Genomic DNA, 288,358 nt, shown 5'->3' with positions numbered 1-288,358 from the left:
CCCCCCTAACGACATGCTTCAGAAACTAAAAAAATGGTCCATTTTCAAATGTTGCCTCTTTGAACTACAATTCACATTTGTACGTGGAAAATCACTTTTAAAGATAAAATGAGATGTTTAAAGTGATTTTCATGCTTCCAGGGGCCTTAAACAAGAGATTTGAGGAATGGGTAAAAGTGAATGAAAATGGCAAATTTACTCACTCTGCGGCCTTAAAAAGTGTTTCTCCTCCATGGGAAGTGAATAAAATAACATTTGGAGGCCTTTATAGTTCAATCAAAAAGGCCTGTTTTTTGGTGAAAGAGATAACCACCCCTCCTTACGACATTCTTCAGAAACTAAAAAAATGGTCCGTTTTCAAATGTTGCCTCTTTGAACTACAATTCACATTTGTACGTGGAAAATCACTTTTTAAGATAAAATGAGATGTTTAAAGTGATTTTCATGCTTCCAGGGGCCTTAAACACAAGATTTGAGGAATGGGTAAATGTGAATGAAAATGGCCAATTTATTCACTCTGAGGCCTTAAAAAGCTTTTCTCCACCCCAGTAAGTGAATTAAATAACATTTGTAGGCCTTTATTGTTCAATCAAAAACGCCTGTTTTTTGGTGAAAGAGATAACCACCCCCCCTTACGACATGCTTCAGAAACGATAAAAATGGTCCATTTTCAAATGTTGCGTCTTTGAACTACAATTAACATTGTACGTGGATAATCACTTTTAGAGATAAAATGAGATGTTTAAAGTGATTTTCAAGCTTACAGGGGCCCTGAACACAAGATTTGAGAAATGGGTAAACGTGAATGAAAATGGCCAATTTACTCACTCTGCGGCCTTAAAAAGTGTTTCTCCTCCACAGGAAGTGAATAAAATAACATTTGGAGGCCTTTATTGTTCAATCAAAAACGCCTGTTTTTTGGTGAAAGAGATAACCACCCCCCCTTACGACATGCTTCAGAAACGAAAAAAATGGTCCATTTTCAAATGTTGCGTCTTTGAACTAAAATTAACATTGTACGTGGATAATCACTTTTAGAGATAAAATGAGATGTTTAAAGTGATTTTCAAGCTTCCAGGGGCCCTAAACACAAGATTTGAGAAATGGGTAAACGTGAATGAAAATGGCCAATTTACTCATTCTGAGGCCTTAAAATGTGTTTCTCCACCACGGGAAGTGAAATAGGTAATATTTGTAGGCCTTTATTGTTCAAGCGAAAACGCTCGATTTTTGACGAAAGAGATAACCACCCCCCTTACGACATGCTTCAGAAACTAAAAAAAGGTCCGTTTTCAAATGTTGCCTCTTTGAACTACAATTCACATTTGTACGTGGAAAATCACTTTTAAAGATAAACTGAGATGTTTAAAGTGATTTTCATGCTTCCAGGGGCATTAAACAAGAGATTTGAGGAATGGGTAAAAGTGAATGAAAATGGCAAATTTACTCACTCTGCGGCCTTAAAAAGTGTTTCTCCTCCACGGGAAGTGAATAAAGTAACATTTGGAGGCCTTTATAGTTCAATCAAAAACGCCTGTTTTTTGGTGAAAGAGATAACCACCCCCCCTTACGACATGCTTCAGAAACTAAAAAAATGGTCCGTTTTCAAATGTTGCCTCTTTGAACTACAATTCACATTTGTACGTGGAAAATCACTTTTTAAGATAAAATGAGATGTTTAAAGTGATTTTCATGCTTCCAGGGGCCATAAACACAAGATTTGAGAAATGGGTAAAAGTGAATGCAAATGGCCAATTTACTCACTCTGAGGCCTTAAAAAGTGTTTCTCCTCCACGGGAAGTGAATTAAATAACATTTGGAGGCCTTTATTGTTCAACCAAAAATGCCCGTTTTTTGGTGAAAGATATAACCACCCCCCTTACGACATGCTTCAGAAACTAAAAAAATGGTCCATTTTCAAATGTTGCCTCTTTGAACTACAATTCACATTTGTACGTGGAAAATCACTTTTAAAGATAAAATGAGATGTTTAAAGTGATTTTCATGCTTCCAGGGGCCTTAAACACAAGATTTGAGGAATGGGTAAAAGTGAATGAAAATGGCCAATTTACTCATTCTGAGGCCTTAAAATGTGTTTCTCCACCACGGGAAGTGAAATAAGTAATATTTGTAGGCCTTTATTGTTCAAGCGAAAACGCTCGATTTTTGACGAAAGAGATAACCACCCCCCCTTACGACATGCTTCAGAAACTAAAAAAATGGTCCGTTTTCAAATGTTGCCTCTTTGAACTACAATTCACATTTGTACGTGGAAAATCACTTTTAAAGATAAACTGAGATGTTTAAAGTGATTTTCATGCTTCCAGGGGCCTTAAACAAGAGATTTGAGGAATGGGTAAAAGTGAATGAAAATGGCAAATTTACTCACTCTGAGGCCTTAAAAAGTGTTTCTCCTCCACGGGAAGTGAATAAAGTAACATTTGGAGGCCTTTATAGTTCAATCAAAAACGCCTGTTTTTTGGTGAAAGAGATAACCACCCCCCCTTACGACATGCTTCAGAAACGAAAAAAATGGTCCGTTTTCAAATGTTTCCTCTTTGAACTACAATTCACATTTGTACGTGGAAAATCACTTTTTAAGATAAAATGAGATGTTTAAAGTGATTTTCATGCTTCCAGGGGCCATAAACACAAGATTTGAGAAATGGGTAAAAGTGAATGCAAATGGCCAATTTACTCACTCTGAGGCCTTAAAAAGTGTTTCTCCTCCACGGGAAGTGAATTAAATAACATTTGGAGGCCTTTATTGTTCTACCAAAAACGCCCGTTTTTTGGTGAAAGATATAACCACCCCCCTTACGACATGCTTCAGAAACTGAAAAAATGGTCCATTTTCAAATGTTGCCTCTTTGAACTACAATTCACATTTGTACGTGGAAAATCACTTTTAAAGATAAAATGAGATGTTTAAAGTGATTTTCATGCTTCCAGGGGCCTTAAACACAAGATTTGAGGAATGGGTAAAAGTGAATGAAAATGGCCAATTTACTCATTCTGAGGCCTTAAAATGTGTTTCTCCACCACGGGAAGTGAAATAGGTAATATTTGTAGGCCTTTATTGTTCAAGCGAAAACGCTCGATTTTTGACGAAAGAGATAACCACCCCCCTTACGACATGCTTCAGAAACTAAAAAAATGGTCCGTTTTCAAATGTTGCCTCTTTGAACCACAATTCACATTTGTACGTGGAAAATCACTTTTTAAGATAAAATGAGATGTTTAAAGTGATTTTCATGCTTCCAGGGGCCTTAAACACAAGATTTGAGGAATGGGTAAATGTGAATGAAAATGGCCAATTTATTTACTCTGAGGCCTTAAAAAGTTTTTCTCCACCCCAGTAAGTGAATTAAATAACATTTGTAGGCCTTTATTGTTCAATCAAAAACGCCTGTTTTTTGGTGAAAGAGATAACCACCCCCCCTTACGACATGCTTCAGAAACGATAAAAATGGTCCATTTTCAAATGTTGCGTCTTTGAACTACAATTAACATTGTACGTGGATAATCACTTTTAGAGATAAAATGAGATGTTTAAAGTGATTTTGAAGCTTACAGGGGCCCTAAACACAAGATTTGAGAAATGGGTAAACGTGAATGAAAATGGCCAATTTACTCACTCTGCGGCCTTAAAAAGTGTTTCTCCTCCACGGGAAGTGAATAAAATAACATTTGGAGGCCTTTATAGTTCAATCAAAAACGCCTGTTTTTTGGTAAAAGAGATAACCACCCCCCTTACGACATGCTTCAGAAACGAAAAAAATGGTCCGTTTTCAAATGTTGCCTCTTTGAACTACAATTCACATTTGTACGTGGAAAATCACTTTTTAAGATAAAATGAGATGTTTAAAGTGATTTTCATGCTTCCAGGGGCCTTAAACACAAGATTTGAGGAATGGGCAAATGTGAATGAAAATGGCCAATTTATTCACTCTGAGGCCTTAAAAAGTTTTTCTCCACCCCAGTAAGTGAATTAAATAACATTTGTAGGCCTTTATTGTTAAAAAAAAACGCCTGTTTTTTGGTGAAAGAGATAACCACCCCCCTTACGACATGCTTCAGAAACGATAAAAATGGTCCATTTTCAAATGTTGCGTCTTTGAACTACAATTAACATTGTACGTGGATAATCACTTTTAGAGATAAAATGAGATGTTTAAAGTGATTTTCAAGCTTCCAGGGGCCCTAAACACAAGATTTGAGAAATGGGTAAACGTGAATGAAAATGGCCAATTTACTCACTCTGCGGCCTTAAAAAGTGTTTCTCCTCCACGGGAAGTGAATAAAATAACATTTGGAGGCCTTTATAGTTCAATCAAAAACGCCTGTTTTTTGGTAAAAGAGATAACCACCCCCCTTACGACATGCTTCAGAAACTAAAAAAATGGTCCATTTTCAAATGTTGCCTCTTTGAACTACAATTCACATTTGTACGTGGAAAATCACTTTTAAAGATAAAATGAGATGTTTAAAGTGATTTTCATGCTTCCAGGGGCCATAAACACAAGATTTGAGAAATGGGTAAAAGTGAATGCAAATGGCCAATTTACTCACTCTGAGGCCTTAAAAAGTGTTTCTCCTCCACGGGAAGTGAATTAAATAACATTTGGAGGCCTTTATTGTTCAACCAAAAACGCCCGTTTTTTGGTGAAAGATATAACCACCCCCCTTACGACATGCTTCAGAAACTAAAAAAATGGTCCATTTTCAAATGTTGCCTCTTTGAACTACAATTCACATTTGTACGTGGAAAATCACTTTTAAAGATAAAATGAGATGTTTAAAGTGATTTTCATGCTTCCAGGGGTCTTAAACACAAGATTTGAGGAATGGGTAATCCCAGTAAGTGAATTAAATAACATTTGTAGGCCTTTATTGTTAAAAAAAACGCCTGTTTTTTGGTGAAAGAGATAACCACCCCCCCTTACGACATGCTTCAGAAACGATAAAAATGGTCCATTTTCAAATGTTGCGTCTTTGAACTACAATTAACATTGTACGTGGATAATCACTTTTAGAGATAAAATGAGATGTTTAAAGTGATTTTCATGCTTTCAGGGGCCTTAAACACAAGATTTGAGGAATGGGTAAATGTGAATGAAAATGGCCAATTTATTTACTCTGAGGCCTTAAAAAGTTTTTCTCCACCCCAGTAAGTGAATTAAATAACATTTGTAGGCCTTTATTGTTCAATCAAAAACGCCTGTTTTTTGGTGAAAGAGATAACCACCCCCCCTTACGACATGCTTCAGAAACGATAAAAATGGTCCATTTTCAAATGTTGCGTCTTTGAACTACAATTAACATTGTACGTGGATAATCACTTTTAGAGATAAAATGAGATGTTTAAAGTGATTTTCAAGCTTACAGGGGCCCTAAACACAAGATTTGAGAAATGGGTAAACGTGAATGAAAATGGCCAATTTACTCACTCTGCGGCCTTAAAAAGTGTTTCTCCTCCACGGGAAGTGAATAAAATAACATTTGGAGGCCTTTATAGTTCAATCAAAAACGCCTGTTTTTTGGTAAAAGAGATAACCACCCCCCTTACGACATGCTTCAGAAACGAAAAAAATGGTCCGTTTTCAAATGTTGCCTCTTTGAACTACAATTCACATTTGTACGTGGAAAATCACTTTTTAAGATAAAATGAGATGTTTAAAGTGATTTTCATGCTTCCAGGGGCCTTAAACACAAGATTTGAGGAATGGGCAAATGTGAATGAAAATGGCCAATTTATTCACTCTGAGGCCTTAAAAAGTTTTTCTCCACCCCAGTAAGTGAATTAAATAACATTTGTAGGCCTTTATTGTTAAAAAAAAACGCCTGTTTTTTGGTGAAAGAGATAACCACCCCCCCTTACGACATGCTTCAGAAACGATAAAAATGGTCCATTTTCAAATGTTGCGTCTTTGAACTACAATTAACATTGTACGTGGATAATCACTTTTAGAGATAAAATGAGATGTTTAAAGTGATTTTCAAGCTTCCAGGGGCCCTAAACACAAGATTTGAGAAATGGGTAAACGTGAATGAAAATGGCCAATTTACTCACTCTGCGGCCTTAAAAAGTGTTTCTCCTCCACGGGAAGTGAATAAAATAACATTTGGAGGCCTTTATAGTTCAATCAAAAACGCCTGTTTTTTGGTAAAAGAGATAACCACCCCCCTTACGACATGCTTCAGAAACTAAAAAAATGGTCCATTTTCAAATGTTGCCTCTTTGAACTACAATTCACATTTGTACGTGGAAAATCACTTTTAAAGATAAAATGAGATGTTTAAAGTGATTTTCATGCTTCCAGGGGCCTTAAACACGAGATTTGAGGAATGGGTAAAAGTGAATGCAAATGGCCAATTTACTCACTCTGAGGCCTTAAAAAGTGTTTCTCCTCCACGGGAAGTGAATTAAATAACATTTGGAGGCCTTTATTGTTCAACCAAAAACGCCCGTTTTTTGGTGAAAGATATAACCACCCCCCTTACGACATGCTTCAGAAACTAAAAAAATGGTCCATTTTCAAATGTTGCCTCTTTGAACTACAATTCACATTTGTACGTGGAAAATCACTTTTAAAGATAAAATGAGATGTTTAAAGTGATTTTCATGCTTCCAGGGGCCTTAAACACAAGATTTGAGGAATGGGTAATCCCAGTAAGTGAATTAAATAACATTTGTAGGCCTTTATTGTTAAAAAAAACGCCTGTTTTTTGGTGAAAGAGATAACCACCCCCCCTTACGACATGCTTCAGAAACGATAAAAATGGTCCATTTTCAAATGTTGCGTCTTTGAACTACAATTAACATTGTACGTGGATAATCACTTTTAGAGATAAAATGAGATGTTTAAAGTGATTTTCAAGCTTCCAGGGGCCCTAAACACAAGATTTGAGAAATGGGTAAACGTGAATGAAAATGGCCAATTTACTCACTCTGCGGCCTTAAAAAGTGTTTCTCCTCCACGGGAAGTGAATAAAATAACATTTGGAGGCCTTTATAGTTCAATCAAAAACGCCTGTTTTTTGGTAAAAGAGATAACCACCCCCCTTACGACATGCTTCAGAAACTAAAAAAATGGTCCATTTTCAAATGTTGCCTCTTTGAACTACAATTCACATTTGTACGTGGAAAATCACTTTTAAAGATAAAATGAGATGTTTAAAGTGATTTTCATGCTTCCAGGGGCCATAAACACAAGATTTGAGAAATGGGTAAAAGTGAATGCAAATGGCCAATTTACTCACTCTGAGGCCTTAAAAAGTGTTTCTCCTCTACGGGAAGTGAATTAAATAACATTTGGAGGCCTTTATTGTTCAACCAAAAACGCCAGTTTTTTGGTGAAAGATATAACCACCCCCCTTACGACATGCTTCAGAAACTAAAAAAATGGTCCATTTTCAAATGTTGCCTCTTTGAACTACAATTCACATTTGTACGTGGAAAATCACTTTTAAAGATAAAATGAGATGTTTAAAGTGATTTTCATGCTTCCAGGGGCCTTAAACACAAGATTTGAGGAATGGGTAAAAGTGAATGAAAATGGCCAATTTACTCATTCTGAGGCCTTAAAATGTGTTTCTCCACCACGGGAAGTGAAATAAGTAATATTTGTAGGCCTTTATTGTTCAAGCGAAAACGCTCGATTTTTGACGAAAGAGATAACCACCCCCCCTTACGACATGCTTCAGAAACTAAAAAAATGGTCCGTTTTCAAATGTTGCCTCTTTGAACTACAATTCACATTTGTACGTGGAAAATCACTTTTAAAGATAAAATGAGATGTTTAAAGTGATTTTCATGCTTCCAGGGGCCTTAAACAAGAGATTTGAGGAATGGGTAAAAGTGAATGAAAATGGCAAATTTACTCACTCTGCGGCCTTAAAAAGTGTTTCTCCTCCACGGGAAGTGAATAAAATAACATTTGGAGGCCTTTATAGTTCAATCAAAAACGCCTGTTTTTTGGTGAAAGAGATAACCACCCCTCCTTACGACATGCTTCAGAAACTAAAAAAATGGTCCATTTTCAAATGTTGCCTCTTTGAACTACAATTCACATTTGTACGTGGAAAATCACTTTTAAAGATAAAATGAGATGTTTAAAGTGATTTTCATGCTTCCAGGGGCCATAAACACAAGATTTGAGAAATGGGTAAAAGTGAATGCAAATGGCCAATTTACTCACTCTGAGGCCTTAAAAAGTGTTTCTCCTCCACGGGAAGTGAATTAAATAACATTTGGAGGCCTTTATTGTTCAACCAAAAACGCCCGTTTTTTGGTGAAAGATATAACCACCCCCCTTACGACATGCTTCAGAAACTAAAAAAATGGTCCATTTTCAAATGTTGCCTCTTTGAACTACAATTCACATTTGTACGTGGAAAATCACTTTTAAAGATAAAATGAGATGTTTAAAGTGATTTTCATGCTTCCAGGGGCCTTAAACACAAGATTTGAGGAATGGGTAAAAGTGAATGAAAATGGCCAATTTACTCATTCTGAGGCCTTAAAATGTGTTTCTCCACCACGGGAAGTGAAATAGGTAATATTTGTAGGCCTTTATTGTTCAAGCGAAAACGCTCGATTTTTGACGAAAGAGATAACCACCCCCCTTACGACATGCTTCAGAAACTAAAAAAATGGTCCGTTTTCAAATGTTGCCTCTTTGAACCACAATTCACATTTGTACGTGGAAAATCACTTTTTAAGATAAAATGAGATGTTTAAAGTGATTTTCATGCTTCCAGGGGCCTTAAACACAAGATTTGAGGAATGGGTAAATGTGAATGAAAATGGCCAATTTATTTACTCTGAGGCCTTAAAAAGTTTTTCTCCACCCCAGTAAGTGAATTAAATAACATTTGTAGGCCTTTATTGTTCAATCAAAAACGCCTGTTTTTTGGTGAAAGAGATAACCACCCCCCCTTACGACATGCTTCAGAAACGATAAAAATGGTCCATTTTCAAATGTTGCGTCTTTGAACTACAATTAACATTGTACGTGGATAATCACTTTTAGAGATAAAATGAGATGTTTAAAGTGATTTTCAAGCTTACAGGGGCCCTAAACACAAGATTTGAGAAATGGGTAAACGTGAATGAAAATGGCCAATTTACTCACTCTGCGGCCTTAAAAAGTGTTTCTCCTCCACGGGAAGTGAATAAAATAACATTTGGAGGCCTTTATAGTTCAATCAAAAACGCCTGTTTTTTGGTAAAAGAGATAACCACCCCCCTTACGACATGCTTCAGAAACGAAAAAAATGGTCCGTTTTCAAATGTTGCCTCTTTGAACTACAATTCACATTTGTACGTGGAAAATCACTTTCTAAGATAAAATGAGATGTTTAAAGTGATTTTCATGCTTCCAGGGGCCTTAAACACAAGATTTGAGGAATGGGCAAATGTGAATGAAAATGGCCAATTTATTCACTCTGAGGCCTTAAAAAGTTTTTCTCCACCCCAGTAAGTGAATTAAATAACATTTGTAGGCCTTTATTGTTAAAAAAAAACGCCTGTTTTTTGGTGAAAGAGATAACCACCCCCCCTTACGACATGCTTCAGAAACGATAAAAATGGTCCATTTTCAAATGTTGCGTCTTTGAACTACAATTAACATTGTACGTGGATAATCACTTTTAGAGATAAAATGAGATGTTTAAAGTGATTTTCAAGCTTCCAGGGGCCCTAAACACAAGATTTGAGAAATGGGTAAACGTGAATGAAAATGGCCAATTTACTCACTCTGCGGCCTTAAAAAGTGTTTCTCCTCCACGGGAAGTGAATAAAATAACATTTGGAGGCCTTTATAGTTCAATCAAAAACGCCTGTTTTTTGGTAAAAGAGATAACCACCCCCCTTACGACATGCTTCAGAAACTAAAAAAATGGTCCATTTTCAAATGTTGCCTCTTTGAACTACAATTCACATTTGTACGTGGAAAATCACTTTTAAAGATAAAATGAGATGTTTAAAGTGATTTTCATGCTTCCAGGGGCCATAAACACAAGATTTGAGAAATGGGTAAAAGTGAATGCAAATGGCCAATTTACTCACTCTGAGGCCTTAAAAAGTGTTTCTCCTCCACGGGAAGTGAATTAAATAACATTTGGAGGCCTTTATTGTTCAACCAAAAACGCCCGTTTTTTGGTGAAAGATATAACCACCCCCCTTACGACATGCTTCAGAAACTAAAAAAATGGTCCATTTTCAAATGTTGCCTCTTTGAACTACAATTCACATTTGTACGTGGAAAATCACTTTTAAAGATAAAATGAGATGTTTAAAGTGATTTTCATGCTTCCAGGGGCCTTAAACACAAGATTTGAGGAATGGGTAATCCCAGTAAGTGAATTAAATAACATTTGTAGGCCTTTATTGTTAAAAAAAACGCCTGTTTTTTGGTGAAAGAGATAACCACCCCCCCTTACGACATGCTTCAGAAACGATAAAAATGGTCCATTTTCAAATGTTGCGTCTTTGAACTACAATTAACATTGTACGTGGATAATCACTTTTAGAGATAAAATGAGATGTTTAAAGTGATTTTCATGCTTCCAGGGGCCTTAAACACAAGATTTGAGGAATGGGTAAATGTGAATGAAAATGGCCAATTTATTTACTCTGAGGCCTTAAAAAGTTTTTCTCCACCCCAGTAAGTGAATTAAATAACATTTGTAGGCCTTTATTGTTCAATCAAAAACGCCTGTTTTTTGGTAAAAGAGATAACCACCCCCCTTACGACATGCTTCAGAAACGAAAAAAATGGTCCGTTTTCAAATGTTGCCTCTTTGAACTACAATTCACATTTGTACGTGGAAAATCACTTTTTAAGATAAAATGAGATGTTTAAAGTGATTTTCATGCTTCCAGGGGCCTTAAACACAAGATTTGAGGAATGGGCAAATGTGAATGAAAATGGCCAATTTATTCACTCTGAGGCCTTAAAAAGTTTTTCTCCACCCCAGTAAGTGTATTAAATAACATTTGTAGGCCTTTATTGTTAAAAAAAAACGCCTGTTTTTTGGTGAAAGAGATAACCACCCCCCCTTACGACATGCTTCAGAAACGATAAAAATGGTCCATTTTCAAATGTTGCGTCTTTGAACTACAATTAACATTGTACGTGGATAATCACTTTTAGAGATAAAATGAGATGTTTAAAGTGATTTTCAAGCTTCCAGGGGCCCTAAACACAAGATTTGAGAAATGGGTAAACGTGAATGAAAATGGCCAATTTACTCACTCTGCGGCCTTAAAAAGTGTTTCTCCTCCACGGGAAGTGAATAAAATAACATTTGGAGGCCTTTATAGTTCAATCAAAAACGCCTGTTTTTTGGTAAAAGAGATAACCACCCCCCTTACGACATGCTTCAGAAACTAAAAAAATGGTCCATTTTCAAATGTTGCCTCTTTGAACTACAATTCACATTTGTACGTGGAAAATCACTTTTAAAGATAAAATGAGATGTTTAAAGTGATTTTCATGCTTCCAGGGGCCATAAACACAAGATTTGAGAAATGGGTAAAAGTGAATGCAAATGGCCAATTTACTCACTCTGAGGCCTTAAAAAGTGTTTCTCCTCCACGGGAAGTGAATTAAATAACATTTGGAGGCCTTTATTGTTCAACCAAAAACGCCCGTTTTTTGGTGAAAGATATAACCACCCCCCTTACGAAATGCTTCAGAAACTAAAAAAATGGTCCATTTTCAAATGTTGCCTCTTTGAACTACAATTCACATTTGTACGTGGAAAATCACTTTTAAAGATAAAATGAGATGTTTAAAGTGATTTTCATGCTTCCAGGGGCCTTAAACACAAGATTTGAGGAATGGGTAATCCCAGTAAGTGAATTAAATAACATTTGTAGGCCTTTATTGTTAAAAAAAACGCCTGTTTTTTGGTGAAAGAGATAACCACCCCCCCTTACGACATGCTTCAGAAACGATAAAAATGGTCCATTTTCAAATGTTGCGTCTTTGAACTACAATTAACATTGTACATGGATAATCACTTTTAGAGATAAAATGAGATGTTTAAAGTGATTTTCATGCTTCCAGGGGCCTTAAACACAAGATTTGAAGAATGGGTAAATGTGAATGAAAATGGCCAATTTATTTACTCTGAGGCCTTAAAAAGTTTTTCTCCACCCCAGTAAGTGAATTAAATAACATTTGTAGGCCTTTATTGTTCAATCAAAAACGCCTGTTTTTTGGTGAAAGAGATAACCACCCCCCCTTACGACATGCTTCAGAAACGATAAAAATGGTCCATTTTCAAATGTTGCGTCTTTGAACTACAATTAACATTGTACGTGGATAATCACTTTTAGAGATAAAATGAGATGTTTAAAGTGATTTTCAAGCTTACAGGGGCCCTAAACACAAGATTTGAGAAATGGGTAAACGTGAATGAAAATGGCCAATTTACTCACTCTGCGGCCTTAAAAAGTGTTTCTCCTCCACGGGAAGTGAATAAAATAACATTTGGAGGCCTTTATAGTTCAATCAAAAACGCCTGTTTTTTGGTAAAAGAGATAACCACCCCCCTTACGACATGCTTCAGAAACGAAAAAAATGGTCCGTTTTCAAATGTTGCCTCTTTGAACTACAATTCACATTTGTACGTGGAAAATCACTTTTTAAGATAAAATGAGATGTTTAAAGTGATTTTCATGCTTCCAGGGGCCTTAAACACAAGATTTGAGGAATGGGCAAATGTGAATGAAAATGGCCAATTTATTCACTCTGAGGCCTTAAAAAGTTTTTCTCCACCCCAGTAAGTGAATTAAATAACATTTGTAGGCCTTTATTGTTAAAAAAAAACGCCTGTTTTTTGGTGAAAGAGATAACCACCCCCCCTTACGACATGCTTCAGAAACGATAAAAATGGTCCATTTTCAAATGTTGCGTCTTTGAACTACAATTAACATTGTACGTGGATAATCACTTTTAGAGATAAAATGAGATGTTTAAAGTGATTTTCAAGCTTCCAGGGGCCCTAAACACAAGATTTGAGAAATGGGTAAACGTGAATGAAAATGGCCAATTTACTCACTCTGCGGCCTTAAAAAGTGTTTCTCCTCCACGGGAAGTGAATAAAATAACATTTGGAGGCCTTTATAGTTCAATCAAAAACGCCTGTTTTTTGGTAAAAGAGATAACCACCCCCCTTACGACATGCTTCAGAAACTAAAAAAATGGTCCATTTTCAAATGTTGCCTCTTTGAACTACAATTCACATTTGTACGTGGAAAATCACTTTTAAAGATAAAATGAGATGTTTAAAGTGATTTTCATGCTTCCAGGGGCCATAAACACAAGATTTGAGAAATGGGTAAAAGTGAATGCAAATGGCCAATTTACTCACTCTGAGGCCTTAAAAAGTGTTTCTCCTCCACGGGAAGTGAATTAAATAACATTTGGAGGCCTTTATTGTTCAACCAAAAACGCCCGTTTTTTGGTGAAAGATATAACCACCCCCCTTACGACATGCTTCAGAAACTAAAAAAATGGTCCATTTTCAAATGTTGCCTCTTTGAACTACAATTCACATTTGTACGTGGAAAATCACTTTTAAAGATAAAATGAGATGTTTAAAGTGATTTTCATGCTTCCAGGGGCCTTAAACACAAGATTTGAGGAATGGGTAAAAGTGAATGAAAATGGCCAATTTACTCATTCTGAGGCCTTAAAATGTGTTTCTCCACCACGGGAAGTGAAATAAGTAATATTTGTAGGCCTTTATTGTTCAAGCGAAAACGCTCGATTTTTGACGAAAGAGATAACCACCCCCCCTTACGACATGCTTCAGAAACTAAAAAAATGGTCCGTTTTCAAATGTTGCCTCTTTGAACTACAATTCACATTTGTACGTGGAAAATCACTTTTAAAGATAAAATGAGATGTTTAAAGTGATTTTCATGCTTCCAGGGGCCTTAAACAAGAGATTTGAGGAATGGGTAAAAGTGAATGAAAATGGCAAATTTACTCACTCTGCGGCCTTAAAAAGTGTTTCTCCTCCACGGGAAGTGAATAAAATAACATTTGGAGGCCTTTATATTTCAATCAAAAACGCCTGTTTTTTGGTGAAAGAGATAACCACCCCTCCTTACGACATGCTTCAGAAACTAAAAAAATGGTCCGTTTTCAAATGTTGCCTCTTTGAACTACAATTCACATTTGTACGTGGAAAATCACTTTTTAAGATAAAATGAGATGTTTAAAGTGATTTTCATGCTTCCAGGGGCCTTAAACACAAGATTTGAGGAATGGGTAAATGTGAATGAAAATGGCCAATTTATTCACTCTGAGGCCTTAAAAAGTTTTTCTCCACCCCAGTAAGTGAATTAAATAACATTTGTAGGCCTTTATTGTTCAATCAAAAACGCCTGTTTTTTGGTGAAAGAGATAACCACCCCCCTTACGACATGCTTCAGAAACGATAAAAATGGTCCATTTTCAAATGTTGCGTCTTTGAACTACAATTAACATTGTACGTGGATAATCACTTTTAGAGATAAAATGAGATGTTTAAAGTGATTTTCAAGCTTACAGGGGCCCTGAACACAAGATTTGAGAAATGGGTAAACGTGAATGAAAATGGCCAATTTACTCACTCTGCGGCCTTAAAAAGTGTTTCTCCTCCACAGGAAGTGAATAAAATAACATTTGGAGGCCTTTATTGTTCAATCAAAAATGCCTGTTTTTTGGTGAAAGAGATAACCATCCCCCCTTACGACATGCTTCAGAAACGACAAAAATGGTCCATTTTCAAATGTTGCGTCTTTGAACTACAATTAACATTGTACGTGGATAATCACTTTTAGAGATAAAATGAGATGTTTAAAGTGATTTTCAAGCTTCCAGGGGCCCTAAACACAAGATTTGAGAAATGGGTAAACGTGAATGAAAATGGCCAATTTACTCACTCTGCGGCCTTAAAAAGTGTTTCTCCTCCACGGGAAGTGAATAAAATAACATTTGGAGGCCTTTATTGTTCAATCAAAAACGCCAGTTTTTTGGTGAAAGCGATAACCACCCCCCATAACGACATGTTTCAGAAACTAAAAAAATGGTCCGTTTTCAAATGTTGCCTCTTTGAACTACAATTCACATTTGTACGTGGAAAATCACTTTTAAAGATAAAATGAGATGTTTAAAGTGATTTTCATGCTTCCAGGGGCCTTAAACACAAGATTTGAGGAATGGGTAAAAGTGAATGAAAATGGCCAATTTACTCATTCTGAGGCCTTAAAATGTGTTTCTCCACCACGGGAAGTGAAATAAGTAATATTTGTAGGCATTTATTGTTCAAGCGAAAACGCTCGATTTGTGACGAAAGAGATAACCACCCCCCCTTACGACATGCTTCAGAAACTAAAAAAATGGTCCGTTTTCAAATGTTGCCTCTTTGAACTACAATTCACATTTGTACGTGGAAAATCACTTTTTAAGATAAAATGAGATGTTTAAAGTGATTTTCATGCTTCCAGGGGCCTTAAACACGAGATTTGAGGAATGGGTAAATGTGAATGAAAATGGCCAATTTATTCACTCTGAGGCCTTAAAAAGTTTTTCTCCACCCCAGTAAGTGAATTAAATAACATTTGTAGGCCTTTATTGTTCAATCAAAAACACCTGTTTTTTGGTGAAAGAGATAACCACCCCCCCTTACGACATGCTTCAGAAACGATAAAAATGGTCCATTTTCAAATGTTGCGTCTTTGAACTACAATTAACATTGTACGTGGATAATCACTTTTAGAGATAAAATGAGATGCTTAAAGTGATTTTCATGCTTCCAGGGGCCATAAACACAAGATTTGAGAAATGGGTAAAAGTGAATGCAAATGGCCAATTTACTCACTCTGAGGCCTTAAAAAGTGTTTCTCCTCCACGGGAAGTGAATTAAATAACATTTGGAGGCCTTTATTGTTCAACCAAAAACGCCTGTTTTTTGGTGAAAGATATAACCACCCCCTTACGACATGCTTCAGAAACTAAAAAAATGGTCCATTTTCAAATGTTGCCTCTTTGAACTACAATTCACATTTGTACGTGGAAAATCACTTTTAAAGATAAAATGAGATGTTTAAAGTGATTTTCATGCTTCCAGGGGCCTTAAACACAAGATTTGAGAAATGGGTAAACGTGAATGAAAATGGCCAATTTACTCATTCTGAGGCCTTAAAATGTGTTTGTCCACCACGGGAAGTGAAATAAGTAATATTTGTAGGCCTTTATTGTTCAAGCGAAAACGCTCGATTTTTGACGAAAGAGATAACCACCCCCCCTTACGACATGCTTCAGAAACTAAAAAAAGGTCCGTTTTCAAATGTTGCCTCTTTGAACTACAATTCACATTTGTACGTGGAAAATCACTTTTAAAGATAAACTGAGATGTTTAAAGTGATTTTCATGCTTCCAGGGGCATTAAACAAGAGATTTGAGGAATGGGTAAAAGTGAATGAAAATGGCAAATTTACTCACTCTGCGGCCTTAAAAAGTGTTTCTCCTCCACGGGAAGTGAATAAAGTAACATTTGGAGGCCTTTATAGTTCAATCAAAAACGCCTGTTTTTTGGTGAAAGAGATAACCACCCCCCCTTACGACATGCTTCAGAAACGAAAAAAATGGTCCGTTTTCAAATGTTGCCTCTTTGAACTACAATTCACATTTGTACGTGGAAAATCACTTTTTAAGATAAAATGAGATGTTTAACGTGATTTTCATGCTTCCAGGGGCCATAAACACAAGATTTGAGAAATGGGTAAAAGTGAATGCAAATGGCCAATTTACTCACTCTGAGGCCTTAAAAAGTGTTTCTCCTCCACGGGAAGTGAATTAAATAACATTTGGAGGCCTTTATTGTTCAACCAAAAATGCCCGTTTTTTGGTGAAAGATATAACCACCCCCCTTACGACATGCTTCAGAAACTAAAAAAATGGTCCGTTTTCAAATGTTGCCTCTTTGAACTACAATTCACATTTGTACGTGGAAAATCACTTTTAAAGATAAAATGAGATGTTTAAAGTGATTTTCATGCTTCCAGGGGCCTTAAACACAAGATTTGAGGAATGGGTAAAAGTGAATGAAAATGGCCAATTTACTCATTCTGAGGCCTTAAAATGTGTTTCTCCACCACGGGAAGTGAAATAAGTAATATTTGTAGGCCTTTATTGTTCAAGCGAAAACGCTCGATTTTTGACGAAAGAGATAACTACCCCCCCTTACGACATGCTTCAGAAACTAAAAAAATGGTCCGTTTTCAAATGTTGCCTCTTTGAACTACAATTCACATTTGTACGTGGAAAATCACTTTTTAAGATAAAATGAGATGTTTAAAGTGATTTTCATGCTTCCAGGGGCCTTAAACACAAGATTTGAGGAATGGGTAAATGTGAATGAAAATGGCCAATTTATTCACTCTGAGGCCTTAAAAAGTTTTTCTCCACCCCAGTAAGTGAATTAAATAACATTTGTAGGCCTTTATCGTTCAATCAAAAACGCCTGTTTTTTGGTGAAAGAGATAACCACCCCCCCTTACGACATGCTTCAGAAACGATAAAAATGGTCCATTTTCAAATGTTGCGTCTTTGAACTACAATTAACATTGTACGTGGATAATCACTTTTAGAGATAAAATGAGATGTTTAAAGTGATTTTCAAGCTTACAGGTTCCCTAAACACAAGATTTGAGAAATGGGTAAACGTGAATAAAAATGGCCAATTTACTCACTCTGCGGCCTTAAAAAGTGTTTCTCCTCCACGGGAAGTGAATAAAATAACATTTGGAGGCCTTTATATTTCAATCAAAAACGCCTGTTTTTTGGTAAAAGAGATAACCACCCCCCTTACGACATGCTTCAGAAACGAAAAAAATGGTCCGTTTTCAAATGTTGCCTCTTTGAACTACATTTCACATTTGTACGTGGAAAATCCCTTTTATAGATAAAATGAGATGTTTAAAGTGATTTTCATGCTTCCAGGGGCCTTAAACACAAGATTTGAGGAATGGGTAAATGTGAATGAAAATGGCCAATTTATTCACTCTGAGGCCTTAAAAAGTTTTTCTCCACCCCAGTAAGTGAATTAAATACCATTTGTAGGCCTTTATTGTTCAATCAAAAACGCCTGTTTTTTGGTGAAAGAGATAACCACCCCCCCTTACGACATGCTTCAGAAACGATAAAAATGGTCCATTTTCAAATGTTGCGTCTTTGAACTACAATTAACATTGTACGTGGATAATCACTTTTAGAGATAAAATGAGATGTTTAAAGTGATTTTCAAGCTTCCAGGGGCCCTAAACACAAGATTTGAGAAATGGGTAAACGTGAATGAAAATGGCCAATTTACTCACTCTGCGGCCTTAAAAAGTGTTTCTCCTCCACGGGAAGTGAATAAAATAACATTTGGAGGCCTTTATTGTTCAATCAAAAACGCCAGTTTTTTGGTGAAAGCGATAACCACCCCCCATAACGACATGTTTCAGAAACTAAAAAAATGGTCCGTTTTCAAATGTTGCCTCTTTGAACTACAATTCACATTTGTACGTGGAAAATCACTTTTAAAGATAAAATGAGATGTTTAAAGTGATTTTCATGCTTCCAGGGGCCTTAAACACAAGATTTGAGGAATGGGTAAAAGTGAATGAAAATGGCCAATTTACTCATTCTGAGGCCTTAAAATGTGTTTCTCCACCACGGGAAGTGAAATAAGTAATATTTGTAGGCCTTTATTGTTCAAGCGAAAACGCTCGATTTTTGACGAAAGAGATAACCCCCCCCCTTACGACATGCTTCAGAAACTAAAAAAATGGTCCGTTTTCAAATGTTGCCTCTTTGAACTACAATTCACATTTGTACGTGGAAAATCACTTTTTAAGATAAAATGAGATGTTTAAAGTGATTTTCATGCTTCCAGGGGCCTTAAACACAAGATTTGAGGAACGGGTAAATGTGAATGAAAATGGCCAATTTATTCACTCTGAGGCCTTAAAAAGTTTTTCTCCACCCCAGTAAGTGAATTCATTAACATTTGTAGGCCTTTATTGTTCAATCAAAAACGCCTGTTTTTTGGTGAAAGAGATAACCACCCCCCCTTACGACATGCTTCAGAAACGATAAAAATGGTCCATTTTCAAATGTTGCGTCTTTGAACTACAATTAACATTGTACGTGGATAATCACTTTTAGAGATAAAATGAGATGTTTAAAGTGATTTTCAAGCTTACAGGGGCCCTAAACACAAGATTTGAGAAATGGGTAAACGTGAATGAAAATGGCCAATTTACTCACTTTGCGGCCTTAAAAAGTGTTTCTCCTCCACGGGAAGTGAATAAAATAACATTTGGAGGCCTTTATAGTTCAATCAAAAACGCCTGTTTTTTGGTAAAAGAGATAACCACCCCCCTTACGACATGCTTCAGAAACGAAAAAAATGGTCCGTTTTCAAATGTTGCCTCTTTGAACTACAATTCACATTTGTATGTGGAAAATCACTTTTAAAGATAAACTGAGATGTTTAAAGTGATTTTCATGCTTCCAGGGGCCTTAAACAAGAGATTTGAGGAATGGGTAAAAGTGAATGAAAATGGCAAATTTACTCAATCTGAGGCCTTAAAAAGTGTTTCTCCTCCACGGGAAGTGAATAAAGTAACATTTGGAGGCCTTTATAGTTCAATCAAAAACGCCTGTTTTTTGGTGAAAGAGATAACCACCCCCCCTTACGACATGCTTCAGAAACGAAAAAAATGGTCCGTTTTCAAATGTTGGCTCTTTGAACTACAATTCACATTTGTACGTGGAAAATCACTTTTTAAGATAAAATGAGATGTTTAAAGTGATTTTCATGCTTCCAGGGGCCATAAACACAAGATTTGAGAAATGGGTAAAAGTGAATGCAAATGGCCAATTTACTCATTCTGAGGCCTTAAAATGTGTTTCTCCACCCCAGTAAGTGAATTAAATAACATTTGTAGGCCTTTATTGTTCAATCAAAAACGCCTGTTTTTTGGTGAAAGAGATAACCACCCCCCCTTACGACATGCTTCAGAAACGATAAAAATGGTCCATTTTCAAATGTTGCGTCTTTGAACTACAATTAACATTGTATGTGGATAATCACTTTTAGAGATAAAATGAGATGTTTAAAGTGATTTTCAAGCTTACAGGGGCCCTAAACACAAGATTTGAGAAATGGGTAAACGTGAATGAAAATGGCCAATTTACTCACTCTGCGGCCTTAAAAAGTGTTTCTCCTCCACGGGAAGTGAATAAAATAACATTTGGAGGCCTTTATAGTTCAATCAAAAACGCCTGTTTTTTTGGTAAAAGAGATAACCACCCCCCTTACGACATGCTTCAGATACGAAAAAAATGGTCCGTTTTCAAATGTTGCCTCTTTGAACTACAATTCACATTTGTACGTGGAAAATCACTTTTTAAGATAAAATGAGATGTTTAAAGTGATTTTCATGCTTCCAGGGGCCTTAAACACAAGATTTGAGGAATGGGCAAATGTGAATGAAAATGGCCAATTTATTCACTCTGAGGCCTTAAAAAGTTTTTCTCCACCCCAGTAAGTGAATTAAATAACATTTGTAGGCCTTTATTGTTAAAAAAAAAACGCCTGTTTTTTGGTGAAAGAGATAACCACCCCCCCTTACGACATGCTTCAGAAACGATAAAAATGGTCCATTTTCAAATGTTGCGTCTTTGAACTACAATTAACATTGTACGTGGATAATCACTTTTAGAGATAAAATGAGATGCTTAAAGTGATTTTCAAGCTTCCAGGGGCCCTAAACACAAGATTTGAGAAATGGGTAAACGTGAATGAAAATGGCCAATTTACTCACTCTGCGGCCTTAAAAAGTGTTTCTCCTCCACGGGAAGTGAATAAAATAACATTTGGAGGCCTTTATAGTTCAATCAAAAACGCCTGTTTGTTGGTAAAAGAGATAACCACCCCCCTTACGACATGCTTCAGAAACTAAAAAAATGGTCCATTTTCAAATGTTGCCTCTTTGAACTACAATTCACATTTGTACGTGGAAAATCACTTTTAAAGATAAAATGAGATGTTTAAAGTGATTTTCATGCTTCCAGGGGCCATAAACACAAGATTTGAGAAATGGGTAAAAGTGAATGCAAATGGCCAATTTACTCACTCTGAGGCCTTAAAAAGTGTTTCTCCTCCACGGGAAGTGAATTAAATAACATTTGGAGGCCTTTATTGTTCAACCAAAAACGCCTGTTTTTTGGTGAAAGATATAACCACCCCCTTACGACATGCTTCAGAAACTAAAAAAATGGTCCATTTTCAAATGTTGCCTCTTTGAACTACAATTCACATTTGTACGTGGAAAATCACTTTTAAAGATAAAATGAGATGTTTAAAGTGATTTTCATGCTTCCAGGGGCCTTAAACACAAGATTTGAGGAATGGGTAAAAGTGAATGAAAATGGCCAATTTACTCATTCTGAGGCCTTAAAATGTGTTTCTCCACCACGGGAAGTGAAATAAGTAATATTTGTAGGCCTTTATTGTTCAAGCGAAAACGCTCGATTTTTCACGAAAGAGATAACCACCCCCCCTTACGACATGCTTCAGAAACTAAAAAAATGGTCCGTTTTCAAATGTTGCCTCTTTGAACTACAATTCACATTTGTACGTGGAAAATCACTTTTAAAGATAAAATGAGATGTTTAAAGTGATTTTCATGCTTCCAGGGGCCTTAAACACGAGATTTGAGGAATGGGTAAAAGTGAATGAAAATGGCCAATTTACTCACTCTGCAGCCTTAAAAAGTGTTTCTCCTCCACGGGAAGTGAATAAAATACCATTTGGAGGCATTTATAGTTCAATCAAAAACGCCTGTTATTTGGTGAAAGAGATAACCACCCCCCCATACGACATGCTTCAGAAACGATAAAAATGGTCCATTTTCAAATGTTGCGTCTTTGAACTACAATTAACATTGTACGTGGATAATCACTTTTAGAGATAAAATGAGATGTTTAAAGTGATTTTCAAGCTTACAGGGGCCCTAAACACAAGATTTGAGAAATGGGTAAACGTGAATGAAAATGGCCAATTTACTCACTCTGCGGCCTTAAAAAGTGTTTCTCCTCCACGGGAAGTGAATAAAATAACATTTGGAGGCCTTTATAGTTCAATCACAAACGCTTGTTTTTTGGTAAAAGAGATAACCACCCCCCTTACGACATGCTTCAGAAACGAAAAAAATGGTCCGTTTTCAAATGTTGCCTCTTTGAACTACAATTCACATTTGTACGTGGAAAATCACTTTTTAAGATAAAATGAGATGTTTAAAGTGATTTTCATGCTTCCAGGGGCCTTAAACACAAGATTTGAGGAATGGGTAAAAGTGAATAAAAATGGCCAATTTACTCATTCTGAGGCCTTAAAAAGTGTTTCTCCTCCACGGGAAGTGAATTAAATAACATTTGTAGGCCTTTATTGTTCAAGCGAAAACGCCTGATTTTTGATGAAAGAGATAACCACCCCCCTTACGACATGCTTCTGAAACTAAAAAAAGGGTTCATTTTCAAATGTTGCATCTTTGAACTACAATTAACATTGTACGTGGATAATCACTTTTAGAGATACAATGAGATGTTTAAAGTGATTTTCAAGCTTCCAGGGGCCATAAACACAAGATTTGAGAAATGGGTAAAAGTGAATGCAAATGGCCAATTTACTCACTCTGAGGCCTTAAAAAGTGTTTCTCCTCCACGGGAAGTGAATTAAATAACATTTGGAGGCCTTTATTGTTCAACCAAAAACGCCCGTTTTTTGGTGAAAGATATAACCACCCCCCTTACGACATGCTTCAGAAACTAAAAAAATGGTCCGTTTTCAAATGTTGCCTCTTTGAACTACATTTCACATTTGAACGTGGAAAATCCCTTTTACAGATAAAATGAGATGTTTAAAGTGATTTTCATGCTTCCAGGGGCCTTAAACACGAGATTTGAGGAATGGGTAAATGTGAATGAAAATGGCCAATTTATTCACTCTGAGGCCTTAAAAAGTTTTTCTCCACCCCAGTAAGTGAATTAAATAACATTTGTAGGCCTTTATTGTTCAATCAAAAACGCCTGTTTTTTGGTGAAAGAGATAACCACCCCCCCTTACGACATGCTTCAGAAACGATAAAAATGGTCCATTTTCAAATGTTGCGTCTTTGAACTACAATTAACATTGTACGTGGATAATCACTTTTAGAGATAAAATGAGATGTTTAAAATGATTTTCAAGCTTACAGGGGCCCTAAACACAAGATTTGAGAAATGGGTAAACGTGAATGAAAATGGCCAATTTACTCACTCTGCGGCCTTAAAAAGTGTTTCTCCTCCACGGGAAGTGAATAAAATAACATTTGGAGGCCTTTATAGTTCAATCAAAAACGCCTGTTTTTTGGTAAAAGAGATAACCACCCCCGTTACGACATGCTTCAGAAACTAAAAAAATGGTCCATTTTCAAATGTTGCCTCTTTGAACTACAATTCACATTTGTACGTGGAAAATCACTTTTAAAGATAAAATGAGATGTTTAAAGTGATTTTCATGCTTCCAGGGGCCATAAACACAAGATTTGAGAAATGGGTAAAAGTGAATGCAAATGGCCAATTTACTCACTCTGAGGCCTTAAAAAGTGTTTCTCCTCCACGGGAAGTGAATTAAATAACATTTGGAGGCCTTTATTGTTCAACCAAAAACGCCCGTTTTTTGGTGAAAGATATAACCACCCCCCTTACGACATGCTTCAGAAACTAAAAAAATGGTCCATTTTCAAATGTTGCCTCTTTGAACTACAATTCACATTTGTACGTGGAAAATCACTTTTAAAGATAAAATGAGATGTTTAAAGTGATTTTCATGCTTCCATGGGCCTTAAACACAAGATTTGAGGAATGGGTAATCCCAGTAAGTGAATTAAATAACATTTGTAGGCCTTTATTGTTAAAAAAAACGCCTGTTTTTTGGTGAAAGAGATAACCACCCCCCCTTACGACATGCTTCAGAAACGATAAAAATGGTCCATTTTCAAATGTTGCGTCTTTGAACTACAATTAACATTGTACCTGGATAATCACTTTTAGAGATAAAATGAGATGTTTAAAGTGATTTTCATGCTTCCAGGGGCCTTAAACACAAGATTTGAGGAATGGGTAAATGTGAATGAAAATGGCCAATTTATTTACTCTGAGGCCTTAAAAAGTTTTTCTCCACCCCAGTAAGTGAATTAAATAACATTTGTAGGCCTTTATTGTTCAATCAAAAACGCCTGTTTTTTGGTGAAAGAGATAACCACCCCCCCTTACGACATGCTTCAGAAACGATAAAAATGGTCCATTTTCAAATGTTGCGTCTTTGAACTACAATTAACATTGTACGTGGATAATCACTTTTAGAGATAAAATGAGATGTTTAAAGTGATTTTCAAGCTTACAGGGGCCCTAAACACAAGATTTGAGAAATGGGTAAACGTGAATGAAAATGGCCAATTTACTCACTCTGCGGCCTTAAAAAGTGTTTCTCCTCCACGGGAAGTGAATAAAATAACATTTGGAGGCCTTTATAGTTCAATCAAAAACGCCTGTTTTTTGGTAAAAGAGATAACCACCCCCCTTACGACATGCTTCAGAAACGAAAAAAATGGTCCGTTTTCAAATGTTGCCTCTTTGAACTACAATTCACATTTGTACGTGGAAAATCACTTTTTAAGATAAAATGAGATGTTTAAAGTGATTTTCATGCTTCCAGGGGCCTTAAACACAAGATTTGAGGAATGGGCAAATGTGAATGAAAATGGCCAATTTATTCACTCTGAGGCCTTAAAAAGTTTTTCTCCACCCCAGTAAGTGAATTAAATAACATTTGTAGGCCTTTATTGTTAAAAAAAAACGCCTGTTTTTTGGTGAAAGAGATAACCACCCCCCCTTACGACATGCTTCAGAAACGATAAAAATGGTCCATTTTCAAATGTTGCGTCTTTGAACTACAATTAACATTGTACGTGGATAATCACTTTTAGAGATAAAATGAGATGTTTAAAGTGATTTTCAAGCTTCCAGGGGCCCTAAACACAAGATTTGAGAAATGGGTAAACGTGAATGAAAATGGCCAATTTACTCACTCTGCGGCCTTAAAAAGTGTTTCTCCTCCACGGGAAGTGAATAAAATAACATTTGGAGGCCTTTATAGTTCAATCAAAAACGCCTGTTTTTTGGTAAAAGAGATAACCACCCCCCTTACGACATGCTTCAGAAACTAAAAAAATGGTCCATTTTCAAATGTTGCCTCTTTGAACTACAATTCACATTTGTACGTGGAAAATCACTTTTAAAGATAAAATGAGATGTTTAAAGTGATTTTCATGCTTCCAGGGGCCATAAACACAAGATTTGAGAAATGGGTAAAAGTGAATGCAAATGGCCAATTTACTCACTCTGAGGCCTTAAAAAGTGTTTCTCCTCCACGGGAAGTGAATTAAATAACATTTGGAGGCCTTTATTGTTCAACCAAAAACACCCGTTTTTTGGTGAAAGATATAACCACCCCCCTTACGACATGCTTCAGAAACTAAAAAAATGGTCCATTTTCAAATGTTGCCTCTTTGAACTACAATTCACATTTGTACGTGGAAAATCACTTTTAAAGATAAAATGAGATGTTTAAAGTGATTTTCATGCTTCCAGGGGCCTTAAACACAAGATTTGAGGAATGGGTAATCCCAGTAAGTGAATTAAATAACATTTGTAGGCCTTTATTGTTAAAAAAAACGCCTGTTTTTTGGTGAAAGAGATAACCACCCCCCCTTACGACATGCTTCAGAAACGATAAAAATGGTCCATTTTCAAATGTTGCGTCTTTGAACTACAATTAACATTGTACGTGGATAATCACTTTTAGAGATAAAATGAGATGTTTAAAGTGATTTTCAAGCTTCCAGGGGCCCTAAACACAAGATTTGAGAAATGGGTAAACGTGAATGAAAATGGCCAATTTACTCACTCTGCGGCCTTAAAAAGTGTTTCTCCTCCACGGGAAGTGAATAAAATAACATTTGGAGGCCTTTATAGTTCAATCAAAAACGCCTGTTTTTTGGTAAAAGAGATAACCACCCCCCTTACGACATGCTTCAGAAACTAAAAAAATGGTCCATTTTCAAATGTTGCCTCTTTGAACTACAATTCACATTTGTACGTGGAAAATCACTTTTAAAGATAAAATGAGAGGTTTAAAGTGATTTTCATGCTTCCAGGGGCCTTAAACACAAGATTTGAGGAATGGGTAAAAGTGAATGAAAATGGCCAATTTACTCATTCTGAGGCCTTAAAATGTGTTTCTCCACCACGGGAAGTGAAATAAGTAATATTTGTAGGCCTTTATTGTTCAAGCGAAAACGCTCGATTTTTGACGAAAGAGATAACCACCCCCCCTTACGACATGCTTCAGAAACTAAAAAAATGGTCCGTTTTCAAATGTTGCCTCTTTGAACTACAATTCACATTTGTACGTGGAAAATCACTTTTAAAGATAAAATGAGATGTTTAAAGTGATTTTCATGCTTCCAGGGGCCTTAAACAAGAGATTTGAGGAATGGGTAAAAGTGAATGAAAATGGCAAATTTACTCACTCTGCGGCCTTAAAAAGTGTTTCTCCTCCACGGGAAGTGAATAAAATAACATTTGGAGGCCTTTATAGTTCAATCAAAAACGCCTGTTTTTTGGTGAAAGAGATAACCACCCCTCCTTACGACATGCTTCAGAAACTAAAAAAATGGTCCGTTTTCAAATGTTGCCTCTTTGAACTACAATTCACATTTGTACGTGGAAAATCACTTTTTAAGATAAAATGAGATGTTTAAAGTGATTTTCATGCTTCCAGGGGCCTTAAACACAAGATTTGAGGAATGGGTAAATGTGAATGAAAATGGCCAATTTATTCACTCTGAGGCCTTAAAAAGTTTTTCTCCACCCCAGTAAGTGAATTAAATAACATTTGTAGGCCTTTATTGTTCAATCAAAAACGCCTGTTTTTTGGTGAAAGAGATAACCACCCCCCCTTACGACATGCTTCAGAAACGATAAAAATGGTCCATTTTCAAATGTTGCGTCTTTGAACTATAATTAACATTGTACGTGGATAATCACTTTTAGAGATAAAATGAGATGTTTAAAGTGATTTTCAAGCTTACAGGGGCCCTGAACACAAGATTTGAGAAATGGGTAAACGTGAATGAAAATGGCCAATTTACTCACTCTGCGGCCTTAAAAAGTGTTTCTCCTCCACAGGAAGTGAATAAAATAACATTTGGAGGCCTTTATTGTTCAATCAAAAACGCCTGTTTTTTGGTGAAAGAGATAACCATCCCCCCTTACGACATGCTTCAGAAACGACAAAAATGGTCCATTTTCAAATGTTGCGTCTTTGAACTACAATTAACATTGTACGTGGATAATCACTTTTAGAGATAAAATGAGATGTTTAAAGTGATTTTCAAGCTTCCAGGGGCCCTAAACACAAGATTTGAGAAATGGGTAAACGTGAATGAAAATGGCCAATTTACTCACTCTGCGGCCTTAAAAAGTGTTTCTCCTCCACGGGAAGTGAATAAAATAACATTTGGAGGCCTTTATTGTTCAATCAAAAACGCCAGTTTTTTGGTGAAAGAGATAACCACCCCCCATAACGACATGTTTCAGAAACTAAAAAAATGGTCCGTTTTCAAATGTTGCCTCTTTGAACTACAATTCACATTTGTACGTGGAAAATCACTTTTAAAGATAAAATGAGATGTTTAAAGTGATTTTCATGCTTCCAGGGGCCTTAAACACAAGATTTGAGGAATGGGTAAAAGTGAATGAAAATGGCCAATTTACTCATTCTGAGGCCTTAAAATGTGTTTCTCCACCACGGGAAGTGAAATAAGTAATATTTGTAGGCATTTATTGTTCAAGCGAAAACGCTCGATTTGTGACGAAAGAGATAACCACCCCCCCTTACGACATGCTTCAGAAACTAAAAAAATGGTCCGTTTTCAAATGTTGCCTCTTTGAACTACAATTCACATTTGTACGTGGAAAATCACTTTTTAAGATAAAATGAGATGTTTAAAGTGATTTTCATGCTTCCAGGGGCCTTAAACACGAGATTTGAGGAATGGGTAAATGTGAATGAAAATGGCCAATTTATTCACTCTGAGGCCTTAAAAAGTTTTTCTCCACCCCAGTAAGTGAATTAAATAACATTTGTAGGCCTTTATTGTTCAATCAAAAACACCTGTTTTTTGGTGAAAGAGATAACCACCCCCCCTTACGACATGCTTCAGAAACGATAAAAATGGTCCATTTTCAAATGTTGCGTCTTTGAACTACAATTAACATTGTACGTGGATAATCACTTTTAGAGATAAAATGAGATGTTTAAAATGATTTTCAAGCTTACAGGGGCACTAAACACAAGATTTGAGAAATGGGTAAACGTGAATGAAAATGGCCAATTTACTCACTCTGCGGCCTTAAAAAGTGTTTCTCCTCCACAGAAAGTGAATAAAATAACATTTGGAGGCCTTTATTGTTCAATCAAAAACGCCTGTTTTTTGGTGAAAGAGATAACCACCCCCCCTTACGACATGCTTCAGAAACGAAAAAAATGGTCCATTTTCAAATGTTGCGTCTTTGAACTACAATTAACATTGTACGTGGATAATCACTTTTAGAGATAAAATGAGATGTTTAAAATGATTTTCAAGCTTCCAGGGGCCCTAAACACAAGATTTGAGAAATGGGTAAACGTGAATGAAAATGGCCAATTTACTCATTCTGAGGCCTTAAAATGTGTTTGTCCACCACGGGAAGTGAAATAAGTAATATTTGTAGGCCTTTATTGTTCAAGCGAAAACGCTCGATTTTTGACGAAAGAGATAACCACCCCCCCTTACGACATGCTTCAGAAACTAAAAAAAGGTCCGTTTTCAAATGTTGCCTCTTTGAACTACAATTCACATTTGTACGTGGAAAATCACTTTTAAAGATAAACTGAGATGTTTAAAGTGATTTTCATGCTTCCAGGGGCATTAAACAAGAGATTTGAGGAATGGGTAAAAGTGAATGAAAATGGCAAATTTACTCACTCTGCGGCCTTAAAAAGTGTTTCTCCTCCACGGGAAGTGAATAAAGTAACATTTGGAGGCCTTTATAGTTCAATCAAAAACGCCTGTTTTTTGGTGAAAGAGATAACCACCCCCCCTTACGACATGCTTCAGAAACGAAAAAAATGGTCCGTTTTCAAATGTTGCCTCTTTGAACTACAATTCACATTTGTACGTGGAAAATCACTTTTTAAGATAAAATGAGATGTTTAAAGTGATTTTCATGCTTCCAGGGGCCTTAAACACAAGATTTGAGGAACGGGTAAATGTGAATGAAAATGGCCAATTTATTCACTCTGAGGCCTTAAAAAGTTTTTCTCCACCCCAGTAAGTGAATTAAATAACATTTGTAGGCCTTTATTGTTCAATGAAAAACGCCTGTTTTTTGGTGAAAGAGATAACCACCCCCCCTTACGACATGCTTCAGAAACGATAAAAATGGTCCATTTTCAAATGTTGCGTCTTTGAACTATAATTAACATTGTACGTGGATAATCACTTTTAGAGATAAAATGAGATGTTTAAAGTGATTTTCAAGCTTACAGGGGCCCTGAACACACGATTTGAGAAATGGGTAAACGTGAATGAAAATGGCCAATTTACTCACTCTGCGGCCTTAAAAAGTGTTTCTCCTCCACAGGAAGTGAATAAAATAACATTTGGAGGCCTTTATTGTTCAATCAAAAACGCCTGTTTTTTGGTGAAAGAGATAACCATCCCCCCTTACGACATGCTTCAGAAACGACAAAAATGGTCCATTTTCAAATGTTGCGTCTTTGAACTACAATTAACATTGTACGTGGATAATCACTTTTAGAGATAAAATGAGATGTTTAAAGTGATTTTCAAGCTTCCAGGGGCCCTAAACACAAGATTTGAGAAATGGGTAAACGTGAATGAAAATGGCCAATTTACTCACTCTGCGGCCTTAAAAAGTGTTTCTCCTCCACGGGAAGTGAATAAAATAACATTTGGAGGCCTTTATTGTTCAATCAAAAACGCCAGTTTTTTGGTGAAAGCAATAACCACCCCCCATAACGACATGTTTCAGAAACTAAAAAAATGGTCCGTTTTCAAATGTTGCCTCTTTGAACTACAATTCACATTTGTACGTGGAAAATCACTTTTTAAGATAAAATGAGATGTTTAAAGTGATTTTCATGCTTCCAGGGGCCTTAAACACGAGATTTGAGGAATGGGTAAATGTGAATGAAAATGGCCAATTTATTCACTCTGAGGCCTTAAAAAGTTTTTCTCCACCCCAGTAAGTGAATTAAATAACATTTGTAGGCCTTTATTGTTCAATCAAAAACACCTGTTTTTTGGTGAAAGAGATAACCACCCCCCCTTACGACATGCTTCAGAAACGATAAAAATGGTCCATTTTCAAATGTTGCGTCTTTGAACTACAATTAACATTGTACGTGGATAATCACTTTTAGAGATAAAATGAGATGTTTAAAATGATTTTCAAGCTTACAGGGGCACTAAACACAAGATTTGAGAAATGGGTAAACGTGAATGAAAATGGCCAATTTACTCACTCTGCGGCCTTAAAAAGTGTTTCTCCTCCACAGAAAGTGAATAAAATAACATTTGGAGGCCTTTATTGTTCAATCAAAAACGCCTGTTTTTTGGTGAAAGAGATAACCACCCCCCCTTACGACATGCTTCAGAAACGAAAAAAATGGTCCATTTTCAAATGTTGCGTCTTTGAACTACAATTAACATTGTACGTGGATAATCACTTTTAGAGATAAAATGAGATGTTTAAAATGATTTTCAAGCTTCCAGGGGCCCTAAACACAAGATTTGAGAAATGGGTAAACGTGAATGAAAATGGCCAATTTACTCATTCTGAGGCCTTAAAATGTGTTTGTCCACCACGGGAAGTGAAATAAGTAATATTTGTAGGCCTTTATTGTTCAAGCGAAAACGCTCGATTTTTGACGAAAGAGATAACCACCCCCCCTTACGACATGCTTCAGAAACTAAAAAAAGGTCCGTTTTCAAATGTTGCCTCTTTGAACTACAATTCACATTTGTACGTGGAAAATCACTTTTAAAGATAAACTGAGATGTTTAAAGTGATTTTCATGCTTCCAGGGGCATTAAACAAGAGATTTGAGGAATGGGTAAAAGTGAATGAAAATGGCAAATTTACTCACTCTGCGGCCTTAAAAAGTGTTTCTCCTCCACGGGAAGTGAATAAAGTAACATTTGGAGGCCTTTATAGTTCAATCAAAAACGCCTGTTTTTTGGTGAAAGAGATAACCACCCCCCCTTACGACATGCTTCAGAAACGAAAAAAATGGTCCGTTTTCAAATGTTGCCTCTTTGAACTACAATTCACATTTGTACGTGGAAAATCACTTTTTAAGATAAAATGAGATGTTTAAAGTGATTTTCATGCTTCCAGGGGCCATAAACACAAGATTTGAGAAATGGGTAAAAGTGAATGCAAATGGCCAATTTACTCACTCTGAGGCCTTAAAAAGTGTTTCTCCTCCACGGGAAGTGAATTAAATAACATTTGGAGGCCTTTATTGTTCAACCAAAAATGCCCGTTTTTTGGTGAAAGATATAACCACCCCCCTTACGACATGCTTCAGAAACTAAAAAAATGGTCAGTTTTCAAATGTTGCCTCTTTGAACTACAATTCACATTTGTACGTGGAAAATCACTTTTAAAGATAAAATGAGATGTTTAAAGTGATTTTCATGCTTCCAGGGGCCTTAAACACAAGATTTGAGGAATGGGTAAAAGTGAATGAAAATGGCCAATTTACTCATTCTGAGGCCTTAAAATGTGTTTCTCCACCACGGGAAGTGAAATAAGTAATATTTGTAGGCCTTTATTGTTCAAGCGAAAACGCTCGATTTTTGACGAAAGAGATAACTACCCCCCCTTACGACATGCTTCAGAAACTAAAAAAATGGTCCGTTTTCAAATGTTGCCTCTTTGAACTACAATTCACATTTGTACGTGGAAAATCACTTTTTAAGATAAAATGAGATGTTTAAAGTGATTTTCATGCTTCCAGGGGCCTTAAACACAAGATTTGAGGAATGGGTAAATGTGAATGAAAATGGCCAATTTATTCACTCTGAGGCCTTAAAAAGTTTTTCTCCACCCCAGTAAGTGAATTAAATAACATTTGTAGGCCTTTATTGTTCAATCAAAAACGCCTGTTTTTTGGTGAAAGAGATAACCACCCCCCCTTACGACATGCTTCAGAAACGATAAAAATGGTCCATTTTCAAATGTTGCGTCTTTGAACTACAATTAACATTGTACGTGGATAATCACTTTTAGAGATAAAATGAGATGTTTAAAGTGATTTTCAAGCTTACAGGTTCCCTAAACACAAGATTTGAGAAATGGGTAAACGTGAATAAAAATGGCCAATTTACTCACTCTGCGGCCTTAAAAAGTGTTTCTCCTCCACGGGAAGTGAATAAAATAACATTTGGAGGCCTTTATAGTTCAATCAAAAACGCCTGTTTTTTGGTAAAAGAGATAACCACCCCCCTTACGACATGCTTCAGAAACGAAAAAAATGGTCCGTTTTCAAATGTTGCCTCTTTGAACTACATTTCACATTTGTACGTGGAAAATCCCTTTTATAGATAAAATGAGATGTTTAAAGTGATTTTCATGCTTCCAGGGGCCTTAAACACAAGATTTGAGGAATGGGTAAATGTGAATGAAAATGGCCAATTTATTCACTCTGAGGCCTTAAAAAGTTTTTCTCCACCCCAGTAAGTGAATTAAATAACATTTGTAGGCCTTTATTGTTCAATCAAAAACGCCTGTTTTTTGGTGAAAGAGATAACCACCCCCCCTTACGACATGCTTCAGAAACGAAAAAAATGGTCCGTTTTCAAATGTTGGCTCTTTGAACTACAATTCACATTTGTACGTGGAAAATCACTTTTTAAGATAAAATGAGATGTTTAAAGTGATTTTCATGCTTCCAGGGGCCATAAACACAAGATTTGAGAAATGGGTAAAAGTGAATGCAAATGGCCAATTTACTCATTCTGAGGCCTTAAAATGTGTTTCTCCACCCCAGTAAGTGAATTAAATAACATTTGTAGGCCTTTATTGTTCAATCAAAAACGCCTGTTTTTTGGTGAAAGAGATAACCACCCCCCCTTACGACATGCTTCAGAAACGATAAAAATGGTCCATTTTCAAATGTTGCGTCTTTGAACTACAATTAACATTGTACGTGGATAATCACTTTTAGAGATAAAATGAGATGTTTAAAGTGATTTTCAAGCTTCCAGGGGCCCTAAACACAAGATTTGAGAAATGGGTAAACGTGAATGAAAATGGCCAATTTACTCACTCTGCGGCCTTAAAAAGTGTTTCTCCTCCACAGGAAGTGAATAAAGTAACATTTGGAGGCCTTTATTGTTCAATCAAAAACGCCTGTTTTTTGGTGAAAGAGATAACCACCCCCCTTTACGACATGCTTCAGAAACGAAAAAAATGGTCCATTTTCAAATGTTGCGTCTTTGAACTACAATTAACATTGTACGTGGATAATCACTTTTAGAGATAAAATGAGATGTTTAAAGTGATTTTCAAGCTTCCAGGGGCCCTAAACACAAGATTTGAGAAATGGGTAAACGTGAATGAAAATGGCCAATTTACTCACTCTGCGGCCTTAAAAAGTGTTTCTCCTCCACGGGAAGTGAATAAAATAACATTTGGAGGCCTTTATTGTTCAATCAAAAACGCCAGTTTTTTGGTGAAAGCGATAACCACCCCCCATAACGACATGTTTCAGAAACTAAAAAAATGGTCCGTTTTCAAATGTTGCCTCTTTGAACTACAATTCACATTTGTACGTGGAAAATCACTTTTAAAGATAAAATGAGATGTTTAAAGTGATTTTCATGCTTCCAGGGGCCTTAAACACAAGATTTGAGGAATGGGTAAAAGTGAATGAAAATGGCCAATTTACTCATTCTGAGGCCTTAAAATGTGTTTCTCCACCACGGGAAGTGAAATAAGTAATATTTGTAGGCCTTTATTGTTCAAGCGAAAACGCTCGATTTTTGACGAAAGAGATAACCCCCCCCCCTTACGACATGCTTCAGAAACTAAAAAAATGGTCCGTTTTCAAATGTTGCCTCTTTGAACTACAATTCACATTTGTACGTGGAAAATCACTTTTAAAGATAAAATGAGATGTTTAAAGTGATTTTCATGCTTCCAGGGGCCTTAAACACAAGATTTGAGGAATGGGTAAATGTGAATGAAAATGGCCAATTTATTCACTCTGAGGCCTTAAAAAGTTTTTCTCCACCCCAGTAAGTGAATTCATTAACATTTGTAGGCCTTTATTGTTCAATCAAAAACGCCTGTTTTTTGGTGAAAGAGATAACCACCCCCCCTTACGACATGCTTCAGAAACGATAAAAATGGTCCATTTTCAAATGTTGCGTCTTTGAACTACAATTAACATTGTATGTGGATAATCACTTTTAGAGATAAAATGAGATGTTTAAAGTGATTTTCAAGCTTACAGGGGCCCTAAACTCAAGATTTGAGAAATGGGTAAACGTGAATGAAAATGGCCAATTTACTCACTTTGCGGCCTTAAAAAGTGTTTCTCCTCCACGGGAAGTGAATAAAATAACATTTGGAGGCCTTTATAGTTCAATCAAAAACGCCTGTTTTTTGGTAAAAGAGATAACCACCCCCCTTACGACATGCTTCAGAAACGAAAAAAATGGTCCGTTTTCAAATGTTGCCTCTTTGAACTACAATTCACATTTGTATGTGGAAAATCACTTTTAAAGATAAACTGAGATGTTTAAAGTGATTTTCATGCTTCCAGGGGCCTTAAACAAGAGATTTGAGGAATGGGTAAAAGTGAATGAAAATGGCAAATTTACTCAATCTGAGGCCTTAAAAAGTGTTTCTCCTCCACGGGAAGTGAATAAAGTAACATTTGGAGGCCTTTATAGTTCAATCAAAAACGCCTGTTTTTTGGTGAAAGAGATAACCACCCCCCCTTACGACATGCTTCAGAAACGAAAAAAATGGTCCGTTTTCAAATGTTGGCTCTTTGAACTACAATTCACATTTGTACGTGGAAAATCACTTTTTAAGATAAAATGAGATGTTTAAAGTGATTTTCATGCTTCCAGGGGCCATAAACACAAGATTTGAGAAATGGGTAAAAGTGAATGCAAATGGCCAATTTACTCATTCTGAGGCCTTAAAATGTGTTTCTCCACCCCAGTAAGTGAATTAAATAACATTTGTAGGCCTTTATTGTTCAATCAAAAACGCCTGTTTTTTGGTGAAAGAGATAACCACCCCCCCTTACGACATGCTTCAGAAACGATAAAAATGGTCAATTTTCAAATGTTGCGTCTTTGAACTACAATTAACATTGTACGTGGATAATCACTTTTAGAGATAAAATGAGATGTTTAAAGTGATTTTCAAGCTTACAGGGGCCCTAAACACAAGATTTGAGAAATGGGTAAACGTGAATGAAAATGGCCAATTTACTCACTCTGCGGCCTTAAAAAGTGTTTCTCCTCCACGGGAAGTGAATAAAATAACATTTGGAGGCCTTTATAGTTCAATCAAAAACGCCTGTTTTTTTGGTAAAAGAGATAACCACCCCCCTTACGACATGCTTCAGATACGAAAAAAATGGTCCGTTTTCAAATGTTGCCTCTTTGAACTACAATTCACATTTGTACGTGGAAAATCACTTTTTAAGATAAAATGAGATGTTTAAAGTGATTTTCATGCTTCCAGGGGCCTTAAACACAAGATTTGAGGAATGGGCAAATGTGAATGAAAATGGCCAATTTATTCACTCTGAGGCCTTAAAAAGTTTTTCTCCACCCCAGTAAGTGAATTAAATAACATTTGTAGGCCTTTATTCTTAAAAAAAAAACGCCTGTTTTTTGGTGAAAGAGATAACCACCCCCCCTTACGACATGCTTCAGAAACGATAAAAATGGTCCATTTTCAAATGTTGCGTCTTTGAACTACAATTAACATTGTACGTGGATAATCACTTTTAGAGATAAAATGAGATGCTTAAAGTGATTTTCATGCTTCCAGGGGCCATAAACACAAGATTTGAGAAATGGGTAAAAGTGAATGCAAATGGCCAATTTACTCACTCTGAGGCCTTAAAAAGTGTTTCTCCTCCACGGGAAGTGAATTAAATAACATTTGGAGGCCTTTATTGTTCAACCAAAAACGCCTGTTTTTTGGTGAAAGATATAACCACCCCCTTACGACATGCTTCAGAAACTAAAAAAATGGTCCATTTTCAAATGTTGCCTCTTTGAACTACAATTCACATTTGTACGTGGAAAATCACTTTTAAAGATAAAATGAGATGTTTAAAGTGATTTTCATGCTTCCAGGGGCCTTAAACACAAGATTTGAGGAATGGGTAAAAGTGAATGAAAATGGCCAATTTACTCATTCTGAGGCCTTAAAATGTGTTTCTCCACCACGGGAAGTGAAATAAGTAATATTTGTAGGCCTTTATTGTTCAAGCGAAAACGCTCGATTTTTCACGAAAGAGATAACCACCCCCCCTTACGACATGCTTCAGAAACTAAAAAAATGGTCCGTTTTCAAATGTTGCCTCTTTGAACTACAATTCACATTTGTACGTGGAAAATCACTTTTTAAGATAAAATGAGATGTTTAAAGTGATTTTCATGCTTCCAGGGGCCTTAAACACAAGATTTGAGGAATGGGTAAAAGTGAATAAAAATGGCCAATTTACTCATTCTGAGGCCTTAAAAAGTGTTTCTCCTCCACGGGAAGTGAATTAAATAACATTTGTAGGCCTTTATTGTTCAAGCGAAAACGCCTGATTTTTGATGAAAGAGATAACCACCCCCCTTACGACATGCTTCTGAAACTAAAAAAAGGGTTCATTTTCAAATGTTGCATCTTTGAACTACAATTAACATTGTACGTGGATAATCACTTTTAGAGATACAATGAGATGTTTAAAGTGATTTTCAAGCTTCCAGGGGCCATAAACACAAGATTTGAGAAATGGGTAAAAGTGAATGCAAATGGCCAATTTACTCACTCTGAGGCCTTAAAAAGTGTTTCTCCTCCACGGGAAGTGAATTAAATAACATTTGGAGGCCTTTATTGTTCAACCAAAAACGCCCGTTTTTTGGTGAAAGATATAACCACCCCCCTTACGAAATGCTTCAGAAACTAAAAAAATGTTGCCTCTTTGAACTACATTTCACATTTGAACGTGGAAAATCCCTTTTACAGATAAAATGAGATGTTTAAAGTGATTTTCATGCTTCCAGGGGCCTTAAACACGAGATTTGAGGAATGGGTAAATGTGAATGAAAATGGCCAATTTATTCACTCTGAGGCCTTAAAAAGTTTTTCTCCACCCCAGTAAGTGAATTAAATAACATTTGTAGGCCTTTATTGTTCAATCAAAAACGCCTGTTTTTTGGTGAAAGAGATAACCACCCCCCCTTACGACATGCTTCAGAAACAATAAAAATGGTCCATTTTCAAATGTTGCGTCTTTGAACTACAATTAACATTGTACGTGGATAATCACTTTTAGAGATAAAATGAGATGTTTAAAGTGATTTTCAAGCTTACAGGGGCCCTAAATACAAGATTTGAGAAATGGGTAAACGTGAATGAAAATGGCCAATTTACTCACTCTGCGGCCTTAAAAAGTGTTTCTCCTCCACGGGAAGTGAATAAAATAACATTTGGAGGCCTTTATTGTTCAACCAAAAACGCCTGTTTTTTGGTGAAAGATATAACCACCCCCCTTACGACATGCTTCAGAAACGAAAATAATGGTCCGTTTTCAAATGTTGCCTCTTTGAACTACAATTCACATTTGTACGTGGAAAATCCCCTTTTAAGATAAAATGAGATGTTTAAAGTGATTTTCATGCTTCCAGGGGCCATAAACACAAGATTTGAGAAATGGGTAAAAGTGAATGCAAATGGCCAATTTACTCACTCTGAGGCCTTAAAAAGTGTTTCTCCTCCACGGGAAGTGAATTAAATAACATTTGGAGGCCTTTATTGTTCAATCAAAAACGCCTGTTTTTTGGTGAAAGAGATAACCACCCCCCCTTACGACATGCTTCAGAAACGAAAAAAATGGTCCATTTTCAAATGTTGCGTCTTTGAACTACAATTAACATTGTACGTGGATAATCACTTTTAGAGATAAAATGAGATGTTTAAAATGATTTTCAAGCTTCCAGGGGCCCTAAACACAAGATTTGAGAAATGGGTAAACGTGAATGAAAATGGCCAATTTACTCATTCTGAGGCCTTAAAATGTGTTTGTCCACCACGGGAAGTGAAATAAGTAATATTTGTAGGCCTTTATTGTTCAAGCGAAAACGCTCGATTTTTGACGAAAGAGATAACCACCCCCCCTTACGACATGCTTCAGAAACTAAAAAAAGGTCCGTTTTCAAATGTTGCCTCTTTGAACTACAATTCACATTTGTACGTGGAAAATCACTTTTAAAGATAAACTGAGATGTTTAAAGTGATTTTCATGCTTCCAGGGGCATTAAACAAGAGATTTGAGGAATGGGTAAAAGTGAATGAAAATGGCAAATTTACTCACTCTGCGGCCTTAAAAAGTGTTTCTCCTCCACGGGAAGTGAATAAAGTAACATTTGGAGGCCTTTATAGTTCAATCAAAAACGCCTGTTTTTTGGTGAAAGAGATAACCACCCCCCCTTACGACATGCTTCAGAAACGAAAAAAATGGTCCGTTTTCAAATGTTGCCTCTTTGAACTACAATTCACATTTGTACGTGGAAAATCACTTTTTAAGATAAAATGAGATGTTTAAAGTGATTTTCATGCTTCCAGGGGCCATAAACACAAGATTTGAGAAATGGGTAAAAGTGAATGCAAATGGCCAATTTACTCACTCTGAGGCCTTAAAAAGTGTTTCTCCTCCACGGGAAGTGAATTAAATAACATTTGGAGGCCTTTATTGTTCAACCAAAAATGCCCGTTTTTTGGTGAAAGATATAACCACCCCCCTTACGACATGCTTCAGAAACTAAAAAAATGGTCAGTTTTCAAATGTTGCCTCTTTGAACTACAATTCACATTTGTACGTGGAAAATCACTTTTAAAGATAAAATGAGATGTTTAAAGTGATTTTCATGCTTCCAGGGGCCTTAAACACAAGATTTGAGGAATGGGTAAAAGTGAATGAAAATGGCCAATTTACTCATTCTGAGGCCTTAAAATGTGTTTCTCCACCACGGGAAGTGAAATAAGTAATATTTGTAGGCCTTTATTGTTCAAGCGAAAACGCTCGATTTTTGACGAAAGAGATAACTACCCCCCCTTACGACATGCTTCAGAAACTAAAAAAATGGTCCGTTTTCAAATGTTGCCTCTTTGAACTACAAATCACATTTGTACGTGGAAAATCACTTTTTAAGATAAAATGAGATGTTTAAAGTGATTTTCATGCTTCCAGGGGCCTTAAACACAAGATTTGAGGAATGGGTAAATGTGAATGAAAATGGCCAATTTATTCACTCTGAGGCCTTAAAAAGTTTTTCTCCACCCCAGTAAGTGAATTAAATAACATTTGTAGGCCTTTATTGTTCAATCAAAAACGCCTGTTTTTTGGTGAAAGAGATAACCACCCCCCCTTACGACATGCTTCAGAAACGATAAAAATGGTCCATTTTCAAATGTTGCGTCTTTGAACTACAATTAACATTGTACGTGGATAATCACTTTTAGAGATAAAATGAGATGTTTAAAGTGATTTTCAAGCTTACAGGTTCCCTAAACACAAGATTTGAGAAATGGGTAAACGTGAATAAAAATGGCCAATTTACTCACTCTGCGGCCTTAAAAAGTGTTTCTCCTCCACGGGAAGTGAATAAAATAACATTTGGAGGCCTTTATAGTTCAATCAAAAACGCCTGTTTTTTGGTAAAAGAGATAACCACCCCCCTTACGACATGCTTCAGAAACGAAAAAAATGGTCCGTTTTCAAATGTTGCCTCTTTGAACTACATTTCACATTTGTACGTGGAAAATCCCTTTTATAGATAAAATGAGATGTTTAAAGTGATTTTCATGCTTCCAGGGGCCTTAAACACAAGATTTGAGGAATGGGTAAATGTGAATGAAAATGGCCAATTTATTCACTCTGAGGCCTTAAAAAGTTTTTCTCCACCCCAGTAAGTGAATTAAATAACATTTGTAGGCCTTTATTGTTCAATCAAAAACGCCTGTTTTTTGGTGAAAGAGATAACCACCCCCCCTTACGACATGCTTCAGAAACGATAAAAATGGTCCATTTTCAAATGTTGCGTCTTTGAACTACAATTAACATTGTACGTGGATAATCACTTTTAGAGATAAAATGAGATGTTTAAAGTGATTTTCAAGCTTACAGGGGCCCTAAACACAAGATTTGAGAAATGGGTAAACGTGAATGAAAATGGCCAATTTACTCACTTTGCGGCCTTAAAAAGTGTTTCTCCTCCACGGGAAGTGAATAAAATAACATTTGGAGGCCTTTATAGTTCAATCAAAAACGCCTGTTTTTTGGTAAAAGAGATAACCACCCCCCTTACGACATGCTTCAGAAACGAAAAAAATGGTCTGTTTTCAAATGTTGCCTCTTTGAACTACAATTCACATTTGTATGTGGAAAATCACTTTTAAAGATAAACTGAGATGTTTAAAGTGATTTTCATGCTTCCAGGGGCCTTAAACAAGAGATTTGAGGAATGGGTAAAAGTGAATGAAAATGGCAAATTTACTCAATCTGAGGCCTTAAAAAGTGTTTCTCCTCCACGGGAAGTGAATAAAGTAACATTTGGAGGCCTTTATAGTTCAATCAAAAACGCCTGTTTTTTGGTGAAAGAGATAACCACCCCCCCTTACGACATGCTTCAGAAACGAAAAAAATGGTCCGTTTTCAAATGTTGGCTCTTTGAACTACAATTCACATTTGTACGTGGAAAATCACTTTTTAAGATAAAATGAGATGTTTAAAGTGATTTTCATGCTTCCAGGGGCCATAAACACAAGATTTGAGAAATGGGTAAAAGTGAATGCAAATGGCCAATTTACTCATTCTGAGGCCTTAAAATGTGTTTCTCCACCCCAGTAAGTGAATTAAATAACATTTGTAGGCCTTTATTGTTCAATCAAAAACGCCTGTTTTTTGGTGAAAGAGATAACCACCCCCCCTTACGACATGCTTCAGAAACGATAAAAATGGTCCATTTTCAAATGTTGCGTCTTTGAACTACAATTAACATTGTACGTGGATAATCACTTTTAGAGATAAAATGAGATGTTTAAAGTGATTTTCAAGCTTCCAGGGGCCCTAAACACAAGATTTGAGAAATGGGTAAACGTGAATGAAAATGGCCAATTTACTCACTCTGCGGCCTTAAAAAGTGTTTCTCCTCCACAGGAAGTGAATAAAGTAACATTTGGAGGCCTTTATTGTTCAATCAAAAACGCCTGTTTTTTGGTGAAAGAGATAACCACCCCCCTTTACGACATGCTTCAGAAACGAAAAAAATGGTCCATTTTCAAATGTTGCGTCTTTGAACTACAATTAACATTGTACGTGGATAATCACTTTTAGAGATAAAATGAGATGTTTAAAGTGATTTTCAAGCTTCCAGGGGCCCTAAACACAAGATTTGAGAAATGGGTAAACGTGAATGAAAATGGCCAATTTACTCACTCTGCGGCCTTAAAAAGTGTTTCTCCTCCACGGGAAGTGAATAAAATAACATTTGGAGGCCTTTATTGTTCAATCAAAAACGCCAGTTTTTTGGTGAAAGCGATAACCACCCCCCATAACGACATGTTTCAGAAACTAAAAAAATGGTCCGTTTTCAAATGTTGCCTCTTTGAACTACAATTCACATTTGTACGTGGAAAATCACTTTTAAAGATAAAATGAGATGTTTAAAGTGATTTTCATGCTTCCAGGGGCCTTAAACACAAGATTTGAGGAATGGGTAAAAGTGAATGAAAATGGCCAATTTACTCATTCTGAGGCCTTAAAATGTGTTTCTCCACCACGGGAAGTGAAATAAGTAATATTTGTAGGCCTTTATTGTTCAAGCGAAAACGCTCGATTTTTGACGAAAGAGATAACCCCCCCCCCTTACGACATGCTTCAGAAACTAAAAAAATGGTCCGTTTTCAAATGTTGCCTCTTTGAACTACAATTCACATTTGTACGTGGAAAATCACTTTTTAAGATAAAATGAGATGTTTAAAGTGATTTTCATGCTTCCAGGGGCCTTAAACACAAGATTTGAGGAATGGGTAAATGTGAATGAAAATGGCCAATTTATTCACTCTGAGGCCTTAAAAAGTTTTTCTCCACCCCAGTAAGTGAATTCATTAACATTTGTAGGCCTTTATTGTTCAATCAAAAACGCCTGTTTTTTGGTGAAAGAGATAACCACCCCCCCTTACGACATGCTTCAGAAACGATAAAAATGGTCCATTTTCAAATGTTGCGTCTTTGAACTACAATTAACATTGTACGTGGATAATCACTTTTAGAGATAAAATGAGATGTTTAAAGTGATTTTCAAGCTTACAGGGGCCCTAAACACAAGATTTGAGAAATGGGTAAACGTGAATGAAAATGGCCAATTTACTCACTTTGCGGCCTTAAAAAGTGTTTCTCCTCCACGGGAAGTGAATAAAATAACATTTGGAGGCCTTTATAGTTCAATCAAAAACGCCTGTTTTTTGGTAAAAGAGATAACCACCCCCCTTACGACATGCTTCAGAAACGAAAAAAATGGTCCGTTTTCAAATGTTGCCTCTTTGAACTACAATTCACATTTGTATGTGGAAAATCACTTTTAAAGATAAACTGAGATGTTTAAAGTGATTTTCATGCTTCCAGGGGCCTTAAACAAGAGATTTGAGGAATGGGTAAAAGTGAATGAAAATGGCAAATTTACTCAATCTGAGGCCTTAAAAAGTGTTTCTCCTCCACGGGAAGTGAATAAAGTAACATTTGGAGGCCTTTATAGTTCAATCAAAAACGCCTGTTTTTTGGTGAAAGAGATAACCACCCCCCCTTACGACATGCTTCAGAAACGAAAAAAATGGTCCGTTTTCAAATGTTGGCTCTTTGAACTACAATTCACATTTGTACGTGGAAAATCACTTTTTAAGATAAAATGAGATGTTTAAAGTGATTTTCATGCTTCCAGGGGCCATAAACACAAGATTTGAGAAATGGGTAAAAGTGAATGCAAATGGCCAATTTACTCATTCTGAGGCCTTAAAATGTGTTTCTCCACCCCAGTAAGTGAATTAAATAACATTTGTAGGCCTTTATTGTTCAATCAAAAACGCCTGTTTTTTGGTGAAAGAGATAACCACCCCCCCTTACGACATGCTTCAGAAACGATAAAAATGGTCAATTTTCAAATGTTGCGTCTTTGAACTACAATTAACATTGTACGTGGATAATCACTTTTAGAGATAAAATGAGATGTTTAAAGTGATTTTCAAGCTTACAGGGGCCCTAAACACAAGATTTGAGAAATGGGTAAACGTGAATGAAAATGGCCAATTTACTCACTCTGCGGCCTTAAAAAGTGTTTCTCCTCCACGGGAAGTGAATAAAATAACATTTGGAGGCCTTTATAGTTCAATCAAAAACGCCTGTTTTTTTGGTAAAAGAGATAACCACCCCCCTTACGACATGCTTCAGATACGAAAAAAATGGTCCGTTTTCAAATGTTGCCTCTTTGAACTACAATTCACATTTGTACGTGGAAAATCACTTTTTAAGATAAAATGAGATGTTTAAAGTGATTTTCATGCTTCCAGGGGCCTTAAACACAAGATTTGAGGAATGGGCAAATGTGAATGAAAATGGCCAATTTATTCACTCTGAGGCCTTAAAAAGTTTTTCTCCACCCCAGTAAGTGAATTAAATAACATTTGTAGGCCTTTATTGTTAAAAAAAAACCGCCTGTTTTTTGGTGAAAGAGATAACCACCCCCCCTTACGACATGCTTCAGAAACGATAAAAATGGTCCATTTTCAAATGTTGCGTCTTTGAACTACAATTAACATTGTACGTGGATAATCACTTTTAGAGATAAAATGAGATGCTTAAAGTGATTTTCATGCTTCCAGGGGCCATAAACACAAGATTTGAGAAATGGGTAAAAGTGAATGCAAATGGCCAATTTACTCACTCTGAGGCCTTAAAAAGTGTTTCTCCTCCACGGGAAGTGAATTAAATAACATTTGGAGGCCTTTATTGTTCAACCAAAAACGCCTGTTTTTTGGTGAAAGATATAACCACCCCCTTACGACATGCTTCAGAAACTAAAAAAATGGTCCATTTTCAAATGTTGCCTCTTTGAACTACAATTCACATTTGTACGTGGAAAATCACTTTTAAAGATAAAATGAGATGTTTAAAGTGATTTTCATGCTTCCAGGGGCCTTAAACACAAGATTTGAGGAATGGGTAAAAGTGAATGAAAATGGCCAATTTACTCATTCTGAGGCCTTAAAATGTGTTTCTCCACCACGGGAAGTGAAATAAGTAATATTTGTAGGCCTTTATTGTTCAAGCGAAAACGCTCGATTTTTCACGAAAGAGATAACCACCCCCCCTTACGACATGCTTCAGAAACTAAAAAAATGGTCCGTTTTCAAATGTTGCCTCTTTGAACTACATTTCACATTTGTACGTGGAAAATCCCTTTTATAGATAAAATGAGATGTTTAAAGTGATTTTCATGCTTCCGGGGGCCTTAAACACAAGATTTGAGGAATGGGTAAATGTGAATGAAAATGGCCAATTTATTCACTCTGAGGCCTTAAAAAGTTTTTCTCCACCCCAGTAAGTGAATTAAATACCATTTGCAGGCCTTTATTGTTCAATCAAAAACGCCTGTTTTTTGGTGAAAGAGATAACCACCCCCCCTTACGACATGCTTCAGAAACGATAAAAATGGTCCATTTTCAAATGTTGCGTCTTTGAACTACAATTAACATTGTACGTGGATAATCACTTTTAGAGATAAAATGAGATGTTTAAAGTGATTTTCAAGCTTCCAGGGGCCCTAAACACAAGATTTGAGGAATGGGTAAATGTGAATGAAAATGGCCAATTTATTCACTCTGAGGCCTTAAAAAGTTTTTCTCCACCCCAGTAAGTGAATTAAATAACATTTGTAGGCCTTTATTGTTCAATCAAAAACGCCTGTTTTTTGGTGAAAGAGATAACCACCCCCCCTTACGACATGCTTCAGAAACGATAAAAATGGTCCATTTTCAAATGTTGCGTCTTTGAACTACAAATAACATTGTACGTGGATAATCACTTTTAGAGATAAAATGAGATGTTTAAAATGATTTTCAAGCTTACAGGGGCCCTAAACACAAGATTTGAGAAATGGGTAAACGTGAATGAAAATGGCCAATTTACTCACTCTGCGGCCTTAAAAAGTGTTTCTCCTCCACAGGAAGTGAATAAAATAACATTTGGAGGCCTTTATTGTTCAATCAAAAACGCTTGTTTTTTGGTGAAAGAGATAACCACCCCCCCTTACGACATGCTTCAGAAACGATAAAAATGGTCCATTTTCAAATGTTGCGTCTTTGAACTACAATTAACATTGTACGTGGATAATCACTTTTAGAGATAAAATGAGATGTTTAAATTGATTTTCAAGCTTACAGGGGCCCTAAACACAAGATTTGAGAAATGGGTAAACGTGAATAAAAATGGCCAATTTACTCACTCTGCGGCCTTAAAAAGTGTTTCTCCTCCACGGGAAGTGAATAAAATAACATTTGGAGGCCTTTATAGTTCAATCAAAAACGCCTGTTTTTTGGTAAAAGAGATAACCACCCCCCTTACGACATGATTCAGAAACGAAAAAAATGGTCCGTTTTCAAATGTTGCCTCTTTGAACTACATTTCACATTTGTACGTGGAAAATCCCTTTTATAGATAAAATGAGATGTTTAAAGTGATTTTCATGCTTCCAGGGGCCTTAAACACAAGATTTGAGGAATGGGTAAATGTGAATGAAAATGGCCAATTTATTCACTCTGAGGCCTTAAAAAGTTTTTCTCCACCCCAGTAAGTGAATTAAATACCATTTGCAGGCCTTTATTGTTCAATCAAAAACGCCTGTTTTTTGGTGAAAGAGATAACCACCCCCCCTTACGACATGCTTCAGAAACGATAAAAATGGTCCATTTTCAAATGTTGCGTCTTTGAACTACAATTAACATTGTACGTGGATAATCACTTTTAGAGATAAAATGAGATGTTTAAAGTGATTTTCAAGCTTCCAGGGGCCCTAAACACAAGATTTGAGAAATGGGTAAACGTGAATGAAAATGGCCAATTTACTCACTCTGCGGCCTTAAAAAGTGTTTCTCCTCCACAGGAAGTGAATAAAGTAACATTTGGAGGCCTTTATTGTTCAATCAAAAACGCCTGTTTTTTGGTGAAAGAGAAAACCACCCCCCCATACGACATGCTTCAGAAACGATAAAAATGGTCCATTTTCAAATGTTGCGTCTTTGAACTACAATTAACATTGTACGTGGATAATCACTTTTAGAGATAAAATGAGATGTTTAAAGTGATTTTCAAGCTTACAGGGGCCCTAAACACAAGATTTGAGAAATGGGTAAACGTGAATGAAAATGGCCAATTTACTCACTCTGCGGCCTTAAAAAGTGTTTCTCCACCACGGGAAGTGAATTAAATAACATTTGGAGGCCTTTATTGTTCAACCAAAAACGCCCGTTTTTTGGTGAAAGATATAACCACCCCCCTTACGACATGCTTCAGAAACTAAAAAAATGGTCCATTTTCAAATGTTGCCTCTTTGAACTACAATTCACATTTGTACGTGGAAAATCACTTTTAAAGATAAAATGAGATGTTTAAAGTGATTTTCATGCTTCCAGGGGCCTTAAACACAAGATTTGAGGAATGGGTAATCCCAGTAAGTGAATTAAATAACATTTGTAGGCCTTTATTGTTAAAAAAAACGCCTGTTTTTTGGTGAAAGAGATAACCACCCCCCCTTACGACATGCTTCAGAAACGATAAAAATGGTCCATTTTCAAATGTTGCGTCTTTGAACTACAATTAACATTGTACGTGGATAATCACTTTTAGAGATAAAATGAGATGTTTAAAGTGATTTTCATGCTTCCAGGGGCCTTAAACACAAGATTTGAGGAATGGGTAAATGTGAATGAAAATGGCCAATTTATTTACTCTGAGGCCTTAAAAAGTTTTTCTCCACCCCAGTAAGTGAATTAAATAACATTTGTAGGCCTTTATTGTTCAATCAAAAACGCCTGTTTTTTGGTAAAAGAGATAACCACCCCCCTTACGACATGCTTCAGAAACGAAAAAAATGGTCCGTTTTCAAATGTTGCCTCTTTGAACTACAATTCACATTTGTACGTGGAAAATCACTTTTTAAGATAAAATGAGATGTTTAAAGTGATTTTCATGCTTCCAGGGGCCTTAAACACAAGATTTGAGGAATGGGCAAATGTGAATGAAAATGGCCAATTTATTCACTCTGAGGCCTTAAAAAGTTTTTCTCCACCCCAGTAAGTGAATTAAATAACATTTGTAGGCCTTTATTGTTCAATCAAAAACGCCTGTTTTTTGGTGAAAGAGATAACCACCCCCCCTTACGACATGCTTCAGAAACGATAAAAATGGTCCATTTTCAAATGTTGCGTCTTTGAACTACAATTAACATTGTACGTGGATAATCACTTTTAGAGATAAAATGAGATGTTTAAAGTGATTTTCAAGCTTCCAGGGGCCCTAAACACAAGATTTGAGAAATGGGTAAACGTGAATGAAAATGGCCAATTTACTCACTCTGCGGCCTTAAAAAGTGTTTCTCCTCCACGGGAAGTGAATAAAATAACATTTGGAGGCCTTTATAGTTCAATCAAAAACGCCTGTTTTTTGGTAAAAGAGATAACCACCCCCCTTACGACATGCTTCAGAAACTAAAAAAATGGTCCATTTTCAAATGTTGCCTCTTTGAACTACAATTCACATTTGTACGTGGAAAATCACTTTTAAAGATAAAATGAGATGTTTAAAGTGATTTTCATGCTTCCAGGGGCCTTAAACACAAGATTTGAGGAATGGGTAAAAGTGAATGAAAATGGCCAATTTACTCATTCTGAGGCCTTAAAATGTGTTTCTCCACCACGGGAAGTGAAATAAGTAATATTTGTAGGCCTTTATTGTTCAAGCGAAAACGCTCGATTTTTCACGAAAGAGATAACCACCCCCCCTTACGACATGCTTCAGAAACTAAAAAAATGGTCCGTTTTCAAATGTTGCCTCTTTGAACTACAATTCACATTTGTACGTGGAAAATCACTTTTTAAGATAAAATGAGATGTTTAAAGTGATTTTCATGCTTCCAGGGGCCTTAAACACAAGATTTGAGGAATGGGTAAATGTGAATGAAAATGGCCAATTTATTCACTCTGAGGCCTTAAAAAGTTTTTCTCCACCCCAGTAAGTGAATTAAATAACATTTGTAGGCCTTTATTGTTCAATCAAAAACGCCTGTTTTTTGGTGAAAGAGATAACCACCCCCCCATACGACATGCTTCAGAAACGATAAAAATGGTCCATTTTCAAATGTTGCGTCTTTGAACTACAATTAAGATTGTACGTGGATAATCACTTTTAGAGATAAAATGAGATGTTTAAAGTGATTTTCAAGCTTACAGGGGCCCTAAACACAAGATTTGAGAAATGGGTAAACGTGAATGAAAATGGCCAATTTACTCACTCTGCGGCCTTAAAAAGTGTTTCTCCTCCACGGGAAGTGAATAAAATAACATTTGGAGGCCTTTATAGTTCAATCACAAACGCTTGTTTTTTGGTAAAAGAGATAACCACCCCCCTTACGACATGCTTCAGAAACGAAAAAAATGGTCCGTTTTCAAATGTTGCCTCTTTGAACTACAATTCACATTTGTACGTGGAAAATCACTTTTTAAGATAAAATGAGATGTTTAAAGTGATTTTCATGCTTCCAGGGGCCTTAAACACAAGATTTGAGGAATGGGTAAAAGTGAATAAAAATGGCCAATTTACTCATTCTGAGGCCTTAAAAAGTGTTTCTCCTCCACGGGAAGTGAATTAAATAACATTTGTAGGCCTTTATTGTTCAAGCGAAAACGCCTGATTTTTGATGAAAGAGATAACCACCCCCCTTACGACATGCTTCTGAAACTAAAAAAAGGGTTCATTTTCAAATGTTGCATCTTTGAACTACAATTAACATTGTACGTGGATAATCACTTTTAGAGATACAATGAGATGTTTAAAGTGATTTTCAAGCTTCCAGGGGCCATAAACACAAGATTTGAGAAATGGGTAAAAGTGAATGCAAATGGCCAATTTACTCACTCTGAGGCCTTAAAAAGTGTTTCTCCTCCACGGGAAGTGAATTAAATAACATTTGGAGGCCTTTATTGTTCAACCAAAAACGCCCGTTTTTTGGTGAAAGATATAACCACCCCCCTTACGAAATGCTTCAGAAACTAAAAAAATGTTGCCTCTTTGAACTACATTTCACATTTGAACGTGGAAAATCCCTTTTACAGATAAAATGAGATGTTTAAAGTGATTTTCATGCTTCCAGGGGCCTTAAACACGAGATTTGAGGAATGGGTAAATGTGAATGAAAATGGCCAATTTATTCACTCTGAGGCCTTAAAAAGTTTTTCTCCACCCCAGTAAGTGAATTAAATAACATTTGTAGGCCTTTATTGTTCAATCAAAAACGCCTGTTTTTTGGTGAAAGAGATAACCACCCCCCCTTACGACATGCTTCAGAAACAATAAAAATGGTCCATTTTCAAATGTTGCGTCTTTGAACTACAATTAACATTGTACGTGGATAATCACTTTTAGAGATAAAATGAGATGTTTAAAATGATTTTCAAGCTTACAGGGGCCCTAAACACAAGATTTGAGAAATGGGTAAACGTGAATGAAAATGGCCAATTTACTCACTCTGCGGCCTTAAAAAGTGTTTCTCCTCCACAGAAAGTGAGTAAAATAACATTTGGAGGCCTTTATTGTTCAATCAAAAACGCCTGTTTTTTGGTGAAAGAGATAACCACCCCCCCTTACGACATGCTTCAGAAACGAAAAAAATGGTCCATTTTCAAATGTTGCGTCTTTGAACTACAATTAACATTGTACGTGGATAATCACTTTTAGAGATAAAATGAGATGTTTAAAGTGATTTTCAAGCTTCCAGGGGCCCTAAACACAAGATTTGAGAAATGGGTAAACGTGAATGAAAATGGCCAATTTACTCACTCTGCGGCCTTAAAAAGTGTTTCTCCTCCACGGGAAGTGAATAAAATAACATTTGGAGGCCTTTATTGTTCAATCAAAAACGCCCGTTTTTTGGTGAAAGCGATAACCACCCCCCATAACGACATGTTTCAGAAACTAAAAAAATGGTCCGTTTTTAAATGTTGCCTCTTTGAACTACAATTCACATTTGTACGTGCAAAATCACTTTTAAAGATAAAATGAGATGTTTAAAGTGATTTTCATGCTTCCAGGGGCCTTAAACACAAGATTTGAGGAATGGGTAAAAGTGAATGAAAATGGCCAATTTACTCATTCTGAGGCCTTAAAATGTGTTTCTCCACCACGGGAAGTGAAATAAGTAATATTTGTAGGCCTTTATTGTTCAAGCGAAAACGCTCGATTTTTGACGAAAGAGATAACCACCCCCCCTTACGACATGCTTCAGAAACTAAAAAAAGGTCCGTTTTCAAATGTTGCCTCTTTGAACTACAATTCACATTTGTACGTGGAAAATCACTTTTAAAGATAAACTGAGATGTTTAAAGTTATTTTCATGCTTCCAGGGGCCTTAAACAAGAGATTTGAGGAATGGGTAAAAGTGAATGAAAATGGCAAATTTACTCACTCTGCGGCCTTAAAAAGTGTTTCTCCTCCACGGGAAGTGAATAAAGTAACATTTGAAGGCCTTTATAGTTCAATCAAAAACGCCTGTTTTTTGGTGAAAGAGATAACCACCCCCCCTTACGACATGCTTCAGAAACGAAAAAAATGGTCCGTTTTCAAATGTTGCCTCTTTGAACTACAATTCACATTTGTACGTGGAAAATCACTTTTTAAGATAAAATGAGATGTTTAAAGTGATTTTCATGCTTCCAGGGGCCATAAACACAAGATTTGAGAAATGGGTAAAAGTGAATGCAAATGGCCAATTTACTCACTCTGAGGCCTTAAAAAGTGTTTCTCCTCCACGGGAAGTGAATTAAATAACATTTGGAGGCCTTTATTGTTCAACCAAAAACGCCTGTTTTTTGGTGAAAGATATAACCACCCCCCTTACGACATGCTTCAGAAACTAAAAAAAATGGTCCGTTTTCAAATGTTGCCTCTTTGAACTACAATTCACATTTGTACGTGGAAAATCACTTTTAAAGATAAAATGAGATGTTTAAAGTGATTTTCATGCTTCCAGGGGCCTTAAACACAAGATTTGAGGAATGGGTAAAAGTGAATGAAAATGGCCAATTTACTCATTCTGAGGCCTTAAAATGTGTTTCTCCACCACGGGAAGTGAAATAAGTAATATTTGTAGGCCTTTATTGTTCAAGCGAAAACGCTCGATTTTTGACGAAAGAGATAACTACCCCCCCTTACGACATGCTTCAGAAACTAAAAAAATGGTCCGTTTTCAAATGTTGCCTCTTTGAACTACAATTCACATTTGTACGTGGAAAATCACTTTTTAAGATAAAATGAGATGTTTAAAGTGATTTTCATGCTTCCAGGGGCCTTAAACACAAGATTTGAGGAATGGGTAAATGTGAATGAAAATGGCCAATTTATTCACTCTGATGCCTTAAAAAGTTTTTCTCCACCCCAGTAAGTGAATTAAATAACATTTGTAGGCCTTTATTGTTGAATCAAAAACGCCTGTTTTTTGGTGAAAGAGATAACCACCCCCCCTTACGACATGCTTCAGAAACGATAACAATGGTCCATTTTCAAATGTTGCGTCTTTGAACTACAATTAACATTGTACGTGGATAATCACTTTTAGAGATAAAATGAGATGTTTAAAGTGATTTTCAAGCTTACAGGGGCCCTAAACACAAGATTTGAGAAATGGGTAAACGTGAATAAAAATGGCCAATTTACTCACTCTGCGGCCTTAAAAAGTGTTTCTCCTCCACGGGAAGTGAATAAAATAACATTTGGAGGCCTTTATAGTTCAATCAAAAACGCCTGTTTTTTGGTAAAAGAGATAACCACCCCCCTTACGACATGCTTCAGAAACGAAAAAAATGGTCCGTTTTCAAATGTTGCCTCTTTGAACTACATTTCACATTTGTACGTGGAAAATCCCTTTTATAGATAAAATGAGATGTTTAAAGTGATTTTCATGCTTCCAGGGGCCTTAAACACAAGATTTGAGGAATGGGTAAATGTGAATGAAAATGGCCAATTTATTCACTCTGAGGCCTTAAAAAGTTTTTCTCCACCCCAGTAAGTGAATTAAATACCATTTGCAGGCCTTTATTGTTCAATCAAAAACGCCTGTTTTTTGGTGAAAGAGATAACCACCCCCCCTTACGACATGCTTCAGAAACGATAAAAATGGTCCATTTTCAAATGTTGCGTCTTTGAACTACAATTAACATTGTACGTGGATAATCACTTTTAGAGATAAAATGAGATGTTTAAAGTGATTTTCAAGCTTCCAGGGGCCCTAAACACAAGATTTGAGGAATGGGTAAATGTGAATGAAAATGGCCAATTTATTCACTCTGAGGCCTTAAAAAGTTTTTCTCCACCCCAGTAAGTGAATTAAATAACATTTGTAGGCCTTTATTGTTCAATCAAAAACGCCTGTTTTTTGGTGAAAGAGATAACCACCCCCCCTTACGACATGCTTCAGAAACGATAAAAATGGTCCATTTTCAAATGTTGCGTCTTTGAACTACAAATAACATTGTACGTGGATAATCACTTTTAGAGATAAAATGAGATGTTTAAAATGATTTTCAAGCTTACAGGGGCCCTAAACACAAGATTTGAGAAATGGGTAAACGTGAATGAAAATGGCCAATTTACTCACTCTGCGGCCTTAAAAAGTGTTTCTCCTCCACAGGAAGTGAATAAAATAACATTTGGAGGCCTTTATTGTTCAATCAAAAACGCTTGTTTTTTGGTGAAAGAGATAACCACCCCCCCTTACGACATGCTTCAGAAACGATAAAAATGGTCCATTTTCAAATGTTGCGTCTTTGAACTACAATTAACATTGTACGTGGATAATCACTTTTAGAGATAAAATGAGATGTTTAAATTGATTTTCAAGCTTACAGGGGCCCTAAACACAAGATTTGAGAAATGGGTAAACGTGAATAAAAATGGCCAATTTACTCACTCTGCGGCCTTAAAAAGTGTTTCTCCTCCACGGGAAGTGAATAAAATAACATTTGGAGGCCTTTATAGTTCAATCAAAAACGCCTGTTTTTTGGTAAAAGAGATAACCACCCCCCTTACGACATGATTCAGAAACGAAAAAAATGGTCCGTTTTCAAATGTTGCCTCTTTGAACTACATTTCACATTTGTACGTGGAAAATCCCTTTTATAGATAAAATGAGATGTTTAAAGTGATTTTCATGCTTCCAGGGGCCTTAAACACAAGATTTGAGGAATGGGTAAATGTGAATGAAAATGGCCAATTTACTCATTCTGAGGCCTTAAAAAGTGTTTCTCCTCCACGGGAAGTGAATTAAATAACATTTGTAGGCCTTTATTGTTCAAGCGAAAACGCCTGATTTTTGATGAAAGAGATAACCACCCCCCTTACGACATGCTTCTGAAACTAAAAAAAGGGTTCATTTTCAAATGTTGCATCTTTGAACTACAATTAACATTGTACGTGGATAATCACTTTTAGAGATACAATGAGATGTTTAAAGTGATTTTCAAGCTTCCAGGGGCCATAAACACAAGATTTGAGAAATAGGTAAAAGTGAATGCAAATGGCCAATTTACTCACTCTGAGGCCTTAAAAAGTGTTTCTCCTCCACGGGAAGTGAATTAAATAACATTTGGAGGCCTTTATTGTTCAACCAAAAACGCCAGTTTTTTGGTGAAAGATATAACCACCCCCCTTACGACATGCTTCAGAAACTAAAAAAATGGTCAGTTTTTAAATGTTGCCTCTTTGAACTACATTTCACATTTGAACGTGGCAAATCCCTTTTATAGATAAAATGAGATGTTTAAAGTGATTTTCATGCTTCCAGGGGCCTTAAACACAAGATTTGAGGAATGGGTAAATGTGAATGAAAATGGCCAATTTATTCACTCTGAGGCCTTAAAAAGTTTTTCTCCACCCCAGTAAGTGAATTAAATAACATTTGTAGGCCTTTATTGTTCAATCAAAAACGCCTGTTTTTTGGTGAAAGAGATAACCACCCCCCCTTACGACATGCTTCAGAAACGATAAAAATGGTCCATTTTCAAATGTTGCGTCTTTGAACTACAAATAACATTGTACGTGGATAATCACTTTTAGAGATAAAATGAGATGTTTAAAGTGATTTTCAAGCTTCCAGGGGCCCTAAACACAAGATTTGAGAAATGGGTAAACGTGAAAGAAAATGGCCAATTTACTCACTCTGCGGCCTTAAAAAGTGTTTCTCCTCCACGGGAAGTGAATAAAATACCATTTGGAGGCCTTTATTGTTCAATCAAAAACGCCCGTTTTTTGGTGAAAGCGATAACCACCCCCCATAACGACATGTTTCAGAAACTAAAAAAATGGTCCGTTTTTAAATGTTGCCTCTTTGAACTACAATTCACATTTGTACGTGGAAAATCACTTTTAAAGATAAAATGAGATGTTTAAAGTGATTTTCATGCTTCCAGGGGCCTTAAACACAAGATTTGAGGAATGGGTAAAAGTGAATGAAAATGGCCAATTTACTCATTCTGAGGTCTTAAAATATGTTTCTCCACCACGGGAAGTGAAATAAGTAATATTTGTAGGCCTTTATTGTTCAAGCGAAAACGCTCGATTTTTGACGAAAGAGATAACCACCCCCCCTTACGACATGCTTCAGAAACTAAAAAAATGGTCCGTTTTCAAATGTTGCCTCTTTGAACTACAATTCACATTTGTACGTGGAAAATCACTTTTAAAGATAAACTGAGATGTTTAAAGTGATTTTCATGCTTCCAGGGGCCTTAAACAAGAGATTTGAGGAATGGGTAAAAGTGCATGAAAATGGCAAATTTACTCACTCTGAGGCCTTAAAAAGTGTTTCTCCTCCACGGGAAGTGAATAAAGTAACATTTGGAGGAATGTATTGTTCTACCAAAAACGCCCGTTTTTTGGTGAAAGATATAACCACCCCCCTTACGACATGCTTCAGAAACTAAAAAAATGGTCCGTTTTCAAATGTTGCCTCTTTGAACCACAATTCACATTTGTACGTGGAAAATCACTTTTTAAGATAAAATGAGATGTTTAAAGTGATTTTCATGCTTCCAGGGGCCTTAAACACAAGATTTGAGGAATGGGTAAATGTGAATGAAAATGGCCAATTTATTTACTCTGAGGCCTTAAAAAGTTTTTCTCCACCCCAGTAAGTGAATTAAATAACATTTGTAGGCCTTTATTGTTCAATCAAAAACGCCTGTTTTTTGGTGAAAGAGATAACCACCCCCCCTTACGACATGCTTCAGAAACGATAAAAATGGTCCATTTTCAAATGTTGCGTCTTTGAACTACAATTAACATTGTACGTGGATGATCACTTTTAGAGATAAAATGAGATGTTTAAAGTGATTTTCAAGCTTACAGGGGCCCTAAACACAAGATTTGAGAAATGGGTAAACGTGAATGAAAATGGCCAATTTACTCACTCTGCGGCCTTAAAAAGTGTTTCTCCACCACGGGAAGTGAATAAAATAACATTTGGAGGCCTTTATAGTTCAATCAAAAACGCCTGTTTTTTGGTAAAAGAGATAACCACCCCCCTTACGACATGCTTCAGAAACGAAAAAAATGGTCCGTTTTCAAATGTTGCCTCTTTGAACTACAATTCACATTTGTACGTGGAAAATCACTTTTTAAGATAAAATGAGATGTTTAAAGTGATTTTCATGCTTCCAGGGGCCTTAAACACAAGATTTGAGGAATGGGCAAATGTGAATGAAAATGGCCAATTTATTCACTCTGAGGCCTTAAAAAGTTTTTCTCCACCCCAGTAAGTGAATTAAATAACATTTGTAGGCCTTTATTGTTCAATCAAAAACGCCTGTTTTTTGGTGAAAGAGATAACCACCCCCCCTTACGACATGCTTCAGAAACGATAAAAATGGTCCATTTTCAAATGTTGCGTCTTTGAACTACAATTAACATTGTACGTGGATAATCACTTTTAGAGATAAAATGAGATGTTTAAAGTGATTTTCAAGCTTCCAGGGGCCCTAAACACAAGATTTGAGAAATGGGTAAACGTGAATGAAAATGGCCAATTTACTCACTCTGCGGCCTTAAAAAGTGTTTCTCCTCCACGGGAAGTGAATAAAATAACATTTGGAGGCCTTTATAGTTCAATCAAAAACGCCTGTTTTTTGGTAAAAGAGATAACCACCCCCCTTACGACATGCTTCAGAAACTAAAAAAATGGTCCATTTTCAAATGTTGCCTCTTTGAACTACAATTCACATTTGTACGTGGAAAATCACTTTTAAAGATAAAATGAGATGTTTAAAGTGATTTTCATGCTTCCAGGGGCCATAAACACAAGATTTGAGAAATGGGTAAAAGTGAATGCAAATGGCCAATTTACTCACTCTGAGGCCTTAAAAAGTGTTTCTCCTCCTCGGGAAGTGAATTAAATAACATTTGGAGGCCTTTATTGTTCAACCAAAAACGCCCGTTTTTTGGTGAAAGATATAACCACCCCCCTTACGACATGCTTCAGAAACTAAAAAAATGGTCCATTTTCAAATGTTGCCTCTTTGAACTACAATTCACATTTGTACGTGGAAAATCACTTTTAAAGATAAAATGAGATGTTTAAAGTGATTTTCATGCTTCCAGGGGCCTTAAACACAAGATTTGAGGAATGGGTAAAAGTGAATGAAAATGGCCAATTTACTCATTCTGAGGCCTTAAAATGTGTTTCTCCACCACGGGAAGTGAAATAAGTAATATTTGTAGGCCTTTATTGTTCAAGCGAAAACGCTCGATTTTTGACGAAAGAGATAACCACCCCCCCTTACGACATGCTTTAGAAACTAAAAAAATGGTCCGTTTTCAAATGTTGCCTCTTTGAACTACAATTCACATTTGTACGTGGAAAATCACTTTTTAAGATAAAATGAGATGTTTAAAGTGATTTTCATGCTTCCAGGGGCCTTAAACACAAGATTTGAGGAATGGGTAAAAGTGAATGAAAATGGCCAATTTACTCATTCTGAGGCCTTAAAATGTGTTTCTCCACCACGGGAAGTGAAATAAGTAATATTTGTAGGCCTTTATTGTTCAAGCGAAAACGCTCGATTTTTGACGAAAGAGATAACTACCCCCCCTTACGACATGCTTCAGAAACTAAAAAAATGGTCCGTTTTCAAATGTTGCCTCTTTGAACTACAATTCACATTTGTACGTGGAAAATCACTTTTTAAGATAAAATGAGATGTTTAAAGTGATTTTCATGCTTCCAGGGGCCTTAAACACAAGATTTGAGGAATGGGTAAATGTGAATGAAAATGGCCAATTTATTCACTCTGATGCCTTAAAAAGTTTTTCTCCACCCCAGTAAGTGAATTAAATAACATTTGTAGGCCTTTATTGTTCAATCAAAAATGCCTGTTTTTTGGTGAAAGAGATAACCACCCCCCCTTACGACATGCTTCAGAAACGATAAAAATGGTCCATTTTCAAATGTTGCGTCTTTGAACTACAATTAACATTGTACGTGGATAATCACTTTTAGAGATAAAATGAGATGTTTAAAGTGATTTTCAAGCTTACAGGGGCCCTAAACACAAGATTTGAGAAATGGGTAAACGTGAATAAAAATGGCCAATTTACTCACTCTGCGGCCTTAAAAAGTGTTTCTCCTCCACGGGAAGTGAATAAAATAACATTTGGAGGCCTTTATAGTTCAATCAAAAACGCCTGTTTTTTGGTAAAAGAGATAACCACCCCCCTTACGACATGCTTCAGAAACGAAAAAAATGGTCCGTTTTCAAATGTTGCCTCTTTGAACTACATTTCACATTTGTACGTGGAAAATCCCTTTTATAGATAAAATGAGATGTTTAAAGTGATTTTCATGCTTCCGGGGGCCTTAAACACAAGATTTGAGGAATGGGTAAATGTGAATGAAAATGGCCAATTTATTCACTCTGAGGCCTTAAAAAGTTTTTCTCCACCCCAGTAAGTGAATTAAATACCATTTGCAGGCCTTTATTGTTCAATCAAAAACGCCTGTTTTTTGGTGAAAGAGATAACCACCCCCCCTTACGACATGCTTCAGAAACGATAAAAATGGTCCATTTTCAAATGTTGCGTCTTTGAACTACAATTAACATTGTACGTGGATAATCACTTTTAGAGATAAAATGAGATGTTTAAAGTGATTTTCAAGCTTCCAGGGGCCCTAAACACAAGATTTGAGGAATGGGTAAATGTGAATGAAAATGGCCAATTTATTCACTCTGAGGCCTTAAAAAGTTTTTCTCCACCCCAGTAAGTGAATTAAATAACATTTGTAGGCCTTTATTGTTCAATCAAAAACGCCTGTTTTTTGGTGAAAGAGATAACCACCCCCCCTTACGACATGCTTCAGAAACGATAAAAATGGTCCATTTTCAAATGTTGCGTCTTTGAACTACAAATAACATTGTACGTGGATAATCACTTTTAGAGATAAAATGAGATGTTTAAAATGATTTTCAAGCTTACAGGGGCCCTAAACACAAGATTTGAGAAATGGGTAAACGTGAATGAAAATGGCCAATTTACTCACTCTGCGGCCTTAAAAAGTGTTTCTCCTCCACAGGAAGTGAATAAAATAACATTTGGAGGCCTTTATTGTTCAATCAAAAACGCTTGTTTTTTGGTGAAAGAGATAACCACCCCCCCTTACGACATGCTTCAGAAACGATAAAAATGGTCCATTTTCAAATGTTGCGTCTTTGAACTACAATTAACATTGTACGTGGATAATCACTTTTAGAGATAAAATGAGATGTTTAAATTGATTTTCAAGCTTACAGGGGCCCTAAACACAAGATTTGAGAAATGGGTAAACGTGAATAAAAATGGCCAATTTACTCACTCTGCGGCCTTAAAAAGTGTTTCTCCTCCACGGGAAGTGAATAAAATAACATTTGGAGGCCTTTATAGTTCAATCAAAAACGCCTGTTTTTTGGTAAAAGAGATAACCACCCCCCTTACGACATGATTCAGAAACGAAAAAAATGGTCCGTTTTCAAATGTTGCCTCTTTGAACTACATTTCACATTTGTACGTGGAAAATCCCTTTTATAGATAAAATGAGATGTTTAAAGTGATTTTCATGCTTCCAGGGGCCTTAAACACAAGATTTGAGGAATGGGTAAATGTGAATGAAAATGGCCAATTTATTCACTCTGAGGCCTTAAAAAGTTTTTCTCCACCCCAGTAAGTGAATTAAATACCATTTGCAGGCCTTTATTGTTCAATCAAAAACGCCTGTTTTTTGGTGAAAGAGATAACCACCCCCCCTTACGACATGCTTCAGAAACGATAAAAATGGTCCATTTTCAAATGTTGCGTCTTTGAACTACAATTAACATTGTACGTGGATAATCACTTTTAGAGATAAAATGAGATGTTTAAAGTGATTTTCAAGCTTCCAGGGGCCCTAAACACAAGATTTGAGAAATGGGTAAACGTGAATGAAAATGGCCAATTTACTCACTCTGCGGCCTTAAAAAGTGTTTCTCCTCCACAGGAAGTGAATAAAGTAACATTTGGAGGCCTTTATTGTTCAATCAAAAACGCCTGTTTTTTGGTGAAAGAGAAAACCACCCCCCCATACGACATGCTTCAGAAACGATAAAAATGGTCCATTTTCAAATGTTGCGTCTTTGAACTACAATTAACATTGTACGTGGATAATCACTTTTAGAGATAAAATGAGATGTTTAAAGTGATTTTCAAGCTTACAGGGGCCCTAAACACAAGATTTGAGAAATGGGTAAACGTGAATGAAAATGGCCAATTTACTCACTCTGCGGCCTTAAAAAGTGTTTCTCCACCACGGGAAGTGAATTAAATAACATTTGGAGGCCTTTATTGTTCAACCAAAAACGCCCGTTTTTTGGTGAAAGATATAACCACCCCCCTTACGACATGCTTCAGAAACTAAAAAAATGGTCCATTTTCAAATGTTGCCTCTTTGAACTACAATTCACATTTGTACGTGGAAAATCACTTTTAAAGATAAAATGAGATGTTTAAAGTGATTTTCATGCTTCCAGGGGCCTTAAACACAAGATTTGAGGAATGGGTAATCCCAGTAAGTGAATTAAATAACATTTGTAGGCCTTTATTGTTAAAAAAAACGCCTGTTTTTTGGTGAAAGAGATAACCACCCCCCCTTACGACATGCTTCAGAAACGATAAAAATGGTCCATTTTCAAATGTTGCGTCTTTGAACTACAATTAACATTGTACGTGGATAATCACTTTTAGAGATAAAATGAGATGTTTAAAGTGATTTTCATGCTTCCAGGGGCCTTAAACACAAGATTTGAGGAATGGGTAAATGTGAATGAAAATGGCCAATTTATTTACTCTGAGGCCTTAAAAAGTTTTTCTCCACCCCAGTAAGTGAATTAAATAACATTTGTAGGCCTTTATTGTTCAATCAAAAACGCCTGTTTTTTGGTAAAAGAGATAACCACCCCCCTTACGACATGCTTCAGAAACGAAAAAAATGGTCCGTTTTCAAATGTTGCCTCTTTGAACTACAATTCACATTTGTACGTGGAAAATCACTTTTTAAGATAAAATGAGATGTTTAAAGTGATTTTCATGCTTCCAGGGGCCTTAAACACAAGATTTGAGGAATGGGCAAATGTGAATGAAAATGGCCAATTTATTCACTCTGAGGCCTTAAAAAGTTTTTCTCCACCCCAGTAAGTGAATTAAATAACATTTGTAGGCCTTTATTGTTCAATCAAAAACGCCTGTTTTTTGGTGAAAGAGATAACCACCCCCCCTTACGACATGCTTCAGAAACGATAAAAATGGTCCATTTTCAAATGTTGCGTCTTTGAACTACAATTAACATTGTACGTGGATAATCACTTTTAGAGATAAAATGAGATGTTTAAAGTGATTTTCAAGCTTCCAGGGGCCCTAAACACAAGATTTGAGAAATGGGTAAACGTGAATGAAAATGGCCAATTTACTCACTCTGCGGCCTTAAAAAGTGTTTCTCCTCCACGGGAAGTGAATAAAATAACATTTGGAGGCCTTTATAGTTCAATCAAAAACGCCTGTTTTTTGGTAAAAGAGATAACCACCCCCCTTACGACATGCTTCAGAAACTAAAAAAATGGTCCATTTTCAAATGTTGCCTCTTTGAACTACAATTCACATTTGTACGTGGAAAATCACTTTTAAAGATAAAATGAGATGTTTAAAGTGATTTTCATGCTTCCAGGGGCCATAAACACAAGATTTGAGAAATGGGTAAAAGTGAATGCAAATGGCCAATTTACTCACTCTGAGGCCTTAAAAAGTGTTTCTCCTCCTCGGGAAGTGAATTAAATAACATTTGGAGGCCTTTATTGTTCAACCAAAAACGCCCGTTTTTTGGTGAAAGATATAACCACCCCCCTTACGACATGCTTCAGAAACTAAAAAAATGGTCCATTTTCAAATGTTGCCTCTTTGAACTACAATTCACATTTGTACGTGGAAAATCACTTTTAAAGATAAAATGAGATGTTTAAAGTGATTTTCATGCTTCCAGGGGCCTTAAACACAAGATTTGAGGAATGGGTAAAAGTGAATGAAAATGGCCAATTTACTCATTCTGAGGCCTTAAAATGTGTTTCTCCACCACGGGAAGTGAAATAAGTAATATTTGTAGGCCTTTATTGTTCAAGCGAAAACGCTCGATTTTTGACGAAAGAGATAACCACCCCCCCTTACGACATGCTTTAGAAACTAAAAAAATGGTCCGTTTTCAAATGTTGCCTCTTTGAACTACAATTCACATTTGTACGTGGAAAATCACTTTTTAAGATAAAATGAGATGTTTAAAGTGATTTTCATGCTTCCAGGGGCCTTAAACACAAGATTTGAGGAATGGGTAAAAGTGAATGAAAATGGCCAATTTACTCATTCTGAGGCCTTAAAATGTGTTTCTCCACCACGGGAAGTGAAATAAGTAATATTTGTAGGCCTTTATTGTTCAAGCGAAAACGCTCGATTTTTGACGAAAGAGATAACTACCCCCCCTTACGACATGCTTCAGAAACTAAAAAAATGGTCCGTTTTCAAATGTTGCCTCTTTGAACTACAATTCACATTTGTACGTGGAAAATCACTTTTTAAGATAAAATGAGATGTTTAAAGTGATTTTCATGCTTCCAGGGGCCTTAAACACAAGATTTGAGGAATGGGTAAATGTGAATGAAAATGGCCAATTTATTCACTCTGATGCCTTAAAAAGTTTTTCTCCACCCCAGTAAGTGAATTAAATAACATTTGTAGGCCTTTATTGTTCAATCAAAAATGCCTGTTTTTTGGTGAAAGAGATAACCACCCCCCCTTACGACATGCTTCAGAAACGATAAAAATGGTCCATTTTCAAATGTTGCGTCTTTGAACTACAATTAACATTGTACGTGGATAATCACTTTTAGAGATAAAATGAGATGTTTAAAGTGATTTTCAAGCTTACAGGGGCCCTAAACACAAGATTTGAGAAATGGGTAAACGTGAATAAAAATGGCCAATTTACTCACTCTGCGGCCTTAAAAAGTGTTTCTCCTCCACGGGAAGTGAATAAAATAACATTTGGAGGCCTTTATAGTTCAATCAAAAACGCCTGTTTTTTGGTAAAAGAGATAACCACCCCCCTTACGACATGCTTCAGAAACGAAAAAAATGGTCCGTTTTCAAATGTTGCCTCTTTGAACTACATTTCACATTTGTACGTGGAAAATCCCTTTTATAGATAAAATGAGATGTTTAAAGTGATTTTCATGCTTCCGGGGGCCTTAAACACAAGATTTGAGGAATGGGTAAATGTGAATGAAAATGGCCAATTTATTCACTCTGAGGCCTTAAAAAGTTTTTCTCCACCCCAGTAAGTGAATTAAATACCATTTGCAGGCCTTTATTGTTCAATCAAAAACGCCTGTTTTTTGGTGAAAGAGATAACCACCCCCCCTTACGACATGCTTCAGAAACGATAAAAATGGTCCATTTTCAAATGTTGCGTCTTTGAACTACAATTAACATTGTACGTGGATAATCACTTTTAGAGATAAAATGAGATGTTTAAAGTGATTTTCAAGCTTCCAGGGGCCCTAAACACAAGATTTGAGGAATGGGTAAATGTGAATGAAAATGGCCAATTTATTCACTCTGAGGCCTTAAAAAGTTTTTCTCCACCCCAGTAAGTGAATTAAATAACATTTGTAGGCCTTTATTGTTCAATCAAAAACGCCTGTTTTTTGGTGAAAGAGATAACCACCCCCCCTTACGACATGCTTCAGAAACGATAAAAATGGTCCATTTTCAAATGTTGCGTCTTTGAACTACAAATAACATTGTACGTGGATAATCACTTTTAGAGATAAAATGAGATGTTTAAAATGATTTTCAAGCTTACAGGGGCCCTAAACACAAGATTTGAGAAATGGGTAAACGTGAATGAAAATGGCCAATTTACTCACTCTGCGGCCTTAAAAAGTGTTTCTCCTCCACAGGAAGTGAATAAAATAACATTTGGAGGCCTTTATTGTTCAATCAAAAACGCTTGTTTTTTGGTGAAAGAGATAACCACCCCCCCTTACGACATGCTTCAGAAACGATAAAAATGGTCCATTTTCAAATGTTGCGTCTTTGAACTACAATTAACATTGTACGTGGATAATCACTTTTAGAGATAAAATGAGATGTTTAAATTGATTTTCAAGCTTACAGGGGCCCTAAACACAAGATTTGAGAAATGGGTAAACGTGAATAAAAATGGCCAATTTACTCACTCTGCGGCCTTAAAAAGTGTTTCTCCTCCACGGGAAGTGAATAAAATAACATTTGGAGGCCTTTATAGTTCAATCAAAAACGCCTGTTTTTTGGTAAAAGAGATAACCACCCCCCTTACGACATGATTCAGAAACGAAAAAAATGGTCCGTTTTCAAATGTTGCCTCTTTGAACTACATTTCACATTTGTACGTGGAAAATCCCTTTTATAGATAAAATGAGATGTTTAAAGTGATTTTCATGCTTCCAGGGGCCTTAAACACAAGATTTGAGGAATGGGTAAATGTGAATGAAAATGGCCAATTTATTCACTCTGAGGCCTTAAAAAGTTTTTCTCCACCCCAGTAAGTGAATTAAATACCATTTGCAGGCCTTTATTGTTCAATCAAAAACGCCTGTTTTTTGGTGAAAGAGATAACCACCCCCCCTTACGACATGCTTCAGAAACGATAAAAATGGTCCATTTTCAAATGTTGCGTCTTTGAACTACAATTAACATTGTACGTGGATAATCACTTTTAGAGATAAAATGAGATGTTTAAAGTGATTTTCAAGCTTCCAGGGGCCCTAAACACAAGATTTGAGAAATGGGTAAACGTGAATGAAAATGGCCAATTTACTCACTCTGCGGCCTTAAAAAGTGTTTCTCCTCCACAGGAAGTGAATAAAGTAACATTTGGAGGCCTTTATTGTTCAATCAAAAACGCCTGTTTTTTGGTGAAAGAGAAAACCACCCCCCCATACGACATGCTTCAGAAACGATAAAAATGGTCCATTTTCAAATGTTGCGTCTTTGAACTACAATTAACATTGTACGTGGATAATCACTTTTAGAGATAAAATGAGATGTTTAAAGTGATTTTCAAGCTTACAGGGGCCCTAAACACAAGATTTGAGAAATGGGTAAACGTGAATGAAAATGGCCAATTTACTCACTTTGCGGCCTTAAAAAGTGTTTCTCCTCCACGGGAAGTGAATAAAATAACATTTGGAGGCCTTTATAGTTCAATCAAAAACGCCTGTTTTTTGGTAAAAGAGATAACCACCCCCCTTACGACATGCTTCAGAAACAAAAAAAATGGTCCGTTTTCAAATGTTGCCTCTTTGAACTACAATTCACATTTGTATGTGGAAAATCACTTTTTAAGATAAAATGAGATGTTTAAAGTGATTTTCATGCTTCCAGGGGCCTTAAACACAAGATTTGAGGAATGGGTAAAAGTGAATAAAAATGGCCAATTTACTCATTCTGAGGCCTTAAAAAGTGTTTCTCCTCCACGGGAAGTGAATTAAATAACATTTGTAGGCCTTTATTGTTCAAGCGAAAACGCCTGATTTTTGATGAAAGAGATAACCACCCCCCTTACGACATGCTTCTGAAACTAAAAAAAGGGTTCATTTTCAAATGTTGCATCTTTGAACTACAATTAACATTGTACGTGGATAATCACTTTTAGAGATACAATGAGATGTTTAAAGTGATTTTCAAGCTTCCAGGGGCCATAAACACAAGATTTGAGAAATAGGTAAAAGTGAATGCAAATGGCCAATTTACTCACTCTGAGGCCTTAAAAAGTGTTTCTCCTCCACGGGAAGTGAATTAAATAACATTTGGAGGCCTTTATTGTTCAACCAAAAACGCCAGTTTTTTGGTGAAAGATATAACCACCCCCCTTACGACATGCTTCAGAAACTAAAAAAATGGTCAGTTTTTAAATGTTGCCTCTTTGAACTACATTTCACATTTGAACGTGGCAAATCCCTTTTATAGATAAAATGAGATGTTTAAAGTGATTTTCATGCTTCCAGGGGCCTTAAACACAAGATTTGAGGAATGGGTAAATGTGAATGAAAATGGCCAATTTATTCACTCTGAGGCCTTAAAAAGTTTTTCTCCACCCCAGTAAGTGAATTAAATAACATTTGTAGGCCTTTATTGTTCAATCAAAAACGCCTGTTTTTTGGTGAAAGAGATAACCACCCCCCCTTACGACATGCTTCAGAAACGATAAAAATGGTCCATTTTCAAATGTTGCGTCTTTGAACTACAATTAACATTGTACGTGGATGATCACTTTTAGAGATAAAATGAGATGTTTAAAGTGATTTTCAAGCTTACAGGGGCCCTAAACACAAGATTTGAGAAATGGGTAAACGTGAATGAAAATGGCCAATTTACTCACTCTGCGGCCTTAAAAAGTGTTTCTCCTCCACGGGAAGTGAATAAAATAACATTTGGAGGCCTTTATAGTTCAATCAAAAACGCCTGTTTTTTGGTAAAAGAGATAACCACCCCCCTTACGACATGCTTCAGAAACGAAAAAAATGGTCCGTTTTCAAATGTTGCCTCTTTGAACTACAATTCACATTTGTACGTGGAAAATCACTTTTTAAGATAAAATGAGATGTTTAAAGTGATTTTCATGCTTCCAGGGGCCTTAAACACAAGATTTGAGGAATGGGCAAATGTGAATGAAAATGGCCAATTTATTCACTCTGAGGCCTTAAAAAGTTTTTCTCCACCCCAGTAAGTGAATTAAATAACATTTGTAGGCCTTTATTGTTCAATCAAAAACGCCTGTTTTTTGGTGAAAGAGATAACCACCCCCCCTTACGACATGCTTCAGAAACGATAAAAATGGTCCATTTTCAAATGTTGCGTCTTTGAACTACAATTAACATTGTACGTGGATAATCACTTTTAGAGATAAAATGAGATGTTTAAAGTGATTTTCAAGCTTCCAGGGGCCCTAAACACAAGATTTGAGAAATGGGTAAACGTGAATGAAAATGGCCAATTTACTCACTCTGCGGCCTTAAAAAGTGTTTCTCCTCCACGGGAAGTGAATAAAATAACATTTGGAGGCCTTTATAGTTCAATCAAAAACGCCTGTTTTTTGGTAAAAGAGATAACCACCCCCCTTACGACATGCTTCAGAAACTAAAAAAATGGTCCATTTTCAAATGTTGCCTCTTTGAACTACAATTCACATTTGTACGTGGAAAATCACTTTTAAAGATAAAATGAGATGTTTAAAGTGATTTTCATGCTTCCAGGGGCCATAAACACAAGATTTGAGAAATGGGTAAAAGTGAATGCAAATGGCCAATTTACTCACTCTGAGGCCTTAAAAAGTGTTTCTCCTCCTCGGGAAGTGAATTAAATAACATTTGGAGGCCTTTATTGTTCAACCAAAAACGCCCGTTTTTTGGTGAAAGATATAACCACCCCCCTTACGACATGCTTCAGAAACTAAAAAAATGGTCCATTTTCAAATGTTGCCTCTTTGAACTACAATTCACATTTGTACGTGGAAAATCACTTTTAAAGATAAAATGAGATGTTTAAAGTGATTTTCATGCTTCCAGGGGCCTTAAACACAAGATTTGAGGAATGGGTAAAAGTGAATGAAAATGGCCAATTTACTCATTCTGAGGCCTTAAAATGTGTTTCTCCACCACGGGAAGTGAAATAAGTAATATTTGTAGGCCTTTATTGTTCAAGCGAAAACGCTCGATTTTTGACGAAAGAGATAACCACCCCCCCTTACGACATGCTTTAGAAACTAAAAAAATGGTCCGTTTTCAAATGTTGCCTCTTTGAACTAAAATTCACATTTGTACGTGGAAAATCACTTTTTAAGATAAAATGAGATGTTTAAAGTGATTTTCATGCTTCCAGGGGCCTTAAACAAGAGATTTGAGGAATGGGTAAAAGTGAATGAAAATGGCAAATTTACTCTCTCTGAGGCCTTAAAAAGTGTTTCTCCTCCACGGGAAGTGAATAAAGTAACATTTGGAGGCCTTTATAGTTCAATCAAAAACGCCCGTTTTTTGGTGAAAGAGATAACCACCCCCCCTTACGACATGCTTCAGAAACGAAAAAAATGGTCCGTTTTCAAATGTTGCCTCTTTGAACTACAATTCACATTTGTACGTGGAAAATCACTTATTAAGATAAAATGAGATGTTTAAAGTGATTTTCATGCTTCCAGGGGCCATAAACACAAGATTTGAGAAATGGGTAAAAGTGAATGCAAATGGCCAATTTACTCACTCTGAGGCCTTAAAAAGTGTTTCTCCTCCACGGGAAGTGAATTAAATAACATTTGGAGGCCTTTATTGTTCTACCAAAAACGCCCGTTTTTTGGTGAAAGATATAACCACCCCCCTTACGACATGCTTCAGAAACTACAAAAATGGTCCGTTTTCAAATGTTGCCTCTTTGAACTACAATTCACATTTGTACGTGGAAAATCACTTTTAAAGATAAAATGAGATGTTTAAAGTGATTTTCATGCTTCCAGGGGCCTTAAACACAAGATTTGAGGAATGGGTAAAAGTGAATGAAAATGGCCAATTTACTCATTCTGAGGCCTTAAAATGTGTTTCTCCACCACGGGAAGTGAAATAAGTAATATTTGTAGGCCTTTATTGTTCAATCAAAAACGCCTGTTTTTTGGTGAAAGAGATAACCACCCCCCCTTACGACATGCTTCAGAAACGATAAAAATGGTCCATTTTCAAATGTTGCGTCTTTGAACTACAATTAACATTGTACGTGGATAATCACTTTTAGAGATAAAATGAGATGTTTAAAGTGATTTTCAAGCTTACAGGGGTCCTAAACACAAGATTTGAGAAATGGGTAAACGTGAATGAAAATGGCCAATTTACTCACTCTGCGGCCTTAAAAAGTGTTTCTCCTCCACGGGAAGTGAATAAAATAACATTTGGAGGCCTTTATAGTTCAATCAAAAACGCCTGTTTTTTAGTAAAAGAGATAACCACCCCCCTTACGACATGCTTCAGAAACGAAAAAAATGGTCCGTTTTCAAATGTTGCCTCTTTGAACTACAATTCACATTTGTACGTGGAAAATCACTTTTTAAGATAAAATGAGATGTTTAAAGTGATTTTCATGCTTCCAGGGGCCTTAAACACAAGATTTGAGGAATGGGCAAATGTGAATGAAAATGGCCAATTTATTCACTCTGAGGCCTTAAAAAGTTTTTCTCCACCCCAGTAAGTGAATTAAATAACATTTGTAGGCCTTTATTGTTCAATCAAAAACGCCTGTTTTTTGGTGAAAGAGATAACCACCCCCCCTTACGACATGCTTCAGAAACGATAAAAATGGTCCATTTTCAAATGTTGCGTCTTTGAACTACAATTAACATTGTACATGGATAATCACTTTTAGAGATAAAACGAGATGTTTAAAGTGATTTTCAAGCTTCCAGGGGCCCTAAACACAAGATTTGAGAAATGGGTAAACGTGAATGAAAATGGCCAATTAAAAAGTGTTTCTCCTCCACGGGAAGTGAATAAAATAACATTTGGAGGCCTTTATAGTTCAATCAAAAACGCCTGTTTTTTGGTAAAAGAGATAACCACCCCCCTTACGACATGCTTCAGAAACTAAAAAAATGGTCCATTTTCAAATGTTGCCTCTTTGAACTACAATTCACATTTGTACGTGGAAAATCACTTTTAAAGATAAAATGAGATGTTTAAAGTGATTTTCATGCTTCCAGGGGCCATAAACACAAGATTTGAGAAATGGGTAAAAGTGAATGCAAATGGCCAATTTACTCACTCTGAGGCCTTAAAAAGTGTTTCTCCTCCACGGGAAGTGAATTAAATAACATTTGGAGGCCTTTATTGTTCAACCAAAAACGCCCGTTTTTTGGTGAAAGATATAACCACCCCCCTTACGACATGCTTCAGAAACTAAAAAAATTGTCCATTTTCAAATGTTGCCTCTTTGAACTACAATTCACATTTGTACGTGGAAAATCACTTTTAAAGATAAAATGAGATGTTTAAAGTGATTTTCATGCTTCCAGGGGCCTTAAACACAAGATTTGAGGAATGGGTAAAAGTGAATGAAAATGGCCAATTTATTCACTCTGAGGCCTTAAAAAGTTTTTCTCCACCCCAGTAGGTGAATTAAATAACATTTGTAGGCCTTTATTGTTCAATCAAAAACGCCTGTTTTTTGGTGAAAGAGATAACCACCCCCCCTTACGACATGCTTCAGAAACGAAAAAAATGGTCCGTTTTCAAATGTTGCCTCCTTGAACTACAATTCACATTTGTACGTGGAAAATCACTTTTTAAGATAAAATGAGATGTTTAAAGTGATTTTCATGCTTCCAGGGGCCTTAAACACAAGATTTGAGGAATGGGTAAATGTGAATGAAAATGGCCAATTTATTCATTCTGAGGCCTTAAAAAGTTTTTCTCCACCCCAGTAAGTGAATTAAATAACATTTGTAGGCCTTTATTGTTCAATCAAAAACGCCTGTTTTTTGGTGAAAGAGATAACCACCCCCCCTTACGACATGCTTCAGAAACGATAAAAATGGTCCATTTTCAAATGTTTCGTCTTTGAACTACAATTAACATTGTACGTGGATAATCACTTTTAGAGATAAAATGAGATGTTTAAAGTGATTTTCAAGCTTACAGGGGCCCTAAACACAAGATTTGAGAAATGGGTAAACGTGAATGAAAATGGCCAATTTACTCACTCTGCGGCCTTAAAAAGTGTTTCTCCTCCACGGGAAGTGAATAAAATAACATTTGGAGGCCTTTATTGTTCAACCAAAAACGCCCGTTTTTTGGTAAAGGATATAACCACCCCCCTTACGACATGCTTCAGAAACTAAAAAAATGGTCCGTTTTCAAATGTTGCCTCTTTGAACTACAATTCACATTTGTACGTGGAAAATCGCTTTTAAAGATAAAATGAGATGTTTAAAGTGAATTTCAAGCTTCCAGGGGCCCTAAACACAAGATTTGAGAAATGGGTAAACGTGAATGAAAATGGCGAATTTACTCACTCTGCGGCCTTAAAAAGTGATTCTCCTCCACGGGAAGTGAATAAAATAACATTTGGAGGCCTTTATTGTTCAATCAAAAACGCACGTTTTTTGGTGAAAGAGATAACCACCCCCCCTTACGACATGCTTCAGAAACGAAAAAAATGGTCCGTTTTCAAATGTTGCCTCTTTGAACTACAATTCACATTTGTACGTGGAAAATCACTTTTAAAGATAAAATGAGATGTTTAAAGTGATTTTCATGCTTCCAGGGGCCTTAAACAAGAGATTTGAGGAATGGGTAAAAGTGAATGAAAATGGCAAATTTACTCACTCTGCGGCCTTAAAAAGTGTTTCTCCTCCACGGGAAGTGAATAAAATACCATTTGGAGGCATTTATAGTTCAATCAAAAACGCCTGTTTTTTGGTGAAAGAGATAACCACCCCCCCTTACGACATGCTTCAGAAACGAAAAAAATGGTCCATTTTCAAATGTTGCGTCTTTGAACTACAATTCACATTTGTACGTGGATAATCACTTTTAGAGATAAAATGAGATGTTTAAAGTGATTTTCAAGCTTACAGGGGCCCTAAACACAAGATTTGAGAAATGGGTAAACGTGAATGAAAATGGCCAATTTACTCACTCTGCGGCCTTAATAGTTCAATCAAAAACGCCTGTTTTCTGGTAAAAGAGATAACCACCCCCCTTACGACATGCTTCAGAAACGAAAAAAATGGTCCATATTCAAATGTTGCCTCTTTGAACTACAATTCACATTTGTACGTGGAAAATCACTTTTAAAGATAAAATGAGATGTTTAAAGTGTTTTTCATGCTTCCAGGGGCCATAAACACAAGATTTGAGAAATGAGTAAAAGTGAATGCAAATGGCCAATTTACTCACTCTGAGGCCTTAAAAAGTGTTTCTCCTCCACGGGAAGTGAATTAAATAACATTTGGAGGCCTTTATTGTTCAACCAAAAACGCCCGTTTTTTGGTGAAAGATATAACCACCCCCCTTACGACATGCTTCAGAAACTAAAAAAATGGTCCATTTTCAAATGTTGCCTCTTTGAACTACAATTCACATTTGTACGTGGAAAATCACTTTTAAAGATGAAATGAGATGTTTAAAGTGATTTTCATGCTTCCAGGGGCCTTAAACACAAGATTTGAGGAATGGGTAAAAGTGAATGAAAATGGCCAATTTATTCACTCTGAGGCCTTAAAAAGTTTTTCTCCACCCCAGTAAGTGAATTAAATAACATTTGTAGGCCTTTATTGTTCAATCAAAAACGCCTGTTTTTTGGTGAAAGAGATAACCACCCCCCCTTACGACATGCTTCAGAAACGATAAAAATGGTCCATTTTCAAATGTTGCGTCTTTGAACTACAATTAACATTGTACGTGGATAATCACTTTTAGAGATAAAATTAGATGTTTAAAGTGATTTTCAAGCTTACAGGGGCCCTAAACACAAGATTTGAGAAATGGGTAAACGTGAATGAAAATGGCCAATTTACTCACTCTGCGGCCTTAATAGTTCAATCAAAAACGCCTGTTTTTTGGTAAAAGAGATAACCACCCCCCTTACGACATGCTTCAGAAACGAAAAAAATGGTCCGTTTTCAAATGTTGCCTCTTTGAACTACAATTCACATTTGTACGTGGAAAATCACTTTTTAAGATAAAATGAGATGTTTAAAGTGATTTTCATGCTTCCAGGGGCCATAAAAACAAGATTTGAGAAATGGGTAAAAGTGAATGCAAATGGCCAATTTACTCACTCTGATGCCTTAAAAAGTGTTTCTCCTCCACGGGAAGTGAATTAAATAACATTTGGAGGCCTTTATTGTTCAACCAAAAACACCCGTTTTTTGGTGAAAGATATAACCACCCCCCTTACGACATGCTTCAGAAACTAAAAAAATGGTCCGTTTTCAAATGTTGCCTCTTTGAACTACAATTCACATTTGTACGTGGAAAATCGCTTTTAAAGATAAAATGAGATGTTTAAAGTGAATTTCAAGCTTCCAGGGGCCCTAAACACAAGATTTGAGAAATGGGTAAACGTGAATGAAAATGGCCAATTTACTCACTCTGCGGCCTTAAAAAGTGATTCTCCTCCACGGGAAGTGAATAAAACAACATTTGGAGGCCTTTATTGTTCAATCAAAAACGCCCGTTTTTTGGTGAAAGAGATAACCACCCCCCCTTACGACATGCTTCAGAAACGAAAAAAATGGTCCGTTTTCAAATGTTGCCTCTTTGAACTACAATTCACATTTGTACGTGGAAAATCACTTTTAAAGATAAAATGAGATGTTTAAAGTGATTTTCATGCTTCCAGGGGCCTTAAACAAGAGATTTGAGGAATGGGTAAAAGTGAATGAAAATGGCAAATTTACTCACTCTGCGGCCTTAAAAAGTGTTTCTCCTCCATGGGAAGTGAATAAAATACCATTTGGAGGAATTTATAGTTCAATCAAAAACGCCTGTTTTTTGGTGAAATAGATAACCACCCCCCCTTACGACATGCTTCAGAAACTAAAAAAATGGTCCATTATCAAATGTTGTGTCTTTGAACTACAATTCACATTTGTACGTGGATAATCACTTTTAGAGATAAAATTAGATGTTTAAAGTGATTTTCAAGCTTCCAGGGGCCGTGAACACAAGATTTGAGGAATGGGTAAATGTGACTGAAAATGGCCAATTTATTCACTCTGAGGCCTTAAAAAGTTTTTCTCCACCCCAGTAAGTGAATTAAATAACATTTGTAGGCCTTTATTGTTCAATCAAAAACGCCTGTTTTTTGGTGAAAGAGATAACCACCCCCCCTTACGACATGCTTCAGAAACGATAAAAATGGTCCATTTTCAAATGTTGCGTCTTTGAACTACAATTAACATTGTACGTGGAAAATCACTTTTAGAGATAAAATGAGATGTTTAAAGTGATTTTCAAGCTTTCAGGGGCCCTAAACACAAGATTTGAGAAATGGGTAAACATGAATGAAAATGGCCAATTTACTCACTCTGCGGCCTTAAAAAGTGTTTCTCCTCCACGGGAAGTGAATAAAATAACATTTGGAGGCCTTTATAGTTCAATCAAAAATGCCTGTTTTTTGGTGAAAGAGATAACCACCACCCCTTACGACATGCTTCAGAAACTAAAAAAATGGTCAGTTTTCAAATGTTGCCTCTTTGAACTACAATTCACATTTGTACGTGGAAAATCACTTTTTAAGATAAAATGAGATGTTTAAAGTGATTTTCATGCTTCCAGGGGCCTTAAACACAAGATTTGAGGAATGGGTAAATGTGAATGAAAATTGCCAATTTATTCACTCTGAGGCCTTAAAAAGTTTTTCTCTACCCCAGTAAGTGAATTAAATAACATTTGTAGGCCTTTATTGTTCAATCAAAAACGCCTGTTTTTTGGTGAAAGAGATAACCACCCCCCCTTACAACATGCTTCAGAAACGATAAAAATGGTCCATTTTCAAATGTTGCGTCTTTGAACTACAATTAACATTGTACGTGGATAATCACTTTTAGAGATACAATGAGATGTTTAAAGTGATTTTCAAGCTTACAGGGGCCCTAAACACAAGATTTGAGAAATGGGTAAACGTGAATGAAAATGGCCAATTTACTCACTCTGCGGCGTTAAAAAGTGTTTCTCCTCCACGGGAAGTGAATAAAATACCATTTGGAGGCCTTTATAGTTCAATCAAAAATGCCTCTTTTTGGTGAAAGAGATAACCACCCCCCCTTACGACATGCTTCAGAAACGAAAAAAATGGTCCGTTTTCAAATGTTGCCTCTTTGAACTACAATTCACATTTGTACGTGGAAAATCACTTTTTAAGATAAAATGAGATGTTTAAAGTGGTTTTCATGCTTCCAGGGGCCTTAAACACAATATTTGAGGAATGGGTAAATGTGAATGAAAATGGCCAATTTATTCACTCTGAGGCCTTAAAAAGTTTTTCTCCACCCCAGTAAGTGAATTAAATAACATTTGTAGGCCTTTATTGTTCAATCAAAAACGCCTGTTTTTTGGTGAAAGAGATAACCACCCCCCCTTACGACATGCTTCAGAAACGATAAAAATGGTCCATTTTCAAATGTTGCGTCTTTGAACTACAATTAACATTGTACGTGGATAATCACTTTTAGAGATAAAATGAGATGTTTAAAGTGATTTTCAAGCTTACAGGGGCCCTAAACACAAGATTTGAGAAATGGGTAAACATGAATGAAAATGGCCAAGTTACTCACTCTGCGGCCTTAAAAAGTGTTTCTCCTCCACGGGAAGTGAATAAAATAACATTTGGAGGCCTTTATAGTTCAATCAAAAACGCCTGTTTTTTGGTGAAAGAGATAACCACCCCCCCTTACGACATGCTTCCGAAACGAAAAAAATGGTCCGTTTTCAAATGTTGCCTCTTTGAACTACAATTCACATTTGTACGTGGAAAATCACATTTTAAGATAAAATGAGATGTTTAAAGTGATTTTCATGCTTCCAGGGGCCATAAACACAAGATTTGAGAAATGGGTAAAAGTGAATGCAAATGGCCAATTTACTCACTCTGAGGCCTTAAAAAGTGTTTCTCCTCCACGGGAAGTGAATTAAATAACATTTGGAGGCCTTTATTGTTCTACCAAAAACGCCCGTTTTTTGGTGAAAGATATAACCACCCCCCTTACGACATGCTTCAGAAACTAAAAAAATGGTCCGTTTTCAAATGTTGCCTCTTTGAACCACAATTCACATTTGTACGTGGAAAATCACTTTTTAAGATAAAATGAGATGTTTAAAGTGATTTTCATGCTTCCAGGGGCCTTAAACACAAGATTTGAGGAATGGGTAAATGTGAATGAAAATGGCCAATTTATTTACTCTGAGGCCTTAAAAAGTTTTTCTCCACCCCAGTAAGTGAATTAAATAACATTTGTAGGCCTTTATTGTTCAATCAAAAACGCCTGTTTTTTGGTGAAAGAGATAACCACCCCCCCTTACGACATGCTTCAGAAACGATAAAAATGGTCCATTTTCAAATGTTGCGTCTTTGAACTACAATTAACATTGTACGTGGATAATCACTTTTAGAGATAAAATGAGATGTTTAAAGTGATTTTCAAGCTTACAGGGGCCCTAAACACAAGATTTGAGAAATGGGTAAACGTGAATGAAAATGGCCAATTTACTCACTCTGCGGCCTTAAAAAGTGTTTCTCCTCCACGGGAAGTGAATAAAATAACATTTGGAGGCCTTTATAGTTCAATCAAAAACGCCTGTTTTTTAGTAAAAGAGATAACCACCCCCCTTACGACATGCTTCAGAAACGAAAAAAATGGTCCGTTTTCAAATGTTGCCTCTTTGAACTACAATTCACATTTGTACGTGGAAAATCACTTTTTAAGATAAAATGAGATGTTTAAAGTGATTTTCATGCTTCCAGGGGCCTTAAACACAAGATTTGAGGAATGGGCAAATGTGAATGAAAATGGCCAATTTATTCACTCTGAGGCCTTAAAAAGTTTTTCTCCACCCCAGTAAGTGAATTAAATAACATTTGTAGGCCTTTATTGTTCAATCAAAAACGCCTGTTTTTTGGTGAAAGAGATAACCACCCCCCCTTACGACATGCTTCAGAAACGATAAAAATGGTCCATTTTCAAATGTTGCGTCTTTGAACTACAATTAACATTGTACGTGGATAATCACTTTTAGAGATAAAATGAGATGTTTAAAGTGATTTTCAAGCTTTCAGGGGCCCTAAACACAAGATTTGAGAAATGGGTAAACGTGAATGAAAATGGACAATTTACTCACTCTGCAGACTTAAAAAGTGTTTCTCCTCCACGGGAAGTGAATAAAATAACATTTGGAGGCCTTTATAGTTCAATCAAAAACGCCTGTTTTTTGGTAAAAGAGATAACCACCCCCCTTACGACATGCTTCAGAAACTAAAAAAATGGTCCATTTTCAAATGTTGCCTCTTTGAACTACAATTCACATTTGTACGTGGAAAATCACTTTTAAAGATAAAATGAGATGTTTAAAGTGATTTTCATGCTTCCAGGGGCCATAAACACAAGATTTGAGAAATGGGTAAAAGTAAATGCAAATGGCCAATTTACTCACTCTGAGGCCTTAAAAAGTGTTTCTCCTCCACGGGAAGTGAATTAAATAACATTTGGAGGCCTTTATTGTTCAACCAAAAACGCCCGTTTTTTGGTGAAAGATATAACCACCCCCCTTACGACATGCTTCAGAAACTAAAAAAATGGTCCATTTTCAAATGTTGCCTCTTTGAACTACAATTCACATTTGTACGTGGAAAATCACTTTTAAAGATAACATGAGATGTTTAAAGTGATTTTCATGCTTCCAGGGGCCTTAAACACAAGATTTGAGGAATGGGTAAAAGTGAATGAAAATGGCCAATTTACTCATTCTGAGGCCTTAAAATGTGTTTCTCCACCACGGGAAGTGAAATAAGTAATATTTGTAGGCCTTTATTGTTCAAGCGAAAACGCTCGATTTTTGACGAAAGAGATAACCACCCCCCCTTACGACATGCTTTAGAAACTAAAAAAATGGTCCGTTTTCAAATGTTGCCTCTTTGAACTACAATTCACATTTGTACGTGGAAAATCACTTTTTAAGATAAAATGAGATGTTTAAAGTGATTTTCATGCTTCCAGGGGCCTAAAACACAAGATTTGAGGAATGGGTAAATGTGAATGAAAATGGCCAATTTATTCACTCTGAGGCCTTAAAAAGTTTTTCTCCACCCCAGTAAGTGAATTAAATAACATTTGTAGGCCTTTATTGTTCAATCAAAAACGCCTGTTTTTTGGTGAAAGAGATAACCACCCCCCCTTACGACATGCTTCAGAAACGATAAAAATGGTCCATTTTCAAATGTTGCGTCTTTGAACTACAATTAACATTGTACGTGGATAATCACTTTTAGAGATAAAATGAGATGTTTAAAGTGATTTTCAAGCTTACAGGGGCCCTAAACACAAGATTTGAGAAATGGGTAAACGTGAATAAAAATGGCCAATTTACTCACTCTGCGGCCTTAAAAAGTGTTTCTCCTCCACGGGAAGTGAATAAAATAACATTTGGAGGCCTTTATAGTTCAATCAAAAACGCCTGTTTTTTGGTAAAAGAGATAACCACCCCCCTTACGACATGCTTCAGAAACGAAAAAAATGGTCCGTTTTCAATTGTTGCCTCTTTGAACTACAATTCACATTTGTACGTGGAAAATCACTTTTAAAGATAAAATGAGATGTTTAAAGTGATTTTCATGCTTCCAGGGGCCTTAAACACAAGATTTGAGGAATGGGTAAAAGTGAATGAAAATGGCCAATTTACTCATTCTGAGGCCTTAAAATGTGTTTCTCCACCACGGGAAGTGAAATAAGTAATATTTGTAGGCCTTTATTGTTCAAGCGAAAACGCTCGATTTTTGACGAAAGAGATAACCACCCCCCCTTACGACATGCTTCAGAAACGAAAAAAATGGTCCGTTTTCAAATGTTGCCTCTTTGAACCACAATTCACATTTGTACGTGGAAAATCACTTTTTAATATAAAATGAGATGTTTAAAGTGATTTTCATGCTTCCAGGGGCCTTAAACAAGAGATTTGAGGAATGGGTAAAAGTGAATGAAAATGGCAAATTTACTCACTCTGAGGCCTTAAAAAGTGTTTCTCCTCCACGGGAAGTGAATAAAGTAACATTTGGAGGCCTTTATAGTTCAATCAAAAACGCCCGTTTTTTGGTGAAAGAGATAACCACCCCCCCTTACGACATGCTTCAGAAACGAAAAAAATGGTCCGTTTTCAAATGTTGCCTCTTTGAACTACAATTCACATTTGTACGTGGAAAATCACTTATTAAGATAAAATGAGATGTTTAAAGTGATTTTCATGCTTCCAGGGGCCATAAACACAAGATTTGAGAAATGGGTAAAAGTGAATGCAAATGGCCAATTTACTCACTCTGAGGCCTTAAAAAGTGTTTCTCCTCCACGGGAAGTGAATTAAATAACATTTGGAGGCCTTTATTGTTCTACCAAAAACGCCCGTTTTTTGGTGAAAGATATAACCACCCCCCTTACGACATGCTTCAGAAACTAAAAAAATGGTCCTTTTTCAAATGTTGCCTCTTTGAACTACAATTCACATTTGTACGTGGAAAATCACTTTTAAAGATAAAATGAGATGTTTAAAGTGATTTTCATGCTTCCAGGGGCCTTAAACGCAAGATTTGAGGAATGGGTAAAAGTGAATGAAAATGGCCAATTTACTCATTCTGAGGCCTTAAAATGTGTTTCTCCTCCACGGGAAGTGAATAAAATAACATTTGGAGGCCTTTATAGTTCAATCAAAAACGCCTGTTTTTTGGTAAAAGAGATAACCACCCCCCTTACGACATGCTTCAGAAACGAAAAAAATGGTCCGTTTTCAAATGTTGCCTCTTTGAACTACAATTCACATTTGTACGTGGGAAATCACTTTTTAAGATAAAATGAGATGTTTAAAGTGATTTTCATGCTTCCAGGGGCCTTAAACACAAGATTTGAGGAATGGGCAAATGTGAATGAAAATGGCCAATTTATTCACTCTGAGGCCTTAAAAAGTTTTTCTCCACCCCAGTAAGTGAATTAAATAACATTTGTAGGCCTTTATTGTTCAATCAAAAACGCCTGTTTTTTGGTGAAAGAGATAACCACCCCCCCTTACGACATGCTTCAGAAACGATAAAAATGGTCCATTTTCAAATGTTGCGTCTTTGAACTACAATTAACATTGTACATGGATAATCACTTTTAGAGATAAAACGAGATGTTTAAAGTGATTTTCAAGCTTCCAGGGGCCCTAAACACAAGATTTGAGAAATGGGTAAACGTGAATGAAAATGGCCAATTAAAAAGTGTTTCTCCTCCACGGGAAGTGAATAAAATAACATTTGGAGGCCTTTATAGTTCAATCAAAAACGCCTGTTTTTTGGTAAAAGAGATAACCACCCCCTTACGACATGCTTCAGAAACTAAAAAAATGGTCCATTTTCAAATGTTGCCTCTTTGAACTACAATTCACATTTGTACGTGGAAAATCACTTTTAAAGATAAAATGAGATGTTTAAAGTGATTTTCATGCTTCCAGGGGCCATAAACACAAGATTTGAGAAATGGGTAAAAGTGAATGCAAATGGCCAATTTACTCACTCTGAGGCCTTAAAAAGTGTTTCTCCTCCACGGGAAGTGAATTAAATAACATTTGGAGGCCTTTATTGTTCAACCAAAAACGCCCGTTTTTTGGTGAAAGATATAACCACCCCCCTTACGACATGCTTCAGAAACTAAAAAAATTGTCCATTTTCAAATGTTGCCTCTTTGAACTACAATTCACATTTGTACGTGGAAAATCACTTTTAAAGATAAAATGAGATGTTTAAAGTGATTTTCATGCTTCCAGGGGCCTTAAACACAAGATTTGAGGAATGGGTAAAAGTGAATGAAAATGGCCAATTTATTCACTCTGAGGCCTTAAAAAGTTTTTCTCCACCCCAGTAAGTGAATTAAATAACATTTGTAGGCCTTTATTGTTCAATCAAAAACGCCTGTTTTTTGGTGAAAGAGATAACCACCCCCCCTTACGACATGCTTCAGAAACGAAAAAAATGGTCCGTTTTCAAATGTTGCCTCCTTGAACTACAATTCACATTTGTACGTGGAAAATCACTTTTTAAGATAAAATGAGATGTTTAAAGTGATTTTCATGCTTCCAGGGGCCTTAAACACAAGATTTGAGGAATGGGTAAATGTGAATGAAAATGGCCAATTTATTCATTCTGAGGCCTTAAAAAGTTTTTCTCCACCCCAGTAAGTGAATTAAATAACATTTGTAGGCCTTTATTGTTCAATCAAAAACGCCTGTTTTTTGGTGAAAGAGATAACCACCCCCCCTTACGACATGCTTCAGAAACGATAAAAATGGTCCATTTTCAAATGTTGCGTCTTTGAACTACAATTAACATTGTACGTGGATAATCACTTTTAGAGATAAAATGAGATGTTTAAAGTGATTTTCAAGCTTACAGGGGCCCTAAACACAAGATTTGAGAAATGGGTAAACGTGAATGAAAATGGCCAATTTACTCACTCTGCGGCCTTAAAAAGTGTTTCTCCTCCACGGGAAGTGAATAAAATAACATTTGGAGGCCTTTATTGTTCAACCAAAAACGCCCGTTTTTTGGTAAAAGATATAACCACCCCCCTTACGACATGCTTCAGAAACTAAAAAAATGGTCCGTTTTCAAATGTTGCCTCTTTGAACTACAATTCACATTTGTACGTGGAAAATCGCTTTTAAAGATAAAATGAGATGTTTAAAGTGAATTTCAAGCTTCCAGGGGCCCTAAACACAAGATTTGAGAAATGGGTAAGCGTGAATGAAAATGGCCAATTTACTCACTCTGCGGCCTTAAAAAGTGATTCTCCTCCATGGGAAGTGAATAAAATACCATTTGGAGGAATTTATAGTTCAATCAAAAACGCCTGTTTTTTGGTGAAAGAGATAACCACCCCCCCTTACGACATGCTTCAGAAACGAAAAAAATGGTCTATTTTCAAATGTTGCGTCTTTGAACTACAATTAACATTGTACGTGGATAATCACTTTTAGAGATAAAATGAGATGTTTAAAGTGATTTTCAAGCTTACAGGGGCCCTAAACACCAGATTTGAGAAATGGGTAAACGTGAATGAAAATGGCCAATTTACTCACTCTGAGGCCTTAAAAAGTGTTTCTCCTCCACGGGAAGTGAATTAAATAACATTTGGAGGCCTTTATTGTTCAACCAAAAACGCCCGTTTTTTGGTGAAAGATATAACCACCCCCCTTACGACATGCTTCAGAAACGAAAAAAATGGTCCGTTTTCAAATGTTGCCTCTTTGAACTACAATTTACATTTGTACGTGGAAAATCACTTTTAAAGATATAATGAGATGTTTAAAGTGATTTTCATGCTTCCAGGGGCCTTAAACAAGAGATTTGAGGAATGGGTAAAAGTGAATGAAAATGGCAAATTTACTCACTCTGCGGCCTTAAAAAGTGTTTCTCCTCCACGGGAAGTGAATAAAATACCATTTGGAGGCATTTATAGTTCAATCAAAAACGCCTGTTTTTTGGTGAAAGAGATAACCACCCCCCCTTACGACATGCTTCAGAAACGAAAAAAATGGTCCATTTTCAAATGTTGCGTCTTTGAACTACAATTCACATTTGTATGTGGATAATCACTTTTAGAGATAAAATTAGATGTTTAAAGTGATTTTCAAGCTTCCAGGGGCCGTGAACACAAGATTTGAGGAATGGGTAAATGTGAATGAAAATGGCCAATTTATTCACTCTGAGGCCTTAAAAAGTTTTTCTCCACCCCAGTAAGTGAATTAAATAACATTTGTGGGCCTTTATTGTTCAGTCAAAAACTCCTGTTTTTTGGTGAAAGAGATAACCACCCCCCCTTACGACATGCTTCAGAAACGATAAAAATGGTCCATTTTCAAATGTTGCGTCTTTGAACTACAATTAACATTGTACGTGGATAATCACTTTTAGAGATAAAATGAGATGTTTAAAGTGATTTTCAAGCTTACAGGGACCCTAAACACAAGATTTGAGAAATGGGTAAACGTGAATGAAAATGGCCAATTTACTCACTCTGCGGCCTTAATAGTTCAATCAAAAACGCCTGTTTTCTGGTAAAAGAGATAACCACCCCCCTTACGACATGCTTCAGAAACGAAAAAAATGGTCCATTTTCAAATGTTGCCTCTTTGAACTACAATTCACATTTGTACATGGAAAATCACTTTTAAAGATAAAATGAGATGTTTAAAGTGATTTTCATGCTTCCAGGGGCCATAAACACAAGATTTGAGAAATGAGTAAAAGTGAATGCAAATGGCCAATTTACTCACTCTGAGGCCTTAAAAAGTGTTTCTCCTCCACGGGAAGTGAATTACATAACATTTGGAGGCCTTTATTGTTCAACCAAAAACGCCCGTTTTTTGGTGAAAGATATAACCACCCCCCTTACGACATGCTTCAGAAACTAAAAAAATGGTCCATTTTCAAATGTTGCCTCTTTGAACTACAATTCACATTTGTACGTGGAAAATCACTTTTAAAGATGAAATGAGATGTTTAAAGTGATTTTCATGCTTCCAGGGGCCTTAAACACAAGATTTGAGGAATGGGTAAAAGTGAATGAAAATGGCCAATTTATTCACTCTGAGGCCTTAAAAAGTTTTTCTCCACCCCAGTAAGTGAATTAAATAACATTTGTAGGCCTTTATTGTTCAATCAAAAACGCCTGTTTTTTGGTGAAAGAGATAACCACCCCCCCCTTACGACATGCTTCAGAAACGAAAAAAATGGTCCGTTTTCAAATGTTGCCTCTTTGAACTACAATTCACATTTGTACGTGGAAAATCACTTTTTAAGATAAAATGAGATATTTAAAGTGATTTTCATGCTTCCAGGGGCCTTAAACACAAGATTTGAGGAATGGGTAAATGTGAATGAAAATGGCCAATTTATTCACTCTGAGGCCTTAAAAAGTTTTTCTCCACCCCAGTAAGTGAATTAAATAACATTTGTAGGCCTTTATTGTTCAATCAAAAACGCCTGTTTTTTGGTGAAAGAGATAACCACCCCCCCTTACGACATGCTTCAGAAACGATAAAAATGGTCCATTTTCAAATGTTGCGTCTTTGAACTACAATTAACATTGTACGTGGATAATCACTTTTAGAGATAAAATGAGATGTTTAAAGTGATTTTCAAGCTTACAGGGGCCCTAAACACAAGATTTGAGAAATGGGTAAACGTGAATGAAAATGGCCAATTTACTCACTCTGCGGCCTTAATAGTTCAATCAAAAACGCCTGTTTTTTGGTAAAAGAGATAACCACCCCCCTTACGACATGCTTCAGAAACGAAAAAAATGGTCCGTTTTCAAATGTTGCCTCTTTGAACTACAATTCACATTTGTACGTGGAAAATCACTTTTTAAGATAAAATGAGATGTTTAAAGTGATTTTCATGCTTCCAGGGGCCATAAAAACAAGATTTGAGAAATGGGTAAAAGTGAATGCAAATGGCCAATTTACTCACTCTGATGCCTTAAAAAGTGTTTCTCCTCCACGGGAAGTGAATTAAATAACATTTGGAGGCCTTTATTGTTCAACCAAAAACACCCGTTTTTTGGTGAAAGATATAACCACCCCCCTTACGACATGCTTCAGAAACTAAAAAAATGGTCCGTTTTCAAATGTTGCCTCTTTGAACTACAATTCACATTTGTACGTGGAAAATCGCTTTTAAAGATAAAATGAGATGTTTAAAGTGAATTTCAAGCTTCCAGGGGCCCTAAACACAAGATTTGAGAAATGGGTAAACGTGAATGAAAATGGCCAATTTACTCACTCTGCGGCCTTAAAAAGTGATTCTCCTCCACGGGAAGTGAATAAAACAACATTTGGAGGCCTTTATTGTTCAATCAAAAACGCCCGTTTGTTGGTGAAAGAGATAACCACCCCCCCTTACGACATGCTTCAGAAACGAAAAAAATGGTCCGTTTTCAAATGTTGCCTCTTTGAACTACAATTCACATTTGTACGTGGAAAATCACTTTTAAAGATAAAATGAGATGTTTAAAGTGATTTTCATGCTTCCAGGGGCCTTAAACAAGAGATTTGAGGAATGGGTAAAAGTGAATGAAAATGGCAAATTTACTCACTCTGCGGCCTTAAAAAGTGTTTCTCCTCCATGGGAAGTGAATAAAATACCATTTGGAGGAATTTATAGTTCAATCAAAAACACCTGTTTTTTGGTGAAAGAGATAACCACCCCCCCTTACGACATGCTTCAGAAACTAAAAAAATGGTCCATTTTCAAATGTTGTGTCTTTGAACTACAATTCACATTTGTACGTGGATAATCACATTTAGAGATAAAATTAGATGTTTAAAGTGATTTTCAAGCTTCCAGGGGCCGTGAACACAAGATTTGAGGAATGGGTAAATGTGACTGAAAATGGCCAATTTATTCACTCTGAGGCCTTAAAAAGTTTTTCTCCACCCCAGTAAGTGAATTAAATAACATTTGTAGGCCTTTATTGTTCAATCAAAAACGCCTGTTTTTTGGTGAAAGAGATAACCACCCCCCCTTACGACATGCTTCAGAAACGATAAAAATGGTCCATTTTCAAATGTTGCGTCTTTGAACTACAATTAACATTGTACGTGGATAATCACTTTTAGAGATAAAATGAGATGTTTAAAGTGATTTTCAAGCTTTCAGGGGCCCTAAACACAAGATTTGAGAAATGGGTAAACATGAATGAAAATGGCCAATTTACTCACTCTGCGGCCTTAAAAAGTGTTTCTCCTCCACGGGAAGTGAATAAAATAACATTTGGAGGCCTTTATAGTTCAATCAAAAATGCCTGTTTTTTGGTGAAAGAGATAACCACCCCCCCTTACGACATGCTTCAGAAACGAAAAAAATGGTCCGTTTTCAAATGTTGCCTCTTTGAACTACAATTCACATTTGTACGTGGAAAATCACTTTTTAAGATAAAATGAGATGTTTAAAGTGGTTTTCATGCTTCCAGGGGCCTTAAACACAATATTTGAGGAATGGGTAAATGTGAATGAAAATGGCCAATTTATTCACTCTGAGGCCTTAAAAAGTTTTTCTCCACCCCAGTAAGTGAATTAAATAACATTTGTAGGCCTTTATTGTTCAATCAAAAACGCCTGTTTTTTGGTGAAAGAGATAACCACCCCCCCTTACGACATGCTTCAGAAACGATAAAAATGGTCCATTTTCAAATGTTGCGTCTTTGAACTACAATTAACATTGTACGTGGATAATCACTTTTAGAGATAAAATGAGATGTTTAAAGTGATTTTCAAGCTTACAGGGGCCCTAAACACAAGATTTGAGAAATGGGTAAACATGAATGAAAATGGCCAATTTACTCACTCTGCGGCCTTAAAAAGTGTTTCTCCTCCACGGGAAGTGAATAAAATAACATTTGGAGGCCTTTATAGTTCAATCAAAAATGCCTGTTTTTTGGTGAAAGAGATAACCACCCCCCCTTACGACATGCTTCAGAAACGATAAAAATGGTCCATTTTCAAATGTTGCGTCTTTGAACTACAATTAACATTGTACGTGGATAATCACTTTTAGAGATAAAATGAGATGTTTAAAGTGATTTTCAAGCTTACAGGGGCCCTAAACACAAGATTTGAGAAATGGGTAAACGTGAATGAAAATGGCCAATTTACTCACTCTGCGGCCTTAAAAGGTGTTTCTCCTCCACGGGAAGTGAATAAAATAACATTTGGAGGCCTTTATAGTTCAATCAAATACGCCTGTTTTTTGGTGAAAGAGATAACCACCCCCCCCTTACGACATGCTTCAGAAACGAAAAAAATGGTCCGTTTTCAAATGTTGCCTCTTTGAACTACAATTCACATTTGTACGTGGAAAATCACTTTTTAAGATAAAATGAGATGTTTAAAGTGATTTTCATGCTTCCAGGGGCCTTAAACACAAGATTTGAGGAATGGGTAAAAGTGAATAAAAATGGCCAATTTACTCATTCTGAGGCCTTAAAAAGTGTTTCTCCTCCACGGGAAGTGAATTAAATAACATTTATAGGCCTTTATTGTTCAAGCGAAAACGCCTGATTTTTGATGAAAGAGATAACCACCCCCCCCTTACGACATGCTTCTAAAACTAAAAAAATGGTTCATTTTCAAATGTTGCATCTTTGAACTACAATTAACATTGTACGTGGATAATCACTTTTAGAGATAAAATGAGATGTTTAAAGTGAGTTTCAAGCTTACTGGGGCCCTAAACACAAGATTTGAGAAATGGGTAAACGTGAATGAAAATGGCCAATTTACTCACTCTGCGGCCTTAAAAAGTGTTTCTCCTCCACGGGAAGTGAATAAAATAACATTTGGAGGCCTTTATTGTTCAACCAAAAATGCCCGTTTTTTGGTGAAAGATATAACCACCCCCCCTTACGACATGCTTCAGAAACGAAAAAAATGGTCCGTTTTCAAATGTTGCCTCTTTGAACTACAATTCACATTTGTACGTGGAAAATCACTTTTTAAGATAAAATGAGATGTTTAAAGTGATTTTCATGCTTCCAGGGGCCAAAAACACAAGATTTGAGAAATGGGTAAAAGTGAATGCAAATGGCCAATTTACTCACTCTGAGGCCTTAAAAAGTGTTTCTCCTCCACGGGAAGTGAATTAAATAACATTTGGAGGCCTTTATTGTTCAACCAAAAACGCCCGTTTTTTGGTGAAAGATATAACCACCCCCCTTACGACATGATTCAGAAACTAAAAAAATGGTCCGTTTTCAAATGTTGCCTCTTTGAACTACAATTCACATTTGTACGTGGAAAATCACTTTTAAAGATAAAATGAGATGTTTAAAGTGATTTTCATGCTTCCAGGGGCCTTAAACAAGAGATTTGAGGAATGGGTAAAAGTGAATGAAAATGGCAAATTTACTCACTCTGCGGCCTTAAAAAGTGTTTCTCCTCCACGGGAAGTGAATAAAATACCATTTGGAGGCATTTATAGGTCAATCAAAAACGCCTGTTTTTTAGTGAAAGAGATAACCACCCCCCGTACGACATGCTTCAGAAACGAAAAAAATGGTCCATTTTCAAATGTTGCGTCTTTGAACTACAATTCACATTTGTACATGGATAATCACTTTTAGAGATAAAATTAGATGTTTAAAGTGATTTTCAAGCTTCCAGGGGCCGTGAACACAAGATTTGAGGAATGGGTAAATGTGAATGAAAATGGCCAATTTATTCACTCTGAGACCTTAAAAAGTTTTTCTCCACCCCAGTAAGTGAATTAAATAACATTTGTGGGCCTTTATTGTTCAAGCGAAAACGCCTGTTTTTTGGTGAAAGAGATAACCACCCCCCCTTACGACATGCTTCAGAAACAAAAAAAATGGTCCGTTTTCAAATGTTGCGTCTTTGAACTACAATTAACATTGTACGTGGATAATCACTTTTAGAGATAAAATGAGATGTTTAAAGTGATTTTCAAGCTTCCAGGGGCCCTAAACACAAGATTTGAGAAATGGGTAAACGTGAATGAAAATGGCCAATTTACTCACTCTGCGGCCTTAAAAAGTGTTTCTCCTCCACGGGAAGTGAATTAAATAACATGTGTAGGCCTTTATTGTTCAAGCGAAAACGCCCGATTTTTAACGAAAGAGATAACCACCCCCCTTACGACATGCTTCAGAAACTAAAAAAATGGTCCATTTTCAAATGTTGCGTCTTTGAACTACAATTAACATTGTACGTGGATAATCACTTTTAGAGATAAAATGAGATGTTTAAAGTGAGTTTCAAGCTTACTGGGGCCCTAAACACAAGATTTGAGAAATGGGTAAACGTGAATGAAAATGTCCAATTTACTCACTCTGCGGCCTTAAAAAGTGTTTCTCCTCCACGGGAAGTGATTAAAATAACATTTGGAGGCCTTTATTGTTCAATCAAAAACGCCTGTTTTTTGGTGAAAGAGATAACCACCCCCCCTTACGACATGCTTCAGAAACGAAAAAAATGGTCGATTTTCAAATGTTGCGTCTTTGAACTACAATTAACATTGTATGTGGATAATCACTTTTAGAGATAAAATGAGATGTTTAAAGTGATTTTCAAGCTTCCAGGGGCCCTAAACACAAGAGTTGAGAAATGGGTAAACGTGAATGAACATGGCCAATTTACTCACTCTGCGGCCTTAAAAAGTGTTTCTCCTCCACGGGAAGTGAATAAAATAACATTTGGAGGCCTTTATTGTTCAACCAAAAACGCCCGTTTTTTGGTGAAAGATATAACCACCCCCCTTACGACATGATTCAGAAACTAAAAAAATGGTCCGTTTTCAAATGTTGCCTCTTTGAACTACAATTCACATTTGTACGTGGAAAATCACTTTTTAAGATAAAATGAGATATTTAAAGTGATTTTCATGCTTCCAGGGGCCATAAACACAAGATTTGAGAAATGGGTAAAAGTGAATGCAAATGGCCAATTTACTCACTCTGAGGCCTTAAAAAGTGTTTCTCCTCCACGGGAAGTGAATAAAATACCATTTGGAGGCATTTATAGTTCAATCAAAAACGCCTGTTTTTTGGTGAAAGAGATAACCACCCCCCCTTACGACATGCTTCAGAAACGAAAAAAATGGTCCATTTTCAAATGTTGCGTCTTTGAACTACAATTCACATTTGTACGTGGATAATCACTTTTAGAGATAAAATTAGATGTTTAAAGTGATTTTCAAGCTTCCAGGGGCCGTGAACACAAGATTTGAGGAATGGGTAAATGTGAATGAAAATGGCCAATTTATTCACTCTGAGGCCTTAAAAAGTTTTTCTCCACCCCAGTAAGTGAATTAAATAACATTTGTGGGCCTTTATTGTTCAATCAAAAACGCCTGTTTTTTGGTGAAAGAGATAACCACCCCCCCTTACGACATGCTTCAGAAACGATAAAAATGGTCCATTTTCAAATGTGTCGTCTTTGAACTACAATTAACATTGTACGTGGATAATCACTTTTAGAGATAAAATGATATGTTTAAAGTGATTTTCAAGCTTACAGGGGCCCTAAACACAAGATTTGAGAAATGGGTAAACGTGAATGAAAATGGCCAATTTACTCACTCTGCGGCCTTAATAGTTCAATCAAAAACGCCTGTTTTCTGGTAAAAGAGATAACCACCCCCCTTACGACATGCTTCAGAAACGAAAAAAATGGTCCATTTTCAAATGTTGCCTCTTTGAACTACAATTCACATTTGTACGTGGAAAATCACTTTTAAAGATAAAATGAGATGTTTAAAGTGATTTTCATGCTTCCAGGGGCCATAAACACAAGATTTGAGAAATGGGTAAAAGTGAATGCAAATGGCCAATTTACTCACTCTGAGGCCTTAAAAAGTGTTTCTCCTCCACGGGAAGTGAATTAAATAACATTTGGAGGCCTTTATTGTTCAACCAAAAACGCCCGTTTTTTGGTGAAAGATATAACCACCCCCCTTACGACATGCTTCAGAAACTAAAAAAATGGTCCATTTTCAAATGTTGCCTCTTTGAACTACAATTCACATTTGTACGTGGAAAATCACTTTCAAAGATGAAATGAGATGTTTAAAGTGATTTTCATGCTTCCAGGGGCCTTAAACACAAGATTTGAGGAATGGGTAAAAGTGAATGAAAATGGCCAATTTATTCACTCTGAGGCCTTAAAAAGTTTTTCTCCACCCCAGTAAGTGAATTAAATAACATTTGTAGGCCTTTATTGTTCAATCAAAAACGCCTGTTTTTTGGTGAAAGAGATAACCACCCCCCCTTACGACATGCTTCAGAAACGAAAAAAATGGTCCGTTTTCAAATGTTGCCTCTTTGAACTACAATTCACATTTGTACGTGGAAAATCACTTTTTAAGATAAAATGAGATATTTAAAGTGATTTTCATGCTTCCAGGGGCCTTAAACACAAGATTTGAGGAATGGGTAAATGTGAATGAAAATGGCCAATTTATTCACTCTGAGGCCTTAAAAAGTTTTTCTCCACCCCAGTAAGTGAATTAAATAACATTTGTAGGCCTTTATTGTTCAATCAAAAACGCCTGTTTTTTGGTGAAAGAGATAACCACCCCCCCTTACGACATGCTTCAGAAACGATAAAAATGGTCCATTTTCAAATGTTGCGTCTTTGAACTACAATTAACATTGTACGTGGATAATCACTTTTAGAGATAAAATGAGATGTTTAAAGTGATTTTCAAGCTTACAGGGGCCCTAAACACAAGATTTGAGAAATGGGTAAACGTGAATGAAAATGGCCAATTTACTCACTCTGCGGCCTTAATAGTTCAATCAAAAACGCCTGTTTTTTGGTAAAAGAGATAACCACCCCCCTTACGACATGCTTCAGAAACGAAAAAAATGGTCCGTTTTCAAATGTTGCCTCTTTGAACTACAATTCACATTTGTACGTGGAAAATCACTTTTTAAGATAAAATGAGATGTTTAAAGTGATTTTCATGCTTCCAGGGGCCATAAAAACAAGATTTGAGAAATGGGTAAAAGTGAATGCAAATGGCCAATTTACTCACTCTGATGCCTTAAAAAGTGTTTCTCCTCCACGGGAAGTGAATTAAATAACATTTGGAGGCCTTTATTGTTCAACCAAAAACGCCCATTTTTTGGTGAAAGATATAAACACCCCCCTTACGACATGCTTCAGAAACTAAAAAAATGGTCCGTTTTAAAATGTTGCCTCTTTGAACTACAATTCACATTTGTACGTGGAAAATCGCTTTTAAAGATAAAATGAGATGTTTAAAGTGAATTTCAAGCTTCCAGGGGCCCTAAACACAAGATTTGAGAAATGGGTAAACGTGAATGAAAATGGCCAATTTACTCACTCTGCGGCCTTAAAAAGTGATTCTCCTCCACGGGAAGTGAATAAAACAACATTTGGAGGCCTTTATTGTTCAATCAAAAACGCCCGTTTTTTGGTGAAAGAGATAACCACCCCCCCTTACGACATGCTTCAGAAACGAAAAAAATGGTCCGTTTTCAAATGTTGCGTCTTTGAACTACAATTCACATTTGTACGTGGATAATCACTTTTAGAGATAAAATTAGATGTTTAAAGTGATTTTCAAGCTTCCAGGGGCCGTGAACACAAGATTTGAGGAATGGGTAAATGTGACTGAAAATGGCCAATTTATTCACTCTGAGGCCTTAAAAAGTGTTTCTCCTCCACGGGAAGTGAATAAAATAACATTTGGAGGCCTTTATAGTTCAATCAAAAATGCCTGTTTTTTGGTGAAAGAGATAACCACCCCCCCTTACGACATGCTTCAGAAACGAAAAAAATGGTCCGTTTTCAAATGTTGCCTCTTTGAACTACAATTCACATTTGTACGTGGAAAATCACTTTTTAAGATAAAATGAGATGTTTAAAGTGATTTTCATGCTTCCAGGGGCCTTAAACACAATATTTGAGGAATGGGTAAATGTGAATGAAAATGGCCAATTTATTCACTCTGAGGCCTTAAAAAGTTTTTCTCCACCCCAGTAAGTGAATTAAATAACATTTGTAGGCCTTTATTGTTCAATCAAAAACGCCTGTTTTTTGGTGAAAGAGATAACCACCCCCCCCTTACGGCATGCTTCAGAAACGATAAAAATGGTCCATTTTCAAATGTTGCGTCTTTGAACTACAATTAACATTGTACGTGGATAATCACTTTTAGAGATAAAATGAGATGTTTAAAGTGATTTTCAAGCTTACAGGGGCCCTAAACACAAGATTTGAGAAATGGGTAAACGTGAATGAAAATGGCCAATTTACTCACTCTGCGGCCTTAAAAGGTGTTTCTCCTCCACGGGAAGTGAATAAAATAACATTTGGAGGCCTTTATAGTTCAATCAAATACGCCTGTTTTTTGGTGAAAGAGATAACCACCCCCCCTTACGACATGCTTCAGAAACGAAAAAAATGGTCCGTTTTCAAATGTTGCCTCTTTGAACTACAATTCACATTTGTACGTGGAAAATCACTTTTTAAGATAAAATGAGATGTTTAAAGTGATTTTCATGCTTCCAGGGGCCTTAAACACAAGATTTGAGGAATGGGTAAAAGTGAATAAAAATGGCCAATTTACTCATTCTGAGGCCTTAAAAAGTGTTTCTCCTCCACGGGAAGTGAATTAAATAACATTTATAGGCCTTTATTGTTCAAGCGAAAACGCCTGATTTTTGATGAAAGAGATAACCACCCCCCCTTACGACATGCTTCTAAAACTAAAAAAATGGTTCATTTTCAAATGTTGCATCTTTGAACTACAATTAACATTGTACGTGGATAATCACTTTTAGAGATAAAATGAGATGTTTAAAGTGAGTTTCAAGCTTACTGGGGCCCTAAACACAAGATTTGAGAAATGGGTAAACGTGAATGAAAATGGCCAATTTACTCACTCTGCGGACTTAGAAAGTGTTTCTCCTCCACGGGAAGTGAATAAAATACCATTTGGAGGCATTTATAGTTCAATCAAAAACGCCTGTTTTTTGGTGAAAGAGATAACCACCCCCCCTTACGACATGCTTCAGAAACAAAAAAAATGGTCCATTTTCAAATGTTGCGTCTTTGAACTACAATTCACATTTGTACGTGGATAATCACTTTTAGAGATAAAATGAGATGTTTAAAGTGATTTTCAAGCTTCCAGGGGCCCTAAACACAAGATTTGAGAAATGGGTAAACGTGAATGAAAATGGCCAATTTACTCACTCTGCGGCCTTAAAAAGTGTTTCTCCTCCACGGGAAGTGAATTAAATAACATGTGTAGGCCTTTATTGTTCAAGCGAAAACGCCCGATTTTTAACGAAAGAGATAACCACCCCCCTTACGACATGCTTCAGAAACTAAAAAAATGGTCCATTTTCAAATGTTGCGTCTTTGAACTACAATTAACATTGTACGTGGATAATCACTTTTAGAGATAAAATGAGATGTTTAAAGTGAGTTTCAAGCTTACTGGGGCCCTAAACACAAGATTTGAGAAATGGGTAAACGTGAATGAAAATGTCCAATTTACTCACTCTGCGGCCTTAAAAAGTGTTTCTCCTCCACGGGAAGTGATTAAAATAACATTTGGAGGCCTTTATTGTTCAATCAAAAACGCCTGTTTTTTGGTGAAAGAGATAACCACCCCCCCTTACGACATGCTTCAGAAACGAAAAAAATGGTCGATTTTCAAATGTTGCGTCTTTGAACTACAATTAACATTGTATGTGGATAATCACTTTTAGAGATAAAATGAGATGTTTAAAGTGATTTTCAAGCTTCCAGGGGCCCTAAACACAAGATTTGAGAAATGGGTAAACGTGAATGAAAATGGCCAATTTACTCACTCTGCGGCCTTAAAAAGTGTTTCTCCTCCACGGGAAGTGAATAAAATAACATTTGGAGGCCTTTATTGTTCAACCAAAAACGCCCGTTTTTTGGTGAAAGATATAACCACCCCCCCTTATGACATGCTTCAGAAACGAAAAAAATGGTCCGTTTTCAAATGTTGCCTCTTTGAACTACAATTCACATTTGTACGTGGAAAATCACTTTTTAAGATAAAATGAGATATTTAAAGTGATTTTCATGCTTCCAGGGGCCATAAACACAAGATTTGAGAAATGGGTAAAAGTGAATGCAAATGGCCAATTTACTCACTCTGAGGCCTTAAAAAGTGTTTCTCCTCCACGGGAAGTGAATAAAATACCATTTGGAGGCATTTATAGTTCAATCAAAAACGCCTGTTTTTTGGTGAAAGAGATAACCACCCCCCCTTACGACATGCTTCAGAAACGAAAAAAATGGTCCATTTTCAAATGTTGCGTCTTTGAACTACAATTCACATTTGTACGTGGATAATCACTTTTAGAGATAAAATTAGATGTTTAAAGTGATTTTCAAGCTTCCAGGGGCCGTGAACACAAGATTTGAGGAATGGGTAAATGTGAATGAAAATGGCCAATTTATTCACTCTGAGGCCTTAAAAAGTTTTTCTCCACCCCAGTAAGTGAATTAAATAACATTTGTGGGCCTTTATTGTTCAATCAAAAACGCCTGTTTTTTGGTGAAAGAGATAACCACCCCCCCTTACGACATGCTTCAGAAACGATAAAAATGGTCCATTTTCAAATGTGTCGTCTTTGAACTACAATTAACATTGTACGTGGATAATCACTTTTAGAGATAAAATGATATGTTTAAAGTGATTTTCAAGCTTACAGGGGCCCTAAACACAAGATTTGAGAAATGGGTAAACGTGAATGAAAATGGCCAATTTACTCACTCTGCGGCCTTAATAGTTCAATCAAAAACGCCTGTTTTCTGGTAAAAGAGATAACCACCCCCCTTACGACATGCTTCAGAAACGAAAAAAATGGTCCATTTTCAAATGTTGCCTCTTTGAACTACAATTCACATTTGTACGTGGAAAATCACTTTTAAAGATAAAATGAGATGTTTAAAGTGATTTTCATGCTTCCAGGGGCCATAAACACAAGATTTGAGAAATGGGTAAAAGTGAATGCAAATGGCCAATTTACTCACTCTGAGGCCTTAAAAAGTGTTTCTCCTCCACGGGAAGTGAATTAAATAACATTTGGAGGCCTTTATTGTTCAACCAAAAACGCCCGTTTTTTGGTGAAAGATATAACCACCCCCCTTACGACATGCTTCAGAAACTAAAAAAATGGTCCATTTTCAAATGTTGCCTCCTTGAACTACAATTCACATTTGTACGTGGAAAATCACTTTCAAAGATGAAATGAGATGTTTAAAGTGATTTTCATGCTTCCAGGGGCCTTAAACACAAGATTTGAGGAATGGGTAAAAGTGAATGAAAATGGCCAATTTATTCACTCTGAGGCCTTAAAAAGTTTTTCTCCACCCCAGTAAGTGAATTAAATAACATTTGTAGGCCTTTATTGTTCAATCAAAAACGCCTGTTTTTTGGTGAAAGAGATAACCACCCCCCCTTACGACATGCTTCAGAAACGAAAAAAATGGTCCGTTTTCAAATGTTGCCTCTTTGAACTACAATTCACATTTGTACGTGGAAAATCACTTTTTAAGATAAAATGAGATATTTAAAGTGATTTTCATGCTTCCAGGGGCCTTAAACACAAGATTTGAGGAATGGGTAAATGTGAATGAAAATGGCCAATTTATTCACTCTGAGGCCTTAAAAAGTTTTTCTCCACCCCAGTAAGTGAATTAAATAACATTTGTAGGCCTTTATTGTTCAATCAAAAACGCCTGTTTTTTGGTGAAAGAGATAACCACCCCCCCTTACGACATGCTTCAGAAACGATAAAAATGGTCCATTTTCAAATGTTGCGTCTTTGAACTACAATTAACATTGTACGTGGATAATCACTTTTAGAGATAAAATGAGATGTTTAAAGTGATTTTCAAGCTTACAGGGGCCCTAAACACAAGATTTGAGAAATGGGTAAACGTGAATGAAAATGGCCAATTTACTCACTCTGCGGCCTTAATAGTTCAATCAAAAACGCCTGTTTTTTGGTAAAAGAGATAACCACCCCCCTTACGACATGCTTCAGAAACAAAAAAAATGGTCCGTTTTCAAATGTTGCCTCTTTGAACTACAATTCACATTTGTACGTGGAAAATCACTTTTTAAGATAAAATGAGATGTTTAAAGTGATTTTCATGCTTCCAGGGGCCATAAAAACAAGATTTGAGAAATGGGTAAAAGTGAATGCAAATGGCCAATTTACTCACTGATGCCTTAAAAAGTGTTTCTCCTCCACGGGAAGTGAATTAAATAACATTTGGAGGCCTTTATTGTTCAACCAAAAACGCCCATTTTTTGGTGAAAGATATAACCACCCCCCCTTACGACATGCTTCAGAAACTAAAAAAATGGTCCGTTTTCAAATGTTGCCTCTTTGAACTACAATTCACATTTGTACGTGGAAAATCGCTTTTAAAGATAAAATGAGATGTTTAAAGTGAATTTCAAGCTTCCAGGGGCCCTAAACACAAGATTTGAGAAATGGGTAAACGTGAATGAAAATGGCCAATTTACTCACTCTGCGGCCTTAAAAAGTGATTCTCCTCCACGGGAAGTGAATAAAACAACATTTGGAGGCCTTTATTGTTCAATCAAAAACGCCCGTTTTTTGGTGAAAGAGATAACCACCCCCCCTTACGACATGCTTCAGAAACGAAAAAAATGGTCCGTTTTCAAATGTTGCATCTTTGAACTACAATTCACATTTGCACGTGGATAATCACTTTTAGAGATAAAATTAGATGTTTAAAGTGATTTTCAAGCTTCCAGGGGCCGTGAACACAAGATTTGAGGAATGGGTAAATGTGACTGAAAATGGCCAATTTATTCACTCTGAGGCCTTAAAAAGTTTTTCTCCACCCCAGTAAGTGAATTAAATAACATTTGTAGGCCTTTATTGTTCAATCAAAAACGCCTGTTTTTTGGTGAAAGAGATAACCACCCCCCCTTACAACATGCTTCAGAAACGATAAAAATGGTCCATTTTCAAATGTTGCGTCTTTGAACTACAATTAACATTGTACGTGGATAATCACTTTTAGAGATAAAATGAGATGTTTAAAGTGATTTTCAAGCTTCCAGGGGCCCTAAACACAAGATTTGAGAAATGGGTAAACGTGAATGAAAATGGCCAATTTACTCACTCTGCGGCCTTAAAAAGTGTTTCTCCTCCACGGGAAGTGAATTAAATAACATGTGTAGGCCTTTATTGTTCAAGCGAAAACGCCCGATTTTTAACGAAAGAGATAACCACCCCCCTTACGACATGCTTCAGAAACTAAAAAAATGGTCCATTTTCAAATGTTGCGTCTTTGAACTACAATTAACATTGTACGTGGATAATCACTTTTAGAGATAAAATGAGATGTTTAAAGTGAGTTTCAAGCTTACTGGGGCCCTAAACACAAGATTTGAGAAATGGGTAAACGTGAATGAAAATGTCCAATTTACTCACTCTGCGGCCTTAAAAAGTGTTTCTCCTCCACGGGAAGTGATTAAAATAACATTTGGAGGCCTTTATTGTTCAATCAAAAACGCCTGTTTTTTGGTGAAAGAGATAACCACCCCCCCTTACGACATGCTTCAGAAACGAAAAAAATGGTCGATTTTCAAATGTTGCGTCTTTGAACTACAATTAACATTGTATTTGGATAATCACTTTTAGAGATAAAATGAGATGTTTAAAGTGATTTTCAAGCTTCCAGGGGCCCTAAACACAAGATTTGAGAAATGGGTAAACGTGAATGAAAATGGCCAATTTACTCACTCTGCGGCCTTAAAAAGTGTTTCTCCTCCACGGGAAGTGAATAAAATAACATTTGGAGGCCTTTATTGTTCAACCAAAAACGCCCGTTTTTTGGTGAAAGATATAACCACCCCCCCTTATGACATGCTTCAGAAACGAAAAAAATGGTCCGTTTTCAAATGTTGCCTCTTTGAACTACAATTCACATTTGTACGTGGAAAATCACTTTTTAAGATAAAATGAGATATTTAAAGTGATTTTCATGCTTCCAGGGGCCATAAACACAAGATTTGAGAAATGGGTAAAAGTGAATGCAAATGGCCAATTTACTCACTCTGAGGCCTTAAAAAGTGTTTCTCCTCCACGGGAAGTGAATAAAATACCATTTGGAGGCATTTATAGTTCAATCAAAAACGCCTGTTTTTTGGTGAAAGAGATAACCACCCCCCCTTACGACATGCTTCAGAAACGAAAAAAATGGTCCATTTTCAAATGTTGCGTCTTTGAACTACAATTCACATTTGTACGTGGATAATCACTTTTAGAGATAAAATTAGATGTTTAAAGTGATTTTCAAGCTTCCAGGGGCCGTGAACACAAGATTTGAGGAATGGGTAAATGTGAATGAAAATGGCCAATTTATTCACTCTGAGGCCTTAAAAAGTTTTTCTCCACCCCAGTAAGTGAATTAAATAACATTTGTGGGCCTTTATTGTTCAATCAAAAACGCCTGTTTTTTGGTGAAAGAGATAACCACCCCCCCTTACGACATGCTTCAGAAACGATAAAAATGGTCCATTTTCAAATGTGTCGTCTTTGAACTACAATTAACATTGTACGTGGATAATCACTTTTAGAGATAAAATGATATGTTTAAAGTGATTTTCAAGCTTACAGGGGCCCTAAACACAAGATTTGAGAAATGGGTAAACGTGAATGAAAATGGCCAATTTACTCACTCTGCGGCCTTAATAGTTCAATCAAAAACGCCTGTTTTCTGGTAAAAGAGATAACCACCCCCCTTACGACATGCTTCAGAAACGAAAAAAATGGTCCATTTTCAAATGTTGCCTCTTTGAACTACAATTCACATTTGTACGTGGAAAATCACTTTTAAAGATAAAATGAGATGTTTAAAGTGATTTTCATGCTTCCAGGGGCCATAAACACAAGATTTGAGAAATGGGTAAAAGTGAATGCAAATGGCCAATTTACTCACTCTGAGGCCTTAAAAAGTGTTTCTCCTCCACGGGAAGTGAATTAAATAACATTTGGAGGCCTTTATTGTTCAACCAAAAACGCCCGTTTTTTGGTGAAAGATATAACCACCCCCCTTACGACATGCTTCAGAAACTAAAAAAATGGTCCATTTTCAAATGTTGCCTCTTTGAACTACAATTCACATTTGTACGTGGAAAATCACTTTCAAAGATGAAATGAGATGTTTAAAGTGATTTTCATGCTTCCAGGGGCCTTAAACACAAGATTTGAGGAATGGGTAAAAGTGAATGAAAATGGCCAATTTATTCACTCTGAGGCCTTAAAAAGTTTTTCTCCACCCCAGTAAGTGAATTAAATAACATTTGTAGGCCTTTATTGTTCAATCAAAAACGCCTGTTTTTTGGTGAAAGAGATAACCACCCCCCCTTACGACATGCTTCAGAAACGAAAAAAATGGTCCGTTTTCAAATGTTGCCTCTTTGAACTACAATTCACATTTGTACGTGGAAAATCACTTTTTAAGATAAAATGAGATATTTAAAGTGATTTTCATGCTTCCAGGGGCCTTAAACACAAGATTTGAGGAATGGGTAAATGTGAATGAAAATGGCCAATTTATTCACTCTGAGGCCTTAAAAAGTTTTTCTCCACCCCAGTAAGTGAATTAAATAACATTTGTAGGCCTTTATTGTTCAATCAAAAACGCCTGTTTTTTGGTGAAAGAGATAACCACCCCCCCTTACGACATGCTTCAGAAACGATAAAAATGGTCCATTTTCAAATGTTGCGTCTTTGAACTACAATTAACATTGTACGTGGATAATCACTTTTAGAGATAAAATGAGATGTTTAAAGTGATTTTCAAGCTTACAGGGGCCCTAAACACAAGATTTGAGAAATGGGTAAACGTGAATGAAAATGGCCAATTTACTCACTCTGCGGCCTTAATAGTTCAATCAAAAACGCCTGTTTTTTGGTAAAAGAGATAACCACCCCCCTTACGACATGCTTCAGAAACAAAAAAAATGGTCCGTTTTCAAATGTTGCCTCTTTGAACTACAATTCACATTTGTACGTGGAAAATCACTTTTTAAGATAAAATGAGATGTTTAAAGTGATTTTCATGCTTCCAGGGGCCATAAAAACAAGATTTGAGAAATGGGTAAAAGTGAATGCAAATGGCCAATTTACTCACTGATGCCTTAAAAAGTGTTTCTCCTCCACGGGAAGTGAATTAAATAACATTTGGAGGCCTTTATTGTTCAACCAAAAACGCCCATTTTTTGGTGAAAGATATAACCACCCCCCCTTACGACATGCTTCAGAAACTAAAAAAATGGTCCGTTTTCAAATGTTGCCTCTTTGAACTACAATTCACATTTGTACGTGGAAAATCGCTTTTAAAGATAAAATGAGATGTTTAAAGTGAATTTCAAGCTTCCAGGGGCCCTAAACACAAGATTTGAGAAATGGGTAAACGTGAATGAAAATGGCCAATTTACTCACTCTGCGGCCTTAAAAAGTGATTCTCCTCCACGGGAAGTGAATAAAACAACATTTGGAGGCCTTTATTGTTCAATCAAAAACGCCCGTTTTTTGGTGAAAGAGATAACCACCCCCCCTTACGACATGCTTCAGAAACGAAAAAAATGGTCCGTTTTCAAATGTTGCATCTTTGAACTACAATTCACATTTGCACGTGGATAATCACTTTTAGAGATAAAATTAGATGTTTAAAGTGATTTTCAAGCTTCCAGGGGCCGTGAACACAAGATTTGAGGAATGGGTAAATGTGACTGAAAATGGCCAATTTATTCACTCTGAGGCCTTAAAAAGTTTTTCTCCACCCCAGTAAGTGAATTAAATAACATTTGTAGGCCTTTATTGTTCAATCAAAAACGCCTGTTTTTTGGTGAAAGAGATAACCACCCCCCCTTACAACATGCTTCAGAAACGATAAAAATGGTCCATTTTCAAATGTTGCGTCTTTGAACTACAATTAACATTGTACGTGGATAATCACTTTTAGAGATAAAATGAGATGTTTAAAGTGATTTTCAAGCTTCCAGGGGCCCTAAACACAAGATTTGAGAAATGGGTAAACGTGAATGAAAATGGCCAATTTACTCACTCTGCGGCCTTAAAAAGTGTTTCTCCTCCACGGGAAGTGAATTAAATAACATGTGTAGGCCTTTATTGTTCAAGCGAAAACGCCCGATTTTTAACGAAAGAGATAACCACCCCCCTTACGACATGCTTCAGAAACTAAAAAAATGGTCCATTTTCAAATGTTGCGTCTTTGAACTACAATTAACATTGTACGTGGATAATCACTTTTAGAGATAAAATGAGATGTTTAAAGTGAGTTTCAAGCTTACTGGGGCCCTAAACACAAGATTTGAGAAATGGGTAAACGTGAATGAAAATGTCCAATTTACTCACTCTGCGGCCTTAAAAAGTGTTTCTCCTCCACGGGAAGTGATTAAAATAACATTTGGAGGCCTTTATTGTTCAATCAAAAACGCCTGTTTTTTGGTGAAAGAGATAACCACCCCCCCTTACGACATGCTTCAGAAACGAAAAAAATGGTCGATTTTCAAATGTTGCGTCTTTGAACTACAATTAACATTGTATGTGGATAATCACTTTTAGAGATAAAATGAGATGTTTAAAGTGATTTTCAAGCTTCCAGGGGCCCTAAACACAAGATTTGAGAAATGGGTAAACGTGAATGAAAATGGCCAATTTACTCACTCTGCGGCCTTAAAAAGTGTTTCTCCTCCACGGGAAGTGAATAAAATAACATTTGGAGGCCTTTATTGTTCAACCAAAAACGCCCGTTTTTTGGTGAAAGATATAACCACCCCCCCTTATGACATGCTTCAGAAACGAAAAAAATGGTCCGTTTTCAAATGTTGCCTCTTTGAACTACAATTCACATTTGTACGTGGAAAATCACTTTTTAAGATAAAATGAGATATTTAAAGTGATTTTCATGCTTCCAGGGGCCATAAACACAAGATTTGAGAAATGGGTAAAAGTGAATGCAAATGGCCAATTTACTCACTCTGAGGCCTTAAAAAGTGTTTCTCCTCCACGGGAAGTGAATAAAATACCATTTGGAGGCATTTATAGTTCAATCAAAAACGCCTGTTTTTTGGTGAAAGAGATAACCACCCCCCCTTACGACATGCTTCAGAAACGAAAAAAATGGTCCATTTTCAAATGTTGCGTCTTTGAACTACAATTCACATTTGTACGTGGATAATCACTTTTAGAGATAAAATTAGATGTTTAAAGTGATTTTCAAGCTTCCAGGGGCCGTGAACACAAGATTTGAGGAATGGGTAAATGTGAATGAAAATGGCCAATTTATTCACTCTGAGGCCTTAAAAAGTTTTTCTCCACCCCAGTAAGTGAATTAAATAACATTTGTGGGCCTTTATTGTTCAATCAAAAACGCCTGTTTTTTGGTGAAAGAGATAACCACCCCCCCTTACGACATGCTTCAGAAACGATAAAAATGGTCCATTTTCAAATGTGTCGTCTTTGAACTACAATTAACATTGTACGTGGATAATCACTTTTAGAGATAAAATGATATGTTTAAAGTGATTTTCAAGCTTACAGGGGCCCTAAACACAAGATTTGAGAAATGGGTAAACGTGAATGAAAATGGCCAATTTACTCACTCTGCGGCCTTAATAGTTCAATCAAAAACGCCTGTTTTCTGGTAAAAGAGATAACCACCCCCCTTACGACATGCTTCAGAAACGAAAAAAATGGTCCATTTTCAAATGTTGCCTCTTTGAACTACAATTCACATTTGTACGTGGAAAATCACTTTTAAAGATAAAATGAGATGTTTAAAGTGATTTTCATGCTTCCAGGGGCCATAAACACAAGATTTGAGAAATGGGTAAAAGTGAATGCAAATGGCCAATTTACTCACTCTGAGGCCTTAAAAAGTGTTTCTCCTCCACGGGAAGTGAATTAAATAACATTTGGAGGCCTTTATTGTTCAACCAAAAACGCCCGTTTTTTGGTGAAAGATATAACCACCCCCCTTACGACATGCTTCAGAAACTAAAAAAATGGTCCATTTTCAAATGTTGCCTCTTTGAACTACAATTCACATTTGTACGTGGAAAATCACTTTCAAAGATGAAATGAGATGTTTAAAGTGATTTTCATGCTTCCAGGGGCCTTAAACACAAGATTTGAGGAATGGGTAAAAGTGAATGAAAATGGCCAATTTATTCACTCTGAGGCCTTAAAAAGTTTTTCTCCACCCCAGTAAGTGAATTAAATAACATTTGTAGGCCTTTATTGTTCAATCAAAAACGCCTGTTTTTTGGTGAAAGAGATAACCACCCCCCCTTACGACATGCTTCAGAAACGAAAAAAATGGTCCGTTTTCAAATGTTGCCTCTTTGAACTACAATTCACATTTGTACGTGGAAAATCACTTTTTAAGATAAAATGAGATATTTAAAGTGATTTTCATGCTTCCAGGGGCCTTAAACACAAGATTTGAGGAATGGGTAAATGTGAATGAAAATGGCCAATTTATTCACTCTGAGGCCTTAAAAAGTTTTTCTCCACCCCAGTAAGTGAATTAAATAACATTTGTAGGCCTTTATTGTTCAATCAAAAACGCCTGTTTTTTGGTGAAAGAGATAACCACCCCCCCTTACGACATGCTTCAGAAACGATAAAAATGGTCCATTTTCAAATGTTGCGTCTTTGAACTACAATTAACATTGTACGTGGATAATCACTTTTAGAGATAAAATGAGATGTTTAAAGTGATTTTCAAGCTTACAGGGGCCCTAAACACAAGATTTGAGAAATGGGTAAACGTGAATGAAAATGGCCAATTTACTCACTCTGCGGCCTTAATAGTTCAATCAAAAACGCCTGTTTTTTGGTAAAAGAGATAACCACCCCCCTTACGACATGCTTCAGAAACAAAAAAAATGGTCCGTTTTCAAATGTTGCCTCTTTGAACTACAATTCACATTTGTACGTGGAAAATCACTTTTTAAGATAAAATGAGATGTTTAAAGTGATTTTCATGCTTCCAGGGGCCATAAAAACAAGATTTGAGAAATGGGTAAAAGTGAATGCAAATGGCCAATTTACTCACTGATGCCTTAAAAAGTGTTTCTCCTCCACGGGAAGTGAATTAAATAACATTTGGAGGCCTTTATTGTTCAACCAAAAACGCCCATTTTTTGGTGAAAGATATAACCACCCCCCCTTACGACATGCTTCAGAAACTAAAAAAATGGTCCGTTTTCAAATGTTGCCTCTTTGAACTACAATTCACATTTGTACGTGGAAAATCGCTTTTAAAGATAAAATGAGATGTTTAAAGTGAATTTCAAGCTTCCAGGGGCCCTAAACACAAGATTTGAGAAATGGGTAAACGTGAATGAAAATGGCCAATTTACTCACTCTGCGGCCTTAAAAAGTGATTCTCCTCCACGGGAAGTGAATAAAACAACATTTGGAGGCCTTTATTGTTCAATCAAAAACGCCCGTTTTTTGGTGAAAGAGATAACCACCCCCCCTTACGACATGCTTCAGAAACGAAAAAAATGGTCCGTTTTCAAATGTTGCATCTTTGAACTACAATTCACATTTGCACGTGGATAATCACTTTTAGAGATAAAATTAGATGTTTAAAGTGATTTTCAAGCTTCCAGGGGCCGTGAACACAAGATTTGAGGAATGGGTAAATGTGACTGAAAATGGCCAATTTATTCACTCTGAGGCCTTAAAAAGTTTTTCTCCACCCCAGTAAGTGAATTAAATAACATTTGTAGGCCTTTATTGTTCAATCAAAAACGCCTGTTTTTTGGTGAAAGAGATAACCACCCCCCCTTACAACATGCTTCAGAAACGATAAAAATGGTCCATTTTCAAATGTTGCGTCTTTGAACTACAATTAACATTGTACGTGGATAATCACTTTTAGAGATAAAATGAGATGTTTAAAGTGATTTTCAAGCTTACAGGGGCCCTAAACACAAGATTTGAGAAATGGGTAAACGTGAATGAAAATGGCCAATTTACTCACTCTGCGGCCTTAAAAAGTGTTTCTCCTCCACGGGAAGTGAATAAAATAACATTTGGAGGCCTTTATAGTTCAATCAAAAATGCCTGTTTTTTGGTGAAAGAGATAACCACCCCCCCTTACGACATGCTTCAGAAACGAAAAAAATGGTCCGTTTTCAAATGTTGCCTCTTTGAACTACAATTCACATTTGTACGTGGAAAATCACTTTTTAAGATAAAATGAGATGTTTAAAGTGATTTTCATGCTTCCAGGGGCCTTAAACACAATATTTGAGGAATGGGTAAATGTGAATGAAAATGGCCAATTTATTCACTCTGAGGCCTTAAAAAGTTTTTCTCCACCCCAGTAAGTGAATTAAATAACATTTGTAGGCCTTTATTGTTCAATCAAAAACGCCTGTTTTTTGGTGAAAGAGATAACCACCCCCCCCCTTACGACATGCTTCAGAAACGATAAAAATGGTCCATTTTCAAATGTTGCGTCTTTGAACTACAATTAACATTGTACGTGGATAATCACTTTTAGAGATAAAATGAGATGTTTAAAGTGATTTTCAAGCTTACAGGGGCCCTAAACACAAGATTTGAGAAATGGGTAAACGTGAATGAAAATGGCCAATTTACTCACTCTGCGGCCTTAAAAGGTGTTTCTCCTCCACGGGAAGTGAATAAAATAACATTTGGAGGCCTTTATAGTTCAATCAAATACGCCTGTTTTTTGGTGAAAGAGATAACCACCCCCCCTTACGACATGCTTCAGAAACGAAAAAAATGGTCCGTTTTCAAATGTTGCCTCTTTGAACTACAATTCACATTTGTACGTGGAAAATCACTTTTTAAGATAAAATGAGATGTTTAAAGTGATTTTCATGCTTCCAGGGGCCTTAAACACAAGATTTGAGGAATGGGTAAAAGTGAATAAAAATGGCCAATTTACTCATTCTGAGGCCTTAAAAAGTGTTTCTCCTCCACGGGAAGTGAATTAAATAACATTTATAGGCCTTTATTGTTCAAGCGAAAACGCCTGATTTTTGATGAAAGAGATAACCACCCCCCTTACGACATGCTTCTAAAACTAAAAAAATGGTTCATTTTCAAATGTTGCATCTTTGAACTACAATTAACATTGTACGTGGATAATCACTTTTAGAGATAAAATGAGATGTTTAAAGTGAGTTTCAAGCTTACTGGGGCCCTAAACACAAGATTTGAGAAATGGGTAAACGTGAATGAAAATGGCCAATTTACTCACTCTGCGGACTTAGAAAGTGTTTCTCCTCCACGGGAAGTGAATAAAATACCATTTGGAGGCATTTATAGTTCAATCAAAAACGCCTGTTTTTTGGTGAAAGAGATAACCACCCCCCCTTACGACATGCTTCAGAAACGAAAAAAATGGTCCGTTTTCAAATGTTGCCTCTTTGAACTACAATTCACATTTGTACGTGGAAAATCACATTTTAAGATAAAATGAGATGTTTAAAGTGATTTTCATGCTTCCAGGGGCCAAAAACACAAGATTTGAGAAATGGGTAAAAGTGAATGCAAATGGCCAATTTACTCACTCTGAGGCCTTAAAAAGTGTTTCTCCTCCACGGGAAGTGAATTAAATAACATTTGGAGGCCTTTATTGTTCAACCAAAAACGCCCGTTTTTTGGTGAAAGATATAACCACCCCCCTTACGACATGATTCAGAAACTAAAAAAATGGTCCGTTTTCAAATGTTGCCTCTTTGAACTACAATTCACATTTGTACGTGGAAAATCACTTTTTAAGATAAAATGAGATATTTAAAGTGATTTTCATGCTTCCAGGGGCCATAAACACAAGATTTGAGAAATGGGTAAAAGTGAATGCAAATGGCCAATTTACTCACTCTGAGGCCTTAAAAAGTGTTTCTCCTCCACGGGAAGTGAATAAAATACCATTTGGAGGCATTTATAGTTCAATCAAAAACGCCTGTTTTTTGGTGAAAGAGATAACCACCCCCCCTTACGACATGCTTCAGAAACGAAAAAAATGGTCCATTTTCAAATGTTGCGTCTTTGAACTACAATTCACATTTGTACGTGGATAATCACTTTTAGAGATAAAATTAGATGTTTAAAGTGATTTTCAAGCTTCCAGGGGCCGTGAACACAAGATTTGAGGAATGGGTAAATGTGAATGAAAATGGCCAATTTATTCACTCTGAGGCCTCAAAAAGTTTTTCTCCACCCCAGTAAGTGAATTAAATAACATTTGTGGGCCTTTATTGTTCAATCAAAAACGCCTGTTTTTTGGTGAAAGAGATAACCACCCCCCCTTACGACATGCTTCAGAAACGATAAAAATGGTCCATTTTCAAATGTTGCGTCTTTGAACTACAATTAACATTGTACGTGGATAATCACTTTTAGAGATAAAATGAGATGTTTAAAGTGATTTTCAAGCTTACAGGGGCCCTAAACACAAGATTTGAGAAATGGGTAAACGTGAATGAAAATGGCCATTTTACTCACTCTGCGGCCTTAATAGTTCAATCAAAAACGCCTGTTTTCTGGTAAAAGAGATAACCACCCCCCTTACGACATGCTTCAGAAACGGAAAAAATGGTCCATTTTCAAATGTTGCCTCTTTGAACTACAATTCACATTTGTACGTGGAAAATCACTTTTAAAGATAAAATGAGATGTTTAAAGTGATTTTCATGCTCCCAGGGGCCATAAACACAATTTTTGAGAAATGGGTAAAAGTGAATGCAAATGGCCAATTTACTCACTCTGAGGCCTTAAAAAGTGTTTCTCCTCCACGGGAAGTGAATTAAATAACATTTGGAGGCCTTTATTGTTCAACCAAAAACGCCCGTTTTTTGGTGAAAGATATAACCACCCCCCTTACGACATGCTTCAGAAACTAAAAAAATGGTCCATTTTCAAATGTTGCCTCTTTGAACTACAATTCACATTTGTACGTTGAAAATCACTTTTAAAGATGAAATGAGATGTTTAAAGTGATTTTCATGCTTCCAGGGGCCTTAAACACAAGATTTGAGGAATGGGTAAAAGTGAATGAAAATGGCCAATTTATTCACTCTGAGGCCTTAAAAAGTTTTTCTCCACCCCAGTAAGTGAATTAAATAACATTTGTAGGCCTTTATTGTTCAATCAAAAACGCCTGTTTTTTGGTGAAAGAGATAACCACCCCCCCTTACGACATGCTTCAGAAACGATAAAAATGGTCCATTTTCAAATGTTGCGTCTTTGAACTACAATTAACATTGTACGTGGATAATCACTTTTAGAGATAAAATGAGATGTTTAAAGTGATTTTCAAGCTTACAGGGGCCCTAAACACAAGATTTGAGAAATGGGTAAACGTGAATGAAAATGGCCAATTTACTCACTCTGCGGCCTTAAAAGGTGTTTCTCCTCCACGGGAAGTGAATAAAATAACATTTGGAGGCCTTTATAGTTCAATCAAATACGCCTGTTTTTTGGTGAAAGAGATAACCACCCCCCCCTTACGACATGCTTCAGAAACGAAAAAAATGGTCCGTTTTCAAATGTTGCCTCTTTGAACTACAATTCACATTTGTACGTGGAAAATCACTTTTTAAGATAAAATGAGATGTTTAAAGTGATTTTCATGCTTCCAGGGGCCTTAAACACAAGATTTGAGGAATGGGTAAAAGTGAATAAAAATGGCCAATTTACTCATTCTGAGGCCTTAAAAAGTGTTTCTCCTCCACGGGAAGTGAATTAAATAACATTTATAGGCCTTTATTGTTCAAGCGAAAACACCCGATTTTTAACGAAAGAGATAACCACCCACCCTTACGACATGCTTCAGAAACTAAAAAAATGGTCCATTTTCAAATGTTGCGTCTTTGAACTACAATTAACATTGTACGTGGATAATCACTTTTAGAGATAAAATGAGATGTTTAAAGTGAGTTTCAAGCTTACTGGGGCCCTAAACACAAGATTTGAGAAATGGGTAAACGTGAATGAAAATGGCCAATTTACTCACTCTGCGGCCTTAAAAAGTGTTTCTCCTCCACGGGAAGTGAATAAAATAACATTTGGAGGCCTTTATTGTTCAACCAAAAACGCCTGTTTTTTGGTGAAAGATATAACCACCCCCCCTTACGACATGCTTCAGAAACGAAAAAAATGGTCCGTTTTCAAATGTTGCCTCTTTGAACTACAATTCACATTTGTACGTGGAAAATCACTTTTTAAGATAAAATGAGATGTTTAAAGTGAGTTTCAAGCTTACTGGGGCCCTAAACACAAGATTTGAGAAATGGGTAAACGTGAATGAAAATGGCCAATTTACTCACTCTGCGGCCTTAAAAAGTGTTTCTCCTCCACGGGAAGTGAATAAAATAACATTTGGAGGCCTTTATTGTTCAACCAAAAACGCCTGTTTTTTGGTGAAAGATATAACCACCCCCCCTTACGACATGCTTCAGAAACGAAAAAAATGGTCCGTTTTCAAATGTTGCCTCTTTGAACTACAATTCACATTTGTACGTGGAAAATCACTTTTAAAGATGAAATGAGATGTTTAAAGTGATTTTCATGCTTCCAGGGGCCTTAAACACAAGATTTGAGGAATGGGTAAAAGTGAATGAAAATGGCCAATTTATTCACTCTGAGGCCTTAAAAAGTTTTTCTCCACCCCAGTAAGTGAATTAAATAACATTTGTAGGCCTTTATTGTTCAATCAAAAACGCCTGTTTTTTGGTGAAAGAGATAACCACCCCCCCTTACGACATGCTTCAGAAACGAAAAAAATGGTCCGTTTTCAAATGTTGCCTCTTTGAACTACAATTCACATTTGTACGTGGAAAATCACTTTTTAAGATAAAATGAGATATTTAAAGTGATTTTCATGCTTCCAGGGGCCTTAAACACAAGATTTGAGGAATGGGTAAATGTGAATGAAAATGGCCAATTTATTCACTCTGAGGCCTTAAAAAGTTTTTCTCCACCCCAGTAAGTGAATTAAATAACATTTGTAGGCCTTTATTGTTCAATCAAAAACGCCTGTTTTTTGGTGAAAGAGATAACCACCCCCCCTTACGACATGCTTCAGAAACGATAAAAATGGTCCATTTTCAAATGTTGCGTCTTTGAACTACAATTAACATTGTACGTGGATAATCACTTTTAGAGATAAAATGAGATGTTTAAAGTGATTTTCAAGCTTACAGGGGCCCTAAACACAAGATTTGAGAAATGGGTAAACGTGAATGAAAATGGCCAATTTACTCACTCTGCGGCCTTAATAGTTCAATCAAAAACGCCTGTTTTTTGGTAAAAGAGATAACCACCCCCCTTACGACATGCTTCAGAAACGAAAAAAATGGTCCGTTTTCAAATGTTGCCTCTTTGAACTACAATTCACATTTGTACGTGGAAAATCACTTTTTAAGATAAAATGAGATGTTTAAAGTGATTTTCATGCTTCCAGGGGCCATAAAAACAAGATTTGAGAAATGGGTAAAAGTGAATGCAAATGGCCAATTTACTCACTCTGATGCCTTAAAAAGTGTTTCTCCTCCACGGGAAGTGAATTAAATAACATTTGGAGGCCTTTATTGTTCAACCAAAAACGCCCGTTTTTTGGTGAAAGATATAACCACCCCCCTTACGACATGCTTCAGAAACTAAAAAAATGGTCCGTTTTCAAATGTTGCCTCTTTGAACTACAATTCACATTTGTACGTGGAAAATCGCTTTTAAAGATAAAGGGCCTCATGTAGGTAAATATATTTTACCGGTTCTTAAATACCGAGCCGTACCGAATCGGTAAATTAGAATCGGTAAGTTATATGTAGGTAAAAATTCGGTAACAGTTACCGATTCGGTAACATTCGGTAATCACGAATCGGAATTCACCGAATCGGTAAATACCGAGGTGGTATTTACCGAATCGGAAATACCGAGGTGGTATTTACCGAATCGGAAAATACCGAGGTGGTATTTACCGAATCGGAAAATACCGAATCGGTATGTACGGATTCGGTAAATAAAATCACATGACTTGACGAAACAGCTAATCCTGTGCAACGACAGCCCACCCAACCAGGAAGTGCCCACACCCAGGCAGGTGTACAGAATTAGCCGAAGTGGCCACACCCAGGCAGGTGTACATAATTAGCCGACCCTGGAGAGGCTTGGAGTGCAGAGGAGAGGCAGGGAGCAGTTGCATGTGCGAGCGGGTAAACGAACAGCATGTCCAGCCAGAGAACACAGAAAGACGGAGGGGAAAGGAGGAGGAAGCTGAAATTTAGCCCCAAGGAACTCCAGGTGCTGGTGGAGGAGGTGGTGAAGCAGCACCAGAAGCTGTTTGGAAGGCAATCCCTGCAAGTGCCTGAGGCGGAAAAGCGCAACATATGGCTGGCCATCCAGGCGCAGGTCAATGCTGTGGGAGTGACCCACAGGGACATTGAGGTCCTCAAAAAGCGCTGGTATGACCTGAGGATTGTAACCAAGAGGAAGATGGGCGACATCCAGAAGGAGGCCAGCCAGACCGGAGGTGGAACCAACAGGGCACCTGCCCTCACCGAACTGGAGGAGCTGGTGGCGGCCACAATCCAGCAGGAGAGCGTCGTGGGGCTTGGGGACGCCGACAGCTCTGCCAGAGCCGCAACATACCAAGGTAAGACGAAAGCACAGCAATGTAGCCCCCCCTACCCCTATCCCACATCCCCCATTGTGAAACGAGAATCACACTGCAGTCCACACGTGTCAGTGCAGACAGGCAATGCATTCCGGGAGATGTAGTCAGGGCAACACTAACCATGACGTAAATGTTACAGGGCAACAAGGCATGTCACGCACTCGAGGCACAAGGAGACAGAGGACATATTGGAATGTGAAATGTTTTATTGTGTCGCTTGCAATGCAGCCCTTCGGGGACACTGAGCCAATGTTGTATTTCTGTCCACAGATGTGACATCATGCAGGACAGGGCATGCTGCAGGAGAGACGGCACACCGGCCACAAGTATCACCTCTAGCCAGCACAAGTACAGACCAGGGAGCAGGCCCACTGGCAGCCGCACCACCAACACAGCCAGCCTCGCCGCACCCAGAGCCAGCATCACCTCACCGAGAGCCAGCATCACCACAACCAGAGCCAGCATCACCACAACCAGAGCCAGCATCGCCACTCATGTTCGATTCACCGGCCACATCTCCGCTTGCAGGTGTGAGAATGAGGAGGCGTCCAGCAGCCAGGCTACGAGCCTTAGACACCTCGTCAGACGACAGCATGGGCCCAGAAGACCGCACCGGGCCCCAGGAAGGGAGCCATGCCACTGTGCCCCACACCTCACAGGCAGCACAGACGGGAGCAAGAGGGCGCCGCAGGTCGCGTGTCCAGAGTCCACCAGCACCCACTGACGGCCATGGTGTCTTCTTGGGTCTCGAGGGCCAAATGTTGAAGCAACAGCGCCTGCAATCAAAGGCAGTCATGTCAGTCCAGAGGCACATGCGGGTGATGAGGACAACATTAGTCAACATGGACAGTAACATTGGCGGCATGGCTGCGGGCATTCGGGACATGTCCCAGTCAATCCAGCAGTTGTGCAGCAAATTAGATGCTGACATCGAAGCACGGCGCCGGGAACGCCAGAGAAGGGACACTACCAGCAGGGCACTCAACCGTCTGGCAACTGCGACTTCTCTACTGTGCCGGCGCTCTGTGACGATGCAGGAGGGCCTAACACAGTGCTGCAGCGACCTGTCTCGGGGGATGGTGCAGGTGACAAGTGCACTAGGGGTGCTATTGACTAGTCAGGCGTCGACAACTGCTGCAGGGGATGCTGCGGAGAGCATCGACACCAGCAGCAGCATCACACCCCCCGTCCCAGAAGCACGCAGGAGCAGCAGGCGGCTTGGGGTTGGCTCTAGTGAGGATGCACAGGCCGTGCAATCCACCACTGCAGCGCGTATGCGCAAACATTGATGTGGCCCTGCTAAGCCACTTCCCATTGGGTGACGTAACCCTGGACATACTCCTTGTATAGATGGTATATTGCCTGATTGGCCTGTTCATGTGTTCATGGCGTGGTGCCACATTAAAACTACGTCAGTACTTCTCACAACTCGCTGTGTCCCCTCACTTACTCAGAAATAGTTGTATGTGATCTCTGCCCGTCTCTCTCTCCCATCGATTGCAGTTGGCACTCTAGCTGCGTTGCCCTCTGGCTGGCCTGACTCATCCTCGTTGTCCTCAAAATATGTTAGTTCCACATCTGTACCTTTTTTCGTGGCAAGGTTGTGCAGCATTGCACAAGTGGCAATTATCTTGCAGCAGGTGATGGGTTTGTACTGGCGTGCGCCTCCGCTCTTGTGCAGGCAGCGGAACCTGCTCTTCAGTAGTCCAAACGTGCGCTCCACCACAATGCGTGTTGTTTTATGTGCCACGTTGTATCGTCTCTCACTCTGGGTTGCTGGGTGCAGGTAGGGAGTGAGGATGAATGACCGGCATGCATATGCACTGTCGCCTGGATGAGTAAAAGGGAACCATCAGTAACATGCCTCTATACACTATGATTTGCAGGTTTCAAGGGGCGTCACTGTTACTTACCTAGCAGGTATCCCTCTCCGAATTCTCCGGCACTCAGTCGTGTGTAGATCCCACTATTCTGGAAGATGTAAGAGTCGTAGGTGCTCCCAGGAAACTTTGCAACAATATCTGTGATGATGTTCCCTGCATCACAGATCACCTGCACATTGATGGAGTGGGTGGACTTCCTGTTCCTGTAGATGTGCTCTGTATCAGCTGGTGGACAGATTGGGATGTGTGTACCATCAATACAGCCGATGACATGGGGGAACTGTGCCATGTGATAAAAGTCTGTTTTTCTTTTCTGCAGTGCAGCCTGTGTGTTTGGGAAGCTTATGTAGTGGTGCATTCTCTGCATCATGGCATCCAGGAACTTCCTGAAGAAACGTGACAGGCAACTCTGGGATACCCCACCCACCGCAGCTATCACCACCTGATAACTGCCGGATGCCAACAGATGTAGGCTGCAGAGCACCTGCACATGTGGGGGTATGGCGTGCGCCCTTCTTATTGGCTGGTCCAGGAGAGGGTGAAGGTCCCTGATTAAGTCCATGATGGTTTCGGGGTGTAGCCTGTACCTCTCATGTATCTCTGCATCAGTCAGCTGGAATAGTGTGATGCGCTGTCTGTAGATTTGTTCCTCCCGTCGCCACACCCTCAGTCCTGCTGCCTGTAGACGTAGGCGCCTTGCAATGACGTACATGGCGGCCATGTTGTCCACGCTGTTGCATTTTGGGTTTGCCTATATGCATTGTTGATGGTTACCACCTGCTTTCAATCCGTGTTAATTACCGACTCTTATTTACCGATTTTCCTGGATTTCTTAATTACCGAGTGCTCCTACATGTCATTTTCAATTTTACCACTTCATATTTACCACTTCATATTTACCGATTCGTTAATTATGTATTCGGTAACTCTGATTCGGTATTTTGGAATTCGGTAAATATGAATCGGTATTTACCGCCTCATATTTACCGAAAAGTGGTTTTTGGACTCCTACATCTCACTTGTCTGAATACCGGTCGGTAACGGCATATTTTCCGAATATCAGCCATTACCGACCGGTATTTGGCTACCTACATGAGGCCCAAAATGAGATGTTTAAAGTGAATTTCAAGCTTCCAGGGGCCTTAAACACAAGATTTGAGAAATGGGTAAACGTGAATGAAAATGGCCAATTTACTCACTCTGCGGCCTTAAAAAGTGATTCTCCTCCACGGGAAGTGAATAAAACAACATTTGGAGGCCTTTATTGTTCAATCAAAAACGCCCGTTTTTTGGTGAAAGAGATAACCACCCCCCCTTACGACATGCTTCAGAAACGAAAAAAATGGTCCGTTTTCAAATGTTGCCTCTTTGAACTACAATTCACATTTGTACGTGGAAAATCACTTTTAAAGATAAAATGAGATGTTTAAAGTGATTTTCATGCTTCCAGGGGCCTTAAACAAGAGATTTGAGGAATGGGTAAAAGTGAATGAAAATGGCAAATTTACTCACTCTGCGGCCTTAAAAAGTGTTTCTCCTCCATGGGAATTGAATAAAATACCATTTGGAGGAATTTATAGTTCAATCAAAAACGCCTGTTTTTTGGTGAAAGAGATAACCCTTACGACATGCGTCAGAAACTAAAAAAATGGTCCATTTTCAAATGTTGCGTCTTTGAACTACAATTCACATTTGTACGTGGATAATCACTTTTAGAGATAAAATTAGATGTTTAAAGTGATTTTCAAGCTTCCAGGGGCCGTGAACACAAGATTTGAGGAATGGGTAAATGTGACTGAAAATGGCCAATTTATTCACTCTGAGGCCTTAAAAAGTTTTTCTCCACCCCAGTAAGTGAATTAAATAACATTTGTAGGCCTTTATTGTTCAATCAAAAACGCCTGTTTTTTGGTGAAAGAGATAACCACCCCCCTTACGACATGCTTCAGAAACGATAAAAATGGTCCATTTTCAAATGTTGCATCTTTGAACTACAATTAACATTGTACGTGGATAATCACTTTTAGAGATAAAATGAGATGTTTAAAGTGATTTTCAAGCTTACAGGGGCCCTAAACACAAGATTTGAGAAATGGGTAAACATGAATGAAAATGGCCAATTTACTCACTCTGCGGCCTTAAAAAGTGTTTCTCCTCCACGGGAAGTGAATAAAATAACATTTGGAGGCCTTTATAGTTCAATCAAAAATGCCTGTTTTTTGGTGAAAGAGATAACCACCACCCCTTACGACATGCTTCAGAAACTAAAAAAATGGTCCGTTTTCAAATGTTGCCTCTTTGAACTACAATTCACATTTGTACGTGGAAAATCACTTTTTAAGATAAAATGAGATGTTTAAAGTGATTTTCATGCTTCCAGGGGCCTTAAACACAAGATTTGAGGAATAGGTAAATGTGAATGAAAATTGCCAATTTATTCACTCTGAGGCCTTAAAAAGTTTTTCTCCACCCCAGTAAGTGAATTAAATAACATTTGTAGGCCTTTATTGTTCAATCAAAAACGCCTGTTTTTTGGTGAAAGAGATAACCACCCCCCCTTACAACATGCTTCAGAAACGATAAAAATGGTCCATTTTCAAATGTTGCGTCTTTGAACTACAATTAACATTGTACGTGGATAATCACTTTTAGAGATACAATGAGATGTTTAAAGTGATTTTCAAGCTTCCAGGGGCCCTAAACACAAGATTTGAGAAATGGGTAAACGTGAATGAAAATGGCCAATTTACTCACTCTGCGGCCTTAAAAAGTGATTCTCCTCCACGGGAAGTGAATAAAACAACATTTGGAGGCCTTTATTGTTCAATCAAAAACGCCCGTTTTTTGGTGAAAGAGATAACCACCCCCCCTTACGACATGCTTCAGAAACGAAAAAAATGGTCCGTTTTCAAATGTTGCCTCTTTGAACTACAATTCACATTTGTACGTGGAAAATCACTTTTAAAGATAAAATGAGATGTTTAAAGTGATTTTCATGCTTCCAGGGGCCTTAAACAAGAGATTTGAGGAATGGGTAAAAGTGAATGAAAATGGCAAATTTACTCACTCTGCGGCCTTAAAAAGTGTTTCTCCTCCATGGGAAGTGAATAAAATACCATTTGGAGGAATTTATAGTTCAATCAAAAACACCTGTTTTTTGGTGAAAGAGATAACCCTTACGACATGCGTCAGAAACTAAAAAAATGGTCCATTTTCAAATGTTGCATCTTTGAACTACAATTCACATTTGTACGTGGATAATCACTTTTAGAGATGAAATTAGATGTTTAAAGTGATTTTCAAGCTTCCAGGGGCCGTGAACACAAGATTTGAGGAATGGGTAAATGTGACTGAAAATGGCCAATTTATTCACTCTGAGGCCTTAAAAAGTTTTTCTCCACCCCAGTAAGTGAATTAAATAACATTTGTAGGCCTTTATTGTTCAATCAAAAACGCCTGTTTTTTGGTGAAAGAGATAACCACCCCCCCTTACGACATGCTTCAGAAACGATAAAAATGGTCCATTTTCAAATGTTGCGTCTTTGAACTACAATTAACATTGTACGTGGATAATCACTTTTAGAGATAAAATGAGATGTTTAAAGTGATTTTCAAGCTTACAGGGGCCCTAAACACAAGATTTGAGAAATGGGTAAACATGAATGAAAATGGCCAATTTACTCACTCTGCGGCCTTAAAAAGTGTTTCTCCTCCACGGGAAGTGAATAAAATAACATTTGGAGGCCTTTATAGTTCAATCAAAAATGCCTGTTTTTTGGTGAAAGAGATAACCACCCCCCCTTACGACATGCTTCAGAAACTAAAAAATGGTCCGTTTTCAAATGTTGCCTCTTTGAACTACAATTCACATTTGTACGTGGAAAATCACTTTTTAAGATAAAATGAGATGTTTAAAATGATTTTCATGCTTCCAGGGGCCTTAAACATAAGATTTGAGGAATGGGTAAATGTGAATGAAAATGGCCAATTTATTCACTCTGAGGCCTTAAAAAGTTTTTCTCCACCCCAGTAAGTGAATTAAATAACATTTGTAGGCCTTTATTGTTCAATCAAAAACGCCTGTTTTTTGGTGAAAGAGATAACCACCCCCCCTTACAACATGCTTCAGAAACGATAAAAATGGTCCATTTTCAAATGTTGCGTCTTTGAACTACAATTAACATTGTACGTGGATAATCACTTTTAGAGATACAATGAGATGTTTAAAGTGATTTTCAAGCTTACAGGGGCCCTAAACACAAGATTTGAGAAATGGGTAAACGTGATTGAAAATGGCCAATTTACTCACTCTGCGGCCTTAAAAAGTGTTTCTCCTCCACGGGAAGTGAATAAAATACCATTTGGAGGCCTTTATAGTTCAATCAAAAATGCCTGTTTTTTGGTGAAAGAGATAACCACCCCCCCTTACGACATGCTTCAGAAACGAAAAAAATGGTCCGTTTTCAAATGTTGCCTCTTTGAACTACAATTCACATTTGTACGTGGAAAATCCCTTTTTAAGATAAAATGAGATGTTTAAAGTGATTTTCATGCTTCCAGGGGCCTTAAACACAATATTTGAGGAATGGGTAAATGTGAATGAAAATGGCCAATTTATTCACTCTGAGGCCTTAAAAAGTTTTTCTCCAACACAGTAAGTGAATTAAATATCATTTGTAGGCCTTTATTGTTCAATCAAAAACGCCTGTTTTTTGGTGAAAGAGATAACCACCCCCCCTTACGACATGCTTCAGAAACGATAAAAATGGTCCATTTTCAAATGTTGCGTCTTTGAACTACAATTAACATTGTACGTGGATAATCACTTTTAGAGATAAAATGAGATGTTTAAAGTGATTTTCAAGCTTACAGGGGCCCTAAACACAAGATTTGAGAAATGGGTAAACGTGAATGAAAATGGCCAATTTACTCACTCTGCGGCCTTAAAAGGTGTTTCTCCTCCACGGGAAGTGAATAAAATAACATTTGGAGGCCTTTATAGTTCAATCAAATACGCCTGTTTTTTGGTGAAAGAGATAACCACCCCCCCCTTACGACATGCTTCAGAAACGAAAAAAATGGTCCGTTTTCAAATGTTGCCTCTTTGAACTACAATTCACATTTGTACGTGGAAAATCACTTTTTAAGATAAAATGAGATGTTTAAAGTGATTTTCATGCTTCCAGGGGCCTTAAACACAAGATTTGAGGAATGGGTAAAAGTGAATAAAAATGGCCAATTTACTCATTCTGAGGCCTTAAAAAGTGTTTCTCCTCCACGGGAAGTGAATTAAATAACATTTATAGGCCTTTATTGTTCAAGCGAAAACGCCTGATTTTGATGAAAGAGATAACCCTTACGACATGCTTCTAAAACTAAAAAAATGGTTCATTTTCAAATGTTGCATCTTTGAACTACAATTAACATTGTACGTGGATAATCACTTTTAGAGATAAAATGAGATGTTTAAAGTGAGTTTCAAGCTTACTGGGGCCCTAAACACAAGATTTGAGAAATGGGTAAACGTGAATGAAAATGGCCAATTTACTCACTCTGCGGCCTTAAAAAGTGTTTCTCCTCCACGGGAAGTGAATAAAATAACATTTGGAGGCCTTTATTGTTCAACCAAAAACGCCCGTTTTTTGGTGAAAGATATAACCACCCCCCCTTACGACATGCTTCAGAAACGAAAAAAATAGTCCGTTTTCAAATGTTGCCTCTTTGAACTACAATTCACAATTGTATGTGGAAAATCACTTTTTAAGATAAAATGAGATGTTTAAAGTGATTTTCATGCTTCCAGGGGCCAAAAACGCAAGATTTGAGAAATGGGTAAAAGTGAATGCAATGGCCAATTTACTCACTCTGAGGCCTTAAAAAGTGTTTCTCCTCCACGGGAAGTGAATTAAATAACATTTGGAGGCCTTTATTGTTCAACCAAAAACGCCCGTTTTTTGGTGAAAGATATAACCACCCCCCTTACGACATGATTCAGAAACTAAAAAAATGGTCCGTTTTCAAATGTTGCCTCTTTGAACTACAATTCACATTTGTACGTGGAAAATCACTTTTAAAGATAAAATGAGATGTTTAAAGTGATTTTCATGCTTCCAGGGGCCTTAAACAAGAGATTTGAGGAATGGGTAAAAGTGAATGAAAATGGCAAATTTACTCACTCTGCGGCCTTAAAAAGTGTTTCTCCTCCACGGGAAGTGAATAAAATACCATTTGGAGGCATTTATAGTTCAATCAAAAACGCCTGTTTTTTGGTGAAAGTGATAACCACCCCCCCTTACGACATGCTTCAGAAACGAAAAAAATGGTCCATTTTCAAATGTTGCGTCTTTGAACTACAATTAACATTGTACGTGGATAATCACTTTTAGAGATAAAATGAGATGTTTAAAGTGATTTTCAAGCTTCCAGGGGCCCTAAACACAAGATTTGAGAAATGGGTAAACGTGAATGAAAATGGCCAATTTACTCACTCTACGGCCTTAAAAAGTGTTTCTCCTCCACGGGAAGTGAATAAAATAACATTTGGAGGCCTTTATTGTTCAACCAAAAACGCCCGTTTTTTGGTGAAAGATATAACCACCCCCCCTTATGACATGCTTCAGAAACGAAAAAAATGGTCCGTTTTCAAATGTTGCCTCTTTGAACTACAATTCACATTTGTACGTGGAAAATCACTTTTTAAGATAAAATGAGATGTTTAAAGTGATTTTCATGCTTCCAGGGGCCATAAACACAAGATTTGAGAAATGGGTAAAAGTGAATGCAAATGGCCAATTTACTCACTCTGAGGCCTTAAAAAGTGTTTCTCCTCCACGGGAAGTGAATTAAATAACATGTGTAGGCCTTTATTGTTCAAGCGAAAACGCCCGATTTTTAACGAAAGAGATAACCACCCCCCCTTACGACATGCTTCAGAAACGATAAAAATGGTCCATTTTCAAATGTTGCGTCTTTGAACTACAATTAACATTGTACGTGGATAATCACTTTTAGAGATAAAATGAGATGTTTAAAGTGATTTTCAAGCTTCTAGGGGCCCTAAACACAAGATTTGAGAAATGGGTAAACGTGAATGAAAATGGCCAATTTACTCACTCTGCGGCCTTAAAAGGTGTTTCTCCTCCACGGGAAGTGAATAAAATAACAAATGGAGGCCTTTATTGTTCAATCAGAAACGCCCGTTTTTTGGTGAAAGAGATAACCACCCCCCATAACGACATGTTTCAGAAACTAAAAAAATGGTCCGTTTTCAAATGTTGCCTCTTTGAACTACAATTCCCATTTGTACGTGGAAAATCACTTTTAAAGATAAAATGAGATGTTTAAAGTGATTTTCATGCTTCCAGGGGCCTTAAACACAAGATTTGAGGAATGGGTAAAAGTGAATGCAAATGGCCAATTTACTCACTCTGAGGCCTTAAAAAGTGTTTCTCCTCCACGGGAAGTGAATTAAATAACATTTGGAGGCCTTTATTGTTCAACCAAAAACGCACGTTTTTTGGTGAAAGATATAACCACCCCCCTTACGACATGCTTCAGAAACTAAAAAAATGGTCCATTTTCAAATGTTGCCTCTTTGAACTACAATTCACATTTGTACGTGGAAAATCACTTTTAAAGATAAAATGAGATGTTTAAAGTGATTTTCATGCTTCCAGGGGCCTTAAACACAAGATTTGAGGAATGGGTAAAAGTGAATGAAAATGGCCAATTTACTCATTCTGAGGCGTTAAAATGTGTTTCTCCACCACGGGAAGTGAAATAAGTAATATTTGTAGGCCTTTATTGTTCAAGCGAAAACGCTCGATTTTTGACGAAAGAGATAACCACCCCCCCCTTACGACATGCTTCAGAAACTAAAAAAATGGTCCGTTTTCAAATGTTGCCTCTTTGAACTACAATTCACATTTGTACATGGAAAATCACTTTTAAAGATAAAATGAGATGTTTAAAGTGATTTTCATGCTTCCAGGGGCCTTAAACAAGAGATTTGAGGAATGGGTAAAAGTGAATGAAAATGGCCAATTTACTCACTCTGCGGCCTTAAAAAGTGTTTCTCCTCCACGGGAAGTGAATAAAATAACATTTGGAGGCCTTTATAGTTCAATCAAAAACGCCTGTTTTTTGGTGAAAGAGATAACCACCCCCCTTACGACATGCTTCAGAAACAAAAAAAATGGTCCGTTTTCAAATGTTGCCTCTTTGAACTACAATTCACATTTGTACGTGGAAAATCACTTTTTAAGATAAAATGAGATGTTTAAAGTGATTTTCATGCTTCCAGGGGCCTTAAACGCAAGATTTGAGGAATGGGTAAAAGTGAATAAAAATGGCCAATTTACTCATTCTGAGGCCTTAAAAAGTGTGTCTCCTCCACGGGAAGTGAATTAAATAACATTTGTAGGCCTTTATTGTTCAAGCGAAAACGCCTGTTTTTTGATGAAAGAGATAACCACCCCCCTTACGACAGGCTTCTGAAACTAAAAAAATGGTTCATTTTCAAATGTTGCATCTTTGAACTACAATTAATATTGTACGTGGATAATCACTTTTAGAGATACAATGAGATGTTTAAAGTGATTTTCAAGCTTCCAGGGGCCATAAACACAAGATTTGAGAAATGGGTAAAAGTGAATGCAAATGGCCAATTTACTCACTCTGAGGCCTTAAAAAGTGTTTCTCCTCCACGGGAAGTGAATTAAATAACATTTGGAGGCCTTTATTGTTCAACCAAAAACACCCGTTTTTTGGTGAAAGAGATAACCACCCCTCCTTACGACATGCTTCAGAAACGAAAAAAATGGTCCATTTTCAAATGTTGCGTATTTGAACTACAATTCACATTTGTACGTGGATAAACACTTTTAGAGATAAAATTAGATGTTTAACGTGATTTTCAAGCTTCCAGGGGCCGTAAACACAAGATTTGAGGAATGGGTAAATGTGAATGAAAATGGCCAATTTATTCACTCTGAGGCCTTAAAAAGTTTTTCTCCACCCCAGTAAGTGAAATAAATAACATTTGTAGGCCTTTATTGTTCAAGCGAAAACGCCTGATTTTTGATGAAAGAGACAACCACCCCCCCCTTACGACATGCTTCTGAAACTAAAAAAATGGTTCATTTTCAAATGTTGCATCTTTGAACTACAATTAACATTGTACGTGGATAATCACTTTTAGAGATAAAATGAGATGTTTAAAGTGAGTTTCAAGCTTACTGGGGCCCTAAACACAAGATTTGAGAAATGGGTAAACGTGAATGAAAATGGCCAATTTACTCACTCTGCGGCCTTAAAAAGTGTTTCTCCTCCACGGGAAGTGAATAAAATAACATTTGGAGGCCTTTATTGTTCAATCAAAAACGCCCGTTTTTTGGTGAAAGAGATAACCACCCCCCATAACGACATGTTTCAGAAACTAAAAAAATGGTCCGTTTTCAAATGTTGCCTCTTTGAACTACAATTCACATTTGTACGTGGAAAATCACTTTTAAAGATGAAATGAGATGTTTAAAGTGATTTTCATGCTTCCAGGGGCCTTAAACACAAGATTTGAGGAATGGGTAAAAGTGAATGAAAATGGCCAATTTATTCACTCTGAGGCCTTAAAAAGTTTTTCTCCACCCCAGTAAGTGAATTAAATAACATTTGTAGGCCTTTATTGTTCAATCAAAAACGCCTGTTTTTTGGTGAAAGAGATAACCACCCCCCCCTTACGACATGCTTCAGAAACGAAAAAAATGGTCCGTTTTCAAATGTTGCCTCTTTGAACTACAATTCACATTTGTACGTGGAAAATCACTTTTTAAGATAAAATGAGATATTTAAAGTGATTTTCATGCTTCCAGGGGCCTTAAACACAAGATTTGAGGAATGGGTAAATGTGAATGAAAATGGCCAATTTATTCACTCTGAGGCCTTAAAAAGTTTTTCTCCACCCCAGTAAGTGAATTAAATAACATTTGTAGGCCTTTATTGTTCAATCAAAAACGCCTGTTTTTTGGTGAAAGAGATAACCACCCCCCCTTACGACATGCTTCAGAAACGATAAAAATGGTCCATTTTCAAATGTTGCGTCTTTGAACTACAATTAACATTGTACGTGGATAATCACTTTTAGAGATAAAATGAGATGTTTAAAGTGATTTTCAAGCTTACAGGGGCCCTAAACACAAGATTTGAGAAATGGGTAAACGTGAATGAAAATGGCCAATTTACTCACTCTGCGGCCTTAATAGTTCAATCAAAAACGCCTGTTTTTTGGTAAAAGAGATAACCACCCCCCTTAAGACATGCTTCAGAAACGAAAAAAATGGTCCGTTTTCAAATGTTGCCTCTTTGAACTACAATTCACATTTGTACGTGGAAAATCACTTTTTAAGATAAAATGAGATGTTTAAAGTGATTTTCATGCTTCCAGGGGCCATAAAAACAAGATTTGAGAAATGGGTAAAAGTGAATGCAAATGGCCAATTTACTCACTCTGATGCCTTAAAAAGTGTTTCTCCTCCACGGGAAGTGAATTAAATAACATTTGGAGGCCTTTATTGTTCAACCAAAAACGCCCGTTTTTTGGTGAAAGATATAACCACCCCCCTTACGACATGCTTCAGAAACTAAAAAAATGGTCCGTTTTCAAATGTTGCCTCTTTGAACTACAATTCACATTTGTACGTGGAAAATCGCTTTTAAAGATAAAGGGCCTCATGTAGGTAAATAAATTTTACCGGTTCTTAAATACCGAGCCGTACCGAATCGGTAAATTAGAATCGGTAAGTTATATGTAGGTAAAAATTCGGTAACAGTTACCGATTCGGTAACATTCGGTAATCACGAATCGGAATTCACCGAATCGGTAAATACCGAGGTGGTATTTACCGAATCGGAAATACCGAGGTGGTATTTACCGAATCGGAAAATACCGAGGTGGTATTTACCGAATCGGAAAATACCGAATCGGTATGTACGGATTCGGTAAATAAAATCACATGACTTGACGAAACAGCTAATCCTGTGCAACGACAGCCCACCCAACCAGGAAGTGCCCACACCCAGGCAGGTGTACAGAATTAGCCGAAGTGGCCACACCCAGGCAGGTGTACATAATTAGCCGACCCTGGAGAGGCTTGGAGTGCAGAGGAGAGGCAGGGAGCAGTTGCATGTGCGAGCGGGTAAACGAACAGCATGTCCAGCCAGAGAACACAGAAAGACGGAGGGGAAAGGAGGAGGAAGCTGAAATTTAGCCCCAAGGAACTCCAGGTGCTGGTGGAGGAGGTGGTGAAGCAGCACCAGAAGCTGTTTGGAAGGCAATCCCTGCAAGTGCCTGAGGCGGAAAAGCGCAACATATGGCTGGCCATCCAGGCGCAGGTCAATGCTGTGGGAGTGACCCACAGGGACATTGAGGTCCTCAAAAAGCGCTGGTATGACCTGAGGATTGTAACCAAGAGGAAGATGGGCGACATCCAGAAGGAGGCCAGCCAGACCGGAGGTGGAACCAACAGGGCACCTGCCCTCACCGAACTGGAGGAGCTGGTGGCGGCCACAATCCAGCAGGAGAGCGTCGTGGGGCTTGGGGACGCCGACAGCTCTGCCAGAGCCGCAACATACCAAGGTAAGACGAAAGCACAGCAATGTAGCCCCCCCTACCCCTATCCCACATCCCCCATTGTGAAACGAGAATCACACTGCAGTCCACACGTGTCAGTGCAGACAGGCAATGCATTCCGGGAGATGTAGTCAGGGCAACACTAACCATGACGTAAATGTTACAGGGCAACAAGGCATGTCACGCACTCGAGGCACAAGGAGACAGAGGACATATTGGAATGTGAAATGTTTTATTGTGTCGCTTGCAATGCAGCCCTTCGGGGACACTGAGCCAATGTTGTATTTCTGTCCACAGATGTGACATCATGCAGGACAGGGCATGCTGCAGGAGAGACGGCACACCGGCCACAAGTATCACCTCTAGCCAGCACAAGTACAGACCAGGGAGCAGGCCCACTGGCAGCCGCACCACCAACACAGCCAGCCTCGCCGCACCCAGAGCCAGCATCACCTCACCGAGAGCCAGCATCACCACAACCAGAGCCAGCATCACCACAACCAGAGCCAGCATCGCCACTCATGTTCGATTCACCGGCCACATCTCCGCTTGCAGGTGTGAGAATGAGGAGGCGTCCAGCAGCCAGGCTACGAGCCTTAGACACCTCGTCAGACGACAGCATGGGCCCAGAAGACCGCACCGGGCCCCAGGAAGGGAGCCATGCCACTGTGCCCCACACCTCACAGGCAGCACAGACGGGAGCAAGAGGGCGCCGCAGGTCGCGTGTCCAGAGTCCACCAGCACCCACTGACGGCCATGGTGTCTTCTTGGGTCTCGAGGGCCAAATGTTGAAGCAACAGCGCCTGCAATCAAAGGCAGTCATGTCAGTCCAGAGGCACATGCGGGTGATGAGGACAACATTAGTCAACATGGACAGTAACATTGGCGGCATGGCTGCGGGCATTCGGGACATGTCCCAGTCAATCCAGCAGTTGTGCAGCAAATTAGATGCTGACATCGAAGCACGGCGCCGGGAACGCCAGAGAAGGGACACTACCAGCAGGGCACTCAACCGTCTGGCAACTGCGACTTCTCTACTGTGCCGGCGCTCTGTGACGATGCAGGAGGGCCTAACACAGTGCTGCAGCGACCTGTCTCGGGGGATGGTGCAGGTGACAAGTGCACTAGGGGTGCTATTGACTAGTCAGGCGTCGACAACTGCTGCAGGGGATGCTGCGGAGAGCATCGACACCAGCAGCAGCATCACACCCCCCGTCCCAGAAGCACGCAGGAGCAGCAGGCGGCTTGGGGTTGGCTCTAGTGAGGATGCACAGGCCGTGCAATCCACCACTGCAGCGCGTATGCGCAAACATTGATGTGGCCCTGCTAAGCCACTTCCCATTGGGTGACGTAACCCTGGACATACTCCTTGTATAGATGGTATATTGCCTGATTGGCCTGTTCATGTGTTCATGGCGTGGTGCCACATTAAAACTACGTCAGTACTTCTCACAACTCGCTGTGTCCCCTCACTTACTCAGAAATAGTTGTATGTGATCTCTGCCCGTCTCTCTCTCCCATCGATTGCAGTTGGCACTCTAGCTGCGTTGCCCTCTGGCTGGCCTGACTCATCCTCGTTGTCCTCAAAATATGTTAGTTCCACATCTGTACCTTTTTTCGTGGCAAGGTTGTGCAGCATTGCACAAGTGGCAATTATCTTGCAGCAGGTGATGGGTTTGTACTGGCGTGCGCCTCCGCTCTTGTGCAGGCAGCGGAACCTGCTCTTCAGTAGTCCAAACGTGCGCTCCACCACAATGCGTGTTGTTTTATGTGCCACGTTGTATCGTCTCTCACTCTGGGTTGCTGGGTGTAGGTAGGGAGTGAGGATGAATGACCGGCATGCATATGCACTGTCGCCTGGATGAGTAAAAGGGAACCATCAGTAACATGCCTCTATACACTATGATTTGCAGGTTTCAAGGGGCGTCACTGTTACTTACCTAGCAGGTATCCCTCTCCGAATTCTCCGGCACTCAGTCGTGTGTAGATCCCACTATTCTGGAAGATGTAAGAGTCGTAGGTGCTCCCAGGAAACTTTGCAACAATATCTGTGATGATGTTCCCTGCATCACAGATCACCTGCACATTGATGGAGTGGGTGGACTTCCTGTTCCTGTAGATGTGCTCTGTATCAGCTGGTGGACAGATTGGGATGTGTGTACCATCAATACAGCCGATGACATGGGGGAACTGTGCCATATGATAAAAGTCTGTTTTTCTTTTCTGCAGTGCAGCCTGTGTGTTTGGGAAGCTTATGTAGTGGTGCATTCTCTGCATCATGGCATCCAGGAACTTCCTGAAGAAACGTGACAGGCAACTCTGGGATACCCCACCCACCGCAGCTATCACCACCTGATAACTGCCGGATGCCAACAGATGTAGGCTGCAGAGCACCTGCACATGTGGGGGTATGGCGTGCGCCCTTCTTATTGGCTGGTCCAGGAGAGGGTGAAGGTCCCTGATTAAGTCCATGATGGTTTCGGGGTGTAGCCTGTACCTCTCATGTATCTCTGCATCAGTCAGCTGGAATAGTGTGATGCGCTGTCTGTAGATTTGTTCCTCCCGTCGCCACACCCTCAGTCCTGCTGCCTGTAGACGTAGGCGCCTTGCAATGACGTACATGGCGGCCATGTTGTCCACGCTGTTGCATTTTGGGTTTGCCTATATGCATTGTTGATGGTTACCACCTGCTTTCAATCCGTGTTAATTACCGACTCTTATTTACCGATTTTCCTGGATTTCTTAATTACCGAGTGCTCCTACATGTCATTTTCAATTTTACCACTTCATATTTACCACTTCATATTTACCGATTCGTTAATTATGTATTCGGTAACTCTGATTCGGTATTTTGGAATTCGGTAAATATGAATCGGTATTTACCGCCTCATATTTACCGAAAAGTGGTTTTTGGACTCCTACATCTCACTTGTCTGAATACCGGTCGGTAACGGCATATTTTCCGAATATCAGCCGTTACCGACCGGTATTTGGCTACCTACATGAGGCCCAAAATGAGATGTTTAAAGTGAATTTCAAGCTTCCAGGGGCCCTAAACACAAGATTTGAGAAATGGGTAAACGTGAATCAAAATGGCCAATTTACTCACTCTGCGGCCTTAAAAAGTGATTCTCCTCCACGGGAAGTGAATAAAACAACATTTGGAGGCCTTTATTGTTCAATCAAAAACGCCCGTTTTTTGGTGAAAGAGATAACCACCCCCCCTTACGACATGCTTCAGAAACGAAAAAAATGGTCCGTTTTCAAATGTTGCCTCTTTGAACTACAATTCACATTTGTACGTGGAAAATCACTTTTAAAGATAAAATGAGATGTTTAAAGTGATTTTCATGCTTCCAGGGGCCTTAAACAAGAGATTTGAGGAATGGGTAAAAGTGAATGAAAATGGCAAATTTACTCACTCTGCGGCCTTAAAAAGTGTTTCTCCTCCATGGGAAGTGAATAAAATACCATTTGGAGGAATTTATAGTTCAATCAAAAACACCTGTTTTTTGGTGAAAGAGATAACCCTTACGACATGCGTCAGAAACTAAAAAAATGGTCCATTTTCAAATGTTGCGTCTTTGAACTACAATTCACATTTGTACGTGGATAATCACTTTTAGAGATAAAATTAGATGTTTAAAGTGATTTTCAAGCTTCCAGGGGCCGTGAACACAAGATTTGAGGAATGGGTAAATGTGACTGAAAATGGCCAATTTATTCACTCTGAGGCCTTAAAAAGTTTTTCTCCACCCCAGTAAGTGAATTAAATAACATTTGTAGGCCTTTATTGTTCAATCAAAAACGCCTGTTTTTTGGTGAAAGAGATAACCACCCCCCTTACGACATGCTTCAGAAACGATAAAAATGGTCCATTTTCAAATGTTGCATCTTTGAACTACAATTAACATTGTACGTGGATAATCACTTTTAGAGATAAAATGAGATGTTTAAAGTGATTTTCAAGCTTACAGGGGCCCTAAACACAAGATTTGAGAAATGGGTAAACATGAATGAAAATGGCCAATTTACTCACTCTGCGGCCTTAAAAAGTGTTTCTCCTCCACGGGAAGTGAATAAAATAACATTTGGAGGCCTTTATAGTTCAATCAAAAATGCCTGTTTTTTGGTGAAAGAGATAACCACCACCCCTTACGACATGCTTCAGAAACTAAAAAAATGGTCCGTTTTCAAATGTTGCCTCTTTGAACTACAATTCACATTTGTACGTGGAAAATCACTTTTTAAGATAAAATGAGATGTTTAAAGTGATTTTCATGCTTCCAGGGGCCTTAAACACAAGATTTGAGGAATAGGTAAATGTGAATGAAAATTGCCAATTTATTCACTCTGAGGCCTTAAAAAGTTTTTCTCCACCCCAGTAAGTGAATTAAATAACATTTGTAGGCCTTTATTGTTCAATCAAAAACGCCTGTTTTTTGGTGAAAGAGATAACCACCCCCCCTTACAACATGCTTCAGAAACGATAAAAATGGTCCATTTTCAAATGTTGCGTCTTTGAACTACAATTAACATTGTACGTGGATAATCACTTTTAGAGATACAATGAGATGTTTAAAGTGATTTTCAAGCTTCCAGGGGCCCTAAACACAAGATTTGAGAAATGGGTAAACGTGAATGAAGGCCAATTTACTCACTCTGCGGCCTTAAAAAGTGATTCTCCTCCACGGGAAGTGAATAAAACAACATTTGGAGGCCTTTATTGTTCAATCAAAAACGCCCGTTTTTTGGTGAAAGAGATAACCACCCCCTCTTACGACATGCTTCAGAAACGAAAAAAATGTTCCGTTTTCAAATGTTGCCTCTTTGAACTACAATTCACATTTGTACGTGGAAAATCACTTTTAAAGATAAAATGAGATGTTTAAAGTGATTTTCATGCTTCCAGGGGCCTTAAACAAGAGATTTGAGGAATGGGTAAAAGTGAATGAAAATGGCAAATTTACTCACTCTGCGGCCTTAAAAAGTGTTTCTCCTCCATGGGAAGTGAATAAAATACCATTTGGAGGAATTTATAGTTCAATCAAAAACACCTGTTTTTTGGTGAAAGAGATAACCCTTACGACATGCGTCAGAAACTAAAAAAATGGTCCATTTTCAAATGTTGCATCTTTGAACTACAATTCACATTTGTACGTGGATAATCACTTTTAGAGATGAAATTAGATGTTTAAAGTGATTTTCAAGTTTCCAGGTGCCGTGAACACAAGATTTGAGGAATGGGTAAATGTGACTGAAAATGGCCAATTTATTCACTCTGAGGCCTTAAAAAGTTTTTCTCCACCCCAGTAAGTGAATTAAATAACATTTGTAGGCCTTTATTGTTCAATCAAAAACGCCTGTTTTTTGGTGAAAGAGATAACCACCCCCCCTTACGACATGCTTCAGAAACGATAAAAATGGTCCATTTTCAAATGTTGCGTCTTTGAACTACAATTAACATTGTACGTGGATAATCACTTTTAGAGATAAAATGAGATGTTTAAAGTGATTTTCAAGCTTACAGGGGCCCTAAACACAAGATTTGAGAAATGGGTAAACATGAATGAAAATGGCCAATTTACTCACTCTGCGGCCTTAAAAAGTGTTTCTCCTCCACGGGAAGTGAATAAAATAACATTTGGAGGCCTTTATAGTTCAATCAAAAATGCCTGTTTTTTGGTGAAAGAGATAACCACCCCCCCTTACGACATGCTTCAGAAACTAAAAAAATGGTCCGTTTTCAAATGTTGCCTCTTTGAACTACAATTCACATTTGTACGTGGAAAATCACTTTTTAAGATAAAATGAGATGTTTAAAGTGATTTTCATGCTTCCAGGGGCCTTAAACATAAGATTTGAGGAATGGGTAAATGTGAATGAAAATGGCCAATTTATTCACTCTGAGGCCTTAAAAAGTTTTTCTCCACCCCAGTAAGTGAATTAAATAACATTTGTAGGCCTTTATTGTTCAATCAAAAACGCCTGTTTTTTGGTGAAAGAGATAACCACCCCCCCTTACAACATGCTTCAGAAACGATAAAAATGGTCCATTTTCAAATGTTGCGTCTTTGAACTACAATTAACATTGTACGTGGATAATCACTTTTAGAGATACAATGAGATGTTTAAAGTGATTTTCAAGCTTACAGGGGCCCTAAACACAAGATTTGAGAAATGGGTAAACGTGAATGAAAATGGCCAATTTACTCACTCTGCGGCCTTAAAAAGTGTTTCTCCTCCACGGGAAGTGAATAAAATACCATTTGGAGGCCTTTATAGTTCAATCAAAAATGCCTGTTTTTTGGTGAAAGAGATAACCACCCCCCCTTACGACATGCTTCAGAAACGAAAAAAATGGTCCGTTTTCAAATGTTGCCTCTTTGAACTACAATTCACATTTGTACGTGGAAAATCACTTTTTAAGATAAAATGAGATGTTTAAAGTGATTTTCATGCTTCCAGGGGCCTTAAACACAATATTTGAGGAATGGGTAAATGTGAATGAAAATGGCCAATTTATTCACTCTGAGGCCTTAAAAAGTTTTTCTCCAACACAGTAAGTGAATTAAATAACATTTGTAGGCCTTTATTGTTCAATCAAAAACGCCTGTTTTTTGGTGAAAGAGATAACCACCCCCCCTTACGACATGCTTCAGAAACGATAAAAATGGTCCATTTTCAAATGTTGCGTCTTTGAACTACAATTAACATTGTACGTGGATAATCACTTTTAGAGATAAAATGAGATGTTTAAAGTGATTTTCAAGCTTACAGGGGCCCTAAACACAAGATTTGAGAAATGGGTAAACGTGAATGAAAATGGCCAATTTACTCACTCTGCGGCCTTAAAAGGTGTTTCTCCTCCACGGGAAGTGAATAAAATAACATTTGGAGGCCTTTATAGTTCAATCAAATACGCCTGTTTTTTGGTGAAAGAGATAACCACCCCCCCCTTACGACATGCTTCAGAAACGAAAAAAATGGTCCGTTTTCAAATGTTGCCTCTTTGAACTACAATTCACATTTGTACGTGGAAAATCACTTTTTAAGATAAAATGAGATGTTTAAAGTGATTTTCATGCTTCCAGGGGCCTTAAACACAAGATTTGAGGAATGGGTAAAAGTGAATAAAAATGGCCAATTTACTCATTCTGAGGCCTTAAAAAGTGTTTCTCCTCCACGGGAAGTGAATTAAATAACATTTATAGGCCTTTATTGTTCAAGCGAAAACGCCTGATTTTTGATGAAAGAGATAACCACCCCCCCCTTACGACATGCTTCTAAAACTAAAAAAATGGTTCATTTTCAAATGTTGCATCTTTGAACTACAATTAACATTGTACGTGGATAATCACTTTTAGAGATAAAATGAGATGTTTAAAGTGAGTTTCAAGCTTACTGGGGCCCTAAACACAAGATTTGAGAAATGGGTAAACGTGAATGAAAATGGCCAATTTACTCACTCTGCGGCCTTAAAAAGTGTTTCTCCTCCACAGGGAGTGAATTAAATACCATGTGTAGGCCTTTATTGTTCAAGCGAAAACACCCGATTTTTAACGAAAGAGATAACACCCACCCTTACGACATGCTTCAGAAACTAAAAAAATGGTCCATTTTCAAATGTTGCGTCTTTGAACTACAATTAACATTGTACGTGGATAATCACTTTTAGAGATAAAATGAGATGTTTAAAGTGAGTTTCAAGCTTACTGGGGCCCTAAACACAAGATTTGAGAAATGGGTAAACGTGAATGAAAATGGCCAATTTACTCACTCTGCGGCCTTAAAAAGTGTTTCTCCTCCACGGGAAGTGAATAAAATAACATTTGGAGGCCTTTATTGTTCAACCAAAAACGCCCGTTTTTTGGTGAAAGATATAACCACCCCCCCTTACGACATGCTTCAGAAACGAAAAAAATGGTCCGTTTTCAAATGTTGCCTCTTTGAACTACAATTCACAATTGTATGTGGAAAATCACTTTTTAAGATAAAATGAGATGTTTAAAGTGATTTTCATGCTTCCAGGGGCCAAAAACACAAGATTTGAGAAATGGGTAAAAGTGAATGCAATGGCCAATTTACTCACTCTGAGGCCTTAAAAAGTGTTTCTCCTCCACGGGAAGTGAATTAAATAACATTTGGAGGCCTTTATTGTTCAACCAAAAACGCCCGTTTTTTGGTGAAAGATATAACCACCCCCCTTACGACATGATTCAGAAACTAAAAAAATGGTCCGTTTTCAAATGTTGCCTCTTTGAACTACAATTCACATTTGTACGTGGAAAATCACTTTTAAAGATAAAATGAGATGTTTAAAGTGATTTTCATGCTTCCAGGGGCCTTAAACAAGAGATTTGAGGAATGGGTAAAAGTGAATGAAAATGGCAAATTTACTCACTCTGCGGCCTTAAAAAGTGTTTCTCCTCCACGGGAAGTGAATAAAATACCATTTGGAGGCATTTATAGTTCAATCAAAAACGCCTGTTTTTTGGTGAAAGAGATAACCACCCCCCCTTATGACATGCTTCAGAAACGAAAAAAATGGTCCGTTTTCAAATGTTGCCTATTTGAACTACAATTCACATTTGTACGTGGAAAATCACTTTTTAAGATAAAATGAGATGTTTAAAGTGATTTTCATGCTTCCAGGGGCCATAAACACAAGATTTGAGAAATGGGTAAAAGTGAATGAAAATGGCAAATTTACTCACTCTGCGGCCTTAAAAAGTGTTTCTCCTCCATGGGAAGTGAATAAAATACCATTTGGAGGAATTTATAGTTCAATCAAAAACACCTGTTTTTTGGTGAAAGAGATAACCCTTACGACATGCGTCAGAAACTAAAAAAATGGTCCATTTTCAAATGTTGCATCTTTGAACTACAATTCACATTTGTACGTGGATAATCACTTTTAGAGATGAAATTAGATGTTTAAAGTGATTTTCAAGCTTCCAGGGGCCGTGAACACAAGATTTGAGGAATGGGTAAATGTGACTGAAAATGGCCAATTTATTCACTCTGAGGCCTTAAAAAGTTTTTCTCCACCCCAGTAAGTGAATTAAATAACATTTGTAGGCCTTTATTGTTCAATCAAAAACGCCTGTTTTTTGGTGAAAGAGATAACCACCCCCCCTTACGACATGCTTCAGAAACGATAAAAATGGTCCATTTTCAAATGTTGCGTCTTTGAACTACAATTAACATTGTACGTGGATAATCACTTTTAGAGATAAAATGAGATGTTTAAAGTGATTTTCAAGCTTACAGGGGCCCTAAACACAAGATTTGAGAAATAGGTAAACATGAATGAAAATGGCCAATTTACTCACTCTGCGGCCTTAAAAAGTGTTTCTCCTCCACGGGAAGTGAATAAAATAACATTTGGAGGCCTTTATAGTTCAATCAAAAATGCCTGTTTTTTGGTGAAAGAGATAACCACCCCCCCTTACGACATGCTTCAGAAACTAAAAAAATGGTCCGTTTTCAAATGTTGCCTCTTTGAACTACAATTCACATTTGTACGTGGAAAATCACTTTTTAAGATAAAATGAGATGTTTAAAGTGATTTTCATGCTTCCAGGGGCCTTAAACATAAGATTTGAGGAATGGGTAAATGTGAATGAAAATGGCCAATTTATTCACTCTGAGGCCTTAAAATTTTTTCTCCACCCCAGTAAGTGAATTAAATAACATTTGTAGGCCTTTATTGTTCAATCAAAAACGCCTGTTTTTTGGTGAAAGAGATAACCACCCCCCCTTACAACATGCTTCAGAAACGATAAAAATGGTCCATTTTCAAATGTTGCGTCTTTGAACTACAATTAACATTGTACGTGGATAATCACTTTTAGAGATACAATGAGATGTTTAAAGTGATTTTCAAGCTTACAGGGGCCCTAAACACAAGATTTGAGAAATGGGTAAACGTGAATGAAAATGGCCAATTTACTCACTCTGCGGCCTTAAAAAGTGTTTCTCCTCCACGGGAAGTGAATAAAATACCATTTGGAGGCCTTTATAGTTCAATCAAAAATGCCTGTTTTTTGGTGAAAGAGATAACCACCCCCCCTTACGACATGCTTCAGAAACGAAAAAAATGGTCCGTTTTCAAATGTTGCCTCTTTGAACTACAATTCACATTTGTACGTGGAAAATCACTTTTTAAGATAAAATGAGATGTTTAAAGTGATTTTCATGCTTCCAGGGGCCTTAAACACAATATTTGAGGAATGGGTAAATGTGAATGAAAATGGCCAATTTATTCACTCTGAGGCCTTAAAAAGTTTTTCTCCAACACAGTAAGTGAATTAAATAACATTTGTAGGCCTTTATTGTTCAATCAAAAACGCCTGTTTTTTGGTGAAAGAGATAACCACCCCCCCTTACGACATGCTTCAGAAACGATAAAAATGGTCCATTTTCAAATGTTGCGTCTTTGAACTACAATTAACGTTGTACGTGGATAATCACTTTTAGAGATAAAATGAGATGTTTAAAGTGATTTTCAAGCTTACAGGGGCCCTAAACACAAGATTTGAGAAATGGGTAAACGTGAATGAAAATGGCCAATTTACTCACTCTGCGGCCTTAAAAGGTGTTTCTCCTCCACGGGAAGTGAATAAAATAACATTTGGAGGCCTTTATAGTTCAATCAAATACGCCTGTTTTTTGGTGAAAGAGATAACCACCCCCCCCTTACGACATGCTTCAGAAACGAAAAAAATGGTCCGTTTTCAAATGTTGCCTCTTTGAACTACAATTCACATTTGTACGTGGAAAATCACTTTTTAAGATAAAATGAGATGTTTAAAGTGATTTTCATGCTTCCAGGGGCCTTAAACACAAGATTTGAGGAATGGGTAAAAGTGAATAAAAATGGCCAATTTACTCATTCTGAGGCCTTAAAAAGTGTTTCTCCTCCACGGGAAGTGAATTAAATAACATTTATAGGCCTTTATTGTTCAAGCGAAAACGCCTGATTTTTGATGAAAGAGATAACCACCCCCCCCTTACGACATGCTTCTAAAACTAAAAAAATGGTTCATTTTCAAATGTTGCATCTTTGAACTACAATTAACATTGTACGTGGATAATCACTTTTAGAGATAAAATGAGATGTTTAAAGTGACTTTCAAGCTTACTGGGGTCCTAAACACAAGATTTGAGAAATGGGTAAACGTGAATGAAAATGGCCAATTTACTCACTCTGCGGCCTTAAAAAGTGTTTCTCCTCCACAGGGAGTGAATTAAATACCATGTGTAGGCCTTTATTGTTCAAGCGAAAACACCCGATTTTTAACGAAAGAGATAACACCCACCCTTACGACATGCTTCAGAAACTAAAAAAATGGTCCATTTTCAAATGTTGCGTCTTTGAACTACAATTAACATTGTACGTGGATAATCACTTTTAGAGATAAAATGAGATGTTTAAAGTGAGTTTCAAGCTTACTGGGGCCCTAAACACAAGATTTGAGAAATGGGTAAACGTGAATGAAAATGGCCAATTTACTCACTCTGCGGCCTTAAAAAGTGTTTCTCCTCCACGGGAAGTGAATAAAATAACATTTGGAGGCCTTTATTGTTCAACCAAAAACGCCCGTTTTTTGGTGAAAGATATAACCACCCCCCTTACGACATGATTCAGAAACTAAAAAAATGGTCCGTTTTCAAATGTTGCCTCTTTGAACTACAATTCACATTTGTACGTGGAAAATCACTTTTAAAGATAAAATGAGATGTTTAAAGTGATTTTCATGCTTCCAGGGGCCTTAAACAAGAGATTTGAGGAATGGGTAAAAGTGAATGAAAATGGCAAATTTACTCACTCTGCGGCCTTAAAAAGTGTTTCTCCTCCACGGGAAGTGAATAAAATACCATTTGGAGGCATTTATAGTTCAATCAAAAACGCCTGTTTTTTGGTGAAAGAGATAACCACCCCCCCTTATGACATGCTTCAGAAACGAAAAAAATGGTCCGTTTTCAAATGTTGCCTCTTTGAACTACAATTCACATTTGTACGTGGAAAATCACTTTTTAAGATAAAATGAGATGTTTAAAGTGATTTTCATGCTTCCAGGGGCCATAAACACAAGATTTGAGAAATGGGTAAAAGTGAATGCAAATGGCCAATTTACTCACTCTGAGGCCTTAAAAAGTGTTTCTCCTCCACGGGAAGTGAATTAAATAACATGTGTAGGCCTTTATTGTTCAAGCGAAAACGCCCGATTTTTAACGAAAGAGATAACCACCCCCCCTTACGACATGCTTCAGAAACGATAAAAATGGTCCATTTTCAAATGTTGCGTCTTTGAACTACAATTAACATTGTACGTGGATAATCACTTTTAGAGATAAAATGAGATGTTTAAAGTGATTTTCAAGCTTCTAGGGGCCCTAAACACAAGATTTGAGAAATGGGTAAACGTGAATGAAAATGGCCAATTTACTCACTCTGCGGCCTTAAAAGGTGTTTCTCCTCCACGGGAAGTGAATAAAATAACAAATGGAGGCCTTTATTGTTCAATCAGAAACGCCCGTTTTTTGGTGAAAGAGATAACCACCCCCCATAACGACATGTTTCAGAAACTAAAAAAATGGTCCGTTTTCAAATGTTGCCTCTTTGAACTACAATTCCCATTTGTACGTGGAAAATCACTTTTAAAGATAAAATGAGATGTTTAAAGTGATTTTCATGCTTCCAGGGGCCTTAAACACAAGATTTGAGGAATGGGTAAAAGTGAATGCAAATGGCCAATTTACTCACTCTGAGGCCTTAAAAAGTGTTTCTCCTCCACGGGAAGTGAATTAAATAACATTTGGAGGCCTTTATTGTTCAACCAAAAACGCACGTTTTTTGGTGAAAGATATAACCACCCCCCTTACGACATGCTTCAGAAACTAAAAAAATGGTCCATTTTCAAATGTTGCCTCTTTGAACTACAATTCACATTTGTACGTGGAAAATCACTTTTTAAGATAAAATGAGATGTTTAAAGTGATTTTCATGCTTCCAGGGGCCATAAACACAAGATTTGAGAAATGGGTAAAAGTGAATGCAAATGGCCAATTTACTCACTCTGAGGCCTTAAAAAGTGTTTCTCCTCCACGGGAAGTGAATTAAATAACATGTGTAGGCCTTTATTGTTCAAGCGAAAACGCCCGATTTTTAACGAAAGAGATAACCACCCCCCCTTACGACATGCTTCAGAAACGATAAAAATGGTCCATTTTCAAATGTTGCGTCTTTGAACTACAATTAACATTGTACGTGGATAATCACTTTTAGAGATAAAATGAGATGTTTAAAGTGATTTTCAAGCTTCTAGGGGCCCTAAACACAAGATTTGAGAAATGGGTAAACGTGAATGAAAATGGCCAATTTACTCACTCTGCGGCCTTAAAAGGTGTTTCTCCTCCACGGGAAGTGAATAAAATAACAAATGGAGGCCTTTATTGTTCAATCAGAAACGCCCGTTTTTTGGTGAAAGAGATAACCACCCCCCATAACGACATGTTTCAGAAACTAAAAAAATGGTCCGTTTTCAAATGTTGCCTCTTTGAACTACAATTCCCATTTGTACGTGGAAAATCACTTTTAAAGATAAAATGAGATGTTTAAAGTGATTTTCATGCTTCCAGGGGCCTTAAACACAAGATTTGAGGAATGGGTAAAAGTGAATGCAAATGGCCAATTTACTCACTCTGAGGCCTTAAAAAGTGTTTCTCCTCCACGGGAAGTGAATTAAATAACATTTGGAGGCCTTTATTGTTCAACCAAAAATGCACGTTTTTTGGTGAAAGATATAACCACCCCCCTTACGACATGCTTCAGAAACTAAAAAAATGGTCCATTTTCAAATGTTGCCTCTTTGAACTACAATTCACATTTGTACGTGGAAAATCACTTTTAAAGATAAAATGAGATGTTTAAAGTGATTTTCATGCTTCCAGGGGCCTTAAACACAAGATTTGAGGAATGGGTAAAAGTGAATGAAAATGGCCAATTTACTCATTCTGAGGCGTTAAAATGTGTTTCTCCACCACGGGAAGTGAAATAAGTAATATTTGTAGGCCTTTATTGTTCAAGCGAAAACGCTCGATTTTTGACGAAAGAGATAACCACCCCCCCCCTTACGACATGCTTCAGAAACTAAAAAAATGGTCCGTTTTCAAATGTTGCCTCTTTGAACTACAATTCACATTTGTACATGGAAAATCACTTTTAAAGATAAAATGAGATGTTTAAAGTGATTTTCATGCTTCCAGGGGCCTTAAACAAGAGATTTGAGGAATGGGTAAAAGTGAATGAAAATGGCCAATTTACTCACTCTGCGGCCTTAAAAAGTGTTTCTCCTCCACGGGAAGTGAATAAAATAACATTTGGAGGCCTTTATAGTTCAATCAAAAACGCCTGTTTTTTGGTGAAAGAGATAACCACCCCCCTTACGACATGCTTCAGAAACAAAAAAAATGGTCCGTTTTCAAATGTTGCCTCTTTGAACTACAATTCACATTTGTACGTGGAAAATCACTTTTTAAGATAAAATGAGATGTTTAAAGTGATTTTCATGCTTCCAGGGGCCTTAAACGCAAGATTTGAGGAATGGGTAAAAGTGAATAAAAATGGCCAATTTACTCATTCTGAGGCCTTAAAAAGTGTGTCTCCTCCACGGGAAGTGAATTAAATAACATTTGTAGGCCTTTATTGTTCAAGCGAAAACGCCTGTTTTTTGATGAAAGAGATAACCACCCCTTCTTACGACAGGCTTCTGAAACTAAAAAAATGGTTCATTTTCAAATGTTGCATCTTTGAACTACAATTAATATTGTACGTGGATAATCACTTTTAGAGATACAATGAGATGTTTAAAGTGATTTTCAAGCTTCCAGGGGCCATAAACACAAGATTTGAGAAATGGGTAAAAGTGAATGCAAATGGCCAATTTACTCACTCTGAGGCCTTAAAAAGTGTTTCTCCTCCACGGGAAGTGAATTAAATAACATTTGGAGGCCTTTATTGTTCAACCAAAAACACCCGTTTTTTGGTGAAAGAGATAACCACCCCTCCTTACGACATGCTTCAGAAACGAAAAAAATGGTCCATTTTCAAATGTTGCGTATTTGAACTACAATTCACATTTGTACGTGGATAAACACTTTTAGAGATAAAATTAGATGTTTAACGTGATTTTCAAGCTTCCAGGGGCCGTAAACACAAGATTTGAGGAATGGGTAAATGTGAATGAAAATGGCCAATTTATTCACTCTGAGGCCTTAAAAAGTTTTTCTCCACCCCAGTAAGTGAAATAAATAACATTTGTAGGCCTTTATTGTTCAAGCGAAAACGCCTGATTTTTGATGAAAGAGACAACCACCCCCCCCTTACGACATGCTTCTGAAACTAAAAAAATGGTTCATTTTCAAATGTTGCATCTTTGAACTACAATTAACATTGTACGTGGATAATCACTTTTAGAGATAAAATGAGATGTTTAAAGTGAGTTTCAAGCTTACTGGGGCCCTAAACACAAGATTTGAGAAATGGGTAAACGTGAATGAAAATGGCCAATTTACTCACTCTGCGGCCTTAAAAAGTGTTTCTCCTCCACGGGAAGTGAATTAAATAACATGTGTAGGCCTTTATTGTTCAAGCGAAAACGCCCGATTTTTAACGAAAGAGATAACCACCCCCCTTACGACATGCTTCAGAAACGATAAAAATGGTCCATTTTCAAATGTTGCGTCTTTGAACTACAATTAACATTGTACGTGGATAATCACTTTTAGAGATAAAATGAGATGTTTAAAGTGATTTTCAAGCTTCCAGGGGCCCTAAACACAAGATTTGAGAAAGGGGTAACCGTGAATGAAAATGGCCAATTTACTCACTCTGCGGCCTTAAAAAGTGTTTCTCCTCCACGGGAAGTGAATAAAATAACATTTGGAGGCCTTTATTGTTCAATCAAAAACGCCCGTTTTTTGGTGAAAGAGATAACCACCCCCCATAACGACATGTTTCAGAAACTAAAAAAATGGTCCGTTTTCAAATGTTGCCTCTTTGAACTACAATTCACATTTGTACGTGGAAAATCACTTTTAAAGATAAAATGAGATGTTTAAAGTGATTTTCATGCTTCCAGGGGCCTTAAACACAAGATTTTAGGAATGGGTAAAAGTGAATGAAAATGGCCAATTTACTCATTCTGAGGCCTTAAAATGTGTTTCTCCACCACGGGAAGTGAAATAAGTAATATTTGTAGGCCTTTATTGTTCAAGCGAAAACGCTCGATTTTTGACGAAAGAGATAACCATCCCCCCTTACGACATGCTTCAGAAACTAAAAAAATGGTCAGTTTTCAAATGTTGCCTCTTTGAACTACAATTCACATTTGTACGTGGAAAATCACTTTTAAAGATAAAATGAGATGTTTAAAGTGATTTTCATGCTTCCAGGGCCCTTAAACAAGAGATTTGAGGAATGGGTAAAAGTGAATGAAAATCGCAAATTTACTCACTCTGCGGCCTTAAAAAGTGTTTCTCCTCCACGGGAAGTGAATAAAATACCATTTGGAGGCATTTATAGTTCAATCAAAAACGCCTGTTTTTTGGTGAAAGAGATAACCACCCCCCCCCTTACGACATGCTTCAGAAACGAAAAAAATAGTCCATTTTCAAATGTTGCGTCTTTGAACTACAATTAACATTGTACGTGGATGATCACTTTTAGAGATAAAATGAGATGTTTAAAGTGATTTTCAAGCTTACAGGGGCCCTAAACACAAGATTTGAGAAATGGGTAAACGTGAATGAAAATGGCCAATTTACTCACTCTGCGGCCTTAAAAAGTGTTTGTCCTCCACGGGAAGTGAATAAAATAACATTTGGAGGCCTTTATAGTTCAATCAAAAACGCCTGTTTTTTGGTGAAAGAGATAACCACCCCCCCTTACGACATGCTTCAGAAACAAAAAAAATGGTCCGTTTTCAAATGTTGCCTCTTTGAACTACAATTCACATTTGTACGTGGAAAATCACTTTTTAAGATAAAATGAGATGTTTAAAGTGATTTTCATGCTTCCAGGGGCCTTAAACGCAAGATTTGAGAAATGTGTAAAAGTGAATGAAAATGGCCAATTTACTCACTCTGCGGCCTTAAAAAGTGTTTCTCCTCCACGGGAAGTGAATAAAATAACATTTGGAGGCCTTTATTGTTCAATCAAAAACGCCTGTTTTTTGGTGAAAGAGATAACCACCCCCCTTACGACATGCTTCAGAAACGATAAAAATGGTCCATTGTCAAATGTTGCGTCTTTGAACTACAATTAACATTGTACGTGGATAATCACTTTTAGAGATAAAATGAGATGTTTAAAGTGATTTTCAAGCTTACAGGGGCCCTAAACACAAGATTTGAGAAACGGGTAAACGTGAATGAAAATGGCCAATTTACTCACTCTGCGGCCTTAAAAAGTGTTTCTCCTCCACAGGAAGTGAATAAAATAACATTTGGAGGCCTTTATTGTTCAATCAAAAACGCCTGTTTTTTGGTGAAAGAGATAACCACCCCCCCTTACGACATGCTTCAGAAACGAAAAAAATGGTCCATTTTCAAATGTTGCGTCTTTGAACAACAATTAACATTGTACGTGGATAATCACTTTTAGAGATAAAATGAGATGTTTAAAGTGATTTTCAAGCTTCCAGGGGCCCTAAACACAAGATTTGAGGAATGGGTAAAAGTGAATGAAAATGGCCAATTTACTCATTCTGAGGCCTTGAAAAGTGTTTCTCCTCCACGGGAAGTGAATTAAATAACATGTGTAGGCCTTTATTGTTCAAGCGAAAACGCCCGATTTTTAACGAAAGAGATAACCACCCCCCCTTACGACATGCTTCAGAAACTAAAAAAATGGTCCGTTTTCAAATGTTGCCTCTTTGAACTACAATTCACATTTGTACGTGGAAAATCACTTTTTAAGATAAAATGAGATGTTTAAAGTGATTTTCATGCTTCCAGGGGCCATAAACACAAGATTTGAGAAATGGGTAAAAGTGAATGCAAATGGCCAATTTACTCACTCTGAGGCCTTAAAAAGTGTTTCTCCTCCACGGGAAGTGAATTAAATAACATTTGGAGGCCTTTATAGTTCAATCAGAAACGCCTGTTTTTTGGTGAAAGAGATAACCACCCCCCCTTACGACATGCTTCAGAAACGAAAAAAATGGTCCGTTTTCAAATGTTGCCTCTTTGAACTACAATTCACATTTGTACGTGGAAAATCACTTTTTAAGATAAAATGAGATGTTTAAAGTGATTTTCATGCTTCCAGGGGCCATAAACACAAGATTTGAGAAATGGGTAAAAGTGAATGCAAATGGCCAATTTACTCACTCTGAGGCCTTAAAAAGTGTTTCTCCTCCACGGGAAGTGAATTAAATAACATTTGGAGGCCTTTATTGTTCAACCAAAAACGCCCGTTTTTTGGTGAAAGATATAACCACCCCCCTTACGACATGCTTCAGAAACTAAAAAAATGGTCCGTTTTCAAATGTTGCCTCTTTGAACTACAATTCACATTTGTACGTGGAAAATCACTTTTAAAGATAAAATGAGATGTTTAAAGTGATTTTCATGCTTCCAGGGGCCTTAAACACAAGATTTGAGGAATGGGTAAAAGTGAATGAAAATGGCCAATTTACTCATTCTGAGGCCTTAAAAAGTGTTTCTCCTCCACGGAAAGTGAATTAAATAACATGTGTAGGCCTTTATTGTTCAAGCGAAAACGCCCAATTTTTAACGAAAGAGATAACCACCCCCCCTTACGACATGCTTCAGAAACTAAAAAAATGGTCCGTTTTCAAATGTTGCCTCTTTGAACTACAATTCACATTTGTACGTGGAAAATCGCTTTTAAAGATAAAATTAGATGTTTAAAGTGAATTTCAAGCTTCTAGGGGCCCTAAACACAAGATTTGAGAAATAGGTAAACGTGAATGAAAATGGCCAATTTACTCACTCTGCGGCCTTAAAAAGTGATTCTCCTCCACGGGAAGTGAATAAAATAACATTTGGAGGCCTTTATTGTTCAATCAAAAACGCCCGTTTTTTGGTGAAAGAGATAACCACCCCCCCTTACGACATGCTTCAGAAACGAAAAAAATGGTCTATTTTCAAATGTTGCGTCTTTGAACTACAATTAACATTGTACGTGGATAATCACTTTTAGAGATAAAATGAGATGTTTAAAGTGATTTTCAAGCTTACAGGGGCCCTAAACACCAGATTTGAGAAATGGGTAAACGTGAATGAAAATGGCCAATTTACTCACTCTGCGGCCTTAAAAAGTGTTTCTCCTCCACGGGAAGTGAATAAAATAACATTTGGAGGCCTTTATTGTTCAATCAAAAATGCCTGTTTTTTGGTGAAAGAGATAACCACCCCCCTTATGACATGCTTCAGAAACGATAAAAATGGTCCATTTTCAAATGTTGCGTCTTTGAACTACAATTAACATTGTACGTGGATAATCACTTTTAGAGATAAAATGAGATGTTTAAAGTGATTTTCAAGCTTACAGGGGCCCTAAACACAAGATTTGAGAAACGGGTAAACGTGAATGAAAATGGCCAATTTACTCACTCTGCGGCCTTAAAAAGTGTTTCTCCTCCACAGGAAGTGAATAAAATAACATTTGGAGGCCTTTATTGTTCAATCAAAAACACCAGTTTTTTGGTGAAAGAGATAACCACCACCCCTTACGACATGCTTCAGAAACGAAAAAAATGGTCCATTTTCAAATGTTGCGTCTTTGAACTACAATTCACATTTGTACGTGGATAATCACTTTTAGAGATAAAATGAGATGTTTAAAGTGATTTTCATGCTTCCAGGGGCCATAAACACAAGATTTGAGAAATGGGTAAAAGTGAATGCAAATGGCCAATTTACTCACTCTGAGGCCTTAAAAAGTGTTTCTCCTCCACGGGAAGTGAATTAAATAACATTTGGAGGCCTTTATTGTTCAACCAAAAATGCCCGTTTTTTGGTGAAAGATATAACCACCCCCCTTACGACATGCTTCAGAAACTAAAAAAATGGTCCGTTTTCAAATGTTGCCTCTTTGAACTACAATTCACATTTGTACTTGGAAAATCACTTTTAAAGATAAAATGAGATGTTTAAAGTGATTTTCATGCTTCCAGGGGCCTTAAACAAGAGATTTGAGGAATGGGTAAAAGTGAATGAAAATGGCAAATTTACTCACTCTGCGGCCTTAAAAAGTGTTTGTCCTCCACGGGAAGTGAATAAAATAACATTTGGAGGCCTTTATAGTTCAATCAAAAACGCCTGTTTTTTGGTGAAAGAGATAACCACCCCCCCTTACGACATGCTTCAGAAACAAAAAAAATGGTCCGTTTTCAAATGTTGCCTCTTTGAACTACAATTCACATTTGTACGTGGAAAATCACTTTTTAAGATAAAATGAGATGTTTAAAGTGATTTTCATGCTTCCAGGGGCCTTAAACGCAAGATTTGAGAAATGTGTAAAAGTGAATGAAAATGGCCAATTTACTAACTCTGCGGCCTTAAAAAGTGTTTCTCCTCCACGGGAAGTGAATAAAATAACATTTGGAGGCCTTTATTGTTCAATCAAAAACGCCTGTTTTTTGGTGAAAGAGATAACCACCCCCCTTACGACATGCTTCAGAAACGATAAAAATGGTCCATTGTCAAATGTTGCGTCTTTGAACTACAATTAACATTGTACGTGGATAATCACTTTTAGAGATAAAATGAGATGTTTAAAGTGATTTTCAAGCTTACAGGGGCCCTAAACACAAGATTTGAGAAACGGGTAAACGTGAATGAAAATGGCCAATTTACTCACTCTGCGGCCTTAAAAAGTGTTTCTCCTCCACAGGAAGTGAATAAAATAACATTTGGAGGCCTTTATTGTTCAATCAAAAATGCCTGTTTTTTGGTGAAAGAGATAACCACCCCCCCTTACGACATGCTTCAGAAACGAAAAAAATGGTCCATTTTCAAATGTTGCGTCTTTGAACAACAATTAACATTGTACGTGGATAATCACTTTTAGAGATAAAATGAGATGTTTAAAGTGATTTTCAAGCTTCCAGGGGCCCTAAACACAAGATTTGAGGAATGGGTAAAAGTGAATGAAAATGGCCAATTTACTCATTCTGAGGCCTTAAAAAGTGTTTCTCCTCCACGGGAAGTGAATTAAATAACATGTGTAGGCCTTTATTGTTCAAGCGAAAACGCCCGATTTTTAACGAAAGAGATAACCACCCCCCCTTACGACATGCTTCAGAAACTAAAAAAATGGTCCGTTTTCAAATGTTGCCTCTTTGAACTACAATTCACATTTGTACGTGGAAAATCACTTTTTAAGATAAAATGAGATGTTTAAAGTGATTTTCATGCTTCCAGGGGCCATAAACACAAGATTTGAGAAATGGGTAAAAGTGAATGCAAATGGCCAATTTACTCACTCTGAGGCCTTAAAAAGTGTTTCTCCTCCACGGGAAGTGAATTAAATAACATTTGGAGGCCTTTATAGTTCAATCAGAAACGCCTGTTTTTTGGTGAAAGAGATAACCACCCCCCCTTACGACATGCTTCAGAAACGAAAAAAATGGTCCGTTTTCAAATGTTGCCTCTTTGAACTACAATTCACATTTGTACGTGGAAAATCACTTTTTAAGATAAAATGAGATGTTTAAAGTGATTTTCATGCTTCCAGGGGCCATAAACACAAGATTTGAGAAATGGGTAAAAGTGAATGCAAATGGCCAATTTACTCACTCTGAGGCCTTAAAAAGTGTTTCTCCTCCACGGGAAGTGAATTAAATAACATTTGGAGGCCTTTATTGTTCAACCAAAAACGCCCGTTTTTTGGTGAAAGATATAACCACCCCCCTTACGACATGCTTCAGAAACTAAAAAAATGGTCCGTTTTCAAATGTTGCCTCTTTGAACTACAATTCACATTTGTACGTGGAAAATCACTTTTAAAGATAAAATGAGATGTTTAAAGTGATTTTCATGCTTCCAGGGGCCTTAAACACAAGATTTGAGGAATGGGTAAAAGTGAATGAAAATGGCCAATTTACTCATTCTGAGGCCTTAAAAAGTGTTTCTCCTCCACGGAAAGTGAATTAAATAACATGTGTAGGCCTTTATTGTTCAAGCGAAAACGCCCAATTTTTAACGAAAGAGATAACCACCCCCCCTTACGACATGCTTCAGAAACTAAAAAAATGGTCCGTTTTCAAATGTTGCCTCTTTGAACTACAATTCACATTTGTACGTGGAAAATCGCTTTTAAAGATAAAATTAGATGTTTAAAGTGAATTTCAAGCTTCCAGGGGCCCTAAACACAAGATTTGAGAAATAGGTAAACGTGAATGAAAATGGCCAATTTACTCACTCTGCGGCCTTAAAAAGTGATTCTCCTCCACGGGAAGTGAATAAAATAACATTTGGAGGCCTTTATTGTTCAATCAAAAACGCCCGTTTTTTGGTGAAAGAGATAACCACCCCCCCTTACGACATGCTTCAGAAACGAAAAAAATGGTCTATTTTCAAATGTTGCGTCTTTGAACTACAATTAACATTGTACGTGGATAATCACTTTTAGAGATAAAATGAGATGTTTAAAGTGATTTTCAAGCTTACAGGGGCCCTAAACACCAGATTTGAGAAATGGGTAAACGTGAATGAAAATGGCCAATTTACTCACTCTGCGGCCTTAAAAAGTGTTTCTCCTCCACGGGAAGTGAATAAAATAACATTTGGAGGCCTTTATTGTTCAATCAAAAATGCCTGTTTTTTGGTGAAAGAGATAACCACCCCCCTTATGACATGCTTCAGAAACGATAAAAATGGTCCATTTTCAAATGTTGCGTCTTTGAACTACAATTAACATTGTACGTGGATAATCACTTTTAGAGATAAAATGAGATGTTTAAAGTGATTTTCAAGCTTACAGGGGCCCTAAACACAAGATTTGAGAAACGGGTAAACGTGAATGAAAATGGCCAATTTACTCACTCTGCGGCCTTAAAAAGTGTTTCTCCTCCACAGGAAGTGAATAAAATACCATTTGGAGGCCTTTATTGTTCAATCAAAAACGCCTGTTTTTTGGTGAAAGAGATAACCACCCCCCCTTACGACATGCTTCAGAAACGAAAAAAATGGTCCATTTTCAAATGTTGCATCTTTGAACTACAATTCACATTTGTACGTGGATAATCACTTTTAGAGATAAAATGAGATGTTTAAAGTGATTTTCATGCTTCCAGGGGCCATAAACACAAGATTTGAGAAATGGGTAAAAGTGAATGCAAATGGCCAATTTACTCACTCTGAGGCCTTAAAAAGTATTTCTCCTCCACGGGAAGTGAATTAAATAACATTTGGAGGCCTTTATTGTTCAACCAAAAATGCCCGTTTTTTGGTGAAAGATATAACCACCCCCCTTACGACATGCTTCAGAAACTAAAAAAATGGTCCGTTTTCAAATGTTGCCTCTTTGAACTACAATTCACATTTGTACTTGGAAAATCACTTTTAAAGATAAAATGAGATGTTTAAAGTGATTTTCATGCTTCCAGGGGCCTTAAACAAGAGATTTGAGGAATGGGTAAAAGTGAATGAAAATGGCAAATTTACTCACTCTGCGGCCTTAAAAAGTGTTTCTCCTCCACGGGAAGTGAATAAAATAACATTTGGAGGCCTTTATAGTTCAATCAGAAACGCCTGTTTTTTGGTGAAAGAGATAACCACCCCCCCTTACGACATGCTTCAGAAACGAAAAAAATGGTCCGTTTTCAAATGTTGCCTCTTTGAACTACAATTCACATTTGTACGTGGAAAATCACTTTTTAAGATAAAATGAGATGTTTAAAGTGATTTTCATGCTTCCAGGGGCCATAAACACAAGATTTGAGAAATGGGTAAAAGTGAATGCAAATGGCCAATTTACTCACTCTGAGGCCTTAAAAAGTGTTTCTCCTCCACGGGAAGTGAATTAAATAACATTTGGAGGCCTTTATTGTTCAACCAAAAACGCCCGTTTTTTGGTGAAAGATATAACCACCCCCCTTACGACATGCTTCAGAAACTAAAAAAATGGTCCGTTTTCAAATGTTGCCTCTTTGAACTACAATTCACATTTGTACGTGGAAAATCACTTTTAAAGATAAAATGAGATGTTTAAAGTGATTTTCATGCTTCCAGGGGCCTTAAACACAAGATTTGAGGAATGGGTAAAAGTGAATGAAAATGGCCAATTTACTCATTCTGAGGCCTTAAAAAGTGTTTCTCCTCCACGGAAAGTGAATTAAATAACATGTGTAGGCCTTTATTGTTCAAGCGAAAACGCCCAATTTTTAACGAAAGAGATAACCACCCCCCCTTACGACATGCTTCAGAAACTAAAAAAATGGTCCGTTTTCAAATGTTGCCTCTTTGAACTACAATTCACATTTGTACGTGGAAAATCGCTTTTAAAGATAAAATTAGATGTTTAAAGTGAATTTCAAGCTTCCAGGGGCCCTAAACACAAGATTTGAGAAATAGGTAAATGTGAATGAAAATGGCCAATTTACTCACTCTGCGGCCTTAAAAAGTGATTCTCCTCCACGGGAAGTGAATAAAATAACATTTGGAGGCCTTTATTGTTCAATCAAAAACGCCCGTTTTTTGCTGAAAGAGATAACCACCCCCCCTTACGACATGCTTCAGAAACGAAAAAAATGGTCTATTTTCAAATGTTGCGTCTTTGAACTACAATTAACATTGTACGTGGATAATCACTTTTAGAGATAAAATGAGATGTTTAAAGTGATTTTCAAGCTTACAGGGGCCCTAAACACCAGATTTGAGAAATGGGTAAACGTGAATGAAAATGGCCAATTTACTCACTCTGCGGCCTTAAAAAGTGTTTCTCCTCCACGGGAAGTGAATAAAATAACATTTGGAGGCCTTTATTGTTCAATCAAAAATGCCTGTTTTTTGGTGAAAGAGATAACCACCCCCCTTATGACATGCTTCAGAAACGATAAAAATGGTCCATTTTCAAATGTTGCGTCTTTGAACTACAATTAACATTGTACGTGGATAATCACTTTTAGAGATAAAATGAGATGTTTAAAGTGATTTTCAAGCTTACAGGGGCCCTAAACACAAGATTTGAGAAACGGGTAAACGTGAATGAAAATGGCCAATTTACTCACTCTGCGGCCTTAAAAAGTGTTTCTCCTCCACAGGAAGTGAATAAAATAACATTTGGAGGCCTTTATTGTTCAATCAAAAACGCCTGTTTTTTGGTGAAAGAGATAACCACCCCCCCTTACGACATGCTTCAGAAACGAAAAAAATGGTCCATTTTCAAATGTTGCGTCTTTGAACTACAATTCACATTTGTACGTGGATAATCACTTTTAGAGATAAAATTAGATGTTTAAAGTGATTTTCAAGCTTCCAGGGGCCGTGAACACAAGATTTGAGGAATGGGTAAATGTGAATGAAAATGGCCAATTTATTCACTCTGAGGCCTTAAAAAGTTTTTCTCCACCCCAGTAAGTGAATTAAATAACATTTGTAGGCCTTTATTGTTCAATCAAAAACGCCTGTTTTTTGGTGAAAGAGATAACCACCCCCCTTACGACATGCTTCAGAAACGATAAAAATGGTCCATTTTCAAATGTTGCGTCTTTGAACTACAATTAACATTGTACGTGGATAATCACTTTTAGAGATAAAATGAGATGTTTAAAGTGATTTTCAAGCTTACAGGGGCCCTAAACACAAGATTTGAGAAATGGGTAAACGTGAATGAAAATGGCCAATTTACTCACTCTGCGGCCTTAAAAAGTGTTTGTCCTCCACGGGAAGTGAATTAAATAACATTTGTAGGCCTTTATTGTTCAAGCGAAAATGCCTGTTTTTTGATGAAAGAGATAACCACCCCCCCTTACGACATGCTTCAGAAACGAAAAAAATGGTCTATTTTCAAATGTTGCGTCTTTGAACTACAATTAATATTGTAGGTGGATAATCACTTTTAGAGATAAAATGAGATGTTTAAAGTGATTTTCAAGCTTACAGGGGCCCTAAACACCAGATTTGAGAAATGGGTAAACGTGAATGAAAATGGCCAATTTACTCACTCTGCGGCCTTAAAAAGTGTTTCTCCTCCACGGGAAGTGAATAAAATAACATTTGGAGGCCTTTATTGTTCAATCAAAAACGCCTGTTTTTTGGTGAAAGAGATAACCACCCCCCCTTATGACATGCTTCAGAAACGATAAAAATGGTCCATTTTCAAATGTTGCGTCTTTGAACTACAATTAACATTGTACGTGGATAATCACTTTTAGTTATAAAATGAGATGTTTAAAGTGATTTTCAAGCTTACAGGGGACCTAAACACAAGATTTGAGAAACGGGTAAACGTGAATGAAAATGGCCAATTTACTCACTCTGCGGCCTTAAAAAGTGTTTGTCCTCCACGGGAAGTGAATAAAATAACATTTGGAGGCCTTTATAGTTCAATCAAAAACGCCTGTTTTTTGGTGAAAGAGATAACCACCCCCCCTTACGACATGCTTCAGAAACAAAAAAAATTGTCCGTTTTCAAATGTTGCCTCTTTGAACTACAATTCACATTTGTACGTGGAAAATCACTTTTTAAGATAAAATGAGATGTTTAAAGTGATTTTCATGCTTCCAGGGGCCTTAAACAAAAGATTTGAGGAATGGGTAAAAGTGAATGAAAATGGCAAATTTACTCACTCTGCGGCCTTAAAAAGTGTTTCTCCTCCACGGGAAGTGATTAAAATACCATTTGGAGGCATTTATAGTTCAATCAAAAACGCCTGTTTTTTGCTGAAAGAGATAACCACCCCCCCCTTACGACATGCTTCAGAAACGAAAAAAATGGTCTATTTTCAAATGTTGCGTCTTTGAACTACAATTAACATTGTACGTGGATAATCACTTTTAGAGATAAAATGAGATGTTTAAAGTGATTTTCAAGCTTACAGGGGCCCTAAACACCAGATTTGAGAAATGGGTAAACGTGAATGAAAATGGCCAATTTACTCACTCTGCGGCCTTAAAAAGTGTTTCTCCTCCACGGGAAGTGAATAAAATAACATTTGGAGGCCTTTATTGTTCAATCAAAAATGCCTGTTTTTTGGTGAAAGAGATAACCACCCCCCTTATGACATGCTTCAGAAACGATAAAAATGGTCCATTTTCAAATGTTGCGTCTTTGAACTACAATTAACATTGTACGTGGATAATCACTTTTAGAGATAAAATGAGATGTTTAAAGTGAGTTTCAAGCTTACTGGGGCCCTAAACACAAGATTTGAGGAATGGGTAAATGTGAATGAAAATGGCCAATTTACTCACTCTGCAGCCTTAAAAAGTGTTTCTCCTCCACGGGAAGTGAATAAAATACCATTTGGAGGCATTTATAGTTCAATCAAAAACGCCTGTTTTTTGCTGAAAGAGATAACCACCCCCCCTTACGACATGCTTCAGAAACGAAAAAAATGGTCTATTTTCAAATGTTGCGTCTTTGAACTACAATTAACATTGTACGTGGATAATCACTTTTAGAGATAAAATGAGATGTTTAAAGTGATTTTCATGCTTCCAGGGGCCATAAACACAAGATTTGAGAAATGGGTAAAAGTGAATGCAAATGGCCAATTTACTCACTCTGAGGCCTTAAAAAGTGTTTCTCCTCCACGGGAAGTGAATTAAATAACATTTGGAGGCCTTTATTGTTCAACCAAAAATGCCCGTTTTTTGGTGAAAGATATAACCACCCCCCTTACGACATGCTTCAGAAACTAAAAAAATGGTCCGTTTTCAAATGTTGCCTCTTTGAACTACAATTCACATTTGTACTTGGAAAATCACTTTTAAAGATAAAATGAGATGTTTAAAGTGATTTTCATGCTTCCAGGGGCCTTAAACAAGAGATTTGAGGAATGGGTAAAAGTGAATGAAAATGGCAAATTTACTCACTCTGCGGCCTTAAAAAGTGTTTGTCCTCCACGGGAAGTGAATAAAATAACATTTGGAGGCCTTTATAGTTCAATCAAAAACGCCTGTTTTTTGGTGAAAGAGATAACCACCCCCCCTTACGACATGCTTCAGAAACAAAAAAAATGGTCCGTTTTCAAATGTTGCCTCTTTGAACTACAATTCACATTTGTACGTGGAAAATCACTTTTTAAGATAAAATGAGATGTTTAAAGTGATTTTCATGCTTCCAGGGGCCTTAAACGCAAGATTTGAGAAATGTGTAAAAGTGAATGAAAATGGCCAATTTACTCACTCTGCGGCCTTAAAAAGTGTTTCTCCTCCACGGGAAGTGAATAAAATAACATTTGGAGGCCTTTATTGTTCAATCAAAAACGCCTGTTTTTTGGTGAAAGAGATAACCACCCCCCTTACGACATGCTTCAGAAACGATAAAAATGGTCCATTGTCAAATGTTGCGTCTTTGAACTACAATTAACATTGTACGTGGATAATCACTTTTAGAGATAAAATGAGATGTTTAAAGTGATTTTCAAGCTTACAGGGGCCCTAAACACAAGATTTGAGAAACGGGTAAACGTGAATGAAAATGGCCAATTTACTCACTCTGCGGCCTAAAAAAGTGTTTCTCCTCCACAGGAAGTGAATAAAATAACATTTGGAGGCCTTTATTGTTCAATCAAAAACGCCTGTTTTTTGGTGAAAGAGATAACCACCCCCCCTTACGACATGCTTCAGAAACGAAAAAAATGGTCCATTTTCAAATGTTGCGTCTTTGAACAACAATTAACATTGTACGTGGATAATCACTTTTAGAGATAAAATGAGATGTTTAAAGTGATTTTCAAGCTTCCAGGGGCCCTAAACACAAGATTTGAGGAATGGGTAAAAGTGAATGAAAATGGCCAATTTACTCATTCTGAGGCCTTAAAAAGTGTTTCTCCTCCACGGGAAGTGAATTAAATAACATTTGGAGGCCTTTATAGTTCAATCAGAAACGCCTGTTTTTTGGTGAAAGAGATAACCACCCCCCCTTACGACATGCTTCAGAAACGAAAAAAATGGTCCGTTTTCAAATGTTGCCTCTTTGAACTACAATTCACATTTGTACGTGGAAAATCACTTTTTAAGATAAAATGAGATGTTTAAAGTGATTTTCATGCTTCCAGGGGCCATAAACACAAGATTTGAGAAATGGGTAAAAGTGAATGCAAATGGCCAATTTACTCACTCTGAGGCCTTAAAAAGTGTTTCTCCTCCACGGGAAGTGAATTAAATAACATTTGGAGGCCTTTATTGTTCAACCAAAAACGCCCGTTTTTTGGTGAAAGATATAACCACCCCCCTTACGACATGCTTCAGAAACTAAAAAAATGGTCCGTTTTCAAATGTTGCCTCTTTGAACTACAATTCACATTTGTACGTGGAAAATCACTTTTAAAGATAAAATGAGATGTTTAAAGTGATTTTCATGCTTCCAGGGGCCTTAAACACAAGATTTGAGGAATGGGTAAAAGTGAATGAAAATGGCCAATTTACTCATTCTGAGGCCTTAAAAAGTGTTTCTCCTCCACGGAAAGTGAATTAAATAACATGTGTAGGCCTTTATTGTTCAAGCGAAAACGCCCAATTTTTAACGAAAGAGATAACCACCCCCCCTTACGACATGCTTCAGAAACTAAAAAAATGGTCCGTTTTCAAATGTTGCCTCTTTGAACTACAATTCACATTTGTACGTGGAAAATCGCTTTTAAAGATAAAATTAGATGTTTAAAGTGAATTTCAAGCTTCCAGGGGCCCTAAACACAAGATTTGAGAAATAGGTAAACGTGAATGAAAATGACCAATTTACTCACTCTGCGGCCTTAAAAAGTGATTCTCCTCCACGGGAAGTGAATAAAATAACATTTGGAGGCCTTTATTGTTCAATCAAAAACGCCCGTTTTTTGGTGAAAGAGATAACCACCCCCCCTTACGACATGCTTCAGAAACGAAAAAAATGGTCTATTTTCAAATGTTGCGTCTTTGAACTACAATTAACATTGTACGTGGATAATCACTTTTAGAGATAAAATGAGATGTTTAAAGTGATTTTCAAGCTTACAGGGGCCCTAAACACCAGATTTGAGAAATGGGTAAACGTGAATGAAAATGGCCAATTTACTCACTCTGCGGCCTTAAAAAGTGTTTCTCCTCCACGGGAAGTGAATAAAATAACATTTGGAGGCCTTTATTGTTCAATCAAAAATGCCTGTTTTTTGGTGAAAGAGATAACCACCCCCCTTATGACATGCTTCAGAAACGATAAAAATGGTCCATTTTCAAATGTTGCGTCTTTGAACTACAATTAACATTGTACGTGGATAATCACTTTTAGAGATAAAATGAGATGTTTAAAGTGATTTTCAAGCTTACAGGGGCCCTAAACACAAGATTTGAGAAACGGGTAAACGTGAATGAAAATGGCCAATTTACTCACTCTGCGGCCTTAAAAAGTGTTTCTCCTCCACAGGAAGTGAATAAAATACCATTTGGAGGCCTTTATTGTTCAATCAAAAACGCCTGTTTTTTGGTGAAAGAGATAACCACCCCCCCTTACGACATGCTTCAGAAACGAAAAAAATGGTCCATTTTCAAATGTTGCGTCTTTGAACTACAATTCACATTTGTACGTGGATAATCACTTTTAGAGATAAAATGAGATGTTTAAAGTGATTTTCATGCTTCCAGGGGCCATAAACACAAGATTTGAGAAATGGGTAAAAGTGAATGCAAATGGCCAATTTACTCACTCTGAGGCCTTAAAAAGTGTTTCTCCTCCACGGGAAGTGAATAAAATAACATTTGGAGGCCTTTATAGTTCAATCAGAAACGCCTGTTTTTTGGTGAAAGAGATAACCACCCCCCCTTACGACATGCTTCAGAAACGAAAAAAATGGTCCGTTTTCAAATGTTGCCTCTTTGAACTACAATTCACATTTGTACGTGGAAAATCACTTTTTAAGATAAAATGAGATGTTTAAAGTGATTTTCATGCTTCCAGGGGCCATAAACACAAGATTTGAGAAATGGGTAAAAGTGAATGCAAATGGCCAATTTACTCACTCTGAGGCCTTAAAAAGTGTTTCTCCTCCACGGGAAGTGAATTAAATAACATTTGGAGGCCTTTATTGTTCAACCAAAAACGCCCGTTTTTTGGTGAAAGATATAACCACCCCCCTTACGACATGCTTCAGAAACTAAAAAAATGGTCCGTTTTCAAATGTTGCCTCTTTGAACTACAATTCACATTTGTACGTGGAAAATCACTTTTAAAGATAAAATGAGATGTTTAAAGTGATTTTCATGCTTCCAGGGGCCTTAAACACAAGATTTGAGGAATGGGTAAAAGTGAATGAAAATGGCCAATTTACTCATTCTGAGGCCTTAAAAAGTGTTTCTCCTCCACGGAAAGTGAATTAAATAACATGTGTAGGCCTTTATTGTTCAAGCGAAAACGCCCAATTTTTAACGAAAGAGATAACCACCCCCCCTTACGACATGCTTCAGAAACTAAAAAAATGGTCCGTTTTCAAATGTTGCCTCTTTGAACTACAATTCACATTTGTACGTGGAAAATCGCTTTTAAAGATAAAATTAGATGTTTAAAGTGAATTTCAAGCTTCCAGGGGCCCTAAACACAAGATTTGAGAAATAGGTAAATGTGAATGAAAACGGCCAATTTACTCACTCTGCGGCCTTAAAAAGTGATTCTCCTCCACGGGAAGTGAATAAAATAACATTTGGAGGCCTTTATTGTTCAATCAAAAACGCCCGTTTTTTGGTGAAAGAGATAACCACCCCCCCTTACGACATGCTTCAGAAACTAAAAAAATGGTCCGTTTTCAAATGTTGCCTCTTTGAACTACAATTCACATTTGTACGTGGAAAATCACTTTTAAAGATAAAATGAGATGTTTAAAGTGATTTTCATGCTTCCAGGGGCCTTAAACAAAAGATTTGAGGAATGGGTAAAAGTGAATGAAAATGGCAAATTTACTCACTCTGCGGCCTTAAAAAGTGTTTCTCCTCCACGGGAAGTGAATAAAATACCATTTGGAGGCATTTATAGTTCAATCAAAAACGCCTGTTTTTTGCTGAAAGAGATAACCACCCCCCCTTACGACATGCTTCAGAAACGAAAAAAATGGTCTATTTTCAAATGTTGCGTCTTTGAACTACAATTAACATTGTACGTGGATAATCACTTTTAGAGATAAAATGAGATGTTTAAAGTGATTTTCAAGCTTACAGGGGCCCTAAACACCAGATTTGAGAAATGGGTAAACGTGAATGAAAATGGCCAATTTACTCACTCTGCGGCCTTAAAAAGTGTTTCTCCTCCACGGGAAGTGAATAAAATAACATTTGGAGGCCTTTATTGTTCAATCAAAAATGCCTGTTTTTTGGTGAAAGAGATAACCACCCCCCTTATGACATGCTTCAGAAACGATAAAAATGGTCCATTTTCAAATGTTGCGTCTTTGAACTACAATTAACATTGTACGTGGATAATCACTTTTAGAGATAAAATGAGATGTTTAAAGTGATTTTCAAGCTTACAGGGGCCCTAAACACAAGATTTGAGAAACGGGTAAACGTGAATGAAAATGGCCAATTTACTCACTCTGCGGCCTTAAAAAGTGTTTCTCCTCCACAGGAAGTGAATAAAATAACATTTGGAGGCCTTTATTGTTCAATCAAAAACGCCTGTTTTTTGGTGAAAGAGATAACCACCCCCCCTTACGACATGCTTCAGAAACGAAAAAAATGGTCCATTTTCAAATGTTGCGTCTTTGAACTACAATTCACATTTGTACGTGGATAATCACTTTTAGAGATAAAATTAGATGTTTAAAGTGATTTTCAAGCTTCCAGGGGCCGTGAACACAAGATTTGAGGAATGGGTAAATGTGAATGAAAATGGCCAATTTATTCACTCTGAGGCCTTAAAAAGTTTTTCTCCACCCCAGTAAGTGAATTAAATAACATTTGTAGGCCTTTATTGTTCAATCAAAAACGCCTGTTTTTTGGTGAAAGAGATAACCACCCCCCTTACGACATGCTTCAGAAACGATAAAAATGGTCCATTTTCAAATGTTGCGTCTTTGAACTACAATTAACATTGTACGTGGATAATCACTTTTAGAGATAAAATGAGATGTTTAAAGTGATTTTAATGCTTCCAGGGGCCTTAAACGCAAGATTTGAGGAATGGGTAAAGTGAATAAAAATGGCCAATTTACTCATTCTGAGGCCTTAAAAAGTGTTTCTCCTCCACGGGAAGTGAATTAAATAACATTTGTAGGCCTTTATTGTTCAAGCGAAAATGCCTGTTTTTTGGTGAAAGAGATAACCACCCCCCCTTACGACATGCTTCAGAAACGAAAAAAATGGTCCATTTTCAAATGTTGCGTCTTTGAACTACAATTCACATTTGTACGTGGATAATCACTTTTAGAGATAAAATTAGATGTTTAAAGTGATTTTCAAGCTTCCAGGGGCCGTGAACACAAGATTTGAGGAATGGGTAAATGTGAATGAAAATGGCCAATTTATTCACTCTGAGGCCTTAAAAAGTTTTTCTCCACCCCAGTAAGTGAATTAAATAACATTTGTAGGCCTTTATTGTTCAATCAAAAACGCCTGTTTTTTGGTGAAAGAGATAACCACCCCCCTTACGACATGCTTCAGAAACGATAAAAATGGTCCATTTTCAAATGTTGCGTCTTTGAACTACAATTAACATTGTACGTGGATAATCACTTTTAGAGATAAAATGAGATGTTTAAAGTGATTTTCAAGCTTACAGGGGCCCTAAACACAAGATTTGAGAAATGGGTAAACGTGAATGAAAATGGCCAATTTACTCACTCTGCGGCCTTAAAAAGTGTTTGTCCTCCACGGGAAGTGAATAAAATAACATTTGGAGGCCTTTATAGTTCAATCAAAAACGCCTGTTTTTTGGTGAAAGAGATAACCACCCCCCCCTTACGACATGCTTCAGAAACAAAAAAAATGGTCCGTTTTCAAATGTTGCCTCTTTGAACTACAATTCACATTTGTACGTGGAAAATCACTTTTTAAGATAAAATGAGATGTTTAAAGTGATTTTAATGCTTCCAGGGGCCTTAAACGCAAGATTTGAGGAATGGGTAAAGTGAATAAAAATGGCCAATTTACTCATTCTGAGGCCTTAAAAAGTGTTTCTCCTCCACGGGAAGTGAATTAAATAACATTTGTAGGCCTTTATTGTTCAAGCGAAAATGCCTGTTTTTTGATGAAAGAGATAACCACCCCCCCTTACGACATGCTTCAGAAACGAAAAAAATGGTCTATTTTCAAATGTTGCGTCTTTGAACTACAATTAATATTGTAGGTGGATAATCACTTTTAGAGATAAAATGAGATGTTTAAAGTGATTTTCAAGCTTACAGGGGCCCTAAACACCAGATTTGAGAAATGGGTAAACGTGAATGAAAATGGCCAATTTACTCACTCTGCGGCCTTAAAAAGTGTTTCTCCTCCACGGGAAGTGAATAAAATAACATTTGGAGGCCTTTATTGTTCAATCAAAAACGCCTGTTTTTTGGTGAAAGAGATAACCACCCCCCCTTACGACATGCTTCTGAAACTAAAAAAATAGTTCATTTTCAAATGTTGCGTCTTTGAACTACAATTAACATTGTACGTGGATAATCACTTTTAGAGATAAAATTAGATGTTTAAAGTGATTTTCAAGCTTCCAGGGGCCGTGAATACAAGAATTGAGGAATGGGTAAATGTGAATGAAAATGGCCAATTTATTCACTCTGAGGCCTTAAAAAGTTTTTCTCCACCCCAGTAAGTGAATTAAATAACATTTGTAGGCCTTTATTGTTCAATCAAAAACGCCTGTTTTTTGGTGAAAGTGATAACCACCCCCCTTACGACATGCTTCAGAAACGATAAAAATGGTCCATTTTCAAATGTTGCGTCTTTGAACTACAATTAACATTGTACGTGGATAATCACTTTTAGAGATAAAATGAGATGTTTAAAGTGATTTTCAAGCTTACAGGGGCCCTAAACACAAGATTTGAGAAATGGGTAAACGTGAATGAAAATGGCCAATTTACTCACTCTGCGGCCTTAAAAAGTGTTTGTCCTCCACGGGAAGTGAATTAAATAACATTTGTAGGCCTTTATTGTTCAAGCGAAAATGCCTGTTTTTTGATGAAAGAGATAACCACCCCCCCTTACGACATGCTTCAGAAACGAAAAAAATGGTCTATTTTCAAATGTTGCGTCTTTGAACTACAATTAATATTGTAGGTGGATAATCACTTTTAGAGATAAAATGAGATGTTTAAAGTGATTTTCAAGCTTACAGGGGCCCTAAACACCAGATTTGAGAAATGGGTAAACGTGAATGAAAATGGCCAATTTACTCACTCTGCGGCCTTAAAAAGTGTTTCTCCTCCACGGGAAGTGAATAAAATAACATTTGGAGGCCTTTATTGTTCAATCAAAAACGCCTGTTTTTTGGTGAAAGAGATAACCACCCCCCCTTATGACATGCTTCAGAAACGATAAAAATGGTCCATTTTCAAATGTTGCGTCTTTGAACTACAATTAACATTGTACGTGGATAATCACTTTTAGTTATAAAATGAGATGTTTAAAGTGATTTTCAAGCTTACAGGGGACCTAAACACAAGATTTGAGAAACGGGTAAACGTGAATGAAAATGGCCAATTTACTCACTCTGCGGCCTTAAAAAGTGTTTGTCCTCCACGGGAAGTGAATAAAATAACATTTGGAGGCCTTTATAGTTCAATCAAAAATGCCTGTTTTTTGGTGAAAGAGATAACCACCCCCCCTTACGACATGCTTCAGAAACAAAAAAAATGGTCCGTTTTCAAATGTTGCCTCTTTGAACTACAATTCACATTTGTACGTGGAAAATCACTTTTTAAGATAAAATGAGATGTTTAAAGTGATTTTCATGCTTCCAGGGGCCTTAAACGCAAGATTTGAGGAATGGGTAAAAGTGAATAAAAATGGCCAATTTACTCATTCTGAGGCCTTAAAAAGTGTTTCTCCTCCACGGGAAGTGAATTAAATAATATTTGTAGGCCTTTATTGTTCAAGCGAAAATGCCTGTTTTTTGATGAAAGAGATAACCACCCCCCCTTACGACATGCTTCAGAAACGAAAAAAATAGTCTATTTTCAAATGTTGCGTCGTTGAACTACAATTAACATTGTACGTGGATAATCACTTTTAGAGATAAAATGAGATGTTTAAAGTGATTTTCAAGCTTACAGGGGCCCTAAACACAAGATTTGAGAAACGGGTAAACGTGAATGAAAATGGCCAATTTACTCACTCTGCGGCCTTAAAAAGTGTTTCTCCTCCACAGGAAGGGAATAAAATAACATTTGGAGGCTTTTAATATTCAATCAAAAACGCCTGTTTTTTGGTGAAAGAGATAACCACCCCCCCTTATGACATGCTTCAGAAACGAAAAAAATGGTCCATTTTCAAATGTTGCGTCTTTGAACTACAATTAACATTGTACGTGGATAATCACTTTTAGAGATAAAATGAGATGTTTAAAGTGATTTTCAAGCTTACAGGGGCCCTAAACACCAGATTTGAGAAATGGGTAAACGTGAATGAAAATGGCCAATTTACTCACTCTGCGGCCTTAAAAAGTGTTTCTCCTCCACGGGAAGTGAATAAAATAACATTTGGAGGCCTTTATTGTTCAATCAAAAACGTCTGTTTTTTGGTGAAAGAGATAACCACCCCCCCTTACGACATGCTTCAGAAACGAAAAAAATGGTCCATTTTCAAATGTTGCGTCTTTGAACTACAATTCACATTTGTACGTGGATAATCACTTTTAGAGATAAAATTAGATGTTTAAAGTGATTTTCAAGCTTCCAGGGGCCGTGAACACAAGATTTGAGGAATGGGTAAATGTGAATGAAAATGGCCAATTTATTCACTCTGAGGCCTTAAAAAGTTTTTCTCCACCCCAGTAAGTGAATTAAATAACATTTGTAGGCCTTTATTGTTCAATCAAAAACGCCTGTTTTTTGGTGAAAGAGATAACCACCCCCCTTACGACATGCTTCAGAAACGATAAAAATGGTCCATTTTCAAATGTTGCGTCTTTGAACTACAATTAACATTGTACGTGGATAATCACTTTTAGAGATAAAATGAGATGTTTAAAGTGATTTTAATGCTTCCAGGGGCCTTAAACGCAAGATTTGAGGAATGGGTAAAGTGAATAAAAATGGCCAATTTACTCATTCTGAGGCCTTAAAAAGTGTTTCTCCTCCACGGGAAGTGAATTAAATAACATTTGTAGGCCTTTATTGTTCAAGCGAAAATGCCTGTTTTTTGGTGAAAGAGATAACCACCCCCCCTTACGACATGCTTCAGAAACGAAAAAAATGGTCCATTTTCAAATGTTGCGTCTTTGAACTACAATTCACATTTGTACGTGGATAATCACTTTTAGAGATAAAATTAGATGTTTAAAGTGATTTTCAAGCTTCCAGGGGCCGTGAACACAAGATTTGAGGAATGGGTAAATGTGAATGAAAATGGCCAATTTATTCACTCTGAGGCCTTAAAAAGTTTTTCTCCACCCCAGTAAGTGAATTAAATAACATTTGTAGGCCTTTATTGTTCAATCAAAAACGCCTGTTTTTTGGTGAAAGAGATAACCACCCCCCTTACGACATGCTTCAGAAACGATAAAAATGGTCCATTTTCAAATGTTGCGTCTTTGAACTACAATTAACATTGTACGTGGATAATCACTTTTAGAGATAAAATGAGATGTTTAAAGTGATTTTCAAGCTTACAGGGGCCCTAAACACAAGATTTGAGAAATGGGTAAACGTGAATGAAAATGGCCAATTTACTCACTCTGCGGCCTTAAAAAGTGTTTGTCCTCCACGGGAAGTGAATAAAATAACATTTGGAGGCCTTTATAGTTCAATCAAAAACGCCTGTTTTTTGGTGAAAGAGATAACCACCCCCCCTTACGACATGCTTCAGAAACAAAAAAAATGGTCCGTTTTCAAATGTTGCCTCTTTGAACTACAATTCACATTTGTACGTGGAAAATCACTTTTTAAGATAAAATGAGATGTTTAAAGTGATTTTAATGCTTCCAGGGGCCTTAAACGCAAGATTTGAGGAATGGGTAAAGTGAATAAAAATGGCCAATTTACTCATTCTGAGGCCTTAAAAAGTGTTTCTCCTCCACGGGAAGTGAATTAAATAACATTTGTAGGCCTTTATTGTTCAAGCGAAAATGCCTGTTTTTTGATGAAAGAGATAACCACCCCCCCTTACGACATGCTTCAGAAACGAAAAAAATGGTCTATTTTCAAATGTTGCGTCTTTGAACTACAATTAATATTGTAGGTGGATAATCACTTTTAGAGATAAAATGAGATGTTTAAAGTGATTTTCAAGCTTACAGGGGCCCTAAACACCAGATTTGAGAAATGGGTAAACGTGAATGAAAATGGCCAATTTACTCACTCTGCGGCCTTAAAAAGTGTTTCTCCTCCACGGGAAGTGAATAAAATAACATTTGGAGGCCTTTATTGTTCAATCAAAAACGCCTGTTTTTTGGTGAAAGAGATAACCACCCCCCCTTACGACATGCTTCTGAAACTAAAAAAATGGTTCATTTTCAAATGTTGCGTCTTTGAACTACAATTAACATTGTACGTGGATAATCACTTTTAGAGATAAAATTAGATGTTTAAAGTGATTTTCAAGCTTCCAGGGGCCGTGAATACAAGAATTGAGGAATGGGTAAATGTGAATGAAAATGGCCAATTTATTCACTCTGAGGCCTTAAAAAGTTTTTCTCCACCCCAGTAAGTGAATTAAATAACATTTGTAGGCCTTTATTGTTCAATCAAAAACGCCTGTTTTTTGGTGAAAGAGATAACCACCCCCCTTACGACATGCTTCAGAAACGATAAAAATGGTCCATTTTCAAATGTTGCGTCTTTGAACTACAATTAACATTGTACGTGGATAATCACTTTTAGAGATAAAATGAGATGTTTAAAGTGATTTTCAAGCTTACAGGGGCCCTAAACACAAGATTTGAGAAATGGGTAAACGTGAATGAAAATGGCCAATTTACTCACTCTGCGGCCTTAAAAAGTGTTTGTCCTCCACGGGAAGTGAATTAAATAACATTTGTAGGCCTTTATTGTTCAAGCGAAAATGCCTGTTTTTTGATGAAAGAGATAACCACCCCCCCTTACGACATGCTTCAGAAACGAAAAAAATGGTCTATTTTCAAATGTTGCGTCTTTGAACTACAATTAATATTGTAGGTGGATAATCACTTTTAGAGATAAAATGAGATGTTTAAAGTGATTTTCAAGCTTACAGGGGCCCTAAACACCAGATTTGAGAAATGGGTAAACGTGAATGAAAATGGCCAATTTACTCACTCTGCGGCCTTAAAAAGTGTTTCTCCTCCACGGGAAGTGAATAAAATAACATTTGGAGGCCTTTATTGTTCAATCAAAAACGCCTGTTTTTTGGTGAAAGAGATAACCACCCCCCCTTATGACATGCTTCAGAAACGATAAAAATGGTCCATTTTCAAATGTTGCGTCTTTGAACTACAATTAACATTGTACGTGGATAATCACTTTTAGTTATAAAATGAGATGTTTAAAGTGATTTTCAAGCTTACAGGGGACCTAAACACAAGATTTGAGAAACGGGTAAACGTGAATGAAAATGGCCAATTTACTCACTCTGCGGCCTTAAAAAGTGTTTGTCCTCCACGGGAAGTGAATAAAATAACATTTGGAGGCCTTTATAGTTCAATCAAAAACGCCTGTTTTTTGGTGAAAGAGATAACCACCCCCCCTTACGACATGCTTCAGAAACAAAAAAAATGGTCCGTTTTCAAATGTTGCCTCTTTGAACTACAATTCACATTTGTACGTGGAAAATCACTTTTTAAGATAAAATGAGATGTTTAAAGTGATTTTCATGCTTCCAGGGGCCTTAAACGCAAGATTTGAGGAATGGGTAAAAGTGAATAAAAATGGCCAATTTACTCATTCTGAGGCCTTAAAAAGTGTTTCTCCTCCACGGGAAGTGAATTAAATAATATTTGTAGGCCTTTATTGTTCAAGCGAAAATGCCTGTTTTTTGATGAAAGAGATAACCACCCCCCCTTACGACATGCTTCAGAAACGAAAAAAATAGTCTATTTTCAAATGTTGCGTCGTTGAACTACAATTAACATTGTACGTGGATAATCACTTTTAGAGATAAAATGAGATGTTTAAAGTGATTTTCAAGCTTACAGGGGCCCTAAACACAAGATTTGAGAAACGGGTAAACGTGAATGAAAATGGCCAATTTACTCACTCTGCGGCCTTAAAAAGTGTTTCTCCTCCACAGGAAGGGAATAAAATAACATTTGGAGGCTTTTAATATTCAATCAAAAACGCCTGTTTTTTGGTGAAAGAGATAACCACCCCCCCTTACGACATGCTTCAGAAACGAAAAAAATGGTCCATTTTCAAATGTTGCGTCTTTGAACTACAATTAACATTGTACGTGGATAATCACTTTTAGAGATAAAATGAGATGTTTAAAGTGATTTTCAAGCTTACAGGGGCCCTAAACACCAGATTTGAGAAATGGGTAAACGTGAATGAAAATGGCCAATTTACTCACTCTGCGGCCTTAAAAAGTGTTTCTCCTCCACGGGAAGTGAATAAAATAACATTTGGAGGCCTTTATTGTTCAATCAAAAACGTCTGTTTTTTGGTGAAAGAGATAACCACCCCCCCTTACGACATGCTTCAGAAACGAAAAAAATGGTCCATTTTCAAATGTTGCGTCTTTGAACTACAATTAACATTGTACGTGGATAATCACTTTTAGAGATAAAATGAGATGTTTAAAGTGATTTTCAAGCTTCCAGGGGCCCTAAACACAAGATTTGAGAAATGGGTGAACGTGAATGAAAATGGCCAATTTACTCACTCTGCGGCCTTAAAAAGTGTTTCTCCTCCACGGGAAGTGAATAAAATAACATTTGGAGGCCTTTATTGTTCAATCAAAAACGCCCGGTTTTTGGTGAAAGAGATAACCACCCTCCATAACGACATGTTTCAGAAACTAAAAAAATGGTCCGTTTTCAAATGTTGCCTCTTTGAACTACAATTCACATTTGTACGTGGAAAATCACTTTTAAAGATAAAATGAGATGTTTAAAGTGATTTTCATGCTTCCAGGGGCCTTAAACACAAGATTTGAGGAATGGGTAAAAGTGAATGAAAATGGCCAATTTACTCATTCTGAGGCCTTAAAATGTGTTTCTCCACCACGGGAAGTGAAATAAGTAATATTTGTAGGCCTTTATTGTTCAAGCGAAAACGCCCGATTTTTAACGAAAGAGATAACCACCCCCCCTTACGACATGCTTCAGAAACTAAAAAAATGGTCCGTTTTCAAATGTTGCCTCTTTGAACTACAATTCACATTTGTACGTGGAAAATCACTTTTAAAGATAAAATGAGATGTTTAAAGTGATTTTCATGCTTCCAGGGGCCTTAAACAAGAGATTTGAGGAATGGGTAAAAGTGAATGAAAATGGCAAATTTACTCACTCTGCGGCCTTAAAAAGTGTTTCTCCTCCATGGGAAGTGAATAAAATACCATTTAGAGGAATTTATAGTTCAATCAAAAACGCCTGTTTTTTGGTGAAAGAGATAACCACCCCCCCTTACGACATGCTTCAGAAACGATAAAAATGGTCCATTTTCAAATGTTGCGTCTTTGAACTACATTTAACATTGTACGTGGATAATCACTTTTAGAGATAAAATGAGATGTTTAAAGTGATTTTCAAGCTTACAGGGGCCCTAAACACAAGATTTGAGAAATGGGTAAACGTGAATGAAAATGGCCAATTTACTCACTCTGCGGCCTTAAAAAGTGTTTCTCCTCCACAGGAAGTGAATAAAATAACATTTGGAGGCCTTTATTGTTCAATCAAAAACGCCTGTTTTTTGGTGAAAGAGATAACCACCCCCCCTTACGACATGCTTCAGAAACGAAAAAAATGGTCCATTTTCAAATGTTGCGTCTTTGAACAACAATTAACATTGTACGTGGATAATCACTTTTAGAGATAAAATGAGAGGTTTAAAGTGATTTTCAAGCTTCCAGGGGCCCTAAACACAAGATTTGAGGAATGGGTAAAAGTGAATGAAAATGGCCAATTTACTCATTCTGAGGCCTTAAAAAGTGTTTCTCCTCCACAGGAAGTGAATAAAATAACATTTGGAGGCCTTTATTGTTCAATCAAAAACGCCTGTTTTTTGGTGAAAGAGATAACCACCCCCCCTTACGACATGCTTCAGAAACAAAAAAAATGGTCCGTTTTCAAATGTTGCCTCTTTGAACTACAATTCACATTTGTACGTGGAAAATCACTTTTTAAGATAAAATGAGATGTTTAAAGTGATTTTCATGCTTCCAGGGGCCTTAAACGCAAGATTTGAGAAATGTGTAAAAGTGAATGAAAATGGCCAATTTACTCACTCTGCGGCCTTAAAAAGTGTTTCTCCTCCACGGGAAGTGAATAAAATAACATTTGGAGGCCTTTATTGTTCAATCAAAAACGCCTGTTTTTTGGTGAAAGAGATAACCACCCCCCTTACGACATGCTTCAGAAACGATAAAAATGGTCCATTGTCAAATGTTGCGTCTTTGAACTACAATTAACATTGTACGTGGATAATCACTTTTAGAGATAAAATGAGATGTTTAAAGTGATTTTCAAGCTTACAGGGGCCCTAAACACAAGATTTGAGAAACGGGTAAACGTGAATGAAAATGGCCAATTTACTCACTCTGCGGCCTTAAAAAGTGTTTCTCCTCCACAGGAAGTGAATAAAATAACATTTGGAGGCCTTTATTGTTCAATCAAAAACGCCTGTTTTTTGGTGAAAGAGATAACCACCCCCCCTTACGACATGCTTCAGAAACGAAAAAAATGGTCCATTTTCAAATGTTGCGTCTTTGAACAACAATTAACATTGTACGTGGATAATCACTTTTAGAGATAAAATGAGATGTTTAAAGTGATTTTCAAGCTTCCAGGGGCCCTAAACACAAGATTTGAGGAATGGGCAAAAGTGAATGAAAATGGCCAATTTACTCATTCTGAGGCCTTAAAAAGTGTTTCTCCTCCACGGGAAGTGAATTAAATAACATGTGTAGGCCTTTATTGTTCAAGCGAAAACGCCCGATTTTTAACGAAAGAGATAACCACCCCCCCTTACGACATGCTTCAGAAACTAAAAAAATGGTCTGTTTTCAAATGTTGCCTCTTTGAACTACAATTCACATTTGTACGTGGAAAATCACTTTTTAAGATAAAATGAGATGTTTAAAGTGATTTTCATGCTTCCAGGGGCCATAAACACAAGATTTGAGAAATGGGTAAAAGTGAATGCAAATGGCCAATTTACTCACTCTGAGGCCTTAAAAAGTGTTTCTCCTCCACGGGAAGTGAATTAAATAACATTTGGAGGCCTTTATAGTTCAATCAGAAACGCCTGTTTTTTGGTGAAAGAGATAACCACCCCCCCTTACGACATGCTTCAGAAACGAAAAAAATGGTCCGTTTTCAAATGTTGCCTCTTTGAACTACAATTCACATTTGTACGTGGAAAATCACTTTTTAAGATAAAATGAGATGTTTAAAGTGATTTTCATGCTTCCAGGGGCCATAAACACAAGATTTGAGAAATGGGTAAAAGTGAATGCAAATGGCCAATTTACTCACTCTGAGGCCTTAAAAAGTGTTTCTCCTCCACGGGAAGTGAATTAAATAACATTTGGAGGCCTTTATTGTTCAACCAAAAACGCCCGTTTTTTGGTGAAAGATATAACCACCCCCCTTACGACATGCTTCAGAAACTAAAAAAATGGTCCGTTTTCAAATGTTGCCTCTTTGAACTACAATTCACATTTGTACGTGGAAAATCACTTTTAAAGATAAAATGAGATGTTTAAAGTGATTTTCATGCTTCCAGGGGCCTTAAACACAAGATTTGAGGAATGGGTAAAAGTGAATGAAAATGGCCAATTTACTCATTCTGAGGCCTTAAAAAGTGTTTCTCCTCCACGGAAAGTGAATTAAATAACATGTGTAGGCCTTTATTGTTCAAGCGAAAACGCCCAATTTTTAACGAAAGAGATAACCACCCCCCCTTACGACATGCTTCAGAAACTAAAAAAATGGTCCGTTTTCAAATGTTGCCTCTTTGAACTACAATTCACATTTGTACGTGGAAAATCGCTTTTAAAGATAAAATTAGATGTTTAAAGTGAATTTCAAGCTTCCAGGGGCCCTAAACACAAGATTTGAGAAATAGGTAAACGTGAATGAAAATGGCCAATTTACTCACTCTGCGGCCTTAAAAAGTGATTCTCCTCCACGGGAAGTGAATAAAATAACATTTGGAGGCCTTTATTGTTCAATCAAAAACGCCCGTTTTTTGGTGAAAGAGATAACCACCCCCCCTTACGACATGCTTCAGAAACTAAAAAAATGGTCCGTTTTCAAATGTTGCCTCTTTGAACTACAATTCACATTTGTACGTGGAAAATCACTTTTAAAGATAAAATGAGATGTTTAAAGTGATTTTCATGCTTCCAGGGGCCTTAAACAAAAGATTTGAGGAATGGGTAAAAGTGAATGAAAATGGCAAATTTACTCACTCTGCGGCCTTAAAAAGTGTTTCTCCTCCACGGGAAGTGAATAAAATACCATTTGGAGGCATTTATAGTTCAATCAAAAACGCCTGTTTTTTGCTGAAAGAGATAACCACCCCCCCTTACGACATGCTTCAGAAACGAAAAAAATGGTCTATTTTCAAATGTTGCGTCTTTGAACTACAATTAACATTGTACGTGGATAATCACTTTTAGAGATAAAATGAGATGTTTAAAGTGATTTTCAAGCTTACAGGGGCCCTAAACACCAGATTTGAGAAATGGGTAAACGTGAATGAAAATGGCCAATTTACTCACTCTGCGGCCTTAAAAAGTGTTTCTCCTCCACGGGAAATGAATAAAATAACATTTGGAGGCCTTTATTGTTCAATCAAAAATGCCTGTTTTTTGGTGAAAGAGATAACCACCCCCCTTATGACATGCTTCAGAAACGATAAAAATGGTCCATTTTCAAATGTTGCGTCTTTGAACTACAATTAACATTGTATGTGGATAATCACTTTTAGAGATAAAATGAGATGTTTAAAGTGATTTTCAAGCTTACAGGGGCCCTAAACACAAGATTTGAGAAACGGGTAAACGTGAATGAAAATGGCCAATTTACTCACTCTGCGGCCTTAAAAAGTGTTTCTCCTCCACAGGAAGTGAATAAAATACCATTTGGAGGCCTTTATTGTTCAATCAAAAACGCCTGTTTTTTGGTGAAAGAGATAACCACCCCCCCTTACGACATGCTTCAGAAACGAAAAAAATGGTCCATTTTCAAATGTTGCGTCTTTGAACTACAATTCACATTTGTACGTGGATAATCACTTTTAGAGATAAAATGAGATGTTTAAAGTGATTTTCATGCTTCCAGGGGCCATAAACACAAGATTTGAGAAATGGGTAAAAGTGAATGCAAATGGCCAATTTACTCACTCTGAGGCCTTAAAAAGTGTTTCTCCTCCACGGGAAGTGAATTAAATAACATTTGGAGGCCTTTATTGTTCAACCAAAAATGCCCGTTTTTTGGTGAAAGATATAACCACCCCCCTTACGACATGCTTCAGAAACTAAAAAAATGGTCCGTTTTCAAATGTTGCCTCTTTGAACTACAATTCACATTTGTACTTGGAAAATCACTTTTAAAGATAAAATGAGATGTTTAAAGTGATTTTCATGCTTCCAGGGGCCTTAAACAAGAGATTTGAGGAATGGGTAAAAGTGAATGAAAATGGCAAATGTACTCACTCTGCGGCCTTAAAAAGTGTTTCTCCTCCACGGGAAGTGAATAAAATAACATTTGGAGGCCTTTATAGTTCAATCAGAAACGCCTGTTTTTTGGTGAAAGAGATAACCACCCCCCCTTACGACATGCTTCAGAAACGAAAAAAATGGTCCGTTTTCAAATGTTGCCTCTTTGAACTACAATTCACATTTGTACGTGGAAAATCGCTTTTAAAGATAAAATTAGATGTTTAAAGTGAATTTCAAGCTTCCAGGGGCCCTAAACACAAGATTTGAGAAATAGGTAAACGTGAATGAAAATGGCCAATTTACTCACTCTGCGGCCTTAAAAAGTGATTCTCCTCCACGGGAAGTGAATAAAATAACATTTGGAGGCCTTTATTGTTCAATCAAAAACGCCCGTTTTTTGGTGAAAGAGATAACCACCCCCCCTTACGACATGCTTCAGAAACTAAAAAAATGGTCCGTTTTCAAATGTTGCCTCTTTGAACTACAATTCACATTTGTACGTGGAAAATCACTTTTAAAGATAAAATGAGATGTTTAAAGTGATTTTCATGCTTCCAGGGGCCTTAAACAAAAGATTTGAGGAATGGGTAAAAGTGAATGAAAATGGCAAATTTACTCACTCTGCGGCCTTAAAAAGTGTTTCTCCTCCACGGGAAGTGAATAAAATACCATTTGGAGGCATTTATAGTTCAATCAAAAACGCCTGTTTTTTGCTGAAAGAGATAACCACCCCCCCTTACGACATGCTTCAGAAACGAAAAAAATGGTCTATTTTCAAATGTTGCGTCTTTGAACTACAATTAACATTGTACGTGGATAATCACTTTTAGAGATAAAATGAGATGTTTAAAGTGATTTTCAAGCTTACAGGGGCCCTAAACACCAGATTTGAGAAATGGGTAAACGTGAATGAAAATGGCCAATTTACTCACTCTGCGGCCTTAAAAAGTGTTTCTCCTCCACGGGAAGTGAATAAAATAACATTTGGAGGCCTTTATTGTTCAATCAAAAATGCCTGTTTTTTGGTGAAAGAGATAACCACCCCCCTTATGACATGCTTCAGAAACGATAAAAATGGTCCATTTTCAAATGTTGCGTCTTTGAACTACAATTAACATTGTACGTGGATAATCACTTTTAGAGATAAAATGAGATGTTTAAAGTGATTTTCAAGCTTACAGGGGCCCTAAACACAAGATTTGAGAAACGGGTAAACGTGAATGAAAATGGCCAATTTACTCACTCTGCGGCCTTAAAAAGTGTTTCTCCTCCACAGGAAGTGAATAAAATAACATTTGGAGGCCTTTATTGTTCAATCAAAAACGCCTGTTTTTTGGTGAAAGAGATAACCACCCCCCCTTACGACATGCTTCAGAAACGAAAAAAATGGTCCATTTTCAAATGTTGCGTCTTTGAACTACAATTAACATTGTACATGGATAATCACTTTTAGAGATAAAATGAGATGTTTAAAGTGATTTTCAAGCTTACAGGGGCCCTAAACACAAGATTTGAGAAATGGGTAAACGTGAATGAAAATGGCCAATTTACTCACTCTGCGGCCTTAAAAAGTGTTTGTCCTCCACGGGAAGTGAATAAAATAACATTTGGAGGCCTTTATAGTTCAATCAAAAACGCCTGTTTTTTGGTGAAAGAGATAACCACCCCCCCTTACGACATGCTTCAGAAACAAAAAAAATGGTCCGTTTTCAAATGTTGCCTCTTTGAACTACAATTCACATTTGTACGTGGAAAATCACTTTTTAAGATAAAATGAGATGTTTAAAGTGATTTTAATGCTTCCAGGGGCCTTAAACGCAAGATTTGAGGAATGGGTAAAAGTGAATAAAAATGGCCAATTTACTCATTCTGAGGCCTTAAAAAGTGTTTCTCCTCCACGGGAAGTGAATTAAATAACATTTGTAGGCCTTTATTGTTCAAGCGAAAATGCCTGTTTTTTGATGAAAGAGATAACCACCCCCCCTTACGACATGCTTCAGAAACGAAAAAAATGGTCTATTTTCAAATGTTGCGTCTTTGAACTACAATTAATATTGTAGGTGGATAATCACTTTTAGAGATAAAATGAGATGTTTAAAGTGATTTTCAAGCTTACAGGGGCCCTAAACACCAGATTTGAGAAATGGGTAAACGTGAATGAAAATGGCCAATTTACTCACTCTGCGGCCTTAAAAAGTGTTTCTCCTCCACGGGAAGTGAATAAAATAACATTTGGAGGCCTTTATTGTTCAATCAAAAACGCCTGTTTTTTGGTGAAAGAGATAACCACCCCCCCTTATGACATGCTTCAGAAACGATAAAAATGGTCCATTTTCAAATGTTGCGTCTTTGAACTACAATTAACATTGTACGTGGATAATCACTTTTAGAGATAAAATGAGATGTTTAAAGTGATTTTCAAGCTTACAGGGGCCCTAAACACAAGATTTGAGAAATGGGTAAACGTGAATGAAAATGGCCAATTTACTCACTCTGCGGCCTTAAAAAGTGTTTCTCCTCCACAGGAAGGGAATAAAATAACATTTGGAGGCTTTTAATATTCAATCAAAAACGCCTGTTTTTTGGTGAAAGAGATAACCACCCCCCCTTACGACATGCTTCAGAAACGAAAAAAATGGTCCATTTTCAAATGTTGCCTCTTTGAACTACAATTCACATTTGTACGTGGAAAATCACTTTTAAAGATAAAATGAGATGTTTAAAGTGATTTTCATGCTTCCAGGGGCCTTAAACAAGAGATTTGAGGAATGGGTAAAAGTGAATGAAAATGGCAAATTTACTCACTCTGCGGCCTTAAAAAGTGTTTCTCCTCCACGGGAAGTGAATAAAATAACATTTGGAGGCCTTTATAGTTCGATCAGAAACGCCTGTTTTTTGGTGAAAGAGATAACCACCCCCCCTTACGACATGCTTCAGAAACGAAAAAAATGGTCCGTTTTCAAATGTTGCCTCTTTGAACTACAATTCACATTTGTACGTGGAAAATCACTTTTTAAGATAAAATGAGATGTTTAAAGTGATTTTCATGCTTCCAGGGGCCATAAACACAAGATTTGAGAAATGGGTAAAAGTGAATGCAAATGGCCAATTTACTCACTCTGAGGCCTTAAAAAGTGTTTCTCCTCCACGGGAAGTGAATTAAATAACATTTGGAGGCCTTTATTGTTCAACCAAAAACGCCCGTTTTTTGGTGAAAGATATAACCACCCCCCTTACGACATGCTTCAGAAACTAAAAAAATGGTCCGTTTTCAAATGTTGCGTCTTTGAACTACAATTAACATTGTACGTGGATAATCACTTTTAGAGATAAAATGAGATGTTTAAAGTGATTTTCAAGCTTACAGGGGCCTTAAACACAAGATTTGAGGAATGGGTAAAAGTGAATGAAAATGGCCAATTTACTCACTCTGAGGCCTTAAAAAGTTTTTCTCCACCCCAGTAAGTGAATTAAATAACATTTGTAGGCCTTTATTGTTCAATCAAAAACGCCTGTTTTTTGGTGAAAGAGATAACCACCCCCCCTTACGACATGCTTCAGAAACGATAAAAATGGTCCATTTTCAAATGTTGCGTCTTTGAACTACAATTAACATTGTACGTGGATAATCACTTTTAGAGATAAAATGAGATGTTTAAAGTGATTTTCAAGCTTACAGGGGCCCTAAACACCAGATTTGAGAAATGGGTAAACGTGAATGAAAATGGCCAATTTACTCACTCTGCGGCCTTAAAAAGTGTTTCTCCTCCACGGGAAGTGAATAAAATAACATTTGGAGGCCTTTATTGTTCAATCAAAAACGCCTGTTTTTTGGTGAAAGAGATAACCCCCCCCCTTATGACATGCTTCAGAAACGATAAAAATGGTCCATTTTCAAATGTTGCGTCTTTGAACTACAATTAACATTGTACGTGGATAATCACTTTTAGAGATAAAATGAGATGTTTAAAGTGATTTTCAAGCTTACAGGGGCCCTAAACACAAGATTTGAGAAACGGGTAAACGTGAATGAAAATGGCCAATTTACTCACTCTGCGGCCTTAAAAAGTGTTTCTCCTCCACAGGAAGTGAATAAAATAACATTTGGAGGCCTTTATTGTTCAATCAAAAACGCCTGTTTTTTGGTGAAAGAGATAACCACCCCCCCTTACGACATGCTTCAGAAACGAAAAAATGGTCCATTTTCAAATGTTGCGTCTTTGAACTACAATTCACATTTGTACGTGGATAATCACTTTTAGAGATAAAATTAGATGTTTAAAGTGATTTTCAAGCTTCCAGGGGCCGTGAACACAATATTTGAGGAATGGGTAAATGTGAATGAAAATGGCCAATTTATTCACTCTGAGGCCTTAAAAAGTTTTTCTCCACCCCAGTAAGTGAATTAAATAACATTTGTAGGCCTTTATTGTTCAATCAAAAACGCCTGTTTTTTGGTGAAAGAGATAACCACCCCCCCTTACGACATGCTTCAGAAACGATAAAAATGGTCCATTTTCAAATGTTGCGTCTTTGAACTACAATTAACATTGTACGTGGATAATCCCTTTTAGAGATAAAATGAGATGTTTAAAGTGATTTTCAAGCTTACAGGGGCCCTAAACACAAGATTTGAGAAATGGGTAAACGTGAATGAAAATGGCCAATTTACTCACTCTGCGGCCTTAAAAAGTGTTTGTCCTCCACGGGAAGTGAATAAAATAACATTTGGAGGCCTTTATAGTTCAATCAAAAACGCCTGTTTTTTGGTGAAAGAGATAACCCCCCCCCTTATGACATGCTTCAGAAACGATAAAAATGGTCCATTTTCAAATGTTGCGTCTTTGAACTACAATTAACATTGTACGTGGATAATCACTTTTAGAGATAAAATGAGATGTTTAAACTGATTTTCAAGCTTACAGGGGCCCTAAACACAAGATTTGAGAAACGGGTAAACGTGAATGAAAATGGCCAATTTACTCACTCTGCGGCCTTAAAAAGTGTTTCTCCTCCACAGGAAGTGAATAAAATAACATTTGGAGGCCTTTATTGTTCAAGCGAAAACGCCCGATTTTTAACGAAAGAGATAACCACCCCCCCTTACGACATGCTTCAGAAACTAAAAAAATGGTCCGTTTTCAAATGTTGACTCTTTGAACTACAATTCACATTTGTACGTGGAAAATCACTTTTAAAGATAAAATGAGATGTTTAAAGTGATTTTCATGCTTCCAGGGGCCTTAAACAAGAGATTTGAGGAATGGGTAAAAGTGAATAAAAATGGCCAATTTACTCATTCTGAGGCCTTAAAAAGTGTTTCTCCTCCACGGGAAGTGAATTAAATAACATTTGTAGGCCTTTATTGTTCAAGCGAAAATGCCTGTTTTTTGATGAAAGAGATAACCACCCCCCCTTACGACATGCTTCAGAAACAAAAAAAATGGTCCATTTTCAAATGTTGCGTCTTTGAACTACAATTAACATTGTACGTGGATAATCACTTTTAGAGATAAAATGAGATGTTTAAAGTGATTTTCAAGCTTACAGGGGCCCTAAACACCAGATTTGAGAAATGGGTAAACGTGAATGAAAATGGCCAATTTACTCACTCTGCGGCCTTAAAAAGTGTTTCTCCTCCACGGGAAGTGAATAAAATAACATTTGGAGGCCTTTATTGTTCAATCAAAAACGTCTGTTTTTTGGTGAAAGAGATAACCACCCCCCCTTACGACATGCTTCAGAAACGAAAAAAATGGTCCATTTTCAAATGTTGCGTCTTTGAACTACAATTAACATTGTACGTGGATAATCACTTTTAGAGATAAAATGAGATGTTTAAAGTGATTTTCAAGCTTCCAGGGGCCCTAAACACAAGATTTGAGAAATGGGTGAACGTGAATGAAAATGGCCATTTTACTCACTCTGCGGCCTTAAAAAGTGTTTCTCCTCCACGGGAAGTGAATTAAATAACATGTGTAGGCCTTTATTGTTCAAGCGAAAACGCCCGATTTTTAACGAAAGAGATAACCACCCCCCCTTACGACATGCTTCAGAAACTAAAAAAATGGTCCGTTTTCAAATGTTGACTCTTTGAACTACAATTCACATTTGTACGTGGAAAATCACTTTTAAAGATAAAATGAGATGTTTAAAGTGATTTTCATGCTTCCAGGGGCCTTAAACAAGAGATTTGAGGAATGGGTAAAAGTGAATGAAAATGGCAAATTTACTCACTCTGCGGCCTTAAAAAGTGTTTCTCCTCCATGGGAAGTGAATAAAATACCATTTAGAGGAATTTATAGTTCAATCAAAAACGCCTGTTTTTTGGTGAAAGAGATAACCACCCCCCCTTACGACATGCTTCAGAAACGATAAAAATGGTCCATTTTCAAATGTTGCGTCTTTGAACTACAATTAACATTGTACGTGGATAATCACTTTTAGAGATAAAATGAGATGTTTAAAGTGATTTTCAAGCTTACAGGGGCCCTAAACACAAGATTTGAGAAATGGGTAAACGTGAATGAAAATGGCCAATTTACTCACTCTGCGGCCTTAAAAAGTGTTTGTCCTCCACGGGAAGTGAATAAAATAACATTTGAAGGCCTTTATAGTTCAATCAAAAACGCCTGTTTTTTGGTGAAAGAGATAACCACCCCCCCTTACGACATGCTTCAGAAACAAAAAAAATGGTCCTTTTTCAAATGTTGCCTCTTTGAACTACAATTCACATTTGTACGTGGAAAATCACTTTTTAAGATAAAATGAGATGTTTAAAGTGATTTTCATGCTTCCAGGGGCCTTAAACGCAAGATTTGAGGAATGGGTAAAAGTGAATAAAAATGGCCAATTTACTCATTCTGAGGCCTTAAAAAGTGTTTCTCCTCCACGGGAAGTGAATTAAATAACATTTGTAGGCCTTTATTGTTCAAGCGAAAATGCCTGTTTTATGATGAAAGAGATAACCACCCCCCCTTACGACATGCTTCAGAAACGAATAAAATGGTCTATTTTCAAATGTTGCGTCTTTGAACTACAATTAACATTGTACGTGGATAATCACTTTTAGAGATAAAATGAGATGTTTAAAGTGATTTTCAAGCTTACAGGGGCCCTAAACACCAGATTTGAGAAATGGGTAAACGTGAATGAAAATGGCCAATTTACTCACTCTGCGGCCTTAAAAAGTGTTTGTCCTCCACGGGAAGTGAATAAAATAACATTTGGAGGCCTTTATTGTTCAATCAAAAACGCCTGTTTTTTGGTGAAAGAGATAACCACCCCCCCTTATGACATGCTTCAGAAACGATAAAAATGGTCCATTTTCAAATGTTGCGTCTTTGAACTACAATTAACATTGTACGTGGATAATCACTTTTAGAGATAAAATGAGATGTTTAAAGTGATTTTCAAGCTTACAGGGGCCCTAAACACAAGATTTGAGAAACGGGTAAACGTGAATGAAAATGGCCAATTTACTCACTCTGCGGCCTTAAAAAGTGTTTCTCCTCCACAGGAAGTGAATAAAATAACATTTGGAGGCCTTTATTGTTCAATCAAAAACGCCTGTTTTTTGGTGAAAGAGATAACCACCCCCCCTTACGACATGCTTCAGAAACAAAAAAAATGCTCCGTTTTCAAATGTTGCCTCTTTGAACTACAATTCACATTTGTAGGTGGAAAATCACTTTTTAAGATAAAATGAGATGTTTAAAGTGATTTTCATGCTTCCAGGGGCATTAAACGCAAGATTTGAGGAATGGCTAAAAGTGAATAAAAATGGCCAATTTACTCATTCTGAGGCCTTAAAAAGTGTTTCTCCTCCACGGGAAGTGAATTAAATAACATTTGTAGGCCTTTATTGTTCAAGCGAAAATGCCTGTTTTTTGATGAAAGAGATAACCACCCCCCCTTACGACATGCTTCAGAAACAAAAAAAATGGTCTATTTTCAAATGTTGCATCTTTGAACTACAATTAACATTGTACGTGGATAATCACTTTTAGAGATAAAATGAGATGTTTAAAGTGATTTTCAAGCTTACAGGGGCCCTAAACACAAGATTTGAGAAACGGGTAAACGTGAAAGAAAATGGCCAATTTACTCACTCTGCGGCCTTAAAAAGTGTTTCTCCTCCACAGAAAGGGAATAAAATAACATTTGGAGGCCTTTATTGTTCAATCAAAAACGCCTGTTTTTTGGTGAAAGAGATAACCACCCCCCCTTACGACATGCTTCAGAAACGAAAAAAATGGTCCATTTTCAAATGTTGCGTCTTTGAACTACAATTAACATTGTACGTGGATAATCACTTTTAGAGATAAAATGAGATGTTTAAAGTGATTTTCAAGCTTCCAGGGGCCCTAAACACAAGATTTGAGAAATGGGTAAACGTGAATGAAAATGGCCAATTTACTCACTCTGCGGCCTTAAAAAGTGTTTCTCCTCCACGGGATATGAATAAAGTAACATTTGGAGGCCTTTATAGTTCAATCAAAAATGCCTGTTTTTTGGTGAAAGAGATAACCACCCCCCCTTACGACATGCTTCAGAAACGAAAAAAAATGGTCCGTTTCAAATGTTGCCTCTTTGAACTACAATTCACATTTGTACGTGGAAAATCACTTTTTAAGATAAAATGAGATGTTTAAAGTGATTTTCATGCTTCCAGGGGCCATAAATACAAGATTTGAGAAATGGGTAAAAGTGAATGCAAATGGCCAATTTACTCACTCTGAGGCCTTAAAAAGTGTTTCTCCTCCACGGGAAGTGAATTAAATAACATTTGGAGGCCTTTATTGTTCAACCAAAAACGCCCGTTTTTTGGTGAAAGATATAACCACCCCCCTTACGACATGCTTCAGAAACTAAAAAAAAGGTCCGTTTTCAAATGTTGCCTCTTTGAACTACAATTCACATTTGTACGTGGAAAATCACTTTTTAAGATAAAATGAGATGTTTAAAGTGATTTTAATGCTTCCAGGGGCCTTAAACGCAAGATTTGAGGAATGGGTAAAAGTGAATAAAAATGGCCAATTTACTCATTCTGAGGCCTTAAAAAGTGTTTCTCCTCCACGGGAAGTGAATTAAATAACATTTGTAGGCCTTTATTGTTCAAGCGAAAATGCCTGTTTTTTGATGAAAGAGATAACCACCCCCCCCTTACGACATGCTTCAGAAACGAAAAAAATGGTCTATTTTCAAATGTTGCGTCTTTGAATTACAATTAACATTGTACGTGGATAATCACTTTTAGTTATAAAATGAGATGTTTAAAGTGATTTTCAAGCTTACAGGGGCCCTAAACACCAGATTTGAGAAACGGGTAAACGTGAATGAAAATGGCCAATTTACTCACTCTGCGGCCTTAAAAAGTGTTTCTCCTCCACAGGAAGTGAATAAAATAACATTTGGAGGCCTTTATTGTTCAATCAAAAACGCCTGTTTTTTGGTGAAAGAGATAACCACCCCCCCTTACGACATGCTTCAGAAACGATAAAAATGGTCCATTTTCAAATGTTGCGTCTTTGAATTACAATTAACATTGTACGTGGATAATCACTTTTAGAGATAAAATGAGATGTTTAAAGTGATTTTCAAGCTTACAGGGGCCCTAAACACAAGATTTGAGAAATGGGTAAACGTGAATGAAAATGGCCAATTTACTCACTCTGCGGCCTTAAAAAGTGTTTGTCCTCCACGGGAAGTGAATAAAATAACATTTGGAGGCCTTTATAGTTCAATCAAAAACGCCTGTTTTTTGGTGAAAGAGATACCCACCCCCCCTTACGACATGCTTCAGAAACAAAAAAAATGGTCCGTTTTCAAATGTTGCCTCTTTGAACTACAATTCACATTTGTACGTGGAAAATCACTTTTTAAGATAAAATGAGATGTTTAAAGTGATTTTCATGCTTCCAGGGGCCTTAAACGCAAGATTTGAGGAATGGGTAAAAGTGAATAAAAATGGCCAATTTACTCATTCTGAGGCCTTAAAAAGTGGTTCTCCTCCACGGGAAGTGAATTAAATAACATTTGTAGGCCTTTATTGTTCAAGCGAAAATGCCTGTTTTTTGATGAAAGAGATAACCACCCCCCCTTACGACATGCTTCAGAAACGAAAAAAATAGTCTATTTTCAAATGTTGCGTCGTTGAACTACAATTAACATTGTACGTGGATAATCACTTTTAGAGATAAAATGAGATGTTTAAAGTGATTTTCAAGCTTACAGGGGCCCTAAACACAAGATTTGAGAAACGGGTAAACGTGAATGAAAATGGCCAATTTACTCACTCTGCGGCCTTAAAAAGTGTTTCTCCTCCACAGGAAGGGAATAAAATAACATTTGGAGGCTTTTAATATTCAATCAAAAACGCCTGTTTTTTGGTGAAAGAGATAACCACCCCCCCTTACGACATGCTTCAGAAACGAAAAAAATGGTCCATTTTCAAATGTTGCCTCTTTGAACTACAATTCACATTTGTACGTGGAAATTCACTTTTAAAGATAAAATGAGATGTTTAAAGTGATTTTCATGCTTCCAGGGGCCTTAAACAAGAGATTTGAGGAATGGGTAAAAGTGAATGAAAATGGCAAATTTACTCACTCTGCGGCCTTAAAAAGTGTTTCTCCTCCACGGGAAGTGAATAAAATAACATTTGGAGGCCTTTATAGTTCGATCAGAAACGCCTGTTTTTTGGTGAAAGAGATAACCACCCCCCCTTACGACATGCTTCAGAAACGAAAAAAATGGTCCGTTTTCAAATGTTGCCTCTTTGAACTACAATTCACATTTGTACGTGGAAAATCACTTTTTAAGATAAAATGAGATGTTTAAAGTGATTTTCATGCTTCCAGGGGCCATAAACACAAGATTTGAGAAATGGGTAAAAGTGAATGCAAATGGCCAATTTACTCACTCTGAGGCCTTAAAAAGTGTTTCTCCTCCACGGGAAGTGAATTAAATAACATTTGGAGGCCTTTATTGTTCAACCAAAAACGCCCGTTTTTTGGTGAAAGATATAACCACCCCCCTTACGACATGCTTCAGAAACTAAAAAAATGCTCCGTTTTCAAATGTTGCCTCTTTGAACTACAATTCACATTTGTACGTGGGAAATCACTTTTAAAGATAAAATGAGATGTTTAAAGTGATTTTCATGCTTCCAGGGGCCTTAAACAAGAGATTTGAGGAATGGGTAAAAGTGAATGAAAATGGCAAATTTACTCACTCTGCGGCCTTAAAAAGTGTTTCTCCTCCACGGGAAGTGAATAAAATAACATTTGGAGGCCTTTATAGTTCGATCAGAAACGCCTGTTTTTTGGTGAAAGAGATAACCACCCCCCCTTACGACATGCTTCAGAAACGAAAAAAATGGTCCGTTTTCAAATGTTGCCTCTTTGAACTACAATTCACATTTGTACGTGGAAAATCACTTTTTAAGATAAAATGAGATGTTTAAAGTGATTTTCATGCTTCCAGTGGCCATAAACACAAGATTTGAGAAATGGGTAAAAGTGAATGCAAATGGCCAATTTACTCACTCTGAGGCCTTAAAAAGTGTTTCTCCTCCACGGGAAGTGAATTAAATAACATTTGTAGGCCTTTATTGTTCAATCAAAAACGCCTGTTTTTTGGTGAAAGAGATAACCACCCCCCCTTACGACATGCTTCAGAAACGATAAAAATGGTCCATTTTCAAATGTTGCGTCTTTGAACTACAATTAACATTGTACGTGGATAATCACTTTTAGAGATAAAATGAGATGTTTAAAGTGATTTTCAAGCTTACAGGGGCCCTAAACACCAGATTTGAGAAATGGGTAAACGTGAATGAAAATGGCCAATTTACTCACTCTGCGGCCTTAAAAAGTGTTTCTCCTCCACGGGAAGTGAATAAAATAACATTTGGAGGCCTTTATTGTTCAATCAAAAACGCCTGTTTTTTGGTGAAAGAGATAACCCCCCCCCCTTATGACATGCTTCAGAAACGATAAAAATGGTCCATTTTCAAATGTTGCGTCTTTGAACTACAATTAACATTGTACGTGGATAATCACTTTTAGAGATAAAATGAGATGTTTAAAGTGATTTTCAAGCTTACAGGGGCCCTAAACACAAGATTTGAGAAACGGGTAAACGTGAATGAAAATGGCCAATTTACTCACTCTGCGGCCTTAAAAAGTGTTTCTCCTCCACAGGAAGTGAATAAAATAACATTTGGAGGCCTTTATTGTTCAATCAAAAACGCCTGTTTTTTGGTGAAAGAGATAACTACCCCCCCTTACGACATGCTTCAGAAACGAAAAAATGGTCCATTTTCAAATGTTGCGTCTTTGAACTACAATTCACATTTGTACGTGGATAATCACTTTTAGAGATAAAATTAGATGTTTAAAGTGATTTTCAAGCTTCCAGGGGCCGTGAACACAAGATTTGAGGAATGGGTAAATGTGAATGAAAATGGCCAATTTATTCACTCTGAGGCCTTAAAAAGTTTTTCTCCACCCCAGTAAGTGAATTAAATAACATTTGTAGGCCTTTATTGTTCAATCAAAAACGCCTGTTTTTTGGTGAAAGAGATAACCACCCCCCCTTACGACATGCTTCAGAAACGATAAAAATGGTCCATTTTCAAATGTTGCGTCTTTGAACTACAATTAACATTGTACGTGGATAATCCCTTTTAGAGATAAAATGAGATGTTTAAAGTGATTTTCAAGCTTACAGGGGCCCTAAACACAAGATTTGAGAAATGGGTAAACGTGAATGAAAATGGCCAATTTACTCACTCTGCGGCCTTAAAAAGTGTTTGTCCTCCACGGGAAGTGAATAAAATAACATTTGGAGGCCTTTATAGTTCAATCAAAAACGCCTGTTTTTTGGTGAAAGAGATAACCACCCCCCCTTACGACATGCTTCAGAAACAAAAAAAATGGTCCGTTTTCAAATGTTGCCTCTTTGAACTACAATTCACATTTGTACGTGGAAAATCACTTTTTAAGATAAAATGAGATGTTTAAAGTGATTTTCATGCTTCCAGGGGCCTTAAACGCAAGATTTAGGAATGGGTAAAAGTGAATAAAAATGGCCAATTTACTCATTCTGAGGCCTTAAAAGTGTTTCTCCTCCACGGGAAGTGAATTAAATAACATTTGTAGGCCTTTATTGTTCAAGCGAAAATGCCTGTTTTTTGATGAAAGAGATAACCACCCCCCCTTACGACATGCTTCAGAAACGAAAAAAATGGTCCATTTTCAAATGTTGTGTCTTTGAACTACAATTAACATTGTACGTGGATAATCACTTTTAGAGATAAAATGAGATGTTTAAAGTGATTTTCAAGCTTACAGGGGCCCTAAACACCAGATTTGAGAAATGGGTAAACGTGAATGAAAATGGCCAATTTACTCACTCTGCGGCCTTAAAAAGTGTTTCTCCTCCACGGGAAGTGAATAAAATAACATTTGGAGGCCTTTATTGTTCAATCAAAAACGTCTGTTTTTTGGTGAAAGAGATAACCACCCCCCCTTACGACATGCTTCAGAAACGAAAAAAATGGTCCATTTTCAAATGTTGCGTCTTTGAACTACAATTAACATTGTACGTGGATAATCACTTTTAGAGATAAAATGAGATGTTTAAAGTGATTTTCAAGCTTCCAGGGGCCCTAAACACAAGATTTGAGAAATGGGTGAACGTGAATGAAAATGGCCAATTTACTCACTCTGCGGCCTTAAAAAGTGTTTCTCCTCCACGGGAAGTGAATAAAATAACATTTGGAGGCCTTTATTGTTCAATCAAAAACGCCCGTTTTTTGGTGAAAGAGATAACCACCCTCCATAACGACATGTTTCAGAAACTAAAAAAATGGTCCGTTTTCAAATGTTGCCTCTTTGAACTACAATTCACATTTGTACGTGGAAAATCACTTTTAAAGATAAAATGAGATGTTTAAAGTGATTTTCATGCTTCCAGGGGCCTTAAACACAAGATTTGAGGAATGGGTAAAAGTGAATGAAAATGGCCAATTTACTCATTCTGAGGCCTTAAAATGTGTTTCTCCACCACGGGAAGTGAAATAAGTAATATTTGTAGGCCTTTATTGTTCAAGCGAAAACGCTCGATTTTTGACGAAAGAGATAACCACCCCCCCTTACGACATGCTTCAGAAACTAAAAAAAGGGTCCGTTTTCAAATGTTGCCTCTTTGAACTACAATTCACATTTGTACGTGGAAAATCACTTTAAAAGATAAAATGAGATGTTTAAAGTGATTTTCAAGCTTACAGGGGCCCTAAACACAAGATTTGAGAAATGGGTAAACGTGAATGAAAATGGCCAATTTACTCACTCTGCGGCCTTAAAAAGTGTTTCTCCTCCACGGGAAGTGAATAAAATAACATTTGGAGGCCTTTATAGTTCAATCAGAAACACCTGTTTTTTGGTGAAAGAGATAACCACCCCCCTTACGACATGCTTCAGAAACGAAAAAAATGGTCCGTTTTCAAATGTTGCCTCTTTGAACTACAATTCCCATTTGTACGTGGAAAATCACTTTTTAAGATAAAATGAGATGTTTAAAGTGATTTTCATGCTTCCAGGGGCCATAAACACAAGATTTGAGAAATGGGTAAAAGTGAATGAAAATGGCCAATTTACTCATTCTGAGGCCTTAAAAAGTGTTTCTCCTCCACGGGAAGTGAATTAAATAACATGTGTAGGCCTTTATTGTTCAAGCGAAAACGCCCGATTTTTAACGAAAGAGATAACCACCCCCCCTTACGACATGCTTCAGAAACTAAAAAAATGGTCCATTTTCAAATGTTGCGTCTTTGAACTACAATTAACATTGTAGGTGGATAATCACTTTTAGAGATAAAATGAGATGTTTAAAGTGATTTTCAAGCTTACAGGGGCCCTAAACACAAGATTTGAGAAACGGGTAAACGTGAATGAAAATGGCCAATTTACTCACTCTGCGGCCTTAAAAAGTGTTTCTCCTCCACAGGAAGTGAATAAAATAACATTTGGAGGCCTTTATTGTTCAATCAAAAACGCCTGTTTTTTGGTGAAAGAGATAACTACCCCCCCTTACGACATGCTTCAGAAACGAAAAAATGGTCCATTTTCAAATGTTGCGTCTTTGAACTACAATTCACATTTGTACGTGGATAATCACTTTTAGAGATAAAATTAGATGTTTAAAGTGATTTTCAAGCTTCCAGGGGCCGTGAACACAAGATTTGAGGAATGGGTAAATGTGAATGAAAATGGCCAATTTATTCACTCTGAGGCCTTAAAAAGTTTTTCTCCACCCCAGTAAGTGAATTAAATAACATTTGTAGGCCTTTATTGTTCAATCAAAAACGCCTGTTTTTTGGTGAAAGAGATAACCACCCCCCCTTACGACATGCTTCAGAAACGATAAAAATGGTCCATTTTCAAATGTTGCGTCTTTGAACTACAATTAACATTGTACGTGGATAATCACTTTTAGAGATAAAATGAGATGTTTAAAGTGATTTTCAAGCTTACAGGGGCCCTAAACACAAGATTTGAGAAATGGGTAAACGTGAATGAAAATGGCCAATTTACTCACTCTGCGGCCTTAAAAAGTGTTTCTCCTCCACGGGAAGTGAATAAAATAACATTTGGAGGCCTTTATAGTTCAATCAAAAACGCCTGTTTTTTGGTGAAAGAGATAACCACCCCCCCTTACGACATGCTTCAGAAACAAAAAAAATGGTCCGTTTTCAAAGGTTGCCTCTTTGAACTACAATTCACATTTGTACGTGGAAAATCACTTTTTAAGATAAAATGAGATGTTTAAAGTGATTTTCATGCTTCCAGGGGCCTTAAACGCAAGATTTGAGGAATGGGTAAAAGTGAATAAAAATGGCCAATTTACTCATTCTGAGGCCTTAAAAAGTGTTTCTCCTCCACGGGAAGTGAATTAAATAACATTTGTAGGCCTTTATTGTTCAAGCGAAAATGCCTGTTTTTTGATGAAAGAGATAACCACCCCCCCTTACGACATGCTTCAGAAACGAAAAAAATGGTCTATTTTCAAATGTTGCGTCGTTGAACTACAATTAACATTGTACGTGGATAATCACTTTTAGAGATAAAATGAGATGTTTAAAGTGATTTTCAAGCTTACAGGGGCCCTAAACACAAGATTTGAGAAACGGGTAAACGTGAATGAAAATGGCCAATTTACTCACTCTGCGGCCTTAAAAAGTGTTTCTCCTCCACAGGAAGGGAATAAAATAACATTTGGAGGCCTTTATTGTTCAATCAAAAACGCCTGTTTTTTGGTGAAAGAGATAACCACCCCCCCTTACGACATGCTTCAGAAACGAAAAAAATGGTCCATTTTCAAATGTTGCGTCTTTGAACTACAATTAACATTGTACGTGGATAATCACTTTTAGAGATAAAATGAGATGTTTAAAGTGATTTTCAAGCTTCCAGGGGCCCTAAACACAAGATTTGAGAAATGGGTAAACGTGAATGAAAATGGCCAATTTACTCACTCTGCGGCCTTAAAAAGTGTTTCTCCTCCACGGGAAGTGAATTAAATAACATTTGGAGGCCTTTATTGTTCAACCAAAAACGCCCGTTTTTTGGTGAAAGATATAACCACCCCCCTTACGACATGCTTCAGAAACTAAAAAAATGGTCCGTTTTCAAATGTTGCCTCTTTGAACTACAATTCACATTTGTACGTGGAAAATCACTTTTAAAGATAAAATGAGATGTTTAAAGTGATTTTCATGCTTCCAGGGGCCTTAAACAAGAGATTTGAGGAATGGGTAAAAGTGAATGAAAATGGCAAATTTACTCACTCTGCGGCCTTAAAAAGTGTTTCTCCTCCACGGGAAGTGAATAAAATAACATTTGGAGGCCTTTATAGTTCGATCAGAAACGCCTGTTTTTTGGTGAAAGAGATAACCACCCCCCCTTACGACATGCTTCAGAAACGAAAAAAATGGTCCGTTTTCAAATGTTGCCTCTTTGAACTACAATTCACATTTGTACATGGAAAATCACTTTTTAAGATAAAATGAGATGTTTAAAGTGATTTTCATGCTTCCAGGGGCCATAAACACAAGATTTGAGAAATGGGTAAAAGTGAATGCAAATGGCCAATTTACTCACTCTGAGGCCTTAAAAAGTGTTTCTCCTCCACGGGAAGTGAATTAAATAACATTTGGAGGCCTTTATTGTTCAACCAAAAACGCCTGTTTTTTGGTGAAAGATATAACCACCCCCCTTACGACATGCTTCAGAAACTAAAAAAATGGTCCGTTTTCAAATGTTGCCTCTTTGAACTACAATTCACATTTGTACGTGGAAAATCACTTTTAAAGATAAAATGAGATGTTTAAAGTGATTTTCATGCTTCCAGGGGCCTTACACAAGAGATTTGAGGAATAGGTAAAAGTGAATGAAAATGGCAAATTTACTCACTCTGCGGCCTTAAAAAGTGTTTCTCCTCCACGGGAAGTGAATAAAATAACATTTGGAGGCCTTTATAGTTCAATCAGAAACGCCTGTTTTTTGGTGAAAGAGATAACCTCCCCCCCTTACGACATGCTTCAGAAACGAAAAAAATGGTCCGTTTTCAAATGTTGCCTCTTTGAACTACAATTCACATTTGTACGTGGAAAATCACTTTTTAAGATAAAATGAGATGTTTAAAGTGATTTTCATGCTTCCAGGGGCCTTAAACACAAGATTTGAGGAATGGGTAAAAGTGAATGAAAATGGCCAATTTACTCATTCTGAGGCCTTAAAAAGTGGTTCTCCTCCACGGGAAGTGAATTAAATAACATTTGTAGGCCTTTATTGTTCAAGCGAAAATGCCTGTTTTTTGATGAAAGAGATAACCACCCCCCCTTACGACATGCTTCAGAAACGAAAAAAATAGTCTATTTTCAAATGTTGCGTCGTTGAACTACAATTAACATTGTACGTGGATAATCACTTTTAGAGATAAAATGAGATGTTTAAAGTGATTTTCAAGCTTACAGGGGCCCTAAACACAAGATTTGAGAAACGGGTAAACGTGAATGAAAATGGCCAATTTACTCACTCTGCGGCCTTAAAAAGTGTTTCTCCTCCACAGGAAGGGAATAAAATAACATTTGGAGGCTTTTAATATTCAATCAAAAACGCCTGTTTTTTGGTGAAAGAGATAACCACCCCCCCTTACGACATGCTTCAGAAACGAAAAAAATGGTCCATTTTCAAATGTTGCCTCTTTGAACTACAATTCACATTTGTACGTGGAAAATCACTTTTAAAGATAAAATGAGATGTTTAAAGTGATTTTCATGCTTCCAGGGGCCTTAAACAAGAGATTTGAGGAATGGGTAAAAGTGAATGAAAATGGCAAATTTACTCACTCTGCGGCCTTAAAAAGTGTTTCTCCTCCACGGGAAGTGAATAAAATAACATTTGGAGGCCTTTATAGTTCGATCAGAAACGCCTGTTTTTTGGTGAAAGAGATAACCACCCCCCCTTACGACATGCTTCAGAAACGAAAAAAATGGTCCGTTTTCAAATGTTGCCTCTTTGAACTACAATTCACATTTGTACGTGGAAAATCACTTTTTAAGATAAAATGAGATGTTTAAAGTGATTTTCATGCTTCCAGGGGCCATAAACACAAGATTTGAGAAATGGGTAAAAGTGAATGCAAATGGCCAATTTACTCACTCTGAGGCCTTAAAAAGTGTTTCTCCTCCACGGGAAGTGAATTAAATAACATTTGGAGGCCTTTATTGTTCAACCAAAAACGCCCGTTTTTTGGTGAAAGATATAACCACCCCCCTTACGACATGCTTCAGAAACTAAAAAAATGGTCCGTTTTCAAATGTTGCCTCTTTGAACTACAATTCACATTTGTACGTGGAAAATCACTTTTAAAGATAAAATGAGATGTTTAAAGTGATTTTCATGCTTCCAGGGGCCTTAAACAAGAGATTTGAGGAATGGGTAAAAGTGAATGAAAATGGCAAATTTACTCACTCTGCGGCCTTAAAAAGTGTTTCTCCTCCACGGGAAGTGAATAAAATAACATTTGGAGGCCTTTATAGTTCGATCAGAAACGCCTGTTTTTTGGTGAAAGAGATAACCACCCCCCCTTACGACATGCTTCAGAAACGAAAAAAATGGTCCGTTTTCAAATGTTGCCTCTTTGAACTACAATTCACATTTGTACGTGGAAAATCACTTTTTAAGATAAAATGAGATGTTTAAAGTGATTTTCATGCTTCCAGTGGCCATAAACACAAGATTTGAGAAATGGGTAAAAGTGAATGCAAATGGCCAATTTACTCACTCTGAGGCCTTAAAAAGTGTTTCTCCTCCACGGGAAGTGAATTAAATAACATTTGGAGGCCTTTATTGTTCAACCAAAAACGCCCGTTTTTTGGTGAAAGATATAACCACCCCCCTTACGACATGCTTCAGAAACTAAAAAAATGGTCCGTTTTCAAATGTTGCCTCTTTGAACTACAATTCACATTTGTACGTGGAAAATCACTTTTAAAGATAAAATGAGATGTTTAAAGTGATTTTCATGCTTCCAGGGGCCTTAAACACAAGATTTGAGGAATGGGTAAAAGTGAATGAAAATGGCCAATTTACTCACTCTGAGGCCTTAAAAAGTTTTTCTCCACCCCAGTAAGTGAATTAAATAACATTTGTAGGCCTTTATTGTTCAATCAAAAACGCCTGTTTTTTGGTGAAAGAGATAACCACCCCCCCTTACGACATGCTTCAGAAACGATAAAAATGGTCCATTTTCAAATGTTGCGTCTTTGAACTACAATTAACATTGTACGTGGATAATCACTTTTAGAGATAAAATGAGATGTTTAAAGTGATTTTCAAGCTTCCAGGGGCCCTAAACACAAGATTTGAGAAATGGGTAAACGTGAATGAAAATGGCCAATTTACTCACTCTGCGGCCTTAAAAAGTGTTTCTCCTCCACGGGAAGTGAATTAAATAACATTTGGAGGCCTTTATTGTTCAACCAAAAACGCCCGTTTTTTGGTGAAAGATATAACCACCCCCCTTACGACATGCTTCAGAAACTAAAAAAATGGTCCGTTTTCAAATGTTGCCTCTTTGAACTACAATTCACATTTGTACGTGGAAAATCACTTTTAAAGATAAAATGAGATGTTTAAAGTGATTTTCATGCTTCCAGGGGCCTTAAACAAGAGATTTGAGGAATGGGTAAAAGTGAATGAAAATGGCAAATTTACTCACTCTGCGGCCTTAAAAAGTGTTTCTCCTCCACGGGAAGTGAATAAAATAACATTTGGAGGCCTTTATAGTTCGATCAGAAACGCCTGTTTTTTGGTGAAAGAGATAACCACCCCCCCTTACGACATGCTTCAGAAACGAAAAAAATGGTCCGTTTTCAAATGTTGCCTCTTTGAACTACAATTCACATTTGTACATGGAAAATCACTTTTTAAGATAAAATGAGATGTTTAAAGTGATTTTCATGCTTCCAGGGGCCATAAACACAAGATTTGAGAAATGGGTAAAAGTGAATGCAAATGGCCAATTTACTCACTCTGAGGCCTTAAAAAGTGTTTCTCCTCCACGGGAAGTGAATTAAATAACATTTGGAGGCCTTTATTGTTCAACCAAAAACGCCTGTTTTTTGGTGAAAGATATAACCACCCCCCTTACGACATGCTTCAGAAACTAAAAAAATGGTCCGTTTTCAAATGTTGCCTCTTTGAACTACAATTCACATTTGTACGTGGAAAATCACTTTTAAAGATAAAATGAGATGTTTAAAGTGATTTTCATGCTTCCAGGGGCCTTACACAAGAGATTTGAGGAATAGGTAAAAGTGAATGAAAATGGCAAATTTACTCACTCTGCGGCCTTAAAAAGTGTTTCTCCTCCACGGGAAGTGAATAAAATAACATTTGGAGGCCTTTATAGTTCAATCAGAAACGCCTGTTTTTTGGTGAAAGAGATAACCTCCCCCCCTTACGACATGCTTCAGAAACGAAAAAAATGGTCCGTTTTCAAATGTTGCCTCTTTGAACTACAATTCACATTTGTACGTGGAAAATCACTTTTTAAGATAAAATGAGATGTTTAAAGTGATTTTCATGCTTCCAGGGGCCATAAACACAAGATTTGAGAAATGGGTAAAAGTGAATGCAAATGGCCAATTTACTCACTCTGAGGCCTTAAAAAGTGTTTCTCCTCCACGGGAAGTGAATTAAATAACATTTGGAGGCCTTTATTGTTCAACCAAAAACGCCTGTTTTTTGGTGAAAGATATAACCACCCCCCTTACGACATGCTTCAGAAACTAAAAAAATGGTCCGTTTTCAAATGTTGCCTCTTTGAACTACAATTCACATTTGTACGTGGAAAATCACTTTTAAAGATAAAATGAGATGTTTAAAGTGATTTTCATGCTTCCAGGGGCCTTAAACACAAGATTTGAGGAATGGGTAAAAGTGAATGAAAATGGCCAATTTACTCATTCTGAGGCCTTAAAAAGTGGTTCTCCTCCACGGGAAGTGAATTAAATAACATTTGTAGGCCTTTATTGTTCAAGCGAAAATGCCTGTTTTTTGGTGAAAGAGATAACCACCCCCCCTTACGACATGCTTCAGAAACGATAAAAATGGTCCATTTTCAAATGTTGCGTCTTTGAACTACAATTAACATTGTACGTGGATAATCACTTTTAGAGATAAAATGAGATGTTTAAAGTGATTTTCAAGCTTACAGGGGCCCTAAACACCAGATTTGAGAAATGGGTAAACGTGAATGAAAATGGCCAATTTACTCACTCTGCGGCCTTAAAAAGTGTTTCTCCTCCACGGGAAGTGAATAAAATAACATTTGGAGGCCTTTATTGTTCAATCAAAAACGCCTGTTTTTTGGTGAAAGAGATAACCCCCCCCCTTATGACATGCTTCAGAAACGATAAAAATGGTCCATTTTCAAATGTTGCGTCTTTGAACTACAATTAACATTGTACGTGGATAATCACTTTTAGAGATAAAATGAGATGTTTAAACTGATTTTCAAGCTTACAGGGGCCCTAAACACAAGATTTGAGAAACGGGTAAACGTGAATGAAAATGGCCAATTTACTCACTCTGCGGCCTTAAAAAGTGTTTCTCCTCCACAGGAAGTGAATAAAATAACATTTGGAGGCCTTTATTGTTCAATCAAAAACGCCTGTTTTTTGGTGAAAGAGATAACTACCCCCCCTTACGACATGCTTCAGAAACGAAAAAATGGTCCATTTTCAAATGTTGCGTCTTTGAACTACAATTCACATTTGTACGTGGATAATCACTTTTAGAGATAAAATTAGATGTTTAAAGTGATTTTCAAGCTTCCAGGGGCCGTGAACACAAGATTTGAGGAATGGGTAAATGTGAATGAAAATGGCCAATTTATTCACTCTGAGGCCTTAAAAAGTTTTTCTCCACCCCAGTAAGTGAATTAAATAACATTTGTAGGCCTTTATTGTTCAATCAAAAACGCCTGTTTTTTGGTGAAAGAGATAACCACCCCCCCTTACGACATGCTTCAGAAACGATAAAAATGGTCCATTTTCAAGTGTTGCGTCTTTGAACTACAATTAACATTGTACGTGGATAATCACTTTTAGAGATAAAATGAGATGTTTAAAGTGATTTTCAAGCTTACAGGGGCCCTAAACACAAGATTTGAGAAATGGGTAAACGTGAATGAAAATGGCCAATTTACTCACTCTGCGGCCTTAAAAAGTGTTTGTCCTCCACGGGAAGTGAATAAAATAACATTTGGAGGCCTTTATAGTTCAATCAAAAACGCCTGTTTTTTGGTGAAAGAGATAACCACCCCCCCTTACGACATGCTTCAGAAACAAAAAAAATGGTCCGTTTTCAAATGTTGCCTCTTTGAACTACAATTCACATTTGTACGTGGAAAATCACTTTTTAAGATAAAATGAGATGTTTAAAGTGATTTTCATGCTTCCAGGGGCCTTAAACGCAAGATTTGAGGAATGGGTAAAAGTGAATAAAAATGGCCAATTTACTCATTCTGAGGCCTTAAAAAGTGTTTCTCCTCCACGGGAAGTGAATTAAATAACATTTGTAGGCCTTTATTGTTCAAGCGAAAATGCCTGTTTTTTGATGAAAGAGATAACCACCCCCCCTTACGACATGCTTCAGAAACGAAAAAAATGGTCCATTTTCAAATGTTGTGTCTTTGAACTACAATTAACATTGTACGTGGATAATCACTTTTAGAGATAAAATGAGATGTTTAAAGTGATTTTCAAGCTTCCAGGGGCCCTAAACACAAGATTTGAGAAATGGGTGAACGTGAATGAAAATGGCCAATTTACTCACTCTGCGGCCTTAAAAAGTGTTTCTCCTCCACGGGAAGTGAATAAAATAACATTTGGAGGCCTTTATTGTTCAATCAAAAACGCCCGTTTTTTGGTGAAAGAGATAACCACCCTCCATAACGACATGTTTCAGAAACTAAAAAAATGGTCCGTTTTCAAATGTTGCCTCTTTGAACTACAATTCACATTTGTACGTGGAAAATCACTTTTAAAGATAAAATGAGATGTTTAAAGTGATTTTCATGCTTCCAGGGGCCTTAAACACAAGATTTGAGGAATGGGTAAAAGTGAATGAAAATGGCCAATTTACTCATTCTGAGGCCTTAAAATGTGTTTCTCCACCACGGGAAGTGAAATAAGTAATATTTGTAGGCCTTTATTGTTCAAGCGAAAACGCTCGATTTTTGACGAAAGAGATAACCACCCCCCCTTACGACATGCTTCAGAAACTAAAAAAAGGGTCCGTTTTCAAATGTTGCCTCTTTGAACTACAATTCACATTTGTACGTGGAAAATCACTTTAAAAGATAAAATGAGATGTTTAAAGTGATTTTCATGCTTCCAGGGGCCTTAAACAAGAGATTTGAGGAATGGGTAAAAGTGAATGAAAATGGCAAATTTACTCACTCTGCGGCCTTAAAAAGTGTTTCTCCTCCACGGGAAGTGAATAAAATAACATTTGGAGGCCTTTATAGTTCAATCAGAAACGCCTGTTTTTTGGTGAAAGAGATAACCACCCCCCTTACGACATGCTTCAGAAACGAAAAAAATGGTCCGTTTTCAAATGTTGCCTCTTTGAACTACAATTCCCATTTGTACGTGGAAAATCACTTTTTAAGATAAAATGAGATGTTTAAAGTGATTTTCATGCTTCCAGGGGCCATAAACACAAGATTTGAGAAATGGGTAAAAGTGAATGAAAATGGCCAATTTACTCATTCTGAGGCCTTAAAAAGTGTTTCTCCTCCACGGGAAGTGAATTAAATAACATGTGTAGGCCTTTATTTTTCAAGCGAAAACGCCCGATTTTTAACGAAAGAGATAACCACCCCCCCTTACGACATGCTTCAGAAACTAAAAAAATGGTCCGTTTTCAAATGTTGCCTCTTTGAACTACAATTCACATTTGTACGTGGAAAATCACTTTTAAAGATAAAATGAAATGTTTAAAGTGATTTTCATGCTTCCAGGGGCCTTAAACAAGAGATTTGAGGAATGGGTAAAAGTGAATGAAAATGGCAAATTTACTCACTCTGCGGCCTTAAAAAGTGTTTCTCCTCCATGGGAAGTGAATAAAATACCATTTAGAGGAATTTATAGTTCAATCAAAAACGCCTGTTTTTTGGTGAAAGAGATAACCACCCCCCCTTATGACATGCTTCAGAAACTAAAAAAATGGTCCATTTTCAAATGTTGCGTCTTTGAACTACAATTAACATTGTAGGTGGATAATCACTTTTAGAGATAAAATGAGATGTTTAAAGTGATTTTCAAGCTTACAGGGGCCCTAAACACAAGATTTGAGAAACGGGTAAACGTGAATGAAAATGGCCAATTTACTCACTCTGCGGCCTTAAAAAGTGTTTCTCCTCCACGGGAAGTGAATAAAATAACATTTGGAGGCCTTTATAGTTCGATCAGAAACGCCTGTTTTTTGGTGAAAGAGATAACCACCCCCCCTTACGACATGCTTCAGAAACGAAAAAAATGGTCCGTTTTCAAATGTTGCCTCTTTGAACTACAATTCACATTTGTACGTGGAAAATCACTTTTTAAGATAAAATGAGATGTTTAAAGTGATTTTCATGCTTCCAGGGGCCATAAACACAAGATTTGAGAAATGGGTAAAAGTGAATGCAAATGGCCAATTTACTCACTCTGAGGCCTTAAAAAGTGTTTCTCCTCCACGGGAAGTGAATTAAATAACATTTGGAGGCCTTTATTGTTCAACCAAAAACGCCCGTTTTTTGGTGAAAGATATAACCACCCCCCTTACGACATGCTTCAGAAACTAAAAAAATGGTCCGTTTTCAAATGTTGCCTCTTTGAACTACAATTCACATTTGTACGTGGAAAATCACTTTTAAAGATAAAATGAGATGTTTAAAGTGATTTTCATGCTTCCAGGGGCCTTAAACAAGAGATTTGAGGAATGGGTAAAAGTGAATGAAAATGGCAAATTTACTCACTCTGCGGCCTTAAAAAGTGTTTCTCCTCCACGGGAAGTGAATAAAATAACATTTGGAGGCCTTTATAGTTCGATCAGAAACGCCTGTTTTTTGGTGAAAGAGATAACCACCCCCCCTTACGACATGCTTCAGAAACGAAAAAAATGGTCCGTTTTCAAATGTTGCCTCTTTGAACTACAATTCACATTTGTACGTGGAAAATCACTTTTTAAGATAAAATGAGATGTTTAAAGTGATTTTCATGCTTCCAGTGGCCATAAACACAAGATTTGAGAAATGGGTAAAAGTGAATGCAAATGGCCAATTTACTCACTCTGAGGCCTTAAAAAGTGTTTCTCCTCCACGGGAAGTGAATTAAATAACATTTGGAGGCCTTTATTGTTCAACCAAAAACGCCCGTTTTTTGGTGAAAGATATAACCACCCCCCTTACGACATGCTTCAGAAACTAAAAAAATGGTCCGTTTTCAAATGTTGCCTCTTTGAACTACAATTCACATTTGTACGTGGAAAATCACTTTTAAAGATAAAATGAGATGTTTAAAGTGATTTTCATGCTTCCAGGGGCCTTAAACACAAGATTTGAGGAATGGGTAAAAGTGAATGAAAATGGCCAATTTACTCACTCTGAGGCCTTAAAAAGTTTTTCTCCACCCCAGTAAGTGAATTAAATAACATTTGTAGGCCTTTATTGTTCAATCAAAAACGCCTGTTTTTTGGTGAAAGAGATAACCACCCCCCCTTACGACATGCTTCAGAAACGATAAAAATGGTCCATTTTCAAATGTTGCGTCTTTGAACTACAATTAACATTGTACGTGGATAATCACTTTTAGAGATAAAATGAGATGTTTAAAGTGATTTTCAAGCTTCCAGGGGCCCTAAACACAAGATTTGAGAAATGGGTAAACGTGAATGAAAATGGCCAATTTACTCACTCTGCGGCCTTAAAAAGTGTTTCTCCTCCACGGGAAGTGAATTAAATAACATTTGGAGGCCTTTATTGTTCAACCAAAAACGCCCGTTTTTTGGTGAAAGATATAACCACCCCCCTTACGACATGCTTCAGAAACTAAAAAAATGGTCCGTTTTCAAATGTTGCCTCTTTGAACTACAATTCACATTTGTACGTGGAAAATCACTTTTAAAGATAAAATGAGATGTTTAAAGTGATTTTCATGCTTCCAGGGGCCTTAAACAAGAGATTTGAGGAATGGGTAAAAGTGAATGAAAATGGCAAATTTACTCACTCTGCGGCCTTAAAAAGTGTTTCTCCTCCACGGGAAGTGAATAAAATAACATTTGGAGGCCTTTATAGTTCGATCAGAAACGCCTGTTTTTTGGTGAAAGAGATAACCACCCCCCCTTACGACATGCTTCAGAAACGAAAAAAATGGTCCGTTTTCAAATGTTGCCTCTTTGAACTACAATTCACATTTGTACATGGAAAATCACTTTTTAAGATAAAATGAGATGTTTAAAGTGATTTTCATGCTTCCAGGGGCCATAAACACAAGATTTGAGAAATGGGTAAAAGTGAATGCAAATGGCCAATTTACTCACTCTGAGGCCTTAAAAAGTGTTTCTCCTCCACGGGAAGTGAATTAAATAACATTTGGAGGCCTTTATTGTTCAACCAAAAACGCCTGTTTTTTGGTGAAAGATATAACCACCCCCCTTACGACATGCTTCAGAAACTAAAAAAATGGTCCGTTTTCAAATGTTGCCTCTTTGAACTACAATTCACATTTGTACGTGGAAAATCACTTTTAAAGATAAAATGAGATGTTTAAAGTGATTTTCATGCTTCCAGGGGCCTTACACAAGAGATTTGAGGAATAGGTAAAAGTGAATGAAAATGGCAAATTTACTCACTCTGCGGCCTTAAAAAGTGTTTCTCCTCCACGGGAAGTGAATAAAATAACATTTGGAGGCCTTTATAGTTCAATCAGAAACGCCTGTTTTTTGGTGAAAGAGATAACCTCCCCCCCTTACGACATGCTTCAGAAACGAAAAAAATGGTCCGTTTTCAAATGTTGCCTCTTTGAACTACAATTCACATTTGTACGTGGAAAATCACTTTTTAAGATAAAATGAGATGTTTAAAGTGATTTTCATGCTTCCAGGGGCCATAAACACAAGATTTGAGAAATGGGTAAAAGTGAATGCAAATGGCCAATTTACTCACTCTGAGGCCTTAAAAAGTGTTTCTCCTCCACGGGAAGTGAATTAAATAACATTTGGAGGCCTTTATTGTTCAACCAAAAACGCCTGTTTTTTGGTGAAAGATATAACCACCCCCCTTACGACATGCTTCAGAAACTAAAAAAATGGTCCGTTTTCAAATGTTGCCTCTTTGAACTACAATTCACATTTGTACGTGGAAAATCACTTTTAAAGATAAAATGAGATGTTTAAAGTGATTTTCATGCTTCCAGGGGCCTTAAACACAAGATTTGAGGAATGGGTAAAAGTGAATGAAAATGGCCAATTTACTCATTCTGAGGCCTTAAAAAGTGGTTCTCCTCCACGGGAAGTGAATTAAATAACATTTGTAGGCCTTTATTGTTCAAGCGAAAATGCCTGTTTTTTGGTGAAAGAGATAACCACCCCCCCTTACGACATGCTTCAGAAACGATAAAAATGGTCCATTTTCAAATGTTGCGTCTTTGAACTACAATTAACATTGTACGTGGATAATCACTTTTAGAGATAAAATGAGATGTTTAAACTGATTTTCAAGCTTACAGGGGCCCTAAACACAAGATTTGAGAAACGGGTAAACGTGAATGAAAATGGCCAATTTACTCACTCTGCGGCCTTAAAAAGTGTTTCTCCTCCACAGGAAGTGAATAAAATAACATTTGGAGGCCTTTATTGTTCAATCAAAAACGCCTGTTTTTTGGTGAAAGAGATAACTACCCCCCCTTACGACATGCTTCAGAAACGAAAAAATGGTCCATTTTCAAATGTTGCGTCTTTGAACTACAATTCACATTTGTACGTGGATAATCACTTTTAGAGATAAAATTAGATGTTTAAAGTGATTTTCAAGCTTCCAGGGGCCGTGAACACAAGATTTGAGGAATGGGTAAATGTGAATGAAAATGGCCAATTTATTCACTCTGAGGCCTTAAAAAGTTTTTCTCCACCCCAGTAAGTGAATTAAATAACATTTGTAGGCCTTTATTGTTCAATCAAAAACGCCTGTTTTTTGGTGAAAGAGATAACCACCCCCCCTTACGACATGCTTCAGAAACGATAAAAATGGTCCATTTTCAAGTGTTGCGTCTTTGAACTACAATTAACATTGTACGTGGATAATCACTTTTAGAGATAAAATGAGATGTTTAAAGTGATTTTCAAGCTTACAGGGGCCCTAAACACAAGATTTGAGAAATGGGTAAACGTGAATGAAAATGGCCAATTTACTCACTCTGCGGCCTTAAAAAGTGTTTGTCCTCCACGGGAAGTGAATAAAATAACATTTGGAGGCCTTTATAGTTCAATCAAAAACGCCTGTTTTTTGGTGAAAGAGATAACCACCCCCCCTTACGACATGCTTCAGAAACAAAAAAAATGGTCCGTTTTCAAATGTTGCCTCTTTGAACTACAATTCACATTTGTACGTGGAAAATCACTTTTTAAGATAAAATGAGATGTTTAAAGTGATTTTCATGCTTCCAGGGGCCTTAAACGCAAGATTTGAGGAATGGGTAAAAGTGAATAAAAATGGCCAATTTACTCATTCTGAGGCCTTAAAAAGTGTTTCTCCTCCACGGGAAGTGAATTAAATAACATTTGTAGGCCTTTATTGTTCAAGCGAAAATGCCTGTTTTTTGATGAAAGAGATAACCACCCCCCCTTACGACATGCTTCAGAAACGAAAAAAATGGTCCATTTTCAAATGTTGTGTCTTTGAACTACAATTAACATTGTACGTGGATAATCACTTTTAGAGATAAAATGAGATGTTTAAAGTGATTTTCAAGCTTCCAGGGGCCCTAAACACAAGATTTGAGAAATGGGTGAACGTGAATGAAAATGGCCAATTTACTCACTCTGCGGCCTTAAAAAGTGTTTCTCCTCCACGGGAAGTGAATAAAATAACATTTGGAGGCCTTTATTGTTCAATCAAAAACGCCCGTTTTTTGGTGAAAGAGATAACCACCCTCCATAACGACATGTTTCAGAAACTAAAAAAATGGTCCGTTTTCAAATGTTGCCTCTTTGAACTACAATTCACATTTGTACGTGGAAAATCACTTTTAAAGATAAAATGAGATGTTTAAAGTGATTTTCATGCTTCCAGGGGCCTTAAACACAAGATTTGAGGAATGGGTAAAAGTGAATGAAAATGGCAAATTTACTCACTCTGCGGCCTTAAAAAGTGTTTCTCCTCCACGGGAAGTGAATAAAATAACATTTGGAGGCCTTTATAGTTCAATCAGAAACGCCTGTTTTTTGGTGAAAGAGATAACCACCCCCCTTACGACATGCTTCAGAAACGAAAAAAATGGTCCGTTTTCAAATGTTGCCTCTTTGAACTACAATTCCCATTTGTACGTGGAAAATCACTTTTTAAGATAAAATGAGATGTTTAAAGTGATTTTCATGCTTCCAGGGGCCATAAACACAAGATTTGAGAAATGGGTAAAAGTGAATGAAAATGGCCAATTTACTCATTCTGAGGCCTTAAAAAGTGTTTCTCCTCCACGGGAAGTGAATTAAATAACATGTGTAGGCCTTTATTTTTCAAGCAAAAACGCCCGATTTTTAACGAAAGAGATAACCACCCCCCCTTACGACATGCTTCAGAAACTAAAAAAATGGTCCGTTTTCAAATGTTGCCTCTTTGAACTACAATTCACATTTGTACGTGGAAAATCACTTTTAAAGATAAAATGAAATGTTTAAAGTGATTTTCATGCTTCCAGGGGCCTTAAACAAGAGATTTGAGGAATGGGTAAAAGTGAATGAAAATGGCAAATTTACTCACTCTGCGGCCTTAAAAAGTGTTTCTCCTCCATGGGAAGTGAATAAAATACCATTTAGAGGAATTTATAGTTCAATCAAAAACGCCTGTTTTTTGGTGAAAGAGATAACCACCCCCCCTTATGACATGCTTCAGAAACTAAAAAAATGGTCCATTTTCAAATGTTGCGTCTTTGAACTACAATTAACATTGTAGGTGGATAATCACTTTTAGAGATAAAATGAGATGTTTAAAGTGATTTTCAAGCTTACAGGGGCCCTAAACACAAGATTTGAGAAACGGGTAAACGTGAATGAAAATGGCCAATTTACTCACTCTGCGGCCTTAAAAAGTGTTTCTCCTCCACAGGAAGTGAATAAAATAACATTTGGAGGCCTTTATTGTTCAATCAAAAACGCCTGTTTTTTGGTGAAAGAGATAACTACCCCCCCTTACGACATGCTTCAGAAACGAAAAAATGGTCCATTTTCAAATGTTGCGTCTTTGAACTACAATTCACATTTGTACGTGGATAATCACTTTTAGAGATAAAATTAGATGTTTAAAGTGATTTTCAAGCTTCCAGGGGCAGTGAACACAAGATTTGAGGAATGGGTAAATGTGAATGAAAATGGCCAATTTATTCACTCTGAGGCCTTAAAAAGTTTTTCTCCACCCCAGTAAGTGAATTAAATAACATTTGTAGGCCTTTATTGTTCAATCAAAAACGCCTGTTTTTTGGTGAAAGAGATAACCACCCCCCCTTACGACATGCTTCAGAAACGATAAAAATGGTCCATTTTCAAATGTTGCGTCTTTGAACTACAATTAACATTGTACGTGGATAATCACTTTTAGAGATAAAATGAGATGTTTAAAGTGATTTTCAAGCTTACAGGGGCCCTAAACACAAGATTTGAGAAATGGGTAAACGTGAATGAAAATGGCCAATTTACTCACTCTGCGGCCTTAAAAAGTGTTTCTCCTCCACGGGAAGTGAATAAAATAACATTTGGAGGCCTTTATAGTTCAATCAAAAACGCCTGTTTTTTGGTGAAAGAGATAACCACCCCCCCTTACGACATGCTTCAGAAACAAAAAAAAAGGTCCGTTTTCAAATGTTGCCTCTTTGAACTACAATTCACATTTGTACGTGGAAAATCACTTTTTAAGATAAAATGAGATGTTTAAAGTGATTTTCATGCTTCCAGGGGCCTTAAACGCAAGATTTGAGGAATGGGTAAAAGTGAATAAAAATGGCCAATATACTCATTCTGAGGCCTTAAAAAGTGTTTCTCCTCCACGGGAAGTGAATTAAATAACATTTGTAGGCCTTTATTGTTCAAGCGAAAATGCCTGTTTTTTGATGAAAGAGATAACCACCCCCCCTTACGACATGCTTCAGAAACGAAAAAAATGGTCTATTTTCAAATGTTGCGTCGTTGAACTACAATTAAGATTGTACGTGGATAATCACTTTTAGAGATAAAATGAGATGTTTAAAGTGATTTTCAAGCTTACAGGGGCCCTAAACACAAGATTTGAGAAACGGGTAAACGTGAATGAAAATGGCCAATTTACTCACTCTGCGGCCTTAAAAAGTGTTTCTCCTCCACAGGAAGGGAATAAAATAACATTTGGAGGCCTTTATTGTTCAATCAAAAACGCCTGTTTTTTGGTGAAAGAGATAACCACCCCCCCTTACGACATGCTTCAGAAACGAAAAAAATGGTCCATTTTCAAATGTTGCGTCTTTGAACTACAATTAACATTGTACGTGGATAATCACTTTTAGAGATAAAATGAGATGTTTAAAGTGATTTTCAAGCTTCCAGGGGCCCTAAACACAAGATTTGAGAAATGGGTAAACGTGAATGAAAATGGCCAATTTACTCACTCTGCGGCCTTAAAAAGTGTTTCTCCTCCACGGGAAGTGAATTAAATAACATTTGGAGGCCTTTATTGTTCAACCAAAAACGCCCGTTTTTTGGTGAAAGATATAACCACCCCCCTTACGACATGCTTCAGAAACTAAAAAAATGGTCCGTTTTCAAATGTTGCCTCTTTGAACTACAATTCACATTTGTACGTGGAAAATCACTTTTAAAGATAAAATGAGATGTTTAAAGTGATTTTCATGCTTCCAAGGGCCTTAAACAAGAGATTTGAGGAATGGGTAAAAGTGAATGAAAATGGCAAATTTACTCACTCTGCGGCCTTAAAAAGTGTTTCTCCTCCACGGGAAGTGAATAAAATAACATTTGGAGGCCTTTATAGTTCGATCAGAAACGCCTGTTTTTTGGTGAAAGAGATAACCACCCCCCCTTACGACATGCTTCAGAAACGAAAAAAATGGTCCGTTTTCAAATGTTGCCTCTTTGAACTACAATTCACATTTGTACATGGAAAATCACTTTTTAAGATAAAATGAGATGTTTAAAGTGATTTTCATGCTTCCAGGGGCCATAAACACAAGATTTGAGAAATGGGTAAAAGTGAATGCAAATGGCCAATTTACTCACTCTGAGGCCTTAAAAAGTGTTTCTCCTCCACGGGAAGTGAATTAAATAACATTTGGAGGCCTTTATTGTTCAACCAAAAACGCCTGTTTTTTGGTGAAAGATATAACCACCCCCCTTACGACATGCTTCAGAAACTAAAAAAATGGTCCGTTTTCAAATGTTGCCTCTTTGAACTACAATTCACATTTGTACGTGGAAAATCCCTTTTAAAGATAAAATGAGATGTTTAAAGTGATATTCATGCTTCCAGGGGCCTTACACAAGAGATTTGAGGAATAGGTAAAAGTGAATGAAAATGGCAAATTTACTCACTCTGCGGCCTTAAAAAGTGTTTCTCCTCCACGGGAAGTGAATAAAATAACATTTGGAGGCCTTTATAGTTCAATCAGAAACGCCTGTTTTTTGGTGAAAGAGATAACCTCCCCCCCTTACGACATGCTTCAGAAACGAAAAAAATGGTCCGTTTTCAAATGTTGCCTCTTTGAACTACAATTCACATTTGTACGTGGAAAATCACTTTTTAAGATAAAATGAGATGTTTAAAGTGATTTTCATGCTTCCAGGGGCCATAAACACAAGATTTGAGAAATGGGTAAAAGTGAATGCAAATGGCCAATTTACTCACTCTGAGGCCTTAAAAAGTGTTTCTCCTCCACGGGAAGTGAATTAAATAACATTTGAAAGCCTTTATTGTTCAACCAAAAACGCCCGTTTTGTGGTGAAAGATATAACCACCCCCCTTACGACATGCTTCAGAAACTAAAAAAATGGTCCGTTTTCAAATGTTGCCTCTTTGAACTACAATTCACATTTGTACGTGGAAAATCACTTTTAAAGATAAAATGAGATGTTTAAAGTGATTTTCATGCTTCCAGGGGCCTTAAACACAAGATTTGAGGAATGGGTAAAAGTGAATGAAAATGGCCAATTTACTCATTCTGAGGCCTTAAAAAGTGTTTCTCCTCCACGGGAAGTGAATTAAATAACATGTGTAGGCCTTTATTGTTCAAGCGAAAACGCCCGATTTTTAACGAAAGAGATAACCACCCCCCCTTACGACATGCTTCAGAAACTAAAAAAATGGTCCGTTTTCAAATGTTGCCTCTTTGAACTACAATTCACATTTGTACGTGGAAAATCGCTTTTAAAGATAAAATGAGATGTTTAAAGTGAATTTCAAGCTTCCAGGGGCCCTAAACACAAGATTTGAGAAATAGGTAAACGTGAATGAAAATGGCCAATTTACTCACTCTGCGGCCTTAAAAAGTGATTCTCCTCCACGGGAAGTGAATAAAATAACATTTGGAGGCCTTTATTGTTCAATCAAAAACGCCCGTTTTTTGGTGAAAGTGATAACCACCCCCCCTTACGACATGCTTCAGAAACTAAAAAAATGGTCCGTTTTCAAATGTTGCCTCTTTGAACTACAATTCACATTTGTACGTGGAAAATCACTTTTAAAGATAAAATGAGATGTTTAAAGTGATTTTCATGCTTCCAGGGGCCTTAAACAAAAGATTTGAGGAATGGGTAAAAGTGAATGAAAATGGCAAATTTACTCACTCTGCGGCCTTAAAAAGTGTTTCTCCTCCACGGGAAGTGAATAAAATACCATTTGGAGGCATTTATAGTTCAATCAAAAACGCCTGTTTTTTGCTGAAAGAGATAACCACCCCCCCTTACGACATGCTTCAGAAACGAAAAAAATGGTCTATTTTCAAATGTTGCGTCTTTGAACTACAATTCACATTTGTACGTGGATAATCACTTTTAGAGATAAAATTAGATGTTTAAAGTGATTTTCAAGCTTCCAGGGGCCGTGAACACAAGATTTGAGGAATGGGTAAATGTGAATGAAAATGGCCAATTTATTCACTCTGAGGCCTTAAAAAGTTTTTCTCCACCCCAGTAAGTGAATTAAATAACATTTGTAGGCCTTTATTGTTCAATCAAAAACGCCTGTTTTTTGGTGAAAGAGATAACCACCCCCCCTTACGACATGCTTCAGAAACGATAAAAATGGTCCATTTTCAAATGTTGCGTCTTTGAACTACAATTAACATTGTACGTGGATAATCACTTTTAGAGATAAAATGAGATGTTTAAAGTGATTTTCAAGCTTACAGGGGCCCTAAACACAAGATTTGAGTAATGGGTAAACGTGAATGAAACTGGCCAATTTACTCACTCTGCGGCCTTAAAAAGTGTTTGTCCTCCACTGGAAGTGAATAAAATAACATTTGGAGGCCTTTATAGTTCAATCAAAAACGCCTGTTTTTTGGTGAAAGAGATAACCACCCCCCCTTACGACATGCTTCAGAAACAAAAAAAATGGTCCGTTTTCAAATGTTGCCTCTTTGAACTACAATTCACATTTGTACGTGGAAAATCACTTTTTAAGATAAAATGAGATGTTTAAAGTGATTTTCATGCTTCCAGGGGCCTTAAACGCAAGATTTGAGGAATGGGTAAAAGTGAATAAAAATGGCCAATTTACTCATTCTGAGGCCTTAAAAAGTGTTTCTCCTCCACGGGAAGTGAATTAAATAACATTTGTAGGCCTTTATTGTTCAAGCGAAAATGCCTGTTTTTTGATGAAAGAGATAACCACCCCCCCTTACGACATGCTTCAGAAACGAAAAAAATAGTCTATTTTCAAATGTTGCGTCGTTGAACTACAATTAACATTGTACGTGGATAATCACTTTTAGAGATAAAATGAGATGTTTAAAGTGATTTTCAAGCTTACAGGGGCCCTAAACACCAGATTTGAGAAATGGGTAAACGTGAATGAAAATGGCCAATTTACTCACTCTGCGGCCTTAAAAAGTGTTTGTCCTCCACGGGAAGTGAATAAAATAACATTTGTAGGCCTTTATTGTTCAATCAAAAACGCCTGTTTTTTGGTGAAAGAGATAACCACCCCCCCTTACGACATGCTTCAGAAACGATAAAAATGGTCCATTTTCAAGTGTTGCGTCTTTGAACTACAATTAACATTGTACGTGGATAATCACTTTTAGAGATAAAATGAGATGTTTAAAGTGATTTTCAAGCTTACAGGGGCCCTAAACACAAGATTTGAGAAATGGGTAAACGTGAATGAAAATGGCCAATTTACTCACTCTGCGGCCTTAAAAAGTGTTTGTCCTCCACGGGAAGTGAATAAAATAACATTTGGAGGCCTTTATAGTTCAATCAAAAACGCCTGTTTTTTGGTGAAAGAGATAACCACCCCCCCTTACGACATGCTTCAGAAACAAAAAAAATGGTCCGTTTTCAAATGTTGCCTCTTTGAACTACAATTCACATTTGTACGTGGAAAATCACTTTTTAAGATAAAATGAGATGTTTAAAGTGATTTTCATGCTTCCAGGGGCCTTAAACGCAAGATTTGAGGAATGGGTAAAAGTGAATAAAAATGGCCAATTTACTCATTCTGAGGCCTTAAAAAGTGTTTCTCCTCCACGGGAAGTGAATTAAATAACATTTGTAGGCCTTTATTGTTCAAGCGAAAATGCCTGTTTTTTGATGAAAGAGATAACCACCCCCCCTTACGACATGCTTCAGAAACGAAAAAAATGGTCCATTTTCAAATGTTGTGTCTTTGAACTACAATTAACATTGTACGTGGATAATCACTTTTAGAGATAAAATGAGATGTTTAAAGTGATTTTCAAGCTTCCAGGGGCCCTAAACACAAGATTTGAGAAATGGGTGAACGTGAATGAAAATGGCCAATTTACTCACTCTGCGGCCTTAAAAAGTGTTTCTCCTCCACGGGAAGTGAATAAAATAACATTTGGAGGCCTTTATTGTTCAATCAAAAACGCCCGTTTTTTGGTGAAAGAGATAACCACCCTCCATAACGACATGTTTCAGAAACTAAAAAAATGGTCCGTTTTCAAATGTTGCCTCTTTGAACTACAATTCACATTTGTACGTGGAAAATCACTTTTAAAGATAAAATGAGATGTTTAAAGTGATTTTCATGCTTCCAGGGGCCTTAAACACAAGATTTGAGGAATGGGTAAAAGTGAATGAAAATGGCAAATTTACTCACTCTGCGGCCTTAAAAAGTGTTTCTCCTCCACGGGAAGTGAATAAAATAACATTTGGAGGCCTTTATAGTTCAATCAGAAACGCCTGTTTTTTGGTGAAAGAGATAACCACCCCCCTTACGACATGCTTCAGAAACGAAAAAAATGGTCCGTTTTCAAATGTTGCCTCTTTGAACTACAATTCCCATTTGTACGTGGAAAATCACTTTTTAAGATAAAATGAGATGTTTAAAGTGATTTTCATGCTTCCAGGGGCCATAAACACAAGATTTGAGAAATGGGTAAAAGTGAATGAAAATGGCCAATTTACTCATTCTGAGGCCTTAAAAAGTGTTTCTCCTCCACGGGAAGTGAATTAAATAACATGTGTAGGCCTTTATTTTTCAAGCGAAAACGCCCGATTTTTAACGAAAGAGATAACCACCCCCCCTTACGACATGCTTCAGAAACTAAAAAAATGGTCCGTTTTCAAATGTTGCCTCTTTGAACTACAATTCACATTTGTACGTGGAAAATCACTTTTAAAGATAAAATGAAATGTTTAAAGTGATTTTCATGCTTCCAGGGGCCTTAAACAAGAGATTTGAGGAATGGGTAAAAGTGAATGAAAATGGCAAATTTACTCACTCTGCGGCCTTAAAAAGTGTTTCTCCTCCATGGGAAGTGAATAAAATACCATTTAGAGGAATTTATAGTTCAATCAAAAACGCCTGTTTTTTGGTGAAAGAGATAACCACCCCCCCTTATGACATGCTTCAGAAACTAAAAAAATGGTCCATTTTCAAATGTTGCGTCTTTGAACTACAATTAACATTGTAGGTGGATAATCACTTTTAGAGATAAAATGAGATGTTTAAAGTGATTTTCAAGCTTACAGGGGCCCTAAACACAAGATTTGAGAAACGGGTAAACGTGAATGAAAATGGCCAATTTACTCACTCTGCGGCCTTAAAAAGTGTTTCTCCTCCACAGGAAGTGAATAAAATAACATTTGGAGGCCTTTATTGTTCAATCAAAAACGCCTGTTTTTTGGTGAAAGAGATAACTACCCCCCCTTACGACATGCTTCAGAAACGAAAAAATGGTCCATTTTCAAATGTTGCGTCTTTGAACTACAATTCACATTTGTACGTGGATAATCACTTTTAGAGATAAAATTAGATGTTTAAAGTGATTTTCAAGCTTCCAGGGGCAGTGAACACAAGATTTGAGGAATGGGTAAATGTGAATGAAAATGGCCAATTTATTCACTCTGAGGCCTTAAAAAGTTTTTCTCCACCCCAGTAAGTGAATTAAATAACATTTGTAGGCCTTTATTGTTCAATCAAAAACGCCTGTTTTTTGGTGAAAGAGATAACCACCCCCCCTTACGACATGCTTCAGAAACGATAAAAATGGTCCATTTTCAAATGTTGCGTCTTTGAACTACAATTAACATTGTACGTGGATAATCACTTTTAGAGATAAAATGAGATGTTTAAAGTGATTTTCAAGCTTACAGGGGCCCTAAACACAAGATTTGAGAAATGGGTAAACGTGAATGAAAATGGCCAATTTACTCACTCTGCGGCCTTAAAAAGTGTTTCTCCTCCACGGGAAGTGAATAAAATAACATTTGGAGGCCTTTATAGTTCAATCAAAAACGCCTGTTTTTTGGTGAAAGAGATAACCACCCCCCCTTACGACATGCTTCAGAAACAAAAAAAAAGGTCCGTTTTCAAATGTTGCCTCTTTGAACTACAATTCACATTTGTACGTGGAAAATCACTTTTTAAGATAAAATGAGATGTTTAAAGTGATTTTCATGCTTCCAGGGGCCTTAAACGCAAGATTTGAGGAATGGGTAAAAGTGAATAAAAATGGCCAATATACTCATTCTGAGGCCTTAAAAAGTGTTTCTCCTCCACGGGAAGTGAATTAAATAACATTTGTAGGCCTTTATTGTTCAAGCGAAAATGCCTGTTTTTTGATGAAAGAGATAACCACCCCCCCTTACGACATGCTTCAGAAACGAAAAAAATGGTCTATTTTCAAATGTTGCGTCGTTGAACTACAATTAAGATTGTACGTGGATAATCACTTTTAGAGATAAAATGAGATGTTTAAAGTGATTTTCAAGCTTACAGGGGCCCTAAACACAAGATTTGAGAAACGGGTAAACGTGAATGAAAATGGCCAATTTACTCACTCTGCGGCCTTAAAAAGTGTTTCTCCTCCACAGGAAGGGAATAAAATAACATTTGGAGGCCTTTATTGTTCAATCAAAAACGCCTGTTTTTTGGTGAAAGAGATAACCACCCCCCCTTACGACATGCTTCAGAAACGAAAAAAATGGTCCATTTTCAAATGTTGCGTCTTTGAACTACAATTAACATTGTACGTGGATAATCACTTTTAGAGATAAAATGAGATGTTTAAAGTGATTTTCAAGCTTCCAGGGGCCCTAAACACAAGATTTGAGAAATGGGTAAACGTGAATGAAAATGGCCAATTTACTCACTCTGCGGCCTTAAAAAGTGTTTCTCCTCCACGGGAAGTGAATTAAATAACATTTGGAGGCCTTTATTGTTCAACCAAAAACGCCCGTTTTTTGGTGAAAGATATAACCACCCCCCTTACGACATGCTTCAGAAACTAAAAAAATGGTCCGTTTTCAAATGTTGCCTCTTTGAACTACAATTCACATTTGTACGTGGAAAATCACTTTTAAAGATAAAATGAGATGTTTAAAGTGATTTTCATGCTTCCAAGGGCCTTAAACAAGAGATTTGAGGAATGGGTAAAAGTGAATGAAAATGGCAAATTTACTCACTCTGCGGCCTTAAAAAGTGTTTCTCCTCCACGGGAAGTGAATAAAATAACATTTGGAGGCCTTTATAGTTCGATCAGAAACGCCTGTTTTTTGGTGAAAGAGATAACCACCCCCCCTTACGACATGCTTCAGAAACGAAAAAAATGGTCCGTTTTCAAATGTTGCCTCTTTGAACTACAATTCACATTTGTACATGGAAAATCACTTTTTAAGATAAAATGAGATGTTTAAAGTGATTTTCATGCTTCCAGGGGCCATAAACACAAGATTTGAGAAATGGGTAAAAGTGAATGCAAATGGCCAATTTACTCACTCTGAGGCCTTAAAAAGTGTTTCTCCTCCACGGGAAGTGAATTAAATAACATTTGGAGGCCTTTATTGTTCAACCAAAAACGCCTGTTTTTTGGTGAAAGATATAACCACCCCCCTTACGACATGCTTCAGAAACTAAAAAAATGGTCCGTTTTCAAATGTTGCCTCTTTGAACTACAATTCACATTTGTACGTGGAAAATCCCTTTTAAAGATAAAATGAGATGTTTAAAGTGATATTCATGCTTCCAGGGGCCTTACACAAGAGATTTGAGGAATAGGTAAAAGTGAATGAAAATGGCAAATTTACTCACTCTGCGGCCTTAAAAAGTGTTTCTCCTCCACGGGAAGTGAATAAAATAACATTTGGAGGCCTTTATAGTTCAATCAGAAACGCCTGTTTTTTGGTGAAAGAGATAACCTCCCCCCCTTACGACATGCTTCAGAAACGAAAAAAATGGTCCGTTTTCAAATGTTGCCTCTTTGAACTACAATTCACATTTGTACGTGGAAAATCACTTTTTAAGATAAAATGAGATGTTTAAAGTGATTTTCATGCTTCCAGGGGCCATAAACACAAGATTTGAGAAATGGGTAAAAGTGAATGCAAATGGCCAATTTACTCACTCTGAGGCCTTAAAAAGTGTTTCTCCTCCACGGGAAGTGAATTAAATAACATTTGAAAGCCTTTATTGTTCAACCAAAAACGCCCGTTTTTTGGTGAAAGATATAACCACCCCCCTTACGACATGCTTCAGAAACTAAAAAAATGGTCCGTTTTCAAATGTTGCCTCTTTGAACTACAATTCACATTTGTACGTGGAAAATCACTTTTAAAGATAAAATGAGATGTTTAAAGTGATTTTCATGCTTCCAGGGGCCTTAAACACAAGATTTGAGGAATGGGTAAAAGTGAATGAAAATGGCCAATTTACTCATTCTGAGGCCTTAAAAGGTGTTTCTCCTCCACGGGAAGTGAATTAAATAACATGTGTAGGCCTTTATTGTTCAAGCGAAAACGCCCGATTTTTAACGAAAGAGATAACCACCCCCCCTTACGACATGCTTCAGAAACTAAAAAAATGGTCCGTTTTCAAATGTTGCCTCTTTGAACTACAATTCACATTTGTACGTGGAAAATCGCTTTTAAAGATAAAATGAGATGTTTAAAGTGAATTTCAAGCTTCCAGGGGCCCTAAACACAAGATTTGAGAAATAGGTAAACGTGAATGAAAATGGCCAATTTACTCACTCTGCGGCCTTAAAAAGTGATTCTCCTCCACGGGAAGTGAATAAAATAACATTTGGAGGCCTTTATTGTTCAATCAAAAACGCCCGTTTTTTGGTGAAAGTGATAACCACCCCCCCTTACGACATGCTTCAGAAACTAAAAAAATGGTCCGTTTTCAAATGTTGCCTCTTTGAACTACAATTCACATTTGTACGTGGAAAATCACTTTTAAAGATAAAATGAGATGTTTAAAGTGATTTTCATGCTTCCAGGGGCCTTAAACAAAAGATTTGAGGAATGGGTAAAAGTGAATGAAAATGGCAAATTTACTCACTCTGCGGCCTTAAAAAGTGTTTCTCCTCCACGGGAAGTGAATAAAATACCATTTGGAGGCATTTATAGTTCAATCAAAAACGCCTGTTTTTTGCTGAAAGAGATAACCACCCCCCCTTACGACATGCTTCAGAAACGAAAAAAATGGTCTATTTTCAAATGTTGCGTCTTTGAACTACAATTCACATTTGTACGTGGATAATCACTTTTAGAGATAAAATTAGATGTTTAAAGTGATTTTCAAGCTTCCAGGGGCCGTGAACACAAGATTTGAGGAATGGGTAAATGTGAATGAAAATGGCCAATTTATTCACTCTGAGGCCTTAAAAAGTTTTTCTCCACCCCAGTAAGTGAATTAAATAACATTTGTAGGCCTTTATTGTTCAATCAAAAACGCCTGTTTTTTGGTGAAAGAGATAACCACCCCCCCTTACGACATGCTTCAGAAACGATAAAAATGGTCCATTTTCAAATGTTGCGTCTTTGAACTACAATTAACATTGTACGTGGATAATCACTTTTAGAGATAAAATGAGATGTTTAAAGTGATTTTCAAGCTTACAGGGGCCCTAAACACAAGATTTGAGTAATGGGTAAACGTGAATGAAACTGGCCAATTTACTCACTCTGCGGCCTTAAAAAGTGTTTGTCCTCCACTGGAAGTGAATAAAATAACATTTGGAGGCCTTTATAGTTCAATCAAAAACGCCTGTTTTTTGGTGAAAGAGATAACCACCCCCCCTTACGACATGCTTCAGAAACAAAAAAAATGGTCCGTTTTCAAATGTTGCCTCTTTGAACTACAATTCACATTTGTACGTGGAAAATCACTTTTTAAGATAAAATGAGATGTTTAAAGTGATTTTCATGCTTCCAGGGGCCTTAAACGCAAGATTTGAGGAATGGGTAAAAGTGAATAAAAATGGCCAATTTACTCATTCTGAGGCCTTAAAAAGTGTTTCTCCTCCACGGGAAGTGAATTAAATAACATTTGTAGGCCTTTATTGTTCAAGCGAAAATGCCTGTTTTTTGATGAAAGAGATAACCACCCCCCCTTACGACATGCTTCAGAAACGAAAAAAATAGTCTATTTTCAAATGTTGCGTCGTTGAACTACAATTAACATTGTACGTGGATAATCACTTTTAGAGATAAAATGAGATGTTTAAAGTGATTTTCAAGCTTACAGGGGCCCTAAACACCAGATTTGAGAAATGGGTAAACGTGAATGAAAATGGCCAATTTACTCACTCTGCGGCCTTAAAAAGTGTTTGTCCTCCACGGGAAGTGAATAAAATAACATTTGGAGGCCTTTATTGTTCAATCAAAAACGCCTGTTTTTTGGTGAAAGAGATAACCACCCCCCCTTATGACATGCTTCAGAAACGATAAAAATGGTCCATTTTCAAATGTTGCGTCTTTGAACTACAATTAACATTGTACGTGGATAATCACTTTTAGAGATAAAATGAGATGTTTAAAGTGATTTTCAAGCTTACAGGGGCCCTAAACACAAGATTTGAGAAACGGGTAAACGTGAATGAAAATGGCCAATTTACTCACTCTGCGGCCTTAAAAAGTGTTTCTCCTCCACAGGAAGTGAATAAAATAACATTTGGAGGCCTTTATTGTTCAATCAAAAACGCCTGTTTTTTGGTGAAAGAGATAACCACCCCCCCTTACGACATGCTTCAGAAACAAAAAAAATGGTCCGTTTTCAAATGTTGCCTCTTTGAACTACAATTCACATTTGTACGTGGAAAATCACTTTTTAAGATAAAATGAGATGTTTAAAGTGATTTTCATGCTTCCAGGGGCCTTAAACGCAAGATTTGAGGAATGGCTAAAAGTGAATAAAAATGGCCAATTTACTCATTCTGAGGCCTTAAAAAGTGTTTCTCCTCCACGGGAAGTGAATTAAATAACATTTGTAGGCCTTTATTGTTCAAGCGAAAATGCCTGTTTTTTGGTGAAAGAGATAACCACCCCCCCTTACGACATGCTTCAGAAACTAAAAAAATGGTCCGTTTTCAAATGTTGCCTCTTTGAACTACAATTCACATTTGTACGTGGAAAATCACTTTTAAAGATAAAATGAGATGTTTAAAGTGATTTTCATGCTTCCAGGGGCCTTAAACAAGAGATTTGATGAATGGGTAAAAGTGAATGAAAATGGCAAATTTACTCACTCTGCGGCCTTAAAAAGTGTTTCTCCTCCACGGGAAGTGAATAATGTAACATTTGGAGGCCTTTATAGTTCGATCAGAAACGCCTGTTTTTTGGTGAAAGAGATAACCACCCCCCCTTACGACATGCTTCAGAAACGAAAAAAATGGTCCATTTTCAAATGTTGCCTCTTTGAACTACAATTCACATTTGTATGTGGAAAATCACTTTTTAAGATAAAATGAGATGTTTAAAGTGATTTTCATGCTTCCAGGGGCCATAAACACAAGATTTGAGAAATGGGTAAAAGTGAATGCAAATGGCCAATTTACTCACTCTGAGGCCTTAAAAAGTGTTTCTCCTCCACGGGAAGTGAATTAAATAACATTTGGAGGCCTTTATTGTTCAACCAAAAACGCCCGTTTTTTGGTGAAAGATATAACCACCCCCCTTACGACATGCTTCAGAAACTAAAAAAATGGTCCGTTTTCAAATGTTGCCTCTTTGAACTACAATTCACATTTGTACGTGGAAAATCACTTTTAAAGATAAAATGAGATGTTTAAAGTGATTTTCATGCTTCCAGGGGCCTTAAACACAAGATTTGAGGAATGGGTAAAAGTGAATGAAAATGGCCAATTTACTCATTCTGAGGCCTTAAAAAGTGTTTCTCCTCCACGGGAAGTGAATTAAATAACATGTGTAGGCCTTTATTGTTCAAGCGAAAACGCCCGATTTTTAACGAAAGAGATAACCACCCCCCCTTACGACATGCTTCAGAAACTAAAAAAATGGTCCGTTTTCAAATGTTGCCTCTTTGAACTACAATTCACATTTGTACGTGGAAAATCGCTTTTAAAGATAAAATTAGATGTTTAAAGTGAATTTCAAGCTTCCAGGGGCCCTAAACACAAGATTTGAGAAATAGGTAAACGTGAATGAAAATGGCCAATTTACTCACTCTGCGGCCTTAAAAAGTGATTCTCCTCCACGGGAAGTGAATAAAATAACATTTGGAGGCCTTTATTGTTCAATCAAAAACGCCAGTTTTTTGGTGAAAGAGATAACCACCCCCCCTTACGACATGCTTCAGAAACTAAAAAAATGGTCCGTTTTCAAATGTTGCCTCTTTGAACTACAATTCACATTTGTACGTGGAAAATCACTTTTAAAGATAAAATGAGATGTTTAAAGTGATTTTCATGCTTCCAGGGGCCTTAAACAAAAGATTTGAGGAATGGGTAAAAGTGAATGAACATGGCAAATTTACTCACTCTGCGGCCTTAAAAAGTGTTTCTCCTCCACGGGAAGTGAATAAAATAACATTTGGAGGCCTTTATTGTTCAATCAAAAACGCCTGTTTTTTGGTGAAAGAGATAACCACCCCCCCTTACGACATGCTTCAGAAACGATAAAAATGGTCCATTTTCAAATGTTGCTTCTTTGAACTACAATTAACATTGTACGTGGATAATCACTTTTAGAGATAAAATGAGATGTTTAAAGTGATTTTCAAGCTTACAGGGGCCCTAAACACCAGATTTGAGAAATGGGTAAACGTGAATGAAAATGGCCAATTTACTCACTCTGCGGCCTTAAAAAGTGTTTCTCCTCCACGGGAAGTGAATAAAATAACATTTGGAGGCCTTTATTGTTCAATCAAAAACGTCTGTTTTTTGGTGAAAGAGATAACTATCCCCCCTTACGACATGCTTCAGAAACGAAAAAAATGGTCCATTTTCAAATGTTGCGTCTTTGAACTACAATTAACATTGTACGTGGATAATCACTTTTAGAGATAAAATGAGATGTTTAAAGTGATTTTCAAGCTTCCAGGGGCCTTAAACACAAGATTTGAGAAATGGGTAAACTTGAATGAAAATGGCCAATTTACTCACTCTGCGGCCTTAAAAAGTGTTTCTCCTCCACGGGAAGTGAATAAAATAACATTTGGAGGCCTTTATTGTTCAATCAAAAACGCCCGTTTTTTGGTGAAAGAGATAACCACCCTCCATAACGACATGTTTCAGAAACTAAAAAAATGGTCCGTTTTCAAATGTTGCCTCTTTGAACTTCAATTCACATTTGTACGTGGAAAATCACTTTTAAAGATAAAATGAGATGTTTAAAGTGATTTTCATGCTTCCAGGGGCCTTAAACAAGAGATTTGAGGAATGGGTAAAAGTGAATGCAAATGGCCAATTTACTCATTCTGAGGCCTTAAAATGTGTTTCTCCACCACGGGAAGTGAAATAAGTAATATTTGTAGACCTTTATTGTTCAAGCGAAAACGCTCGATTTTTGACGAAAGAGATAACCACCCCCCCTTACGACATGCTTCAGAAACTAAAAAAATGGTCCGTTTTCAAATGTTGCCTCTTTGAACTTCAATTCACATTTGTACGTGGAAAATCACTTTTAAAGATAAAATGAGATGTTTAAAGTGATTTTCATGCTTCCAGGGGCCTTAAACAAGAGATTTGAGGAATGGGTAAAAGTGAATGCAAATGGCCAATTTACTCACTCTGAGGCCTTAAAAAGTGTTTCTCCTCCACGGGAAGTGAATTAAATAACATTTGGAGGCCTTTATTGTTCAACCAAAAACGCCCATTTTTTGGTGAAAGATATAACCACCCCTCTTACGACATGCTTCAGAAACTAAAAAAATGGTCCGTTTTCAAATGTTGCCTCTTTGAACTACAATTCACATTTGTACGTGGAAAATCACTTTTAAAGATAAAATGAGATGTTTAAAGTGATTTTCATGCTTCCAGGGGCCTTAAACACAAGATTTGAGGAATGGGTAAAAGTGAATGAAAATGGCCAATTTACTCATTCTGAGGCCTTAAAAAGTGTTTCTCCTCCACGGGAAGTGAATTAAATAACATGTGTAGGCCTTTATTGTTCAAGCGAAAACGCCCGATTTTTAACGAAAGAGATAACCACCCCCCCTTACGACATGCTTCAGAAACTAAAAAAATGGTCCGTTTTCAAATGTTGCCTCTTTGAACTACAATTCACATTTGTACGTGGAAAATCGCTTTTAAAGATGAAATTAGATGTTTAAAGTGAATTTCAAGCTTCCAGGGGCCCTAAACACAAGATTTGAGAAATAGGTAAACGTGAATGAAAATGGCCAATTTACTCACTCTGCGGCCTTAAAAAGTGATTCTTCTCCACGGGAAGTGAATAAAATACCATTTGGAGGCATTTATAGTTCAATCAAAAACGCCTGTTTTTTGGTGAAAGAGATAACCACCCCCCCTTACGACATGCTTCAGAAACTATAAAAATGGTCCATTTTCAAATGTTGCGTCTTTGAACTACAATTAACATTGTACGTGGATAATCACTTTTAGAGATAAAATGAGATGTTTAAAGTGATTTTCAAGCTTCCAGGGGCCCTAAACACAAGATTTGAGAAATGGGTAAACGTGAATGAAAATGGCCAATTTACTCACTCTGCGGCCTTAAAAAGTGTTTCTCCTCCACTGGAAGTGAATAAAGTAACATTTGGAGGCCTTTATAGTTCAATCAAAAACGCCAGTTTTTTGGTGAAAGAGATAACCACCCCCCTTACGACATGCTTCTGAAACTAAAAACATGGTTCATTTTCAAATGTTGCGTCTTTGAACTACAATTAACATTGTACTTGGAAAATCACTTTTAAAGATAAAATGAGATGTTTAAAGTGATTTTCATCCTTCCAGGGGCCTTAAACAAGAGATTTGAGGAATGGGTAAAAGTGAATGAAAATGGCAAATTTACTCACTCTGCGGCCTTAAAAAGTGTTTCTCCTCCACGGGAAGTGAATAAAGAAACATTTGGAGGCCTTTATAGTTCAATCAAAAACGCCTGTTTTTTCGTGAAAGAGATAACCACCCCCCCTTACGACATGCTTCAGAAACGAAAAAAATGGTCCGTTTTCAAATGTTGCCTCTTTGAACTACAATTCACATTTGTACGTGGAAAATCACTTTTAAAGATAAAATGAGATGTTTAAAGTGATTTTCATCCTTCCAGGGGCCTTAAACAAGAGATTTGAGGAATGGGTAAAAGTGAATGAAAATGGCAAATTTACTCACTCTGCGGCCTTAAAAAGTGTTTCTCCTCCACGGGAAGTGAATAAAGAAACATTTGGAGGCCTTTATAGTTCAATCAAAAACGCCTGTTTTTTCGTGAAAGGGATAACCACCCCCCCTTACGACATGCTTCAGAAACGAAAAAAATGGTCCGTTTTCAAATGTTGCCTCTTTGAACTACAATTCACATTTGTACGTGGAAAATCACTTTTTAAGATAAAATGAGATGTTTAAAGTGATTTTCATGCTTTCAGGGGCCATAAACACAAGATTTGAGAAATGGGTAAAAGTGAATGCAAATGGCCAATTTACTCACTCTGAGGCCTGAACAAGTGTTTCTCCTCCACGGGAAGTGAATTAAATAACATTTGGAGGCCTTTATTGTTCAACCAAAAACGCCCGTTTTTTGGTGAAAGATATAACCACCCCCCTTACGACATGCTTCAGAAACTAAAAAAATGGTCCGTTTTCAAATGTTGCCTCTTTGAACTACAATTCACATTTGTACGTGGAAAATCACTTTTAAAGATAAAATGAGATGTTTAAAGTGATTTTCATGCTTCCAGGGGCCTTAAACACAAGATTTGAGGAATGGGTAAAAGTGAATGAAAATGGGCAATTTACTCTTTCTGAGGCCTTAAAATGTGTTTCTCCACCACGGGAAGTGAAATAAGTAATATTTGTAGGCCTTTATTGTTCAAGCGAAAACGCTCGATTTTTGACGAAAGAGATAACCACCCCCCCTTACGACATGCTTCAGAAACGAAAAAAATGGTCCGTTTTCAAATGTTGCCTCTTTGAACTACAATTCACATTTGTACGTGGAAAATCACTTTTTAAGATAAAATGAGATGTTTAAAGTGATTTTCATGCTTCCAGGGGCCATAAACACAAGATTTGAGAAATGGGTAAAAGTGAATGCAAATGGCCAATTTACTCACTCTGAGGCCTTAAAAAGTGTTTCTCCTCCACGGGAAGTGAATTAAATAACATTTGGAGGCCTTTATTGTTCAACCAAAAACGCCCGTTTTTTGGTGAAAGATTTAACCACCCCCCTTCCGACATGCTTCAGAAACTAACAAAAGGTCCGTTTTCAAATGTTGCCTCTTTGAACTACAATTCACATTTGTACGTGGAAAATCACTTTTAAAGATAAAATGAGATGTTTAAAGTGATTTTCATGCTTCTAGGGGCCTTAAACAAGAGATTTGAGGAATGGGTAAAAGTGAATGAAAATGGCCAATTTACTCATTCTGAGGCCTTAAAAAGTGTTTCTCCTCCACGGGAAGTGAATTAAATAACATGTGTAGGCCTTTATTGTTCAAGCGAAAACGCCCGATTTTTAACGAAAGAGATAACCACCCCCCTTACGACATGCTTCAGAAACTAAAAAAATGGTCCGTTTTCAAATGTTGCCTCTTTGAACTACAATTCACATTTTTACGTAGAAAATCACTTTTAAAGATAAAATGAGATGTTTAAAGTGATTTTCAAGCTTCCAGGGGCCGTGAACACAAGATTTGAGGAATGGCTAAATGTGAATGAAAATGGGCAATTTATTCACTCTGAGGCCTTAAAAAGTTTTTCTCCACCCCAGTAAGTGAATTAAATAACATTTGTAGGCCTTTATTGTTCAATCAAAAACGCCTGTTTTTTGGTGAAAGAGATAACCACCCCCCCTTACGACATGCTTCAGAAACGATAAAAATGGTCCATTTTCAAATGTTGCGTCTTTGAACTACAATTAACATTGTACGTGGATAATCACTTTTAGAGATAAAATGAGATGTTTAAAGTGATTTTCAAGCTTACAGGGGCCCTAAACACAAGATTTGAGAAATGGGTAAACGTGAATGAAAATGGCCAATTTACTCACTCTGCGGCCTTAAAAAGTGTTTCTCCTCCACGGGAAGTGAATAAAATAACATTTGGAGGCCTTTATAGTTCAATCAAAAACGCCTGTTTTTTGGTGAAAGAGATAACCACCCCCCCTTACGACATGCTTCAGAAACAAAAAAAATGGTCCGTTTTCAAATGTTGCCTCTTTGAACTACAATTCACATTTGTAATTGGAAAATCACTTTTTAAGATAAAATGAGATGTTTAAAGTGATTTTCATGCTTCCAGGGGCCTTAAACACAAGATTTGAGGAATGGGTAAAAGTGAATAAAAATGGCCAATTTACTCATTCTGAGGCCTTAAAAAGTGTTTCTCCTCCACGGGAAGTGAATTAAATAACATTTGTAGGCCTTTATTGTTCAAGCGAAAACGCCTGATTTTTGATGAAAGAGATAACCACCCCCCCTTACGACATGCTTCTGAAACTAAAAAAATGGTTCATTTTCAAATGTTGCATCTTTGAACTACAATTACCATTGTACATGGATAATCACTTTTAGAGATACAATGAGATGTTTAAAGTGATTTTCAAGCTTCTAGGGGCCATAAACACAAGATTTGAGAAATGGGTAAAAGTGAATGCAAATGGCCAATTTACTCACTCTGAGGCCTTAAAAAGTGTTTCTCCTCCACGGGAAGTGAATTAAATAACATTTGGAGGCCTTTATTGTTCAACTAAAAACGCCTGTTTTTTGGTGAAAGATATAACCACCCCCCCTTACGACATGCTTCAGAAACTAAAAAAATGGTCCGTTTTCAAATGTTGCCTATTTGAACTACATTTTACATTTGTACGTGGAAAATCCCTTTTATAGATAAAATGAGATGTTTAAAGTGATTTTCATGCTTCCAGGGGCCTTAAACACAAGATTTGAGGAATGGGTAAAAGTGAATGAAAATGGCCAATGTACTCATTATGAGGCCTTAAAAAGTGTTTCTCCTCCACGGGAAGTGAATTAAATAACATGTGTAGGCCTTTATTGTTCAAGCGAAAACGCCCGATTTTTAACGAAAGAGATAACCACCCCCCCTCACGACATGCTTCAGAAACTAAAAAAATGGTCCGTTTTCAAATGTTGCCTCTTTGAACTACAATTCACATTTGTACGTGGAAAATCACTTTTAAAGATAAAATGAGATGTTTAAAGTGATTTTCATGCTTCCAGGGGCCTTAAACAAGAGATTTGAGGAATGGGTAAAAGTGAATGAAAATGGCAAATTTACTCACTCTGCGGCCTTAAAAAGTGTTTCTCCTCCACGGGAAGTGAATAAAATAACATTTGGAGGCCTTTATAGTTCAATCAAAAACGCCTGTTTTTTGGTGAAAGAGATAACCATCCCCCCTTACGACATGCTTCAGAAACGAAAAAAATGGTCCGTTTTCAAATGTTGCCTCTTTGAACTACAATTCACATTTGTACGTGGAAAATCAATTTTTAAGATAAAATGAGATGTTTAAAGTGATTTTCATGCTTCCAGGGGCCTTAAACACAAGATTTGAGGAATGGGTAAAAGTGAATGAAAATGGCCAATTTACTCATTCTGAGGCCTTAAAAAGTGTTTCTCCTCTACGGGAAGTGAATTAAATAACATGTGTAGGCCTTTATTGTTCAAGCGAAAACGCCCGATTTTTAACGAAAGAGATAACCACCCCCCCTTACGACATGCTTCAGAAACTAAAATAATGGTCCGTTTTCAAATGTTGCCTCTTTGAACTACAATTCACATTTGTACGTGGAAAATCGCTTTTAAAGATAAAATGAGATGTTTAAAGTGAATTTCAAGCTTCCAGGGGCCCTAAACACAAGATTTGAGAAATAGGTAAACGTGAATGAAAATGGCCAATTTACTCACTCTGCGGCCTTAAAAAGTGATTCTCCTCCACGGGAAGTGAATAAAATAACATTTGGAGGCTTTTATTGTTCAATCAAAAACGCCCGTTTTTTGGTGAAAGAGATAACCACCCCCCCTTACGACATGCGTCAGAAACGAAAAAATGGTCCGTTTTCAAATGTTGCCTCTTTGAACTACAATTCACATTTGTACGTGGAAAATCACTTTTAAAGATAAAATGAGATGTTTAAAGTGATTTTCATGCTTCCAGGGGCCTTAAACAAAAGATTTGAGGAATGGGTAAAAGTGAATGAAAATGGCAAATTTACTCACTCTGCGGCCTTAAAAAGTGTTTCTCCTCCACGGGAAGTGAATAAAATACCATTTGGAGGCATTTATAGTTCAAACAAAAACGCCTGTTTTTTGGTGAAAGAGATAACCACCCCCCCTTACGACATGCTTCAGAAACGAAAAAAATGGTCCATTTTCAAATGTTGCGTCTTTGAACTACAATTCACATTTGTACGTGGATAATCACTTTTAGAGATAAAATTAGATGTTTAAAGTGATTTTTAAGCTTCCAGGGGCCGTGAACACAAGATTTGAGGAATGGGTAAATGTGAATGAAAATGGCCAATTTATTCACTCTGAGGCCTTAAAAAGTTTTTCTCCACCCCAGTAAGTGAATTAAATAACATTTGTAGGCCTTTATTGTTCAATCAAAAACGCCTGTTTTTTGGTGAAAGAGATAACCACCCCCCCTTACGACATGCTTCAGAAACGATAAAAATGGTCCATTTTCAAGTGTTGCGTCTTTGAACTACAATTAACATTGTACGTGGATAATCACTTTTAGAGATAAAATGAGATGTTTAAAGTGATTTTCAAGCTTACAGGGGCCCTAAACACAAGATTTGAGAAATGGGTAAACGTGAATGAAAATGGCCAATTTACTCACTCTGCGGCCTTAAAAAGTGTTTCTCCTCCACGGGAAGTGAATAAAATAACATTTGGAGGCCTTTATAGTTCAATCAAAAACGCCTGTTTTTTGGTGAAAGAGATAACCACCCCCCCTTACGACATGCTTCAGAAACTAAAAAAATGGTCCGTTTTCAAATGTTGCCTCTTTGAACTACAATTCACATTTGTACGTGGAAAATCACTTTTAAAGATAAAATGAGATGTTTAAAGTGATTTTCATGCTTCCAGGGGCCTTAAACACAAGATTTGAGGAATGGGTAAAAGTGAATGAAAATGGCCAATTTACTCATTCTGAGGCCTTAAAATGTGTTTCTCCACCACGGGAAGTGAAATAAGTAATATTTGTAGGCCTTTATTGTTCAAGCGAAAACGCTCGATTTTTGACGAAAGAGATAACCACCCCCCCTTACGACATGCTTCAGAAACTAAAAAAATGGTCCGTTTTCAAATGTTGCCTCTTTGAACTACAATTCACATTTGTACGTGGAAAATCACTTTTAAAGATAAAATGAGATGTTCAAAGTGATTTTCATGCTTCCAGGGGCCTTAAACACAAGATTTGAGGAATGGGTAAAAGTGAATGAAAATGGCCAATTTACTCATTCTGAGGCCTTAAAATGTGTTTCTCCACCACGGGAAGTGAAATAAGTAATATTTGTAGGCCTTTATTGTTCAAGCGAAAACGCTCGATTTTTGACGAAAGAGATAACCACCCCCCCTTACGACATGCTTCAGAAACTAAAAAAATGGTCCGTTTTCAAATGTTGCCTCTTTGAACTACAATTCACATTTGTACGTGGAAAATCACTTTTAAAGATAAAATGAGATGGTTAAAGTGATTTTCATGCTTCCAGGGGCCTTAAACAAGAGATTTGAGGAATGGGTAAAAGTGAATGAAAATGGCAAATTTACTCACTCTGCGGCCTTAAAAAGTGTTTCTCCTCCACGGGAAGTGAATAAAATAACATTTGGAGGCCTTTATAGTTCAATCAGAAACGCCTGTTTTTTGGTGAAAGAGATAACCACCCCCCCTTACGACATGCTTCAGAAACGAAAAAAATGGTCCGTTTTCAAATGTTGCCTCTTTGAACTACAATTCACATTTGTACGTGGAAAATCACTTTTTAAGATAAAATGAGATGTTTAAAGTGATTTTCATGCTTCCAGGGGCCATAAACACAAGATTTGAGAAATGGGTAAAAGTGAATGCAAATGGCCAATTTACTCACTCTGAGGCCTTAAAAAGTGTTTCTCCTCCACGGGAAGTGAATTAAATAACATTTGGAGGCCTTTATTGTTCAACCAAAAACGCCCGTTTTTTGGTGAAAGATATAACCACCCCCCTTACGACATGCTTCAGAAACTAAAAAAATGGTCCGTTTTCAAATGTTGCCTCTTTGAACTACAATTCACATTTGTATGTGGAAAATCACTTTTAAAGATAAAATGAGATGTTTAAAGTGATTTTCATGCTTCCAGGGTCCTTAAACAAAAGATTTGAGGAATGGGTAAAAGTGAATGAAAATGGCAAATTTACTCACTCTGCGGCCTTAAAAAGTGTTTCTCCTCCACGGGAAGTGAATAAAATAACATTTGGAGGCCTTTATTGTTCAACCAAAAACGCCAGTTTTTTGGTGAAAGAGATAACCACCCCCCCTTACGACATGCTTCAGAAACAAAAAAAATGGTCCATTTTCAAATGTTGCGTCTTTGAACTACAATTCACATTTGTACGTGGATAAACACTCTTAGAGATAAAATTAGATGTTTAACGTGATTTTCAAGCTTCCAGGGGCCGTAAACACAAGATTTGAGGAATGGGTAAATGTGAATGAAAATGGCCAATTTATTCACTCTGAGGCCTTAAAAAGTTTTTCTCCACCTCAGTAAGTGAATTAAATAACATTTGTAGGCCTTTATTGTTCAAGCGAAAACGCCTGATTTTTGATGAAAGAGATAACCACCCCCCCCTTACGACATGCTTCTGAAACTAAAAAAATGGTTCATTTTCAAATGTTGCATCTTTGAACTACAATTAACATTGTACGTGGATAATCACTTTTAGAGATAAAATGAGATGTTTAAAGTGAGTTTCAAGCTTACTGGGGCCCTAAACACAAGATTTGAGAAATGGGTAAACGTGAATGAAAATGGCCAATTTACTCACTCTGCGGCCTTAAAAAGTGTTTCTCCTCCACGGGAAGTGAATAAAGTAACATTTGGAGGCCTTTATAGTTCAATCAAAAACGGCAGTTTTTTGGTGAAAGAGATAACCACCCCCCTTACGACATGCTTCTGAAACTAAAAACATGGTTCATTTTCAAATGTTGCGTCTTTGAACTACAATTAACATTGTACTTGGAAAATCACTTTTAAAGATAAAATGAGATGTTTAAAGTGATTTTCATCCTTCCAGGGGCATTAAACAAGAGATTTGAGGAATGGGTAAAAGTGAATGAAAATGGCAAATTTACTCACTCTGCGGCCTTAAAAAGTGTTTCTCCTCCACGGGAAGTGAATAAAGAAACATTTGGAGGCCTTTATAGTTCAATCAAAAACGCCTGTTTTTTCGTGAAAGAGATAACCACCCCCCCTTACGACATGCTTCAGAAACTAAAAAAATGGTCCGTTTTCAAATGTTGCGTCTTTGAACTACAATTCACATTTGTACGTGGAAAATCACTTTTTAAGATAAAATGGGATGTTTAAAGTGATTTTCATGCTTTCAGGGGCCATAAACACAAGATTTGAGAAATGGGTAAAAGTGAATGCAAATGGCCAATTTACTCACTCTGAGGCCTGAAAAAGTGTTTCTCCTCCACGGGAAGTGAATTAAATAACATTTGGAGGCCTTTATTGTTCAACCAAAAACGCCCGTTTTTTGGTGAAAGATATAACCACCCCCCTTACGACATGCTTCAGAAACTAAAAAAATGGTCAGTTTTCAAATGTTGCTTCTTTGAACTACAATTAACATTGTACTTGGAAAATCACTTTTAAAGATAAAATGAGATGTTTAAAGTGATTTTCATCCTTCCAGGGGCCTTAAACAAGAGATTTGAGGAATGGGTAAAAGTGAATGAAAATGGCAAATTTACTCACTCTGCGGCCTTAAAAAGTGTTTCTCCTCCACGGGAAGTGAATAAAGAAACATTTGGAGGCCTTTATAGTTCAATCAAAAACGCCTGTTTTTTCGTGAAAGAGATAACCACCCCCCCTTACGACATGCTTCAGAAACGAAAAAAATGGTCCGTTTTCAAATGTTGCCTCTGTGGTAAATAATTTAATTACCGGAACTTAATTTGATGCGGAAAATCTATAACAATAGCTCAGTAAAATAAGAGGCAGAATCCGTGGTATTAGAGGTTCGGAACGGGCTTTATTCCAGAATCAATTTAAATTGATGAGCTCCAGATTCCATCACCACGAAGGTTCAGGAAGTGAAGACCTTACTTTATTGACAGGTAATCATTTTTATACAATAGGCATTACAGTGAAACAAATGCAGGAGGCGTAACAATTGATAGTAAAGATAAAACATACATGCGTAGCAAAAGTGGGTGTAACTGGGCGTAACTAAAGAACGTCATCAGGTATGATGTCATAATAGGGTGGTCCCATGAAAGAATTTCGCAATGTCAGCAGAAATACTTGGCAGAAATGCGCGCGCAGCAGCATGACGTGTGCTTGACGTGCAACTAGGGGGTGAAGGGGACTTGACATTTAGCTCTACATGTGGCGACGAAAGTCTGGAGGGTCAAGTCAACCTAATCCCAAATCATATCTAACATCCTATGTTTAAAGAACTATGTTATCCAAAAGAGAGGCCTTCTTAGAGTAGAATCTTATTCTATACTGACTATACTGACTGTGAGTGCGTGTACAAGCGTCTAAGTGTCTACACTAGATGCGGGGGCAGAAAATCTTCCATAGTAACAGGGCTATGAATTACTTGCATAAAGACAGAGAAACCGGGCCTTTTGCTCGGTAGCTGGAAGAATGTTTACTTAAACTACTAGACAGGAATGCATTGGATAGGGAGCGGAGCAGATAATTTCGAAGGTGAAATACAGTTTTTGGCAGGCAACAGGCTGATGTCAGGCACCGTTAGCTGCGCAGAGAATGAGGACAAAGTTCATGGATACAGATGCGAGCTCGGACTGGAGCTTTCAGAGGCAGAAGGCAGAAAAAGGCTTGATGGCAGAATCAGGGCCTACTTGCCTGGACTGTAAAATGGCATAAGTGAACCATATAAAGCCGGTGGCCTTTCATACTTAGGAATGGAATATCCAGCCCATTCATGGCGGATCTGAAAGAGGACATGTTGGCGGTGGACGCACATGTGTTTGCGTCTTCATAACTGGAACTGGAGGGAACATACATGTACTTGTGATTTATACATGAAACCGTTGGGGTCCAAGATAGGGGACATAACTGATCATAAAAATCCATATTTCCACATTCCCTCCTTGTCCCCTACTTGCCCGTCAAGAGATATCAATCTTCATCAATCCATCGATCTGTCCATATAGCATCATTTGTTCTTCTTTTTTCTTCCGTGATGAATGAAATCTTGGTGGTGGAATACACGATGTGGCACACAGACCACAGATCGCTGGTCCACATTGTAGACATAGACAACAACTGAATAGTATGAGAAAGCCAATACCTAGGAAGGATAGGACCTTCCATCCAAAGGTAGATAATACACTCCAAAACCAACCGGACCAAGTCCAGGTGCCTGGATTCTGGTGTATCTGGCTTACAATCTTATGAAGGCGAGTTATGGCTTTATATACAGATGGCGAATTTTCTGGTATGAAAATGCAACAACTTGATCCGATGACCCTACAAGCTCCGCCCCTATCGGCCAGGATGACGTCAAGGACAAGACGATTTTGAAGCACAACAATCAGCATAGCAGACTGCTCTTCTGTTAAATTGCCTAAGGCGGAAATAGTTTCATTCACTACTGCTTCAAGGGTTCTGGTTAATCTACGTATCAGCTTACTATTGGTAACTGTACCTATATAGGGAAAGAGACCTTTATTGAAATCTGTGTATTTTTCCCATGCTGTCTCAGTGTAATCGACTATTGGGAGATCTCTCCTTTCTCTATTGTGTACTAAATGAGTATTTCTGTGATAATCAGGAGGAGCTAGGAAAACAGGTGGCAAAAGGAATCCGATGTAGCAGGTACCATCCCAATCTAGTGGCAAACGTATGTATGCCGTCTGACCACATATGAAGTAGGAATGGCGGGAAGCTCTAAATGTAGACTTGCCTTGATCACTAAATTCTATTACAGTGGTGCATCTACTATGGCCCATATGTATGGAACCATTCTTTCTTACACATAATTCACCTTTAACTGGAAATACTGACATGGCGGGCAAAATTGGAGTAGCTTCGGATTTGACATTCAGGATCATGAGATTAAGCGTAAAATTACCTAATCCATACACTTCATTTTCTAGATCAGTTCCTGTTCTTTTGGGAAGTCCCTCCTTGTTAGGGTAGCAGACTTTGAGTAAAACTAAGTTCAGATTTCCCCATACCCAGTTATTCTGGTAAACTGCAGAATTCGAATCTAGGGAATTAATTAAACTAAACCATGCTCCACAGGAGCCGTTGTGTGTGAACGGGTATGGAAAGAGAGGTAGAATTCCTTTATAGTTCTGATAGGGAGGGAGTCGACCACATATCCAACAATTTGTAGCATTGCTAACCTGATGGGAATGATGTAACATACTAATAAACGTGTTATTGCGCAGCGCAAATCTATAAGACAATTCATGTGGAGGTAATTCACTAAAAGAATGTTCAGCAGTAACATTATAAATATGTCTAGAAATAGGATAATATATGTGCAACAATATACTTGCAGTAATTATTAAAAGACTTAAGAAAAACAAAATTAATAACGTCACTGTGCAATGACTACGCAGTGATTTACAGTACGCATGTCGTTTCAGCTTTATCCTTCTGTTTCTCTCTCTACACAGGTCTAAGGAGTACATGTCAGAGACAAATTCGACCGCTTCACCTTGGAGAGGACTTAAACAATCAAATTGCCTGACTGGTTAGACCTGAGTTTTAGTTTGTATTGTTCATGGCTACTCAGTTCAACCAAAGGAAGTTTTGAGTCAATCGGGGAAGACACGCAAGGTGTGTCGTTTACGTCTGACGGTAGTCCATGAAATTTCTTGATATGACTTGAATGTATCCAGCCTTTACGACCTTCGATCTTCACGGCTGTCCTCGTCGTTAACAATACGAGTTGAGGCGACTTCCACCTAGGATCCAGCTGAGACTTCCGGTCAAAGTTCCTCACTAAAACCAAATCCCCTGGAATTACGTCATGGGGTTTCACCTCGGTGTTGTCGGGAAAAGCTGCAGCTACCTGTGAACGACAAGATTGTAGTGCAGACATCAAGGAAGCCAAGTAATCTGTCAGCATATTACAGTCAATATCAGTTATTTTGCGTGGTATAGGCGTCCCCCACATATTTGGTGGTCTACCGAAGATCACCTCATAAGGGGATAGCCCTGTTCGAGAGTGTGCTACCATTCTCATGTAAAAGAGTGCAACGGGTAAGGCTACTACCCAGTCGACACCTTTCTCTCTGCATATTTTGGACAATCTAATTTTCAGGGTCTGATTATGTCTTTCCACGAGACCTGCTGCCTCGGGGTGTCGGACACAGTGAAATTTCCACTGATAGCCTAACAAAAGTGAAACGTGTTTCATTAGTTCGGATGAGAACGGCTGGCCGTTATCTGAGTAGACAACACGTGGTAAACCGTACCGTGGGAAGAATTCTCGAACTAACTGTTTGGCAGTAGTCGGGGCAGTGTAATCTGAAACCGGGTATGCCTCTGTCCATCGGGAAAGAGCACAGACAACTACGAGAACGTATTTGAATCCTCGACATCGTTCCATCTGGATATAATCCATCTGGAGGATTTCAAAAGGGTGATCAGGAGGCTGAAATCCACCCTGTTCTACGGGAATGCTTTTACCTGGGTTAAACTGACAACAGATCATACAGGTACGGACTTTTTGTTTAGCTGCTGCTCGTAAATGTTTGTTGAACCATATGTGTTGAATGCTGTCTACCATAGCTTTTTCTCCTAGATGTGCTGGACTATGTACAGTATTAATTATAACTTGGACCATTGAATCAGGAAGGAACCACACAGATTTTTCCTTCGTTATCCATCCTTGATCCGTTTGGATCCCTCCTAATTCAGTCCATTTCTTTATTTCGTCTGGTGTAGCATGTGTCTGTATGTCGATTACGTCAAGAGCGGGATCCTTAACCATCATGCAATGTGTTGGTGTCGGGACTATTGTCTTTGTCATGTCGGATGTTTGAGTTTGAGCAGTCTGTTTAGCTGTTCTGTCAGCTAGATCATTGCCTTGAGAAATGATATCAGTAACTTTCGTATGAGCTTTACATTTCATAATTGATATTGCAGTGGGTAGATGTATTGCATCTAATAAGGCATGAATGAGGGGTCCATGCTGAATGTGGGCACCGTGAGAAGTTAAATAACCTCTCTCTCGCCACAGCACGCCGAAGTCATGTACAACTCCGAATGCATAACGTGAATCAGTGTATATGTTGACTTTTTTATTTGCGGCTTGAATACAGGCTTGTGTCAGAGCGATGAGCTCTGCTGCTTGAGCGGACAAGGTATTTATGCAATTTGTTTCAATGATTTCAGTGTCTGTTGTGACTGCGTAAGCGGCCACTAGCTCTCCTGTACCTGTTCTCATACATGAACCATCTACATACAATGTCAGGTCTGGGTCTACCAATGGGACGTCTGTTAAATCTTGTCTGGGTTTCGTCATGATAGTGATAACTTCAATACAATCATGTGCAAGTGGGTCTGTTCCATTTATAGGTAACAGTGTGGCAGGATTCAATGTACTACAACGTCTGATTTCTATATGTGGCTGAAACAATGTTAATTCATAACCAGTAAGTCGTGCTATAGTCAAGTGTTGTGTTTGTGTGCGGTTCAAGAGAACCTCTACTGCATGTGGTACTTGTACTGTTAATGGATGTCCTAATACTATGGCATCGCTTTGTCTGATTGCTAAAGCTGTTGCTGCCACTGATTTCAGGCACGCAGGCAAAGCCTGAGCTACGGGATCTAATGTACTAGAAAAATAAGCACATGGTTTGTGTGATCCTGCTTGTTCCTGTGTGAGTACTGACAAGGCAGTACCTTCGCGTTCTGTAACGAAGAGTGTAAACTGTTTATTGTAACATGGCGTTGCTAAAACAGGTGCTTGGCATAAGGCTTTCTTTAGGTTTTCAAAAGCTTGTGTATGTTCCTGAGTCCAAGGGAGAACAGTCGATGTGGCTGCCTCCTGTGTTGTCAATTGAATGAGTGGTTTTGCTAGAAATGCATACTGAGGGATCCACTGCCTACAATATGAAGTGAGGCCTATGAAAGCCCGCACCTCCTGTTGTGTCTTGGGTATCGGCATATTTGCAATTAACTGGATGCGATCTGATGTAAGCTGCCTTCCCTCCTTGTCCAGCGAGTGACCAAGGTAAACAACTCGCTGGACACAGAATTGCAGCTTAGAAGGGGACACCTTGTGCCCCTTTTCGGCCAAAAATTGTAATACCGTCAGTGAGGCTTTTTCACATTCAGGTTCGCTTCTAGCGGTGATCAGCAGATCATCGACATATTGAAGCAGGGCAGTGTTGACTGGCATGTGGATACTGTCGAGTTCTCGTTTCAGTGCTTGGCTATAAATGCTGGGGCTTTCGGTAAATCCTTGAGGTGCGCGTGTGAATTTAAAGCTTCGTCCATTTAAACTAAATCCGAACAAGTATTGGCTTTCCGGATCTATTGGGACGCTGAAAAAGGCATTCTTGAGATCAATTACAGTAAAGAATGTTGCTTCGGAATCAATGGCTGTCAGTAATGAAGAAATGTCTGGGACTACGGGGTATTGTGGTACTATGCATTTATTTAATTCGCGCAGATCAATAACCAGTCGATATACTGGCGGGGCTGTTGGATCGGTTCGTTTAAGAATCGGAATTATCGGTGAATTACATACATTGGAGTCAGTTTCCACAACCACTCCTTGGGTAGTAAGCTCGTCAATTATTTGTAGTAAAGCCACTACAGCATCTGGGGGTAACTTGTATTGTCGCATTCGTGGAAGTACCACTCCTGCCTTTAGTGTGACTCGATATGGTGTAATGTTCATGCAACCAACATCTGTAGGGCCTTGTGCCCATAAATGTGTCGGTAAAGTCTGTAGTCGGTGATCCATGTCTCGGGACACGTAGTGCCCTTTGAAATCACGTAAAAATAATCTTACTCCTTCCGGAGAACAACATATTATAGCTCCGAGAGCTTTCAAAGTTTTTATGCCTAACAAGTTTTCTGGACATGATTTAGTAAGCAATAAATCTGTAGTTCGTGTCAAGGGACCAATCGTAAGGGGAAGAGGCTGTGTCACTTCGTTAATGATGGGTTTTCCTGAAAAGCCAAGGGAAATATTCTGTGTGCCTGAGAGGGGTGCCCCTGGAACTTCACTACCTTTTATTGTTGTTCGGCTTGCCCCTGTATCAAGTAAGAATTTTCTATCTTGACCTAATAGTTCACTGTGTACATAAGGTCCTTCTTGATCTACAGGGACCTCAATAAGGGGTAAGCCAACTTCCCTCTCTAGGCTGTTTCATGAGTATCGTTGATAATCAGGATAGTCATACTGTGCGGTCTGATACATCTGTCGGGTCGTTGTTTGTGTGGCAGCAATAGGCTGCGGTGGTGGAGCTGGCATAGACTGTTGCGGAGCTGGCATGGACTGTGCATGCTGCGGGGCTCCTTGTTGGTTCTGATCCTGTCTAATTGGTCGTGGTCTTTCTTTTGCGTTACCTATGGCAATATTATGTTTTAAAACGGGACAATCGTGTACATAATGACCTGGCTGTTTACAATAGTTGCACGTCCCTTTTACAGGACCTGTTGAAACATTGGACTGTGTTATACCCTTCTTATGACCGTCAACTGGCACTGTCTGGGAAACTAGCATTTTCATTTTCGTGTCTTTCATGCGTCTATGTTCATGTTCTTGTTCTTCTCTAATTCTATTGTGATGGTACTGTAGCATTTGTAACATTTGTGATGGAGTGTTACCTTGCCAGGTACTCTCGAACTTCAATATTCTATTCTTAACTTGGGGCAAGGCATTTTCAACTAACTTTGTCACAAACAGATGTGGATACGACTCGCTACTTGCTTTTATTCCACTATTTATACCAAAACATTTCTCAAATCAGGAATAGAAATCACTAGTGTCTTCATCTGATTTTTGTTTACAGGCTGAGATTGCACCCCAGTCTTCCTTTTTCGTAGTTAATAAACGTGGCAATACCTGTACTAATAAACCTGGTAGTGCTTTGGTCTTGTCCCCGAGCCCTGAACCTGGACCTCGAGCTTTTTCTTCGTTTTCTAATGCTGTCCAATCTATCTTCTGGTCTCCCACCTCCCAATCCTTTTCCTTGAGTTTTTCATAAATGCCCGCGGGCATTAATACCTTCAATATTGTCATAATGTCGGGGTAGGTATATTCTCCCATGAGTAACATATCTTTAATTTCACGGTGGAAACCCGCTGGGTCTTTGTCATGACTGGGTACCACTTTCTTCATTTCTAATAGTTCTATTTTGGATATGGGTGTGTATACAAACACACGTTTAAACTCATTGTCATCACCCTTTATCGGGTGCACTTCTCGTAAGGGATTTTGTCTATCTATGTAATACGTCGTTCTTTCTTTGATAGGCAGTGAGACATGTTCAGGACATACAAAAAGAATGTACTGCCTTCTAAATTCTAGTATTTCTCTAATTAACTTAGTACCGGAACCTCTCCATTTATTCGTGAGCAATTCAGTCAATATATCAGGTAAGGGACCAGGATCGGAGTGTTGGCTTTTATATAATATAAGGAGTTGTTGAATCATATAGATACCAGCTAAACGCTGTTCATCTGGGGCGAGGTTCAAAAACGTATGTGCTAGTGTATCATCACTATATTTTCCAGGACTATCAACCCAGTGTACGGCTGACCTGGCTAATTCTTGTTCGTCCATAGAATCGAGTATATGATAACCCCTTCGTTCTCGGAGTAATTTGTCAGCGGCTTGGAATGAATGTTCGGGGGACCTTATATTTATTATAGGAGTTTGGAATTTTCTGTTATTATCTGGACGTGTCGGACATATCGGATCAGTAAAGCATCTAGTATTATTGCAAGATCTTCCTCTACCTACATAGGCCATTGTTTCTAACTGTCCTGTGGACAGTTCCAATTCTTCCTCGTCCTCGATTTGTTCTGGTTCGTCTACTGCTAATCTTTCCTCGTGTATTCGTTCTATTTCTTTGCGGATCTTTCGGCTCATAGCTACTATACATGATCGTTTATCGTGTCTCCCCTCTGATATATTCTTACCCCATGTGGTAAGAATCTGCATTTCTTCCGAATTTACCCCTGGTTGATCTTGATTTCTGATCACACAGTTTATGAGGAAACGTAACAGTTCCCCCTGGATTTCCACTTTTTGGTACTCCATGGCTCTGTTAATACTCTCAGGGTCTCGCCCTGACTGAACAAAGTGATATATATTTTCTAAATGTGCAGTCATTCCTGGTAGCTTCCCTAAGTATATTGCAGCTCGTCGGATACGTAATGATGCCAGCATCATCTCGTCCCCTTTTCCGGGCACAGGGTCATATCTACAATCTATTAGAAGTTCCTTGAGCGTGTTCGGAGTTACTAGTTTGGGCGTACGTTGGTGGGCTATTTCTTGAAAGGAAAGTTTATTTGTTCTGGGTGGTGTAGAAAAAATGCTTGATGCACCTCCGGTAGCACCACCTGGGGTGCTGGATGTGAAAGGATTCGTTGAACGGGATATAGCAACCATAGGTGTGGATGCAGATGTAGAAACAGATGTGCTTGCCGGAACTTGTGTCGGGGTTTGCTGTTGCAGAGGTACAGACGGAGGAGGGTCTTGGCGTTGAACCCCCTCGGCAGACGGTCTATGTGGCGCAGCATTAGCATACTCGGGAGCTGCATCGTCTAAATAAGAGGAAAGAAAAACATCTTCTGCGGATCTGGGATGCCCTTTGGGATGTACTTTTATCGGGAACAATGGGGGTGGCAAGTCTTTTGGTATTTCCGGAGTAGCCTTAGGTAATCCTTCGGCCAGAAGAGGATACATACCATTCACAAGGGCATTTCTTTGTCTGTCTGTTTGTTCTGACTTTACTCGAGTACCTTCTTCAATTAATACACTTTCTCGAATTTTATTTGAATTCTCCTTACTCTTCTCTTCCTGTCTACGTGCTTTTTCTGTACGTCTATACGATTCTTTACGCCATAATTCAATGGCGTCTTTCTGTGATTGTCTAGCTTTCTTTTTCCATAATTCTTCCTCTACTTTCACGATGCAATCTGCATCCCAGGTCCCAGCTGCGGGCCACCTCTGACTTTCTGGTAATTCCTTGGTGTAGACTACCCATAGATCAAGAAATAATATGGCGTCTAGGCCATGTTTATGATACATGAAATACCCTGGAGTGTCCCTAGGAGGAATGGGAACAGCTTCTTCGAGTACCCCTTTTCTAGTTGTGATCTGTCTTAATTTCGAAAAGAGCGGCATATTGAGAACTGATCTGATACCTAATTTTGAACATGTTTAATACCAAAAAACACAATAATGAACAGTCATTCACACCACAGTATACAGAACGTATTTAAAACATTTTAACATTTAACATTTAATGAATAAACAATGATGGTCATTTAGGGAACTAGTCACTAAGCATAATACTCGATACTCACTAGGTAAATCTGAATTATATACTAGACATACTTGATATACTGCTAAACAGTACAGATACACTGCTGAAACAGTGCAGACCGGATTTGTGTACCCAAACCCGTCTTGACCGGCACAACCTATGTGCACGTCAGAACGCCTCCCCGATAATGGTACTCACCGGGTAGCTCGGAACGGAAGGCCTCGGAACTGAACTGAACTTGAACCGGACTGGACTCGACTCGGAACTTCGGAAACTTCGGAAACTGGTGGGCCTCTGTATACCTCAGATCTTGCTCTCTCAGCTAGGCTCTGGTCGGGATACTTCGCACTTCTCACCGCCTCGTCTGGGTGTTGATCGCAGCCTCAGTTACCCCCGCTCGGCAGGAGGGAGATACAGGAAATCCTGTGGGTATGCGTTGTTGTCCGTCCAGCTGTGACAGGAGACGGGGCCTGCAACGCACCGCCGGCGCGTGAGATGAGAAAGTGTCCCTATTCGGGCGCCATTTATGTGGTAAATAATTTGATTACCGGAACTTAATTTGATGCGGAAAATCTATAACAATAGCTCAGTAAAATAAGAGGCAGAATCCGTGGTATTAGAGGTTCGGAACGGGCTTTATTCCAGAATCAATTTAAATTGATGAGCTCCAGATTCCATCACCACGAAGGTTCAGGAAGTGAAGACCTTACTTTATTGACAGGTAATCATTTTTATACAATAGGCATTACAGTGAAACAAATGCAGGAGGCGTAACAATTGATAGTAAAGATAAAACATACATGCGTAGCAAAAGTGGGTGTAACTGGGCGTAACTAAAGAACGTCATCAGGTATGATGTCATAATAGGGTGGTCCCATGAAAGAATTTCGCAATGTCAGCAGAAATACTTGGCAGAAATGCGCGCGCAGCAGCATGACGTGTGCTTGACGTGCAACTAGGGGGTGAAGGGGACTTGACATTTAGCTCTACATGTGGCGACGAAAGTCTGGAGGGTCAAGTCAACCTAATCCCAAATCATATCTAACATCCTATGTTTAAAGAACTATGTTATCCAAAAGAGAGGCCTTCTTAGAGTAGAATCTTATTCTATACTGACTATACTGACTGTGAGTGCGTGTACAAGCATCTAAGTGTCTACACTAGATGCGGGGGCAGAAAATCTTCCATAGTAACAGGGCTATGAATTACTTGCATAAAGACAGAGAAACCGGGCCTTTTGCTCGGTAGCTGGAAGAATGTTTACTTAAACTACTAGACAGGAATGCATTGGATAGGGAGCGGAGCAGATAATTTCGAAGGTGAAATACAGTTTTTGGCAGGCAACAGGCTGATGTCAGGCACCGTTAGCTGCGCAGAGAATGAGGACAAAGTTCATGGATACAGATGCGAGCTCGGACTGGAGCTTTCAGAGGCAGAAGGCAGAAAAAGGCTTGATGGCAGAATCAGGGCCTACTTGCCTGGACTGTAAAATGGCATAAGTGAACCATATAAAGCCGGTGGCCTTTCATACTTAGGAATGGAATATCCAGCCCATTCATGGCGGATCTGAAAGAGGACATGTTGGCGGTGGACGCACATGTGTTTGCGTCTTCATAACTGGAACTGGAGGGAACATACATGTACTTGTGATTTATACAAGAAACCGTTGGGGTCCAAGATAGGGGACATAACTGATCATAAAAATCCATATTTCCACACCTCTTTGAACTACAATTCACATTTGTACGTGGAAAATCACTTTTTAAGATAAAATGAGATGTTTAAAGTGATTTTCATGCTTTCAGGGGCCATAAACACAAGATTTGAGAAATGGGTAAAAGTGAATGCAAATGGCCAATTTACTCACTCTGAGGCCTGAAAAAGTGTTTCTCCTCCACGGGAAGTAAATTAAATAACATTTGGAGGCCTTTATTGTTCAACCAAAAACGCCCGTTTTTTGGTGAAAGATATAACCACCCCCCTTACGACATGCTTCAGAAACTAAAAAAATGGTCCGTTTTCAAATGTTGCCTCTTTGAACTACAATTCACATTTGTACGTGGAAAATCACTTTTAAAGATAAAATGAGATGTTTAAAGTGATTTTCATGCTTCCAGGGGCCTTAAACACAAGATTTGAGGAATGGGTAAAAGTGAATGAAAATGGCCAATTTACTCTTTCTGAGGCCTTAAAATGTGTTTCTCCACCACGGGAAGTGAAATAAGTAATATTTGTAGGCCTTTATTGTTCAAGCGAAAACGCTCGATTTTTGACGAAAGAGATAACCACCCCCCCTTACGACATGCTTCAGAAACGAAAAAAATGGTCCGTTTTCAAATGTTGCCTCTTTGAACTACAATTCACATTTGTACGTGGAAAATCACTTTTTAAGATAAAATGAGATGTTTAAAGTGATTTTCATGCTTCCAGGGGCCATAAACACAAGATTTGAGAAATGGGTAAAAGTGAATGCAAATGGCCAATTTACTCACTCTGAGGCCTTAAAAAGTGTTTCTCCTCCACGGGAAGTGAATTAAATAACATTTGGAGGCCTTTATTGTTCAACCAAAAACGCCCGTTTTTTGGTGAAAGATATAACCACCCCCCTTCCGACATGCTTCAGAAACTAAAAAAAGGTCCGTTTTCAAATGTTGCCTCTTTGAACTACAATTCACATTTGTACGTGGAAAATCACTTTTAAAGATAAAATGAGATGTTTAAAGTGATTTTCATGCTTCTAGGGGCCTTAAACAAGAGATTTGAGGAATGGGTAAAAGTGAATGAAAATGGCCAATTTACTCATTCTGAGGCCTTAAAAAGTGTTTCTCCTCCACGGGAAGTGAATTAAATAACATATGTAGGCCTTTATTGTTCAAGCGAAAACGCCCGATTTTTAATGAAAGAGATAACCACCCCCCCTTACGACATGCTTCAGAAACTAAAAAAATGGTCCGTTTTCAAATGTTGCCTCTTTGAACTACAATTCACATTTGTACGTGGAAAATCACTTTTAAAGATAAAATGAGATGTTTAAAGTGATTTTCAAGCTTCCAGGGGCCGTGAACACAAGATTTGAGGAATGGCTAAATGTGAATGAAAATGGCCAATTTATTCACTCTGAGGCCTTAAAAAGTTTTTCTCCACCCCAGTAAGTGAATTAAATAACATTTGTAGGCCTTTATTGTTCAATCAAAAACGCCTGTTTTTTGGTGAAAGAGATAACCACCCCCCCTTACGACATGCTTCAGAAACGATAAAAATGGTCCATTTTCAAATGTTGCGTCTTTGAACTACAATTAACATTGTACGTGGATAATCACTTTTAGAGATAAAATGAGATGTTTAAAGTGATTTTCAAGCTTACAGGGGCCCTAAACACAAGATTTGAGAAATGGGTAAACGTGAATGAAAATGGCCAATTTACTCACTCTGCGGCCTTAAAAAGTGTTTCTCCTCCACGGGAAGTGAATAAAATAACATTTGGAGGCCTTTATAGTTCAATCAAAAACGCCTGTTTTTTGGTGAAAGAGATAACCACCCCCCCTTACGACATGCTTCAGAAACAAAAAAAATGGTCCGTTTTCAAATGTTGCCTCTTTGAACTACAATTCACATTTGTAATTGGAAAATCACTTTTTAAGATAAAATGAGATGTTTAAAGTGATTTTCATGCTTCCAGGGGCCTTAAACACAAGATTTGAGGAATGGGTAAAAGTGAATAAAAATGGCCAATTTACTCATTCTGAGGCCTTAAAAAGTGTTTCTCCTCCACGGGAAGTGAATTAAATAACATTTGTAGGCCTTTATTGTTCAAGCGAAAACGCCTGATTTTTGATGAAAGAGATAACCACCCCCCCTTACGACATGCTTCTGAAACTAAAAAAATGGTTCATTTTCAAATGTTGCATCTTTGAACTACAATTACCATTGTACATGGATAATCACTTTTAGAGATACAATGAGATGTTTAAAGTGATTTTCAAGCTTCCAGGGGCCATAAACACAAGATTTGAGAAATGGGTAAAAGTGAATGCAAATGGCCAATTTACTCACTCTGAGGCCTTAAAAAGTGTTTCTCCTCCACGGGAAGTGAATTAAATAACATTTGGAGGCCTTTATTGTTCAACTAAAAACGCCTGTTTTTTGGTGAAAGATATAACCACCCCCCTTACGACATGCTTCAGAAACTAAAAAAATGGTCCGTTTTCAAATGTTGCCTCTTTGAACTACATTTCACATTTGTACGTGGAAAATCCCTTTTATAGATAAAATGAGATGTTTAAAGTGATTTTCATGCTTCCAGGGGCCTTAAACACAAGATTTGAGGAATGGGTAAAAGTGAATGAAAATGGCCAATTTACTCATTATGAGGCCTTAAAAAGTGTTTCTCCTCCACGGGAAGTGAATTAAATAACATGTGTAGGCCTTTATTGTTCAAGCGAAAACGCCCGATTTTTAACGAAAGAGATAACCACCCCCCTCACGACATGCTTCTGAAACTAAAAAAATGGTTCATTTTCAAATGTTGCATCTTTGAACTACAATTACCATTGTACATGGATAATCACTTTTAGAGATACAATGAGATGTTTAAAGTGATTTTCAAGCTTCCAGGGGCCATAAACACAAGATTTGAGAAATGGGTAAAAGTGAATGCAAATGGCCAATTTACTCACTCTGAGGCCTTAAAAAGTGTTTCTCCTCCACGGGAAGTGAATTAAATAACATTTGGAGGCCTTTATTGTTCAACTAAAAACGCCTGTTTTTTGGTGAAAGATATAACCACCCCCCTTACGACATGCTTCAGAAACTAAAAAAATGGTCCGTTTTCAAATGTTGCCTATTTGAACTACATTTCACATTTGTACGTGGAAATTCCCTTTTATAGATAAAATGAGATGTTTAAAGTGATTTTCATGCTTCCAGGGGCCTTAAACACAAGATTTGAGGAATGGGTAAAAGTGAATGAAAATGGCCAGTTTACTCATTCTGAGGCCTTAAAAAGTGTTTCTCCTCTACGGGAAGTGAATTAAATAACATGTGTAGGCCTTTATTGTTCAAGCGAAAACGCCCGATTTTTAACGAAAGAGATAACCACCCCCCCTTACGACATGCTTCAGAAACTAAAATAATGGTCCATTTTCAAATGTTGCCTCTTTGAACTACAATTCACATTTGTACGTGGAAAATCGCTTTTAAAGATAAAATGAGATGTTTAAAGTGAATTTCAAGCTTCCAGGGGCCCTAAACACAAGATTTGAGAAATAGGTAAACGTGAATGAAAATGGCCAATTTACTCACTCTGCGGCCTTAAAAAGTGATTCTCCTCCACGGGAAGTGAATAAAATAACATTTGGAGGCTTTTATTGTTCAATCAAAAACGCCCGTTTTTTGGTGAAAGAGATAACCACCCCCCCTTACGACATGCGTCAGAAACGAAAAAATGGTCCGTTTTCAAATGTTGCCTCTTTGAACTACAATTCACATTTGTACGTGGAAAATCACTTTTAAAGATAAAATGAGATGTTTAAAGTGATTTTCATGCTTCCAGGGGCCTTAAACAAAAGATTTGAGGAATGGGTAAAAGTGAATGAAAATGGCAAATGTACTCACTCTGCGGCCTTAAAAAGTGTTTCTCCTCCACGGGAAGTGAATAAAATACCATTTGGAGGCATTTATAGTTCAAACAAAAACGCCTGTTTTTTGGTGAAAGAGATAACCACCCCCCCCCCCTTACGACATGCTTCAGAAACGAAAAAAATGGTCCATTTTCAAATGTTGCGTCTTTGAACTAAAATTCACATTTGTACGTGGATAATCACTTTTAGAGATAAAATTAGATGTTTAAAGTGATTTTTAAGCTTCCAGGGGCCGTGAACACAAGATTTGAGGAATGGGTAAATGTGAATGAAAATGGCCAATTTATTCACTCTGAGGCCTTAAAAAGTTTTTCTCCACCCCAGTAAGTGAATTAAATAACATTTGTAGGCCTTTATTGTTCAATCAAAAACGCCTGTTTTTTGGTGAAAGAGATAACCACCCCCCTTACGACATGCTTCAGAAACGATAAAAATGGTCCATTTTCAAGTGTTGCGTCTTTGAACTACAATTAACATTGTACGTGGATAATCACTTTTAGAGATAAAATGAGATGTTTAAAGTGATTTTCAAGCTTACAGGGGCCCTAAACACAAGATTTGAGAAATGGGTAAACGTGAATGAAAATGGCCAATTTACTCACTCTGCGGCCTTAAAAAGTGTTTCTCCTCCACGGGAAGTGAATAAAATAACATTTGGAGGCCTTTATAGTTCAATCAAAAACGCCTGTTTTTTGGTGAAAGAGATAACCACCCCCCCTTACGACATGCTTCAGAAACAAAAAAAATGGTCCGTTTTCAAATGTTGCCTCTTCGAACTACAATTCACATTTGTACGTGGAAAATCACTTTTTAAGATAAAATGAGATGTTTAAAGTGATTTTCATGCTTCCAGGGGCCTTAAACACAAGATTTGAGGAATGGGTAAAAGTGAATAAAAATGGCCAATTTACTCATTCTGAGGCCTTAAAAAGTGTTTCTCCTCCACGGGAAGTGAATTAAATAACATTTGTAGGCCTTTATTGTTCAAGCGAAAACGCCTGATTTTTGATGAAAGAGATAACCACCCCCCCTTACGACATGCTTCTGAAACTAAAAAAATGGTTCATTTTCAAATGTTGCATCTTTGAACTACAATTAACATTGTACGTGGATAATCACTTTTAGAGATACAATGAGATGTTTAAAGTGATTTTCAAGCTTCCAGGGGCCATAAACACAAGATTTGAGAAATGGGTAAAAGTGAATGCAAATGGCCAATTTACTCACTCTGAGGCCTTAAAAAGTGTTTCTCCTCCACGGGAAGTGAATTAAATAACATTTGGAGGCCTTTATTGTTCAACTAAAAACGCCCGTTTTTTGGTGAAAGATATAACCACCCCCCTTACGACATGCTTCAGAAACTAAAAAAATGGTCCGTTTTCAAATGTTGCCTCTTTGAACTACATTTCACATTTGTACGTGGAAAATCCCTTTTATAGATAAAATGAGATGTTTAAAGTGATTTTCATGCTTCCAGGGGCCTTAAACACAAGATTTGAGGAATGGGTAAAAGTGAATGAAAATGGCCAATTTACTCATTATGAGGCCTTAAAAAGTGTTTCTCCTCCACGGGAAGTGAATTAAATAACATGTGTAGGCCTTTATTGTTCAAGTGAAAACGCCCGATTTTTAACGAAAGAGATAACCACCCCCCCTCACGACATGCTTCAGAAACTAAAAAAATGGTCCGTTTTCAAATGTTGCCTCTTTGAACTACAATTTACATTTGTACGTGGAAAATCACTTTTAAAGATAAAATGAGATGTTTAAAGTGATTTTCATGCTTCCAGGGGCCTTAAACAAGAGATTTGAGGAATGGGTAAAAGTGAATGAAAATGGCAAATTTACTCACTCTGCGGCCTTAAAAAGTGTTTCTCCTCCACGGGAAGTGAATAAAATAACATTTGGAGGCCTTTATAGTTCAATCAAAAACGCCTGTTTTTTGGTGAAAGAGATAACCACCCCCCCTTACGACATGCTTCAGAAACGAAAAAAATGGTCCGTTTTCAAATGTTGCCTCTTTGAACTACAATTCACTTTTGTACGTGGAAAATCACTTTTTAAGATACAATGAGATGTTTAAAGTGATTTTCATGCTTCCAGGGGCCTTAAACACAAGATTTGAGGAATGGGTAAAAGTGAATGAAAATGGCCAATTTACTCATTCTGAGGCCTTAAAAAGTGTTTCTCCTCTACGGGAAGTGAATTAAATAACATGTGTAGGCCTTTATTGTTCAAGCGAAAACGCCCGATTTTTAACGAAAGAGATAACCACCCCCCCTTACGACATGCTTCAGAAACTAAAATAATGGTCCGTTTTCAAATGTTGCCTCTTTGAACTACAATTCACATTTGTACGTGGAAAATCACTTTTAAAGATAAAATGAGATGTTTAAAGTGATTTTCATGCTTCCAGGGGCCTTAAACAAAAGATTTGAGGAATGGGTAAAAGTGAATGAAAATGGCAAATTTACTCACTCTGCGACCTTAAAAAGTGTTTCTCCTCCACGGGAAGTGAATAAAATACCATTTGGAGGCATTTATAGTTCAATCAAAAACGCCTGTTTTTTGGTGAAAGAGATAACCACCCCCCCCTTACGACATGCTTCAGAAACGAAAAAAATGGTCCATTTTCAAATGTTGCGTCTTTGAACTACAATTCACATTTGTACGTGGATAATCACTTTTAGAGATAAAATTAGATGTTTAAAGTGATTTTCAAGCTTCCATGGGCCGTGAACACAAGATTTGAGGAATGGGTAAATGTGAATGAAAATGGCCAATTTATTCACTCTGAGGCCTTAAAAAGTTTTTCTCCACCCCAGTAAGTGAATTAAATAACATGTGTAGGCCTTTATTGTTCAATCAAAAACGCCTGTTTTTTGGTGAAAGAGATAACCACCCCCCCCTTACGACATGCTTCAGAAACGAAAAAAATGGTCCGTTTTCAAATGTTGCCTCTTTGAACTACAATTCACATTTGTACGTGGAAAATCACTTTTAAAGATAAAATGAGATGTTTAAAGTGATTTTCATGCTTCCAGGGGCCTTAAACAAAAGATTTGAGGAATGGGTAAAAGTGAATGAAAATGGCAAATTTACTCACTCTGCGGCCTTAAAAAGTGTTTCTCCTCCACGGGAAGTGAATAAAATACCATTTGGAGGCATTTATAGTTCAATCAAAAACGCCTGTTTTTTGGTGAAAGAGATAACCACCCCCCCTTACGACATGCTTCAGAAACGAAAAAAATGGTCCATTTTCAAATGTTGCGTCTTTGAGCTACAATTCACATTTGTACGTGGATAATCACTTTTAGAGATAAAATTAGATGTTTAAAGTGATTTTCAAGCTTCCATGGGCCGTGAACACAAGATTTGAGGAATGGGTAAATGTGAATGAAAATGGCCAATTTATTCACTCTGAGGCCTTAAAAAGTTTTTCTCCACCCCAGTAAGTGAATTAAATAACATTTGTAGGCCTTTATTGTTCAAACAAAAACGCCCGTTTTTTGGTGAAAGATATAACCACCCCCCTTACGACATGCTTCAGAAACTAAAAAAATGGTCCGTTTTCAAATGTTGCCTCTTTGAACTACAATTCACATTTGTACGTGGAAAATCACTTTTAAAGATAAAATGAGATGTTTAAAGTGATTTTCATGCTTCCAGGGGCCTTAAACACAAGATTTGAGGAATGGGTAAAAGTGAATCAAAATTGCCAATTTACTCATTCTGAGGCCTTAAAAAGTGTTTCTCCTCCACGGGAAGTGAATTAAATAACATGTGTAGGCCTTTATTGTTCAAGCAAAAACGCCTGATTTTTAACGAAAGAGATAACCACCTCCCCTTACGACATGCTTCAGAAACTAAAATAATGGTCTGTTTTCAAATGTTGCCTCTTTGAACTACAATTCACATTTGTACGTGGAAAATCGCTTTTAAAGATAAAATGAGATGTTTAAAGTGAATTTCAAGCTTCCAGGGGCCCTAAACACAAGATTTGATAAATAGGTAAACGTGAATGAAAATGGCCAATTTACTCACTCTGCGGCCTTAAAAAGTGATTCTCCTCCACGGGAAGTGAATAAAATAACATTTGGAGGCCTTTATTGTTCAATCAAAAACGCCCGTTTTTTGGTGAAAGAGATAACCACCCCCCCTTACGACATGCTTCAGAAACTAAAAAAATGGTCCATTTTCAAATGTTGCCTCTTTGAACTACAATTCACATTTGTACGTGGAAAATCACTTTTAAAGATAAAATGAGATGTTTAAAGTGATTTTCATGCTTCCAGGGTGCCTTAAACAAAAGATTTGAGGAATGGGTAAAAGTGAATGAAAATGGCAAATTAACTCACTCTGCGGCCTTAAAAAGTGTTTCTCCTCCACGGGAAGTGAATAAAATACCATTTGAAGGCATTTATAGTTCAATCAAAAACGCCTGTTTTTTGCTGAAAGAGATAACCACCCCCCTTACGACATGCTTCAGAAACGAAAAAAATGGTCCATTTTTAAATGTTGCGTCTTTGAACTACAATTCACATTTGTACGTGGATAATCACTTTTTAAGATAAAATGAGATGTTTAAAGTGATTTTCATGCTTCCAGGGGCCTTAAACACAAGATTTGAGGAATGGGTAAAAGTGAATGAAAATGGCCAATTTACTCATTATGAGGCCTTAAAAGGTGTTTCTCCTCCACGGGAAGTGAATTAAATAACATGTGTAGGCCTTTATTGTTCAAGCGAAAACGCCCGATTTTTAACGAAAGAGATAACCATCCCCCCTTACGACATGCTTCAGAAACTAAAAAAATGGTCCGTTTTCAAATGTTGCCTCTTTGAACTACAATTCACATTTGTACGTGGAAAATCACTTTTAAAGATAAAATGAGATGTTTAAAGTGATTTTCAAGCTTCCAGGGGCCGTGAACACAAGATTTGAGGAATGGGTAAATGTGAATGAAAATGGCCAATTTATTCACTCCGAGGCCTTAAAAAGTTTTTCTCCACCCCAGTAAGTGAATTAAATAACATTTGTAGGCCTTTATTGTTCAATCAAAAACGCCTGTTTTTTGGTGAATGAGATAACCACCCCCCCTTACGACATGCTTCAGAAACGATAAAAATGGTCCATTTTCAAGTGTTGCGTCTTTGAACTACAATTAACATTGTACGTGGATAATCACTTTTAGAGATAAAATGAGATGTTTAAAGTGATTTTCAAGCTTACAGGGGCCCTAAACACAAGATTTGAGAAATGGGTAAACGTGAATGAAAATGGCCAATTTACTCACTCTGCGGCCTTAAAAAGTGTTTCTCCTCCACGGGAAGTGAATAAAATAACATTTGGAGGCCTTTATAGTTCAATCAAAAACGCCTGTTTTTTGGTGAAAGAGATAACCACCCCCCCTTACGACATGCTTCAGAAACAAAAAAAATTGTCCGTTTTCAAATGTTGCCTCTTTGAACTACAATTCACATTTGTACGTGGAAAATCACTTTTTAAGATAACATGAGATGTTTAAAGTGATTTTCATGCTTCCAGGGGCCTTAAACACAAGATTTGAGGAATGGGTAAAAGTGAATAAAAATGGCCAATTTACTCATTCTGAGGCCTTAAAAAGTGTTTCTCCTCCACGGGAAGTGAATTAAATAACATTTGTAGGCCTTTATTGTTCAAGCGAAAACGCCTGATTTTTGATGAAAGAGATAACCACCCCCCCCTTACGACATGCTTCTGAAACTAAAAAAATGGTTCATTTTCAAATGTTGCATCTTTGAACTACAATTAACATTGTACGTGGATAATCACTTTTAGAGATACAATGAGATGTTTAAAGTGATTTTCAAGCTTCCAGGGGCCATAAACACAAGATTTGAGAAATGGGTAAAAGTGAATGCAAATGGCCAATTTACTCACTCTGAGGCCTTAAAAAGTGTTTCTCCTCCACGGGAAGTGAATTAAATAACATTTGGAGGCCTTTATTGTTCAACTAAAAACGCCCGTTTTTGGTGAAAGATATAACCACCCCCCTTACGACATGCTTCAGAAACTAAAAAAATGGTCCGTTTTCAAATGTTGCCTCTTTGAACTACAATTCACATTTGTACGTGGAAAATCACTTTTAAAGATAAAATGAGATGTTTAAAGTGATTTTCATGCTTCCAGGGGCCTTAAACAAGAGATTTGAGGAATGGGTAAAAGTGAATGAAAATGGCAAATTTACTCACTCTGCGGCCTTAAAAAGTGTTTCTCCTCCACGGGAAGTGAATAAAATAACATTTGGAGGCCTTTATAGTTCAATCAAAAACGCCTGTTTTTTGGTGAAAGAGATAACCACCCCCCCTTACGACATGCTTCAGAAACGAAAAAAATGGTCCGTTTTCAAATGTTGCCTCTTTGAACTACAATTCACATTTGTACGTGGAAAATCACTTTTTTAAGATAAAATGAGATGTTTAAAGTGATTTTCATGCTTCCAGGGGCCTTAAACACAAGATTTGAGGAATGGGTAAAAGTGAATGAAAATGGCCAATTTACACATTCTGAGGCCTTAAAAAGTGTTTCTCCTCTACGGGAAGTGAATTAAATAACATGTGTAGGCCTTTATTGTTCAAGCGAAAACGCCCGATTTTTAACGAAAGAGATAACCACCCCCCCTTACGACATGCTTCAGAAACTAAAATAATGGTCCGTTTTCAAATGTTGCCTCTTTGAACTACAATTCACATTTGTACGTGGAAAATCGCTTTTAAAGATAAAATGAGATGTTTAAAGTGAATTTCAAGCTTCCAGGGGCCCTAAACACAAGATTTGAGAAATAGGTAAACGTGAATGAAAATGGCCAATTTACTCACTCTGCGGCCTTAAAAAGTGATTCTCCTCCACGGGAAGTGAATAAAATAACATTTGGAGGCCTTTATTGTTCAATCAAAAACGCCCGTTTTTTGGTGAAAGAGATAACCACCCCCCCTTACGACATGCTTCAGAAACGAAAAAATGGTCCGTTTTCAAATGTTGCTTCTTTGAACTACAATTCACATTTGTACGTGGAAAATCACTTTTAAAGATAAAATGAGATGTTCAAAGTGATTTTCATGCTTCCAGGGGCCTTAAACACAAGATTTGAGGAATGGGTAAAAGTGAATGAAAATGGCCAATTTACTCATTCTGAGGCCTTAAAAAGTGTTTCTCCTCCACGGGAAGTGAATTAAATAACATGTGTAGGCCTTTATTGTTCAAGCGAAAACGCCCGATTTTTAACGAAAGAGATAACCACCCCCCCTTACGACATGCTTCAGAAACTAAAATAATGGTCCATTTTCAAATGTTGCGTCTTTGAACTACAATTCACATTTGTACGTGGATAATCACTTTTAGAGATAAAATTAGATGTTTAAAGTGGTTTTCAAGCTTCCAGGGGCCATAAACACAAGATTTGAGAAATGGGTAAAAGTGAATGAAAATGGCCAATTTATTCACTCTGAGGCCTTAAAAAGTTTTTCTCCACCCCAGTAAGTGAATTAAATAACATTTGTAGGCCTTTATTGTTCAATCAAAAACGCCTGTTTTTTGGTGAAAGAGATAACCACCCCCCTTACGACATGCTTCAGAAACGAAAAAAATGGTCCATTTTCAAATGTTGCGTCTTTGAACTACAATTCACATTTGTACGTGGATAATCACTTTTAGAGATAAAATTAGATGTTTAAAGTGGTTTTCAAGCTTCCAGGGGCCATAAACACAAGATTTGAGAAATGGGTAAAAGTGAATGAAAATGGCCAATTTATTCACTCTGAGGCCTTAAAAAGTTTTTCTCCACCCCAGTAAGTGAATTAAATAACATTTGTAGGCCTTTATTGTTCAATCAAAAACGCCTGTTTTTTGGTGAAAGAGATAACCACCCCCCTTACGACATGCTTCAGAAACGAAAAAAATGGTCCGTTTTCAAATGTTGCCTCTTTGAACTACAATTCACATTTGTACGTGGAAAATCACTTTTTAAGATAAAATGAGATGTTTAAAGTGATTTTCATGCTTACAGGGGCCATAAACACAAGATTTGAGAAATGGGTAAAAGTGAATGCAAATGGCCAATTTACTCACTCTGAGGCCTTAAAAAGTGTTTCTCCTCCACGGGAAGTGAATTAAATAACATTTGGAGGCCTTTATTGTTCAACCAAAAACGCCCGTTTTTTGGTGAAAGATATAACCACCCCCCTTACGACATGCTTCAGAAACTAAAAAAATGGTCCGTTTTCAAATGTTGCCTCTTTGAACTACAATTCACATTTGTACGTGGAAAATCACTTTTAAAGATAAAATGAGATGTTTAAAGTGATTTTCATGCTTCCAGGGGCCTTAAACACAAGATTTGAGGAATGGGTAAAAGTGAATGAAAATGGCCAATTTACTCATTCTGAGGCCTTAAAAAGTGTTTCTCCTCCACGGGAAGTGAATTAAATAACATGTGTAGGCCTTTATTGTTCAAGCGAAAACGCCCGATTTTTAACGAAAGAGATAACCACCCCCCCTTACGACATGCTTCAGAAACTAAAATAATGGTCTGTTTTCAAATGTTACCTCTTTGAACTACAATTCACATTTGTACGTGGAAAATCGCTTTTAAAGATAAAATGAGATGTTTAAAGTGATTTTCATGCTTCCAGGGGCCTTAAACAAAAGATTTGAGGAATGGGTAAAAGTGAATGAAAATGGCAAATTTACTCACTCTGCGGCCTTAAAAAGTGTTTCTCCTCCACGGGAAGTGAATAAAATACCATTTGGAGGCATTTATAGTTCAATCAAAAACGCCTGTTTTTTGGTGAAAGAGATAACCACCCCCCCATACGACATGCTTCAGAAACGAAAAAAATGGTCCATTTTCAAATGTTGCGTCTTTGAACTACAATTCACATTTGTACGTGGATAATCACTTTTAGAGATAAAATTAGATGTTTAAAGTGATTTTCAAGCTTCCAGGGGCCGTGAACACAAGATTTGAGGAATGGGTAAATGTGAATGAAAATGGCCAATTTATTCACTCTGAGGCCTTAAAAAGTTTTTCTCCACCCCAGTAAGTGAATTAAATAACATTTGTAGGCCTTTATTGTTCAATCAAAAACGCCTGTTTTTTGAGGAAAGAGATAACCACCCCCCCTTACGACATGCTTCAGAAACGATAAAAATGGTCCATTTTCAAATGTTGCGTCTTTGAACTACAATTAACATTGTACGTGGATAATCACTTTTAGAGATAAAATGAGATGTTTAAAGTGATTTTCAAGCTTACAGGGGCCCTAAACACAAGATTTGAGAAATGGGTAAACGTGAATGAAAATGGCCAATTTACTCACTCTGCGGCCTTAAAAAGTGTTTCTCCTCCACGGGAAGTGAATAAAATAACATTTGAAGGCCTTTATAGTTCAATCAAAAACGCCTGTTTTTTGGTGAAAGAGATAACCACCCCCCCTTACGACATGCTTCAGAAACAAAAAAAATGGTCCGTTTTCAAATGTTGCCTCTTTGAACTACAATTCACACTTGTACGTGGAAAATCACTTTTTAAGAAAAAATGAGATGTTCAAAGTGATTTTCATGCTTCCAGGGGCCTTAAACACAAGATTTGAGGAATGGGTAAAAGTGAATAAAAATGGCCAATGTACTCATTCTGAGGCCTTAAAAGGTGTTTCTCCTCCACGGGAAGTGAATTAAATAACATGTGTAGGCCTTTATTGTTCAAGCGAAAACGCCCGATTTTTAACGAAAGAGATAACCACCCCCCCTTACGACATGCTTCAGAAACTAAAAAAATGGTTGGTTTTCAAATGTTGCCTCTTTGAACTACAATTCACATTTGTACGTGGAAAATCCCTTTTATAGATAAAATGAGATGTTTAAAGTGATTTTCATGCTTCCAGGGGCCTTAAACACAAGATTTGAGAAATGGGTAAAAGTGAATGCAAATGGCCAATTTACTCACTCTGAGGCCTTAAAAAGTGTTTCTCCTCCACGGGAAGTGAATTAAATAACATTTGGAGGCCTTTATTGTTCAACCAAAAACGCCCGTTTTTTGGTGAAAGATATAACCACCCCCCTTACGACATGCTTCAGAAACTAAAAAAATGGTCCGTTTTCAAATGTTGCCTCTTTGAACTACAATTCACATTTGTACGTGGAAAATCACTTTTAAAGATAAAATGAGATGTTTAAAGTGATTTTCATGCTTCCAGGGGCCTTAAACACAAGATTTGAGGAATGGGTAAAAGTGAATGAAAATGGCCAATTTACTCATTCTGAGGCCTTAAAAAGTGTTTCTCCTCCACGGGAAGTGAATTAAATAACATGTGTAGGCCTTTATTGTTCAAGCGAAAACGCCCGATTTTTAACGAAAGAGATAACCACCCCCCCTTACGACATGCTTCAGAAACTAAAATAATGGTCTGTTTTCAAATGTTGCCTCTTTGAACTACAATTCACATTTGTACGTGGAAAATCGCTTTTAAAGATAAAATGAGATGTTTAAAGTGATTTTCATGCTTCCAGGGGCCTTAAACAAAAGATTTGAGGAATGGGTAAAAGTGAATGAAAATGGCAAATTTACTCACTCTGCGGCCTTAAAAAGTGTTTCTCCTCCACGGGAAGTGAATAAAATACCATTTGGAGGCATTTATAGTTCAATCAAAAACGCCTGTTTTTTGGTTAAAGAGATAACCACCCCCCCTTACGACATGCTTCAGAAACGAAAAAAATGGTCCATTTTCAAATGTTGCGTCTTTGAACTACAATTCACATTTGTACGTGGATTATCACTTTTAGAGATAAAATTAGATGTTTAAAGTGATTTTCAAGCTTCCAGGGGCCGTGAACACAAGATTTGAGGAATGGGTAAATGTGAATGAAAATGGCCAATTTATTCACTCTGAGGCCTTAAAAAGTTTTTCTCCACCCCAGTAAGTGAATTAAATAACATTTGTAGGCCTTTATTGTTCAATCAAAAACGCCTGTTTTTTGGTGAAAGAGATAACCACCCCCCCTTACGACATGCTTCTGAAACTAAAAAAATGGTTCATTTTCAAATGTTGCATCTTTGAACTACAATTAACATTGTACGTGGATAATCACTTTTAGAGATACAATGAGATGTTTAAAGTGATTTTCAAGCTTACAGGGGCCCTAAACACAAGATTTGAGAAATGGGTAAACGTGAATGAAAATGGCCAATTTACTCACTCTGCGGCCTTAAAAAGTGTTTCTCCTCCACGGGAAGTGAATAAAATAACATTTGAAGGCCTTTATAGTTCAATCAAAAACGCCTGTTTTTTGGTGAAAGAGATAACCACCCCCCCTTACGACATGCTTCAGAAACAAAAAAAATGGTCCGTTTTCAAATGTTGCCTCTTTGAACTACAATTCACATTTGTACGTGGAAAATCACTTTTTAAGAAAAAATGAGATGTTTAAAGTGATTTTCATGCTTCCAGGGCCCTTAAACACAAGATTTGAGGAATGGGTAAAAGTGAATAAAAATGGCCAATTTACTCATTCTGAGGCCTTAAAAGGTGTTTCTCCTCCACGGGAAGTGAATTAAATAACATGTGTAGGCCTTTATTGTTCAAGCGAAAACGCCCGATTTTTAACGAAAGAGATAACCACCCCCCCTTACGACATGCTTCAGAAACTAAAAAAATGGTCCGTTTTCAAATGTTGCCTCTTTGAACTACAATTCACATTTGTACGTGGAAAATCCCTTTTATAGATAAAATGAGATGTTTAAAGTGATTTTCATGCTTCCAGGGGCCTTAAACACAAGATTTGAGAAATGGGTAAAAGTGAATGCAAATGGCCAATTTACTCACTCTGAGGCCTTAAAAAGTGTTTCTCCTCCACGGGAAGTGAATTAAATAACATTTGGAGGCCTTTATTGTTCAACCAAAAACGCCCGATTTTTAACGAAAGAGATAACCACCCCCCCTTACGACATGCTTCAGAAACTAAAATAATGGTCTGTTTTCAAATGTTGCCTCTTTGAACTACAATTCACATTTGTACGTGGAAAATCACTTTTAAAGATAAAATGAGATGTTTAAAGTGATTTTCATGCTTCCAGGGGCCTTAAACACAAGATTTGAGGAATGGGTAAAAGTGAATGAAAATGGCCAATTTACTCATTATGAGGCCTTAAAAAAAGTTTCTCCTCCACGGGAAGTGAATTAAATAACATGTGTAGGCCTTTATTGTTCAAGCGAAAACGCCCGATTTTTAACGAAAGAGATAACCACCCCCCCTTACGACATGCTTCAGAAACTAAAATAATGGTCTGTTTTCAAATGTTGCCTCTTTGAACTACAATTCACATTTGTACGTGGAAAATCGCTTTTAAAGATAAAATGAGATGTTTAAAGTGATTTTCATGCTTCCAGGGGCCTTAAACAAAAGATTTGAGGAATGGGTAAAAGTGAATGAAAATGGCAAATTTACTCACTCTGCGGCCTTAAAAAGTGTTTCTCCTCCACGGGAAGTGAATAAAATACCATTTGGAGGCATTTATAGTTCAATCAAAAACGCCTGTTTTTTGGTGAAAGAGATAACCACATCCCCTTACGACATGCTTCAGAAACGAAAAAAATAGTCCATTTTCAAATGTTGCGTCTTTGAACTACAATTCACATTTGTACGTGGATAATCACTTTTAGAGATAAAATTAGATGTTTAAAGTGATTTTCAAGCTTCCAGGGGCCGTGAACACAAGATTTGAGGAATGGGTAAATGTGAATGAAAATGGCCAATTTATTCACTCTGAGGCCTTAAAAAGTTTTTCTCCACCCCAGTAAGTGAATTAAATAACATTTGTAGGCCTTTATTGTTCAATCAAAAACGCCTGTTTTTTGATGAGAGATAACCACCCCCCCTTACGACATGCTTCAGAAACGATAAAAATGGTCCATTTTCAAATGTTGCGTCTTTGAACTACAATTAACATTGTATGTGGATAATCACTTTTAGAGATAAAATGAGATGTTTAAAGTGATTTTCAAGCTTACAGGGGCCCTAAACACAAGATTTGAGAAATGGGTAAACGTGAATGAAAATGGCCAATTTACTCACTCTGCGGCCTTAAAAAGTGTTTCTCCTCCACGGGAAGTGAATAAAATAACATTTGAAGGCCTTTATAGTTCAATCAAAAACGCCTGTTTTTTGGTGAAAGAGATAACCACCCCCCCTTACGACATGCTTCAGAAACAAAAAAAATGGTCCGTTTTCAAATGTTGCCTCTTTGAACTACAATTCACATTTGTACGTGGAAAATCATTTTCTAAGAAAAAATGAGATGTTTAAAGTGATTTTCATGCTTCCAGGGGCCTTAAACACAAGATTTGAGGAATGGGTAAAAGTGAATAAAAATGGCCAATTTACTCATTCTGAGGCCTTAAAAAGTGTTTCTCCTCCACGGGAAGTGAATTAAATAACATTTGTAGGCCTTTATTGTTCAAGCGAAAACGCCTGATTTTTGATGAAAGAGATAACCACCCCCCCTTACGACATGCTTCTGAAACTAAAAAAATGGTTCATTTTCAAATGTTGCATCTTTGAACTACAATTAACATTGTACGTGGATAATCACTTTTAGAGATACAATGAGATGTTTAAAGTGATTTTCAAGCTTCCAGGGGCCATAAACACAAGATTTGAGAAATGGGTAAAAGTGAATGCAAATGGCCAATTTACTCACTCTGAGGCCTTAAAAAGTGTTTCTCCTCCACGGGAAGTGAATTAAATAACATTTGGAGGCCTTTATTGTTCAACCAAAAACGCCCGTTTTTTGGTGAAAGATATAACCACCCCCCTTATGACATGCTTCAGAAACTAAAAAAATGGTCCGTTTTCAAATGTTGCCTCTTTGAACTACATTTCACATTTGTACGTGAAAAATTCCTTTTATAGATAAAATGAGATGTTTAAAGTGATTTTCATGCTTCCAGGGGCCTTAAACACAAGATTTGAGGAATGGGTAAAAGTGAATGAAAATGGCCAATTTACTCATTATGAGGCCTTAAAAGGTGTTTCTCCTCCACGGGAAGTGAATTAAATAACATGTGTAGGCCTTTATTGTTCAAGCGAAAACGCCCGATTTTTAACGAAAGAGATAACCACCCCCCCTTACGACATGCTTCAGAAACTAAAAAAATGGTCCGTTTTCAAATGTTGCCTCTTTGAACTACAATTCACATTTGTACGTGGAAAATCACTTTTAAAGATAAAATGAGAAGTTTAAAGTGATTTTCATGCTTCCAGGGGCCTTAAACAAGAGATTTGAGGAATGGGTAAAAGTGAATGAAAATGGCAAATTTACTCACTCTGCGGCCTTAAAAAGTGTTTCTCCTCCACGGGAAGTGAATAAAATAACATTTGGAGGCCTTTATAGTTCAATCAAAAACGCCTGTTTTTTGGTGAAAGAGATAACCACCCCCCCTTACGACAAGCTTCAGAAACGAAAAAAATGGTCCGTTTTCAAATGTTGCCTCTTTGAACTACAATTCACATTTGTACGTGGAAAATCACTTTTTAAGAAAAAATGAGATGTTTAAAGTGATTTTCATGCTTCCAGGGGCCTTAAACACAAGATTTGAGGAATGGGTAAAAGTGAATAAAAATGGCCAATTTACTCATTCTGAGGCCTTAAAAGGTGTTTCTCCTCCACGGGAAGTGAATTAAATAACATGTGTAGGCCTTTATTGTTCAAGCGAAAACGCCCGATTTTTAACGAAAGAGATAACCACCCCCCCTTACGACATGCCTCAGAAACTAAAAAAATGGTCCGTTTTCAAATGTTGCCTCTTTGAACTACAATTCACATTTGTACGTGGAAAATCCCTTTTATAGATAAAATGAGATGTTTAAAGTGATTTTCATGCTTCCAGGGGCCTTAAACACAAGATTTGAGAAATGGGTAAAAGTGAATGCAAATGGCCAATTTACTCACTCTGAGGCCTTAAAAAGTGTTTCTCCTCCACGGGAAGTGAATTAAATAACATTTGGACGCCTTTATTGTTCAACCAAAAACGCCCGTTTTTTGGTGAAAGATATAACCACCCCCCTTATGACATGCTTCAGAAACTAAAAAAATGGTCCGTTTTCAAATGTTGCCTCTTTGAACTACAATTCACATTTGTACGTGGAAAATCACTTTTAAAGATAAAATGAGATGTTTAAAGTGATTTTCATGCTTCCAGGGGCCTTAAACACAAGATTTGAGGAATGGGTAAAAGTGAATGAAAATGGCCAATTTACTCATTCTGAGGCCTTAAAAAGTGTTTCTCCTCCACGGGAAGTGAATTAAATAACATGTGTAGGCCTTTATTGTTCAAGCGAAAACGCCCGATTTTTAACGAAAGAGATAACCACCCCCCCTTACGACATGCTTCAGAAACTAAAATAATGGTCTGTTTTCAAATGTTGCCTCTTTGAACTACAATTCACATTTGTACGTGGAAAATCGCTTTTAAAGATAAAATGAGATGTTTAAAGTGATTTTCATGCTTCCAGGGGCCTTAAACACAAGATTTGAGAAATGGGTAAAAGTGAATGCAAATGGCCAATTTACTCACTCTGAGGCCTTAAAAAGTGTTTCTCCTCCACGGGAAGTGAATTAAATAACATTTGGAGGCCTTTATTGTTCAACCAAAAACGCCCGATTTTTAACGAAAGAGATAACCACCCCCCCTTACGACATGCTTCAGAAACTAAAATAATGGTCTGTTTTCAAATGTTGCCTCTTTGAACTACAATTCACATTTGTACGTGGAAAATCACTTTTAAAGATAAAATGAGATGTTTAAAGTGATTTTCATGCTTCCAGGGGCCTTAAACACAAGATTTGAGGAATGGGTAAAAGTGAATGAAAATGGCCAATTTACTCATTCTGAGGCCTTAAAAAGTGTTTCTCCTCCACGGGAAGTGAATTAAATAACATGTGTAGGCCTTTATTGTTCAAGCGAAAACGCCCGATTTTTAACGAAAGAGATAACCACCCCCCCTTACGACATGCTTCAGAAACTAAAATAATGGTCTGTTTTCAAATGTTGCCTCTTTGAACTACAATTCACATTTGTACGTGGAAAATCGCTTTTAAAGATAAAATGAGATGTTTAAAGTGATTTTCATGCTTCCAGGGGCCTTAAACAAAAGATTTGAGGAATGGGTAAAAGTGAATGAAAATGGCAAATTTACTCACTCTGCGGCCTTAAAAAGTGTTTCTCCTCCACGGGAAGTGAATAAAATACCATTTGGAGGCATTTATAGTTCAATCAAAAACGCCTGTTTTTTGGTGAAAGAGATAACCACCCCCCCTTACGACATGCTTCAGAAACGAAAAAAATAGTCCATTTTCAAATGTTGCGTCTTTGAACTACAATTCACATTTGTACGTGGATAATCACTTTTAGAGATAAAATTAGATGTTTAAAGTGATTTTCAAGCTTCCAGGGGCCGTGAACACAAGATTTGAGGAATGGGTAAATGTGAATGAAAATGGCCAATTTATTCACTCTGAGGCCTTAAAAAGTTTTTCTCCACCCCAGTAAGTGAATTAAATAACATTTGTAGGCCTTTATTGTTCAATCAAAAACGCCTGTTTTTTGATGAGAGATAACCACCCCCCCTTACGACATGCTTCAGAAACGATAAAAATGGTCCATTTTCAAATGTTGCGTCTTTGAACTACAATTAACATTGTATGTGGATAATCACTTTTAGAGATAAAATGAGATGTTTAAAGTGATTTTCAAGCTTACAGGGGCCCTAAACACAAGATTTGAGAAATGGGTAAACGTGAATGAAAATGGCCAATTTACTCACTCTGCGGCCTTAAAAAGTGTTTCTCCTCCACGGGAAGTGAATAAAATAACATTTGAAGGCCTTTATAGTTCAATCAAAAACGCCTGTTTTTTGGTGAAAGAGATAACCACCCCCCCTTACGACATGCTTCAGAAACAAAAAAAATGGTCCGTTTTCAAATGTTGCCTCTTTGAACTACAATTCACATTTGTACGTGGAAAATCATTTTCTAAGAAAAAATGAGATGTTTAAAGTGATTTTCATGCTTCCAGGGGCCTTAAACACAAGATTTGAGGAATGGGTAAAAGTGAATAAAAATGGCCAATTTACTCATTCTGAGGCCTTAAAAAGTGTTTCTCCTCCACGGGAAGTGAATTAAATAACATTTGTAGGCCTTTATTGTTCAAGCGAAAACGCCTGATTTTTGATGAAAGAGATAACCACCCCCCCTTACGACATGCTTCTGAAACTAAAAAAATGGTTCATTTTCAAATGTTGCATCTTTGAACTACATTTAACATTGTACGTGGATAATCACTTTTAGAGATACAATGAGATGTTTAAAGTGATTTTCAAGCTTCCAGGGGCCATAAACACAAGATTTGAGAAATGGGTAAAAGTGAATGCAAATGGCCAATTTACTCACTCTGAGGCCTTAAAAAGTGTTTCTCCTCCACGGGAAGTGAATTAAATAACATTTGGAGGCCTTTATTGTTCAACCAAAAACGCCCGTTTTTTGGTGAAAGATATAACCACCCCCCTTATGACATGCTTCAGAAACTAAAAAAATGGTCCGTTTTCAAATGTTGCCTCTTTGAACTACATTTCACATTTGTACGTGAAAAATTCCTTTTATAGATAAAATGAGATGTTTAAAGTGATTTTCATGCTTCCAGGGGCCTTAAACACAAGATTTGAGGAATGGGTAAAAGTGAATGAAAATGGCCAATTTACTCATTATGAGGCCTTAAAAGGTGTTTCTCCTCCACGGGAAGTGAATTAAATAACATGTGTAGGCCTTTATTGTTCAAGCGAAAACGCCCGATTTTTAACGAAAGAGATAACCACCCCCCCTTACGACATGCTTCAGAAACTAAAAAAATGGTCCGTTTTCAAATGTTGCCTCTTTGAACTACAATTCACATTTGTACGTGGAAAATCACTTTTATAGATAAAATGAGATGTTTAAAGTGATTTTCATGCTTCCAGGGGCCTTAAACACAAGATTTGAGAAATGGGTAAAAGTGAATGCAAATGGCCAATTTACTCACTCTGAGGCCTTAAAAAGTGTTTCTCCTCCACGGGAAGTGAATTAAATAACATTTGGAGGCCTTTATTGTTCAACCAAAAACGCCCGTTTTTTGGTGAAAGATATAACCACCCCCCTTATGACATGCTTCAGAAACTAAAAAAATGGTCCGTTTTCAAATGTTGCCTCTTTGAACTACAATTCACATTTGTACGTGGAAAATCACTTTTAAAGATAAAATGAGATGTTTAAAGTGATTTTCATGCTTCCAGGGGCCTTAAACACAAGATTTGAGGAATGGGTAAAAGTGAATGAAAATGGCCAATTTACTCATTCTGAGGCCTTAAAAAGTGTTTCTCCTCCACGGGAAGTGAATTAAATAACATGTGTAGGCCTTTATTGTTCAAGCGAAAACGCCCGATTTTTAACGAAAGAGATAACCACCCCCCCTTACGACATGCTTCAGAAACTAAAATAATGGTCTGTTTTCAAATGTTGCCTCTTTGAACTACAATTCACATTTGTACGTGGAAAATCGCTTTTAAAGATAAAATGAGATGTTTAAAGTGATTTTCATGCTTCCAGGGGCCTTAAACACAAGATTTGAGAAATGGGTAAAAGTGAATGCAAATGGCCAATTTACTCACTCTGAGGCCTTAAAAAGTGTTTCTCCTCCACGGGAAGTGAATTAAATAACATTTGGAGGCCTTTATTGTTCAACCAAAAACGCCCGATTTTTAACGAAAGAGATAACCACCCCCCCTTACGACATGCTTCAGAAACTAAAATAATGGTCTGTTTTCAAATGTTGCCTCTTTGAACTACAATTCACATTTGTACGTGGAAAATCACTTTTAAAGATAAAATGAGATGTTTAAAGTGATTTTCATGCTTCCAGGGGCCTTAAACACAAGATTTGAGGAATGGGTAAAAGTGAATGAAAATGGCCAATTTACTCATTCTGAGGCCTTAAAAAGTGTTTCTCCTCCACGGGAAGTGAATTAAATAACATGTGTAGGCCTTTATTGTTCAAGCGAAAACGCCCGATTTTTAACGAAAGAGATAACCACCCCCCCTTACGACATGCTTCAGAAACTAAAATAATGGTCTGTTTTCAAATGTTGCCTCTTTGAACTACAATTCACATTTGTACGTGGAAAATCGCTTTTAAAGATAAAATGAGATGTTTAAAGTGATTTTCATGCTTCCAGGGGCCTTAAACAAAAGATTTGAGGAATGGGTAAAAGTGAATGAAAATGGCAAATTTACTCACTCTGCGGCCTTAAAAAGTGTTTCTCCTCCACGGGAAGTGAATAAAATACCATTTGGAGGCATTTATAGTTCAATCAAAAACGCCTGTTTTTTGGTGAAAGAGATAACCACCCCCCCTTACGACATGCTTCAGAAACGAAAAAAATAGTCCATTTTCAAATGTTGCGTCTTTGAACTACAATTCACATTTGTACGTGGATAATCACTTTTAGAGATAAAATTAGATGTTTAAAGTGATTTTCAAGCTTCCAGGGGCCGTGAACACAAGATTTGAGGAATGGGTAAATGTGAATGAAAATGGCCAATTTATTCACTCTGAGGCCTTAAAAAGTTTTTCTCCACCCCAGTAAGTGAATTAAATAACATTTGTAGGCCTTTATTGTTCAATCAAAAACGCCTGTTTTTTGATGAGAGATAACCACCCCCCCTTACGACATGCTTCAGAAACGATAAAAATGGTCCATTTTCAAATGTTGCGTCTTTGAACTACAATTAACATTGTATGTGGATAATCACTTTTAGAGATAAAATGAGATGTTTAAAGTGATTTTCAAGCTTACAGGGGCCCTAAACACAAGATTTGAGAAATGGGTAAACGTGAATGAAAATGGCCAATTTACTCACTCTGCGGCCTTAAAAAGTGTTTCTCCTCCACGGGAAGTGAATAAAATAACATTTGAAGGCCTTTATAGTTCAATCAAAAACGCCTGTTTTTTGGTGAAAGAGATAACCACCCCCCCTTACGACATGCTTCAGAAACAAAAAAAATGGTCCGTTTTCAAATGTTGCCTCTTTGAACTACAATTCACATTTGTACGTGGAAAATCATTTTCTAAGAAAAAATGAGATGTTTAAAGTGATTTTCATGCTTCCAGGGGCCTTAAACACAAGATTTGAGGAATGGGTAAAAGTGAATAAAAATGGCCAATTTACTCATTCTGAGGCCTTAAAAAGTGTTTCTCCTCCACGGGAAGTGAATTAAATAACATTTGTAGGCCTTTATTGTTCAAGCGAAAACGCCTGATTTTTGATGAAAGAGATAACCACCCCCCCTTACGACATGCTTCTGAAACTAAAAAAATGGTTCATTTTCAAATGTTGCATCTTTGAACTACATTTAACATTGTACGTGGATAATCACTTTTAGAGATACAATGAGATGTTTAAAGTGATTTTCAAGCTTCCAGGGGCCATAAACACAAGATTTGAGAAATGGGTAAAAGTGAATGCAAATGGCCAATTTACTCACTCTGAGGCCTTAAAAAGTGTTTCTCCTCCACGGGAAGTGAATTAAATAACATTTGGAGGCCTTTATTGTTCAACCAAAAACGCCCGTTTTTTGGTGAAAGATATAACCACCCCCCTTATGACATGCTTCAGAAACTAAAAAAATGGTCCGTTTTCAAATGTTGCCTCTTTGAACTACATTTCACATTTGTACGTGAAAAATTCCTTTTATAGATAAAATGAGATGTTTAAAGTGATTTTCATGCTTCCAGGGGCCTTAAACACAAGATTTGAGGAATGGGTAAAAGTGAATGAAAATGGCCAATTTACTCATTATGAGGCCTTAAAAGGTGTTTCTCCTCCACGGGAAGTGAATTAAATAACATGTGTAGGCCTTTATTGTTCAAGCGAAAACGCCCGATTTTTAACGAAAGAGATAACCACCCCCCCTTACGACATGCTTCAGAAACTAAAAAAATGGTCCGTTTTCAAATGTTGCCTCTTTGAACTACAATTCACATTTGTACGTGGAAAATCACTTTTAAAGATAAAATGAGAAGTTTAAAGTGATTTTCATGCTTCCAGGGGCCTTAAACAAGAGATTTGAGGAATGGGTAAAAGTGAATGAAAATGGCAAATTTACTCACTCTGCGGCCTTAAAAAGTGTTTCTCCTCCACGGGAAGTGAATAAAATAACATTTGGAGGCCTTTATAGTTCAATCAAAAACGCCTGTTTTTTGGTGAAAGAGATAACCACCCCCCCTTACGACAAGCTTCAGAAACGAAAAAAATGGTCCGTTTTCAAATGTTGCCTCTTTGAACTACAATTCACATTTGTACGTGGAAAATCACTTTTTAAGAAAAAATGAGATGTTTAAAGTGATTTTCATGCTTCCAGGGGCCTTAAACACAAGATTTGAGGAATGGGTAAAAGTGAATAAAAATGGCCAATTTACTCATTCTGAGGCCTTAAAAGGTGTTTCTCCTCCACGGGAAGTGAATTAAATAACATGTGTAGGCCTTTATTGTTCAAGCGAAAACGCCCGATTTTTAACGAAAGAGATAACCACCCCCCCTTACGACATGCCTCAGAAACTAAAAAAATGGTCCGTTTTCAAATGTTGCCTCTTTGAACTACAATTCACATTTGTACGTGGAAAATCCCTTTTATAGATAAAATGAGATGTTTAAAGTGATTTTCATGCTTCCAGGGGCCTTAAACACAAGATTTGAGAAATGGGTAAAAGTGAATGCAAATGGCCAATTTACTCACTCTGAGGCCTTAAAAAGTGTTTCTCCTCCACGGGAAGTGAATTAAATAACATTTGGAGGCCTTTATTGTTCAACCAAAAACGCCCGTTTTTTGGTGAAAGATATAACCACCCCCCTTATGACATGCTTCAGAAACTAAAAAAATGGTCCGTTTTCAAATGTTGCCTCTTTGAACTACAATTCACATTTGTACGTGGAAAATCACTTTTAAAGATAAAATGAGATGTTTAAAGTGATTTTCATGCTTCCAGGGGCCTTAAACACAAGATTTGAGGAATGGGTAAAAGTGAATGAAAATGGCCAATTTACTCATTCTGAGGCCTTAAAAAGTGTTTCTCCTCCACGGGAAGTGAATTAAATAACATGTGTAGGCCTTTATTGTTCAAGCGAAAACGCCCGATTTTTAACGAAAGAGATAACCACCCCCCCTTACGACATGCTTCAGAAACTAAAATAATGGTCTGTTTTCAAATGTTGCCTCTTTGAACTACAATTCACATTTGTACGTGGAAAATCGCTTTTAAAGATAAAATGAGATGTTTAAAGTGATTTTCATGCTTCCAGGGGCCTTAAACAAAAGATTTGAGGAATGGGTAAAAGTGAATGAAAATGGCAAATTTACTCACTCTGCGGCCTTAAAAAGTGTTTCTCCTCCACGGGAAGTGAATAAAATACCATTTGGAGGCATTTATAGTTCAATCAAAAACGCCTGTTTTTTGGTGAAAGAGATAACCACCCCCCCTTACGACATGCTTCAGAAACGAAAAAAATGGTCCATTTTCAAATGTTGCGTCTTTGAACTACAATTCACATTTGTACGTGGATAATCACTTTTAGAGATAAAATTAGATGTTTAAAGTGATTTTCAAGCTTCCAGGGGCCGTGAACACAAGATTTGAGGAATGGGTAAATGTGAATGAAAATGGCCAATTTATTCACTCTGAGGCCTTAAAAAGTTTTTCTCCACCCCAGTAAGTGAATTAAATAACATTTGTAGGCCTTTATTGTTCAATCAAAAACGCCTGTTTTTTGGTGAAAGAGATAACCACCCCCCCTTACGACATGCTTCAGAAACAAAAAAAATGGTCCGTTTTCAAATGTTGCCTCTTTGAACTACAATTCACAGTTGTACGTGGAAAATCACTTTTTAAGAAAAAATGAGATGTTTAAAGTGATTTTCATGCTTCCAGGGGCCTTAAACACAAGATTTGAGGAATGGGTAAAAGTGAATAAAAATGGCCAATTTACTCATTCTGAGGCCTTAAAAAGTGTTTCTCCTCCACGGGAAGTGAATTAAATAACATTTGTAGGCCTTTATTGTTCAAGCGAAAACGCCTGATTTTTGATGAAAGAGATAACCACCCCCCCTTACGACATGCTTCAGAAACGATAAAAATGGTCCATTTTCAAATGTTGCGTCTTTGAACTACAATTAACATTGTATGTGGATAATCACTTTTAGAGATAAAATGAGATGTTTAAAGTGATTTTCAAGCTTCCAGGGGCCCTAAACACAAGATTTGAGAAATGGGTAAACGTGAATGAAAATGGCCAATTTACTCACTCTGCGGCCTTAAAAAGTGTTTCTCCTCCACGGGAAGTGAATAAAATAACATTTGAAGGCCTTTATAGTTCAATCAAAAACGCCTGTTTTTTGGTGAAAGAGATAACCACCCCCCCTTACGACATGCTTCAGAAACAAAAAAAATGGTCCGTTTTCAAATGTTGCCTCTTTGAACTACAATTCACATTTGTACGTGGAAAATCATTTTCTAAGAAAAAATGAGATGTTTAAAGTGATTTTCATGCTTCCAGGGGCCTTAAACACAAGATTTGAGGAATGGGTAAAAGTGAATAAAAATGGCCAATTTACTCATTCTGAGGCCTTAAAAAGTGTTTCTCCTCCACGGGAAGTGAATTAAATAACATTTGTAGGCCTTTATTGTTCAAGCGAAAACGCCTGATTTTTGATGAAAGAGATAACCACCCCCCCTTACGACATGCTTCTGAAACTAAAAAAATGGTTCATTTTCAAATGTTGCATCTTTGAACTACAATTAACATTGTACGTGGATAATCACTTTTAGAGATACAATGAGATGTTTAAAGTGATTTTCAAGCTTCCAGGGGCCATAAACAAAAGATTTGAGAAATGGGTAAAAGTGAATGCAAATGGCCAATTTACTCACTCTGAGGCCTTAAAAAGTGTTTCTCCTCCACGGGAAGTGAATTAAATAACATTTGGAGGCCTTTCTTGTTCAAGCGAAAACGCTCGATTTTTGACGAAAGAGATAACCACCCCCCCTTACGACATGCTTCAGAAACTAAAAAAATGGTCCGTTTTCAAATGTTGCCTCTTTGAACTACAATTCACATTTGTACGTGGAAAATCACTTTTAAAGATAAAATGAGATGTTTAAAGTGATTTTCATGCTTCCAGGGGCCTTAAACACAAGATTTGAGGAATGGGTAAAAGTGAATGAAAATGGCCAATTTACTCATTCTGAGGCCTTAAAAAGTGTTTCTCCTCCACGGGAAGTGAATTAAATAACATGTGTAGGCCTTTATTGTTCAAGCAAAAACGCCCGATTTTTAACGAAAGAGATAACCACCCCCCCTTACGACATGCTTCAGAAACAAAAAAAATGGTCTGTTTTCAAATGTTGCCTCTTTGAACTACAATTCACATTTGTACGTGGAAAATCGCTTTTAAAGATAAAATGAGATGTTTAAAGTGAATTTCAAGCTTCCAGGGGCCCTAAACACAAGATTTGAGAAATAGGTAAACGTGAATGAAAATGGCCAATTTACTCACTCTGCGGCCTTAAAAAGTGATTCTCCTCCACGGGTAGTGAATAAAATAACATTTGGAGGCCTTTATTGTTCAATCAAAAACGCCCGTTTTTTGGTGAAAGAGATAACCACCCCCCCTTACGACATGCTTCAGAAACGAAAAAAATGGTCCGTTTTCAAATGTTGCCTCTTTGAACTACAATTCACATTTGTACGTGGAAAATCACTTTTAAAGATAAAATGAGATGTTTAAAGTGATTTTCATGCTTCCAGGGGCATTAAACAAAAGATTTGAGGAATGGGTAAAAGTGAATGAAAATGGCAAATTTACTCACTCTGCGGCCTTAAAAACAGTTTCTCCTCCACTGGAAGTGAATAAAATACCATTTGGAGGCATTTATAGTTCAATCAAAAACGCCTGTTTTTTGGTGAAAGAGATAACCACCCCCCCTTACGACATGCTTCAGAAACGAAAAAAATGGTCCATTTTCAAATGTTGCGTCTTTGAACTACAATTCACATTTTTACGTGGATAATCACTTTTAGAGATAAAAATAGATGTTCAAAGTGATTTTCAAGCTTCCAATGGCCGTGAACACAAGATTTGAGGAATGGGTAAATGTGAATGAAAATGGCCAATTTATTCACTCTGAGGCCTTAAAAAGTTTTTCTCCACCCCAGTAAGTGAATTAAATAACATTTGTAGGCCTTTATTGTTCAATCAAAAACGCCTGTTTTTTGGTGAAAGAGATAACCACCCCCCCTTACGACATGCTTCAGAAATGATAAAAATGGTCCATTTTCAAATGTTGCGTCTTTGAACTACAATTAACATTGTACGTGGATAATCACTTTTAGAGATAAAATGAGATGTTTAAAGTGATTTTCAAGCTTACAGGGGCCCTAAACACAAGATTTGAGAAATGGGTAAACGTGAATGAAAATGGCCAATTTACTCACTCTGCGGCCTTAAAAAGTGTTTCTCCTCCACGGGAAGTGAATAAAATAACATTTGGAGACCTTTATAGTTCAATCAAAAACGCCTGTTTTTTGGTGAAAGAGATAACCACCCCCCCTTACGACATGCTTCAGAAACAAAAAAAATGGTCCGTTTTCAAATGTTGCCTCTTTGAACTACAATTCACATTTGTACGTGGAAAATCACTTTTTAAGATAAAATGAGATGTTTAAAGTGATTTTCATGCTTCCAGGGGCCTTAAACACAAGATTTGAGGAATGGGTAAAAGTGAATGCAAATGGCCAATTTACTGACTCTGAGGCCTTAAAAGGTGTTTCTCCTCCACGGGAAGTGAATTAAATAACATTTGGAGGCCTTTATTGTTCAACCAAAAACGCCCGTTTTTTGGTGAAAGATATAACCACCCCCCTAAAGACATGCTTCAGAAACTAAAAAAATGGTCCGTTTTCAAATGTTGCCTCTTTGAACTACATTTCACATTTGTACGTGGAAAATCCCTTTTATAGATAAAATGAGATGTTTAAAGTGATTTTCATGCTTCCAGGGGCCTTAAACACAAGATTTGAGGAATGGGTAAAAGTGAATGAAAATGGCCAATTTACTCATTATGAGGCCTTAAAAAGTGTTTCTCCTCCACGGGAAGTGAATTAAATAACATGTGTAGGCCTTTATTGTTCAAGCGAAAACGCCCGATTTTTAACGAAAGAGATAACCACCCCCCCTTACGACATGCTTCAGAAACGAAAAAAATGGTCCATTTTCAAATGTTGCGTCTTTGAACTACAATTCACATTTGTACGTGGATAATCACTTTTAGAGATAAAAATAGATGTTTAAAGTGATTTTCAAGCTTCCAATGGCCGTGAACACAAGATTTGAGGAATGGGTAAATGTGAATGAAAATGGCCAATTTATTCACTCTGAGGCCTTAAAAAGTTTTTCTCCACCCCAGTAAGTGAATTAAATAACATTTGTAGGCCTTTATTGTTCAATCAAAAACGCCTGTTTTTTGGTGAAAGAGATAACCACCCCCCCTTACGACATGCTTCAGAAATGATAAAAATGGTCCATTTTCAAATGTTGCGTCTTTGAACTACAATTAACATTGTACGTGGATAATCACTTTTAGAGATAAAATGAGATGTTTAAAGTGATTTTCAAGCTTACAGGGGCCCTAAACACAAGATTTGAGAAATGGGTAAACGTGAATGAAAATGGCCAATTTACTCACTCTGCGGCCTTAAAAAGTGTTTCTCCTCCACGGGAAGTGAATAAAATAACATTTGGAGACCTTTATAGTTCAATCAAAAACGCCTGTTTTTTGGTGAAAGAGATAACCACCCCCCCTTACGACATGCTTCAGAAACAAAAAAAATGGTCCGTTTTCAAATGTTGCCTCTTTGAACTACAATTCACATTTGTACGTGGAAAATCACTTTTTAAGATAAAATGAGATGTTTAAAGTGATTTTCATGCTTCCAGGGGCCTTAAACACAAGATTTGAGGAATGGGTAAAAGTGAATGCAAATGGCCAATTTACTGACTCTGAGGCCTTAAAAGGTGTTTCTCCTCCACGGGAAGTGAATTAAATAACATTTGGAGGCCTTTATTGTTCAACCAAAAACGCCTGTTTTTTGGTGAAAGATATAACCACCCCCCTAAAGACATGCTTCAGAAACTAAAAAAATGGTCCGTTTTCAAATGTTGCCTCTTTGAACTACATTTCACATTTGTACGTGGAAAATCCCTTTTATAGATAAAATGAGATGTTTAAAGTGATTTTCATGCTTCCAGGGGCCTTAAACACAAGATTTGAGGAATGGGTAAAAGTGAATGAAAATGGCCAATTTACTCATTATGAGGCCTTAAAAAGTGTTTCTCCTCCACGGGAAGTGAATTAAATAACATGTGTAGGCCTTTATTGTTCAAGCGAAAACGCCCGATTTTTAACGAAAGAGATAACCACCCCCCCTTACGACATGCTTCAGAAACTAAAAAAATGGTCCGTTTTCAAATGTTGCCTCTTTGAACTACAATTCACATTTGTACGTGGATAATCACTTTTAGAGATAAAATTAGATGTTTAACGTGATTTTCAAGCTTCCAGGGGCCGTAAACACAAGATTTGAGAAATGTGTAAAAGTGACTGAAAATGGCCAATATACTCACTCTGCGGCCTTAAAAAGTGTTTCTCCTCCACGGGAAGTGAATTAAATAACATTTGGAGGCCTTTATTGTTCAAGCGAAAACGCCCGATTTTTAACGAAAGAGATAACCACCCCCCCTTACGACATGCTTCAGAAACTAAAATAATGGTCTGTTTTCAAATGTTGCCTCTTTGAACTACAATTCACATTTGTACGTGGAAAATCGCTTTTAAAGATAAAATGAGATGTTTAAAGTGATATTCATGCTTCCAGGGGCCTTAAACAAAAGATTTGAGGAATGGGTAAAAGTGAATGAAAATGGCAAATTTACTCACTCTGCGGCCTTAAAAAGTGTTTCTCCTCCACGGGAAGTGAATAAAATACCATTTGGAGGCATTTATAGTTCAATCAAAAACGCTTGTTTTTTGCTGAAAGAGATAACCACCCCCCCTTACGACATGCTTCAGAAACGAAAAAAATGGTCCATTTTCAAATGTTGCGTCTTTGAACTACAATTCACATTTGTACGTGGATAATCACTTTTAGAGATACAATTAGATGTTTAAAGTGATTTTCAAGCTTCCAGGGGCTGTGAACACAAGATTTGAGGAATGGGTAAATGTGAATGAAAATGGCCAATTTATTCACTCTGAGGCCTTAAAAAGTGATTCTCCTCCACGGGAAGTGAATAAAATAACATTTGGAGGCCTTTATTGTTCAATCAAAAACGCCCGTTTTTTGGTGAAAGAGATAACCACCCCCCCCTTACGACATGCTTCAGAAACTAAAAAAATGGTCCGTTTTCAAATGTTGCCTCTTTGAACTACAATTCACATTTGTTTCGTGGAAAATCACTTTTAAAGATAAAATGAGATGTTTAAAGTGATATTCATGCTTCCAGGGGCCTTAAACAAAAGATTTGAGGAATGGGTAAAAGTGAATGAAAATGGCAAATTTACTCACTCTGCGGCCTTAAAAAGTGTTTCAACTCCACGGGAAGTGAATAAAATACCATTTGGAGGCATTTATAGTTCAATCAAAAACGCCTGTTTTTTGCTAAAAGAGATAACCACCCCCCCTTACGACATGCTTCAGAAACGAAAAAAATGGTCCATTTTCAAATGTTGCGTCTTTGAACTACAATTCACATTTGTACGTGGATAATCACTTTTAGAGATAAAATTAGATGTTTAAAGTGATTTTCAAGCTTCCAGGGGCTGTGAACACAAGATTTGAGGAATGGGTAAATGTGAATGAAAATGGCCAATTTACTCATTCTGAGGCCTTAAAAAGTTTTTCTCCACCCCAGTAAGTGAATTAAATAACATTTGTAGGCCTTTATTGTTCAATCAAAAACGCCTGTTTTTTGGTGAAAGAGATAACCACCCCCCCTTACGACATGCTTCAGAAACGATAAAAATGGTCCATTTTCAAATGTTGCGTCTTTGAACTACAATTAACATTGTACGTGGATAATCACTTTTAGAGATAAAATGAGATGTTTAAAGTGATTTTCAAGCTTACAGGGGCCCTAAACACAAGATTTGAGAAATGGGTAAACGTGAATGAAAATGGCCAATTTACTCACTCTGCGGCCTTAAAAAGTGTTTCTCCTCCACGGGAAGTGAATAAAATAACATTTGAAGGCCTTTATAGTTCAATCAAAAACGCCTGTTTTTTGGTGAAAGAGATAACCACCCCCCCTTACGACATGCTTCAGAAACAAAAAAAATGGTCCGTTTTCAAATGTTGCCTCTTTGAACTACAATTCACATTTGTACGTGGAAAATCACTTTTTAAGAAAAAATGAGATGTTTAAAGTGATTTTCATGCTTCCAGGGGCCTTAAACACAAGATTTGAGGAATGGGTAAAAGTGAATAAAAATGGCCAATTTACTCATTCTGAGGCCTTAAAAAGTGTTTCTCCTCCACGGGAAGTGAATTAAATAACATTTGTAGGCCTTTATTGTTCAAGCGAAAACGCCTGATTTTTGATGAAAGAGATAACCACCCCCCCTTACGACATGCTTCTGAAACTAAAAAAATGGTTCATTTTCAAATGTTGCATCTTTGAACTACAATTAACATTGTACGTGGATAATCACTTTTAGAGATACAATGAGATGTTTAAAGTGATTTTCAAGCTTACAGGGGCCCTAAACACAAGATTTGAGAAATGGGTAAACGTGAATGAAAATGGCCAATTTACTCACTCTGCGGCCTTAAAAAGTGTTTCTCCTCCACGGGAAGTGAATAAAATAACATTTGAAGGCCTTTATAGTTCAATCAAAAACGCCTGTTTTTTGGTGAAAGAGATAACCACCCCCCCTTACGACATGCTTCAGAAACAAAAAAAATGGTCCGTTTTCAAATGTTGCCTCTTTGAACTACAATTCACATTTGTACGTGGAAAATCACTTTTTAAGAAAAAATGAGATGTTTAAAGTGATTTTCATGCTTCCAGGGGCCTTAAACACAAGATTTGAGGAATGGGTGAAAGTGAATAAAAATGGCCAATTTACTCATTCTGAGGCCTTAAAAGGTGTTTCTCCTCCACGGGAAGTGAATTAAATAACATGTGTAGGCCTTTATTGTTCAAGCGAAAACGCCCGATTTTTAACGAAAGAGATAACCACCCCCCCTTACGACATGCCTCAGAAACTAAAAAAATGGTCCGTTTTCAAATGTTGCCTCTTTGAACTAAAATTCACATTTGTACATGGAAAATCCCTTTTATAGATAAAATGAGATGTTTAAAGTGATTTTCATGCTTCCAGGGGCCTTAAACACAAGATTTGAGAAATGGGTAAAAGTGAATGCAAATGGCCAATTTACTCACTCTGAGGCCTTAAAAAGTGTTTCTCCTCCACGGGAAGTGAATTAAATAACATTTGGAGGCCTTTATTGTTCAACCAAAAACGCCCGTTTTTTGGTGAAAGATATAACCACCCCCCTTATGACATGCTTCAGAAACTAAAAAAATGGTCCGTTTTCAAATGTTGCCTCTTTGAACTACAATTCACATTTGTACGTGGAAAATCACTTTTAAAGATAAAATGAGATGTTTAAAGTGATTTTCATGCTTCCAGGGGCCTTAAACACAAGATTTGAGGAATGGGTAAAAGTGAATGAAAATGGCCAATTTACTCATTCTGAGGCCTTAAAAAGTGTTTCTCCTCCACGGGAAGTGAATTAAATAACATGTGTAGGCCTTTATTGTTCAAGCGAAAACGCCCGATTTTTAACGAAAGAGATAACCACCCCCCCTTACGACATGCTTCAGAAACTAAAATAATGGTCTGTTTTCAAATGTTGCCTCTTTGAACTACAATTCACATTTGTACGTGGAAAATCGCTTTTAAAGATAAAATGAGATGTTTAAAGTGATTTTCATGCTTCCAGGGGCCTTAAACAAAAGATTTGAGGAATGGGAAAAAGTGAATGAAAATGGCAAATTTACTCACTCTGCGGCCTTAAAAAGTGTTTCTCCTCCACGGGAAGTGAATAAAATACCATTTGGAGGCATTTATAGTTCAATCAAAAACGCCTGTTTTTTGGTGAAAGAGATAACCACCCCCCCTTATGACATGCTTCAGAAACGAAAAAAATGGTCCATTTTCAAATGTTGCGTCTTTGAACTACAATTCACATTTGTACGTGGATAATCACTTTTAGAGATAAAATTAGATGTTTAAAGTGATTTTCAAGCTTCCAGGGGCCGTGAACACAAGATTTGAGGAATGGGTAAATGTGAATGAAAATGCCCAATTTATTCACTCTGAGGCCTTAAAAAGTTTTTCTCCACCCCAGTAAGTGAATTAAATAACATTTGTAGGCCTTTATTGTTCAATCAAAAACGCCTGTTTTTTGGTGAAAGAGATAACCACCCCCCCTTACGACATGCTTCAGAAACAAAAAAAATGGTCCGTTTTCAAATGTTGCCTCTTTGAACTACAATTCACAGTTGTACGTGGAAAATCACTTTTTAAGAAAAAATGAGATGTTTAAAGTGATTTTCATGCTTCCAGGGGCCTTAAACACAAGATTTGAGGATTGGGTAAAAGTGAATAAAAATGGCCAATTTACTCATTCTGAGGCCTTAAAAAGTGTTTCTCCTCCACGGGAAGTGAATTAAATAACATTTGTAGGCCTTTATTGTTCAAGCGAAAACGCCTGATTTTTGATGAAAGAGATAACCACCCCCCCTTACGACATGCTTCAGAAACGATAAAAATGGTCCATTTTCAAATGTTGCGTCTTTGAACTACAATTAACATTGTATGTGGATAATCACTTTTAGAGATAAAATGAGATGTTTAAAGTGATTTTCAAGCTTACAGGGGCCCTAAACACAAGATTTGAGAAATGGGTAAACGTGAATGAAAATGGCCAATTTACTCACTCTGCGGCCTTAAAAAGTGTTTCTCCTCCACGGGAAGTGAATAAAATAACATTTGAAGGCCTTTATAGTTCAATCAAAAACGCCTGTTTTTTGGTGAAAGAGATAACCACCCCCCCTTACGACATGCTTCAGAAACAAAAAAATATGGTCCGTTTTCAAATGTTGCCTCTTTGAACTACAATTCACATTTGTACGTGGAAAATCATTTTCTAAGAAAAAATGAGATGTTTAAAGTGATTTTCATGCTTCCAGGGGCCTTAAACACAAGATTTGAGGAATGGGTAAAAGTGAATAAAAATGGCCAATTTACTCATTCTGAGGCCTTAAAAAGTGTTTCTCCTCCACGGGAAGTGAATTAAATAACATTTGTAGGCCTTTATTGTTCAAGCGAAAACGCCTGATTTTTGATGAAAGAGATAACCACCCCCCCTTACGACATGCTTCTGAAACTAAAAAAATGGTTCATTTTCAAATGTTGCATCTTTGAACTACAATTAACATTGTACGTGGATAATCACTTTTAGAGATACAATGAGATGTTTAAAGTGATTTTCAAGCTTCCAGGGGCCATAAACACAAGATTTGAGAAATGGGTAAAAGTGAATGCAAATGGCCAATTTACTCACTCTGAGGCCTTAAAAAGTGTTTCTCCTCCACGGGAAGTGAATTAAATAACATTTGGAGGCCTTTATTGTTCAACCAAAACCGCCCGTTTTTTGGTGAAAGATATAACCACCCCCCTTATGACATGCTTCAGAAACTAAAAAAATGGTCCGTTTTCAAATGTTGCCTCTTTGAACTACATTTCACATTTGTACGTGAAAAATTCCTTTTATAGATAAAATGAGATGTTTAAAGTGATTTTCATGCTTCCAGGGGCCTTAAACACAAGATTTGAGGAATGTGTAAAAGTGAATGAAAATGGCCAATTTACTCATTATGAGGCCTTAAAAGGTGTTTCTCCTCCACGGGAAGTGAATTAAATAACATGTGTAGGCCTTTATTGTTCAAGCGAAAACGCCCGATTTTTAACGAAAGAGATAACCACCCCCCCTTACGACATGCTTCAGAAACTAAAAAAATGGTCTGTTTTCAAATGTTGCCTCTTTGAACTACAATTCACATTTGTACGTGGAAAATCACTTTTAAAGATAAAATGAGAAGTTTAAAGTGATTTTCATGCTTCCAGGGGCCTTAAACAAGAGATTTGAGGAATGGGTAAAAGTGAATGAAAATGGCAAATTTACTCACTCTGCGGCCTTAAAAAGTGTTTCTCCTCCACGGGAAGTGAATAAAATAACATTTGGAGGCCTTTATAGTTCAATCAAAAACGCCTGTTTTTTGGTGAAAGAGATAACCACCCCCCCTTACGACAAGCTTCAGAAACGAAAAAAATGGTCCGTTTTCAAATGTTGCCTCTTTGAACTACAATTCACATTTGTACGTGGAAAATCACTTTTTAAGATAAAATGAGATGTTTAAAGTGATTTTCATGCTTCCAGGGGCCATAAACACAAGATTTGAGAAATGGGTAAAAGTGAATGCAAATGGCCAATTTACTCACTCTGAGGCCTTAAAAAGTGTTTCTCCTCCACGGGAAGTGAATTAAATAACATTTGGAGGCCTTTCTTGTTCAAGCGAAAACGCTCGATTTTTGACGAAAGAGATAACCACCCCCCCTTACGACATGCTTCAGAAACTAAAAAAATGGTCCGTTTTCAAATGTTGCCTCTTTGAACTACAATTCACATTTGTACGTGGAAAATCACTTTTAAAGATAAAATGAGATGTTTAAAGTGATTTTCATGCTTCCAGGGGCCTTAAACACAAGATTTGAGAAATGGGTAAAAGTGAATGCAAATGGCCAATTTACTCACTCTGAGGCCTTAAAAAGTGTTTCTCCTCCACGGGAAGTGAATTAAATAACATTTGGAGGCCTTTATTGTTCAACCAAAAACGCCCGTTTTTTGGTGAAAGATATAACCACCCCCCTTACGACATGCTTCAGAAACTAAAAAAATGGTCCGTTTTCAAATGTTGCCTCTTTGAACTACAATTCACATTTGTACGTGGAAAATCGCTTTTAAAGATAAAATGAGATGTTTAAAGTGAATTTCAAGCTTCCAGGGGCCCTAAACACAAGATTTGAGAAATAGGTAAACGTGAATGAAAATGGCCAATTTACTCATTCTGAGGCCTTAAAAAGTGTTTCTCCTCCACGGGAAGTGAATTAAATAACATGTGTAGGCCTTTATTGTTCAAGCGAAAACGTCAGATTTTTAACGAAAGAGATAACTACCCCCCCTTACGACATGCTTCAGAAACTAAAATAATGGTCTGTTTTCAAATGATGGCTCTTTGAACTACAATTCACATTTGTACGTGGAAAATCGCTTTTAAAGATAAAATGAGATGTTTAAAGTGATTTTCATGCTTCCAGGGGCCTTAAACAAAAGATTTGAGGAATGGGTAAAAGTGAATGAAAATGGCAAATTTACTCACTCTGCGGCCTTAAAAAGTGTTTCTCCTCCACGGGAAGTGAATAAAATACCATTTGGAGGCATTTATAGTTCAATCAAAAACGCCTGTTTTTTGGTGAAAGAGATAACCACCCCCCCTTACGACATGCTTCAGAAACGAAAAAAATGGTCCATTTTCAAATGTTGCGTCTTTGAACTACAATTCACATTTGTACGTGGATAATCACTTTTAGAGATAAAATTAGATGTTTAAAGTGATTTTCAAGCTTCCAGGGGCCGTGAACACAAGATTTGAGGAATGGGTAAATGTGAATGAAAATGGCCAATTTATTCACTCTGAGGCCTTAAAAAGTTTTTCTCCACCCCAGTAAGTGAATTAAATAACATTTGTAGGCCTTTATTGTTCAATCAAAAATGCCTGTTTTTTGGTGAAAGAGATAACCACCCCCCCTTACGACATGCTTCAGAAACGATAAAAATGGTCCATTTTCAAATGTTGCGTCTTTGAACTACAATTAACATTGTACGTGGATAATCACTTTTAGAGATAAAATGAGATGTTTAAAGTGATTTTCAAGCTTACAGGGGCCCTAAACACAAGATTTGAGAAATGGGTAAACGTGAATGAAAATGGCCAATTTACTCACTCTGCGGCCTTAAAAAGTGTTTCTCCTCCACGGGAAGTGAATAAAAAAACATTTGAAGGCCTTTATAGTTCCATCAAAAACGCCTGTTTTTTGGTGAAAGAGATAACCACCCCCCCTTACGACATGCTTCAGAAACAAAAAAAATGGTCCGTTTTCAAATGTTGCCTCTTTGAACTACAATTCACATTTGTACGTGGAAAATCACTTTTTAAGAAAAAATGAGATGTTTAAAGTGATTTTCATGCTTCCAGGGGCCTTAAACACAAGATTTGAGGAATGGGTAAAAGTGAATAAAAATGGCCAATTTACTCATTCTGAGGCCTTAAAAAGTGTTCCTCCTCCACGGGAAGTGAATTAAATAACATTTGTAGGCCTTTATTGTTCAAGTGAAAACGCCTGATTTTTGATGAAAGAGATAACCACCCCCCCTTACGACATGCTTCTGAAACTAAAAAAATGGTTCATTTTCAAATGTTGCATCTTTGAACTACAATTAACATTGTACGTGGATAATCACTTTTAGAGATACAATGAGATGTTTAAAGTGATTTTCAAGCTTACAGGGGCCCTAAACACAAGATTTGAGAAATGGGTAAACGTGAATGAAAATGGCCAATTTACTCACTCTGCGGCCTTAAAAAGTGTTTCTCCTCCACGGGAAGTGAATAAAATAACATTTGAAGGCCTTTATAGTTCAATCAAAAACGCCTGTTTTTTGGTGAAAGAGATAACCACCCCCCCTTACGACATGCTTCAGAAACAAAAAAAATGGTCCGTTTTCAAATGTTGCCTCTTTGAACTACAATTCACATTTGTACGTGGAAAATCACTTTTTAAGAAAAAATGAGATGTTTAAAGTGATTTTCATGCTTCCAGGGGCCTTAAACACAAGATTTGAGGAATGGGTAAAAGTGAATAAAAATGGCCAATTTACTCATTCTGAGGCCTTAAAAGGTGTTTCTCCTCCACGGGAAGTGAATTAAATAACATGTGTAGGCCTTTATTGTTCAAGCGAAAACGCCCGATTTTTAACGAAAGAGATAACCACCCCCCCTTACGACATGCTTCAGAAACTAAAAAAATGGTCCGTTTTCAAATGTTGCCTCTTTGAACTACAATTCACATTTGTACGTGGAAAATCCCTTTTATAGATAAAATGAGATGTTTAAAGTGATTTCCATGCTTCCAGGGGCCTTAAACACAAGATTTGAGAAATGGGTAAAAGTGAATGCAAATGGCCAATTTACTCACTCTGAGGCCTTAAAAAGTGTTTCTCCTCCACGGGAAGTGAATAAAATAACATTTGAAGGCCTTTATAGTTCAATCAAAAACGCCTGTTTTTTGGTGAAAGAGATAACCACCCCCCCTTACGACATGCTTCAGAAACAAAAAAAATGGTCCGTTTTCAAATGTTGCCTCTTTGAACTACAATTCACATTTGTACGTGGAAAATCACTTTTTAAGAAAAAATGAGATGTTTAAAGTGATTTTCATGCTTCCAGGGGCCTTAAACACAAGATTTGAGGAATGGGTAAAAGTGAATAAAAATGGCCAATTTACTCATTCTGAGGCCTTAAAAGGTGTTTCTCCTCCACGGGAAGTGAATTAAATAACATGTGTAGGCCTTTATTGTTCAAGCGAAAACGCCCGATTTTTAACGAAAGAGATAACCACCCCCCCTTACGACATGCTTCAGAAACTAAAAAAATGGTCCGTTTTCAAATGTTGCCTCTTTGAACTACAATTCACATTTGTACGTGGAAAATCCCTTTTATAGATAAAATGAGATGTTTAAAGTGATTTCCATGCTTCCAGGGGCCTTAAACACAAGATTTGAGAAATGGGTAAAAGTGAATGCAAATGGCCAATTTACTCACTCTGAGGCCTTAAAAAGTGTTTCTCCTCCACGGGAAGTGAATTAAATAACATTTGGAGGCCTTTATTGTTCAACCAAAAACGCCCGTTTTTTGGTGAAAGATATAACCACCCCCCTTACGACATGCTTCAGAAACTAAAAAAATGGTCCGTTTTCAAATGTTGCCTCTTTGAACTACAATTCACATTTGTACGTGGAAAATCACTTTTAAAGATAAAATGAGATGTTTAAAGTGATTTTCATGCTTCCAGGGGCCTTAAACACAAGATTTGAGGAATGGGTAAAAGTGAATGAAAATGGCCAATTTACTCATTCTGAGGCCTTAAAAAGTGTTTCTCCTCCACGGGAAGTGAATTAAATAACATGTGTAGGCCTTTATTGTACAAGCGAAAACGCCCGATTTTTAACGAAAGAGATAACCACCCCCCTTATGACATGCTTCAGAAACTAAAATAATGGTCTGTTTTCAAATGTTGCCTCTTTGAACTACAATTCACATTTGTACGTGGAAAATCGCTTTTAAAGATAAAATGAGATGTTTAAAGTGATTTTCATGCTTCCAGGGGCCTTAAACAAAAGATTTGAGGAATGGGTAAAAGTGAATGAAAATGGCAAATTTACTCACTCTGCGGCCTTAAAAAGTGTTTCTCCTCCACGGGAAGTGAATAAAATACCATTTGGAGGCATTTATAGTTCAATCAAAAACGCCTGTTTTTTGGTGAAAGAGATAACCACCCCCCCTTACGACATGCTTCAGAAACGAAAAAAATGGTCCATTTTCAAATGTTGCGTCTTTGAACTACAATTCACATTTGTACGTGGATAATCACTTTTAGAGATAAAATTAGATGTTTAAAGTGATTTTCAAGCTTCCAGGGGCCGTGAACACAAGATTTGAGGAATGGGTAAATGTGAATGAAAATGGCCAATTTACTCACTCTGAGGCCTTAAAAAGTGTTTCTCCTCCACGGGAAGTGAATTAAATAACATTTGGAGGCCTTTATTGTTCAACCAAAAACGCCCGTTTTTTGGTGAAAGATATAACCACCCCCCTTATGACATGCTTCAGAAACTAAAAAAATGGTCCGTTTTCAAATGTTGCCTCTTTGAACTACATTTCACATTTGTACGTGAAAAATTCCTTTTATAGATAAAATGAGATGTTTAAAGGGATTTTCATGCTTCCAGGGGCCTTAAACACAAGATTTGAGGAATGGGTAAAAGTGAATGAAAATGGCCAATTTACTCATTATGAGGCCTTAAAAGGTGTTTCTCCTCCACGGGAAGTGAATTAAATAACATGTGTAGGCCTTTATTGTTCAAGCGAAAACGCCCGATTTTTAACGAAAGAGATAACCACCCCCCCTTACGACATGCTTCAGAAACAAAAAAAATGGTCTGTTTTCAAATGTTGCCTCTTTGAACTACAATTCACATTTGTACGTGGAAAATCGCTTTTAAAGATAAAATGAGATGTTTAAAGTGAATTTCAAGCTTCCAGGGGCCCTAAACACAAGATTTGAGAAATAGGTAAACGTGAATGAAAATGGCCAATTTACTCACTCTGCGGCCTTAAAAAGTGATTCTCCTCCACGGGAAGTGAATAAAATAACATTTGGAGGCCTTTATTGTTCAATCAAAAACGCCCGTTTTTTGGTGAAAGAGATAACCACCCCCCCTTACGACATGCTTCAGAAACGAAAAAAATGGTCCGTTTTCAAATGTTGCCTCTTTGAACTACAATTCACATTTGTACGTGGAAAATCACTTTTAAAGATAAAATGAGATGTTTAAAGTGATTTTCATGCTTCCAGGGGCCTTAAACAAAAGATTTGAGGAATGGGTAAAAGTGAATGAAAATGGCAAATTTACTCACTCTGCGGCCTTAAAAACAGTTTCTCCTCCACGGGAAGTGAATAAAATACCATTTGGAGGCATTTATAGTTCAATCAAAAACGCCTGTTTTTTGGTGAAAGAGATAACCACCCCCCTTACGACATGCTTCAGAAACGAAAAAAATGGTCCATTTTCAAATGTTGCGTCTTTGAACTACAATTCACATTTGTACGTGGATAATCACTTTTAGAGATAAAATTAGATGTTTAAAGTGATTTTCAAGCTTACAGGGGCCCTAAACACAAGATTTGAGAAATGGGTAAACGTGAATGAAAATGGCCAATTTACTCACTCTGCGGCCTTAAAAAGTGTTTCTCCTCCACAGGAAGTGAATAAAATAACATTTGGAGTCCTTTATAGTTCAATCAAAAACGCCTGTTTTTTGGTGAAAGAGATAACCACCCCCCCTTACGACATGCTTCAGAAACAAAAAAAATGGTCCGTTTTCAAATGTTGCCTCTTTGAACTACAATTCACATTTGTACGTGGAAAATCACTTTTAAGATAAAATGAGATGTTTAAAGTGATTTTCATGCTTCCAGGGGCCTTAAACACAAGATTTGAGGAATGGGTAAAAGTGAATAAAAATGCCCAATTTACTCATTCTGAGGCCTTAAAAAGTATTTCTCCTCCACGGGAAGTGAATTAAATAACATTTGTAGGCCTTTATTGTTCAAGCGAAAACGCCTGATTTTTGATGAAAGAGATAACCACCCCCCCTTACGACATGCTTCTGAAACTAAAAAAATGGTTCATTTTCAAATGTTGCATCTTTGAACTACAATTAACATTGTACGTGGATAATCACTTTTAGAGATACAATGAGATGTTTAAAGTGATTTTCAAGCTTCCAGGGGCCATAAACACAAGATTTGAGAAATGGGTAAAAGTGAATGCAAATGGCCAATTTACTCACTCTGAGGCCTTAAAAAGTGTTTCTCCTCCACGGGAAGTGAATTAAATAACATTTGGAGGCCTTTATTGTTCAACCAAAAACGCCCGTTTTTTGGTGAAAGATATAACCACCCCCCTTACGACATGCTTCAGAAACTAAAAAAATGGTCCGTTTTCAAATGTTGCCTCTTTGAACTACATTTCACATTTGTACGTGGAAAATCCCTTTTATAGATAAAATGAGATGTTTAAAGTGATTTTCATGCTTCCAGGGGCCTTAAACACAAGATTTGAGGAATGGGTAAATGTGAATGAAAATGGCTAATTTATTCACTCTGAGGCCTTAAAAAGTTTTTCTCCACCCCAGTAAGTGAATTAAATAACATTTGTAGGCCTTTATTGTTCAATCAAAAATGCCTGTTTTTTGGTGAAAGAGATAACCACCCCCCCTTACGACATGCTTCAGAAACGATAAAAATGGTCCATTTTCAAATGTTGCGTCTTTGAACTACAATTAACATTGTACGTGGATAATCACTTTTAGAGATAAAATGAGATGTTTAAAGTGATTTTCAAGCTTACAGGGGCCCTAAACACAAGATTTGAGGAATGGGTAAACGTGAATGAAAATGGCCAATTTACTCACTCTGCGGCCTTAAAAAGTGTTTCTCCTCCACGGGAAGTGAATAAAATAACATTTGAAGGCCTTTATAGTTCAATCAAAAACGCCTGTTTTTTGGTGAAAGAGATAACCACCCCCCCTTACGACATGCTTCAGAAACAAAAAAAATGGTCCGTTTTCAAATGTTGCCTCTTTGAACTACAATTCACATTTGTACGTGGAAAATCACTTTTTAAGAAAAAATGAGATGTTTAACCCCTTCCCTGCTCATGACGGAACCGTTCCGTCATGAGCCACGGTTGCCGTGTGCTCATGACCGAACGGTTCCGTCATGACAATCCTGTCGGCGGCCGCTCCGCCTGCGCGGCGCTGTTTCCCCGCCTGTGCGGGGCGACAACGCAAATGGGCGGAGTCATGACGGAACCGTTCCGTCATGAGCACAGCTCAACTGTGGCTCATGACGGAGCGGCTCCGTCATGAGCACAGGCCCGCCACGCTGCCCCCCTGCCCCCCCCAGCGCTGCAGCGGAATGTCCGCAGCAGCGAAGGGGTTAAAGTGATTTTCATGCTTCCAGGGGCCTTAAACACAAGATTTGAGGAATGGGTAAAAGTGAATAAAAATGGCCAATTTACTCATTCTGAGGCCTTAAAAAGTGTTTCTCCTCCACGGGAAGTGAATTAAATAACATTTGTAGGCCTTTATTGTTCAAGCGAAAACGCCTGATTTTTGATGAAAGAGATAACCACCCCCCCTTACGACATGCTTCTGAAACTAAAAAAATGGTTCATTTTCAAATGTTGCATCTTTGAACTACAATTAACATTGTACGTGGATAATCACTTTTAGAGATACAATGAGATGTTTAAAGTGATTTTCAAGCTTCCAGGGGCCATAAACACAAGATTTGAGAAATGGGTAAAAGTGAATGCGAAAGGCCAATTTACTCACTCTGAGGCCTTAAAAAGTGTTTCTCCTCCACGGGAAGTGAATTAAATAACATTTGGAGGCCTTTATTGTTCAACCAAAAACGCCCGTTTTTTGGTGAAAGATATAACCACCCCCCCTTACGACATGCTTCAGAAACGATAAAATTGGTCCATTTTCAAATGTTGCGTCTTTGAACTACAATTAACATTGTACGTGGATAATCACTTTTAGAGATAAAATGAGATGTTTAAAGTGATTTTCAAGCTTACAGGGGCCCTAAACACAAGATTTGAGAAATGGGTAAACGTGAATGAAAATGGCCAATTTACTCACTCTGCGGCCTTAAAAAGTGTTTCTCCTCCACGGGAAGTGAATAAAATAACATTTGGAGGCCTTTATAGTTCAATCAAAAACGCCTGTTTTTTGGTGAAAGAGATAACCACCCCCCCTTACGACATGCTTCAGAAACAAAAAAAATGGTCAGTTTTCAAATGTTGCCTCTTTGAACTACAATTCACATTTGTAAGTGGAAAATCACTTTTTAAGATAAAATGAGATGTTTAAAGTGATTTTCATGCTTCCAGGGGCCTTAAACACAAGATTTGAGGAATGGGTAAAAGTGAATAAAAATGGCCAATTTACTGACTCTGAGGCCTTAAAAGGTGTTTCTCCTCCACGGGAAGTGAATTAAATAACATTTGGAGGCCTTTATTGTTCAACCAAAAACGCCCGTTTTTTGGTGAAAGATATAACCACCCCCCTTACGACATGCTTCAGAAACTAAAAAAATGGTCCGTTTTCAAATGTTGCCTCTTTGAACTACATTTCACATTTGTATGTGGAAAATCCCTTTTATAGATAAAATGAGATGTTTAAAGTGATTTTCATGCTTCCAGGGGCCTTAAACACAAGATTTGAGGAATGGGTAAAAGTGAATGAAAATGGCCAATTTACTCATTATGAGGCCTTAAAAAGTGTTTCTCCTCCACGGGAAGTGAATTAAATAACATGTGTAGGCCTTTATTGTTCAAGCGAAAACGCCCGATTTTTAACGAAAGAGATAACCACCCCCCCTTACGACATGCTTCAGAAACTAAAAAAATGGTCCGTTTTCAAATGTTGCCTCTTTGAACTACAATTCACATTTGTACGTGGAAAATCGCTTTTAAAGATAAAATGAGATATTTAAAGTGAATTTCAAGCTTTCAGGGGCCCTAAACACAATATTTGAGAAATGGGTAAACGTGAATGAAAATGGCCAATTTACTCACTCTGCGGCCTTAAAAAGTGATTCTCCTCCCCGGGAAGTGAATAAAATAACATTTGGAGGCCTTTATTGTTCAATCAAAAAAGCCCGTTTTTTGGTGAAAGAGATAATCACCCCCCCCTTACGACATGCTTCAGAAACGAAAAAAATGGTCCATTTTCAAATGTTGCGTCTTTGAACTACAATTCACATTTGTACGTGGATAATCACTTTTAGAGATAAAATTAGATGTTTAACGTGATTTTCAAGCTTCCAGGAGCCGTAAACACAAGATTTGAGAAATGTGTAAAAGTGACTGAAAATGGCCAATATACTCACTCTGCGGCCTTAAAAAGTGTTTCTCCTCCACGGGAAGTGAATTAAATAACATTTGGAGGCCTTTATTTTTCAAGCGAAAACGCCAGATTTTTGATGAAAGAGATAACCACCCCCCCGTACGACATGCTTCTGAAACTAAAAAAATGGTTCATTTTCAAATGGACACGTTTTAAGGTAACCTGCCCTCTCCTTGTTTCCCTCGCTGTTTGCATTGACTTAATGCTTTTTAACATCCATGAGTGTATTAATTGCTAACATCGCCCAAATCATAGAATGATCTTCCCCACCGAATGATGTTGTTGCCAATTAAGCGCGATGCTCTATACGAACTCTACTCTCTGGAACAATGTTTTTTATCGAATCAAACAAGTTACTGACTAAGGGAAATATATTGATTAACATGCCCAGCACTTTGATCCACGTACCGTATCAACTGATATTCATTTTAAGGGCATGTTCTTACAAAGTATATTAGAGATTTGTCATTATATATGTTGCTCTACAGTATCACAAAGAATTGCCATTTTTTCGTTTATTTCTTAACTTTCTTCACCAAATTTTTTCCATTCAGCAACACCAAATATGGTGCTCGTATCATTGATTGTCTCCTATTAACTTCACCCCCATTTTTTTGTAGGTAACAATAACCTTGAGACACTGCTAGCTATCATATTTATGAAGACAGCTGATTTCCAAATTTTAGAACTGGGCACCACCAGCTCTTGCTACGACTAGGTCCTGAAGAATGCCCCACGACCCCCCCCCCTGGGGCACTAGATGGGCAGAAACATGTCGACCTTTTGATGTGGACACTTAATGTGCTCTGGTTACATAACCTAACCCACAGCACCACTTTTTCTTATTTTTAATAGTCTTCCCACACACCCACCAGATTAAATTTTGTTTCTTGAGGGCAGTGTGGGACAGACACTTTTAACTCCACTATCATCACTTTTGCACCATCATTACTGATCACTACTAAGAAGTAGTGGTTCCCTCCAGGTGGAGGCAGCATGGAACACAAGAGACCCAATGATAATGCTGATGCGTATTCTGAAGGCGGAGAATCAAGATAAACCGCCTTCATCACCTTAAAAATACGCAATTGAGGGTTCTCATAATACCTATTTAGGTGTTAAAGGTTCAAACAAAGTTTTAAGAACCCCTACTTCTAGTTACAAGTGATCCATTCCCCCCTTTGATTCATGATATAAGCTAAGGAAGAAGAATGGATGACTATTTCTTCTAGCTCCCCTCTTTTGATTGGATGATCATTTTCAAATGTTGTATCTTTGAACTACAATTAACATTGTACGTGGATAATCACTTTTAGACATACAATGAGATGTTTAAAGTGATTTTCAAGCTTCCAGGGGCCTTATACACAAGATTTGAGAAATGGGTAAAAGTGAATGCAAATGGCCAATTTACTCACTCTGAGGCCTTAAAAAGTGTTTCTCCTCCACGGGAAGTGAATTAAATAACATTTGGAGGCCTTTATTGTTCAACCAAAAACGCCCGTTTTTTGGTGAAAGAGATAACCAACCCCCTTACGACATGCTTCAGAAACGAAAAAAATGGTCCATTTTCAAACGTTGCGTCTTTGAACTACAATTCACATTTGTACGTGGATAATCACTTTTAGAGATAAAATTAGATGTTTAAAGTGATTTTCAAGCTTCCAGGGGCCGTAAACACAAGATTTGAGGAATGGGTAAATGTGAATGAAAATGGCCAATTTATTCACTCTGAGGCCTTAAAAAGTTTTTCTCCA

Source organism: Triturus cristatus, chromosome 9, assembly GCF_964204655.1.
Source record: "Triturus cristatus chromosome 9, aTriCri1.1, whole genome shotgun sequence".
Classification (NCBI taxonomy): Eukaryota; Metazoa; Chordata; class Amphibia; order Caudata; family Salamandridae; genus Triturus; species Triturus cristatus.
Note: the sequence above shows the minus strand (reverse complement) of the source record.